The 288,358-nt window shown below is 37.8% G+C and overlaps 1 protein-coding gene, 3 long non-coding RNA genes and 1 other non-coding gene across 18 annotated transcripts; 1 reads left to right on the top strand and 4 right to left on the bottom strand.

Annotated features, from left to right (window-relative positions):
* Positions 1 to 63,562: 63,562 nt before the first annotated feature.
* Positions 63,563 to 99,662, bottom strand: LOC128931392 (uncharacterized). Its single transcript, XR_008479742.2, has 4 exons — positions 99,102 to 99,662; positions 95,533 to 98,006; positions 93,801 to 93,985; positions 63,563 to 63,720 (listed from the first exon to the last, which is right to left on the bottom strand). It is a non-coding gene; the product is annotated as an uncharacterized LOC128931392 (long non-coding RNA).
* Positions 64,889 to 69,921, bottom strand: LOC144581473 (uncharacterized). The gene is made up of 3 exons (XR_013532339.1): positions 69,826 to 69,921; positions 69,301 to 69,652; positions 64,889 to 65,132 (listed from the first exon to the last, which is right to left on the bottom strand). It is a non-coding gene; the product is annotated as an uncharacterized LOC144581473 (long non-coding RNA).
* Positions 69,948 to 276,800, top strand: SPEF2 (sperm flagellar 2). Of its 14 annotated transcripts, XM_078365608.1 has the most exons (38): positions 69,948 to 70,088; positions 80,280 to 80,445; positions 83,040 to 83,142; positions 95,540 to 95,792; positions 98,435 to 98,605; positions 100,736 to 100,876; positions 103,397 to 103,461; positions 108,212 to 108,398; positions 112,672 to 112,860; positions 127,375 to 127,562; positions 131,311 to 131,479; positions 150,580 to 150,799; positions 151,756 to 151,910; positions 153,383 to 153,458; positions 155,114 to 155,175; positions 157,449 to 157,552; positions 160,863 to 161,119; positions 164,826 to 164,934; positions 165,917 to 166,074; positions 167,657 to 167,830; positions 171,718 to 171,792; positions 185,928 to 186,076; positions 196,068 to 196,195; positions 196,278 to 196,416; positions 220,373 to 220,510; positions 226,575 to 226,726; positions 230,386 to 230,566; positions 239,278 to 239,425; positions 241,839 to 241,967; positions 244,228 to 244,366; positions 247,095 to 247,324; positions 257,258 to 257,364; positions 258,077 to 258,259; positions 260,584 to 260,676; positions 263,577 to 263,756; positions 270,255 to 270,500; positions 270,673 to 270,795; positions 276,650 to 276,800. In XM_078365608.1, exons 4-38 carry the CDS (start codon positions 95,727 to 95,729, stop codon positions 276,737 to 276,739), a joined length of 5,121 nt encoding a protein of 1,706 aa, XP_078221734.1. In that variant the 5' UTR covers positions 69,948 to 70,088; positions 80,280 to 80,445; positions 83,040 to 83,142; positions 95,540 to 95,726; the 3' UTR covers positions 276,740 to 276,800. The 14 variants fall into 14 exon arrangements, 12 of the variants coding, with proteins under 12 accessions (XP_078221734.1, XP_035147578.3, XP_008990422.4 ...); XM_035291687.3 differs by lacking the exon at positions 80,280 to 80,445 and having other exon boundaries at positions 153,383 to 153,443; positions 171,718 to 171,768; XM_008992174.4 differs by lacking the exon at positions 80,280 to 80,445 and having other exon boundaries at positions 153,383 to 153,443.
* Positions 86,828 to 86,889, bottom strand: LOC118151917 (U7 small nuclear RNA). Its single transcript, XR_004740310.1, has one exon. It is a non-coding gene; the product is annotated as a U7 small nuclear RNA (small nuclear RNA).
* Positions 135,067 to 145,180, bottom strand: LOC118151572 (uncharacterized). The gene is made up of 5 exons (XR_004739960.3): positions 145,053 to 145,180; positions 144,739 to 144,804; positions 138,644 to 138,731; positions 137,361 to 137,432; positions 135,067 to 136,964 (listed from the first exon to the last, which is right to left on the bottom strand). It is a non-coding gene; the product is annotated as an uncharacterized LOC118151572 (long non-coding RNA).
* Positions 276,801 to 288,358: the final 11,558 nt, after the last annotated feature.

Genomic DNA, 288,358 nt, shown 5'->3' with positions numbered 1-288,358 from the left:
TATCATGTATTTGGACCAAGTCTGTCTGATCCTTGAGTCAAAGGAGAAGTTCTGCCACACCTAAACAACACACTTTAGATATGCCTCACAAAATTAAGAGTGGGGCACGGTTGTTAGATGAACATTATAATATATGTGCAAACAGAGGGCCAAAAATACAAGTTATTTGCCCAAAGTCAAAGCTAGTGAATGGCAAGGGCAAGACCTAACCCTAGAGCTGTCTGATAATGCAGTCTAATCTCTTCTGAAATCTTGCCCTGTGTCCTACTTTATCTTGTTCCCAAACAAGAGAATTTATATAAAGTCTAAATCATTTGCAAGGTACATTTGGGGAAGCTCTACCAACCAAAGACACAGATGAACTGAATTATAATATTTGTGTCCCGTCTTCTTAAATTCTTAGGCTTCTCTTACATCAACCCTTAACTTTGGAAAGATCAGGAAACATTATTGCCCAACTCCCTTTCTCCTCCATCTTTGCCGTTGAGTATGTAGCCAACTTCAATCCTGGGCATGATGCCACCATCTCTAATGGCAGGAGACAGGAGATTTTCAAATCATCTTCCACAGTACACTTCCCTTGAATCAAAATACCAGTTAACAACTTCACTAGCCATGTGAACAAACGTGAATGATGTGATCATTGAAGTTAAGTCCTCCTCTGGTAAGGATGTGCATTCTTTGAATATGCTAAAGGGAGGATACAGTCATGGAAGCATTGAGGAATGAAAAAGTTTGATGTGTAAGCACTGAAAAACAAAAGCACAAAAAAGAATATTCAATTAAGTCCTATATATTTATTCTTATTTTTGTTGTATTTGCTTTTGGGGTCTTAGTCATAAATTCTTTGCCTAGGCCATTGTCCAGAAATGTTTCTCGTAAGTTTTCTTCTAGAATTTTTATGGTTTCAGGTTTTACTTTTAAGTCTTCCATCTGCGTTATGTTTTTGGATATGTTGACAGATAGGGACTCAGTTTCACTTTTCTGCATGTGGCTCTCCAATTTTCTCAGCACTATTTATTGAATAGGATATCCTTTCTACAGTGCTTATCTTTGTCTGCTTTGTCAAAGATCTGTTAGTTGTAGATATTTGGCTTTATTTCTGGGTTCTCTATTCTGTTTCACTGGTTTATGCATTTATTCTTATACCAGTATCATATTATTTTTATTCCTATAGCTTTGTAGTACAATTGGTAGCCAGGCACGCACTGAATAAATTACAATGATTATTCTTAAGGTAAAAAAAAAAAGAGTATTTACAAGGACTAGTTAGGACAGTTGACAAGATGAAATATAATTTAATTCTATAAGCACAAGTGGGCCTGTGAATAATCTAAGATGAGGCAAATATTCTCGTTCTGTACAATATAAGTTATCAATTACTTTGCCCATTTGTAGTATTTAACATGAAATCACTACTTCAAAGAAGCCTCAATTAGAGACACAGAGACACCATAAAATTCAGGATTTAATGATTATTATATATTTTATGAATATCAGGGAATTAAAACATATTTAGATAATTGGATTATTTTATCATTCTATTATATTCCTTCTTACATTTATTTTCATTGTTGTTTTAGTGGTAGTCATATTTAATGAGTAAGCATCTGAACCTGACTAAGGTAACTTTAAATGAAAAGTGTTTTTACATGTTGAAAATACTGCCGTGTATATTTTAAGTTCACTCTTTGCCTCTCTAGTTCTGTCTCATGGATATGAAGGTGGTGTCTTAAATGAGCTAATTCTTTTTCTCTTCTTCAAAGGTCCTGCAATCTCTCAGTAAGTAGTAACTATAGCACACTGCTATGAGTTATGCTTCTGGGAGTCCATTAGCCTTCTACCAACCACAATTCTCAACTGGGCAATACTTTTGCCTTTAACCCTTCTCCCTGCGGGATAAAGTCCAATTATTCCCAGTCACTCCTGGGGAAAGCAGCAGCAGGAATTTTATGGGCAATAGGGCCATCTTTTGGGAGAAAATTAACACTTTACAAGCCAGCAGAAATCACGTGAGCACTCATTAGTTGCCCCCATGCAGTATAAACCCAGAATTCCTAAGCCCTACTTAAGAATGTGCCTAAACCTAAGATGATACAATGGACTTTGGCGGCTCAGGGGAAAAGGTAGGAGCAGGGTGAGGGATGAAAGGTTGCAAATTGGGTTGAGTGTGTACTGCTCAGGTGATGGACACACCAAATGCTCAGAAATCACCACTAAAGAACTTACTCATCTAACCTACCACCTATTCCCCAAAAACTATGGAAATAAAATTTCTTTACAAATCTTGTTTCCCTAAAACAAACATAGTAACATTCATTAAAAAGACTGCACTTTTTTTTTCATTTTTGTTTCTTTCCGTTATATCTTTGATTACATACACCTGTTCTTCTGCCATCTATTCATATATGAACATCTTTTGGTAGTTTTAATTGGTTTTCTCCAATAAATAGAGACTTATGTTAAAACAAAATGAAACCAATAGATTAAGGTTAAAAAATAAAATTAAAATGTGCCTAAATATAATTTAGGTGAGGACCAAAAGGAAAAATAAATTTAGATTATAAGCCTCTAATATGTCCTATAGTTAGACAGTGAAGTAGATAGATGAAGCCAGCTTGCAGGGGTAGGAAGGATAGATTTTGACTCTAGCAAAAAATGGCACAAAATGTTTGAAGTCTTTTCTTCTGACTTTTGATTCAGTTATGATTTAAGCCAAGGATTCTTAGCTGTAACCTGAAACTAGTCTGCCACTTAAGCATCAAACCTTATTCAAATTAGAAATCCCTTTATCCTTGTATTAGAGATCAGCCCAAGTTAATAGCTGAAAATAGTTGACCTGCTTTCATGAAAAATGAGTTTTTGTTATAATTTTTATGAAGACATTTTACTTTGAGGGAAGCTGTGGCACAATGTCATATTCAGAAAGGACTTCTATAAAAGTAGCCAATGATGATTTTATTCTTCCATTTATCAGTTATTGCTTGCTTCTTAGATAACCCTCTTCAGTCAGCTGTACCTGGCCTTTTCATGGGTTCAGGTACTCAAAGCTGTTACCTTCACTCTACAAATTCTATCCTGCCAGTAACAAGAATGCTCTCTCAAATCATTTTTGCTGTCTGCCAAGTCAATATGGTTAGTAAGCTTTGAAAAACAAAATGAAATTAGGTAAATGGCATTTTAGCAATCAGAGATTAATATATTTACGATCCAAGTTATTGCTAATATTTGTGCTGAATAGCCAATACTATGAAAAATAAAGTGCAACCAGGAGGAAAAAATGGTCTCTTTGTACAGAGATTGTGGGCATTTGTTGGTGTTTTATCTATTGCTAAAAAAGAAATTATCTCAAAATTTGGCGTTTTAAAACAACCATCTTATTTTGCTTATAATGTTGCGGTTAGGAATTTTAAAAAAGTTCAGCTAGGGATTCTCACTTGTTGTCTCTCAAAACATTGCAGTTGGCTGTTGGCTGGGGCCCCAGTTATCTGAATGCTCAACTTCCAAAATGGCTCACTCAGCTGGAGCTGTCAACCAGAGCAATTGAACATAATGTCTTCCATATGGCCTGGGATTCTCACAGCATGGCTGCTGGGTCCTGAGAGGGGTATCCCAATGGGAAGCATTCAGATATCATGAGTTTTAAGCAGTCAAGACGGGAACTACACAGTTTCTTCAGACTTAGCCTTAGGAGTTAGGCAGTGTCATTTCCCCTGCATTCTATCTATCACTTGACCGGCCACTCTAGTTGCAAAAACAGGAACATTTGACTCTCTAATGTTAAAGAAGCGAAAAGATGAATGTCAAGTGATTTGTGGCTGCCTTATTCTTCCAAAACTATAGAAAATCCAGCTTTTTAGAGTGCTGACAAGAATTTCTCTCAGAAAAATATATGAAAATCAGTAGAAGATTTTATTTTAAAGACATCTACTTATCTACTCATAGATTAAAAAATTACTAAAGTGATTATTTCTGCTGGGCTCATAGGAAGAGAAAAGCATATTTTTTCCCCCACATTATTCTGTTTACAGCTGTGCACATAGTGAAATTCTTGTAAGGATCAGAGAGATTGCTCTATTAACATTAATTTCCAGAAGAAAAGTTTCCATCTGCTTTTTTAAACTAGAGTCATTTTCTACCAGATGTGTTTAGTATAAGTAGTCAAGAGGTATCATGTTGTTATTCTGAAATGTTCTACTTCAAATATTCATATTTTTTAAAGTATGGTTTTGAAAGAATCCATTTTCATCTTCTTTTGGCAGTGTAAAATATCATCCATATGCTATGATGTAGTCATTGCTTATGTAAAGAATCTGCGTTTTTGTTTAATATGATCTGGTAGATAAAAGGAAGAAATCTTATTACTTGAATAGTATATCTAGTTCTGACAGGTAATACTTAAGCAACTATCTGTTTGTGACTTTTTTCCCCCACCTTTGAATTTTTCAGAAAAATTTAACTTTATCTTGATTTGTTTAGTTTGAAATCATGCAGCTGCATTTACCTCCTTGTCAAAGAAAACAAATTTCTTTCAGGTTTGGCAGAAAAGCATTATAACAGTTGTTTTGACCCACAAGGACAGGTTTAAATAGGGTTCATCAAATCAAAAACAACAAAGCAGCAGAAAATTGAAAGTGCCTATTGTCATCACTCCTGGCTTCTCAAACCTTAATGTGTATATGGAATCCTATGGAAAATATAAACTGTTGATTTTTATTCAGTAGATCTTGGGTAGGGTTGGATGTTTACATTTTCAAAAGTTCCCAGGAAGTGTTGATGCTGCTGGTTAAAAAACTACATTTTGAGTAGTAAAGGGGCTCATTAACTTAGAAATAACTGAATTTGACTTTTAGGGGCACATTGGCAAAGAGAACCAGCAAAGAGTGCTATATGTTTAAATGGATTTCCAAGAGTAACATACTTAATGTATTTAAAATGCTCTTAAACTTTTTTATGTCATTAATGTTTATCAATGGTAAAATATATAAAATATATGAAATGAAAAACTGTCAGGTTTTATTTTATAATGATTTTTAATAAAGCAAATTATTATAGTCATGTAACAAATAACTATAGCTGAGGTCAGAAATCCATTTTCCTGAGAATAAAAACAAAGCTGATTACAATAAAGAACTTTGGTTGATATTTAAAAAAAATATTTAAAATGCTAATGCAAGATGGTAAAGTAGGAGGGCCTAGACTGAAGTAGGCGTGAACTCCTACCCTGGAAGAAAGTTCAACTAGCCACTATTCACACACAAAAACACCTTAACATGTGAGAATAAGCCTGAGTCACCTGTGTGTTCCACAAAATTGAATAAAATTAAAAAGGTGGGAGAAACAGTCTGGCTTTGGTTGTATTGCCCCACCTCCTCCTGTAAGTCAGCATTGTGCCATACAGAGAAGATTCTTCAGGGCCCACAGTTTCTACAGTGAGAAAAGAGAACCAGGTGGATTGACATCCAGCTTCGCTAGCTTTCTGAGGCAGTTTGTAGGAAGCCCAACCCCCATTCTCACCTCATAGGGAATGAGCAACATAGGAAAAAACTACACATAGATGTCATCTGGGGTCAAAAAGAAATAAAGCAAGGAGGTAGAGTCCACAGAGAATAGCATGCAGATTTTTGGTAAAAGCTCAATATACCTGTTATTATTAACAACTCTAGCTAAAATACATTGCCAAGTGATACACATTACAAAATGATTTAAATTCATACACCAAAAACATAAAATGGAGGAGAGGGTATTATGAGCTTGCAATAGACTCTTATAAGCATAAAATGTTCTATTTAGGCATTATGGTAACCACAGATGCTCAAAATAAAAATTATTTAAACCTACCACTACAGAAAACTATCAACCACGAAGGAAGACAGATAAAGAGGAAGACAGAAACAAAGTGTTTTTAAAATAACCATAAAACCATTAACAAAATGACAGTAGTACTTACCTTTCGGTAATTACCTTGAATGTAAATGAATTAAATTTCTCAATCAAAAGGCATGGAGTGAATGAATAGATTTAAAAAAAAGACCCAATAATATGCTGCCTACAAGAGACTCACTTTTTTTTTAAGGCCATACATAGCCTGAAAGTGAAAGAATGGAAAAAGATATTCCACACAAATGGAAACCAAAGGAGAGTAGGGTAGCAATACTTACATCATACAAAATAGACTTTAAGTTGAAAACTATGAAAAGAGACAAGGATATTCTATAATGATAAAGGAGTTGATTCATTAAGAGTATATAACAATTGTAAATATATATGAATTCAACAGCAGGGTACCTAAATATATAAGGCAAATATTAAAAGATATAAAGATAGAGACAGATTGCAATACTCTAATACTAGAGGACTTCAATACATCATTTTTAACATTAGGTAGACTATGCAGACAGAAAAGTAACAAGAAAATACTGGATTTAAAGAACACTTTAAACCAAATGGCCCTAACATGCACATACAGAACATTCCAAATAATAAAACCACAATACACATTCTTCTCAAGTGCATATGAAACATTCTCCAGGGTAGATCATACATTAGGCCATGAGATAAGCCTTAGAAAATTTAAGATTGAAAGTATAGAAAGTATCTTTTCTGATCACAATGGCATAGAACTAGAAATCAGTAACAGAAAGAATTTCAGAAAATTCACAAAATACAAGGAAATTCGGTAACATGCTCCTGAACAACTAATGAGTCAATGAAGAAATTACAAGAGAAGTTTAAAAATATCTTGAAATAAACAAAAATAGAAACATAACAAAACTTATGGGATATAGCAAAAGCAGTTCTGAAAGAAAAATGTATAGCAATAAATACTTACATCAAAAAAAGGAAAAGGATCACAAATAGTTTAATGATATGTCTCAAGGAAATAGACAAAAATAAGCTAAGCCTAATGCAGAGAAAATAAATAATAAAAATTAGAGCAGAAATAAATGAAATGGGGACTAGAAAATAATACAAAAGATCAACTAAACTTATAATTATTTTTTGAAAATATAAAATCAGCAAGCCTTTACTTAGACTAACAAAAAAAAAAGAGAAAAGATTCAAATAAATAAAACCAGAAATGAAAGTAGAGACATTACAACTGATACCACAGAAATACAAAGAATTACAAAACTATTGTGAAAAATTACATGCCAAAAAATTAAAGACCATATATCAAAAAATTGATAACATTCATCAAAAAGTTAGATAACAAAAAATTAATGAATAAATAAATAAATTTTTAGACATATACAACTTACCAAGACTGAATCACAAAGAAATAAAAAATCTGAACAGAATAATAACAAGCAAGGACATTGGATTAGTAATAAAAGGTTGTCTATCAAAGAAAATCCCAGGCTCTGATGTTTTCACTGCTGAATCTTACAAAACATTTTAAAAAAATGAATACCAGATCAGATATGAAAGTCAGATAAAGACACCACAAGAAAGGAAAACTACAGGCCTATATTCCTGATGAACATAGATGTAAACATCCTCAACAAAATACCAGCAAACTGAATTCAACAATAGCACATCAAAAAGATCATTTACTATGATTGAGTGGATGTAAGACAAAATAAATAAAACCAGAAATGAAAGCGGACCATAGACAAATCAGTAAATGTGACACACCGCACTAACAGAATCAATGACAAAGAAAACATAATCATCTCATTAGATGCAGAAAAGGCATTTAACAAAATTCAATGTTGTCCCATGATAAAAAAATACTGAACAAATTAGGCATAAAAGATATGTACTTCAACACAATAAAGGCCATATATTATAAGCTCATAGCTAACATTATATGCAATGGTTTAAAATTGGAACACTTTCTTCTAAAGTATAGAACAAGGATGCTCATACTTGCTACTTCTTTTCAACATAGTATTAAAAGTCCTTTCCAAGGCAAGAAAGCAAGAGGAAGAAAAAAAATGACTTTCAAATAGGGAAGAAAGAAGTGAAATGCTTACTACTTGGTAACAACATGATCTTATATGTAGAAGGTCCCCCAGAATCCACCAAAAACCGTTACAACTGATAAGAAAATTCAGTAAAGTTGCAGAATACAAAACAAAGACACAAAAATCAATAGCATTTCTCTACAATAACAACAAAATTTCTGACAAAGAAATCAATAGAACAATCTCACTTATAACAGTTACCAAAAAATAAAATACTTGGGAGTAAATTTAACTAAGGAGATAAAAGACGTGTACATCAAAAACTATAAAACTTTAATGAAAAAAATTGACGATGACACAAATTAACAGAAAAATAATTCATGTTTATGAAGTGGAAGAGTTAATATTGTCAACATTTCTATACTATTCAAAGTGATCTATAGATTCAATGCAATCTTATTAAAATCCCACGTTATTTTTCATAGATATAGGAAAAACAAGTCTAACATTCATATAAAACAACCAAAAACTTGAATAGTCAAGACAATCATGAGCAAAAACAACAAATCAGGAGACATCATACTATCTGATTCCAAACTATACTACGGATGATAGTAATTAAAACAGCATGGTGCCGGCATAAAAACAGGCATATTCAGCAATGGCACAGAATAGAGCATTTAGAAATGATCCCATGCATTTATGATCAATTGATTTTTCACAAAATTATTAAGAATATACAGTGGGAAAAGACAGTCTCTTAATAAATGATGTTGAAAAAACTGGATATCCATCTGCAAAATAATAAAATTAGACTTTGATCTGACACCATAGACAAAACTTGACTCAAAATAAATTGAAGACTTAAACGTAAAATCGGAAACTTTAAAACTCCTAGAAGAGGGAAATAGGGGAAAACTACATAACATTGGCCTATACTATGATTTATTTTTTTGTATTTATTTTTTTTTTACATTTTACTCTAAAAGCACTGGCAAAAAAAACCGGATTTCAACCAAATAAAAAGCTGCACAACAAAGAAAACAGAGTGCAGAGACGATCTACAGATTGGAAGAAAATGTTTGCAAGCCATTCATATAATAAGAGATTAATATCCAAAGTATACAAGGAACTCAAACAACTATAGAAATAAAGCAAAAATAATCTAATTAATAAATGGGCAAAGCAAGCACCTGAATAGACATTCTTCAAAAGAAGACATATGAATGGCTAACAGCTACATGAAAAAATACTCAACATCACTAATTATTAGTGAGATGCAAATTAAAACTGCAATGAGGCATCACCTCACACCTGTTAAAATGGCTATTACCAAAAAAGACAAAAGAAAACTATTGGTGGGGATGTGGAGAAAAGGGAACCCAAGGACACTTGGTGTAATGTAAATTAGTACAGCCACCATGGAGAACTGTGTATAAGTTCCTCACAAAACTAAGAAAAAGGAATTACCATACGATCCAGCAATACCACCTCTGGGCATATTTATGAAAGATTTGAAACCAATATGTTCAAGATATGTCTATCCCCCATGTTCATTTCAGCACTATTTATAATAGTTAAGTTATGGAATCAATGTAAGTGTCCATAAATGGATGAATGAATGAAGAAAATTGGTATGTATACACAATGTCAGCCTTAAAAAAGAAATTCTGTTTTTTGTGACAACATGAATGGAATTGGAGAACATTATGCTGATTGAAATAAGCCAAACACAAGATGAATACTTCATGCTCTCACTTGTAAGTGGAATCTTCAAGTGAAAATCTTACAAGTGAAAAATCTTACAAGTGAATCATTGAACTTATAGAATCAGAGAGTAGAATGGTTGCTACTAGAGGCAGTGATGGGAAAATGAGAAGTAAAGAGTACAAAGTCTCAAATTAGATAAAAGGCATATTTGTTCTTTTATGAAATCTATTCCACAATGTAGTGAATATAGCTAATAATATTTCAATATCACTAAGAGGGTAAACCTCAAATGTTCTCAACACAAAAGGTATTAAATATTTAAGGCAAGGATAAGTTACTCAACTTGATTTAATCATTCCACATTGTATTAAAAATTATAACCTCACTTTGTACCCTATAAACATGTACAACTATGATTTGTCAATATATAATTAAAGATAGGCTGGGCACAGTGGTGCCTGCCTACAGTCCTAGCTACTCAGGAGGCTGAGGCAGAAGGATTGCTTGAGCCTAGGAGTTTGAGGCTGCAGTGAAGTATGATCACACCACTGCACACCAGCCTAGGTGACAAAGCAAAATCCTGTCTCTTTAAAAAAAATTAAATATTAATAGTAATTATAATGAATTTTGGCAAATTTTGAGACCAATGATTATAGTATAATAAACATAGAAATAAGAATTTTATTGGCCATTTATTTATTTGGAAACGGTGTTTTGCTCTGTTGCCCAGGCTAGAGTGTAATGACATAATCAGGGAAGACTGCAGTCTTCATCTCCAAGGTTCAAGCAATCCTCCCGCCTCAGCGTCCTGAGTAGCTGGGATCACAGGAACATACCACCGTGCCTGGATAATATTGTTTTAGTTTTTTACTTTGTAGAAACAGGATCTCACTATATTGCCCAGGCTGGTCTCAAACTCCTGGGCTCAACTGATCCTCCCTTCTCAGCCTCCCAAAGTGTTGAGATTATAGGCAAAAGCACCGGTACCTGGACAGCCCTTCCTTTAAAATACGTATTTTACAAAGACAAGACCCTATTATTGAACGTGTCTTGATATATCACTTGTCATATTTCTCCAGATTTTGTAACGTTGCCTCTAGGCACTATGCAGGTGTTACTGATGCCACTGACCACTGCAGCCACCTCAGCCAGTCTCCACAAAGATGGCACTGTAGCTAATACCATCATACAGAAAACAAATGTGCAAACATTCAAAAGGGGACTTAAATCAGCTTGTAGATGATACAATTATGTGCTTAGAAAATCCAAAACAATTTTTCCAATACTATCATAAACATTCTTAAATGCTTCTTTTGCACATACTTTCCATTTAACTTTTACAGTCAAATATATTTTACAAAGAAATTTTTGTAATTGAAGTTGCTAGTTCAATGATATGCATATTTCTAATGTCCTTGCATACATTAATATGTCTAATGTCATTTCAGATAGACAATGACAAATTGTCCTTTCTGAAAAGTACAAAATTTTACTTCCTTCAACTCAACTGTAGGCTTAATCTCTGCCTTTTTGCCATTTGGTAAATGAGACTTCTCAATACTGGCTATGCTGCAGTGAAAAGGCCACTCTCATACAGAGTTAATGGGAAAGTAAATCAGAACAATATTCCTGGAAAGCAATTTCTAACTAAACATTAAGAGCCTTGAGAATGTCCATCCCCTTTGACATATTTCTGAGAATTTATCCTAATGCAACAATTCAACATGTGAAGAAATAATTGTACGAAGTAATGTGTGTCCCATTACACTTTTTACATAGCAAAATCTTGTAAGCATGCTAATTATCTAAAAGATTAATTGTTATAAAAATTATAACACATAGCAAAAATTAAAATCATTTTTATAAAAAGTATAAAATATGCTTTAAAAATGATGAATGGAAAAGAAAGTATCAAGATTGTCGAATAGTAGCTGCCTGACACAGAGAAAGTGGACTTTGCACAAGTCAAGGAAGCATCATTTAAATAGAATACAATCCTGGAATTGTTCAGTGAGACAACACTGTCAATAGTATTGATCCTTCATTCTTCTTGACTACAGGGGATATGTCTTCTTCTGGCCAGTGTGAGGGAATGCCCCAAGGAGATTCTCACAAGGAAGACACAAGGTGACTAATAACCAAACAGGAGGATGTTTAACTTGAGGATGAATACTCCAAGTTAAAGAGCGGAACATCAGTACTTGAGGTGTTCTGCTGAAAGACAGCTACACTGTGAGGTAGATTTACTGCTTACTACTAATAAAAGTAATTAGTACTGTAAAATAATGTAACTAGTTTAATCTTTCAGACCACATGCTTAGGGAGTAAAATGTGATCTTAATCTCTATGTAAGATCACATTTCACATAATAGAAAACCTAGTCCAATCAATTAACGGTAAATTAAATTGATCTCAGTTGCTTTGGGTATAAACTCAGAAAAATCAGGGCTTCCTTTAATCTCTCTGCCCCTCTCCCCTAAGCTTTAGCTCATATATTGTCTCAGTATCACTGAGAGAGAGGTTGCTAGTCGATGGACCTTGGCATAGCCTCTGCTGTCTTCCTCCATTGAGTGTCAGTGCATATGAAGGAATATCGCTGTTCCTTTCCTGCTCTGCAATCACAGGCCTGTGAAGATCTGTGTTTTCCTCAACCTGAGAAGGAGAGTACTCCACAGCTGTGGTCCACCCTCAGTTACTTCCTCTCTATTCACAGGAGCTGGAGATGACTTTTACTTATTTTTCTGTACTTTTCCAGACTATGTATATTGTGAGGAAACTTTGAACTTGGGGGAGATGATTTAGGCCATCTGGCAGAAAAAATTTTTAAGCAACAAAGCATTCAAGGGGTGACTTGGGTTGTGTTAAAGGCATTCAGTTTTACAAGGGAAGCAGAGCATAAAAGTTTGGAAAATTTGCAGCCTGACAATAAGATAAGAAAGAAAATTCAATTTTCTGTGGAGAAATTAAAGCTGGTTGCAGAAGTTTGCATAAGTAATCAGGAGCTGAGTGTTAATCACCAAGACAATTGGGAAAATGTCTACAGGGCATGTCATAGGTCTTCACAGCAGCCCCTCCCATTACAGGGTCTGAGGCATAGGAAGTAAAAATAGTTTTGTGGGCAAGGCCTAGGGTTCATTTCCTGTGTGCGGTCTAGGGACTTGATGCCCTGCATTCCAGCTGCTCCAGCTGTGGCTAAAAGAGACAAGGTACAGCTTGGGCCGTGACTTCAGAGGGTGCAAGTCCCAAACTTTGGTGGCTTCCACATGGTGTTGAGCCTTTGTTGTATCCGAGCAGGTTGTTAGGAAAGCACTTTGAAATCTGATTGTGAGTCCTTTATTGCTGGTGACCGAGGTTCAGCTCATGCTCAAAATCTCTTGGTCCCAAGGAAGGGGATTGATTTCATTTTATATGTTGCTCAGGGAAAGGGGGCAAAACGAAATTTTACAGAATCAGAAAAAGCAAGTTAGGGGAGAAGGCTGGTAACTAGGAGGCAGGAGGCTGCCATGATTGTTGATTAACTAAGGAAGGTATACACAAGCAGTTCTCATGATTGCTGGTTACCGGGGGGGGCATTCGGTACTTTCCATATAATCAATCAAGGGGGCATTCACAATAGCAAGTGGGCTTGTCAAGCAGGGCATGGTTACAATGGTTATGTTTCTGTAGTTTTATGCACAACGTGACCCAGCACAGTGTAGCCCAGATATGCACTCAAGGGAGAAATGGCAGGCGAAGAAGCCAAGATGGAGTCAGTCAGGGTTACATCTAAGCTGGACATAGTTTGGTTCATCTCATTCCCCACTTGTGTTTTTGGGGAGTCAAAGCATTATAACAGAGTTATATTGGATCCTGAGACACAAAAGTTTGACAGAAGCTATGCACTGTCTTACAAAATTTAGGAGCCAATTAAGGATGCAGGGCTCAAGACTGAGCTTAGCAGGAGGAGTAGAAGGGGTCCTACTGGCCCAGTTATTAAGGTAGTTAGCCATGGACTCCAGTTGAACGTATTTTGATACCATGGGGAGTTATTTTCTCGCCCCTGTTGGCGTCAGTCTAAGTTTTCTCCCACACTTTGAAGAGTGTCTTCAATGACTCCAGACTGATTAGCATAAAAACAACAGCTTTCTCCTAAAGTAGCACATAAGCCTCCTTGGGAAAGAAACAGCAAATCTAAACCTCGGCAGTTTTAAAGAGCAAGCTCAGCTAGGGATTCTACCTGGGTATCCAACATATTTATGGTGGACTACAGATTTCCTATATCAACATTTACTTGTTGGGACCAAGATACTAGTCCAGTCTCTCCTCAGACTAGGACTGCAGTACCGATGGCAGCTGACGCAGCTACGGTAAGGCCAGCCAGGAGGGGCAAAAGTAGGGGAGCACCTTGGCGAACTCTGGAGTGTAGTTCAGGAGACACAATGAGATGTTGTCCTTCTGGTCCACTATACATATAAACCTGGGAAAGCACATGAACAAGCACCACAGTCCTAGTTCAGTTCCATTGATGCAGTGGGTGAGACCTGTGGTGCAGGCCAACCAAGTGTTGTTGGGTGCTCTGTAAGGGATGAGGGTTCTAGGGAAATCAGTAAGGACTGGTTACAAGTAGCCTGAAAAGGAGCAGTAGATAGATTATACCCTTTGACAATTAGGCAGGGGGCACTTCCCATAACCTCCCCTAGTGTAAGAGAGCAAGGCGTACCTGACAGGACAGAGGACCAGTCTTTAGAGTGGCTTCAACTCCTAGACCAATGTGGTATGGGGGTTTTGCCCTTAGGCATAGCCAACAGTCTTGGGCTATTTTGGGCTGCATAGCTTTAAGGAGGTGATGTACCCTATCCAATATGGACATTAGGCTAGACTGGCAGAGTTAGTGTTGAAACCGAGATGGAGGGGCAGGGATTGGCCAAGAGACAGTCGAGCTAACTTTATCTGGGTATGGGTGAAACATGGGGTCACCTAAGTTAGTTAAAGGCCCAATCTGTTTATGGGGACTCCATGGAACTAAAGCTCTATTTTGAATGGTAAACATAGTTCCAAAGTCGTATCCTGCAACATACAGTCTAAATCCCCATGTCATGCTGTAGTACTAATGAGCTGCATTAGGATCATAAGTAATTATGGTAAGGGGATTGCAAGCTCTTATAGTACATGTTTTAGGGTGGGACGTGCAAGCTACAGAAAGAGTCGAGGAATGGGTTGGTCCTCCAGAATAAGTGGCCAGGGTTACACAAGTCCAGTAGGGGCAGAAGAACTGGGAAGTATCCTGGCAGTTGAAATCAGGGTGATTTCTGGGACAGAGGTAAAAATCAACAGCCTGGAGTTTCTTCTCTGTGTGTGTGGATTCTCCACATCCGGTTCGGCTTGGTCTGAAGGCAGCAGCAAGGTTGATGGCACCTGCTCCAGCAACAACTTCGTTAGTAGTGGCATTTTATCATGAGGGATGGCATTTGGAGCTGGTCCCTGGGAACAAAGTATATAAAATCAACCGCAAGGAAGACCTAGATGGAAGAGCCTTGTCTCCAGCTGATGTTTGCAAGCACATGTCCTGTTCTGAAGGAAGTGAGGAGAAAAGAGTAGGTAGGAGTGGAGGGCATGGCAAGTGGAAACAGGTGGAAAAGATGAATTAGAAGAGTTAGTTTGATGACTTCCCCCAGCTTAGGCGCAGTTTTAAGGACCTGATCCAGGCTGTGAGACCCATGTCTCTTCTTGGGGTTTATTGGCCCTCTTGATGCAGGAGTGATGAATCCAAGCAGGAATGCTGCCCACTTTTAAGGCCTTCGGTGTGGTGAGGATGACGATGTGGGGTCCTTTCCAGGCAGGAGTATGTCCTTCTTTTTGGAACTTCTTAACATACACCAGGTCACCAGGATGGAAAGAATGACAGGGCCCAGTTTGGTCAGAAACTGGATTGGGATGTACTTCCTGGATGAGCAGCTGGATAATGTCTTGAATCTGTGGGAGAGACTGTAGATACTGTAACAGATTGGCTCAGGAAATTTCTGCTAAATGGGTATCTTTTAACCTGGGTAGAATAGGCAGGGCCCTTCCATACATAATTTCAAAAGGAGAGAACCCTGCCTTGTAAGTGGTGCACCTGACTCTAAGGAGGACCAAAGGAAGGAGTTCTGCCCAATTTACACCGGTTTCTAAGATCAGTTTTGTAAGAGTATTTTTTAAGGTGTGATTCATGCTTTATATCTGTCCAGAGCTCTGGGGATGATAGTCACAATGAAGTTTCCATTGAATGTTTAATGCCCTACTGACTGATTGAGCTATGGATGAGGTGAAGGCTGGCCCATTATCTGACCCTATGGCAATTGGCAATCCAAATCAAGGGATGATTTCATTGAGTAAAAATTTAACTACAGCAGAGGTGGTTTCATTTCTGGTGACAAATGCCTCAGTCCATCCAGAAGAATTATCTGCCATCACCAGGAGATACTTATATCCCCCCCAGTAAGGCTTTATTTCTCTAAAGTCTATTTCCCACCTTTCTCCCAGACTGCATCCCAGGAGATGGTGGCCCAGTTCAGGTTTTGGGCCTTGCTTGGCGTTTACATGAGCACAGGCCATACAGCCATTGGCTACCAGGGTGGTCAAGTCCTGGAGATGAGGGAATTTGAAATGACCCCATAAAAGTCGAGCCAATTTGGTTCCTCCTAAATGGGTGGTGGAATGGATTTGGCCAACTAGGGCTTGTCCAAGTGACTCAGACAGGAGGATTCTGGAGTCCAGGAGGATCCACCAATCATCTTGATTTTTATTGGCTTGGAGATTGATTGCTTGCTCTTCTTCCTCTGGGGCTTAGAGGGGCAGTCCAGCAGGCTAGGAGGTGGGAAGGAAATCGCTGGCAACAAAGTTAATGGGGCTACTGGGAGGTTAGCTGCCTCGCAGGCTACAGAATCTGCCTTTTGGTTTCTCCGGGCAACAGCTGTGTTTTCTTTCTGGTGCCCCTTGCAATGGATGACAGCCACCTGGCGGGGAAGTCACACAGCTTCTAATAAGGCCAGGATTTCCTCTTTGTTTTTGATAGTCTTTCTAGGTGACATGAGTAATCCCCTTTTGCGGTAGATTGTGCCATGGACATGCACAGTGGCGAAAGCGTATCGGCTATCAGTATAGATGTTAATGCATCTGTCCTTTTCCTATCTGGCAGCTTGGGTGAGGGCTATTAATTCAGCTTTTTGGGCAGAAGTTCCAGCTGGCAAAGCCTGAGCCGACAGAATGTCTGTCTCTGTGATGATGGCTGCCCTGGCCTTTCTTACCCCCTGGGTCATGAAGCTACTACCATCTGTGAACACAGTGGCATCTGCTTTCTCTAAAGGAGTGTCTTGAAGGTCAGGCCGACTGGTTTCTGTGACCCCCAACAGTTCATTGCAATCATGAAGAGGGGTGGCCAGGTCAGGGTTGGGCAGAAGGGTGGCTGGGTTCAAATACTTGGTAGGGGAAAGGTGAAGCAAGGCTGATTTAGCAATAAACTTTGATACTGAAGTATGTGGGCATTTGACATCCTGTTTCCCAGAGCTCCCCACAGCAAGGACTCTATGGCATGGGAGTGGCCATAAGAGTTAGGTCCTGGCCCAGAATTAGTTTATCAGCCTCATTGACTAGGCTAGCAGTGGCAGCTACATCCTGCAAGCAACTAGGCCAACCTGAAGCCACAGGGTCCAGTCTTTCGGATTGGTAGGCCACTGGGCGTCACCACGATCCCAGAGTTTGGGTGAATACTCCCTTTGCTATGCCCCAGTTTTCATGAACAAACAAATGGAATGGCTTAGATATGTTGGGAGAGCTAAAGCAGGAGTGTTAGTTAGAGCCTTTTTGAGGTCTTGAAAGGCCTGCTCCTCAGTCTCTGTCCCGACCAGCTCCCCGCCTCCACCAGTTACCACATTAATAGGAGCTCTACTTCCGCAAAGCTGGGAATCCAAAGGTGGCAATATCTGGCTGCCCCCAGGAACTCACGTCCCTGCTTCTTTGTGGTGGGAGTGGGGATTCACAGGACAGCCTCCTTTGGGACACTGGTGAGGGCTCTTTCTCCTTTAAGTTCATACCCCAGGTAGGAGACCTTGGAGAGACATAGCTGAGCCTTTTTGGCTGAGATTCAGTACCCAAGTTCCTGGAGAAGTTGAAGTTAGTCCCAGGTGTGCTGCAGACAGCTATCGGCTGTCTCCATGGCTAGAAGCAACTCATCTACGTACTGAAGCAAAGTGCAGTTAGGATGGCTGGCCCAGAAGGGTATAAGATCCTGTTGGAGGGCTTCTCCAAAGAGAGTGGGGGAATTTTTGAACCCTTGGGGCAGCCATGTTCAGGTAAGCTGAGTGGTATCACTGAAAGTGGGGTCTGTCTGTTCAAAGGCAAAGATTGGCTGACTTACCTGGGCCAGAGGTAAAGCAAAGAAGGCATCCTTTAAGTCCAACACAGTATACACCTGGTGCTCCAGTGGGAGTAAACTAAGGAGAGTATATGGATTTGGGACCATTGGGTGGACAGTGATCATCCACTTATTAACTTCTCTTAGGTCCTGCACTGGTCTACAGTCATTAGTTCCAGGTTTTTGAACAGGAAGAAATGGAATATTTCACGCTGACTGGCAGGGGACAAGTATACCTGCCTTTAATAGTCTTTGGATGTGAGAGATAATTCCCCCTCAGGCCTGCTGGCTTGTGGGGTATTGTTTCACCTGGATTGGCAGAGTGGTGGCCAGAAGCTCTACTGCTCCTGGTGGGTGATGTTTTGCTAGTCCTGGAGGATTGATTCTGCCCAGGCTCAGGGAAAAAAACTGTAGGTCCTGCAAAAGTGGGTTACTCACACTCTCCCGTGGTTGAGAGGATGAGACCAGAAGATACTCCTCAGACAGAGGAGTGGTCAGCAAAAGTTGAGCCACTGGGGACAGCGTGGCTTTCAATGTGAGATGAGTTGATTGGGGAGTGAAGGAAATAGTTGCCTGTAATTTGTGTAGTAGGTCTCACCCTAATAAGGTACTCTGGAACTACAAGGAATGAGTGAGTCACTTGTTTTTCTCCCAGATTTACCTATCGTGAAGAGGTAAATGGGTATTCTTGGATATTTCTAGTTGCTCCTTGTATTGCTATTTCTTTTATTGGAAATGCCCCCCAAAGGCATTTGTAATACAGAATGTTCGGCCCCAGTGTCCACCAGAAACCGAATAGGCTGGCCCCCTACAGAAGCAGTAACCATGGGCTCCCGGGAGCTGAGTGAAAAAGAGCCCAGCCCCGTCAATTTTCATCAGACTCCTCTGTAGTGGGGTGGGTGAAGATTTTTGTGTTTTCTGCTTTTTGTTCAAATGGTACCAGGCACGCATTTTTCCAGTGTCCAACTTGTTTTCCTATTAGACATTTTTCCAGTGTCCAATAGACACACTGGTTTCTTTGTAACAGGGCCTGCTTCCCTTTGTGGTGGGAGTCTGGAGTTCTCTGGTTAACTTTCTGTGGCGGGGGTCCTTTCTTTCAGATTCCCCCATCCCTTCTGGCCTCTTGGAGGGCCGCAATGAAAATCTTTGCCTATCTTTTCGATGCCCTGTCGGCGTTTAGATCTGCCTGTCTCTGAGCCTGTCTTTGTTTTTCTTGGTCTTGGTTGTCAAAAACCTTCTGGGCTGTTTCCAGGAGCTGAGAAATATTCATTCCTGCACATCCCTCTACTTTTTGCAGCTTCCTTCTAATATCAGGAGCTGCTTGGGCCACAAATGCTGAATTAATAGCACAGCTATTTTCAGGAGCTGCTGGATCAAATGGGGTGTAAATTCAATAGGCCTCCTGGAGGCACTCTAAAAATGCTCCAGGTGACTCATTGGGCCCCTGGATAACCTTTGTTGCCTTAGACAAATTCATGGGCTTCCTAGCTACACCCTTGCTATCCACCAGGAGATACTGGTGGAAATCGTTCAGAGCCTTTTTCCCTCCCATGGTATTTGAGTCCCAATTAGGCTGGGAAGAAGGGAAAACTTCCTCTAAGAGATCTCAAACTTGGTCCTCTGGCCTACCAACTAAAGTAAGGAAAGACTTTTTAGCTTCCCTATGAATGCTAAGGACTCCCAGAGTGGTCCTGACAATTTCATCAGTAACAACACTGGACCTCATCATGGCAGAACAGGCAAGACTGGGGTGTCAAAGTCAGTCTGCAAATCAGTGCCCTGTCCTCAGGTGACAGTTATGTATTCCTCCACTTGTCCAAGGCTATGCAGGCCTAGTTGGTGGTGCACAGAGTATGGCAATCAAGGCGCCAGCGCCCACTGTGATGCCAAAAATTCCAAGGACCTGGGCCCCCAGAGTGGTCCTGACAATTTCATTGGTACCAACACTGGACCACATCATGGCAGAACAGGCAAGACTTGGGTGTCAAAGTCAGTTTGCAAATCAGTGCCCTGTCCTCAGGTCAAAGATATGTATTCCCAAGGACAATAAAGAAATGTTTACCAAGACATTGAGGGCGAAACCTGGGACCAGACATACACACAAGACACGGGCCCCAAAACACTAAGACAGGGACAAAGCACTTTAAAATAGATCATTCAGACGCCTGCCTGGCCACTCCCCTCATGGGGACTTGGGTGCCTCTTGACATAGACAGGCCAGTGTAAACCCACGGCTTGGATCAGAGCAAGTCTGATACTGTCATTAGGCCATATGAGGTCACCACTTAACCACAGGTTACGGCCCACTCAGACTCCATAGCTTTCACCGTGGAGCCACAGACTGGATCCTTAGATGCAAGCCTCTAAGGTCCCCACTCACACATGTGTGCACACAGGTATCCACACAAAACCAAGATCGAATCATTCAGAAGGCCAAGCAAGACCAGGACTCAGAAGAGTGCAAACCCAAGTCTCTGTCCCCCTGTGTCCTGGAGTTTTGACAGAGTCTAAGGGGAAGGCCCTTGTCAGGGTTAATTCCCTCCCAGAAAAACAAAAGCAGATCTGACTTACCTTCCCCAGGGCTGAAGCTGAAGACTGAAGAGTTGAATTTTGTGGGCACGCTGGCAGTTGATCTGTTCCCCTCCAGAAAACAGTGGCCTATAGAGCCCTGGAACATCTCATGGGGCACCTCCCCTATAGCCTGCTGTCTATCTGGGTGAGCCCAGAACCAGTCCATTCTGCACCCAGTGGCAAATTCTCACTGGGGCCTCCAAATGTTGTATCCAAGCAAGTTGTTAGGAAAGCACCACTCTCAGAGAACTGATTGTGAGTCCTTTATTGCCAGCGACCAAGAGTCAGCTCATGCTCAAAATCTCTTGGTCCCAAGGAAGGGGATTGATTTCATTTTATATGTTGCTCAGGGTAAGGGGGCAAAGCGAAATTTTACAGAAGCAGAATAAGCAAGTTAGGGGAGGAGGCTGGTAATTAGGAGGCAGGAGGCTCCCATGATTGTTGATTAACTAAGGAGGGTATACACAAGCAGTTCTCATGATTGCTGGTTACCAATCAGGCATTCGGTACTTTCCATATAATCAGTCAAGGCGGAATTCACAATAGCAAGTGGGCTTGTCAAGCAAGGTATGGTTACAATGGTCTATAGTTCCAAGCACAACATGACCCAGCACAGCATGGCTCAGGTATGCACTCAAGGGAGAAATGGTGGGGGGAGAAGCCAAGATGGAGTCAGTCAGGCTTACATCTAATATGGAGTTAATTTGGTTCATCTCACCTTCAAGTGCACAAAAGTCAAGAATTGAGGTTTGGGAACCTCTACTTAGATTCATAGCATGTATGAAAACACCTGGATGTCCAGACAGAAGTTTGCTACAGGTACAGGGCCCTCATGGAGAACATCTTCTAGAGCAGTGCAGAAGGGAAATGTGGGGTCAGAGCTCCCAGAGTCCCCACTGGAGTGCTGCCTAGTAGAGCTGTGAGAAGAGTGCCACAATCCTCCATACCACAGAATGGTAGATCCACTTACAGCTTGCACCCTGTGCCTGGAAAAGCCATAGACACTCAATGCCAGCCCATAAAGCAGCCAGGATTGAGGCTGTACCCTGCAAACCCATGGGGGAAGAGCTGCCTAAGACCATGGGAACCTACCTCTTGCATCACCATGACCTCGATGTTAGACGTGGAGTCACAGGAGATTATTTTCGAGATTTAAGATTTGACTGCCCTGCTGGATTTTGGACTTGCATGGGGCCTGTAGCCCCTTTGTTTTGGCCAATTTCTTCTATTTGGAATGGATGTATTTACCCAATGCCTGTACCCCCATTGTATCTAGATAGTAACTTACTTGCTTTTGGTGTTACAGGCTCATAGACTGAAGGGACTTGTCTTCTATCAGATGAGACTTTGGACTTGGACTTTTGGGTTAATGGTGGAAGGAGTTAGGACTTTGGGGGACTGTTGGGAAGGCATGATTGGTTTTGAAATGTGAGTACATGAAATTGGAAGAGGCCAGGGGTGGAATGATTTGGTTTGGCTGTGTCCCCACCCAAAACTCATCTTGAATTTTAGCTCCCATAATACTCACACATTGTGGGAGGTACCCAGTGGGAGATAATTGAATCATGGGGGCAGTTTCTTTCATACTCTTCTTTTGGTAGTGAATAAGTATCATGAGATCTGATGGTTTTATAAACAGGAGTTACCCTGCACAAGCTATCTTATTTTGCTAGCTACCATGTAAGATATTCCTTTGCCCTTCCTTCATCTTCTGCTATGATTGTGAGGCCTCCCCACCCATATGAAACTGTGAGTCAATTAAACCTCTCTCCTTTACAAATTACCCAGTTTCAGGTATGTCTTTATTAGCATGAGAATAGACAAAATACAAGCAGAACAGGGTTACTCTGAGAAGTTTGAAAACTCTCTGGAGTTCCTCAGAAAGGAAATGAGATAAGAAGAAAATCCAACCTCAGATTTCCCAACATATCCAAACATTTTATCCTCTACTCCATGCATATGCAGAGATTCAGCCCCAAGAAAGAGAAAAAGATATGTGTGTTTAGAAACTTTCCTGTTTGTGACCCCTTTTCCTCTCTCCATTTGGCCCCAGGCTAATAGGACCATTCCCAGTTTGTGGTGGCAAAACCAACTGGCGTCTCATTGGTTGTCTTTCCAATGTACTATTGGTGGCCAAGTTATATGTAGCAGGGCCTTGAAAATCAAACACCTGGGCTTTGAAGGCTACTGTACCTGAAAGAATTTGACCCCTTAAGTCTTACTGCACTTGGAGGCATCTTATTGTCAATGAAGCCTTCACAACAGGAGTCAGTATGGTGCTAAGTGTAAGACCACTTCTCCACTGACCACAATTAACGGGGTTCAAAAAGTGCCCTTGCACCTCAAGTAAGATTCACATCACAGAAGATTATATGATTCCATCAAAAGGAGTCAAATGAGAGTCCCCCAAATCTTTCTGTTCCTGCCAGGTCATCACCTCCTTGGCTGCTCAGTGTATACTTTAAGCATGCTCCTATCTTAAGGCTTACAGTCTTCTTCCCTCAGATATATGCTCCCTTATTACCCTCAAACTTTTCTTAAATTTATCTCCATGAGGCCTTCTCAGACCACCCTATGTAACATTTCAATGACCTGTCTGCATGGCTTGAAAGTGTTCTCTCCCTTCAAATTCATGTTGAAACTTAATCCCCACTGTGATAGTGTTAAGAAGTGGAGCCCTTGTGGACGTGGTTAAGCTCATGAATGAATCAGTGCCTTTCTAAAAGGGCTGGAGGAAAATAGCTTAGGCTCCTTTTTATTTTTCTGCATTTTGCCTTTTGAAGACACAGCATTTGCCACCTCTGCAGGATACAGTTGCAAGGTGTCATCTTGGAAGCGGGCAATGGGGCTCTCACCAAACACCAGGCCTGATCTTAGACTTTCTGGCCTCTGGAACTATGAGAAGTAAATTTCTGTTCCTTAAAAATTACCCCGTCTCTGTTATTTTGTTGTAGCAGCAGAAGTGTACTAAAACACTGTCCATATTTAATACCTATTTCCCTTGCTTTAATTTTTCTCCTAAACAATTATCACAAGAATACAAATATGATTTTCTTATTATCTGTATTTCTCGTGAATATAAGTGCCAAGAGGGGAGAATTTTTGGATACTCTGTTTACTGCTAGAATGTCTGTCATAAAAAAAAAATTGGCATTCAGTACAGAGAGATTTTACAACAGGGAAAAGGAACTATAACAAGAGGGGCATCGATATTGAAATAGTGAGAATGTGCCAACCATGACATCTGAAAGCATCACAAAGACCAGATAGAAGAAAAAATATTTGTTTTTTAAAGAAAGCAGTAAATAATGCTGGAAAGAACCAGGTGTGAGAAGTAAGATGAGCAGGATTTAGGATGGCAGTCAATCAGAGATGTTTTACCAGAGGTCAGCTGATTCTTGCCATTAACAAGAGAAAGAGGAGTTTTTTCACATTCCAGTGGTCAAGAGTGAACCAAAGTTCAGTTCTTTTCTGAGGGAGGGAGAGAAGTCTAACTAAAGTTTAGTTAACACAGATAAGTGGGCATTTTGCCCATATTTGTCAATGGAAATAAGTAGTTCATAGATGGTTACCATTCATGAAGCAGAAAATGGGACTAGGTAAGCAGGAAGTCATTGTTGAGTTTTACCTAAGTCATGTGAGGAAGGATGGCTCTTTGCAGTAAGCTGTTTCAGCAACACAAAGAGATGGGGGGGATTTCTTGATCCTTGCTGATTTCCAAGATCATAGATCTCAGAGAAAGTTGAATATTGTCAGCCAGTGTGTATTTAAATCAGTGCCTGCTACAGAATACGTACTCAGTCAGTATTTGTTGAATAAATAAATTAACACTTCCTTGGCAAGGATAAGAAAGGTGAAAAGATAACCAGGCAAGGCAGGAAGGAAAGGAGAAGAAGCCCAGTTACTGTCTCACACTTTACCTTCTGAAATCATATATTACTGTGGTTGCTGATGAGGGCTCACTATGTGTCAAGCACAGTGTTAAGTGTGTTATGTGCATGACTGCTTTCAGTTCTGACTAAGCTGTGACCTTTGGGCTGCTCCTGAGCTGGCTTTTGCCCATTGGTGTTTGAAATGGGCTAATTGTCATGGAGAGCAAAGACTAATTACGTTCTCATCAGAAATCTCCTTTGAAAAAAAACAAAACAGAACAACTTTACCTTTCTGATCAGGTTTTATGAACTAATGATTAAGCTCTCTATAAAAGTTTTCTTTTAAAAGAATCAAGGGACATGTCTATAACCTTGTATTTCTTCCGTTTTAGGATAGAGGCTACCTAAAAATTTATGTATAAAAAATACTTCACAAGCTCTCAACAGAGATGCCACATTAAAAGCACACGTATTCAATTCAAGTTACTCTCTCAATAAAAGCAAACCTATCTGTTTAACTCCTTTTCATTGTTCTTAAAGAGGAGCTGAAAAAAAAAAGCCATCCCTGGTACAAGGCATCAGGGTTTCTTATGTAATATCCCAGGAGAGGGTATTTATTTGGGGCTTTTAAAAGACTGTGCTCCTCTTGTTTGCTTCTAGTAAAATAGTGTTTGTTATAGTCATTATCTGTACATTGACTGAATTTCTACTATGTGAAGTGCACTATTCTTAAAATTTAATGTTTTTCTAAAGTGTATTCCTGCAATTCTGGAGTTACATAATAAGATTAAAAATGGTGACTCAATTTGACATTTGGTTGGAAATGACAACACTTTGGATTCAGGAAATATTCCTCCTATCTCAACTAACTAAAGCTTTATAGAAACAAAGGTATTTCTATTGCAGCTCTGGTTTAGCTTTTGTGACATTTAATTACAGGAAATTAAATTGTATCTGATTTTAAAATATTAAATTCATTATTTACTTCTGAATACACAGTGGTTAGAAGTCTATTGTTTAAAAAACTATACAATTTTATGTGCTAAACTGAATTATAAATTTAACATGTGTTAGGAAGGCCCTATTTTTGAATAAGATTAGTAAACAGTGTATTTATTTAACACAACTATTATAAAGTGCTTAGCAAGAGTGCTTTCAAAAGCATTTTGGATTACTTAATGAGACTGGAACAGATTAATATAAATGCCAGAGTAAATAAGAGTTCTTTTTATTCAAATATTAATTAAATTTCCCCTGGAAAAAATGTGGCATAATTTTTTTTTAATCTCTCACCTTCTTTGTATCCTCAAATATTTCAAGTATATTTTAAAATGCATTAGAATAGCATTTGTAAATGATCTAGCCATGCGAAATGGTTGCGCGTGATGTGGTGATTTGAATGCCATCAAGTGGTGGTGCTTATTTGTGAAAGCTGGAGGGCCGAAGCTGGGCTCAGGGGGGCAGCTGGTATAGGCAAAGTCTCCTTTAGATGTTTGAAAAAAGCTCAGTCTCTGTGAAATATTTTTCATGAGACTTTGTTTGGACTGATACCATTTCTCTCTCAGATCTAAAGCCCCTTCATCTTGTTGAGCTTTGATGACTTCGTGTGAGGTTTGTCTGAGGACTCATTCTAACTCAAAAGTCTAGTGTCTGTTTCATTTACGAATAACTCACTCCGATCCGCTCCCAATAGTGTGTTTGCTTCACAGTTCAAGTCCTTGCTTTTTCATGGCATCTTACCTGGCAGGTCTGGTTTTACTTACTACAGGTTAGTGCAAAAGTAATTGTTTTTTGTTTTAGTTTTTTTTAGACAGTCTTGCTCTGTAGCCCAGGCTGAAGTGCAGTGGCGCAATCTTGGCTCACGGCATCCTCTGCCTCCCGGATTAAAGCGATTCTCCTGCTCCAGCCTCCGGAGCAGCTGGAATTACAGGTACGCACCACTGCACCCAACTAATTTTTTGTATTTTCAGTAGAAACAGCGTTTCACCATGTTAGCCAGGCTGGTCTTCAACTCCCGACCTGAGGCATCCCAAAGTGCTAGGATTACAGGTGTGAGCCACAATGCCTGGCCAGTAATTGTGTTTTTTGCCATTACTTTTAATTAATGGCATACATTCATTATAGATTAGTGCAAAAGTAATTGTGTTTTTTTGTCATTACTTTTAGTGTATGCCAGTAACTAAAAGTAATGATAAAAACTACAATACTTTTGCACCAAACTAATAACTAAACATTTATTTATATGGCACATGCTGTGGCCAGGCGCTGTGGTATAAATCCTTGTCAAATATCAACAAATATTAGCTAATTTTATCTGCCTAGCAATCACATGGGGAAGTTGCTTTTGTTAACAATCCCATTTTATAGATGGGGAAACTTAGGCCTGGGGAAATAAAGTAACTTGAAATACTGGGATGCAAATCCAGGCAGCCTGATTCTAGAATTTCTGCTCTAAACCTCCACAGCATATACTGACATTGTCATATAGGACTATATAACAGGACCCGTTCCAGTCAACTTTACACAGGTGTCATGTATATACCCACCCCAAGCACTTAGGACACACAAATTCACTGGGCACTAAACAAATACCATATTTTAAAATAATGATTTAATACTATATTTTAATACTCATGGAATATTAAAAATCTAGAGTATATACATACATATTTTTTTTGAGACAGAGTCTCACTGCACTCTGTCGCCCAGGCTGGAGTGCAGTGGCATGGTTGCAGCTCACTGCAACCTCTGCCTCCCAGGCTCCGGGATCCTCCTGCCTCAGCCTCCTGAGTAGCTGGGACTACAGGCACTCAACACCATGCCCAGCTAGTTTTTGTATTTTTCTTTGTAGGGAAGCAGTGTTGCCATGTTGACCAAGCTGGTCTCAAACTCCTGGACTCAAGCAATTCTCCTGCCTCGGCCTCCCAAAGTGCTTGGATTACAGGCACGAGTCACCATACCCGGCCTAGAGTGGAATTTGATTCCTTTCCTATTTACCCTTAATCTTCATTTTATTATGTCCCACATAACCTCATAGATAGTTTTGAATTAAACAGTTTGTTACTCACACTGAGTGTAAACGCTTATGGAAGTTGAGAGATTTTTCCAAGTGTTCTATTCTCTTCTTTCGGGTTAGCTAGGCATTTGGATGCCTCTGGCTCTTTACTCTGGATTTTACATGTTTCGATTTCCTAATTCTTTTCTTCTTAGCTACTGGAGGAGCTACTTAAAATAATGGTTCTCAAATTTTTGGTTTCAGGACCTCTTTATAGCCTTAAACATTATAAAGAGCTTTTGTTTATGTAGACTGTTACCTATCAACATTTACAGCATTAGAAACTTTAAAACTATTTATTAATTCATTTAAAAATAATCAATCCCTGATATACTCACATGAAACACCTTTATGAAAAGTACATATTCCAAAGCCAGAAATACTTTGTGAGAAAAGTGGCATTGCCTTATATATTTGTTAATCTCTTTAACCTTTGGCTTAATAGAAGACAGCTCATTCTCATATGCGTTTCTGTATTCCATCTGTTGTACTATTACATGTCATGTAGATTCTGGGAAACTTCACCTTACACTCATGGGAGAATGAGAGTGATAAAAGAAAATGATGTCTTAGTATTATTAGGAAAATAGTTTCAATTTATACAGACTTCCTGAAAGGGTGTCTGACAACCCTTTGAGAAACACTGCTTTTAAGAGAGTAGATAGGAGAAAAGGGACAAAAAGAGGTTCCCCTAATGTCATGTTCCCAGGTATCATTCATCCTTTGTACCACGTGGTAAAACAGAAAAAGAGAAAGCCAAAATGCTCTGTGATCTTTTACTCTAATTATGATGAGGAAAGTGAATTGTCTTTTTTGTTCTACATGTAAAAGAAACTAGAGAGCCTGTTCTACTTTTCTTTCACACCAGTAACTTCTTGAGTAAGTGAACATGATGTTGACTTGACAAGTAGGTTGTTAGCCAATTTGCCTTAGGAACACTTAGCAGTACCCTGCAGCTTCCATAAAATTCCTTAGAAGAAGGTTATAACATTTCCTGAAAATGAGTACTGTGAAAAGAGGAAAGATGTTTTTGTTTTTAATGCTGGGAATTTATTCATGAATGAATTCTGATACTAAAAGGAAATAGTATTAGCAAGAGAATCAACTTTAATTTTTTCACTACCGCTAGTAGTAATAATATTACAATAATGTTATTAATAATTTTATGTACTGTGTCATTGTAACTCATCATGTTTCATCACTTCCAGGTTTGAAAACAAAAAAATAATGGTCCATATCATAGCAGAAGTCACAAGTTGAGTTTTATATCGGGCACATTTTTCCCTCGGCCAAGTCTTGAAAAGTAGAATCCTAGATAGATAGATATAGGTATGTCTTTTCATCCAAAAGCTTTATTTTGCATATTAAGTAATAAAGATCCAGGAGAAAGAAGTAATTCACTGTAAGTGACCGTAGCATCTAGTCCTAGAGAAAAGAAAAAACTACAAGGCAGATCTTTAGACCTTAAGTAGAGAAAATGTATTTTCAATACCTGTCTACCCTTTAAATAAGTACAATAATAGCAAACAGAGCCCTTACTATGTACCAAATGCTCTTCCAATTTGATCAACTTTGTTTCTTAAAATAATTAATTTCAGTTTTAACATATCTGCTTTTTTTACTCCGCTGTTTATTTTTAATTTCTTGAGTTAGGACTTACCTCATTAATTTTCAAATTTTTATTTTCTAATACAAGCATTTAAGGCTATAATTTTTTGGATACTGTTTAGTTGCAGTATTTTATGTAATATTTTAACTTTTATGAAATACTTTAATTGTTGCTCATTTCCAAATATTTCATAGTTTCTTTCGTGATTTTGTCTCTAATAAATTGATTATATAGATGTGTGTTTGTGTGTGTGTGTTTATGTGTACATGTGCCCATGCACCTCTGGTTAATTCCAAGGGCATATTTTGTAGGGAAAAACAATTTGTTTGTTTTGTTTATGTGTGTGTTTTATCATCCAAAGGCCATAGTTTGCATTTGAGTTCACTGTTCACTTTTGGTGTAGTAGTACACCCTGTGAGTTTTGACAAATGTAAAATCACATGTATTCATTATTATAGTATCATACAAAGTAGTTTCACTGCCCAGAAATCCTCTTTGCTATGCCTATTTAACCTTTGCTGCCCACTAACCCATGGGGCAACTACTGAGTTTTTTTAGTCTCCATAGTTTTGCCTTTTCCAAAGTGTTATGCCACTGGAATTACATGGTATATGGCTTTTTCAGATTGGCTTCTTTTCTTTCTTTCTTTTTCTTTTTCTTTTTTTTTTTTTTTTTTTTTGAGTTTGAGTTTTGCTCTTATTGCCTAGGCTGGAGTGCAATGGTGTGATCTTGGTTCAGTGCAAACTTTGCCTCCTGGGTTCAAGTGATTCTTCTGCCTCAGCCTCCTGAGTAGCTGGGATTACAGGAGCCTGCCACCATGCCTGGCTAATCTTTTTATTTATATTTTAAGTCGAGATGGGGTTTCACCATGTTGGCCAGGCTGGTCTTCAACTCCTGGCCTCAAGTGATCTGCGGCCTCAGCCTCCCAAACTGCTAGGATTACAAGTGTGACCAACCTTGCCTGGTGATTCACTTCTTTCACTTAGTAATATGCATTTAAGTTTCGGCCATATCTTTTCTTTTTAGCATTGAAAAATATTTGTCTTTGTCTAGATGTACCACAGTTGATTTAGCTGCTAACCTACTGAAGGACACCTTGGTTGCTTCTAAGTTTTGGCAATTGTGAATAAATCTTTTATAAACATCTGTATACAGGTTTTTGTGTGGACATAACTTATCACTTCATTTGGGTAAATGTCAAGAAGCACAATTGCTGGATCATATGGTAAGTATATGTTTAGTTTTGTAAGAAATTGACAAACTATTTTTCAGCGTGGCTTTCCCATTTATCATTCCTATCAGCAATAAATGATTATTTCTGTTGCTCTACATCCTCATCAGCTTTTGGTGTTGTCAGGGTTTTATATTGTGGTCACTCTAAGAGGTTATGTGGTTGTTTTAATTAGTAATTCTATCATGACATATGATGTTGTGCATCTTTATATATTTATGTGCCTATATGTCTTTTTTTGGTGAGGTGTCTGGTTAGATCTTTTGCCCACTTTTTAAGTTAAGTTGTTCATTTTCTTATTGTTGAGTTTTAAGTTCTTTGTATATTTTGTCTTTTATCAGATAAGTCTTTTGTAAATATTTTCTCCAAGTCTGTGACTTGTCTTCTCATTATCTTGAAATAGTCTTTCGCAGAGGAGTTTTTAATTTAAATGATGTTCAGTGTATCAGTTTAACAACAAACAACTGTTTATTTCATGGATCATATCTTTGGTGTTGTATCTAAATATTCATTGCCATATCCAAGATCATCTAGATTTTCCCCTATATTATCTTCAAGATGTTTTATAGTTTCCCATTTTACATTTAGGTCTATGATCCATTTTGGGTTAATTTTTGTGAAGGGTGTAATTTCTATGTCTAAATTCATTTTCTCTTCATGTAGATGTTTACTTGTTTCATCTTCATTTGTTGAAAAGACTATCTTTGATCATTGCATTTTCTTTTCTCCTTTGTCAAATATCAGTTGACTATGTCCATATGAGTCTATTTCTGGGCCCTCTATTCTGTTTCATTGGCCTATTTGTCTATTCTTTTGCCAAAACTGCACTATCCTGATTACTATAGCTTTATAGTAAATCTTGTAGTTGAATACTGGAGTCCTCCAACTTTTGGTTGACTATTGAGTTAACTATTCTGAGACATTAGAATCAATTTGTCAACATCCACAAAAAAACTTGGGATTGCATTGAATCTATATCAAATTGGGAAGAACGGACATCTCAACAGTATTGTCTTCCTATCCATGAACATTAAATATCTCTCCATTTATTTAGTTCTTCTTTTTCATCTTTCATCAGAGTTTGGTAGTTTTTCTCACATATATCTTATGCTTGTTTTGTTAGATTTATATCTAAGTATTTCATTTTTGGGGATGCTAATGTAATTGGTATTACACTTTGAATTTTAAGTTCTACTTGTTTACTACTGATATACAGGGAAGCAATTGACTTTTGTATCTTAACTTGAATTTTACAATCTTGCCATAATCACTTATTAATTCCAGGGGTTTTTTGTTGTTGTTTTGATTCCTTCAGATTTCTACACTTTGAACAAAGACAGTTTTACTTCTTCTTTCTCAATCTGCACATCCTTTATTTTGTACTCTTGTTTTACTATATAAGGTAAGACTTCAAAGGATCATGTTGAAAAGGAGTGGTAAGAGACATCCTTACTTTATTCCTAATATATGTAGAAAGGCTTTGAGTTTCTCACTATTAAGTATGATGGTAGCTGTAGGTTCTTTGTGGATGATATTTTTCAGGTTGAGAAAGTTTCTCACAATTCCTAGTTTTCTGTGAGTATTTTTTTTTTTACCATGAATGGACATTAGATTTTTTCAAATGCTTTTTTCTGTGTCTATTGAGATAATCATGTGAGTTTTCTTCTCTAGCCTGCCAATGTGATGAATTACATTAATTGATTTTTGAGTGTTGAAACAGCCTTGCAGTTTGGATAAATTTCACTTGGTAAGGTATAATTATTTTTATACATTTCTGGGTGCAGTTTGCTAATATTTGTTGAGGATTTTGCATCTATGTTCATTAAAGATATTGCTTTGTAGTTTTATTTTTATTTACTTTTTTTGTTTCCTTTACTTGGTTCTGAATGTTATCCCATTATTAGAAAATAGAATTTATTTGTTTAGAGCTGCTGTTGGTCTTGATAGTACCTTTTAATTAATTTCAATTAAATTTAAATATTTCTTTAAGAAACTTTCAAAGGGACAAACATCTTGCCATCCCTGTGCTCATTAGCAAAATGCATCCCTTTCTTCATAGTCCATGACAAGGCAAACATCTTGGCTGACAGGGAGTGGGCTCAACTTTGTCCACCTTTCTCCTCCTCAGCTAATTTCCCCTGTGCAATTGACTATGTGGGGTGGCCCTATCTTTTGTGTATCCTCAAACTTGCTTTGTGGTCAACAATGTGGAAAATTTTTGTGAATATTTTGTGTGCCCATAAAAAATGTGTATTATACTAAAGCATAAAATAGATTCTGTTATTTCCAGACCAATAAAGTAAAAATACATTATTGTCTACATATAAAAAATTATGTATTCTTTGAGCATAAAGAATATGTGATTAACCCAGATGACAATAAGAATAAAAAAAGGAAGTTAAAAAAAGAATTATAAAAATCCCAAAATATCAGAAAAATTTTAATAAAATGAAAATTGGTGTTTCAATATTAATATCAGAAAAATACAGTCATAGACAAGAAGCATTATTGAAAATAAAACTGTCATGACTTGAAAAATAAAGCAATTTACTGGAAATATATAACAATTTTTCACCTGTGCATGCCTAATGACGTAGCTTTATCTATCTCAGTTTTTAACCTTCATCATCCCTCTGTTAGTTTGCTTTTGTGGTGCTGATAAAGACATATCTGAGACTGGGCAATTTACAAAGGAAAGAGGTTTAATGGAGAACTCACAGTTCCATGTGGATGAAGAAGCCTCACAATCATGGAAGAAGGCAAGGAGGAACAAGTCATATCTTACATGGATGGTGACAGGCAAAAAGAGCTTGTGCAGGGCAACCCATTTTTAAAACCATCAGATCTCAAGAGACCCACTCACTATCATGAGAACAGCACAAGAAAAACCCACCCCATAATTCATTCATCTCCCTTCAGGTCCCTCCTGTAGCATGTGGGAATTATGTGAGCTACAGTATGAGATTTTGGTGGGAACACAGAGCCAAACCATATCATTCTGCTCCTGGCCCCTCCCAAATCTCATATCTTCACATTTCAAAGCCAATCATCCCTTTTCAACAGTCCCCCAAAGTCTCAGCTCATTTCGGCAGTAACTCAAAAGTCCACAATCCAAAGTCTCATCCAAAACAAGGCAAGTTCCTTCCATTCACAAGCCTGTAAAATCAAAAGCAAGTTAGTTACTTCCTAGATACAATGGTGTTACAGGCAATGGATAAATACAGCCAACCCAAGTGGGAGAAATGGACCAAAACAAAGAGACTACAGGCCCCATATAAGATCTCCCTTGACTCCATGATTCTTCAAATTTTCCAAACTTTTATGCTCTGTTTTCCTTATAAAACTGAATGCATTTAACAACACCCAAATCACATCTTGAATGTTTTGCTGTTTAGAAATTTCTTCCATGAGATATCCTAAATCATCTCTCTCAAGTTCAAAGTTCCACAGATCTCTAGGGAAGGGGCACCAGTCTCTTTGTTAAAACATTTCAAGAGTCACCTTTGCTTCAGTTCTCAACAAGTTCTCATTTCCTTCTGAGACCACCTCAGCTTGGACTTTATTGTCCCTATCACTATTAGCATTTTGGACAAAGCCATTCAACAAGTCTCAAGGGAGTTTCAAACTTTCCCACATTTTCCTGTCTTCTTTTGAGCTCTTTAAACTCTTCCAACCTCTTCCTGTTACCCAGTTCCAAAGTCACTTGCACATTTTCAGGAATTTTTTCACCAGTGCCCCACTCTACTGGTGCCAATTTATTGTATTAGTTTGTTTTCACACTGCTGATAAAGACATACCCAAGAATGGGAAGAAAAATAAGTTTAATTAGACTTATAGTTCCACATGGCTGAGGAGACCTCAGAATTATGGCAGAAGGCAAGGAGGAGCAAGTCACATCTTACATGGATGGCAGCAGGCAAAAAGAGCTTCTGCAGGGGTGAGTCCCATTTTTAAAACCATCAGATCTCATGAGACCCATGTACTATCACAAGAACAGCATGGGAAAGACTTGCCCCCATAATTCAATCATCTCCGACCAGGTCTGTCTTACAACATGTGGGAATTATGGGAGCTACAAGATGAGATTTGGGGACACAGAGCCAAACCATATCAACCCCTAACCTTGAATATTACTGTGTTTATTTGTTTTCCTTACTCTAATTACTCCTTTCCTTATCTCTGCAATAGTTGTTTTGCACAACTGTTAAACACAGTGATCTGAAGATAAAACTCATGTCAGTTAGTTACTGTAAACACTCTATTGGTTCCCCATTGCCAACAGTCTAGGCACTTTAACATGGTATTCATGTTATTAACCTTATCTTAATAGCCTCAGAGAAAAGTGTTTATTAATTTGCAGAAATATAATTAGCTTATTTTACACAGATTACACATATTTATACATTTGTCTTACTGCATCTACTTTAGAAATAATAATATCTGATGTCTATTGATTGCTTATGTGTTCTATATAAATGCTTATCTAAGCTACTTGATCGTCTTGTATCTTCTTGCATGAGCTACTTGATCTACTTGTAATATTTCATTTTTACAACAAGCTTATAAGTATTATTATCTTCATTTTATAGTTGAGGGGACTAAAGATTAGGGAACTCAAAGGTCTTGTCCAAAGTTATACATCTTGTAAATGGTAGTCAGAATTTAAAACCAAACAATCTGGCATCCAAAAACACATACTTAACTATTGTATCTATAGTATCTCTAGGCAGCCAGCATTCCACCAGTATAGTATATTATATTTTGACCATGAATCATACAAACCTCTTACCTATAATGCAGTGAAAGTAGAGTCATGCACCACATAACAAAGTTTTGGTCAATCATGGACCACATATATGACAATGGTTTCATAAGATTATAATGCTATATTTTTATTATATCTTTTCTACATTTAGCTATATGAATGTTTACCACTGCATTACAGTTGCCTGCAGTATTTAGTACAGTAACATTCTGTACAGGTTTGTAGCCTGGGAGCAATAGGCTGTAGTACATGCTATGATGTTCACACAAGGATAAAGTTACTTAACAAAGCATTTCTCAGAATGTATCCCCGTCATTAAGTGACACTGACTGTATAGTGAATTCTCTTTAAGAAACAGTGCTTGTTTAATAGTTCCTAAATACTTCTGAATAAGTTGTTTCCCTTAATAAAGGGAATTAAAATAAATATTTATAGCATGCCCATTTTGAGGAAACAAAAGCAATAATGCTTGTTCCATGCCTTTGTAGAATTGCCTCTGTAACCTGTCTGTTGTATAGACATTTAAGGATGCTAGTGAAATAAGTTTTTACTGATGTCACAGTGGAAGTATTTGCACAGTTCTAGAGTGAGGTTAATTTAACAGACTTTGCAGAGAAAGAGAATATTGAGCAGTGTTTTGCAAAATATGTTTGGAATAAAGGAAAAAGAGGTATTCTAGATAAAAATCACAGGGTGGATAGTGGAATAGAGTAATAAAGTATGTTTAATTGAGAAACATCCAGAGGGATGATTATGATAGGAACAGAGAGAAGAGAAAATGGAAAGTGTGTTGATAACTGAGGCGAAGTAGACATAGATAAGATTTTGCAGTGTCTTGTACTAAAAGATTTGTCTTTGATCTTCTAGGCAACCAGTAGTCATTCCAAAGCTTTCATCCAGGATGTAGCATAGAGAGATTTACATTTCGGATGACTCTTCTTATTATAGTATTAAATAGTGGATTTGAGATGGGCATATTGGAGTAATAAAAGGTCAATTCCAAGACTTTCATAACAGTTCATGTGACAAGGACTCAATACCTTAACTAAGAATCATTGGAGATCAATGAATACAAAAGATGAGAAGGAGCCAGTCTTAAGGAGCTGTTAACAGGACTTGGCCATGGTTTGAACAAGAAGGATAAAGGAATGAAGGTGTCTTGGATAGCTAAGTGGTTTCTGAGTTAGAATATCTATGCCAAAATCTTCTATGACATTCTACTCATCCACAAAGGTGAATCTAGGGATTCTCAACAAATATTGTATGCCTGCCCAGATATTTTACTGATGTCCAAACCAGTTTATATTGGAAAGACATAAGTTTCCAATAAAAAAAAAACTATAAGATCTTTCAAAAACACTCAGAAAAGGTGTTTTATATTTTCTTGAGTGACAGCTACATTTCAACCATCTATGACATTTTTCATCATTCTTGCAAGCAGAGACAGAAATGTACTGGCTTTGAGTTGTCATTCTGAATTGCACCAAATGAGATAATGGCTACTCACTCTGATTGCTCTATAGATTTTATAGGCAGCTGATACTACTGAATTTTTAGTTCTAAAACAAGAAAAATGCTAAACTTTTGAGCTAAGAAATTTTGCTTATTTTATGTTTATTTTTCTGCTGCTTGCTAGAGTTTTATAAACTCAGGACTTCTTTTACCCCAGCTCTGATGCAATGAAGTTCTTGAATTCCTAAGCAACTAAGTAAGAAACCTTAGAATGTCCCTTACTTGTTCTTTATTGTCAAATCACTTGAGTGTTGCTGATCTTTAAAGTCTACTTTTTTTTCCTTTTTTCTGAAAGACATATTGATAGCAAGGTCAAGTCAGCATTAACTAATAATTTCATTATTCATTGAGAAATTGTGTGTTCATTTGCACTGAGTAATGTGATTTTAGTATAAGAGACAATGTACAAAGATTTTCTTACTTCTGATGAAGGTGATGTGCATGTGAGTGTTACATACTTATGCTTGTGGGCTTCAGGTACAACAAACCACTTTGTGTCCCGATATGGTAACCTGTAATTATCCTCAACTTGGATGCAGTAACCTTTACAACAAACATTTTCAATTTTATTTTTCACAGCACTCTACCAGGAGAATGAGTTAAATGTGGGTATGCCTGTGTGAAAACATCTAAGCAGAACTTGCAGTAGTAATCTGGCAACATTTTCCAAGACAGTAGTATGAGAAGAGTCATGACATTTATGGACTTGAAGATATACTAAGCATTTTCAGTCTGAGTGGCTTCTGCCATAAAGTTGACTGCATCAAGGCAACTGGTTCATTTAAACCACTTAGGAGGTATAGGTGTTACATAAATGCAGTGTACTGTGCCTTGTTGGTACTACTTCTGCTTAATACTACTTTCTTCAAATTCTGTATTCTCTTGCATTTGTAATACTTAAAGACTTTCTTTCCTTTAAATGTATATTACTTCTTTCCTGACATAAGCATTTAATTATTTCTAGGTTTTTTTGTTGTTGTTGTTACTGTTGCTGTTAAAATCATCTGATAAATCTGGAAGGTGATTTCAGTATCTTTTGAAATTTTGTTTTTTATTTTTGCCCTTCAATTAAACAATAATTAAATGTCTTAATTTTCCTATGTTATTCTTATATGCAAAACATTATGTTAGTCAACATGGAAAACACAAAAGTTGAATAAGACATAGTTGTTACTCTCAAGGGTCTTGTAATCTAGTAAGTACAGCAGTAACATGCACAAATAATAATAATTAAAGGCATACTATGGGAAAAAAAATTAAAGGAGGCTGAGGCAGAAAAGATCACTTGAGCTTAGAAGTTCAAGATTACAGTGAGCTATGACTGCACCACTGAACCCAGCCTGGGAGACAGAGTGAGACACTATTTCTCTTTCTTAAAAAAGTTGAAAATTATATATAAATAAAATGTCATAAAACATAAAAGAGTGAGATTAACTCTGGAGTGATGACAGGTGCAGGAGGAATGTTTATAGGGAGTTGACATGTGATCTGGACATTGAAAGTTATGCAAGATTTCAATCGGATAGCTCTTTGGAGCAGAACAATAGTTGTGATGGCCATGGATAAATGGTAGATTCAGGGAAGATCTTGTGAGATGTTGAATGCTGTGCTAAAAACTTTGATTTCTATTTTGTTTATGCTTAAAAACAAAACAAAACAACAGCAACAACAAAAACACAGATGTCCCAGGCTTAAGCAAGAAGGTGACATGATCATATTGCTTTCATTAAAAGTTCACTTTGCAGGTTCTGGTTTTACCTCTACCATGTAAAAAGCTTCGCAATGGTCAATTCCATTCTTACAACAAGGAAAACACTGCACAAACTGAAAACCACTGATTTTCTTGTGCCCATAAGAGAATTGAGGTCACAGGGCAAACTGCACCCTGATACCTGGAAAGACCAGCAAATGTAGACTAAGACATGTTTTCTTGCAAAAATATTTTACTGCCCACTATAATTCTTAGAATTCTCAACTATTCATCAATAAATGCTTCTAACCTTAAAAAAAATCTGTCAGTGTTTTCTCTTCAGTGGATTTCCAGTGACTAACATAATGCCTCGAATAGAATAGATGCTCAATAAATGTCTGTTGAGTGAGTAAATAAAAGAATTTTTTAAATTAGCAATTTAATTTTTTTTCTGAGCATGCACCTCGTCAATTAAAAACTGATTCTCTATTTATACAAGTTAAACATAATCAACCATTAAATAAATAAACTGAATAATTAAAAATACCTAAAATACAGAAAAATTTGAAGTATCAGATGAAAAGTTATCAATGGAAGTTATATCTTTTCTATACCTCCCTGCATTGTGTATTTTATATACCTCACTATAGGAAATACTGATCTAAGGAAGGATTATTGCACATTATTGAACAATCTAAGGGGTGATTATTCCACCCCTTATACTTTTTTCAAACTTCTGGCAAATAAGCAATCATGAACCCCCTCAATAGTAGTAGTGTAAGTCTGCTTAAAGTGATTTTTAATATAGTGGTTTTTTCAAAAGCATTTGACTTTAACTAGGTGATATAATGTTGAGCAACAATGCAAATCACCAAGACTGTGTTAGAGACCTAAGTTCCTCCTCCAAGAGCCCTCAAGTCTATATGAGGTGCTAGCACACAAGTAAGAAAGTCTCAATGACTTTCTTACTTCCATATTATTAAGTGTGAGACTGTCCTCCATGAGTTTCCTTATTCATACTAAGTAAGGAGTATGACAGTTTTCATCCTTTCTGCCCCTTTTTTAGGTCATGGGTACTTTTTAAAATTTATTTTTTAATCAACAAATAAAAACTGCATATTTTATGGTGTACAACATGATGTTTTGATATATGTGTACTTTGTGGAATGGTAAGTCAAGCTAATTAGCATATTCTACAGGGCATTTTTGTTGCGCTGTTGCTATGGCTACCAGCATTGTTAGTTCCAGTACCTTCATAACAAATGAGACCAAGGCATTCCCAAGTGTGATCTTGAATGCAATAAAAACTAATAAACTTATTAAGGCTTAGAGTTGAAAAGGGGCTTAGATGTCATCTAGTCCAACTCATTCAACATACAGATGGGGAAACTGAAGTCTAAGGAGGTGAGATTAAAAGTAATAAAGATGATAACATTCTTAGGAACAATGCCCAAATGGGCAAATATAAATACATTTTAGTGCTAGGTACCAGGTCTATTTTAATGTAGTTACTGAATTCTCTGGGTTTTAAAATATTTACTGATCCAAACATCTGCATGATCACATGTAATCTACTTCTTCTTAGGATCTGAATTCCTAGGAAGTCTATGCTAACCTAGTTTTCAAATGCCTCAGCTCTCAGTCTGCACTGTGGTGAAAACTCTAAGGTATCTGTGAAGCATGTTGTTCTTATTCTCCAAATCTCCCTAAACTCAAAAAGCATGTCCATGTTTTCCTATTTTTCTATAATGTTCCTATCTTTTATATACCCTTTTACAGACCCTCTACCAGATGATCCTTAGCCATAAATCTGGGCATTTATCAGTCACATCAAATAATAATTTTTGAAAACAATAAAATAAGGGGCAACTTTTATTCTTTGCCACATGAAATAGAGAATTTATTTCCCCATATAGTTTAGGCACTTGATAGAGAGCATCAGTATAAACTTAACACCAACTCTGGTATTACTGGCTTAACTTCATAAAAAACCTTCCTCATCCCTGGTGGTTTGTTACAAATATATATATACACACACGCACACACACATATATACATATACATACATATACATATATATATATACAAACATACATACAGCAGGTCTTTGAATAATATGAACTTGTTCAGCATCATTTCTTTATGACATCAATGAGAAAAAAAATTAATTTCTGGCTGGGGCCACTGTGTGTATGAAGTGTGCACAGTCTCTCATGTCTGCATGGGTTTTTTCCAGGTACTCCAGTTTCCCCCCACATCCCAAAGCTGTGCATGTGGGGTAAACTGGCATGTCTACCTGTTCCCATATGTATGTATATATATATATACTGCCAAGGGAATGTGGAATGTGAAAACCTTTTTCATTATAATTAGTCTTTAAGTTCTTATTTTTCTAAGGTATAGTGCTTATATTCATAGGAGATCTTATCTAACTCCATCTCCTGGTTCTAACAGTTGCTCCCAAGCTGTAACTCAGCTATAAGTCACGGTAACTCATGGTAACAATTTCTAATGGATTTATAGTAGCCAACCAAGCAATTAGGCTATATATTTCTGGAGATTTAGTTATGTCTGTGGTTTTATCCTAACCATTAAATTGCTAACCAAAAGTGAGCTGTATATATTAAAACAAATTTAAAAACTTTTAAAGCTAAAGCATTTTTCAATGTTAGTGCTTCAAACTATTGATAAATTAGGTACTAAATTATTAATTATTTAATTAACCTAAATTTCATGAGAATGTTAAATACTTCTTTAGCATGCTAAATACTAAATACCTAGTATTTAGTATACACATATGCTAAATACTTCTTTAGCATTCCCATGAAATTCAGGTTAATTAAAACAAAATATATAGTAAAATATCTATAAAACTATTAAGTAGTTAAATGAACAAAGAGAAACATTATTTTATAAGAATGCCCTTTCTATTCTAACTGCATTTTAAGTGTGAAATCTAGAAAAAAAGAACAGAGTTTTCTTTACTATTTCCTTGTAAGTGATAGCAAAGTGGCTTTCTTTCTGTAATAGCTTACATTTGGGACCACCGAAATCTAGAGTATTAGCTCCCATGCCTCAACATTATGTAAGTCCAGAGGTTATGGATGACGTAATCTTTCTTCATTCTACTTCTTTATTGTTCTGTCTTCTCTCCTTCATACCTCCTCATTCTCACCCTTACTCTTCTTCTTCCATATTCTCTTCCTGCTCTCCCTCATCTTCCTCCTCCTCCCCCTCTTCCAAGCTTCAATGTGGTCAGGCTACAGAAATGAAACCAACTAAGTCACCTCTGGATGACAAACTGCCAATGCATTTACTTCCAAAGATTTGGAGGAGGAAGCATGAGCAGATGGTGGATTCACCAGGAAAGTGAAGAGTTGCAGGAATTCATATTATGTAATTAAATTCAGTCATTTTTTTTCTTGTTGATGATAATTACATGACTGATGTTTTTGCAAAAAGAAAATCACCTGTATCATTTTTTTTGTCTTTGTCTTTTTCCCTCACTAAAAATGTCCACAGTATAAGTCAAGCATCTAAAAGTCAACACCACATTTTAATTGGGTGAATTTTTAAAAGCTCACAGCTTTTTTCTGCATCTGTTTCTTAACATTAACCTCTCTTGCCACATCTTTTGCTCTTGTATTTGTAACTATAACAGAGAGGGAGGTTGCATCTATCATTATTGAGTTTTTCTGCCCATTTCTTGTCAGAAGTTCTTTTTTGATCTCTTCCCACCCTAAACTGCACGGAATAATTCATGAAGGTTCAAAACAAATAGCAATTATGGGAGTGCTAATATTATATCTTCTTTAGAATTTCTTTGACTTTTCTTTCTGTATTACAGCAGGTCTTTGAATAACATGAACTTGTTCAGCATCATTTCCTTATGACATCAATGAGAGAAAAAAATTGATTCCTGGCTGGGGCCACTGTGTGTATGAAGTGTGCATGGTCTCCCATGTCTGCATGGGTTTTCTGCAGGTACTACAGTTTCTCCCCACATCCCAAATCCCAAAGCTGTGTGTGTGGGGTGAACTGGCATGTCTACCTCGTCCCAGTCTGAGTGAGTAGGGGTGTGTATGGGGGTATTCTGTAATGGAATGGCAATCCTGTCCAGGGCTGATTCCTGTCTGGCACCCTGAGTTTCTAAGAGAGACTCTGGCCACCTGTCTCCTTGAACTAGCATAAGTGGATAAATTATAATCTTACTTGTTTTTCTTAATCTTTCTTAAGCTTATGAAGCTCGCATGTATTTCAATGTTTAATATTTGAAGGATTTTGGTCCTACTTTAGAATTTAGATGATGATTTGTGACCAGAAATATGCCACAATAACCTCTTAGTTATGCCAATTAGTCTATTAAAATTGATTTCATTATATGTCATTTCAATTAAAATTGCAATTTCTAAGGCAATGGTAAACGAGGACGTATTCTACCTCTTGCCCCAGATTTCATCCTAAAAGTCAGACTTAACCTCATGTAAATTTTGAAAGGAATTAAAATTTGTCTCCCCCCCACCTCCCTTATCAGCCCCCCTTTCATTTTCCATTTCTGGAATCACTATCTCTTTCACCACGCTTAGCTCTGCAATCTATGAGTTCCTGCAGTTCCTACCTGCTGACTTTTCCTAAGACGTTAACAGGTAACTATGGTGTAACTGAAATAAAGTGTGAGGTGTGATCCTTTCAGTCTCTGATGATCATTATTGTAACAGGGGGCTCCTCATTTCCAAAAGCTTTAAAGACTCAAACAAAAGCAGCTTATACAATGAATTGACAAGCATTGGGTTTATATTTTCAAAGACTTTTTACATAATGGTGGCCTAGTCTGTTTATAAGCAACTGACCTTTTAAATACTCATGCATTATCCACCTGCACTACAAGTAACCAGAGTGATTTCCTCTTTTCCACTTTGTGTCCAGTTTTATGCACACACATATGCACACAAACATATATATCCATATATCGAAGAATATGCATGGAAATTTCTAGTAGCTAGTATGAAAAAGCAAATGCAGATTTTTCTTTGGACTTGACTTCCTAATACAGAATATTTGCACCTTTTGGCTGACAAATTATGTGTATTCATACCCAGCAGACTTGTCCTCATGAACTTTTTGTCAGAAAAAAAATCTACCTTGACTGGTGACGTAAAGCTACTTTCAAAGTAACAGAAGTTAATGTAATTACTGGTCGTCACATCATCACTATTTTAGCATCCATTACAATCATTAATTTCCTGGGAGCTGTTAAAATCTTACCCTGCCTTGGAAAATTCCCCAAGTGTCTTTAATAGAAATTATTTGGTGAGCTTAGCAGGAATTTAATCTAAAATGAGATCCATCTGGTAGAGATATCAAATTAATAGTACTTGAACATTGAGTTCTACTTTTCAAAACTGATTAGGTACAACTATATCAAATGTCCTGACGAATATAGATGTGTTTTATTATAATTTCATCACAGGTTGCCTTTCTCACAGCTGGGTGATTTATAATAAAAACTTGTGCAGACCGGTTATCAACTTGGTGAAATAGAGTAGATAATAACTACGCAAGAAAATGGAAGAAACTTCATGCTTCATTTAAAGGTCTGCATCTCTTTTTGGTACAGCTTGATCTAGTCTTCTCAAACTTTTAGAGGATTTGATAATTCAGTAACACGCTCAAATAAGACACTTAAAAATGTAGAATAGAGACTACAAGTAGCCAGAAGAAAATATAGGACTTCCTTTAGATTTAGCTTCCTAATACAATTCAAAATAGCACGATTTAAGCGACTACAATAGTATCACATGAATTCAGAAGTCTCTGAGGAGATGCATAATCCAAAGGTAAACGTTTTTCTCCTTGAGGATTTGAGGTAGTAAGGGCAAAGTTCTCCTATACTGTGGAATTTCCCAGGTAAAGTTTGTGGGCATTGATGCTATGCTTTTTATAAAAGATCTTTAAATTCACTTAACACTTGTAATCACCATGAGGCCTTAAAATCCTCTAATATCTAACTCTGTATTTCTTCTAAGAGGATATAGAAAGATAGGTGATACCCAAAAAAAGAAATTGACTTATGCCAAAAATGGGCAATCACAGATACTCTGTATTCAAATTGTGCATGCGGACACACACACACACACACATCTAGCTCTCCAACATTGCAATGAAAGGTTGTAAACACCATGGAGACTGGGAATCCATATCCAGGTAGTGCTCCCTAGGTTTAAGGTTTTAGAACAGAGTTTGGCAACAATGAGTTTAATCTTTAAAAACATGTACAAGTCTGTTATGATAAAATGTGTGTTTTTCATGTAACCTATTCTTCAGTTTCAATAAAGTCCTTTATTCTCAAAATTAGGGCTTCCTAAATCTTTTGGTATACATTGTTCTTATGTGAAATAATAGCCAGAGAAGACGTAGTGTGTGTTTGTATGTTCTTACTTGCAAAAACAAACAAGAAAATTGGCAACCTTAATTGACTATGAAATTTGCTTTTGGAATATTACTAGCTGGTAAAATCCAAGTGTCTGGAAAAATTGCTGCCCAACACGGGACACACACTCCCTTCACTCTGGTTTTAGATACCATTTCATAGAAATTCAATTTTATTTTATTTTATTTTATTTATTTATTTTTTGCCAATCAGTTTGAGCTTATGAGGTTGCTCAGGTTAGCCTTGAACTGATGACCTCGGCTTCGCAAGCGCCACAACCTCCGGCGGGAGCCAATTTGGACCCCTGAAATTCAATTTTATAATCTTGCTTTGGCAATTCAGAGAAGTTCCTCCCCCAACCTCCGTAGAAGCTAAAAAGTTAATCAAGAGAGATGTAACTATAGTTAGTTATAGCTTATTTCATGGAGAATATACATGGCTGAAATTCTGCTAAGATGTATTTTTTACCTCTAATTTCAAAAAATTAGTAATGTGATTTTCACTGAAATAAAAATACCACATGAATTATGTTTATGTATAAACTTTTTAGCAATCTAGTGAAATGATTATGAAATGGTAAATATTTTGATTACATGTTTAAAATGGTGCCAATAAAAAATTAAAAATGTGAACAGATGAAGTTCAAAATACCAATGACAGTTTAAATAGAATGTAACATATCAAAAAATCATTACAGTTCCAGTAAGTGCTCTGTAGAGCAAAAACCTGCCATTCTCTAGTGGTTATGTTTACCTGAAAAATGAACATCTAGCTTTGTGTTAAGGAGAGAAAACTCTGAAATATCACAGAGGTAACAATTCAAAATGTCACTGTAAATGTTAAAATAGAAATGCACATTTTGGAGAATACACACAGAAAATGAACACCGTTGTGGATTGCATAGCTGAGAAGTTGTACAAAAATGTTTATAAAACCAGTTCGTTGACTTAGTACAGACATACTTCAGAGTGTCAGTTTTAGTCCAGACCGTGACAATAAAGTGAAATTGCAAAGTGAGTTACATGGTTTTTTGGTTTCCTAGTGCAGATAAAGGTAGTATTTATCCTATACTGTAGACTACTCTTAAGTGTGCAATAGCAGTACATCTAAAACAATATACCTATTCCTTAATTTAAAATCTGTCTTGCTAAAGAATACTAATGATCATCTGAGCCTTCAGTGACTCATAATCTTTTTGCTGGTGGAAAGTCTGGCCTCAATGGTGTTGGCTGCTGACTGATCAGGCTGTTGCTTGCTGAAGGTTGAGGTGGCTGTCGCAATTTCTTGAAATAAGATGACAATGAAGTTTGCTGCATAATTGGAGCCTTCCTTTCATGAAGGATTTCTCTATAATATGTGGTCTTTGATGACATTCTACCCACAGTAGAAATTCTTTCTAAATTGGAGTCAGTCCTCTCAAACCTTGCCACTGCTTCATCAAGTAAGTTGATGCAATATTCTAAACAAAAATCCTCTGTTGTCATTTCAATAACATTCACAGCATCTTCGCCAAGAGTAGATTTCCTTTTAGAAAACCATTTTATTTGCTCATCCATTAGAAGCAACTCCTCATTCATTCATGATTTATCATGAGATTGCAGCAATTCAGTCAAATATTTAGGCTCCACTTCTAATTCTAGTTCTTTTGCTATTAATTCCTCCAATGAAGTATTGGACCACTCAAAATCATCCATGAAGGTTGGAATCAACATTTCTCAAACTCTGTTAATGTTGATATTTTGACCTCCTCCCATGAATCGTGAATGTTCTTAATGGCATCTAGAATGGTAAATCCTTTCCAGAAGGCTTTCAATTTACTTTGCCCAGATACATCATAGGAATTGCTATCTATGATAGCTTTAGTTACAAAATGTACTTATTTTAAAACTTGTTTTATTTCAACAGCTTTTTGGGTACAAGTGGTTTCGGTGCCATAAATGACTTTCATAAGTGATGAAATCTGGGATTGTAGTGCACCCATCACCCAAGTATTGTACATTGTACTCAATATGTAGTTTTTATCTCTCACCCTGCATCCGCCCTCCCCATTCTGGGTCTCTGAAGTCCATTATAGCACTCTATATGCCTTTGCATACCCGTACCTTAGCTCCCACTTACATATAAGTGAGAACAGATGGTATTTGGTTTTTTTTTCTGAGTTATTTCACTTAGAATAATGGCCGCAGCTGTATACAAGTTGCTGCAAAATACATCATTTTGTTTTTTTTTATGGCTAAGTATTCCATGGTGTGTATATACATTTCCACTCATTGGTCAATGGGCATTTTGGTTGGTTCCATATCTTTGCAATTGTGAACTGTGCTGCAATAAAAATATGTATGCAGGTGTCTTTTTGATATAAGACTTCTTTCCTTTTGGGTAGATACCCAGTAGTGGGATTGCTGGATCAAATGGTGTATCTACTTTAGTTCTTTAACAAATCTCTCTGTTGTTTTCCATAGAAGTTGTACTAGATTATGTTCTACCAGCAGTGTATAAGCATTCACCTGACAAAATGTATTTTCTAAATTATAAGTATTGAAAGTTGAAATGACTCCTTGATTCATGGGCTACAGAGGATGTTGTGTTGGTGGGCGTGAAAATAACAGCCTTCTGCTTGTACATGTCTATCAGAGTTCTTGGATGACTAGGTGCATTGTCAATGAGTGGTAATATTTGAAAATTTTTTTTAGCAGTAGATTTCAACATGAGCTTAAATATATTCAGTAAATCACGCTATAAACAGATGTTCTGTCATCCAGGATGTGTTGTTACATTTCTAAAGCACAAGTTAGCTTAATTCTTAAGATCCCTAGGATTTTCAGAATGGTCAATGAGCATTGGCTTCCACTGAGTCACCAGCTGGATCACTCCCTAAGAAGAGAGTTAGCCTGTCTTTTGAAGCTTCAAAGCTAGACGTTGACATCTCCTCTCTAGCTATGAAAGTCCTAGATGGCATCATCTTCCAACAGAAGGCTGTTTTATATACATTAAAAATCTTGTGATAAGTGTAGCTACCTCCAGCAGTCATCTCAGCTAGATCTTCTGGATAATGTGCTGCAGATTCTACATCAACACTTCTGCTTGTGCTTTTCTGTTATGGAGATGGCTTCTTTCCATATGAACCAATTTCTGCTAGCTTCAATTTTTCTTCTGCAGCTTCTTTACCTCTCTCAGCCTTCCTAGAATTGAAGAAAGTTAGGACCTTGCTATGAATTAGGCTTTGGCTTAAGGGAATGTTGCAGTTCATTTGATCTTCTTTCCAGACCACTCAAACCTTTTCCCTATCAGCAAGAAGGCTGTTTCAATTTCTTATTTGTGTATTCACTGGAGTAGCCCTTTTAATTTTCTTCAAGAACTTTTCCAAATCTGTCTTTCTCATTAAGGTTAATCATTTTTAGCTTTTGACTTAAAATGAGAGTGTGTCTCATCCTTTTGTTTGACTCTTTTTTATTTGAACTCTATGGGTAACTGCAAGGTTATTAATTGGCCCAGTTTTAACATCATTATGTCTCAGGGAATAGGACAACCCAAGATGAGGAAGAGAAATGGAGAAACAACTGATCTGTGGAGAACACACAAAACTTTTATCAATGAAGTCTGCCGTCTTATATAGGTGTGGTTTGTGGTGCCCCAAAATAATTACAATGGTAATAAAAAAAATCCTGATTACAGTTCACGGTAAGAGATATCAAAATAATAATAATACAGTTTGAAATGTCTTGAGAATTAACATAATGTGACACAGGGACACAATGTAAACATATGCTGTTGGAAGAACAGTACCTGTAGACTTTGTTCAGTGAGGGTTTGCCACAAATCTTCAACTTGTAAAAAATGCAGTATCTGCAAAGCATAATAAAGCAAAGCACCATAAGCAGATATGCCTGTATTCCTCTACTGGAAGTTTTAGGATTCAGTAAAATTCGAGTTAAATAAAACACACCTGGGACTCTTGATTAATCAGAGAATTTTTCTCTCTTAGAAGGACTTGAATGATGACGAAATAGACTAAAGTAACTTTGATTTTACGTGTTTTATAGCCATCAAAGAATCAGCCTAATCTTCTATATCTTCTCTAGCTTTACTGTAATATTGCGTAGTTCAACAGCCATCCTCCAATAGTTGCTGCTTCTCCAAGTGGGTGATGTGAGGGAAAGGGCAGGGCCAATGATCCTATGGTACGTTTAGAGTTGTGATGTGCACTGTGATCAAGGCTGTGAAGGCTATGAAAGAAGTAAAGATAAGACTTCTCATCTTGAGATTGTTGATTTTCCTGAAAAGTTTGTTAAATAGTTGGATGGTCTACAATTGAGTGCTAACTAAACTATGCATTGCTACAGACATTTCAATGAGTGAAGCATGAGTGTGGCTTGAGGAATCTGGTAAAGCATTGTGAGCCTTGGTTTGAAAGGATCTAAGATGGCCAGAAGACACATATGTATTAAAGATTTTCTAGGTGCATCTGCCTGGAATACTATGTTACAGATCTGGTTATCTTTTTTTTTTTCTGAGACAGAGTCTCACTCTGTCACCTAGGCTAGGGTATAGTGGTGTGATCTTGGCTCACTACAACCTCTGACTCCTTGATTCAAGCAATCCTCTGCCTCAACCTCCTGTGTGGCTGAGATTACAGGCTCCTGCTGCCATGCCAAGCTAATTTTTAAATATTTTTAGTAGAGACGGGGTTTCACCATGTTGACCAGGATGGTCTCGATCTCTTGACCTCATGATCCACCTGCCTCGGCCTCCCAAAGTGCTGGGATTACTATTTTTGCCTTTTAATGTCTGAAGGAGCTGCAATGATGTCTTCTCTCCCTTCCTATCAACTAGTAACTTGTATCTTATTTTCTTTATAAGTATAGTTAGAATTCTATCTTTTTAAATAATAAACATTTGATTTTTAAAATTGTTTCTATTGGGTTTATTTATTTCCTTGATTTCTACTCTTCATTGTTTTCTTCATTCTACTTACTTTGTGTTTAATTTGCTTTTTATTTTTAGCTGCTTAAATTGAAGGCTGACATCATTGATTTTATACCTTTATTTTTCTCATATACAATTTGAATTAATACATTTCCTTCTCAACATGGCTGTATTAGTCTATTTTCATATTGCTATAAAGAACTGCCTGAGACCGGGCAATTTATAAAGGGAAGAGGTTCAATTGATTCATACTTCAGCATAGCTTGGGAGGCCTCAGGAAACTTACAATTACGGCAGAAGGCAAATGGGAAGACCTTCTTCACAAGTCAGCAGGAAGGCAAAGTGCTGAGTGAAGGGTTATAAAACCATCAGATCTCATGAGAACACACTATCTCAAGAAAAGCATGGGGAAACCACCTCCATGATTCAATTACATCCACCTGGTCTCTTCCTTGATACCTGGAGATTATGGGGATTAAGAAATTATAATTCAAGATGATATTTGGGTGGGGATGCAAAGCTTAACCATATCAATGGTTTAAGTGGTTTCTGACAAATTTTTCTTTGTTATATTTTTATTATCATTTAATACAAAATATTTTGCAATTATACTAGTGATTTCATCTTTGCCTTATAGGTTATTTAAGGGTATATGGCTTAATGTACAAATACTTTGAAATTTTCAAGATATATTTATATTTTCATTAGAATTTAACTCTATTTTGGTCAGAGGACTCACTCTACATGATTCCAATTGGTTTACATTTTTTGAGATTTATTGGGTACTTAAAATTTAGTCTTCCTTTAAGAACGTTCCATGTAATCTTGAATATATATATATTGTTAGGTATAGTGTTTTATAAATATTGTGTTAATGTTGCTGATATAGTGTTTTTTTTAAGTTTTCCTTGTACTTAATGAAGGCTCTGTTTACTTAGCACATCAAGTACTGAGAGTTAAGTATTAGGAACTTTTATATAATACTAGTATTAGAAATTGAGGACAAGATGGCAGATAGGACAAAGGGTTAATGTACAGCTGCCATTTAGATGGGCAGAACAGCATATGGAGACTTGCACTGTGAACTTTTGCTCCAAGAACCACCACAGGAACATACCAGGAAAACCAAAATAATTCATAATCCTTTGAATAATTCATAATAATAATTATTAACAATAATAATTGAATAATCATTTGAAAGAAGTGGCATGCTGTTGCAAATTCAGTGAGACAGGAAAAAAAAAAAACCTGTGAGTTCCCAAAGTGAAAGGGGGAAACCTGCCACTGAACATATATCCCCACTGGGGAATCTGAAAATCCAGATTACAGGAGAAGGATTTAACTTTACCTAGAGCTGAAACAGATTTAGAGAGCTGTGCAAAATATAAAAGAAGCAGCAGTGAAAAGAGCCTTGTAGGCACTCCAAGTCTCCAGCCTGAGCCCAGGAAAGCCATCCCTGACTGTATCTCACAGGGGTCCTGGAGGGAGGCAGCCAGCAGAATTAGGGAGTGATCACAGGGCGAAATCAGCTTCCAACTGAAATTAGTAATAATTTTGTCAGGGTACAAATTCTCTTGAGCAGAATCTGGGGGGCAAACAAAACTACTGCAGATATAAATGCAGGAGGCACCACTGACAGTGTGGGCAGATGGGGAGGGGTGACATTTGGAAACTGTGCTTGCATTCTCAGTGGAGAAGCTCAGGGCCAGAGGCAAGGTCTGAGCAGGGCACTGCAGGACTGACACCAGCCTTGCCAACTGTGTGGGATCTAGGTGAAGCCTCTCACTACCAGCTATGCCCCACTTCCCTGGTGAATTATATAACACAGCAGAGGCAGCCATAATCCCCTCTGGAGAATCACCCCTTTACCCTGAGAATCACCTCCCCCATTCCCCCCAGTGGCCACAGCAAGGCCTGCCCAATAAGAGACTGAGGCCAGACCCACCTAACACTGTCCCCACTTGATGGTATTTCTTTACTCACCCTGGTAGCTGAACACAAAAGACAGAAACTTTTGAGAGGCTTATAGCCCCACCTGTTGCCCAAAATACTTACCCTGGCCAACTTAGGGCAAGTTTAGATACCCCTGCTACTACTGCAGCTAGTGTGCTTTCTTGAAAGTGCCACCTCCTGGCTGGAGGCCAACCAACTCAAAAATTACAGAAAGTCATGACAGAATAATTATGATCCTAAGAAGAAGAGTATAACAGCTAATTCTACTGCCTGAAACATCTTGGCTAACCAGAGGTCCTGAATATGTGTACCTGACAACTGCACTGCTCGCATAACCAGCATTTGAGAAAGCCAGAACACAAAACATATCTACAACTGATATGGTTTGGCTATGTCCCCACCCAAAACTCATCTTAAATTCCAGCATGTCATAGAAGGGACCTGGTGGGAGGTAAATGAATCATGGGGGCATGTTGAAATGAAATGATGAAATCATGAAATGAATCATGGGGGCATCTTTCCCATGTTGTTCTCATGATAGTGAATAAGGCTCACAAGATCTGATGGTTTTATGAAGTGGAGTTTCCCTGCACAAGCTCTTTTCTCTCATCTGCCACCATGTGAGATGTGACTTTCACCTTCTGCCATGATGTGAGTCCTCCCCAGCCACATGGAACTGTAAGTCTATTAAACCTCTTTCTTTTGTAAATGGCCCAGTCTTGAATATATCTTTATCAACAGCATGAAAATGAACTAATATAACAACCAAGGACTCTCAGTCTACTTCACTCCCCTGCAAGCTCCACCAGAGCAGGTGTTGGTATCCAGGCTGGGAGAACTGAAAACAGATTACATTACAGGATACCTTGCAGACAGTCCCCATCACCAACAAGGGGAGTCTGGAATCTCAGGTTTTTGGTTAGACCCAGAAGAGCAATAATAATTACAGCAGTCAGGTCTCAGGAAGTCCCATCCCCAGGGGAAGGGGAAGAGCACTACATCAAGGGATCACCCCGTAAAACAAAAGAATCTGAACAGCAGGTCTCAAGTTTCGGACCTTTCCAATGAAATAGTCTATCCAAATGAGAAAGAACCAGAAAACTAATTCTGATAACATGACAAAACAGGGTTCTCTAACAGCCTCAAATGATCACACTAGCTCCCCAGCAATGGATCCAAACCAAGAAGAAACCTCTGAATTGACAAATAAAGAATTTAGAAGGTTAATTATTAGGATACTCAAGGAAATAACAGAAAAAAGTAAGCCAGCTTAAAGAAATTTTAAAAACAATTCAGGATATGGATGAAAAATTCTCCAGAGAAATTGATATCTCAAATTTAAAACAATCACAACTTCTGGAAATGAAAGATACACTTAGAGAAATAGAAAACAGACTGGAAGGTTTCAACAGTAGAATTCAACAAGTAGAAGGAACTTTAAAACTAGAAGATAAGGCTTTCAAATTAACCCAATCAGACAAAGGCAAAAAGAATTTTGAGCAAAGCCTCCAAGAAATTTTGGATTATGTTAAACAACCAACTAAGAATCGTTGGTGTTCCTGAGGAAGAAGAGAAATCTAAAAGTTTGGAAAACTTATTTGAGGGAATAATCAAGGAAACTTCCCTGACCATGCTAGAGATCTAGACATCCAAGTATAAGACACTCAAAGAATGCCTGGAAAATTTACTACAAAAAGATCATCACCTAGGCACCTAGTAATCACCTTATCTAAATTCAAGATGAAGGAAAGAATCTTAAGAGAAGCGAGAAAAAAGCATAAGGTAACCTTAAAAGGAAAACCTATCAGATTAATAGCAGATTTCTCAGCAGAAACCTTACAAGACAGAAGGGATTGGGGTCCTATCTCTAGACTCCTTAACCAAAAAATTATCAGCCAATAATTTTGTATCCAGTGAAACTAAGCTTCATAAGTGAAGAACAGATAGAATAGTTTTCAGGCAAACAAAGGCTGAGAAAGTATGCCACTACCAAGCCAGCACTATAAGAAATGCTAAAAGGAGTTCTAAATCTTGAAATAAAACCTTGAAATATAAGAAAATGGAACCTTTTTAAAACATAAATCTCATAGGGCCTTTAAAACAATAAAACAATGGAAAAAAAAAAAACAAAGTATTAAGGAAACAACTAATGCTAAATAGAACAGTACCTTGCATCTCAATACTAACAGTGAATGTAAATGGCCTAAATGCTCTGCTTAAAAAATACAGAATGGCAGAATGGATAAAAATCCACCCACCAAGTATCTGCTGTCTTCGAGACTCACCTAACACATAAGGGCTCACATAAACGTAAGGTTAAAAGATGGAAAAAGATATTCCATGCAAATGGAAATCAAAAGTAAGCAGGAGTAGCGATTCTTACATCAGACAAAACAGACTTTAAAGCAACAATAATTTTTTTACAGGCAAAGAGGTACATTATATAATGATAAAAGGATTAGTCCAACAAGAAAATATTACAATTCTTAATATATATGCACCTAAGACTGGAGCTCCCAAATTTATAAAACAATTGTCACTAGCTCTAAAAAATAAGATAGATGGCAACACAATAATAGTGGGGGACTTCAATGCTCCACTGACTGCACTAGACAGGTCATCAAAACAGAAAGTCAATAAAGAAACAATAGATTTAACCTATGCCCTAGAACAAATGGACTTAACAGATTTTAACAGGACATTCTACCCAACAGCTACAGAATATACATTCTTTTCACTGGCACACTTCTTTTGCTGGCAAACACAGAGGTCACTTCTTTTGTGACCTATCACATGTTCCCATTCTCAAAGATAGACCATATGATAGGTCACAAAAGAAGTCTCAATAAATTTAAGAAAGTTGAAATTATATCAAGTTTCCTCTCAGACTATAGTGGAATAATTTCATTCTAAAAAGAACCCTCAAAACTATACAAATACATAAAAATTGGCCAGGTGTGGTGGCTCACACCTGTAATCTCAGCACTTTGGGAGGCCAAGGTGGGGGGATCACCTGAGGCCAAGAGTTTGAGATCAGCTTGGCCAACATGGTGAAACCCTGTCTCTACTAAAAATACAAAAAATTAGCTGGGCGTGGTGGCCCATATCTATAATCCCAGCTACTCAGAAGGCTTGGGCAGGAGAATCACTTGAACCTGGGAGGCAGAGATTGCAGTGAGCCAAAATTGTGCCATTGTACTCCAGCCTGGGCATCAAAAGCAAAACTACATATTGGGGGAAAAAAAGAAAATAAAATAACCTGATCTTGAATGATCCATGGGTCAACAATTAAATCAAGAAGAAAATTTAAAAATTATTTGAACTGAATGATAATAGTGACAAATTTAGCAAAACCTCTAAGATACAGCAAAGGCTGTGTTAGAAGAAAAGTTCGTAGCATTAAATCCCTACATCAAAAAGTCTTAATGAGCACAAATAGACAAACTAAGGTTGTACCTCAAGGAACTACAGAAACAAGAACAAACCAAACCCAAAGGCAGAAGAAGAGAAATAAAGATCAGAGCAGAACTAAATGAAATTGAAACAAACAAACAAAAACAACACAAAAGACAAATTAAACAAAAAGCTGGTTTTTTGAAAGGATGAACAAAACTCAAAGATCATTAGCAAGATTAATAAAGAAAAGAAGACAGAAGATCCAAATAAGCTCAATTAGAAATGAAACAGGAGATATTACAACAGCTGCCACAGAAATACAAAAGATCATTCAAAGCCACTATGAACACCTTTATGTGCACAAACTAGAAAATCTAGAGGAGATGAATAAATTCCTGGAAATATACAACTCTCTTAGATTAAATCAGGAAGAAATAGAAACTCTGAACAGTCCAATATGAAGTCATAAGATTCAAACAGTAATAAAAAAATTGCTGACAAAAAATGTCCAGGAGCGGATGGATTCACAGCTAAATTATATCAGGCATTCAAAGAAAAGTTGGTACCAATCTTACTGGAACTATTCCAAAAGATAAAGAGGAAATCCTCCCTAAATTATTCTATCAAGCTAATATCACTGTACTATCAAAACCAGGAAAGAATATAACAACAGAAACAAAAAAGAATAAGAAGAAAACTACAGACAAATATACCTGATGAAAACAGATGCAAAAAATTCTCAACAAAATACTAGCTAACCAAATCCAACAGCATATCAAAAAAATAATGCACCATGATCAAGTGGATTTTATAGCAGGGGTGCAGGGATGGTTTAACATATGCAAATCAATAAATCTGATACATCATATAAACAGAATTAAAAACAAAAATCATATGATCATCTCAATAGATGCAGAAAAAACATTTGACAGTATCCAGCATTCCTTAATGATTAAAAATCTTAGTAAAATTGGCTTAGAAGAAAACATATCTCAAGATAATAAAAGCTATCTATGACAAACCCACAGCTGACATCATACTGAATGAGCAAAAGTTGAAAGCAGTCCTCCTTAGAACTAGAACAAGACAAGGATGCCCATGTTCACTGCTTCCATTCAACGTAGTACTCAAAGTCCTAGCTAGGGTAATCAGACAAGAGAAATAAATAAAGAGCACCCAGACTGGTAAAAAGGAAGTCAAACTGTCACTGTTCGCCAGGTATATAATGTTATACCTAGAAAACCTAAGGATTCCTCCAAACAGTTCCTAGATCTGATAAACTAATTCAGTAAAATTTCAGAATACAAAATCATGTACACAAATCAGTAGCAGTGCTATACACCAACAACAACCAAGCTGAGAATCAAACCAAGAACGCAATCTCTTTTACAACAGCTGCAAAACAACAAACAAAAAAACCACTTAGGAATATGCCTAACCAAGGAGGTGGAAGATCTCTACAAGGAAAACTACAAAACACTGCTGAAAGAAATCACAGATGACACAAATGGAAACACATCCCATGCTCGGATAGGTAGAATCAATATAGTGAAAATGACCATACTGCCAAAAGCGATATGTAGATTTAATGCAATTCCCATCAAATTACCGTCATCATTCTTCATAGAACTTGAAAAAATAATCCTAAAATTTATATAAACCAAAAAAGAGCCTACATAGATAGCCAAAGCAAGGCTAAGCAAAAAGAAAAAATCTGGAGGCATTACATTACCTGACTTCAAACTATACTACAAGGCTCTAGTGCCAGATCTGCATGGTACTGCTATAAAAATAGGCACCTAGACCATTGGAACAGACCACATAAACTAAGAGAACCCAGAAATAAAGCCAAATACATACAGCCAACTGATTTTTGATAAAACAAACAAGAACATAAAGTAGGGAAACAACATCGTATTCAACAAATGGTGCTGGGATAATTGGCAAGCCCCATGTAGAAGAAAAAAACTGGATCTTCATCTCTCACCTTATACAAAAATTAAAGACTTAAATTTGAGACCTTAAACCATAAAAATTCTAGAAGATAACATTGAAAAAATTCTTCTAGATGTTGGCTTAGGCAAAGAGTTCAGGACCAAGAACCCAAAAGCAAATGCAACAAAAACAAAAAATAAAGAGACAAGACCTAATTAAACTAAAAAGCTTTTGCACAGCAAAAGAATCAGCAGAGTAAACACACAACCCACAGAGGAGAAAATATTTGTAAACTACACATCCAATAAAGGACTGATATTCAGTCTACAAGGAAATCAAACAAATCATCAAGAAAAAAATTTCTATCAAAAAGTGGGCAAAGGACATGAATAGACAATTCTCAAAAGAAGATATACAAATGGCTAACAAACATGAAAAAATGCTCAACATCACTAATTATCAGAGAAATGCAAATTAAAACTACAAAGAGTACCATTCTACTCCTACAAGAATGGTCATACTTTTAAAAAAAATCACAAAATAATAGATGTTGGTGTGGATGTGGTGAAAAAAGAACACTTTTATATTGCTGGTGGGACTGTAAACAAGTACAACTACTATGGAAAACAGGGTGGAGATTCCTTAAATAACTAAAAGTAGAAGTATCATTTGATCTTGCAATCCCACTACTGGGTATATACCCAGAGGAAAATAAGTAATTATATTAAAAAGACACTTATACATGCATATTTACAGCGGCACAATTCACAATTGCAAAATTATGGACCTATCCCAAATGCCCATTAACCAACAAGTGGATAAAGAAAATGCGGTATATATACACTGTGGAATACTGCTCAGCCATAAAAAGGAACAAAATAATGTCATTTGCAGCAATCTGGGTGGAGTTGAAGACCTTTATTCTAAGTGAAGTAACTCAGGATTGAAAAACCAAATATTGTATATTCTCACTTATAAGTGGGAGCTAAGCTATAAGGAATCAAAGCCATAAGAATAATATAACGGACTTTGGGGACGCAGGGAGAAGGGTGGGAGGGGGGTGACAGACAAAAGACTACACATCGGGTACCGTGTACACTGCTCGTGTGACAGGTGCACCAGAATCTCAGAAATCATGACTGAATAACTTACCCATGTAACCAAAACCACCTGTTCCCTAAAAATTATTGAAGTAAAATAAAATAATTTTAAAAATTATTATTAAATATAAAATTTCCCTTTAGTTCTGCCAGTTTTTGCTTCTGTTACAAAGTGTATGGCAACAGGATTATGATATATTCTTCATCAATTTTTTTTAATTTCATGAAATGCTTCTTTTTAGTAACTACTGTTTGAAAGTCTACTTTGTCAGAAATATTGTTACTTCAGCTTTCAATGATGTTGCTATGAATGATACTTTACCATAAACGATGCTATATTTGGCTATAAATAATGTTTACATTATATATATTTTCCATAATTTTACTTTTAATTTATATGTGTCTTTATATTTAAACTGCATTTCCTTTTGAATACAGTGTTGGGCCTTGATTTTCTTAAAGTTTAATTTGGTAATCTATGAATTTTAATTAGAGTTTTTAATTATATACAATAGATTCATTGGTCTAGTTAGGTTTAATCTACAATATTCTTACCTATTTTATCATTGTCTCATTTTTTCCTTGTGTCTTCTTTTTATTTCATTTTTTTCCTTTCCTGCTTTCTGTTGGCTTGAGTATTTGCTTAGTTTCCCATAATTTTCTTCATCACCTTTAGCTATATCATTGATATGGTTTGGCTGTGTCTTCACCCAAATCTCATCTTGAATTGTAGCTCCCATAATTCACATGTACTGTGGGAGGGACTCGGGGAGATTATTGAATCATGGGGTCAGTTTCCTCCATACTGTTCTCATGGTAGTGAATAAGTTTCAGGAGATCTGGTGGTTTTATAAGGGGAAACTCCTCTTGCTTGGCTCTCTTTCTCTCTTGTCTGCCACCATGTAAGATATACCTCTTTCATGTTAACCTATATATTGCCTATTTGCAATGTTCTTTCTTTCTTTTATGTTGATCTGAATTTCTATCTGGTATCATTTCCCTTCAGCTTAGAAAGTTTACCATTTTTACAATACATGTATAAAATTTCCTCAGTCTTTGTTATCTGGAAATGTCTTTATTTTGCCTTCATTGTTGAGGAATAATTTTTCTGGGTCTAAAAATAAAGATTTAATTTTGTCTTCTTCAGTATTTTAAAGCTACTCTATTATCTCCTGGCTTGCATTGTTCCTTATGGTATGAATAGTCATTCTTCTCATTGCTCTCACAATATGTCTTTTTCCTTTGTGTACTTTTAAGTCTTCCTCTTCATTTTTTGGCAATCTTAATCTTTCAACTGGTGTTTATTTTTATGCAATTTAACAAATTGACATTTGACAATATGCCTATTTTTAGTTTTATTGTGTGCTTTTCCAGATTGGATTTTGTCAAGTTTGGGGTTTTTAAATAATATATTTTCCATCATATTTAGAAAATGTTTGGCTACTTGTGTTTAAATGTTTTTCTGCTTCAACGTCTGCTTTTTCTTCTTCTGGGCTTTTAATTACACGTTTGACCATTTGTTATTGTTCCATAGGTCACTGAAGTTCTACTTATTATTTTTAGACTGCCTACTCTTTATGCTTTAGTTTGGATAGTTACTGTTGTCTTGCTACAAGTTCCTTTATCTTTTCTTCTGAATCTCTAATATGCTGTTAGTTCCATTCAATGAATTTTACATTTCAGATGAAAAATTTTTCAGATGTAGATCTTCCATCTTTTAAAAATAGCTTCTATTGCACTATTAAGTTTCACATCTGTTCATATATTACATTCATGTCTTAATTTTCATCTTTAAAATATTTATATTATTTTTTATAGGATTTATTGTCTTTTCTGCTAATTTTAACACCCATGTCATCTCTGAGTCCATTTCTTTTGACCATGTTTTCCCCCTGGTTACAATTCATATGTTCTTTCTTCTTGATTTTATGTCTGACATTACGGGTGCTACACTGGTTAACAGTCTAAAATATTTTGTCTTCTTTTAAATATTGCTTTTTCTTCTGGCAGGAACTTAATTTATTAGATAATTAGCTTTAATTAGTTAGAATTTTTAAAATTTTATTTTAGAATGTGTTAGCCCTTACACTATGATTAAAGTACATTATAATGAAAAGAAAAAAAAAAAAACAACCTTTTCTCTCTGGGTTTTTACCTGAATCTTCTGAGTGTTCAATGAAGTTTCTTCACTTAGTGTGATTAAAATTCCAGTGATCCCTAGCAATATACAGCACACAGTATATTCAGTAAGCTTCCTATTCTCCTGTGTATGGGTACCTTTGCATTTGGTCAAAGACTCAAGGAGACTCCAAGCTAATTCTAGAAATTTTCCTCAGCATAACTTCCTCCTCTGCATTATCTTACCCCACAAGTTCTACATTCCTCTTCTCCATTATGTTATCCTCAGAATTCCAGAAGCCTTACATTCCAATCTTTGTTTCCTCCACCCAGAAAGATATTTGTTCTATGCTTTGTCTCTACTTCTTTAAGCTGCAGTCAAGGAACTTCCCCTAAAAGAGAGCTGACATTTTTGTTTACCATCTGTACATTGCCTAAAAAGTTGCTTTACGTATTTTTTTATTTTATAGTTAATCACAGTAGGATGGGATGTCTAATAAACCCTATTTCATCATGGCATAACTGAAAGTGGAACATGAAATAAAGCAGTTTCTGGCTGGTCATGGTGACTCACACCTGTAATCCCAGCACTTTGGAAGGCTGAGGCTGGTGGATCATCTGAAGTCAGGAGTTTGAGACTAGCCTGGCCAACATGATAAAACCCCGTCTCTACTAAAAATACAAAAATTAGCCAGGTGTAGTGGCAGGCACCTGTAATCCCCGCTACTCCGGAGGCTGAGGCCAGAGAATGGCTTGAACCGGGAGGCAGAGGTTGTAGTGAGCTGAGATTGCACCACTGCAGTCCAGCCTGGGTGACAAAGTGAGACTTTGCCTAAAAAAAAAAAAGAAAAAAAGAAAAAAAAAACAGTTTCCACATTTACATGTCCTTTTGTGATCCTCATTGTTCTAAGTACAAAGGACTGGACTCATCCGATAACACACACACACACACACACACACACGAAATTGTGCAACCTGATACATAGATGCTAATGTGAGTGGTGTGTGTTAAAAGTCCTGTTGGTATGCATGGATTCATGCTACAGCATTTACTGAGTGAGCATTTGGACAGGCACTGTTCTAGGTTCTGGGTATGTGAAAATGAAAAGTCATACATGTATTCAGTTTCCTTTTTTGCAGAGGGAGGAGAAAAGACAGGTGTTGAGATAGGAAAGTTGGAACCTGAGAAAGGAATGTGAACAGGATGTGGAAATGAGTTTGTGGTTTATAGTTAAGGTTGAATTGAGGCTAGATCATAAATTACTTTCAATGGGGTCTTTATCCTCCAACAGTGGCTTGCAAATTTTATTGACCATGACCGATCAGAAAAAATACTTTTCCCCACATGTAAACCATATATACACATCCACCTTTAATCACACACACACACACACACACACACACACACACAAACATAACTAAAGCAAGCATATTTCAAAAAAACACATACGCATTTACCCTTACTATCTGAAATGCTCTTTGATAATTTGTATTTAATTTTATTCTACCTTGCTTCATTTATGAATGATTCTGGCATGACTTACTAAAGAAATTGCCTTAACTGTTACCAGATCAAGCCCCACAGTAGGTAAATACTGTTCCAGTGGAGTTCATGGAAGTATCTGAGTAATGACTAGCACGTGTCTTTAGGAATATAAACTGGACCAACTGCACAGGACATATTAGAAGGGAAAGTGTGATATTATAATTTACATATATTGGTTTTCATCCACAGCTCCTGGCTTGTAATTCCATACCCCTTGTTAAAGTAAATAGAATCTCTCCCTCTCTTACCTTCTTCTCCTCCCCTCCTTTTCACCTTCCCAAGGCAGGACTCTAATCTTACTATGGGTCATAAGACTCTCATTCCAGAAAGGGTCTTTCTTCATACCATGGAGGAAGGAATGCTGCACAGAGAGGCCATGAAGAATCTGAACAGACTGGCCTTTCTGGGTTTAGATCACACTCTTTTGTTCACTCACATTTCTACAGCGTTGCCAATCATGCTCATCCAGAGGAGTCTCCATAAAAGGTCCAAGAGGCAGGGTTAGGAGAGCTCCCATACAGCTAAACATGTAGAGGTTTCTGGAGGGTGGTGCACCTGTGGAGGGCATGGAAGCTCTGCACCCCTTCTCATATGCCTTGACCTATGCAACTCTTCACCTGTATCCTTTGCAATATAATATCCTTTAAAATGAACCAGTAAACCTAAGTAAATATTCTCTGAGCCACTCCAGCAAATCAATCAAGTCCAAAGAGGGAGGCCATGGGAATTCCAGCTTGAAGTTGTTCAGTCAGAAGTCCCAGAGGCTTGGACTCAGTACTGGTATCTGAAGGGGAGGCATTCTTGTGGGAATGAGTCCTCAACCTGTGAGATCTGTCTCCAGGATGACAGAACCACAATTGAATTAAATTAGATTAGAGGACCCACGGCTGCCGTCCACTATTTGGTATGTGGGAAAAAAACTCCCAAACATTTTGTCATGGAAATCTTGTGTTGATTGTTGCGTTGGTGGGAAAAAAATGTTATAATAATTAATAATGAGCAGGGTGCAGTGGCTCACGCCTGTAATTCCACCACTCTGGGAGGCCGAGGCAAGCATAGCATGAGGTCAGGAATTCAAGACCAGCCTGACCAATATGGTGTAACCCCGTCTCTACCAAAAATACAAAAATTTGCCAGGCGTGGTGGCACATGCCTGTAATCCCAGCTACTTGGGAGGGTAAGGTAGGAGAATTGCTTGAACCTGGGAGGCGGAGGTTGAAGATCGTGCCACTGTACTCCAGCCTGGGTGACAGAATGAGACTCTGTCTCGGAAAAATAAATTAATAATTAATTAATTTTATAAAGAATTAGTATATTTTTAATGAATTGCTTTTTATTATAAAGTACAAATTTCCAAACCAACTTGTGGTCTCAAAATAACTCTGTAATTTCTCCTTGAGTATTTACAGAAGAGAAATATTTTAATTAAAATTTAATTTTAAATTAATTAAAATTCAATTTAAATTAAAATGACGGGTGATACTTTAAAAAAAAAGCTATTAGTTTTATGATTGCTATGGTAGTTACAATCAGGGGAAGGGTCCAAATATTATAAAATTTTTTATTAAAAACAACAAGAAAGCCATCTGAGGAAGAGAAAGAAAACTGTCAGTTTCTTTAATCTCTTCCAGCTGATTCCTTATGGGAGAACAAACACATCATTTAATAATTCTAAATACTAACATGGGCAATGCTATAAATTTTATCCAGAGGTGGTAGTTTAATGGGAGCACAATAGATTTAATCTTAAACTTGGAATGATAACTAAATTAGCAATTTCAAGAAAAAACACATAGTAAAATGCATGTATTTCAGTGATAGTGCATTTTCACTGATATTTTAATATCAGATCATTTTCATGTTGGATGTTCTGTGAACTGAAATGAGGATCGTGCTCTTTGTTGTAAAATGAATGACTTTGCGTTTTATCTTTTTGTAGTGTCTGCATCTTCATTTATCCAAATCCTGTATAGACACTCTTTTTCCAAAATACCATATGGGCAGACTGTGTTGTTCCAAGCTGTATGCCAAAGATGAATAACACAAATAGCTTTTGATACAAACAACAAACAATAGTCAAACAATTTTTATAGATAAACACAGAAGTATTTTACTTTGATGTGGGAATAACAGCCCACACATATCTACAAGTGTTTATGAGCTCAGTCACTCTCTACCAATGCTGCTGTGAAGTTTGGTGCTCTATCGTCTATGCCCTTCCCAAAGATCAATCTTCTCAGTAATCTAGATATCATTAACTTCAATCCCCCAGGTCCTAATCATAGTAAAGTTTGGAACCTCTTCCTAAATCATCACCAGTCATCAATTTAAACATACTACCAGGATGACAAGCAGAACTGCCTCAGAGGCCACTGTTCGGTATGTATCCACCCCTTAGAACCATGCTCAGGAATTCAGTGCTTCCAATAGACACAGCTTTAGGACACATAGTCCCCAAGCAACAGGGGCTTTGTAGAACCTTATAATCTTCCGAATTTGAATAACTCTAGAGTGAGACACGTCGAATATATCAGGCTCCAATTTTGTCATCAGTAAACTTCTCTCAGAATTCCAACTGTAGCCTTGCCGTCTGTGTTGGGTTGATTAGGCCATTTTGTCTCAACCAAAATAATCCGTGTTTTTCCATAAGTTATTACAATAATCACTCTGAACAAGATCATATCCTGCTTGGACTTCCCAGTTACTGAGATATTGTTACTAAATAAAATTAGTTAGTTCTGTAAAATGGATATAGGAAGGCAGACAGCTTTCTGGAGAAGAAATTTGAGTTTACTATAAGAACATATTTGAAACAGAACCATCAAACCAAAATGACAATGTGTACCCACTAGATATACCCAGGAAACTCATGCAATGGGATGTTTAGAAGTAAAGCCAAGAATGAAATGGTACTAAGTTTTTATTCAATGAGACACCCAGATTAACTTCAGATCAATCTCAAGAGACATTTGATCTAGTTGGATATTATTGTTATTGTGCCAGTGGTTGAAAAGAACCATAATTCACTGTATCCAGGTCTCATTGCAGGAAGTTCCTTGTATTGACAACATACGTATATATACAATTATGTATGTATTAGTGTACATATAATATAATGCACAGATTATGTATTTTGTTTCTACTATTCTATCTGAACCTTTAGAAATTGTTAAAGAAAAATTTTTCTGACACTTGTTAAAGAGGGTAAGATAGACTTTATTCAAGGGACCACTGCAGTGGGGTCTTACAGTAGGGGGAGAAAAAGCAAGTTCAACTCCAAATACAAAGACAAGTGGGGATTTATAGCCAAAGAGCAGGGCGGTGATTAGTAGATTAAAAAAACACTAAAAGGAAACATCAGGGTCAGGGGGATTCCAGCTAGACTGACTTGACAGGATTCTTCTTGCTGAAGGCAGGCCAGAGTGATAAGTCCTAGGAATGGTGGGAGATTAGAATTTGATCAGATATCCAGGGTTGATGATTTTCACCAAATGAACCCAGCCACATTTTTGCTAAAACTGAATACAGCATGCCAAGGATGATTTTTTGTCAAAATACAATTTTGAAATAATTACTTGAAAGGTAAAACTGAGTAGAAAAGTAGTTCAATAAAATTTCACTTCTCAAAACAATGTAAAGATATTAATAATCCTAATTGTTATTTCTGTCACCGCTGCCAATAAAAATTATTGAATGCTAGTTGAATGTCAGGTCCTAGACTAGGTCTGAGAATAAAAAGAATAACATACATTCTATTAATTCCAGCGTAGCCCATATAATATAGCAACTAAAACTATTTGTAAATCAATGACAAAACTGCTGCCACTAGAACAAGATCTTCAACATGGCTTTTTTAAAAGACAAACAAAAAAAATCTTCAATCAAGACTCTCTTTGTATTCAACACTATAGAATAGACACCTTTTTTCCATCAGCACATGGAACATTTACTAGGACAGACTGTATGTTAGGCCACAAAACAAGTATCAACAAATTTTTAAAAACTGAAATCATATTCAGCATCTCCTCAGACCACAGGGGAATAAAAATGGATATCAATATGAAGAGAATCTTTGGAAATCATATATAATTTCCACATGGAAATTAAATAACATGCTCCTGAACTACCATAGGTTAATGAAAAAATTCAGATGGAGATTTAAAAATTTCTTGAAACAAATGAAAATAGAAACACAACATACCAACACTTGTGGGTTAAAGCAAAAGCAGAACTGATAGGAAAGTTTATAGCAATAAATGCCCACATCAAATAAGTAGAAAATTTTCAAATAAACAGTTTTACAATGCACCTCAACGAACAAGAAAGCATGAACAAACCAAATCTAAAATAAGCAGAAGGCAAGAAATAACAAACAGAGCAAAACTAAACAAAAAAGAGTCTTTAATAAAAAAAGAAACACAAAGGATCAATGAAAAGATAAGTTGGTTCTTCGAAAAGATAAGCAAAATTGATAAACCAGTAGCTACAGTAATCAATAAAAGGAGAGAGAAGACCCAAATAAAATCAGCAAATGAAAATGGAGATATTACAATTGATATCACAGATAGATAAAATATTATCAGAGACTATTATATACAACTATATAATGGAAAACCCAGGGGAAATGAATACATTACTGGAAACACCCAATCTAACAAGATTGAATCAGTAAAAAATATAATACCTGAACAGACCAATAACAACTAGAGAGAATGAATCAGTAATAAAAATCATTCCAACAAACAAAAGCACAAGACCAGATGGATTCACAGCTGAATGCTACCAAACGTATGAAGAACTAATACCAATCTTTCTCAAAATATTCTTGAAAGAATTGAGGAGGAGTGAATTCCCCCTGATGCATTCTTTGAGGCCAGCATTACCCTGATGCCAAAAATAGATAAGAATGCAACCCAAATAGAAAACGACAGGCTAATATCCTTGATGAATATAGATGCAAGAATCCTTAACAAAATACTAGCAAACTGAATTCAATAGCACATCGAAAAGATAATACACGATGATCTAAGGGGATTTATACCAGGGATGTAAGGATGGTTTGACATATACACATCAATAAACGTTATACATCACACTAACAGAATGAAGGACAAAAACCACATGATGATCTCAATAGAGGCAGAAAAAGCATTTAATAAAATTCAACATTCCATCATGATAAAAACTCTCAACAAACTAGGCATAGAAAAAACATACCTCAAAATAATAAAGACTATATATGATAAGCCCATAGCTAACATATTAAATGGAGGAAAGTTGAAAGCCTTTTCTCTAAAAACTGGAACAAGACAAGGCTGCCCACTTTAACTATTGTTATTTAGAGAGAACTGAAAGTCCTAGCCAAATAAAGCAGGCAGATAAAGAAAGAAAACATACTGAAATAGTAAGATTGTCCCTTTTTGCAAATGACATAATCTTATATTAGAAACATTTAAAAACTCCACCAAATAGCTCTTAAAGCTGATAAAAAAATTCAATAAAGTTTCAGGATACAAAATCAACATGAAAAAATTAGTAGCATTTCTATACACTAATACTGAAATTGCTGAAAAATAAATCAAGGCCAGGTGCAGTGGCTCAAACCTGTAGTTTACAGGTTTAGGAGGCTGAGGCAGAGGATTGCTTGAGCCCAGGAGTTTGAGACTAGCCTGTGCAAAATAGTGAGTCAATGGATGAATGAATGAATGAATAGATAAATAAATAAAGCAATCTAATATACAATTAGTATGATAAAATATATACCTAGGAATAAATTTAACCAAGGCAGTGAAAGACCCTACAAGGAAAATTACAAAACATTGATGACAGAAATTGAAGAGGACACAAACAAATGGAACGACATCCCATGTTCATGAATTGGAAAAATTCATATCATTAAAATGATCATATTGTCTATGACAATCTATAGATTCAATTTCTATAAAAATACTGATATCATTTTTCACAAAAATAGAAAAAACAATCCTAAAATTCATATGGAACCAATAAAGAGCCCATATAGCCAAAGAAATCCTGAGCGTAAAGAACAAAGCTAGAAATAACACAGTATCTGACCTCAGATTATAAGGCTATAGTAATTAATACAGCATAAGCTGGAAACAGCACAATATCTGATTTCAAATTATAGTACAAGGCTATAATAATCAAAACAACTTGGTCGTGGTATAAAAATAGACACAGAGACCAATGGAATAGAATAGAGAACCCAGAAATGAATCTACATATTTACTGGCAATTGATTTTCAATAGAGGCACCAAGAACTACGTTGAAAGAACAACTTCTTCAATAAATCGTGCTGGATAAATTGGCTATCCATATGCAGAAGAATAAAGCTGAACAATATTTCTCACCACATACAAAAATCAACTCAAGATGGATTAAAGACCTAAATGTTAGACCTTAAACTATAAAACTACTAGAAGAAAACATAGGGAAAACACTTCAGGACATTGGTCTAGGCAAAGATTTTCTGGATAAGACTTCAAAAGCACTGATAACTAAAACAAAAATAGACAACCAGGGTATATTAAACTAATAACTTCTGTACAATACAGAAACAATCAACAGAGTAAAGAAACAAACCATTGAATGGAAGAAAATATTTGCAAACTATTCATCTGACAAAGGACTAATAGCCACAATATAGAAGAAACCCAAACAACTCAACACTATAAAAACAAACAATCCCATTAAAAATATGCAGAGGACATGAATAGATATCTCTCAAAAGAAGAGGTACAAATGGCCAACAGGTCTATGAAAAAAATTCATCGTCACTAATCATCAAATGCATATCAAAACCGCAGTAAAGTATCATCTTACTCCAGTTAGAATGGTTATTATTAAAAAAAAATCACAGATGCTGGAGAAGATGTGGAGAAATGGGAACTCACACTGTTGGTGGGGACGTAAATTAGTACAACCACTATGGAAAGCAGTATGGAGATTTCTCAAAAAAAAAAAAAAAAAAAAAAAAAAAAAAAACAAAAATAGAACTATCATAAAATCCAGCAGTCTCACTACAGGGTATCTATCAAAAGGAAAAGAAATCAGTATATCAAAGGGATACCTGCGCTCACATGTTTATCACAGCACTATTCACAACAGCCACGATATGGAATCAACCTAAGTGTCCATCAACGAACAAATGGACAAAGAAAGTGTGGTATATATACACAATGGACTACCGTTCGTCCACAGAAAAGAATGAAAACAGGTCTTTTGCAGCAACATGGATGGAACTGGAGGCCATTATGTTCAGTGAAATAGGCCAGGCAACAGAAAGACAAATTGATATGTGGTACTAAAAACTACTCATATGTGGTAGCTAAAAAACTTGATATCTTGGAGACAGAGAACAAAATTATGAGCATCAGAAGCTGGAAAAGGATGTGAAGGTGGAAAGGGGAAATGAAGAGAGATTGGCGAATGGTACAAACTTATAGTTAGATGGAAGAAATTGGGTCTAATATTGGCCAGCAACTGGGCTGACTATAGTCAGCAACGATATATTGTATATTTCAAAATAGCTAGAAGAAAAGATTTGAAATGTTACCAACGTATATAAATGATAAATACTCAAGGTGATGGATATACCAATATCCTTCTTCTTTCTCTTCTTTCTTCTTCTTCCTCTTCTTTGATCTCTCCTTCTTCTCTTTCTCCTCCTCCTCCTCTCCTCCTCTCCCTTTCCTTCTCCTTCTTGTTCTTTCTTCTTCTTTCTTGAGACAGAGTCTCATTCTGTTGCTCAAGCTGGAGCGCAGTGGCTCATTCTCGGCCACTGCACTACAGCTTGGGCAACAGAATGAGACTCAACAGAAGGATCAACCCAGGTGGCTCACTGTAACCTCTGCCACCTGGGTTGATCCTTCCACGTCAGCATCTTGAGCAGCTGGGACCAGAGGGGCACGCCACCACGCCCGCCTAATTTCTTACAGAAAAAAAAAAAAAAAAAAAAAAAAGGTTTCTGCTACCTTGCCCAGGCTGGTCTTGAACCCCTGCTGGGTCCCTAAGTGTTCCCGCCTTGCCCCTCCCAACATGCACTGCTCCCTAATTTCTCTCACAGGCACCCACTGCCTCCTCCTGCACTGGCTTAGGTCTTACCCGCCAGCAGGTGGCGGACCAGGATTTTCTGTCCTCTATGGCTGAACCCTGGCGTCCCCTCTTCTCTAGGCCTTTGGTCTAGTTCCAGCCCGGATATGCTTCCTTAGCAACGGGTTGCCCTTGGCAACAGGAGGACGCGGGCTGGCGGGCTTGGTTCCTGGCGAGTTTCTAGCACTCGCCTGCGGTCTGAGGCACTGGCTGAACCATGTCGGAGATCCTGTGCCAGTGGCTCAACAAGGAGCTGAAGGTGTCCCGGACCGTGAGTGAGTGACCACGGCCAAGGGCGAATGACTGAGGGGTTTGCGAGGGGGCGCATCCCGCAGCCCAGCGCGCTCAGGGAAGGTGGCGGGCGGGGCGCGAGCTGAGCAGGGCGGGGCGCCTGTGGAGCCGGCAGCACCCCACAGTGAGCAACTCTGCTCATCAGTGCCTCAGGTCCGTCCCGCCAACTCCCTACAGCTCACCCCAGCCAGGGCAAGGCCTTGTCACATCTCCACTCTGCCGCTCTCGAGTTACCCCGGTTGGCCCAACCCGCAGGCATTCCGACTTGTGATGTGATTCTAGGCAATCAGTGGGTTTAGGGAGGTCTCCTTTGCTTCCATGGAGAGGGAACTTTGCCGGACTCTGTAAGTCTGACCCTGAAGTGCCTCCTTCACACTACCAGAAACAGAAGCATGGTGTGCTGCCTAGTCCATGAAATATGAAGCCCCTGGACAAGTTACAATACCTTCTCTGAATGTGTTTCTTCCTCCAAAAAAATGGACCTAGTAATACTTTCCATACTTAACTGACCAGCAGGGGAGGGTGGGTGTAAAATAAGTTAATGTGGAATATGTTAACGTTTATAAATGTTAGTAAATTTTAAGCCCCAAATCATAAACTTTAGCTATTTCAGGTCACTGTTGGCTCTTGCCTAAAGCTGACCTTATTCACCAACCTAATTTTATCCTAACCACACAGTTGCCACCCAAAGTTTCCAAGTCTGACAACCACAGAGGCAATTTTACATGCTGGCAGGTTCCTTGACTGCCCAGTAATTCCAGCACAGGACTAAACCCCATCTGAACCTCTTTCCGTTATATCTTCAGTAAGAGATCGTTTTTCAGTTGGTATGTTTTTTTTTTGCTTAAGGCAAGAGGTTTTCAGGATAAGTCATTTCAGTCAGTTTTCCCAGAAGAACTCTTGCTTAACACCAGCTTGCTACCAGAGAGGCAGTGGTGCCAGCTCATCCTTAGGTTATCCACAGAAATTGCTAGATCGGTAGTGTTTCTGTGGCTGAAAAGCAGTTATTAATATTATCAGCATGAGGATCTTCAACACAGAGCCTCTCCTGTTGCATTTCTTGAGGCATAAACCTCAGACTCTTTCTTTGTCAAATCACTACCTACACACTCCCTATGAACTGCAAGAAATTTTTTCCTAGGATTCTATGATTATCCCGTTGTGTCTCCAGCTGTTTATTTGCTAAAATATGATGGGCTGAGGACAATATTTAGCATTTATAATTTCTTACTCCTGTATCACCATAGGAACCCAAATGCAGTATCACGCCCTTAAGTTGTACTCTTCTAAAGGAAAAGCAGTAACATATTACTTAGTTTAATTGAGTTCATTTATTTTATTAGTAAAAACCACACCTGGGCCAGGCATGGGGACTTGACCTGTAATCCCAGCCCTTTGGGAGGCTAAGGCAGGCAGACCACGAGGTCAGGAGTTTAAGACCAGCCTGGCCAACATAGTGAAACACCATCTTTACTAAAAATACAAATATCAGCCAGGCATGGTGGTGCATGCCTGTAGTCCCAGCTACTTGGGAGACTGAGGCAGGAGAATCACTTGAACCCAGGAGGAAGAGGTTGCAGTGAGCTGAGATCGTGCCACTGCACTCCAGCCTGGGCGGCACAGCAAGACTCTCTCTCAAAACAAACAAACAAACAAACAAAACCCCACACTCTTTGTTGAAGTCTCCAGGACTGTATTGCAACATTTTTAAATACTTTTAGGATAAATAAATGAAATTAATAAAGATACATAAAAACAGTAGATGCCATTATAATTGTAATCAGTTTGGGGAATTTTGGTTTTCATTCTGTAAACATGGAAAGGCTGAAGACCGATTAAGAATTGTAACAAGATTTAGGCTATAAATGGAAAATTCCTGGCAACTGCTTTCCTGAAGTGTAGCTATGGAAGCCAGCAGAAACACCCAGTTCTAATGCAGTATTCTGCTCTCCATTCATTAGCAATACCTATTTATTTATTTATTACTTAAAAAAATTTTATAAATATATGTTTTATTGTACTTTAGGTTCTGGTGTACATGTGCAGAACATGCAGGATTCTTACATAGGTACATACATGGCAATGTAGTTTGCTGCATCCATTCCCCTGTCACCTTTATCTGGCATTTCCCCCACGTTATCCCTCCCCAACCTCCCCACCCCCCGCTGTCCCTACCATAATCCCCCCAACAGACCCCAGTGTGTGATGCTCCCCTCTGTGTGTCCATGTGTTCTCGTTGTTCAACACACGCCTATGAGTGAGAACATGTGGTGTTTGATTTTCTGTTCTTGTGTCAGTTTGCTGAGAATAATGGTTTCTAGATTCATCCATGTCCCTACAAAGGACACAAACTCGTCATTTTTTATGGCCACATAGTATTCCATGGTGTATATGTGCCACATTTTCCTTGTCTAGTCTATCATTGGTGGGCATTTGGGTTGGTTCCAGGTCTTTGCTATTGTAAACAGTGCTGCCATGAACATATGGGTGCATGTGTCTTTATAATAGAACGATTTATAATCCTTTGGATATATACCCAGTAATGGGATTGCTGGGTCAAATGGAATTTCTATTTTTAGATCCTTGAGGAATCACCATGCTGTCTTCCACAAAGGTTGAACTGATTTACACTCCCACCAACAGTGTAAAAGTGTTCCTTTGTCTCCACATCCTTTCCATCATCTGTTATCTACAGATATTTTAGTGATCGCAATTCTAACTGGCATGAGATGGTATCTCAATGTGGTTTTGATTTGCATTTCTCTAATGACCAGTGATGATGAGCATTTTTTCATGTTTTTTGGCCTCTTATGTGTCTTTTTTGAAAAGTGTCTGTTCATATCCATCACTCACTTTTGAATGGGGTTGTTTTTTTTCTTGTAAATCTGTTTTAGTTCTTTGTAGATTCGTTACCCCTTTGTCAGATAGGTAGATTGCAAAAATTTTTTCCCATTCTTTTGGTTGCCAGTTCACTCTAAAGATTGTTTCTGTTGCTCCACAGAAGCTCTGGAATATAATTAGATCCCATTTGTCTATTTTGGCTGTTGTTACCAGTGCTTTTAGTCATGAAGTCCTTGACTATGCCTGTGTCCTGAATGGTTTTGCCTAGGTTTTCTTCTAGGGTTTTTATGGTGTTAGGTCTTGTGTTTAAATCTTTAATCAATCTAAAGTTAATTTTAGTGTAAGATGTCAGGAAGGGGTCCAGTTTCTGCCTTCTGCGCATGGCTAGCCAGTTTTCCCAACACCATTTATTAAACAGGGAATTCTTTCCCAACTGCTTGTTTTTGTCAGGTTTGTCAAAGATCTAATGGTTGTAGATGTGTGGCATAGCCTCCAAGGTCTCTGTTCTCTTCTGTTGTTCTATATCTCTGTTTTGGTACCAGTACCATGCTATTTTGATTACTGTAGCCTTGTAGTATAGTTTGAAATCAGGTAGCATGATGTCTCCAGCTTTTTTCCTTTTGCTTAGAATTGTCTTGGCTCTGCAGGCTCTCTTTTGGTTCCATATGAAGTTTAAGGTGTTTTTTTTTCCAGTTCTGTGAAGAGGGTCATAGGTAGCTTGATGGGGATAACACTGAATATATATTACTTTGGGCAGTATGGCCATTTTCACAATATTGATTCTTCCTAACCATGAGCATGGAATGTTTTTCCATCTATTTGTGTCCTCTCTTATTTCCTTGAGCAGTGGTTTGTAGACCACTAGCCAGATTAATAAAAAAGAAAAGAGAGAAGAATCAAATAGATGCAATAGAAAACGATAAAGGGGATAATACCACTGATTCCACAGAAATACAAACTACCATCGGAGTTTACTACAAACAACTCTATGCACATAAACCAGTAAACCTGGAAGAAATGGATACAGTCCTGGACACTTGCACCTTCCCAAGCCTAAACCAGGAAGAAAATGAAACCCTGAATAGACCAATAACGAGGGCTGAAGTTGAGGCAGCAATTAATAGCCTACCAACCAAAAAATGCCCAGGTCCAGATGGGTTCACAGCCAAATTCTACCAGAATACAAAGAGGCACTGGTACTACTCCTTCTGAAACTATTCCAAACAATACAAAAAGAGGGAATTCTTCCCAAATTGTTTTATGAGACCAACATCATCCTGATACCAAAACCTGGCAGGGACTCAACAAAAAAAGAAAACTTTAGGCCAATATCCATGATGAACATAGATGCAAAAATCTTCAATAAAATACTGGCAAACTGATAACAATAGCACATCAAAAATCTTATCCATCACAATCAAGTAGGCTTCATCCCAGGGAAGCAAGGCTGGTTCAACATATGCAAGTCTATAAACGTAATCCACATAAACAGAACGAAAGACAAAAACTACATGATTATCTCAATTGATGCAGAGAAGGCCTTCGACAAAATTCAACAGCTCTTTATGCTAAAAACTCTCAATAAACTAGGTATTGATGGAATGTATCTCAAAATAATAAAGGTTATTTACAACAAACCCACAGCCAATATCATACTGAATGGGCAAAAACTGGAAGGATTCCTTTTGAAATCTGGCACTAGACAAGGATGTCCTCTCTCACCACTCCTATTCAGTATAGTATTGGAAGTTTTAGCCAGAGCAATCAGGCAAGAAAAAGAAATACAGCTTATTCAATTAGGAAAGGAGGAAGTCAAAGTGTCTCTATTTGCAAACGACGTGATTGTATATTTAGAAGACCCCATCATCTCAGCCCCAAATCTCCTTAAACTGATAAGCAACTTCAGCAAAGTCTCAGGTTCAGCAGTCTCAGGATACAAAATCAATGTGCAGAAGTCACAAGCATTCCTATACACCAATAACAGACTTAAAGAGAACCAAATCAAGAACGAACTGCCATTCACAATTGCTACAAAGAAAAATATTCCTAGGAATGCAATTGACAAAGGATGTAAAGGACATCTTCCAGGAGAAGTATGTATTTATTTTTTAATCTCCACTATTATAAGAGAGATGGAAACAGTCCTCAAGGAGGCAACCAGATTCCACATTGTAAAAGGCCTTTGGAATATAGGGAACACACTTAACTGTGTTTGTAAGCCAATAAGCTAGGATTTGTGCATTCAAGGAAGCACATTTCCTGTTGCTGTCTTATCATTAGATAAACTGTTCTGTGGTGCACAATGGAAGGCTTTGCATGGTTTATAGAATCTATCATGGAAGGATTGTAAGTGGTTGTAACCTCTGGGGAAGGTAATCAGGCAATTTCTGTGTAAGGGAAGTATAAAGAGCAAGAACCTGGCAGCTAGACTGCTTTGAAATCTTTTGGACAAGTTATTTACCTAAAATTCATCATACTTAAAAAGAGCAGTACTAATGATACCTCATCTGGTTGTATCAAGATTAAATGGGATATAAATTTAAAGCATTTAGAACAGCACTTGGGACATAAATGCTAAGCCTTACTTTTCAGCATCTATCAAATAAAAATAAAAGCACCAATATATAAAAATATTTGAACAACGATGTTTATTACTCCATGAATTACAAGGACAAAAATAAAAATGGGAAACAATCTGAGTATCTTTCAAAAGTGTAATGCTTAGATCAATGATACTTTATTCATGCTATGAATTGTTATGCAGTTATTACAAAGAATGAGTTAGTTGCTATAACTTTTGATCTAAAGGTTATGTATATATTTTTATTAAGTAAAAATCAAAAGTTAGCACTTATTGTGACTAGTATGATAATATATATGTACCAATTACGAAACACACAGATACGAATATGGACATTAATATGAGCATGAAGAAAAGTGTGGAAAGACAAATAGTGGACTATTGTACATCTGAGTCTTCATATTATGGTTTGTATAAGCATAGAGGAAAGTGTAGAAGGATACAAACAAGTTGTTATAGGGATTACCCTGGGGAATGAGAGATTGGTAGCTTTTCTTTATACATTTCTGTTATCTTGTTTGTTGCATAATTTGATTGCCTTTGTAATTTGAAGGGAAAATTCAATATAGCATTAAAGATGAAAAATCAAAAAGAAGCCAAATGTCACATGACAAAATAGGAGAAAAGGAAGTTTAATACTTAGTTGGAATATCATAAGAATATTATAATAAAGTGTTGTGGGAGCTTGTGGAAAAGTTATATGGAGTTCAAATGAAGTTTACAAATGAAAGTTATCCCTTATTGAGCAGTTATATACATATACCATACTCTTTATAAGCCCTTTAGATAAATTTTCTTATTTAATCATAAAAACAACCCTAAGAGGTATTGCCCTAGATGTTCAGATGAGTAAGGAGGATGACAGGGCTTGGTAATTTGTTCAAGGTCACATAGCTAGTAGGTCGTAGAGCTAGAGTTTGAACTTATGCTTTTAGGTCCTATATTGTACATGAAAGTTTTAAATGTAGGCCTGAATATATATGTTTAAGTAACTCTCTCAAATATATTCATTTGAACTCTTTTTATGAGGATTATTTTTAATTTGAAGTCACAAGAAATATAACTCAACCATCTAGGCATAATATCATAGGGCATGAACTAATTCCTAGATGGCTAAGTGGCAAAGGTGGATGAATTAGTTTGTTTAGAAGTGACTAAGTCCATAGTTGCTTGTTTGGACTAAGAAACAGGATGACAATGCCAAACATGTGAGGCTAAATAATGGTACAGTTGTTGGAAGGGCAGTCAAAGCTAATATGTGCTGTGTTTTACTTTTCTGATCTAGAGATATTTCATCTAGATAGCAGTGACAGGTGAATTAGATTAGATTAGGGTGAGAATTTCTGCCCCTCTGTCCTACAGTACTTCGGGAAGACACACTGTTCAGTAATATTTTCCAATGTTACTTCTACCACCAAAAGCTTCTGAAATTACAAAAGTTGTGAATTATTCTATCGTTATGGTATATTCTTATTTTAAATAAGATTGATTAATATATCCCAAGATCATTGCTTACGTGATATGTAAAAAAATTAAACAGGTAAATTTTTGTGAGTTTTAAGAGATAATCTATGCTCCTTGTTAATTGGGTTTTTTTCCAAGTAAGTTTCCATAGATGATTAATCTTGTCCTTTTATATTAAATCTTAGTAGCATTTGATTTAGAGAGTGGTATTTTCTACTCTTTGTCCCAAATTTTAGGAGCATCCTCTCATGCATTAACAACACTTTGTTGATTTCGTCTTTTGTCCTGACATTTTCAGAAGGATCATTTTTATTTTAAGAAAAGATGGAGATATCAAAAATTCCACTGAATATTTATTTTTACGCAAGAGTTTGTAATGTATTCTGGTAACCTTACCACATTATGGAATTATATAACTGTAGATCTGAAAAATAATCTTGGACATCATTTAATTCTTCTTTAGCAGACAAGGAAATCTAATCAGATGTGTTAAGAGCATTATTTAGGATTATGCAGCTAGGTAGTAGCAAGTTAGCAGTACATTCTAGGCCTGCTGCCTTTTAGTTCTAGGCTTCTTCAAACTGAGTCTAAACCTTACATATTTTCTCATACTTAAGCTCTCAGGGTCGTTAGAAAATATATTGCTTCTGACGTAAAGCAACAGATTTTGATATTTCCTGGCCAGCCTTACAGCATTTTTCTTGATTAAAACTTGGCTTTCATTGACTAAAAATTAATACAGCAAATCTAGTAGCAGAAGGCCATTGTGTAATTCAAAGTAAAAATTTTAAGAAATGGAATTCCAAGAAAAGATGTATGCTCAGTATTTTCACAATTAAAGAGGGTTTTAATATTGCAGTTGAGATTTAGTTTCAGATAGTAAATCTCAAGAATTATGATAAAGCCTTCAAAGGATAAAATTGTGAAGACTGACTATCCTATTCTTTTACCAAAGGAAAGAAAACATCAGTGTCCCCTGCCAAAGATCACAGAACACATCTGTAGTTGAACAAAGCTGGATTTATAGACTTGTTGTAACAAGAGAGAACACATACCATGGGGACTGCAGGACATCTCAGTAAGAAGGTGCTAGAAATGACTTGGGCTTGTGTTAGTTGTTTTTGAGGATGGTTCCAGGAAGTGGTGCTTTCCTGCCAATTAAATCCTCTCCAGAAGCATAGACAATTTTGTGATTTGGCTATCTTAATAAATCTTATTTAGAAGGTGATAAAAATGATCAAAGCAAAGCTAAAATTAGTAGAGAAGCAAAAATTATTCTTATTAGCCAGAACAGGGACATATTTGGTTATTTTTGTATTGGACAATATTCTTGTTTTGATTTGAGCTCAGGCATGATTACAAGGGATTTTGTTTTCGTTTTGATTCATTAGGATCACAGAATCTGATGTTGGTGTGCTGTGAAATTGGTTAAGTTTAGCAGAACAATGCCAAGGCCTAGCTGTGAGCACCCAGCCAGTTTCTAGGAACACCACGGCCTGATAGGACCATGCCAATTCCAAACCTTCAGCAGGTTTTTGTTTTGTTTTGCTTTTTAGTCTCAAATGAAAGTAAATTTGCTTGTCTTTTTAAATGTAGTTGATAGTGCAGGCTATCTAACAGGGTGGATCTTTCCTGCTCTAGTAAAGGAGGAATAAAGGCCACTGAGCATAAAATGGTGTGAGTCTGCAGTTCCTTGCCTAAAAAAATCTAAAATCCAAAAATCTCTGAAAACTGCAACTTTGTGCATTATTCATTTGGTGGCAAAACCTGACCAGAAATGCTATGAGGCTGTTTAGTCCTTAGTCATTTCACTGAATGTGACTGAACATTTTGCTGTAGAAATAAACTGTGTTTGAGTACACGTGCTTCCCCAGATCAGTGGGGGAGTTTTATAGCTATCTGGCCTAAAGAGTGGGCCTGTATATGATTTTCAGGGATTGCCAAATATTTGCTTTCTGAGTACTGAATTGTCTTTTAAACAAGAATGTTTGTACTATAATCACTAGGGATCTGTTATTTGCAGTTTGTGTAATTAATAAGACCTCTTTTCTTAAATTAGAAGACAGTAATAATAACAATAAAAATAGTCACTGAGCTTTTACTGTGGACCAGGCAGTATACTAAGCATTTTACATACAATATTTAATTCTCAAAACTACTCTTACAAGATAGAGCTCATCATTCTCTCATTTTTACAGATGAGAAACTGTGGCTACGTAGTTGCCCAAGGTGAAGCAGCTTATAAATGAGCCAGGACATTCTCTAACAGAATCTTTCTCCAGAACCTGTGCTCTCCTTATTACCATGTGGAATGTGAATGGCTTTCTGTGCTTCCTCCAGCTGGCTCAGGCCCATTTTGATGGAGAGGCACATCGATATTTCACCTGCTGTCCCAGTCTAACATAGATCCATCACAGAAACCCGCATCAAAGATTTATTAGCAAAAGGAAGCTTCAGTGATGGGGACCAGGCATGTGACTTAGAATATTAGAGGCAGGATTGAATTGCTGCTGAAAAATTTTAATCCCAGATGTACATAATTTTGGGTTTAGGATGAAGATTGTCACTGGGCTCCCATGGTTTTATTTACTTGTCGTTTCTTTCATTGTTCCTTGTTCTGGAACCAACTTGTCTGTTTTCCCCCCATACAGAATTTCAGTTGTTAGTGCAAATTAATTTATAGAGGTGGGTGTCATGAAATTAGTCATGGCATTCAGTGACATTTGTAGGAAGAAGAACATGATAAACCAAAGAGAAGAAAAATAAGCTTTTTCTTTTTTCCTCACTGTTTCTCCCTATCACCTTTGTCCTCTCTTTCTCTCTCTCTCTCTCTCTCTCTGGCTTCTTATCTGTTTTCTTATTTTATACTTTTTAATCTATTAGTCCTATTAATATAAAAGTATACACTTTTTCTTCAGCTTTTGCTTTCTTAGTCTAAGTTCTTATATGTGTTCTTTTTTCTTTTCCTTTTAATATTTTTCTCCAAGTTTCCCCTTGGTTGCTTTTATCATCTGCTATATTCTTCACTCATTGTTCTAGTTTCTGCTGATGTGGCACACAGTAAATCTGAAGTGTCTTATGTGTAAAAGGCTTCAAACAGATATTTTGGAACTTGCTTATTTGTTATAAATCACTCTGACAGTGAAGTACGTAAGTGTTTACCATCCTTCTTTAACCTTTATACTGTAAACACCTCTATTTTATTCATATCATAATTGCCTTATTAATATGTCATGCCATTTCAAAGGAAATGGGTGATGATTTCATTTTTCTGGTGACCTTTTTGTAGAAAACAGTTTGCTGCAGACCATTTGTCAGCCACATTGAAGATGAAGGAGAAGGATGTAGTATTCCCTAGTTATTCATGGGCTAGACTTTCAGCATTCAGTCAACATGAACAACAGGCACAGTGCAAACCCCAGAGGGAGGCGGCAAAGGAAAGATATTACCTGAAGGTAACATAGCAACAGCTATTGACCAGAAAGCAATAAGCCAAAAACTAGGATAAGACCCTGATGGCCAAGGAATAGAAAGACACAGATACATCCATAGATAAATAATAGGCCTATGTCCAAGGGCTGTTTAGAAAACTAAGGGAAGAATAGGGATAGGCTAGGGAGAAGAGAAGGGAAAAGGCAGAAAGAAGGAAGCAACAGACAGAAAAGGTGAAAGACACAGCTAGAGCACCCTGGGTGGCACATTGAGGGTTGTAGTCGCAATCAGAGCTTTGGGGTCTGCAAGGGAAGGAGGACACAGGAGGAGGTGGCACACTTTTGCCCATTGGAGGCAAAAGGAGCCATTTGGCTTTCAATTGCTTTAAAGACTGAGGTATGAAGCCAGAAGACACTTGCTAAATAACAGATGGCATTTAGTATAAGATCAAGCCAATCCTCATTTCAGTAGCATCACAAGGCATTATGATATTCAAGTGGTGCTGTGTTAAAGTCAGAGCAATTCAGTGCTTAGATTGTGAAGCTGAAGCTTAGCTTGTGCTATGAGGTATTCCAGGCGGCACAACAGATCTAGCTGAGTTATAAAGCTCACGTATGGCATGAATTTCAAATTCTCTGCTGGAAGCTTTAGGACATACTGTTCTCTAAGTATATTTTCTCAAGAGTTGCTTGAGAAAATGAGAAAAAGAGTTGCTTCAGTGTTTCCCATTAAGACATAGCTTCGGAAGGACAGATGTGACCGAGAAAGGGCATCAAACCATCAACTCTGAAAGAATGTATCATGGGCTTCGAGTGAGATCATTCTGCCCTGAATAGTTTTAAAATGATGATGAAACTGGTCTATTTGTGGAAAGTCATGCTAAAATCCACTAATAGGTGCCAGACTATAGACTTTAAGAATACATGCAATGTGTCTGTTCTCATATGAACTATAGTTGAACACAAGGTTAGGTGATTGAAAGCTTTCATTTCCCTGGAGCTTATAAAAGTTTCATTTTTTTACTTGTTGCTAAAGTGATCCATAGACAAAAGCACTGCTTCCCCTGAAAGTTTTCTACCTTTTATTTTTTCTACTGCCAATAAAAATTATGTAATCATAATGAATAGATTCTCATTCTAGACAGTTCAAGAGCTCAACCTGAGTAAATAAAATCAATGAGAATCATTGACATATTTTTAAACTACCTTTATTATTGCATTGACTCAACATAAGGCTTGGGTATTACTCTGAGTATAAAGGGTTTTGAGAACAGATAGTAAGAAAGACCTAGATAAAATTGTGGGCTGGTATCAGGTATGCAAAAAAGGATTATGATAGGTTATAATCTTTGGAGTGAAGACTGTGCAGTGGCTGTTACAGAGCAACTTAGCTCACACAACTAAGCATCACTTCTACGTATCATGAAGAAATGTGATTTCTTCCTGGTCAATTAGCCACCTCCTTATTAGTCAGACAGGTAAAATAGAACAATCTGGTAAGACTGAGTTTATGAAACTACAATGACATATAGCATTTTAACGGAGGTTGCCTAAAGGAACCTGACGGAAGCATGTTGAAGATTTGTGGAGGTTTTTGAAGTAATTTGAGAGATGATGGCTTTGGCCTATGATAATATATATTTATTTTATATATAATCTTTGAATACGATGTAACTCTGTATCTTTTACCGTGTAAGAAAAATACAAGTGACTCAAAACTAAGAACATTTTTAAAGAAAGCAAATTTTATTGAACACTTAAAAAATTGTTTCTGCACTTATCATTATGTACCTACTATGCGGCAGGCATGGTATCCTCAATTAGTAGCAATTCTCAAACACTACTAATAGCAAAAGAGAACTATTAATATTAAATAGCTCTCTGAGATAAGATATAGATGTGATTATCTCTGTTCTAGACGTGAGGCTGAAACTCAGGAAGATGAAGCAGCTTGCCCAATGTCACACAGCTCGTAAGGGGCAGAGCCAAGACCCCAACACGGATGTCTCTGGCCCTGAAGCCGGTTTTCCTCTGGGTTATTTCTCCATAATTACGTGGGACAATAACTGAACCACACTGTCCCCTCTGAACCATGAAGGAGAAGTTTGATTATGTTCAGGAGGTTTATTTAAGAAGGTGCAAATGGTTTTAGTAAATTTTCCACTGTTTTACAGGTTAAAATGAAGTCTTTGTTTAAAAGAAGTTAGCTTGAATCTCACTTAGTCAAAATATGCTATCATCATAGGTTGTATGGGTAATGAAAATATTAGAGTATAATTTTATAAAATATTTTGAAGGCTAGTTTTTAGATCTAATATTATTTATAAATTTTCTTGGTAGCATTTTAAAAAAATTTTTATCAGTTGTCTTTCTTTTCCTTCTAAATTGTATATTTCATCAATTATTGATTTATATTATTTGGGGATCTTTATAAAATATCTAGTGTTAAACATCAGCATTTTCCTTTGGTTATTAAAAGGTGTTTCTAGAAATATATTCATGGCATTTTGAGTTTAAGTTAGGTTGTATAGTCTTTAGTATATGTATATATAATGAGATTATTAGCTCTATGCACAACCTTGTATTCACGTTTTTTATCTCATTGTTTTGAAACTCAGGTCCCAAGTCATTTGCAAAGGCATTTTCCAGTGGCTATCTAATTGGAGAAGTTCTACACAAGTTTGAACTTCAGGATGATTTTTCAGAATTTTTGGAAAGCAGGTTAGTGCGATTGTTCCGTACTTTTGTTGTTGTTGTTGTTATTTGTTTTGAGACAAGGTCTTGTTCTGTTACCCAGACGGGAGTACAGTAGCATGATCATGACTCACTGCAACTCAAACTCCTGGAATCAAGCAATCCTCCTGCCTCGGCTTCCCACATAGCTGGGATTACAGGTGCATGCCACCACTCCTGGCTAATTTTTGTATTTTTGTTGAAAACAGGATTTTGCCATATTGCCAGGCTGGTCTTGAACTCCTGGGCTCAAGTAATCCTCCTGCCTCAGCCTTCCGAAGTGAGGAGTAAAGTTGTGCCACCACACCTAGCCTACACTTTACTTAAAAGGAAAGTTAATTTCTTTGGAATTTGGAAAGTCTAAAGTTAACTTCAGAAAATCATTAATCATAAAATCCCTTCCAAACCTCAAACACCCAAGCAGACCATTGATATGGAAATTGTTCCTCCTGGCACATACATTTTTTATTGTCTCAAGAGTACAAAGAAGAGAAGTTAAATGGTCGCAGCAAGACCTCATCTCTAAATGGGACTTATTTTACACTTACATAGTGCCTTGGGTGGATAATTAGTATTGTTATTTGTGTTTTAAAAATATAAAATAGAACTTATCTACTAATACCAAATTCATAACAGTTTTTCTGTGACTATATTGAAATATAATTCTTGTATCATAATTCACCATTTTAAAGTATACAATTCAGTGGTTTTTAGTATATTTACATATTTAGTATCTTCACGACTATCACCACTATCTAAACACCCAGCCTCTGGGACCCACCAATCTACTTTCTGTCTCTATGAATTTGCCTATTCTACACATTTTATATCAATGGAATCACATGATTTGTGACATTTTGTGACTGGCTTCTTCCACTTAGGATAATGTTTTCAAGGTTCACCCATGTTAGCAAGTTTCAGTATTTCTTCCTTTCTATTTGTTTTCTGAATAATTTTGATTATATGGCTATACCGTGCCACACTTTGTTTATCTATTTATCATTTGATAGATACATTCCTCCCTTGGTATTCTTGGGGTATTGGTTCTTGGACCCTCTACAGATATCAAAACCCAATAGGACAGTCATTAAACTTTCAAGTTCCAAAATCATCTCCTTTGACTCCATGTCTCACATCCAGGGCATGAGCTCCCACAGCCTTGGGCAGCTTCACCCCTGTGGCTTTGCAGGGTGCAGCCCCCTCCTGGCTGCATTCACAGGCTGGTGTTGAGTGTGTAAGGCTTTTCCAGCTGCATGGGGCAAGCTGTTGGTTAATCTACAATTCTGGGTTCTGGAGGACAGTTGCTCTCTTCCCATAGCTCCACTGGAGACTCTGTGTCAGGGCTCTGACCCGACATTTTCCTTCTGCACTGCCCTAGCAGAGGTTCTCCATGGGGGCTCCATGCCTGCAGCAAACTTCTTGAATGCTTTGCTGCTTAGAAGTTTCTTCTGCCAGATACCCTAAATCACTCTCTCAGGTTCAAAGTTCCACATATTTTGCAGGGGCAAAATGCCACCAGTCTCTTTGCTAAAGCATAGCAAAATCACCTTTATTCCAGTTCCCAAAAAGTTCTTCTTCTCTTTCTGGCTATTACAATATATAAGTAACACATATAACTCAATAATAAAAGGACAACCCAATTTAACAATAGGCAAAGGATCTGAATAGACATTTCACCAAAGAAGCTAACACACTAATAAGGAGATGAATCGACGCTGAACATCATTAGTGTATTATTCGATTTTCACGCTGCTGATAAAGACACACTCAAGTCTGGGCATTTACAAAAGAAAGAGGTTTATTGGACTTACAGTTCCACATGGCTGGGGAGGCCTCACAATCATGACAGAAGGCAAGGAGGAGCAAGCCACATCTTACATGGATAGCAGCAAGCAAAGAGAGAGCTTGTGCAGAGAAGCTCTTGTTTTTAAAACCATCAGATCCTTAGAGACCCATTCACTATCATTAGAAAAGCATGGGAAAGACCCATCCCCATGATTCAGTCATCTCCCCGGGGTTCCTCCCACAACATATGGGAATTATAGGAGCTACAAGATGAGATTTAGGTGGGGGCACAGAGCCAAACCATATCAATTAGTGATTAGGAAGATGCAAATCAAGATCATGAGATACCACTTCACACCCACTAGGATGGCTATAAGCAGAAAGATAGACAATAACAAGTGATGATAAGGACATGGAGAAATCAAAACCCTCATACATTGTTAGTGTGAATTTAACTAATTCAGGCACTTAAAAAAAACTGTTTAGGTTTGCCTCAAAAGGTAAACATTGACTACAAAACCCAATAATTCCACTTCTAGGTATATACCCAAGAGAAATGAAAACCTATCCATGTGATAACACAATGTTCATAGCAGATTATTTGTAATAGCCAAAAAGTAGAAACAACCCAAATACAGTTGGCCCTCTGTGCATGATTTCCACATCCATGGATTCAACCAATTGCAATTCAAAAATATTTGGGGAAAAAATTTCACAGGGTTCCAAAGATCGAAACTTGTATCTGTCACAAACTGAGTACTACATTGAATCCACAAGAATGAAGTAACATGCAGCTTTGTATAGGTATTAAATAAGTAATCTAGAGATGATTAAAAATATACAGAAGGGTGTATGTAGATTATATGCAAATACTATACTATCTTATGTGAAACCACTTTAGCCTGGGCTTCATTGTCCATATCACTATCAGCATTTTGGTCAAAGCCATTCAACAACTCTAGGAAGTTCCAAACTTTTCCACATTTTCCTGTTTTCTTCTGAGCCCTCCAAACTGTTCCAGTCATTGCCTGTTACCCGGTTCCAAAGTTACTTCCACATTTTCAGGTGCCGTTGTAGCAGTACCCCACTCTCTGCAGTACCAGTTTACTGTATTAGTCTATTTTCACACTGCTGTAAACATATGCCTGAGACTGTGTAATTAATAAAGGAAAGAGGTATAATTGGCTTATACTTTCACATGGCTGGGGAAACCTCAGGAAACTTGCAATCATGGCAGAAGGGGAAACAAACACATCCTTCACAAGGCAGCAGGAGAGAGAAGAGTGATTAGCAAAGTGGGAAGGGCCTCTCATAAAATCATCAGATCTCATGAGAGCTCACTCAGCTCTCATGAGAATAGCATGGGGAAAACTGCCTCCAAGATCCAGTCACCTCCCACCAGGTATCTTCGTAGGCATGTTGGAATTACGGGGATTACAGTTCAAGATGAGATTTGGGTGGGGACACAAAGCTTAACCATATCAGCTACTTTATTATTTCTGTTCTTAGTGTCACTTCTGGCCTTCTACTTATTTTGGGTGTAGTTTTCTTTTTCTAGTTTCTTGTTATGCATGGTTAACTTTTTCATTTGAGATTTTCTTTTTTAATATTTGGATTGATAGCTATAAATTTCCCTCTAAGAACTGATTTAGCTGCATCACGTACATTTTAGTATGTCATTTTGCATCTTTATTTATCTAAAATAATATTTTAATTTCCCTTGTGATTTCTTCTTTGATTCACTGTTATTTAGGAGTATGTTATTTAATTTCCATGTACTTCTGAATTCTCCAAGTTTGCTATATTATTTATTTCTAAGTTAATTACATTGTCATTGGACAACACAGTTATTTCAATCTCTTTAAACTTAATGAAAATTTTTTTTGTGGAAGGTTTTCTGGTAAAATCTATAAAACCTGCTAGACAAATTCTAAAACAGCTGTAGCATTTATTGAAGCTGTTTTTTTAAAATGGTCTAATATATGTTCTCTTTTTGAAAATGTTTTATATGTACTTAAATGTACATATTCTATTGTTGTTCAATAGAGTGTTTATAGATATCTGTATAGATGTCTGTTTATAGTGTTATCTAAGTCTTACATGTCCTTACTGATCTTCTGCATAGTTGCTGTATCCATTATTGAAAGTTGGAACCAAAGTCTCAATCTATTCTTGTTTAATTGTCTATTTCTCCCTCTAATTCTTTCCATTTTTGCTCCATGTATTTTGTGGCTCCATTGTTAGATACATATATGTTTATAATTGTTATGTCTTCTTGAGGGATTGACCTTTTTAACAATATAAAATATTCTTATTAGCAAGTAATACTTTTTTTTCTTAAAGTCAATTTTGCCTGATAGTATAGTCACTCCAGTCCTTTTTTGGTTATTATTTTCCTGATATATGTTTTCCATCCTTTTACTCTCAACAAATTTGTGTCTTTGAATCTAAACTGTATTTTCTTGTAGAAAGCATGTAATTGGATTATACATCCATTCTTCCAGTTCCCTCTTTATAATTGTAGTTATTTAATCCATTTATTAATTAGGGAGGAGGATTTAAGTATGTGATTTTGGTATTTGTTGTCTATATGTTTTATGTTTTTTTACTCCTCTTCTACTGCCTTCTTTTGTGTTAGATATTTTCTAATACCGTTTTAATTCCCTTATTGTTTTACTATATTTTTGAGTCATTTTCTTAGTCGTTTTCATGAAGATTAAAATTAACACTTTAAATCAAACTATTCGGATTAATACTACTTTAATTTCACTAGTATAGGAAGAAATTTGCTCCAGTTTATCTCAATTGTCTCCTTCTTTTTTATGCTATTTTTGTTCTATAAATTACATCTTAAGTACATCCAGTTAGTTGTATAATTATTGCTGTATGCATTTAACTTTTAAATCAGATAAGAAGAAAATAGTTAAAGCAAAAATATGTTTAAACTATTTTTTATGTTACTCTTTGTAGTTACTTCCACTGATGTGCTTTAAAATTTATTCATGTGATTTGTGTTACTGAATATTGTCCTTTCATTTAGGCCTTAAGGATTCTCTTTAGTATTTCTTATAGGGCAGGTAGGTTGACAGTGAGTTATCTTAGTTTTTGCTTATCCTTCAATGTTGATACATATTTTTACCAGACATAGAAGTCTTGATTTGCAGTTTTTCTTTTTCAGCACTGTGACCATGTCATCCAACTGTCTTCTGGCCCTCCTAATTTCTGATGAGAAGTCAGTTGCTTATTTTATAAAGAAGCTCTTGTATTTGATGACTTGTTTTTCTCTTGGTGCTTTTAAGATTATCTCTGTCTTTGTCTTACAAGAGTTTGACTATAATAAATCTAGGTGTAGATATCTTTGTGAATAACCTACTGTAGTTCATTGAGATTCTTGGATGTGTGGATCCATATCTTTCATTACATTTGTGAAGTTTTGGCCACTATTTCTCCAAAGATTCTTTTTGTCCACTTTCTTTCTCTCTCCCATATCATTCTCCAGTTATGTGTATATTGGTATGCTTGGTGATGTCCTGTAGGTCTCTGAGGCTTTGTTAATTATTAAACTTTTTATTATAGTGCAGTTTTAGATTTACAGAAAAATTGTCAACATAATACACAGATTTCCTATATTGTCCATAACTAGTCATACCTATTGCTAGCATCTTACATTGGTGTGGTACATTTATTACAATTAATGAGCCAATATTTGCATATTATTATCAAATAAAATCTATATGCCATTTAGGATTTTTTAAAATTTTTTACCTAATGTCTTTTTTGTTCCAGAATCCCATCCAGCATATCAGATTATGTTTAATAATTATACCTCTTTAGGCTCTTCTTGAATGTGATATTTATTCAGATAGACTTTTCTTATATTGGATGATCTTGGCAGTTTTGAAGAATACTAGTGATGTGATTGTCACTCAGTTGGAATTTCTCTGATTTTTTTCTCATGATTAGAGGGGATTTATATGTTTTGAGATTCTGGTCATTTTTCTTCGTGCTTTTTTTTCTCCCCTGAATAGTTTTAGTTGACCTATCTTTGTGTTCTCAGCTTCTTTCCTCTGTTAACTCTAGTTTGCTGTTGAACTCTTATTGTTCATAAAAAGAAAAATAAATGCTTATTTATTTCAGTTGTACATTTCAACTTCAGAATTTCACTTTGTTTCTATTTTTATAATTTCGATTTCTTTATTGATATTCTCTTTTTGTTGGAACAATATTCTCATACTTTCTTTTAAGTTTAACTGTTTTCTCATTTGCCCTGAGAACACTAGCTGGCAGTGCTTGCAGCTGCAGCATTTACCCTGAGATAACTTTGCCATGAAATATCTTGCTTTTATTAATTGTTTTTGCATTGCTCTAGCATATAGACTTTGGAAACAAAAGATGTCATTCTGCTTACAGGATGTGCTTTTAGTAGTGGTGTTTCCATTTACAAAATGTAGTAATTCTCAATCACCAAAAATGTCAAATCCTAGAAAACAGCATTCCTATGCATAATGTTAACGTTGTTCTCCAACAGTTGTTGGCTGAAGATTTATTCGACGAATTAAATTTTTCCAAAATACACGATTCTGATGTTTGAGATGATCCTGGTGTTTGTTCTGTTTAGAAATAACTCCAAGAACAGTTTTTATATTTTATTTTTACATTGAAAATTAGTCAGACTTGCTTCAGCCTCAAAGATTGTATTTATGTAAAATTAAATGACCACTGGCAGTAAGCTGCACTTGTTTTTTTTTCTAAACAGGAAAATAATTTATTTACATGGTTTCTTTTCCTTTCTTGAACATATTTATAATAGGCCATTAAAGGTCTTTGTCCAAGACTTCCCCACAGAGTTTCTATTCACTTTTTTTCCTTATGTATGGGTCAGATCTTCCTGTTTGTGTGTCTTATAATTAAGTATCAATTCACACTATTACAAATTCTCAGGGTTTGTTGTTGTTGCTGTTGCTTCTACTTTTGTTTTGTTTTGTTTTGTTTTTGTTTAGTGACTCTCCTGGACTAATTCTGTAACGTCTATATTCCCTCTTGCATACTGCAACTAACATCTCTAGTTGATTAGCTTAGTGGTCAGCAATTGAATAGAGATATCTCTCAATATCTTGAACCAATACATTTTCCATTGCTAAGAAACTCTGTGAGTGGATTGCAGCATGTTTTCAGTGCTCTGGCAGTTTACAATTTTCCCTTAGCCTTTACTTCCTGCTTGTGCAACATTTCGAAGTCAGCCAAAGGTGAGAGATTTGTACCTCTTCATGTCTTTCCTAGGCATCCATACAGTCCTACACATGCATATGGCCTCAGAGTCCCTAATAGGCATCTCATTCATAGGTCTTCCTTTTTTAGGTTTTGGCCAGGCTCTTTTTTGCTCCACCTGGTTTTACTGTCTCAGGTAACTTTGATTATAAATAATTGCTATGATTGTTTTTTACCAACACCCTTGAGATAGGACTTTTTTCAGTGAGCAAGCTTCATCAGGTCAAATAGTGACAAGGCCTGAAAATGGAGAGTTTCAAAACACGACTGGTTAGTTAAATAGCAACACTCTGGGCCGGGTGTGACAGCTCACACCTATAACCCCAACACATTGGGTGGCTCAGGTGGCTGGATGCCCTGAGATCAGGAGTTTGAGACCAGCCTGGCCAATATGGTAAAACCCCATCTCTGCTAAAAATACAAAATATTATCTGTCTGTGGTGGAAGGCGATGTACTCAGCTATTTGGGAGGCTGAGGCAGGAGAGTAGCTTGAACCTGGGAGGTGAAGGTTGCAGTGAACCAAGATTGCACCATTGCACTCCAGCCTGGGTGACAGAGCAACACTCTGTCTTAAAAAAAAATAAAAAGCAACGCTCTGAAGATAGGTCTTTTGAAGGTGCTTCAAATCTGTCTGCTTTGATAACTGCCAAACTGGTGGTTTTTATAGCTGCCATGGTTGTAAGTCTGCTGCTGGTTTTCACAGCCACCATGGAGCAAGGGAGAGGGATGTGGAAATGGAGCAAGCTAAAGTGACAAAAAGCTCTCTGTTGTTACCACTATTCAGCAGCTCTTCTTAAATAAATGCTCCTTGAGTTGTTGCAAACCTTTAGCTAATTTCCAGAGTTATGAAAAAGTTGATTTTTACAATTTTTGTTAGTGTTATTGTTGCCTTTAAAGACAAACAGATTTTTGGAGGTTCTCACTCTACTATTTATGAAGATCTACTTCAAATCCATAATATTTTAAGCTGATACTTCCTGCTCAAGTATTTCTTGGTTTTGTTTGCCTATAATGATAGGCCTTTGTGAAGCTGCACCTATGTTATAAGACTTCTGGGCAAAAGCATCTCTGATATTTCCACACTAGAGGTGAATTATTCTTTCATAAAACAGATTAGGCTAATTTTACATATAGTAACTGTATGATACAAAAGAAGCCATAGATTAAAACTATATTGTCATGACAAATAAACTCTTTTTTGCTAATCTCATCCAATTTCTTGAGCTTCTAGTATACAGGGTAACATTCTAATCCATACCTACATCTCATATCATGCATCTCTTCCTCAAGGGCATGGCATATAAATTCATTGTTAGCCCCAGCCGCCCCCTCTGCCTGCCCTCTCAGCCCTTTGCTCCCTCTGTTCCTAGCTTTGCTGCCACCAGTGGAAGCTAGATTAGGCTCCAAGGTATAAGAATGCCGGGGTAAGTAGGTCAGTGTCCATGCCCTCCTCCTCTTTTTTGCGCTTTCTCAGGAGTTCTTACACGTGCAGATTGATGGGTTGTAACTTGCACGTAACCAGATTTCCAATCCTTTTGTTGTTGTTGCTGCAGTTTATCCTTTATCGAAGTTAGAGATTCAACTTAAGCATTTAACTTTTATAACACTGATCACTTTTTTGTCAATTTCTTTATCTGTGTTTCTTTCACATTGTGCAAAACACCATGAAGTTAGGGGTATGAGGTTATTTTTCTTTGTATCTCTAGAGCTTAACATAGGCCTGGTGCATATTTAGCTTTCACTAAATGTATTTTAGATTAATGAATGCCTACATTTCCTAGTAAATTCTACAGAGAGAGACCTTGTTTAGACTTCCCAACATGAAGCTAAAGCTACACTCACATCTGTAGGTGTGATATCCCCATCAGCTTAAGAAACTCGAGTGTTCCAGTCTCTGTCATTCTCAAGGTCATGGCCACACTCATTCACCTTTCCAGCTATATTTCCCATCAACCTAGAATCCTAACCTAAGCTTCTGTGGTCCACATGCACATCATGTGTTTTTGTTATGCCTCGTACCTTTGCAAATTAATATTATTTTTTCACTTCTATCATGAGAACTTGTATTTATTCTGAAGGGCCAGGTAAAAATTTTCTCCTTCTCTAAACTCTGCTTTTACTTTCTTAGTAGATTTAGTTTCCCTTTTCTCTTTATTCTAATAATACTTTGAACAACCCTTTCCTTATTACATTATTTTTATCAAGTTATAATTATTTATTTATCTATCAGTTCTTATCAGATCAGTAGCTAAATCAGTTCTGATAAGAACTTACCTGCCAAATGAAGGCGCCCAAGCAATGTTTGATGAATGATAAATGAATGTTTACTCCTCAACTAGATTGCAAATATCCTGAAAGTTGCAGAGCGTGTTTATTCTTTGTGCTCCAAGCATTGTCCTGGCTCATAATATTGTTTTCAATGAATAAATTAGTGATGTCAGAGAGTATGTCTACTTAACCATGGAAGGGTTCAAGGACTATCCTGACTAGATCACAGATGCAGTGTTTCAGGTATACCGAAGTAGCTCTTGTTGGCAGGACCACAGAGGGCCTATGTGTGAAATGGAAAAAGGGTTCCTATCTAGCTGGAAGCAGTTGTAAAAATGCAGGCCTTGGTGAACAGAGAAGTCTTTGTACAAGGAAAAAGGAGCCCCATTTTGGAAGAAGCAGTCTCATGCCAGGGACAGGGCTTAGCAATCTCAGTAGAGGGTGGATTTCACATTCTTGCTCCACTTTTGGACACCTGTGTGTCCTGTGTGACAGTGCTGCTTATCATATACTACAAAGGACTAACTTTCTTTCTCACTAAGAGTCATTCCATTCCTTAATGTGGGAAGAGGGTTCTACTTGTATTGAGAACGAAATATCATCCATCTTCAATTCTTGGAACAACCCATTTTTTCCCCAGGGCACATGATCTTTTAAATAAGACAAGGATAAGTCAGTCTCATAGGTATGACCTTTGTAATGGTATATTTGGTGAGGAAAATAATCCCTTTTTTGTCATAGCCTAATTTTTAGACATCTTGTGCCAGGGCTCATGATTTGGGGATCTTATCTAATACTTTTAGTTTTTTAGTTTAAAATGTAAACTGGAAATATATTTTGTAAATAACTCAGAGTTACTCATCTTGGAAATGATTTAATTCTAGGAATAACTCATCTAACTCTGAAAGAATACCCTGATTTGAATACTTTTATTACTTCACAAATGTGAAAATTGAGAGGGTTTGTCTTTTTTTTTTTATTTTTGAGACGGAGTCTCGCTCTGTCGCCAGGCTGGAGTGCAGTGGCATGATCTTGGCTTACTGCAACCTTCAGCTCCCAGGTTCAAGCCATTCTCTTGCCTCAGCCTCCCGAGTAGCTGGTACTATAGGCGCACACCACCACACCCAGCTAATTTTTGTATTTTTAGTAGAGACGGGGTTTCACCATGTTGGCCAGGATGGTCTTCATCTCTTGACCTTGTGATCTGCCTACCTCAGCTTCCCAACATGTTGGAATTACAGGCGTGAGCCACTGCGCCTGGCCAGATTTGTCTTTTTAAAAGTAAACTGTCAAGACAATTTCTGGGAGGACAGCTACTACTTACCTTGTAAGAAGATGTATTCCCTCTCCAGATGGCAAGAAGGGAAGGAGATAGGTAGCCTCTTGGCAAGTAAGGATTGCTAGTAGAGAGGGAAAAGGCTTTTTCTAACATACATTTCTTATTCCCTCAGAGGTTATCGTTTACCCCATATGCTCTGTCTCCAGGAGAAAGATGTCCCAGTGGTTTTTCTGTGTTAAAAAGAAAAACAACTGTTGATCATCCTGTCATTCCAATTCTACCCATGCTTTAACAAGATTTGGCTTCCACCAATTGACACACAAGTTATGTTCCCCAAATTTTGATTGATTAGAAATAAACTTCTAGAAAGAAGTATTGTTATACCTGCATACTTTGGCAAGTTCATAAAAGATATTTAAACCCTACTAGGTAACTGAACTATAACATTAACAGGCTTATTAACTGCATTCTGGGAGCCACATGATACAAGTAAGAAAAAGAGAAAACTCTTCCCTCTTTTTCATGAGTGCAGGGCTAAGCATTGACAAAATTTGGAAATTGGCAATGTTTGCTTTTGGACTCGCCCTCCTGAATCGATTTTAGCATGACCCTAAAATCTGTAGCCCAAGATTATAACCCAGACCAAAACTCTGACAGATGGCTCTCAGTTCATGTCTTTCCAATTATGTGTAGTGAGCAGAGCACACAGGACTCCTAGGATGGGAAGGGCATGAAAGGACAACTGTGATGGGAGATCAAAAGGGGTGATAGATGCCTGCCCAGAGAATGGAAGCACATGTCGTTGATTTGACTATCTTCTTTCACAATCATACTCTTCCAAACATGGTCTGCTTTACCTGAGTCATTTTAGGCAAATGTTGTATCTCCAACTGTATGGTGATTTGTGGAGAAACAAAATGCAAAATTGGACCTGAGAAGACCTTCAAAAAAGTGTGTTTAGTCTCATGCTGAAAAGGTTTTCTTGTAGCATGCATTATCTCTGTCTCCTCCAAGGCCTGTTTCTCTTTTACTAATTTAAAATATTTTATTTGAAGTTTGATTGATGTAGTATATACTAAGTATATGTCGCTAAGTATTTCTGTTAAAAGAATTATTAGTACACAGAGGAAATAGGACAGTAAGTTGCCCCACATGTCCGCAACATCAATTCAAGGTATTGCATCACTACTTTTCTTGACATTGGCCATCCATGATGCTGGCTCCTCATTCATATTATGAAATCACTCGTACATTTCCTCAGCTCCACATCCTTTTAGGGGATGGGCGCTTTTAGGTTAGACTATAAGAGGTTTAAAAACATGCTAAGATGTTATATACTCTCTGTCTATATGTATAAATGTATGATTTTTTTCTGTAAAAAAAATGTTCCATAGCTCTCAGATTTTCAAAGGTATCTGTGATTCAAAAACAAAAGACTTGGAACCACTACCTGAATGCAATCTCTTGAGAAATAGTATACTAGGAACAGTATATGAAGTTTAGGTGTTGTGACTTCTGTATTCACTTCTGAAGAAACTCTATTGTTAATTTAGAGCAGAAAAGTTTTAGTGTAGCCATTTAAGAAAAATGAATGCATACAGTTGAGGTAGACATGGTTAATTAAAAATCTCAATGCATTTACATTAGAGTGGTTTTAGAGAAGAATGATACAGTTAAAAGAACACGAAATAATTCAGATTATTGGATCATAATACTTCTGATATTTGTTGTTTGTATTTAGTTTAATGCTAATGTGTAATTATGTAAAATATTTTACCGTCCAGGGTTTCAAGTGCCAAACTTAATAATTTTTCTCGCTTGGAGCCAACACTTCACCTTCTGGGTGTGCAGTTTGATCAGAATGTGGCCCATGGCATCATCACAGAAAAGCCTGGGGTGGCAACAAAGCTTTTATATCAATTGTACATTGCTCTTCAGAAAAAGAAGAAAAGTGGATTGACTAGATTGGAGATGCAAACCATGCAACCGCTGCCAAATTTAAGACTTCAAAACATGAGAAGGGATACTTTTCAAGAGGTAGGTACATAAAAAAGCATAATAAGCATGTCACAATGTAAAACTTGGTAAAGAGAAATGACAATGATATTGAATTCACAAAGAAGCCTTGCTAAGTATATATATCCTTTACATATGTTACTGGCCTTACTTGGGTTTTATTTTATATTCATGTTTTGAATTTATTTATGCATTTTTGATGTCTCTGTCTATCCTATCCATATTGGCAATAGCTTATCAAACTCTTTTTATAATTTCCAATACTTTTTTGTTGTTGTTTTGAGACTCAGGACCTTGCTCTTTTGCCGATGCTGGTCTCGAACTCCTGAGTTCAAGCCGTCCTCCCACCTGAGCCTCCCAAGTAGCTGGGACTACAGGCCTAGTACTTTTTGTGCCTGCTCCTCTCTTCCTGTTTCTACCCTGTCATTTCTGCTCAGATCTTATCAGCTACTGCAGCAACCTGCTAAAATGTCTCTTAATCTTCAGTCTTTCTGGAAAAGTCAATCAACTGCTAAATGAATCTTTCCTAAGTTTAACTTTTATTGGATTCTTCTGCTCAGAAACCTATTTTTACTTTTTTCTAGTCCTCAGCATAGTGTTTCTTTCTTCTGCATTAATTGACAATCTGCTTAAACACGGCTATTCCTGCTCTTCCTTCCCTCACACCCAAACTCACCCTTCTCATCTCTCCTCTTCCTCAAACTGTTCTTCTCTGTCTACTGTCCAGCCCAGTACACGTGGTTTCTTCCTTTGGAACTCTACAGTAAAATTCTCATGTTCTTGGTTTTACCAAGAACTGATATTGTTGGCTAACTATTCATTATTTATTTGTCATATGATCTTACCAGATTTTTAGTACATTGGATTTGATGAATATGTCTAGTACAATGCTTCAAACATTGTAAATACTCATTAAATGTGTTACTGACTAATTGATACGACTTTTTAGTTGACAATTCTCTCCAGTTCTTATGCAATTCCCTATGGTAAACAAAGTGCATTAACTTTTAAAGGGCCTCTGGAATAATCTTGAGTGCTGCACTAATGCAAAATAGTAAATATAAATGAACAGAATTATATTTTTAAATTTAATTTTTGAAGCAGCAATGACATAATAGATATGAGGGCCATCTCCGTGTTTATATTTGTCCATTCTTCATGGATATCGTTACAAGTCTGGTAGCAGAATGGACTCAGCACTCTTTGAGAACTAGAAATCAGATTAGGCTTAATATGAATAATTTAATATTGCATTAGGCCTCATTCACTTGCAAGCGGGTTAACTTTGAGCCATCCTCTAAACAACTCTCAGCTTCAATTTTCCCAACTATAAAAACAAGGATGCTTATTTCTTCCTGCCTCAGAGTTCAGAAGTAGACATATTTGCAGCTTCAAGAAGAAGCGTGGATTAACTGGAGTGGAGTTTATACACAGTTTATATATAATAAACTGCAAAGCAGTCAACAGTAGCAAGTGCTATAAGAACTGTGTAGATGAAGACAAAACAAGAGCCTATTAGATCATTTGATGTTGGTCACGGGTGAACTTCCAGAGTCAATAGTTCATTCACTGAACAAATATTTATTGGGCTCCTACTTTTTGTCAAGCACTTGCACAACAAACACACAGGAAAAGCCCCAACCCTCTTAAAGCTTATGTATTAGGGAGAGAATCATGTTCTATTGGAGTGGTATGGAATGCATTGAGTTAAGGACATTGGAAATGAGGAAGAGGGTAGCATATATTATTCTTTCAAGAAATGTGGAGGTAAAGAAGAGAATAGTAGGAGAGAAAAGCTCAAGTGAAGTATGAGATTGCTTGTTTTATGGACTGAGAGACTGGGCAACTTGTCAGTTGAAAAAAGAATCAATGGCAGGAGAGATGAAAATGGGACAAGGACCAGATGGAAAAAGACCTCCTGGGGATGAAACGAGGAGTATGCAATCAATGGTTTGTATGGAAGAGGTGATATCCTAGCAAAGAAGTAGAAATGTCATCTTCTTTGATACTAGATGAGAAGAGATGCAGGTAGTACTAATAATGGTTAAAATTTATTGAACCTACCTAGTGACATGCCAAGCCCTGTGTTAGATGCCTTATAAATGTTATCTCACTTAATCTTCACAAGAGTCATAAAAGATAGGTACTTTTAATATTGCGTTTTACAGATGAGGAAACTAAAGCCCAATGGATTAGGTAACTTGCCCAATTTCATGCAGCTAGTAGGTAGTAAAGCTGAAACACAAATATAGGAAGTTTTAATGTTTCTTTACTTTTTACTAAGGAGTGGCTAAGCAATGGGAAGAATCTGGCTTCTTATACTATCTCTTATATGTTAAAATTGGTTTAATGAAATTATTTCTGTAAAAATGTATTTCCAAGAATATAAATACCATTTACTGAAAATTAAACTCAGTTAAAAAGTTTAACTCTACAAGTATATATGAGGCTATTTTGTAAGAAGTAGCACAAATGATAATGTTTTTGTAGTTGCACTTACGTCAATTAAGAATATGAGTAATTGAAATGGGCTTGAATTTAGCCTAACAACAATTGTAATTCAAAGAATTTCATTTTGAAGGCAAATTTTATTTGTGCTTATAATGAAAATGTACTCTTCATTCTCTAATAACAAAATCTTTTGAAATGCTTTTTTCATTTAGAGACTTAGACACATGATACCACGTCAAACTGATTTAAATCTGATGCGGGTTACATACAGGTTTCAAGAAAAATATAAACACGTGAAAGAAGATCTTGCCCATTTGCATTTTGAGGAACTTGAAAGATTTCAAAAACTCAAGGAAGAGCAAAGATATTTTGATATCAAAAAGGTTTCATAGAACTATTTTTTCAGAAATTTATTAGTAGCACATTGTATACTGTTTGTGATTTATGCCTATAGTACAAATTGCCTGAGCAGTAATGTAGCATAAGTTGCACTTTCCTGATGCGTGACTTTGTCCTGCCCTACTCCCACCCTTTCTCTCTCTCCCTTGCTCCTTTTTTCTCTCTCCCTTGCTCCTTTTCTCCATCCTGACTCTTGCTGACTGTTACCTACTTGGGGCTGAGAACAAGAACTGCTATCCTCTGGAGTAGCAAGACAACTGGATCTCCTTCACTGGTAGAAATCAATGTTTCAGCTGCTTTAGTGATGGAAGGTTGCTACTAGCTACCCCATTGATCAAAGGCACGTGACCATTGTCACCACCGAGGGAGATAGATCAGACATTATCCCCTTGCTTTCTCCTCTTTTGCAACCACTTGGTCTTTTGGTCCTGCCCCATTTCTCTGTTCTTGGAAGTGTGAGATAATTCTTTGCTTGCATACCTCTTCAATCACCCTGAACAACTCTTAACTTCTTTCTGACTCTTCCTTCTTGCTTTGACTAACTCTCTGCTCCTTCTCAAATTTCTTTAAAACTCTTTAAAGATCTTCTGTGCCTTTATGGATGAGAGAATAATGGTACATAGAATCATTAAAGCTTTTTAAGAGCATTTCAGGTGACTGGGTATATGGAATGTGTAAACTACAGGCTAAACAATTATGTAGTTCTTCCCATTGTACTGTAAAATCACTTTTTAAATTTATGTATTTATTTGGAATGATAAGAAATTAACATACTCTGAATGTAGTCAGCTCCTTGTGGGGAAGAAAGAAAAGATGAGAGACAAACTGGAAGATCATGTAATTCTCTTACTTGCCAGAGGGTAAATAAAGGGTTATACTTCCCTTTGGTGTTACATGGTAAAGAGACAAAGCACTCTTTAAGTAGTGTCTGAGACCAACTGCTTTGACTCTTTATGTGGAACCAGCCTATCCATTCGTGTCAAGCCCAATGCAGACAGTCTCCAAGAAAGCTGAGGAAAAGGAAATATAATGCCATTAAACAGTCTGAAATAAATTATGTTCAAATAATCACAGGGAGCAAATAAGGCAAAAGGGAGACCCTGTGTCTTCCAGATCTTCTTAGGAAAGAAGAGATAAACATATTGCAATTAAACAAATATTTGTATTTTGGAAAATGAAATGAAAATTGTCTATTATTTATGCCTTTTTAGTGGTAAATTGAAATTTTTTATCTTTGGACATGGGAGCTAATGATCCTATTAGTTCTAATATAATGTATTAGTAGTAAAGTAATGATTAGTTTTACATGTTACTTCCTAAATCACTTACTTTTAAAATATTTTATCTGATTTTCAGATCCTTTTTCTTTTCAATTATAATTCTCCTGCTTATATTCTTCTTAAAATAACTACTGCCTACATACAGAAGAGATCATCCAATAATGATACCATATAATTTAGTGCTAATTCAGTATGTGAGGTTGCCCCTGAATTCATTGTTTAAGTGTAGCTGGTTTTGGAGGTTTGTCTTTTTTTTTTTTTGAGACGGAGTTTCGCTCTTGCTACCCAGGCTGGAGTGCAATGGCGCGATCTCGGCTCACCACAATCTCCGCCTCCTGGGTTCAGGCAATTCTCCCGCCTCAGCCTCCTGAGTAGCTGGAGGTTTGTCATTTTTATTGGGTTTCCCAGGAGCCCTGCTAGAAATTGCTTCCTAGATAGAATTTTCTCATTGGACCATCTTCAGAGAGAGAATATTTTTCTTCCCATGTTTGGTAAGGTCATGACAGTAGGATTGGAAAAGAATTATACTCTTATTTATATTTGGGACATCTTTATTGTCCTTTTGGTATCATTACACAGAATGAAAATACAGGCATTTAATAGATATAATTTGCAGATTCCAGAATTGTGTTTTAACATTATGCTTTTCACAGTAAGTCATATTGACACCTGCTTCTTAACATTACACAATTGTGACACCTAGTCCCTTGGCTAATTGCTGGGTTCTGAAAATTTCAATAGATAAATTTTATATATTTGTACCTGTGAGCGTATTATATTGCCTGTTCTGATTGTTATTCTGAATAACTAAACTAATGTATATGGGATATTCAGCAATACTTAAACAGAAGACGACAAAATGAAATAATGGCCAAAATCCAAGCAGCTATCATACAGATACCTAAACCTACATCAAATCGTACTTTGAAAGCACTCGAGGCCCAAAAAATGATGAAAAAGAAAAAAGAGGCAGAGGTAAGTGATAATCCTTTATTATTGTGCTGTGTTTGTCTTAACTGAAGAATGGTCTTTCTCTGAAACATACAGAGACCTTCCAAAACTTCACACTTGCTTTCCAAACTGTCTCTGACCTTGTCCTTTCTCATTTAGAATTCCTCCACTCTGTGCATATTCAGCTCATGTTATATTGTTATTTGTTCAGAACAAAGAATGTAGCTTTAGGCCAGGAATGACAGACTCCTATTAAATGGCAATCTGGACTCCTGTGTTGAAAAGGATTGTGTTGTGGTCAATAAGAGACTAGGTCAGAATAGCTGCTGTTGTAATGGATGGTGTCTTACCCACTTGTGTTGCTATAAAAGAATACCTGAGGCTGGGTAATTTATAAAGAAAAAGAGGTTTATGTAGCTTCTGGTTCTGAAGGATGAAAGATTCAGGAATGGGTATCTGGTAAGGGTCTTAGTAACGGGAAGGGGAAGTCAAGCCAGGATGTGCAAACATTACATGGGGAGAGAGAAAGTGAGAGTGGAGGATGGAGGGAGAGAGAAGAGAGAAAGTGCCAGGTTCTTTTTAACAACCAGCTCTCTTGGGAACTAATAGAGTGAGAACTCACCCTTAGGGAGAGAATCAATCTATTCATGAGGGAGAAAGAGAGTGAGAGAGAAGGTGCCAGGCTCTTTTTAACAACTAGCTCTCATGGGAACTAATAGAGTGAGAACTCACCCCAGAGAGGGCATCAGTCTGTTCACAAGGGACCCACCACGTGACCCAGACACCTCCCATTAGGTTCCACCTTCAACATTGGGATCAAATTTCATATGCTGTTTTCAGGGACAATCATCCAAACCATAGCAGGTCATACTGCCTTGGGTACAGCAGGGGCCAGTCAAGGTACATATAGCATACATATGCCATTCCTACTATATGTTTTTACTCAATTCCTCCGCATCGTCACACACTATTTTTCTATGAATCCCAGGAATGTTAAGTGACTTGTTGCTGTCAGTATATTTAAATTTAAGATACCTATACCAGTGACATTTTACTAGACCACATCAACTGTCAATCATTTCAGTAAGATACAATCTGATTGTGTTATAGTTTGATGCTAATTCCTGCAATTCACGCTGCATACTGCTACAATGATTGCTAATATTGTCCCATGTGACCTACAAAGATGATTAATAACTGCCATTTATTGAACATGTGCTGTATGTCAAGCTGTGGATCAGGCACTTCACTTAATCTTTAATTTGTAGACAACTCTCTAAGTAGGGTATTATTTTTCCTATTTTGTAGATGAGGAAACAGACCCAGGAAACTGACATAGTTTTACCCACTGCTAGTAAAGCAGAGACTGACAGATCTCTCTGATTCCTAAATGCATTGAATTTTACATTAATCCACATTTTTTTTGTTTTTTAAATAATACCAAAATATCCTGTACTTGGATTCTAAAATTACCACCTACAGAGGCTTTTATCTGACTCCATTTCAGTATCCACCTCTCATATGTCCCTCAGTTGATTAAAGTTTTGTTGTTGTTGTTTCTTTTTTTGTGATGGTCTTACTCTGTTGCCCAGGCTGGAGTGCAGTGGTACAATCATGGATCACTGCAGCCTTAATCTCTCAGGCTCAAGCGATCCTCCCACCTCAGCCTCCTAAGTAGCTGGGACTACAGGTGCTCAAGGCTGGTCTCAAACTCCTGGGCTTAGACAATCCGCCAGTCTCAGCCTCCCAAAGTACTTGGATTACAGGTGTGAGCCACTGTACCCAGACTGATTAAAGTTTTAAAAAAAGTATTTGTAAAATACAAAGGTGAGCTAAAGTTAATCTTCAGATAACAAATTAATAGTGTAAATAAGTTTGCATGAGAAATGTTTACAACACCTGAGACAACAATTTTTAAAGAAATATTTGACTTTAGGAGGCTAAGTTGGGAGGATTGCCTGAGGTCAGGAGTTTGAGACTGGCCTGGCCAACATGGTGAAATCCTATCTCTATTAAAAAATACAAAACTTAGCCAGGTGCAGTGGCACATGTCTGTGATCCCAGCTACTTGGGAAGCTAAGGCAGGAGAATCACTTGAACCTGGGAGGTAGAGGTTGCCTTGAGCCAAGATCGTGCCACTGCACTCCAGCCTGAGCTACAGAGTGAGAATCTGTCTCAAAAAAATAAATAAAAAAAAGAGAGAGAGAGAAAGAAAAAGAAATATTTGTATCCAAACATTTATGTCCTGACTCTTTGATAATCTTTATTCTAATGAAATAAATGTCTGTTGGTACCCTGTCAAGATCATGAAGTGAATGATTCAGAGGAGGCAATTTTCACATTCTTTTAGATGTAGTTAGCTTAGTCTAAAGGTAACAAATCAAAATTATAAAAATATTTTAGAATGCATCTTTTCATATCTTAAGTCCTAATTACCTTGAATTAGTAGTACATAGAACTTTGTAAACTTGAATGAATATGGTAAATGAAGGTTTTTTCAGTGGTTTTTAGAGGCAGAGAACTGATGATTAATTTTCTTTAAAGGATGTGGCCAATGAAATTAAGATGTTCGAAGCATTAATAAAAAAGGATCTCCAAGCAAAAGAAAGGTGAGATGTAAACTGTTTACAGAATCACAAAACTGCATTCTGTTCTACATATAGCTTTTGAATATTTAGAAATAGTTTATCTGGAAAAGCTATTCCAAGGATCTTTTCACTTCAGAGAATTTTGATTCAGAGAGTGTATTAGGGAAGATAAATGAGCTAAAGTTCAGATTGTTAACACTTTGATAAATATCTAGAATGTGACTATCATGGAATATAAAGTTGATTTATTTTTCTGTCCTATGTTTATTCTTCTAAGTTCACACATATTTTTTAAACATTCACTAAAATTGTTTCAAGGTACCTCTAATTTAAATTTGTCACATTAAAGCCTTTATTAGACTCTAGTTTTGTTTATATCAGGCTGTAGCCTCAGCAGTTAGCATAGAGACTAGCAGTAAGAAGTTGAGTGAACGAGTTCATTGAACAAATGTTACTAAAACAGACACTTCGATGGGTTTATGGAACAAACTTCCTCATTAATTGGCTTCATTTACCTAAAGATAAAGCTCCTTTATACTTTGTTTTCTATAGGGGGTCATTGATTCACAGAAAGTAATTCATTAGAGACCACATATGTAGGAGCAACTGGGTTTTCCTGCATTTTTAAATGGAAACTCTCCAAACTCTACGCATTTACATCTTATGAAATATGAGATGAATCTCTGTTAAAGAAGGTACTAATTCTAAAGAAAAGCAGAAACAAATTATATACTTCAGCTTCATATTAAAATTTTCTGAAGGAAGGGAGAGACAGTCAAATGAGGAGGCAAGGAAAATCAGAACCATAAGGAAGAAATGATGAAGTCAGATGTCAGAAAGAAAATCAAGCAAAATGGAGAATACTTATGTATATCACATTTCCTCCTACCCTCTGCGGAAACTTCTGATGCCCTATTTTGATTCTCACTTCCATTTATCAGTGTTGCTCCTGACCTGTAAAAACAACGTAATCCAGGTCTCCTCATTTATGCAGTCACTACCTGAACCCTAGCACACCTACCCTGACCTTGGCCCATGAAACTACCGATTTCTTCTAACTCTTTCACTCACCTCTCTAGCCACAGTCCCTGCGATAATAAACAGTTGGTGTCCACCAGAAAGGCCATCTTAAACTACTGAATACTGCTACCTGATGAATGCGACTTTCTGCAGCTCCCTGGCCTGCCCCTTTCCTGGGACCTCTCAAATTTCCACCCAGTTTAGCAACCAGAGTTAAGATAAAGCACAGCACTATCTTTCAGGCCCTGCAGCAATATCTATTTCTATTGGTTAATGTCCTTGCAATGTCAGCTATTAAGCTTCTTAAAGATCATCCCTGTACATTGCAGCTGCAAACATTTACCTGTTCCCTGTTGCCTTTGCCAACCCAACCAAACCTAGGTCTCTATCAGTTAGTTTTAGAACCCCCAAGACAACAGTGAATTAAATTAGAAGGAAATCTGCTTATCTCTCATGTAACAGAAATCAGAAGATAAGTGCCCCATAGCATATGCTGTAGCTCCAAGGTCATCAAGGACTGAGGCTCCTCCTTTCTTCACTTTTGCTTCACTGTCCTGTTGTGTGGTTTCCATCCTCAAGGTTACATTCACGATACAAGATGGTTGCTGGAACTCTGGCCATTTGTCCCATATTCCAGATATCAGGAAGGAAGACAGATAAAAAAAGTAGATATCTCCTATCTGAAATAGCTTCTTTCAAAAGCCTTCGCAGAAGTTTCATATAACATTTCTGCTTACATCTTACTGTAGAGAATTGGGTCATATGGCCACACCTAGCAGAATGGGAAGCTGGGAAAGGTAGTCTTTAACTGGGCACACTGTTTCCTTGCATAAAATTGGAGCTCTATTTTGAGAGAAAAGGGAGGGAAATAGTAGTGCCAGGTCCCGTTATCACAGAAACCTCCACTTGGTCCTGCCAAAGATTTCTAGCAGAGAGCACATGACATATTGACACCCTCACTTACAGCAGGAAGAGAAGGCCTGGGGCAGCTGAAGTCCCTGGGCCAGTTACCTCTCTGGCTGTGAACAGTTTATCTGAGAATCTAAATCCTTTCGGGTGTGTTACACCGCGTGTCTTTCGGCCTTAAAAAGAAAAATGTTGGGAAACGCTGGCCTAGAGCAAACTTTTCAAGAAAACAAAGGCTATGGCTACGATATAGGACCCTTCTTAAGCCATTTCATTAATCACTACTTTTTTAGTTCATTTTGAATCTTAGCTTAGAATCAAAAATGTTCTGGGCACATTGAGAAACTTCACACTAACTTAACACCAGAAGGCAATAAAATCTCCCAGCTGGAACCTCAGGCGTACTTTCTGCAGCTGCTTCTTTCATAGTCTGCTCCTGAACAGTTTCTCAGGATGCCACCTTAAAGTCCATTGTTTTTATGTGTGGAAGAATGAAATGATGCCTCAATCCCAGCAATGCAAGAGCTCTCAGGCTGCATTTCCCCCCACATAACAAGGTTTCTCCATGTTTTCATTTTTTAAGTGAATAATAAATACTGTCTGCTATTTGTTTTCTTTAGCTGGGATTATTGGCTTCTGTAATTTGGTATTTGGATTAATAGATTTATCAGAGGCTTTTCCCAGTAACTACTTTTTAAGAAATACAAATTTAACCAAGATTTCTGCTACTAATAGATTATACATATACAATTATTACATTCGATAAAGGTCTGGCAAGCAAACAGATAAAAAGAAAATATAATCACTGCCCTCAAGAAACCTACATCTAGTAAAATGAATATTTATTCGAGTATATAATGTGTAGCTTTTTTTCACCTTTATTGGAATAAGACAACAGATGGATGGGTTGACTAATTGATAAAGGAGAAGCAATATGTTAAGTATATTATTGATAGCATAAATGTTGTGTTGAGAGAGCTATTAACCCATGCTACAAGGCAGGATCTTTTACACAACACACTTAAGTACAAATATAATAATATTTTTGATGAAAGATCTAAAAGTGTTTTGCTATGCAATTAAATACTAAATCTTAATAGATAGGGGTAAGCTCTGTCTTTGGCCTTACTGAGTGCTTGGTACCTCCATAATTTGTGCTCAGCTCCTCTCACTGACAGAATGTAATCAAATGTGGAGCCTCTGCTGATAAAATGATCAGAACTTTAGTTTGATTTTTATACATGTATGGTGTTTTTTAGCATATTATTTGCAATTTAGCAGACATCTTCTTGCTAGGCATGCTAGGCACAGGTGCAGAGAGAAGAAAAATAGGCTATTTATTTTATTCACTAGGAGATCAGCTGGTAGGAGCAAACCTGCAAATTATGACCTATACTACAATATGGTCTGTATTATCAATATGCAGGTATTACATCATTAAACATTAAATATGAGTTAACTGTGTTTTTTACAAAAATACTTGTGTCTATATGAGAATTTATGACATCTCTACGCACTTTAATAATGTGTCCTTATTTTTCAAATAAGATTATAAATAATGTTGCAGACCAAATATGTTAATTACTTGTAACGAAAACAATGATTATACGTAATATAAAAATTCATTATTCCTAGATGAATAACATTATGGTATATCTTGTATTCTTTTTACTTTTTAAAGAGGATGCAGATGAAAATTGATGATTGTTTGATCTTTATGTACATAAAAATGTATCTTTTAATGATAAATTTAGAATGAATCTATGAATTGTATATTAAGCCACCATTTGTCTCACTAAATTGAATGTGTTTAACTTTCTGTTGGGAAGACTACTGGGTTCTTCCTGATCCTTTACGTTGTGGACATGAGATACGACAAGAGCTCTCAGTTGAGTCTTCTCAGTTGAGTCTCTAGGACATGGGTAAGAAGCCAGTTAGACCTGTGATTATGTGTGTGGCATGATAAGCAAGACAACTTTCAACTGCTGTGTTTTCAATAAGAGTTCAGCCACTATTCTAAGCTCTTAGAAATTCATCTGGGAGTTCATAGAGTAACTTGTACTTTCATAGGTGATGGAAGAGTGTAGTAGATGGAAACATCTGTATGTAGAAGTACTCTCTAGTGACCTGGCATTAGTGTGCCTGGTCTGCTGTTAGAGAGCTCTGCCTTCCCTGACACTTGGGTTATCAACAGTTTGCCTACTGTTGATTCAAAACAGAGGAGGCCAGAGGCCCAGAGCCAACAGGAACAAGAGGAAAAGAAATCCAGGATCTCTGGGTAGACTGAAAATCATAAAAAGTGAAAGAGCAGGCTGGTGCAGTGACTCACGCCTATAATCCCAGCACTTTGGGAGGCCGAGGCGGGTGGATCACCTGAGGTCAGGAGTTGGAGGCCAGACTGGCCAATATGGTAAAACCTTGTCTCTACTAAAAATACAAAATCAGCCGGGCATGGTGGTACGTGCCTGTAATCTCAGCTACTTGGGAGGTTGAGGCAGGATAATTGCTTGAACCAGGAGGTGAAGTTTGCAGTGAGCCGAGATTGCACCATTGCACTCCAGCCTGGGCAACAAGAGCAAACTTGTCTCAAAAAAAAAAAAAAAAAAAAACGCTGATGCTAAGGACCTCACAGAAAGAGAGTTTATAAAATGGGGTGAAGCAAATGGGATCTGTTGATAAGCTAAGGGTATCACACTGATTTCAAATATTTGCTTCAGTGCTTGTGTTAATAAATTAACAGTGAACTCAAAGGATCCCTCTCTTGAGGTCTTTCTCCATAGTCATAGATAGTGGCATGGAATCACATTATTTTTTAAAAATCTAAAATAAAAACTATTATTCTCAGTGCATCCAAGACTTCTTTAGATACAGCAGGCCACACAACTACTGATTTGTTAAATACTTACTCGGATGATGAGTACATTAAAAAAATCCAGAAACGCCTCGAAGAAGATGCTTTTGCACGAGAGCAAAGGGAGAAAAGACGACGGAAATTGTTAATGGACCAGTTAATAGCCCACGAAGCACAAGAGGTAAGATATTTAGATGAAGGTTAAGTAATAGTGCTGGGAATGCTACAAAATGTAGTCTTCTGTATACATAATATGTAGTTTATATATGTATTGTCTGCTGCTCTTCATCAAATGTCATTTTCACATCCTCACATCATAACAGTAAATACACTAGAAAAAAACTTGCCTATTTAATAAAGAATCTAAAATCTGGTGATGGTTATACAACATTGTGAATGTACTTAAGACAAATCTACACTTTAAAATGGTAAAGTTTATGTTATGTATATTTTACCATAATAAGAAATATATTAAAAGGAACGTAAAATCTGTATCTGCCATGTGTACTCTGTTGTTACTTTTAGTAGAAAAGGGGAATGAATGAAAACAACATGGAAAAAAAGTTGTTCTTCCTCTCCTTTTGTTCACCAGTCTATTCCAGTGGTTCTTAAAGTGTGATTACTGGGTGAGCAGCCACAGCATTGCCTGGGACTTTTAGGAATACAGATTATTGGTCCCCACCCCAGACTGGACCTGAAACGCTGGGGGTGGGGCCCAGTGATCTGTGCTTACAGGCTCTCTAGGTGATCCTGATGCCACTACAGCTCGAAGATCACTGATCATTTCTTACACTGAACACATATTTATTGAATGTCTATGCTTTAAGTACTTGTGATAGGCTCAGAGATATAACAGAGAGCAAGAATAACAAGATGCCAATCTCCCAGAGCTTTCTGTTTAGAGGAGCATCTACAAACAGCCAGTACATTGGAGTGCAAAAGTGCTATGCAGGTGAAAGGGGGTTTGGGGGGAGTGACACTTAGGAGAAGTCCATCTGGCTTGCTTCAGGAGACAGCATCTGGAGGACAATAGCAGAAGCATGGATAAGGGTCAGGAGTGAGCTAATTGAAGGTGAGGTGGTTGTGGTGGGGTAGGGGTGAGGGGCAGTTTCCAGGAGAGGCTGAAATGGTGGAAGGTGAAGTATGTTTCCAGGCAGAGACTATCACATGGAAAGATCAGACCTTTTAGCTAACTGAAAGTCACGTCATCTGGCAGGAGTCACCAGAGGCCAAATTATGATGAGCTTTGTAAGATACATAGAAAGAAATCGATTTTGTGATTACATGTTTGAATGCTAAGGGGCATAAGAGTGATCAGGTCAGACTTGCCTTTAGAAAGATCACTCTGGCTTTAGTTTGGAGACTAGATTACAGAAGGGCAATCCAAGTTCGTGGTTGCTGTAATTTGAGTAAGAGATTATCCTGATTTAAATTTAGTTTAGTGGCAATAGGGATTGAGAGAAGTGGCTTTAAGAGTGATTTTGGAAGTAAAATCAATAGGACTTAATGATTCGTTAGACATGGAACAGTGAAAAAGTGGGATGAAAAGCTGGATTTCTAGGTTGTGCACCTGGATGGATGGAGGTGTAATTTACAGAGGTATGGACAAAGTTGGGGTGGATGGTGATTTCAGCTGTGAATATAAATAGGACAAATATGTATATCTAAAAAGAACATTTGAAGATGCTTTTACTCATCTACCCATGTCTGGTCTGCTTGTTCACTGAAAAGAAATAAAAGCTTCATATTAATATGAAGAAATGAAGTTTATTAACGGATTCCACTCCTTTCTTAGTGAAAGCTCAAAAAATAGCTCTGGACAACTCTGCGCTAGAAAGTTATTTCTTCAAATTCAGATCTCTTCAAATTATATCTTTACTCAGTCAGTTTCGTCATCTCTTTTAATTAGAAGAATTTCAAATTATGAAAACTAGATAATTGAAAAGTTGATTTTAAAATAACTACCCATTTCAAGTTTCATTACCTGGCAATGAAATTTTGGACACACTTCTATCTATGTTCCAAAGTGCTTGCGTGTTGGCTGCAAGTTTTTTTCTCACTAGTTTTCTACTTATAATCTAGGCCTTGTGTTTGCCTGGAAAATGGAGTAAATGAATTCTTTCTGTATTTCCTCACTTTTCACTAGGATATTATTAACACTGAATTTTCAAACCTAGAGTTGGAGATATATTTACTAGTTCGGAAATCCAGCAACCTAAGGGACTTAAAAAAGAGTCGGGACTCTATATTTCCATCACAGAAATCTCCTCTTGTGCTGCTACTTTTCGGTGTGTGGGGAAGCTGCTGTTCCTAGAACCAGGCCTGAAGCATTTGCTGCATTCCCTCCATTCACCACCTGCTTTCCATGGAATCTAGTGAGCCCAGGCTTCTGTGCTGCTGACACAAGAGATGTTGGTTCACAGTCATGGAATGGAAAATTCTCATGTGCGCAATGGCTGGTTTTTCCATCAATTTTCCTCTCCTCCAAAGAAAAAATGATATATGTTAGGGCTAGGAATTCCTCTGCTTCCATTACCTGCTGCTTTTCACAAGCATGACGTACATAAATCCCATGTCAACCCTGGATGTTTTCTTCTGATGCCATTTCCACTTAATCTATTAGAAATGCCTCAAAATATCTTCCCTAGCTTTCAAGTTGTTCCAGTTTCCCCCTGGAATTTAAGTATTCCTGTTTTGGTTTGGGTGGTGAAGAGAGAGCCAGAGACCTGTGCTCAAGTTAATATCTTGCCTGCTGATTCATAAATATGTGGAATTATACAACTAAATGATGAAATTTAAAGTTAGAAAAATCAGTTTGACTTTTTAGAGGATAGGTTTTGAGAGTAGGAATGGTAAGGGAAGGTTTGGTAGAGAGGTCCTGAAGTTGTTCAAGATGGGTTGGTGTCAGTGGGTATGGAATGGAACGAGGGGTGACTTAAAAACGTACCTAGGAGGTACAATAGACTACTTCCTGAACAATTGAGTATTAGGAGTGATTAAGGGGAATGAACTCAGGGTGGCTCTAATGTCTTAGATCACAGAGTAGATTATTGTAGTATCATCAACTGAGTTGAGGAAATGTGGGGAGAGGACCAGGTCTGAAGGGGAGTTAGTGTATTTAATTTTGGACTTGTTGCGTTGAAGTACTTCATAGACATTTAAGTGGAGATATTCAAACTGGGAACATTTGGCTCCTACCTGGTTCTGTCGTCATTTGGCTAGTATCTTGTCTAGTTAAGATTTACTCCAAGTCAACCACCTCTGCCTTCTAAGAATCTTTTCTATGCTATTTCTTTGGAACTGGCATTTGAACACCAGGCCCTTCCCTCACTTCCTAACTAGAAGACCCTTGAATTCTTAGCTCTTAGGTCTTTCCTGCAGAGCCCTATTCCTCTATAGAGCTGCTCAGGCATCTTTGGAAAATTAGGCGGTGGTTGTAGACCAGAGTAAGTTCCTCCAGTGTCTAGATAGTTTTCTATGTCTTCCCTACGGAGTACTATAGATACGTCCTCTTTCCACATGATGTCTCTGTTTTGAAAGAGTGAGAGAGCTTGATAAGGCTTGGATATCATCTTCTATCTAAACCCATCATTTTACCTGACAAGAAATAGGCCCAAGAAACTGAGTTAATTGCCCAAGGCCACCCAGCTTATTATGACGACCAGGTTCTTTGATTCCCAGTTTAATGTTTTTTTCTACTGTTCATGTACTGGTCACCCTTCTATTCTCTTCAAACAGCCAAGAATACACCTAGTTTCTGTTTCAGATTATCACCATTCAGATTTTTAAGATAAGCAGTAGGTCATTTCCCCCAGCCTCTTATCCAGGCTTTGTATTCTGTCAGTTTTTATTAATAGCTTTTCCTCACATTGATATTGCACTGGTAACTAATCAGATCTGCAATCTTCAGCTGACAACAGCTGCATTTATTTACAACTAGTAGCAATGTTAAAATGTGTGTAACATAATCCTAAACTTCTGAAAACATGCTTTTAAATTTAGATTTACAGCACTTATTTTTGTTTAACTTTTATTTTAAATTCAGGGGTACATGTGCAGGTTTGTTGTATAGATAAACTTATGTTATGGGAGTTTGTTGTACAGGTTATTTCATCACCCAGATATTAAGTCTAGTATCCATTAGCTGTTCACCTGTTTTTAAAACCTTGAAAAAAATCACCTAATTTATTTTTAATAATATTTTGAATGAAGTAATAATTTATTTAAAGTGCTTGTGAGTTGCAAAATCATAACATTTCAGAACACCAACTTTTGTTGGAAATTCTCATTTCATAACTTGATTTTTTTGCTATGTTCAAATTAAGTCAAATGACAGAAATTGATTTAGATGAACATTATGCTTTTGTACATTGTTTATGTATAGGCTTCATAGCCCAGTGGGGAATTTGGACATCACTTTAACAAATAATTGGCTCTTCCCCTGGTGTTTTCAGGAGGCTTATCGGGAGGAACAGCTGATTAACCGACTGATGCGGCAGTCCCAGCAGGAGCGCAGGATTGCTGTGCAGCTCATGCATGTTCGACATGAAAAGGAAGTTTTATGGCAAAACAGAATTTTCAGAGAAAAACAACACGAGGAAAGACGACAGAAAGACTTCCAGGATGCTCTTGATCGAGAAGCGGTAAATACTATCTGCCTTAGAAATCTTTCTATCAAGTGATGGTAAACAAAGCTATCCTTTGTTGCCAATCATCTAATAAGAGTTGATTTTTTTACATGATCAGCCTGTTATCTGCCTATTTTTATTTTTGTGTAACTCCATCAACAGGGCATATAGCCACTACATAGTACGATATTGTCTTCCTTTAGCCTTGATTCTACAAGGCTCAAAGAAGTGAAGTACTTAACTCTACTTCATTAGTTAATTACTTAATGCTCACCACTAACCCTTATGTCCATGTCTCGCTAGTCATTTTGATTGTCTGAAGCTCCCTCTCTAATAGACTTCCCAGGAAGGGCTCATGGAACCATATTTCCTGAGTTCTTATATATTGGTAACAGTGTGTGCCTTTTATACTTGCTTGTAAGTTTTGCTGTGTATAATACGGTTAGTTCACACTTTGTTTCCTTGAATATCTTAAGTATGTCACTCTGTTTTCTAAAGTGTTCTGTCAAAAAGAATGGTGATCATCTAACTTTCATTTCCTTGAGTCATTACTTTTTTTTTCTAGATACTTTTTTTTGTTGTTTAAAAGTTCACTGTGTTTACTAGGATAGGCATTGCTATTGGTTTTTCTAGGTGAATATCCTCAGGCAATGAGATAACTTTTAAGCTATTTCCTTTCAACTAGACACCATTAGTCTTTAGTCAACAAATCCTTGACTTCTGAACAAAAAGAGATTTCTCAGGCGCATTTGTGCTATTTCTTCTTCAGAAGAGAATAAGTCCTTTGTCTAGGGTACTCTGGTGCACCGTACTTGAGAATTGTATACAGAAACTCAGATCAGGCTGCTAGATCTAGCTGTACTCTTGGCTACTATGGTATCATTGTGTCTTGGCCCTTTTATAGGTCTGGAAATCAAAATATCCAATCTTTTAATTATTTAATAGGTTATTTTTGTCCCAAGCGTTATGTATATGTGGGTTCTAGTAACAAAAATTGATGGATTTCATTAAAGGAGAATATGGATTACTTCTTATCTACTTCCTATTGGGGAGCTTTTAGATTTATTTAATCCATTAGTCCACATTTGATTGAAGAGAACTCATGTGAGCGGCATTTTAGGTAGCCTATCTTTACTGTCATAAAATATTCACAAAACCAGACTGGACAGAAGAGAATCCTTATAGAAAACAGGAGGGTCGTGCTTTATTTACTAGCTTCATAGCTTCCACTGTGGTACCCCATGAAAGTGCAATATAGCTCTTGCCAAAATTATGCAATTTTTAGAAATATCATTTGGACAGTAGCATATTTTGCAGTGAGGAAAGTGTTGCTTTTACCTTTGTGGAACAGGCATAGCCTAAATGGCAGGTATGGAATGGGAGAGGGAGCCATTCCCCATGAATTTGAGCTGAATGAATGCTGACCTCAATGTCTTCTTTGGCATCAAGAGCTGAGTTATCTGGATGATTGTTTCATGTCTCTCTTCTTTGGCAAAAGTAGACTTGACTAGATTAGAGTGACATTTGCTTACATTAGAAATGATGTGTTTATCTTTCTAAGTACCTATTTAAAACATATATTTATTTCACAAGCTCAGCTAAATAGCAAAGTATGTTTAGCTGCACTGGTCTCAGGATGTTAAGGATCACCTATTCTTTCTTCAACTGGGATTAAATTAACTTCAGAGTACTGGAACAGTTGGACCTGCTAAAGCCTCAGAGACCTAAATTGTGAGGTTCCAAAGCACCTGAAAAAAATATATTTATTACTCTCACATGATTACCTTTCCAACAACGGACATATCTACTTCCTTGGCACCTATCCCATAGAGATGGTTGGATTTTATGGCTTTCATCCATACATGTTGAACTTATCAACTCCTCCACCAGCAGTGGCTAGTACATAAGTAGGAGCTGAATAAATAAAGCAATATATGTTGAATTTGATTTGCCACATTAACAGTCACCTCTTCTGTCCAGTATCCTTTATTAACTAAACAAAATCCATTTTATTCTCTACATTATTATTCTACTACTTCTTTTATGTGAAGAAGGAGGATTTTTTTTTTTTGGTATACATATATATTTGTTTAACTTTTGTGTTCAGGGGTATAAGTGCAGGTTTGTTACATAGGTAAATGTGTGTCATGGGGGTTTGTTGTACACATTATTTGATCACCCAGATACTAAGCCTAGTACCCATTAATTATTTTGCCTGATCCTCTCTCCTCCCACCCTCCATCCTCTGAAAGCTCTCAGTTTGTGTTGTTCCCCTCTGTGTGTCCATGTGTTCTCATCATTTCTCTCCCACTTATGAGTGAAAACATACAGTATTTGGTTTTCTATTCCTGCATAAATTTGCTAAGGATAATGGTCTCCAGATCCATTCATGTCCCTGCAAAGGACATGATCTCATTCTTTTTTGTGGCTGCATAGTATTACATGGTGTATGTATATCACATTTTCTTTATTCAGTCTATCATTGATGGGCATTTAGCTGGATTCCATGTCTTTGCTATTGTGAATAGTGCTATAATGAATGTAGGCATTCATGTGTCTTTAAAATAGAATGATTCATATTCCTTTGGGTATATACTCAGTAATGGGATTGCTGGGTTGAATGATATTTCTGCCTCCAGATCTCTGAGGAATTGCCACACTGTCCTCCACAATGGTTGAACTAATTTACACTTCCATCTACAGTGTAAAACTGTTCGTTTTTCTCAACAACCTGGCCAGCATCTGTTGTTTTTTGACTTTTTGATAATAACCATTCTGACTGGTATGAAGGAAGGTATCTCATTGTGGTTTTGATTTGGATTCATATAATGATGAGTGATGTTGAGCATTTTTTCATGTTTGTTAGCAGCTTGTATGTCTTCTTTTGAAAAGTGTCTGGTCATGTCATTTGCCCACTTTCTAATGGGATTGTTTGTTTTTCTCTTGTAAATTTGTTTAAGTTCATTATAGATGTTGATATTAGACCTTCATCATATGCATAGTTTGTAAAAATTTTCTCCCAGTCTGTAGATTGTCTGTTCACTCTGTTGACCATTTCCTTTGCTGTGCAGAAGCTCTTTAGTTTAATTAGATCCCATTTGTCAATTTTTGCTTTTGTTGCAATTGCTTTTGGCGTCTTTATCATGAAATCTTTGCCTGTGCTTATGTCCTGAATGCTGTTACCTAGGTTGTCTTCCAGGATTTTTATAGCTTTGGGTTTTACGTTTAAGTCTTTAATTCATCTTAAGTTAATTTTTGTATATGGTGTAAGCAAGGCATCCAGTTTCAGTCTTCTGCATATGGCTATTCAGTTATCCCAGAACCATCTATCAAACAGGGAATCCTTTCCCCACTGCTTGTGTTTGTCAGGTGTCTTGAAGATCTGATGGCTGGAGGTTTGTGGTCTTATTTCTGGATTCTCTATTCTGTTCCATTGGTCTATGTGTCTGTTTTTGTGTTTTGGTTACTGTAGCCCCATATAGTGTAGTGTAGTTTGAAGTCAGGTAGCGTGATGCTTCCAGCTTTGTTCTTAGTTTTTATTGTTCTTATAATTTTTATTATTATTTGTGAGTGGGAGAAGGTGGAGTGTTCTAAATGTATTTTTAAGTCTATTAAGGTCTTTAAGGTTTTTTTAACTATGCTCACAGACTGTTAATAATACTTGTATTACTTATTTAATTGTATTGATTAGCTATTCCATGGCCACTTTCTATTAAGTATTGCTGTGGAAAATACTGATTGTTTTCCTACTTCTTTGGCTGTGCCTTCTCAGGAGCAAGGTCATTGTCTTTGCTGGCTCATTGTTCTCTTATATCAAAACATTTATTAACATATTCCTCAAAGTTTTATCGTAGGCTTCCTTATATTCTTTTCTATGTTATTTCTCAGACAACCACATCCACAACCATGGTGGTGCCTTCGCTGCAATAGACAAATAACTCATGGAGTTATGCCTCTGCCCTCCAAGACGAAGGTCCATAGTTTTAGTATTCCTTGACATCTGTGGTCCTATGTCTCAGGGACACTTCAAACTCAACGTGTTCCAAGCCAAATTTATGACCTTTTCTATGAAGCTAGTCTTTTTCAATGTTCCATAGCACAAGAAATGGCATCATTATGTATCCAATTGTACAAGCCTGAAATTTCAGGGCCCACCTGTTAGCTGTTTCATTCTTATTCTTGCATACCCAAAACACCCACTAAGTGCTATCATTTTCATGCATTACAATTCTCTTCATCATGTCCATTTTTCTCCATCTCTACAGTACCATCCCTGGTTTCTTTTTTTTTTTTTAACTGCATTTTAGGTTTTGGGGTACATGTGCAGAACATGCAAGATAGTTACATAGATACACAGGTGGCAGTGTGTTTTGCTGCCTTCCTCCCCTTCACCCACATTTGGCATTTGTCCCCAGGCTATCCCTCCCTAGCTCCCCACCTCTGCTGTCCCTCCCCATTCCCCCCAATAGACCACAGTGTGTAGTGCGCCCTTCCCTGTGTCCATGTATTCTTATTATTCATCACCTGCCTATGAGTGAGAATATGTAGTATTCCATTTTCTGTTCTTGTCTCAGTTTGCTGAGGATGATGTTCTCCAGATTCATCCATGTCCCTACAAAGGACACAAACTCATCATTTTTGATTGCTGCATAATATTCCATGGTGTATATGTGCCACATTTTCCCAGTCCAGGTTATCGTCGATGGCCATTTGGGTTGGTTCCAGGTCTTTGCTATTGTAAACAGTGTTGCAATGAACATTCGTGTGCATGTGTCCTTATAGTAGACTGATTTGTAGTCCTTTGGATATATACCCAGTAATGGGATTGCTGGGTCAAGTGGAATTTCTATTTCTGGGTCCTTGAGGAATCGCCACACTGTCTTCCACAATGGTTGAACTAATTTACACTCCCACCAGCAGTGTAAAAATGTTCCTATTTCTCCACATCCTCTCCAGCATCTGTTGTCTCCAGATTTTTTAATGATCACCATTCTAACTGGCATGAGATGGTATCTCAATGTGGTTTTGAATTGCATCTCTCTAATGACCAGTGATGATGAGCATTTTTTCATATGTTTGTTGGCCTCATGTATGTCTTCTTTTGTAAAGTGTCTGTTCACATCCTTTGCCCATTTTGAATGGGATTGTTTGTTTTTTTCTTGTAAATCTGTTTTAGTTCTTTGTAAATTCTGGATATCAGCCCTTTGTCAGATGAGTAAACTGCAAAAATATTTTCCCATTCTGTTGGTTGCCGATTCACTCTAGTGACTGTTTCTTTTGCCATGCAGAGGCTGTGGAGTTTCATTAGGTCCCATTTGTGTATTTTGGCTTTTGCTGCCAATGCTTTTGGTGTTATGCTCATGAAGTCCTTGCCTACTCCTATGTCCTGAATGGTTTTGCCTAGATTTTCTTCTAGGGTTTTTATGGTGCCAGGTCTTATGTTTAAGTCTTTAATCCATCTGGAGTTCATGTTAGTGTAAGGTGTCAGGAAGGGGTCCAGTTTCTGCTATCTGCACATAGCTAGCCAGTTTTCCCAATACCATTTATTAAACAGGGAGTCCTTTCCCCATTGCTTGTTTTTGTCATGTTTATCAAAGATTGTATGGTTGGAGATATGTTGTATTGCCTCGGATGCCTCTGTTCTGTTCCATTGGTCTATATCTCTGTTTTGGTACCAGTACCATGCTGTTTTGATTACTGTAACCTTGTGGTATAGTTTGAAGTCCAGTAGTGTGATGCCTCCTGCTGTGTTCTTTTTGCTTAGAATTGACTTGGCTATGCAGGCTCTCTTTTGGTTCCATATGAAGTTCAAGGTGTTTTTTTCCAGTTCTGTGAAGAAAATCAATGGTAGCTTGATGGGGATAGCATTGAGTCTGTAAATTACTTTCAGCAGTATGGCCATTTTCACGATATTGATTCTTCCTAACCATGAACATGGAATGTTTCTCCATCTGTTTGTGTCCTCTCTTACTTCGTTGAGCAGTGGTTTGTAGTTCTCCTTGAAGAGGTCCCTTACGTTCCTTGTAAGTTGTATTCCTAAGTATTTTATTCTCTTTGTAGCGATTGTGAATGGCAGTTCGTTCTTGATTTGGCTCTCTTTAAGTCTGTTATTGGTGTATAGGAATGCTTGTGATTTTTGCACATTGATTTTATATCCTGAGACTTTGCTGAAGTTGCTTATCAGTTTCAGGAGTTTTGGGGCTGAGACGATGGGGCCTTCTAGATATACCATCATGTCATCTGCAAATAGAGACAATTTGGCTTCCTCCTTTCCTATTTGAATACCCTTTATTTATTTTCTTGCATGATTTCTCTGGCTAGAATTTTCAGTACTATATTGAATAGGAGTGGTGAGAGAGGGCATCCTTGTCTAGTGCCAGATTTCAAAGGGAATGCTTCCAGTTTTTGCCCATTCAGTATGATATTGGCTGTTGGTTTGTCGTAAATAGCTTTTATTATTTTGAGATACGTTCTATCAATACCAAGTTTATTGAGGGTTTTTAGCATAAAGGGCTGTTGAATTTTGTCAAAGGCCTTCTCTGCATCAATAGAGATCATCATGTGGTTTTTGTGTTTGGTTCTGTTTATGTGGTGAATTACGTTTATAGACTTGAGTATGTTGAACCAGCCTTGCATCCCCGGGATGAATCCTACTTGATCGTGATGGTTAAGCCTTTTGATATGCTGTTGCAATTGGCTTCCCAGTATTTTATTGAAGATTTTTGCATCTATGTTCATCATGGATATTGGCCTGAAGTTTTTTTTTCTTGTTGAGTCTCTGCTGTATTTTGGTATCAGGATGATGTTGGTCTCATAAAATGATTTGGAGGATTCATAAATCCCAAAGGATTACCTCTTTTTGGAATAGTTTCAGAAGGAATGGTACCAGCTCATCTTTGTGTGTCTGGTAGAATTTGGCTGTGAACCCATCTGGACCTGGGCTTTTTTTGTGTGGTAGGCTCTTAATTGCTGCCTCAACTTCAGACCCTGTTATCAGTCTGTTCATAGTTTCGGCTTTCTCCTGGTTTAGACTTGCGAGGACATAAATGTCCAGGAATTTATCCATTTCTTCCAGGTTTACTAGTTTATGTGCATAGAGTTGTTTGTAATATTTTCTGATGATTGTTTGAATTTCTGTGGATTCTGTGGTGGTTTCCCCTTTATCGTTTTTTATTGCATCTATTTGGTTATTCTCTCTTTTCTTTTTTATCAGTATGGCTAGTGGTCTATTTTGTTGATCTTTTCAAAAAACCAGCTCTTGGATTTATTGATTATTTGAAGGGTTTTTCGTGTCTGTATCTTCTTCAGTTCTTCTCTGATCTTAGTTATTTTTTGTATCTGCTAGGTTTTGAGGTTTTTTGATCTTCTCTAGCTCTTTCAATTTTCATGATAGGGTGTCAATTTTGGATCTCTCCATTCTTCTCATGTGGGCACTTACTGATATATATTTTCCTCTAGAGACCGCTTTAAATGTGTCCCAGAGATTCTGGTTTGTTGTGTCTTCGTTCTCATTGGTTTCGAAGAACTTCTTTATTTCTGCCTTCATTTCATTGTTTATCCAATCAACATTCAAGAGCCAGTTGTTCAGTTTCCATGAAGCTGTGCGGTTCTGGGTTAGTTTCTGAATTCTGAGTTCTAACTTGATTGCACTATGGTCTGCGAGACTGTTATGATTTCAGTTGTTTTGCATTTGCTGAGGAGTGCTTTACTTCCAATTATGTGGTCAGTTTTAGAGTAGGTGTGATGTGGTGCTGAGAAGAATGTATATTCTGTAGATTTGTGGTGGAGAGTTCTATAGATGTCTATCAGGTTTGCTTGTTCTGGATCTGAGTTCAAGCCCTGGATATCCTTGTTAATTTTCTGTCTGGTTGATCTGTCTAATATTGACAGTAGAGTGTTAAAGTCTCCCACTATTATTGTGTGGGAGTCTAGGTCTCTTTGTAAGTCGTTAAGAACTTGCCTTATATATATGGGTGCTCCTGTATTGGGTCCATATATATTTAGGATCGTTAGCTCTTCTTGTTGTATCAATCCTTTGACCATTATGTAATGTCCTTCTTTGTCTCTTTTGATCTTTGTTGCTTTAAATTCTGTTTTATCAGAGACTAGAATTGCAACTCCTAATGTTTTTGCTCTCCATTTGCTTGGTAAATCTTCCTCCATCCCTTTATTTTGAGCATTTGTGTATCCTTGCATGTGAGATGGGTTTCCTGGATGCAGCACACCTATGGGTTTTGGTTTTTATCCAATTTGCCAGCCTGTGTCTTTTGATTGGTGCATTTAGCCCATTTACATTTAGGGTTAATATTATCATGTGTGAATTTGATACTGCCATTTTGATGCTAGCTGGCTGTTCTGCCCATTAGTTGATGCAGATTCTTCATTTTGTTGATGCTCTTTAGCATTTAGTGTGTTTTTGGAATGGCTGGTACTAGTAGTTCCTTTCTATGTGTAGTGCCTCTTTCAGGAACTCTTGTAAAGCAGGCCTGGTGGTGACAAAATCTCTGAGTACTTGCTTGTTTGCAAAGGATTTTATTTTTCCTTCACTTATTAAGCTCAGTTTGGTTGGATATAAAATTCTGGGTTGAACTTTTTTTCTTTAAGGATGTTGTATATTGGCCCCCACTCTCTTCTTGCTTATAGAGTTTCTGCCGAGAGATCTGCTGTGAGTCTGATGGGCTTCGCTTTGTGGGTGACCCGACCTTTCTCTCTGGCTGCCCTTAGCATTTTCTTCTTCATTTCAACCCTGGCTAATCTGACGATTATGTGCCTTGGGGTTGCTCTTCTTGCAGTACATCTTTGTGGTGTTCTCTGTATTTCCTGTACTTGGATATTGGCCTGCCTTGCTAGGTTGCGGAAATTTTCCTGGATAATATCCTGAAGAGTATTTTCAAGCTTGGAATCATTCTCTTCGTCACATTCAAGTATACCTATCAAACGTAGATTAGGTCTCTTCACATAGTTCCACATTGCTTGGAGACTCTGTTCATTCCTTTTTGCACTTTTTTTTCTAGTCTTGGCTTCTCGTTTTATTTCATTGAGTTGATCTTCGACTTCTGATATCCTTTCTTCTGCTTGGTCAATTAGGCTGTTGAAATTTGTGCATGCTTCACGAAGTTCTCCTGTTGTGTTTCTCAGCTCCTTCAATTCACTCATATTCCTCTCTCAGTTGTCCATTCTTGTTATCATTTCCTCAAATCTCTTTTCAAATCTTTTTTCAACGTTCTTAGTTTCTTTGCATTGATTTAGAACATGTTCTTTTAGCTCACGGAAGTTTCTTATTACCCACCTTCTGAAGTCTGATTCCATCATTTCATCACATTCATTCTCCATCCAGCTTTGTTCCCTTGCTAGTGAGGAGTTTTGGTCCTTTGTAGGAGGCGAGGTGTTCTGGTTTTGGGTGTCTTCCTCCTTTTTCTGCTGGTTTCTTCCCATCTTTGTGGATATATCCACCTGTCATCTGAGTGGTTGCTGATTTTCCGATTGGGTCTCCAAGTGGACGTCCAGATTGTTGATGATGAATTATTTCTGTTTCTTAGTTTTCCTTCTAACAGTCTGGCTCTACTGCTGTAGGACTGCTGAGGTCCACTCCAGGCCCTGCTTGCCTGGGGAACTCCTGTAGCAGCTGTGGAACTGTGAGGGTTGCTACCAGATTCTTCTTCTGCTATCTTTGTCCCTGAATGATGCCTGCCAAATGTCAGTCTGATTAGTCCTTTGTGAGGTGACTCTTTGGATATACGGGGGTCAGGGAGCTCCTTGAGGAGACAGTCTGTACTTTATAGGAGCTATAGTGCTGAGCTGTGAGCTCGTTGTTGATTCAGGGCTGCTAGGCAGGTACGTTTAAGTCTGCTGCAGCAGAACTCATAAAGCCCCCTTTTTTTTCCCCAGGTGCTCTGTCCTGGGGAGTTAGGGCTTTATTTATGAGTATCTGTTGCACTTTCCTGCCCAGCTAGGAGGCAGTCTAGTCACTGCCTGCCTGTAGTGGCTATGATGAGCTGCCGTGGGATCCGCCCTGTTGCCATGGGCTCCACCCTGTTGCCGTGGGCTCCGCCTTGCTGCCGTGTGTAATTCCCTGTAGTCTTGTTTATATGGGTGTGGTTAGAACTGCAGTGGTGATGGTGGCCCACCTCTGTAGTGGCAGGCTCTCTCTGTTATGGCGGGTTGTCTTGGCAATGGCAGGCTGCGTCAGGAATGGCAGAGTACCTCCGTAGGGGTTGGTGCCTTTGTAGTGGCGGATGCTCCCCCCCCACCGAGCTGCACTGTCCTGGGTTCAACTGTCCTTGCCATGAAACTCTCAACCCCAAGCATTTCCAATTGCTGTTTTGTTTGTTTTTGTGGAGGTGGGACCCACTGAGCCTGATCACCTGGCTCCCTGCCTCAGAGCTCCTTTTTTTTAATTTTAAGTTGAACAGTTGACTCTCTCCCAGGTATTCCAGTCACCTGCTGCAAGGGCGTCGGGATCTGTGTGATTTCCCATGCAGCGACCCACTGCGCTGGCTCAAACCACATTGCTGCCTGGGAATCTCCTGGGCTGGCTTTCTGTTTAAGTCCCATTTAATCAGATGAATGTGCTAATCTGCCTTTTGAAATCTCCAATTGCCAGTTTAACAGGGCAACCAAACCAGTGTATTTTGTACGGAGTGTCGCTGTGCTGTGACCTCAGCCCAAACAGCCACACCGGTCCAAACAGCCACGCCAGCCCAAACAGCCGTGCTGGCCCAAACTGCCGCGCTGGCGGCCCATGGGGCTGTTACACCTGGGAATCTCCTGGTCTGTGGGCAATAAAGATCCGTATGGAAATGCGGCATCCACTCACCCTCTGTGGATTCACTGGGAGCTGTGATCTTGAGTTGGTCCTACAGCGCCATCTTCCTCTTTGTCCCACCCCTGGTTTCTACTGCAGTACTACTAATGCAGTGGTTCTTCATCCATTTTTGGTGGTTATGAATTGGCAACCAAAAACTGGAGAGTTTCAGAATATAACAGTATTTATGTTCCTTAACTCAACCCTAAGTTGTACACTTTCAGCCCATCTCTGCACATAGAGAATGTACAATGCCTGAGGTTATAAGGGCCAAGCCATCTTAGAAACACTACAGTCATCAGGTGCAAGCCCAGTGCTATTGAGACCTCAGCTACCGCAGCCCACACTCTCCCCTCAGTGGAACAGGAACCTTTGGGGAGGCTGCTGGGCCTTTGTTGGTGCCCCATATAATCCCCTCTGAGGCTTCATTGCTTCTCTTCATTGCCTGGCTCTGGCCATGTTGGTTTGCTCTCAGATTCTTGAGCAAGTCATTTCCTCTAATTTGCCCCCTTTCCCAAGTGTCATCACCCAATTAATACTTGTTTTCAAAGCTCCATGCATATGCTCCTTCTTGTCTAGGTCAGGCCCCTATTATATAGCCCCATACACCATGGTCTTGCCCTACTGACACTTGTCACAGTGTGTAATTATATCTGTATTTGTTTGGCTCTTTGTTTGCCCATCCCACTGGCATGTAAAGTCCATAAGAGCAGTAGCATGTTTGCTCTTGTGAAAGAAAGAAAGAGAGAGAGAGAGAAAGATAAAGAATGAAAGAGAGAAAGGAAGAAGAGGAGGAGGAGCAAGGAAGAAAGGAAGGAGAGAAAGAGAGAGAGAAAGAAAAATGAAGGAAGGAGAAAGAGAGAAAAAGAAGAAAAGAAAGAAAGGAAGAAGAAAGAGAAAAGAAGAGGAGGAGGATGGAAGAAAAGAAGGAAGGAAGGTGAAGAGAAAGAGAAAGGAAGGTGAAGAAGAAGAATGGGGGAGGGGGAAGAGGAAAGGGGGAGGGAAGGAAGGAAGGAAGGAAGGAAGGAAGGAAGGAAGGAAGGAAGGAAGGTGCTCATGCCTATAATCCCAGCACTTTGGGAGGCTGGAGTGGGAGGAGCACAAGGTCAGAAGTTTGAGACCAGCCTGGCGAACATGGTGAAACTCCATCTCTACTAAAAATACAAAAATTAGCTGGGTGTGATGGCACATGCCTGTAATTCCAGCTACTTGGGAGGCTGAGACAAGAGAATTGCTTGAACCCGGGAGGCAGAGTTGGCAATAAGCCAAGATCATGCCATTGCACTCCAGCTCTGGGTGACAGAGAAAGAAAGAGAGAGAGAGAGAGAGAAGGAGAAAGAGAGAGAGAGAAGAGAAAGAAGAAGGAAGGGAAAAGGGACGGAGGGAAGGAAGGAGGGAAGGGGAGGGAGAGAGAGAAAGAAAGAGAAGGAAAAAGAAAGAAACAAAGAAAGAAAGAAAAAGAAGGAAAGAAATAAAATGAGAGAGGGGAAGAAATAAAAAGGAAGGACAGAGGAGACAGAAAATGATGAAGGAGAACTTCGTCTTTTTCTTTCGCTTTCAATTTTTTGGGGGTTTTTATTTTGTTTTTAGATTAAATCTGTTAATCTCTTCCTTTGAGGCAATTGAAAAACTATTCTATATTAAGACAGTTCCTGATCTATTATTATTCATAATTAATTACAATAATATTTAATACTTTTTGAGCCTTTACTTTGAGTCAAGCACTGTACTATGTTTGTTACATGCATTATAATATAATTACTGCAATGACCATAAGTGGATATTATCTTTATTTACATTTTACACATCAGGAAATTGAAGACTAGAATGCTCAAATTCACACAGCTTATCAGTGGTGTAGCAGGGAGCAAGGCCAGTTCTATCAGACTCCAGAGTCCAGGCTCATAACCACTGAGATTTACTATCTCCCACAGACTTCCTTTTTCCTTTTCCTCCCTCTCTTTTTATGGCTGCAACCTGCTTAGCTGTAATGAGATAGGAAATTGTGGCAGCTTTGGCAGAGGATTGATGGTAGATGTAGAAAAGAAGGAGAAGGAAGACTAGACAGCTGAATGAAAGGAGGGAGAGGAATAGAGAGAGGGAGAGGGGGACTGGGGAAGGGAGGGAGAGGGGAAGGGAGGAAGAGAGAGAAGGAGATGGGGCAACAACCAGGATTGAAAGCTATGCTATTGGTAGAACCTTCTACCATTCCCTTAAAGGTTTTGGTTCCTCACATCCTAAATATTTCCATGTGTTTTAAAGACACTGTAGTAAACCAGCCTCGTGACCCATTTTTGTGTCACTCTCTCCATAAATTCTTGTCTGATATTTCTGCTCTCTTAGATTCATTTTTTTCTCTGAATTCTTCCCTTCATGAATCATGCTATAAAGTTTTGTACTTAAATTGTACTCTTTCTCCATGAAATCAGGGTGTACAGAGTGATACGACAATAACAAATTCTGGTGTAATTCCTAGGTCTGTCAAATGTACAGAATTGACCTTAGCGATCATCCAGCTTAACCCCTTTCCCAACAAAAATGAAATAAGCACACAAAATAAAACCAGCAATAGCAAAACAAACGGTGGACCTTATACAGCAACATTGTCACACATCTAGTCATTTATGAATAGTATCATAATAGGAGATATTTGTTCTGATGAGATGGTTTGGTACTTTTTCTGGGTATGCTAAGTATTATTAATATCCTGACTTTGAGGAAACGGAGGCATAAGGAGACTAAGGACTTGCCCAAGCTCTCACAGCCAGAACTTGAATTCTATATAAAATCTAGGCCTTGAACTCGACCATACCTCCTCCACAGCCCAAGTTTACTTCCATTTTATACTCACTGGGTTGTTGCAGGAGGCAAGTCTTTTTCCTAGAGCAGGTTAGCAATGTGACTGAATTTCTCAAGAAGCTGCCATGGCTATCTAAAAAGCGATATTTGGTCATTCGAATCCCACTAATTAAGTTTTATGTTACTCTCAGCTTGGCTGGACTGAGTAGAACCTTTGTACTTTGTGTGAAGAAAAGATTCTCTAAACAAAATAATAGTACACTAAGGATAGATGATGACAAGCTAAGTATTTTATTGATTTCTACAGAAATAGATGTTTTTACAAATGATTGCCATCAGTTTATTAAGCCTGTAACCATAGAGGGTTTATAATTAACACATTTAACATTTGTTGGCAAATGTGTTATATTCTCAAGCCAGTATAATCAGGGAATTTCTAAAATATTTTCTAGGTATAAATCAGTATTATAGAACTCTCCCATTCAAAGACAAAGGGCAATGGCTATAGCAGATGTGTCCACATTGATACTCTGGAGGTGGGAGTGAGGGGTCAGCTATGCTTACGGTCTGGCACAGACTTGCCTGTTTCTCTCCACTATTTGCAACTACTGAACTCAGAACTTCTTTTTGAAGGCTTAAGATCCAATTCATCATTAATCTACATTGGGCTTTCCCTAGTTAGATCATCCTTCACTGTATTATGCTCTGTTGATAGCATAAGCTAAAAGTAGGAATATTTCCAATATTGTCTTTGTCATCATACTCACTACCAATATATTAAGAAGAAAGTGTTCATTCATGATTAATTTTTTTCCTTGTGTGAGAATACATTTCATTCTACTTAAAGACCTTTTGACTATTGAAATGATGACATTATTTTTATTTGAATCAGTTATAGTGATTTAAAAATGTTTTTGCCTTTTTAGGCTTTGGCAAAACAAGCCAAGATTGATTTTGAAGAACAAATCCTTAGAGAAAAGAGATATCATGAGCAGATTGCTGTGGAAAGAGCTCAAGCTTGTTATAAAAAGCATTATTCAATATGTGCAGAAATTTTGGATCAAATAGTTGATTTGTCCACTAAAGTGGCAGACTATCGAATGTTGACAAATAAGTAAGTATTTTTTTATAATAACATAGTAGAGATAGAGAATGAGGAGGGATGTGATTGTGAAGTAGATACTAGGCTGATAAGTAAAGAGAGACAAAAATGATTCATAAAAAGACTAAAAGGTAGCGTCCAGGAGACCTTGATTACTGACTTGATTTACCCAGTGACTAGCTTTATTAAGATGCATATATGCCTTTTTCCACACCTTTTATGAAAATTAACTCAACACGGATCATGGACTTAAGTATAAAGCATAGGACTATAAAACTTTGAAGAAAAAATAAGAGAAAATCTTTGGGTTCTATGAGTAGGCAACAAATTCTTAGACTTGACACCAAAAGCATGATCCATAAAGGAAAATTTGACAAGTTGGATTACATTAAAATAAAAAAATGTTTGCTCTGCAAAAGATAAAACTTTACAAGTTGGACTTCCTCAAAATTTAAACTTTTTGCTTTGAAAAAGCTGACAGGATGTATAGAATGGGGGAAAACATTTCAAACTGCCTATCCAACAAAAGACTAATATCTAGAATATATGAAGTACTCTCAAAACTCAACAACAAAAAATAAGCCAGTTCAAAAATAGGCAAAAGACATAAAAAGCCATTTCACTGAAGAGGATATCCAGATGACAAATACATATGTAAAAAAATTTCACCCTCATTAGGCATTAGAGAAATTCAAATTGAAATCCCAATAATATATCATTACACATCTGTAAGAATGGCTAAATTTAAAAAATAAAAAAACACCAAACACTGGCAAGGATCTGGAGAAAATCACTAATTCATTGTTGCTGAGAACGTGAAATGGTATAGCCCCTCTAGAAAACAGTTGGGCAGTTTCTTAAAAAGCTGAATATGCAACTCCTGCACAGCTTAGCGATTATACTTCTGGGCATTTATCCTAGAGAAATTAAGACTTAAATTTACACAAACTCCTGTATACAAATGTTTATAGCACCTTTATTTGTAATAGCTTAAAACTTATAACAATCTAGATGTCTCTCAACAGGTAATAAAGTGTGATATGTCCATATCATGGAATATTGCTGAGCAATATAAAATAGCAAACTATCCATACATGTCGCAGCCTGAATGAATCTCCAGATACTTATGCTGAGTGGAAGAAACCCAATCTCAAAATGTTACATACTCTATGATTTCATTTATATAACATTATTAAAATGACAAAATTATAGAAATGGAGAACAGATTAGTGGTTGCCAGGGGCTAAGAATGGGGTGGAGGTGAGAGGGAAGTGAGTGTGGCTATGAAAGGGCAACACGATGGGTTCTGTGGTGACAGAAAGTTCTGTATTTTGACTATTTAAATGTTAATAGCCTGCTTGTGATATTGTACTGTAGTTTTGCAAGATATTACAATTAGGAGATACTGGGTAAAGGGTATATGGATGTCCATATTATTTCTGACACCTAAGGTGAGTGTACAATTACTTCAAAATAGAAAGTTTAATTTTAAAAGTCAAAGTATATTTAAATAGCAATAGAATAACGTAGAAGTAGGATAAATGATTCATAGATACTACTAAGTGTGAACCCTGAAAACTTGAAACAGGTCTTAGTTAACTTAGAAAGTTTAGGTTGCCAAGGTTGAGGACGCACCTGTGACAGCCTCAGGAAGTCCTGACAACATGTGCCCAAGGTGGTAGGTCCACAGGTTGGTATTATATATTTTAGGGAGACACCAGATATCAATCAATATGTAAGAAGTAAGTACGTGAGTTCCATCCAGAAAGGTGGAGACGGTTCAAAACAAGGCTCCTCCACTGGGGGCTACCCGGCCACATGTAGGTGAGAGACCGATGGCTGCATTCTTCTGGTTTCTGATAAGTCTTTCCAAAGAAGCAATCAGGATATGTATCTATCTCTGTGAGCAAAGGGATGACTTAAAGAGATGGGAGGCAGATTTGCCCTGAGTGGTTCCCAGCTTGAAAGGGCCCAAGATATTTTCCTTTCACGTAAGCTAAAGCAGACCACATAGCTATAATTTTCAGACCAAGTTATTTAAAGTCAAAAGGGCTCATTCTAAAATGGAAAGTGTAGTACTGCTTCTAAAGCAGTGCTTTTTTTTTTTGATATAATAGCATTTTTCCTCACTCGTTTTATTTTGAATTAATAATTGCTTTACCAGATCAGGCTGATCTGGGGTAAACTGATGGAATTTGAATCCTTTGAGAAAACTGAATTGCTAGCCCAAAAGTATACATGGAATCTTAATAACGTCAGTTCACAAGAAAGGCATTCAGGTCTCTAGAAGCCATAGAAGGTGATTTACTTATTCAGGAGCCTTAGCAGATCAGGTGGGGAGAGGCAAGGTCAGAATCTTGAGGAAAAGGAGAAGCTTGGCAAGAACACGGAGACTGATATTCTGTATGATTAGAGAAGCTGTTTTAAAAATGATCCTACTTTCGCCATTTTATGTTTCTATCCTCATTATTATTAAATGCGAAAAGAATTTTATGGTAAAGGTCAGATAGCTAAAGTTTTTTCTTCTGTATTATTTTCAAAATACGTGGACTACTTTAGTAGGTTGCAATCATGAAGTCATAGAATGTCTACAAATGTCATAGTAAGTCATATTGAAGGAGAATATTAAAAGGTTAATAGGAGGAAGCAGGTAATTTTGAGGCTTTTTAAAGCCCTAATAAGTGATGGAGAAAGCAAAAGGGAGAAGTACCTGAATATGAGGTTTGTTAGGAGTTCAAGACCTTTGAACACACAGCCCTTTAAACAGGAAAAGTTGTTAGGTCTGTACCATTAAATGATAATTCCCCATCCCTTCCAATCCCCAGCTGCTGATAATCTCTGTCCTACTTTATGTCTTTGAATTTCTCTTGTAGGTACCTTGTATAAGTGGAATCATATCATATTCGTCCTTTTTGTGTCTGGCTTATTTCACTTAGCATAATGTCTTCAAGGTCCATTCATGTAGCATGAATCAGAATAACATACTACTTTTTAAGTTGTAATTTCAAGTTCTAGTCCAACTGCTTATTATCATATCAGGATATTTCCCACATCTTATCTTGAAACAGTTTTCCCATCACTCCATCCTTGTTGCCTCCAATTCTTTAGGCCTCAGCTTCACAGTCATTTCTTTAAAGAGACCTTCCTGGAACCAACAACTTAGGTTGACTCATACTGTTATACTTTCCCATTGTATAATTATTATTCAAAACTTTTGTTTATTTATGCAATTATTTTTTCCCTTCTTTCCCAGTCTGTGTAAGTCCAGGTATTCCACTTGCTATTATATTTCTAATGGCTAGTAAAATGTCTGGAACGTAGTGGGTTTGAAGAATGAATGCTACTTTATGCCACTGGTTCTTTAAACTTTTTAATTGACTGTTTCATAGCCTAACATATCTAAAAATAGCACAGTCAGAACACTTAGGTTCCTTAGTTCTCAGCTTTGATATCAACTTAACTGAAATTATTTAAATGCTCTAGTATCAGTGTCCTCCTGTGTAAAATGAACAAACTGAGTGCTCTTCAAGGCCACTTTCAGAGAACGGTAGGTTTACATTTTATAAATAATTCATAACAGAAAAATCTAATATATATTAGAGTCATTATCATTGCACATATGGTAACCTTTAAGATCATTTTTCAGTAATTCTATTTGTCTGATGAAAGTGAGCTAATTACATAAATATAATGAAAATACAAATGTTTAAAATCTATACTTGATTAACCATTGATCCAACTCTACCGTTTTTTTCAATAGTCTGATTCCATATAAGATGATGCATGATTGGAAGGAACTGTTTTTCAGTGGAAAGCCCATATATGAACAAGCCTCTGTTAAGACACTACCTGATAACCCCTCAAGAGAACAACTTACAGAACTGGAGAAAAGGGACTTGCTAGATACCAATGATTATGAAGAATATAAGGTACCGACCAACATGAAGTAATTCGAATGCTGTATAATAAATCCTTTTCCTTTAGCATTAATTTTGTGATATTATTTATTTCATTTCTACTAATAAAAAATAAGCATGTTTTGTTTATATTTTCCCTCATTTTAATTTGTTTATTTTTACTACTTTTTAGTTGCTTAAACTATTCATACATAAGCTATTATCTGTTGTTCTTGGTAATCTTAGGGAAGTGGTCTGAGAATACATCAAGCCTAATAATTGAGTTGAGAGATTTCAAAATTTTTAAAATGCTTTCATTTATTTATTAGCATTTTTCTTTGTATGCCCTACTTTTGCTTCAAAAGCCATTGTTAAAAAGTGTTTCTTTTGTAATCGATCTAAATAATATATTTTTTTACAGGCAAAATGAAAGAGGAGGGGGTCTGGGTTTTATGAATAGCGTCTATTCAAACAATGTTTTATTCAAAGATTGAAATAAAAAGTATCGGGTTCTAACAGTGATTTTTAGAAGAACTATTGTAAAGCTTTTGAGACTAGACAGACTAGAGCTACATTACTGGAATTGCCAACTACTAACTGTGTGACCTTAGGTGACCAGCTCCTTAAGGGCTAATAGATTCCATTTTTCAATTTATGGAAAGGTAATTTACTATACCTACTTTTTTTAAGATAATGTGAGTTAAAAACTTAGCCAAGTCCGCTTCACGTTGGATGCATATAATACATACCCATATCTCTCCTCACCATCCTACTCTCCCTATCCCACCCCATCTCACCCTTAGAAGTAAAAATATAACAATCATAGCTTTTGTATAGAAGTTTTGAGTGAATCAACAACAGTGGAATGAGTGAGGCTTTTTATTAGAAAAATTACTGAATGAGTCCTGGAAAGTCTAAGTGCAACATGAAAAAAATCTTTGAAAAGGTGATTTGACCTAATTACTCACTGGTATTTAGTAAATACTTAACAAATGTTTGTGGAAAAAGAGTGAATAATGACTTCATTACAATAAACAAAGAAAAGTGCAAAATAACATTCATAAGTAAATACTGTAAGAGGATAACTTTGTGGTTAAAAGATAAGGAAATAGCATGAGATTATGAGAAATTAAATGTACACTATATTTTAATTAAATGAATCTGTATTTGTAGCACTAAGAGAATTATTGTTAAGGATTGACTAGAACCTTAAAAGATATATGTGGATATTTATTTTGTGTGATTGTAAAATATACTAGACCTAGTACATCAACCTAAAGTATAATGCCACGTCATAAAATGCTTTGACAGTGTCAAACTGTGTCAAGGTATTTGTTTCCATTGTAAATTAAAAGCCATTTCACAGTGGCAGACTTTACTGGTTCATCAAATGTTTATTTCTAAATTACTTCTAAAACAGCTCAGTCTCTATTTTTATTGTTCTTACACATCAGGAGACCTAGTAGGCTGCAGCTTAGCAAAGATTTTTGTCTCTCTAGCTATTTTCCTTGTATGAGAAATGGTTACCACAGAACCTGCTTGTCTTACCCACATCCTGAAGTGGATGATGCATTTATTTTGCAGGAAATTGTAAACTTTTGTTAGGAGTTTGTGAACGTCTAGCAATGCACTTTATTTTCTGTATTGACTTTGCTATTTTTCTAGAAATGAAAATTACCTTAGGATTTATACCGTGTTTTCACAAGCTCCCTTTGACACTATAATGGAAAATATGTCATATACAGTTTTAGGATATACTGTAAATATTATACTGTCATTCTTTATTTTTAAATCTTTTGTTTCTTCAAGAACCTATCCTAAATGTTCCTACACACAAGTAAAAAATAAATGTTTCAACTTGTAAAATATATTATCTGGCTTAAACAGCCTATTACAAAAGGCAGAGGGACAATGCATCCTGGCTTATCTAAAAGAAACAGTTGTCCACATTTGTTATTATTAAATTTGTTCAAGATTTTTCATGTAAATATATTACCAAGAAATTAGTACATTTGCTTGAACATAACAATGTTCATTATATATGATGTTCAATAACATTATAATGAACATTATTTCTTCAAGCAAATGTATTACTCAGAAACTAATCTTCAAAAAGTTTATATTTTTAGCTACTTAATTGATGTTCATACCATCTACCTTTAAAGAACTGACAGTTCTCAGTTTTGAGTCTGTACTTTTAAAAGTCCGTGTTCTGTTACAATAAGTTATTATGCTTAAAATGTTTAATTATTGTGCCTAGAAATTGCAATTAAAACAGATATTTGCTTATGTACATGTCATATGTAGCTGGCAAAATCTTGACTCTTATTTCTTAATGTTATTTCCTAAATCATCACACTCTATTTACAGAATGAGAATGACTGAATGTGACGAAGCTCTAGCCCAGTGGCTAGAAATAACAGTTCTTTCTCCCAGGAAAGAGGCAAGAGCAGCATCATGGAGCAGCCAGACCTTTCTGAGGTTCCTAGGCAACTACCGCAGGATAATAACAATGAGTTATTCCATAGAGAGTGAGGAAGGGCCCTTCAAGCCCAGTGGATCATGGGTAGCAGGCTAAGCCAGGAGGCTCAGTTTCTCTAGTGATGCTGGCAGCACAGCCCCACATGTTTGGTGGTTCGCAATCATGCAGTGGACTCCTGCTGGTGAACCTCAAATTCCCCCTAATGCAAATCCTTTCTGTGGGTCTTACTAGCAAATGAGCTGTAATTCACAGCATTTCACTTTTATGTAAGCTGCTTACTAGCAATTACTAGTTGAATGAGTTTAAGAGTTACTAAAATTTAGTGTTTGTAAACTAAAATTAGCTCATGGCTATGATTTCCTGAAGACTTGGATTTTTCTAAGAAGTCCCTGCCATAAAGCACTGAGCAATTTTCAGAGCTCTATCGTGAATGCCCACAACCAAGTTGTGGTTGGAATTCCTAGAATGTGGAGGAAGGATATTTCATTTCCAGCACATCATCCATGTTATCTCAAGTTGTTAATGATTTTAATTGCTACTATTTTTTTGTTTTTAATGGAAAATTACTGTTTAAATTCATCATCAGTTGAGTTTGTTTTTGTTATTGAGTTAAACCTACAGTGTGTGTTATAATGTACATTTTTAACATTATTTTCGGTTTATGATTTTTCATTAACTAGACTTTAAAATGTGTTTGTACACATGTTATGGTGTGACATGTGTACACCTGTCACTACAGCACATGTATAGGTACCCATCCCCAAATTTGTTTTACAATGACATTTATTAACACCAAGTCTTCTTCCACCAAAGAATAGAAATGTAGGAGGCTGAAGCAGGAGGATCACTTGAACCAGGGAGTTGGAGGTTGCCATGAGCCAGATCGATCATGCCACTACACTCCAGCCTGGCAACAGAGCAAGACTCAATGTCAAAAAAGAGAGAAAATGATGTGGGACTAAATGGGCTATGGGGTTCTCTGTTTTCCTGTCTCATCTGAATTGTTTGGCTCAAAGACATCCCTGGATAATTGACCCAAACATAGTGATAGATTTTTGTAGATGAGTGTTAAGAGCATGTGAATAGATCAGTTTTTTGTTTTTTGGTTTTTTTTTTTTTTTTTGAGAGTTTCGCTCTTGTTACCCAGGCTGGAGTGCAATGGCGCATTCTCGGCTCACCACAACCACCGCCTCCTGGGTTCAGGCAATTCTCCTGCCTCAGCCTCCTGAGTAGCTGGGATTACAGACATGCGCCACCATGCCCAGCTAATTTTTTGTTTATTTTTTAGTAGAGACGGGGTTTCACCATGTTAACCAGGATGGTCTCAATCTGTTGACCTCGTGATCCACTGCCTCAGCCTCCCAAAGTGCTGGGATTACAGGTGTGAGCCACCGCGCCCGGCCTAGATCAGTTTTTTACGTTTAAAACGTATACATTGCATTGATCAGCTCAGGCTGCTATAATAATACACCATAGACTGGGTGGCTTAAAACAGTTTATTTTTCATAGTTCTGGAGACTGAGAAGTCCAAGATTAAGGTGTTAGCCAGTTTGGCTCTACAGTGAGATCTCTCTTCCTGACTCACAGAAGACTGCCGTCTTGCTGTGTTCTCACAGGACAGAGGGAGAGTGAGTGAGCTTTTGTCTCTTTTCTTCTTCTTATAAGGAATAAGGAAACTATTCTCATCATGGGAGCACCACCCTCATGACCTCATGTAAACCTAATTACCTTCCAAAGGCCTAGCCTTTAAGTACCATTACATTGGAGGTTAGGGCTTCAGCATAGGAATTTGGGGGAGACACAGACATTCAGCCCATAATATATGCATTTATTCAGGACATGTACAAAAATGTCTCAATATGGAAACTTACTAATAAAGTATAGGACCTTTTAATTTCACATGAAGTTGCTTGTTTTATGGTCTCTCTTGTTTCTTGCCAAGAAGTCTTAATTTTCTTGTCTTTTAACTATAAAGATGCTTCTATTGATGAACCTGAGCATTAATTCTATTTTAATTAGTCATTTTAATATAACTGTATATAATTTTATTGTATAGTACTGGAGGGCCCTGATAAATATGGTGATTTCAACTTTATTTTCAGATATGGAGGAATATAGCTGACCTCTAAGTGGGAAGAGTAAGCACTTGCCTATATGATGGAGGCTGAGATATTCTCTAAGGCTATTCTGTAAAAATTCCTCCTGTCGTTGTACTCGATGCCTCACATTATCATTCCTTTGAATTAAGACATCAGCACTTCCTAAAATACAACAGTTCTCAAGATAGGCAATAAGAATCCTTTTCAGCCTCCAAAATAGAAAAGAACTGGGAAGGAAGATTCATGTTGAAAGGAACATTCTCATATCATTCTAGTTTAGCTTTTAAGAATGTGCCATTTCATAGCTGCAGTTTCTTCTCTCCATTTGTTTACAGTTTTACCTATGACTCCCTAAACTCCTTCACTAATGGTAAGGCTCTCTAACTGGCTTTTTAGAGTAAGCCTCATTGTATCTTGGTTGGGTAGGATTCTTATTTGTAGTAATTGAGCCCACTGATTCTAACTTACAGAGCAGAATATCAATGTATTAGGTTTTGAAGAGGGCTCTAGTTGCCCTAGGTCTGTGGTTGCCAAGAAACAAGACTATTTTCTAATTGTTGTAGGCCAAAGATTTCAGAGGGCTTGATAGAGGTCCAGCACTTGTGTCTAAGGAATAGCAGGAATAGAAGAGGAACTTGGGTCATGTGGAGGGTATTTGGTTTCAGATTACTAATACTAGAGACAGGATAAGTTCATTGAAAATCATGGTAGAAATAGTTGAATTAAGGTATCAAGTTCAAGAGATTAGACTGAATTGAGAAATGGTTTCCAAAACATTGGCAGCCAGATAGAAGTGGAATGGGATGTGAGGACAGGAAAGGGAGGAGTCCTGGATGACTGTCATGAATAAGATCAGAGTGTCCACCACTCATTTTTATTTGTTCTTGATCACATAGAGAGAAGCCAACCCTCTTCCAAGCTCCTTTCTCTCTGGGACCTGGGAAACAGAAGGTGGTCAGGCTTTTCTGGGCTTTCTATCACTGAGTTTTGGGTTTGTCCTCTACCTACTTTGGCAAGTACAGAAGCTAGCTTCTATGCATCAAGCCCACTTTCTCTTCAATCAATTGCTTGGAATTATCAGCTAGGATTTTAGAGCTGGCTATAAAGTTTTAAATTTTAAAGCTATAGGCTAGACACGGGGGCTCACACCTATAATCCCAGCACTTTGGGAGAGGAAGGCAGGCGGGTCTCTTGAGGTCAGGAGTTCGAGACAAGCCTTGGCCAATATGGTAAAACCTCGTCTCTACTAAAAATACAAAAATTAGCTGGACATTTTGGCGGGTGTCTATAATTCCAGTTACTTGGGAGGCTGAAACACAAGAATCCCTTGAACCTGGGAGGCGGAGGTTGCAGTGAGCCAAGATCCTGCCACTGCACTCCAACCTGGGTGACGGCAAGACACTATCTGAAAAGAAAAAAATATTTTAAAACTGTATCTTGACAGATAAATATAGGAAGAACACAATGGGGTTTACAATCTTGAAAACTTGAATGAATTCAATAAAGTGTTTACATTTTGATATGCTCAGATGTGTAGGACTGAGAACCATAAACTCTCCCCTGTCCAGTGCCCAGGACTTCTCAGCCATATTGTTTGGTGCAGTGGGCCTATAGTAGTCTTTGACACGTTGGCCAGTGTCACCTCTAAGCTTTCTGGGGGTGGCTTATACCTCTTTGAGTATCAATCTGAGCAGTGAAATAAAGGTGGTGATAGTGGTCATTATTATAGAAGAGGGTATTCTCTATGGAAAAATTCTGTGTGAATTTTGCAGTTACAAGATGACACCAGAGAAATTCCAACCAAATCTGTTTTCTGACTATCCCTGGCTAGGTAATAGCAGTAGACAGGCGAATTCAGATGTAGATCTTCTGGAAAATTTCCTTTAAATAGTAAGACCATGGAAATTACTATAAAAGTGATCCTGAGGTAGGCTACCACCTCCCTGATGAAGAGCACATAGTTTAAGTAGTTAGGGAATGACATTTACTGTTTTTTCTAAGGATAGCCACCACCACCAGAATTGTTTGGTGGCCCCCATCTGATATGAAGTCCAGGGTGATGCAGTCTCAAGGTCACTTAGCAGCAATGCAGTGACCTTAGAGTCTTCTTTTTTTATTTGTTTGTTGGTTGGTTTGACCCAGGCAATTGTGCTTTGGGAAAGCACTGGGCTGCTGTAATTATCAATGTGCCACATTCAATGCCTTGTAATGGCCATGATGGCTTTCCAGGGATGGAGAATGGAATAAGGAGTAGGAACCTATCATTTTGGGGGGGCTGAACTACTTTCCACTGATCTCCTGAGTGACTCACTTCCAGTACAGCTGGAAATCAGAGTGCTCAGCAGAAGCCCCTACCCATTGTTAGCACCTGATTGGTCACTAAATTTCAGCAGCACTGAATAGGCTTTTAAGAGAAAGGATCTCCTAGAATGGCTTAGTATCAGATATCCATGGTAATCAGACCTGCAGCCAGCCCAGTGATGCTGGCTGCCTGATATATAAGTAATTTGTAGCTCAGTGTTTTCTGAAAAATAAACCTGTCACTGCTCACTGCTGAGCTTTCTGAACTTCTGAACATATGACAAGCTAGAGTGATTGAATTGCATCATGACATACCCAGCTCTCTCCAGCGTGGGCCTTGAGGGCTTGACAGTGACCATTTTCACATGCTGAGTAACTGACCATGGCCAATGTAAATTTCCCTCTGAAAACAAGAAAAAGGTAGTATCAAAACAAGCATGTTCAATTTCAGCCTATTGCAAAAGAAGACTCAGGGCAGTAGACTGAGTCTTCAGATATGGAGGAATATAGCTGACCTCTAAGTGGGAAGACTCAGGGCAGTAGACCGAGTCTTCTTTTGCAATAGGCTAAAATCGAACATGCCTGTTTTGATACCATTAGATTAGGGCAGAGGAAGGCTACTCCTGGGACAGAAGTTATCAGATTATTGAGTGAAAGGCATTATTGAATCAGGTCAAATTCCTTAGCTTTCCTGATGATCCAAAATTAACCATGGTATGGATCCTTAGACAAGGCATTGGCCACCCACAATTCTGCTTCCAGCCAGAACACTCTTCAGCTCAGCATGGGGATCCACGTGGCAGATGAAGTTGAGCTAACCTCTGCCTTTCCCTTGATAGTGCAGACTGCATTTCCTGGCAATAGAGATTGCCTTCTCTCTAGAGGTGCAGCCATCCTGAAAATGTCAGTGAGAGATAGACACTCCTGCCCACTGACTCCTTTAAAATCTGAAGGCCAGAGTTTCTGGTAGAAAGATGTGTCCGGGTAGCAAACCATAAGCTGACCTGACCGAAGGCCAAGTGACTTAACAAGGCTACCAGGTTCACACAACATGGTCAATTCATCTTCCAAAGTTATTATGAAACCTTCCTGAAACTGGGCCTCAACACAGAGCCCCATTCCATGACAGCTCCTGGATGAGAAGACAGCATTCAGCTGCACATCAGCTAGTCATCCTCTCTTCTCTCTGCCTTTTTGTCTAAGGCAGTATGCAGCAGCATCAATCTTTTCTACTGTCACCTATCTAACAGGTCCCATGCAGTGTTCAAGAAACCCTGTGGGGCTGCCAGATTACACAGCTGAACTCCCCTTTAGGAAGATAAATAACCACACTTTCTGCCTCTTCTAAGAATCCTGGGAAGTTATTACACATTTTTAAATCTGAATAAAATTCAGGCAGTTCTTCCAGATTTCTTCACGGTTTGGGGATAGTTGGAGGACAGAAAGCCCTGGAGGAAATGACAATAGAGGCTCTAAAAGTTATTATTTTCCTGTGGAGTATGGCTTTATTCTGAGTGCCATATTCCCCAGGCACAGGAACTGGAATATGGCCACTAGACTCTTCATTCTACCATAGCAATAAGTATACTTCTGTAGTATTTTATTCCCTCTGGTAGGAGAGCAGGAGAGACCCAGCCAGTAGGTCAGCCAAGAGATACAGTGCCAGAGGTTTAATTCTCAGAACTGGAACCAAGACAGTCAAGATGATTTCCCTGATGTGGCCAGAAACAGGAAGAAACAGAGGTGGAATCAAGCCAAGTCCTCTGAGCATGCCAATGATCAAAACTGAGATTGAGTGAGAACCAGACTAGAAAATGAAAACAAAGCTGGCAGGTTGGAAGCTAGGCAGAACTGGAACAGAACAGGACACACATTAAAGGCTTGGAAGCAAAGTGAGGAGGCTCTAGGCAATTGCCACAAACAGAGCTAGAACATCTGCAGCTTGTTTTTCTCACCTGCCAGTCATGTGGAACACGGTTGGCTCGTACTAGTGAAGGAGGCCCAAGGCAAATACCCAGTTAGGAATATGAAATTAACCAGGTCACAAACAGCTTCTGCCATAGAGCAGATTGTTCCCATTGACATAGGCTGCTCTTCCCCACTCCAGGACCCTGGACTCAGCCCAGGTGCTTGGATTTTTAGGACCTGCCAGCTCCTGACTGTTTTAAACCTGACTTCTTTCCTGCCTAGTTTTTGGCATCTTTCAGGTTACTTATTTGAATTTTTGACCAGCTCCAATCCATTGCTACCTGTGTTTAAGTGTGACAGATCTCTCCCCAAACGTGGATTCACTTGGAAAAAATATTTACAACCAGAGGGTTTTTGGTATTGTAAATATAGTCAGTGTTCTCCAGGGATTTATTTTTTCCTAAGTGATGTTACCCATTTGTTTTAGGTGATTTGGGGATGTATCTATTTTAAAAATGAAGACTTGTTCTCCATCTTTCCTCTCAGATAAAACACCAGAAAACTGAAATACTTCAATTTGTTTTTATACCTAAAAATGGCATTACAACATCTCTCGCCTCCCTGTTAAGTCTCTGGCATAGTTTGTTAGGAAAACCCAAAATTAATAAACTCTTTTTCATATATTACATCTTAAATGAAATGCTTTTTTGCTGACATAAAAAGAGATGCCTTAATTTAATGGAGATGCTCACTCAAAATCATACTACAGGTTGTTACTTCAGGAGATGCTTCCTGTATTAGCTAATTTCATGTGATGTGTGGATTTTCACTAGCTGCTTCTTTGAGGATTATACTTTCTGATCTTGTCCCTAGTTTTGGGTTATGGCTACCTTATTTGGGGGGTTAAGTCATCTTTTACCTAGTTAAAATTACTAAAATTTAATTTCTATTTAGTCACTCATTTATTCAGTTCACATATACTGAGTCTATGCTATTGATTGATTCATGTATTCAATAAATAGATACTTATTGAGTGCCTGCTTCTACCAGTACTGTTCTAGGTATTGAAGATACAAAGTTAAATAAGATAGAGATCCTTCCCTCCCAGTGTTCACAGGTTAGTGGGGATGAGAGAGAAACCATTCCAGACAATGATGCTGCGTGGATAACAATGGGAGGTTATGGCACATATTGGAAGGGATGAAATTCAGTTGATTTGTGAACTATAAGTAGATATCAGTTGATTTAAAGGTAATAATGCAAAACGGACCTAACCCTATGAACCATGAGCTTAGACTCTTCTATCTTTGTATTTTCTTCATGGCTTCATTAAGTTTCAAGCCTGTAGATCAAACTAAGCTTAGGAAGTGTGTTTTGGGTATCCTTACTAAGAGTTACTTCCAGCATCAGGACTTTTCTGTAACCTCTGAAGATATCAATCTTGGATATTTCTAAGACTCTTCCAAGGGAACCATGTAGATTGTGCGACAACTTAAAATATTATAAATGGGCAATTGGCTTGTGCCTGGTTAAGACATGATTTTCTGCCCAAGGTGTTTGAGCTTGAGTTAATATATTACCCAACTTCATACTCACTAATACTTTTTCTTTGGATACAATTTAACTATTAATTTGTTTTCCAATAAGCCTAAAGTTTTACTGCATTTTGAATAATAATGCACATATTGATAAGAGTTTTTAGAGATTTACATTATAAAAGACATTTAAGAACAGCAATTGCACAAAATACAGTTTTCCAAAGTACTAGAAAATAAGTAACCAATAGCAACAGCCTAATACAAGTAAGATCTAGGATATGAGTGAGCTGGTCTTTAAATTAATTATAACCAATCATGAGAAATTATACTGAAAACTGTAATACTTTAAAAATATACTTTGGTAAATAAATAACTACACTCCAACTCTCTGGGTCGAGTCGCTGTTGTTGTAAAATTAAGAATGACTCTCCCTCTTTGAAGATATCTAAAAAATAAACTTGAGATGGTCATCACAGACATGAAATTAGAACTGAGGGTTCCTGGTATCTTATCCAGTGAAATATTCTTTATTATTTGTTGTCCAAAAAGAAGTTAAAACCAGATTGTGAAATTAATTTAGGTCACAACCAGTATTTATTAAACAATACAATAGGACAAAATAAATATAAAATACAATGCAATAAATAGAAAATAAAACATATCACAAGTAGTAATGATAAGTACTTCATAAATGTTATTGCATTTTATATATGCCTGTATAGAAATGCTAGGTCACAATATAGAATGCATTTTTTTATGGGGGGAGGAATCCTAGTCAAAGATGTTTGAAAGCTACTGTCTTAGAAGATGCAGTCCAAGTGGTAATTGTGCTACAAGAGAAGCCAGAGAGCTTTAGGAGTGCTTTACAGGGGTTCAGACCAATAAAAATGGACACATCTGATGAAACAGACTTCCTGGAAGTCTTGAATAGCTAAAGAAGTATCCATCATAATGAACATAAATTCAAATTATCCTGAAATTTTAGGATTGGTAATGGCTACAACTACTTCTGAGGTTGCTAGTACAAGTCTTAACTATATTTAAAGTATTACAGAGTGCTGGGACCAGGGAAAGTGGAGGCCAAGGAAAAAGCCAGCCAAGACCACCTGAGAGTGGTAGAACAAGGGACAGTTAACCATAGATCAAGGCAGATTGAATGTCTTGCCATGGTAGAGTTAGAGTGCATTGGCTGCCCTCTAAAAGGGGCATAGCCTCATTTTGTGGTGTTACTATCTATGGAACGTCTTGAAGTCAGTTTGTTAGCAGCTTCTGCCCTAAGTCCTTTGGCCACTGTAGCAAGATAATCTGTTGTTGGGTCTTATCAAATGTAGATAAAAACAAGATTGCATTTCGGGAAACCCAAGGAAACTAGCAGGTATCAAAACACTGTTAAGTGTTGTATCCCCCTAGAAGATCCTTTCTGTTTCTTAGAGGAAAAGGCACTTACCTTATCTTTCTAAATGTATCAGAAATTTAATTCTGAAATATTTAGAACTTACCAAATTGGGAACATCTGGGACATGTCAGGCCATGCAGATGTTGGGAAGTTCTAGTGATCCATGCAGACAAACACTGGATTATGTGTACCTTCAGACTGGTACCACTCCTCTCTCTACAAAAGCCACCTTTGAATGTCTCTATTAAGTATTACTGATGTAACTCTATTATTTGTTGAATGTTGTGTTAGGTGCTCTGAGATTTTATGGACTGATGAATATCTCCAAAGTCCCAGATTCTGTTTATTCAGATTGATCTAAGTAAACCAGCTCTCCCCACTTTTTGAAAGGGTGAAGGAGGAAGCTCCATTCCCAACTTGGATGTTTAGAGGTGGCAAGAAAGAGAGTGAGATACATGTGGTTTTTACAGGGGAAATTGGCAGCATCACCAGCATTCAATCACTTGGGCAATGTTACAATCAAGAAGGGAATCCAGTGGACACATGGGAGCTTAAGCTTGCCCTCGAAGTGTGCAACTCTGCCCACATTCAAGTATGTTTGTTTCCAATCAGATTCTGTTTGTAAATGCTCATGATTCTATTAGCTGTGATTCATAGCAAAGAGACCAAGGATACTAACACATTGGGCCATAGGAAACCAACAAGATATGAGAGACTGGAAGTAGCCAGAATCAGAAGTCTAGGTCACCATTGGGCTCCTACAACAGGATATAGGGAGGCATGTGAGGGCTTTGGATTTAGGCTAGATAGCAGAGTGGTAGGTCCATGTGATCTGTAAAGATGGGATCTGTAAAAAATGGTGGATACTATGACTCCAGGAATTTAGAATTCACGTTCTGGAAAGGTCAGTGTAGGTCAATTAATAAAAACAGTGCCAGTGGGACAGCCGCAGTGGCTCACACCTGTAATCTCAGCACTTTGGGAGGCCAAGGCAGATCATTTGAGGTCAGGAGTTTGAGACTAGCCTGGCCGACATGGTGAAACCCCATCTCTACTAAAAATACAAAAATTAGCCAGGCATGGTGTTATACGCCTGAAATCCCTTCTACTTGGGAGGCTGAGGCAGGATAATTGCTTGAACTAGAGAGATGGAGACTGCAGTGAGCCAAAATCACACCACTGCACTCCAGCCTGGGTAACAGAGTAAGACTCTTCTCAAAACAAGCAAAAAAGAAAAAGAAAAAAAAAGCAATGCTAGTGAACAGATTGTGTCTTTTGATCATGGGCGAGTCTATTTAGTCTCTGTTGTAATTTTATGTGTAGGAAGACAAAAATTCACAGGGAGAGTAAGACCTCCTACGTGTTGATGGATCCTGAATCTTATACCTTCTCAAAAATGCATACTGATGGTATTTATGCAGGTATTATGAAAGTATTATTATTAAAATCAAGACATCTTAATAATCATTTCCTATATGTTCAAGACAGTTTACATAAATCAAGGACTATACATCTGCACAGAAAGAGTATCTCATTTAAAGCAATTGTTTATACCATGTGACATTTACCTGGTTTTGCCCACTCTGGGCATCAGAGTCTGGGCCTATTAGTCAGATGTCGATTTATAACAATACCTGAAAGAGTAAATAATATATGTTTTATTATATAAATAATTTAATCATGTCTACATAGATAACAAATATGTAAAGTACAGCTCTGATAAAAGTTTCTGATTCCTGGTCACTAGTGAACTAGTAAATCTCTTTAGCTCATTGCAGTTAAACTAATAATCATCATTCTAGTCTGCATGTTTTCTTTTTCAGTTCTTCTGATCTCCCTTTCACTCAACATGTTCTGATTTCATCCCCTTGGAGATGCTTACCTTGATTCAGCCTTATTTTTTGGTCTTTGCCAGGAACTTTGTAGGCTTTATTTGGCAGTGATTCTGCTGAATGTGTTTCACCATATCCTTTATCTGCTTATCTCCACAGGTCAGGCTTCAGTTCTTCTAACCTAAGCATTCTGTTCTCTTCACAGTGACATCCTATTCCATTGTGTTTGGCCACATTCCACAGCTAGCTTAGTGATGGGAGAGGGCTATTCGGATTCTTTGTGAGGAAGCAGCCCTTTCAGATTGGGGTACAGCTGGATGTGGTGCTCTTACTTGCCTCCAGCAGCTGCCTGAGGACTCCTAAACTGTTTATAGTCAGCAGTCACATAGGCTCCTCACACAAGCATTATTTCATTTAATCTTTACAACAATCTGGTGAGATTTATATTGTTATTATGCTGCAAAGATGATGGAATTAATGAGAGTACAAAGCAAGCAGGTAGCAGCGTTATGTAATAGAAACCCATCTTCTGATTTCAGCCTAAGACTGTTTCCTTTAAAAAGGGTTAACTGACTGCCCAGCTCAAAATCATTACAATATTGGAAACTTTCCACTTCAACTTGGCCTTGGGATTATCCCCTTTTTTATTGTAAAATTAAATAATTTCTACAGCTTCTGTTTTCTTATTTGGTTAATTTCTAATTGGCCACATTACATAAGATAATTATCATTGGTCTAATTAGAAGTATAAATAATTTCAATGAATGAAAGCAGAGACAGGTAATCAATTATAGTGCAATCAATAATTTTGCAAATCAATTTAGTGTTTGGCTAATTTTGAACAATGCAGATTATCATTATACACAGAGCTCCTAGAAAAACCAAAGGCAGTAAACTAAAACAAAATAATGTTTACAAATCCAGGATAGTATATATAGAAGTGGCAGGCAAATAAGATTATATTTATATACTAACTATACTAAAATTTGTGTATATACTTACATTACACCAATTTTAAAGAAAAAACTTATTATGAGTACTTTGGGCTTTTAAATTTTTGTTTCAATAAGCATTTTCTTATCTGCAGTGTTCTCATATCAGAAATTCTGGCACCAGAGCAGACAAGCCATTCATAGTGCTTACCAAATTTGGCAACTTGTATTCTGAGTGTGTTTTGTCAGATTATGGATATGAAAAGAATACTGATGAAAGAAAAGCAAGAACATAGGCATATATTTATTTATATATGACATATATAGAAATATTGTCAAAGGTGGCCTAAACAAACTTTTCTTACTTCAAGGTATTTAGAAAAAATAGCTTGACTTGTAGACTTCACTAAGGGCCACTTTGTCATGTTAATCAAGAGTTAAGGATTAAAAATATTATATGGACATTCATTTATAAGCCAAAAATGTGACTTGTTCATTACTTAATGATAGTGTAGTAAAGTAATATTTATAAACCATACATCATCTATTTGACTAAAATGGAAAAAATGTCATTCAAGTTAGTGATCAAATTTGGCCAATAATTTTTAAACTAGATTAGATCTTTTCAGAGAGGTCCCCTCCAAAAAATCATTAGGAAACTTGAGCATCATACTCAAGACAAAGATGCATACCTTCCTCAAAAAAAAAAAAAAAAAAAAAAAAAAATCAAACTGACACTGTCTTTTGTTTTGGTTCCCTCTTTGGATTTCACAGGCACCTATGTTGATGAGGGAGCTCCTTTATTCCCCTAAATGGACATTGCTTATGTTATTCAAATGTCACTTGTAAAATAATCTATTCTTTCTCTGCTAATGTGAAGCATAAACTTTATTACATAGTAAATTTTTACGTATAATTAGATCTGTTTCTAGAATCTATATTTTTGTACACTGAATATTCTGTCCCTGCAACTCATTCTTTTCATTACCATATATATATATATATATATATATATATTTTTTTTTTTTTTTGAGAGAGGGTTTCGCTCTTGTTACCCAGGCTGGAGTGCAATGGCGCGATCTCAGCTCACCGCAACCTCTGCTTCCTGGGTTCAGGCAATTCTCCTGCCTCAGCCTCCTGAGTAGCTGGGATTTCAGATACGCGCCACCATGCCTAGCTAATTTTTTGTATTTTTAGTAGAGATGGGATTTCACCATGTTGACCAGGATGGTCTCGATCTCTTGACCTCGTGATCCACCCGCCTCGGCCTCCCAAAGTGCTGGGATTACAGGTTTGAGCCACTGCACCCAGATTCATTACCATATTTTTAACAAGTGCTTTTATAACTTATAAGGCAACACTCCCATTACTTTCCTTTTTAAGTATTTTTAATGGATTCTTTTTTGCCCGTTATATTTATTATTTCACCTTAATTTTAAAATCATTTGTCATACCAATTTTGAGAAAGAACTAGGGAGAAATGACACTAGCACTTTTGTTGTCATTAAACATTAAGTTAGATTAATTTGGGGGAGAATTAAATGGTTTATAATTTTGAACCTTTTTACCTCACCCTTTACTCAAGTCATTTTTCTTAATAGTCAAGTTTTGAAGCTTTCTATATACAGACTATGCATTTTTTGTTTTTTCTAATGGCTTTGTCAGCTTTTGCAAGCAAAAACATTTTGCAAGCAAAAAATTGTAACCAAAAAAATTTGCAAGCAAAAAAGATTTGCAAGCAAAAAGATTGCAAACAAAATATTTGCAAGCAAAAAAAATTTGCAAGCAAAAAAGAAAAATGACTTGCTGAGTAAGCAGGAAAAGAAAACACCCAAAATATGGTGGGAGGCTCAAAGAATCAGTGGGTGGGCTCAAGAAGTAGGCTCAAGGTTAAACTTCCAGACCAGAACCATCATAGCAAAGTCTGACAAGAAAACTGTCACTGCCGCCACCACCACCCCAGAGCACTAGTAGCAGTTCAGGTTGCAGCTGCCACCTCTCCACCAGGAACTGCTCTTCAGCAGCCACCATTACTTCTAAGGACAGTGCTGTTTCTTTCTTTTTCTTATTTTGTTGAACTGGCTAGAACTTCCAAAATAATGTGACTCATAGTACTCATGATAAGCAACTTTTTCTTGTTCTTGCCTTTAGTGGAAAAACGTATAGTTCATTTTGGTTTGCCATTGTCCAGAGAGTGTTGGGAAAGTTATCTTCAATTCATAACTTACTAAGAGGTTGTTTTATTTTGTTGATTTACCTGTACTTTTAAAATCAGAAACAAATTTTGAGTTTTATCAGTTGTTTCTTGGTCAAAATGATCATATGCTTTTTTAAATTATTATTTTAACCTATTAATAAATATAGTACATAGGCTTTCTAGTATTTATTCATGAAATAATTGTTATTCAGCCAGAGTACATGTTCTGCAGTCTGACTGCCTGGGTTCCAATCTAGGTTTTGCCATTACTCTTTATTATGACCATGAAAAAATAACTTATTCTTTGCAATAGTCAGATTTTTCTTCTAAAAATCAGAAAGATAATAATAATACTTATGTAAGAGTTGTGTGAGAATCTTTTGAGATAATTCATGAAAACAGTATATGCCACATAGTATGCAGTCAGTGTCAATTAGTATCTTTACCTTTAATCTTCTATACTCTAGAAGACTTTTAAACATTTAAATTTCTGTTCAGTTAAGGAAAGAAAATTTTTCTGTAAACCATTAGTGCCTTCAAGTTTCATAGGTATAGTTCTCAGACTACTTTTTCGTTTCATTCATGGTTTTTGTCTTTCCAAAGATTTTATTTTAATCATTTGCACTTTCTTAGAGTATCATTTATTGCCATGCACTAATCCAAATTTATTATAGTATAGTTGTACCCAACACTTTCCCCCTCTTCCTACTTTTATTAAAATTATACCATGCAATATACTTCTATAACATACCCAACACTTTCCCCCTCTTCCTACTTTTATTGAAATTATACCATGCAATATACTTCTATAACAATCTGTAACAAATATTACAGAAGTATATTGCACAATGCTAGGTTTGGGGTATGACTGAACCTGCCACTCAGATAGTGAGCATAGTTCCAAATAGGTAGTTTTTTAGCCCTTGCCAATCTCCCCATCTCCTCCCTCCAGTAGTCTCAAGTGTTCCTTGTTCCCATCTTTATGTCAATGTGTACTCAGTATTTAGCTCCCACTTATAAGTAAGAACATGCAGTACTTGATTTTCTGCTTCTGCATGACTTTGCTTAAGATAATGGCCTCCAGCTGCATCCATATTGCTTCAAAGGACATGATACCATTCTTTTTTATGGCTGTGTACTATTCCATGGTGTATATATACCACATTTTCTTTATCCAATCCACTCTTGATGGGCACTTGGGTTGATTCCATGTTTTTTCTATTGTGAATAGTGCTGTGATGAACAGAGGGTACATGTGTCTGTTGTTACCTTTTTCCCTATTATGTTACAAAATTGATACTTGCTATTCTTTACCTTTGTGTCAAGTAGTAGCAAGTTCATCATCATGATTAATAAGGATAAGTTTTTGAATTTTATCATTAAAGAGTATATGGATAGTTTTACTGTCTAATATATTAATTTCCATTTTTATTTGTACAAGTTTTTTCTTCCTAGTTTGATTATTTAAAAATTACCTTTATTGCCTATTTTAATGTCTACTTTATTTTCCTATTTTATTTTATTTTTTTATTGATACATAATAAAAACATGTATTGATACATTTATAAAATATATAATAATCAAATCAGGGTAATTGGGATATCTGCCACATTAAACATTTATCTTTTCTGTACACTAGGAACATTTGACTGTTTTCTACTAGCTCTTTTGAAATATTCAATAGATTATTGTTTAACATAGTCACTCTACTGATTTATTGAACACTGTACCTAGATCAAGGCATTTTAGGCTAGGGGGTATTTTCCTATGTGTACAGTTGGATTCCACCCTATATTTTTAATAAATCTGTTTTTTAATGTTCTTTTCAGACTTTGTAGTCTCAATTTTCTCTTCCATACAAGAATTACTTTTAAAGAATGCTTTTAATTTTAAAATACTTATTTTTTTTCTATCTTCCTAAAACCGACTCCTAATTTTATTACATGGAAGTCAGAGAATGTGATCTGTACAGTGTTTTTTCTCTCCATCTAATCATTTGATCATTTCAGCAAGAAGCCTGAATAAAATGGGAGTTAAACACGGTAGACTTAGAGAATGCTATATTGAGCATAAAAAGTCTCTTTTATCTTTATTACTTTAAAATATTGTAAAATAAATTTAATACTTGCATAATATAGCAGATGAATGATTACTGTCTTTTATCTACTTACTGGTGGTAACATCAATTTAAATGTCTTAATGTTTAACCTAGATTACAAAATGTCTCAATTTATGTGCTCACTTTCATAAGCTAAGATTTTTTTTCTTTTATGTAGGAAGCATTTTTCTGCCCTCTAATATGAAACTATTTAATGTTATTATTCATTTTTATAATATAATTAAAGCATTATTGGCTTTTGTTTGCTATAATTTGGATTTACTTTCAACATTTAAATTTTTTATAGACTTCAATGCCACTTTTCAGAATACTTCTGTTTATTTTTGCAGAACATGGTTGGAGAGTGGGCCTTACCAGAAGAAATGATTGACAGTGTACCTCCCTCCAACAATTCCATACTGGGCCATGTTCTTCACAGACTATTTGAAAAGTCTCTTCCTCCTCAAGCAGAATCAACAACACCTGAATTACTTTCATTTGCTGTTAAAGGATGCTTATTGGGGAAAACATTAAGTGGAAAAACTACCATTTTAAGGTCTCTACAAAAAGGTAGAATTTCTTCTCCCCCCCTCCCTGCCATTAGGTTCTGTTTTAATGGACTATAGCTGCAAATGTCTATGTCTATAAAAAGCACTATAAGAAGCACTGCTAACATGCTGAGAAATCTCTATCATCAAACATTATAACTGTCCAGGCTATGATTATTCAGCCACAAAAATGAGTGAAATACTGATACATGCTACAACATGGATGATCCTTGACAACATTATGCTAAGTGTAAAAAGCCAGACACAAAAGGTCATATACAAGTCTATTTATATGAAATATCCAAAATAGACAAATACATAGAGAAAGAAGTTGAATTATTGGAAGCCAGAGGCAGGGGTAGGGGAATGAGGAGTGACAGCTTAATTGGTTTGGGATTTCCTTTTAGGGTGATGAAAAATTTCGGGAACAATATAATGGCGATGGTTGCACACATTGTGAAAGTCTAAGTGCTACTGAAATGCAGCCTAGAAAATGGTGGAAATGCTTAACTTTATATGAATCTTATACAATTTTCATTTACTTATTTTTGAGATGGAGTCTCACTCTGTCAATGAGGCTGAAGTGCAGTGGTACGATCTCAGCTCACTGCAACTTCTGCCTCCCGAGTTCAAGCAATTCTCCTGCCTCAGCCTCCTCAGTAGCTGGGACTACAGGTGTGCACCACTACGCCCAGCTAGTTTTTGTATTTTTAGTAGAGATGGGGTTTCATCATGTTGGCCAGGAGGTCTTGATCTCCTGACCTTGTGATCTACCGTCCTCGGCCTCCCAAAGTGCTGGGATTACAGGTGTGAGCCACTGCATCCAGTCTTGTCCCAATTTTGAAGAAGCAGCTTGATCCGAAAGATAGTTCTAGTGGGACTGGAAGACAGTGTTATAGGGTAAATCCAGAACATAAAGGCAACAATTTCAATTTCCCAAATGAAAAGCTATTTATAAAACTATCTTTTGAACTTTAGACTTTCCTATGCAGATACTTTCTATTGACACTCTTGTCCAAGAAGCTATCCAAGCATTTCATGACAATGAAAAAGTCACTGAGTCCCCACCAATTCAGAAAAAAGATGAAGAAGATGCTCTACCAGTTCTGCAGGAGGAGATTAAAGAAAGCCAGGCAAGTGAGATTCTACTTCTCTTTTCTGTGCCTAACGCAGTCGAGATTTGGAACTGGATGGAATCGAAAAGGTCTTCTAGACCAGAGTTTTTTTCTGTACAGACCCAGAGTGTAAGATTTAGGTTCTACAAAAGTCCAGAGAATAAACATTTAAGTTAAATATTTAGGACAAATTTTAGGCCAAGAGGTAAAATCGAGCATGTGATGTGGGTACTTGTACAACAAGAGAGAAAACTCCTGTTTCGCACTAGTTTGTCTGGGTGGACCGCCTAGTGTGGTGGGCCCACTTTGTGTGTAGTAGCCATCAGCAGGAGCCATTATCCTGAGGAAACAGCCGCTAGCTGGTAAGTAGGGGTAGGTGAAGTGAGGAGGTTGCAGAGGGTGGGAGGGTGGCATATGATTGTTGTCGGGGAACTCAAGAAATCACCAACTCCCCGACTGAGATCCTCCCACTCAGCTTCTGGCAGTTAGCAACATCAAAGTCCCCAGAGTGTAGTCAGAGACCCAGTGTTGGCCCTGGGCAGTGGCTGAGTCAGGTTTTGAAGCCCAGCGGGTACCAAGGTAGAGGAGGAGGACTGTCTCTGTCTCTAGTCTCACAGTGGTCAGCTGCTTCAGTGGCATTCAGAAACTAAATCAAAACAGTTGGCAGGCCACATGTGGTCTATGAGCTGTAGTATGCTGACACCTGATCTGTAATAGTATATCCCAACTGGGGCATGTCTCTCTGAAAGGTTTACCTATGCCGCGTTCCCATCAATATTGCATCTCATTACATTATTGCATGAAGGTTCCTGGGGTGGAGGGGTGAATAGGAAGATATAGCCCCACCTTCAGAATCCTTGATGTAGTCCAGCCCCATCATTCTACAGAGCAGACAGTAAAGACCCTAAGCATGAATTAGTTTGCTTGGAGTCAGAAGGCTTGTCAGTGGCTTCTCTATGATTGCGATGCCAGATTTTAAGTCCACTACTCTTTCTTCTCTCTACCTTATGCTGCCTCTGTAATGAATAAATTAGCTAAGAATCTAATCCAGGTCATTTGCATAGCCTGAAAAAACTAAATACTATTTAACAATTAATTCTGAAAATAACTGGGAGAAGTTTTATTCATGGTGGCATATCTCTTCTTCCACGTTGTAAATGGTTTTCCATATACCCTACTCTTTCCTCAGGTTTCACTATCTTTTCAAAATATTAGTTGACGTATTTTATATAGTAATTGAAGACCATTCAAAAGACATTATACCACAGGTTATTGTGTATCTCTGTAAGTGCAGTTATCATCCAATATTGTTCGTTTCTGGAAATAATAATTTAGGACTGAAACTTCAATTCCCTTTAAAATCATTAATGTTATAGATAAAAAATATTGTATTTGTTCTCAAACCTTTATTTACAGATATGAAATTAGGAGGAGTATTAAAAGATGGCAATATTAAAATCTCTCCCTGTGTATGTGTTTTCTCTCCAAAGGATCCACAGAATATATTTTCAGCTGGTCCAGTTTCAGATGAAGTATTACCAGAAACAGAAGGTGATACAATACTTAGTAAGATCTCAAAACAAATCATCTACTATTTACATTAGCGAGAGAATGAGAGCACATGTATGTGAGCACAAACATATTTTCAGGGAAATAAACAGGAACCAAGGGAAGTGTTATATAGTTGTCAACATATAGCCATTTGACAGAGGGAACAAGATCACTCTTGCTTACAGCTGGAGATAAGATGAAAATTACAATGAAATCTTTTCAGTCTCCTTCGGATAGTTGATCAGTTTTGTTGTTGTTATGAAAGAAACCAGGATAAATCATCCTCCTTCTTCTGGCTCTGCAGGGAGACAGTCTTTTCTTGTTGTCACCTGTGCAAGACTGTGTGTATGAGTACAATTGGGGCTTTCTATGTGCTGCTTTGTTCATTGTATTGCAGAAGCTGGTCTTTTTAACCTATATGCACAGTGGTTTCTAAGTTTATTCTCAGCCTTGGGCACTGCCAATACAACTAAGTTTCCCAAACATAAAACGTTATCTCCCTTGGGATCTGGGCTGCAGTCCTTCAGATCCTTTGTAGAACCATTGAAGGAAAACAGTTTTAAATATTAAATATTTCTTTTGCCATATGTACTAGTGACGGCTTTGCCATATTAAATAGCTCCTTCGTATTCTAGCATGAAGCCAAGCTCCTCCTGTGCTATCATCATTATTGCCATTACCATTGAACAATGTCCACGTTTACTATGAGCATACAACACTCCAGAGCAGGTGGACTTTCCTTTTTCAAAAGGACACTGTCTGTCCCTTACTCCTGTTATCTGTTTCTTAAGGATAATTTTAGTTGATTTTTAAAACTATTATTTTATTACACATTAGTCTAAGTAATTATAAACAAAATCTTTATTATTATTATTATTTTGGATATGGAGTCTCCCTCTGTTGCCCAGGCTGGAGTGCAATGGCACGATCTTGGTCCACTGCAACCTCTGCCTCCCGGTTCAAGTGATTCTCCTTCCTCAGCCTCCCCAGTAGCTGAGATTACAAGCGCCCACCCCCCACCACGCCCAGCTATTTTTCATATTTTTAGTAGAGACGATGTTTCACCATGTTGGCCAGGCTGGTCTCAAACTCCTAACCTCAGGTGATCCACCCATCTGGACCTCTCAAAGTGCTGGGATTACAGACGTGAGCCACCACGCCTGGCCCACTAAACAAACTCTTAAAACTTTTCTTTTTTTTCACAGAGTTTAATTTAAAACACCTTTGACTTCTAGAGTCATCTGCTTTTAAGATATTTATCTATAACTTGGTAATCCAGGAACATAAAAGTGTAAAAAATTAACATTTTAATGTTTTTTTTAAAAAAAAAAAAACTTGACTGTCTTCTGAAAAGCTTCCCCTGACTGTGTTAAAGTGTTCCTCATGATATTTTTATAAGCTCAGATCACGAAGGAAGGGAGGGAAGCAGGGAGAGCATCAGGGAGGGAAGTAAGGAGGAAGCGGAAACACTGAGACACAGTGGCCAGGATCTTAATGGTGTGAGTGAAGGTAAAAGCTAGACTGTGGTGATTCTATTACTTCCTTCCCCTGAGTATCTCAGGCATAGCTGGATCATAACCTTATGTCCAGAACCATAGATGGTCAAATACTGCTGTGGTTGTTAGGTATAAATACCAGAAATTTGTTCTTACCACTTTTCCTATTGCTAGATGCTAATGCTGATAAAACACCAAAAGCTGAAGAAGTCAAATCAAGTGATAGTCTCTTAAAAGTAAGTATTATGATCTAAATTTAGCTACTAGCATATTAAAATGTGTCATGATCAATGGCCTTTTGGAGTGTCTTCAAATGCAATTAAATTGCAGTGTGCTCTTTGGTTTTAAAGTAAATTTGATGATATAATATTACCTTATCTGACTTTACTTTGCATTCTTTATTTTCTTATTATTTATGTCAAAAGCAGTGGAAATTACTCTTCACTTTGGCCAGGGTAATAAACATGTGCTTTTAAAAATTTTAGACTAGGCCGGGCGCGATGGCTCACTCATGCCTGTAATCCCAGCGCTTTGGGAGGCCGAGGCAGGTGGATCACGAGGTGAAGAGATCAAGACCATCCTGGTCAACATGGTGAAACCCCGTCTCTACTAAAAATACAAAAAAAACTTAGCTGGGCATGGTGGCGCATGCCTATAATCCCAGCTACTCGGGAGGCTGAGGCAGGAGAATTGCCTGATCCCAGGAGGCGGAGGTTGCGGTGAGCCGAGATTGCACTTTTGCACTCCAGCCTGGGTAACAAGAGCGAAACTCCGTCTCAAAAAAAAAAAAAGAAAGAAAGAAAGAAAAATTTTAGACTAAGGCCAAGCTCATTCTTGTGTGTTTTTCTTTACCATTTAATTTATGACTTTTATTTCCCTTATACCCTCTTTACCTTTAAATATTTTTTTCCAGATATTGTCCGTACTCTTGTTGGTGACTCTATAGAATTTTTTTATTATTAATTCCTGAGAAAATATTTCCAACAATTCACTATTTCTCCTAATGGAAACTAACTGGTCATCAAATAAAATGGCCAGGCTAAATCAAGTGAAATTTTTTTTTTATTACTTTTGATTATTTTTATAATGCATCTCATCATGAAAAACGGTTTTATAATATTTTAAATTTCAAAATTGCTTAAAGATAGAAAAAGTTTTGGAATAATATACACCAAACTGTAAACAAGATGACCAATGGGAAGGGAAGTGGGTTCAGAAAAAGCAAGAAAAGGTGACTTACAATTTTTACTCTGTGCAGTTGAAATATGAATTAGAAGAAAGGATAAGTATGTTTTTATATTTACAATTATTGATTTTTACACAAATTCTATATTCAATTCAAAGAGCATATGTTGTTTTGTACACTGTTTTAATAACTTGGATATACCAGTAAATACAAAAGTCCCTGACCTTATGATGTTTACATTCTAATGGAGAGAGACATAATAAACTATGAACATATAGATACATATGGTATTGAAGATGATGATGCGTGTCATGAAAAAGGAAACATGGAGTGGAGCAAGTAGAGGGTGCACAGGCAAGGAATAAAAGATGCGCACAGCAGTGAGATGACTTGTGATGGGGATTAAAAAAAATAAAAAGTGAAAGAGGCACAGTTGGTCACCTTATGACATTAGGCAGTCCTCCTTGGGAAAGGGAGCCTTAAGCAGATTCAAAGAGATGAGAGAACCAGTGCACTGGATTTGGGGAAGTGTTCCAGATTGTGAGGATAGTGAGGCAGGAAGGTGCCTGGCCAGAGGGGCCAGAGAGTATTTTATTTAGTAAGGGATGAGGTTAGAGACATATGTGAGGAAGGAGAAGAATCAGATCAGTCAGAAACTCAGGCAATTATCAGGACATTTGGAGTAAAAGGGAGAGTTTTAATAGGGTTTGGAATAGAGATAGCCCATTTGACATAAAATTCTCACTCTGCCAGCTGAGTTAAGAATAAACTCTAGGGAAGTTCCTGTTGCAGTGATACTGAACAGCTTGTATTGGACTAACCTACAAATACAATTATAAACACCAAGCAAAATATAAAAGCTAATTATCTGAGGGCTAAAAGAAGCCAGCAAATAAGCAAGCAGCCAACAGCAGACAGAAAATCTGTGGAATTTGACCATGGAAAGATGAGAACTTCACTGAGCAAGGACCATGTTTATATGGATTTTCTCCAGAGGGCATGCCCCAGTCTGCATGGCATGAGTGGCTAGAACCCAAGCAGAGAGCTCAATCTTTCTGATTTCAGGTATTAGAGAATTAAGTTTGGGGATGCAAAAGCAGCTGAAATTTGAAAAATACGAGCTTAGAAGGGAAGGAGGCTCAAAGGAAGATCCTCAAGTTCTGCGCACAAATTTTCCTGAAGTGCTTTCCTGACTCCAGAATTGTGCCACATGATCAGTGTCATCATCAGAGAGCACGGTCATTTAATTGATTTTTCCTCCAGATGTTTGGAATTTGACTTTTGAATTAGCCGTCTTCTGTCATTTCTTGTTTATTTTCCCAGCTCACTACGCGTGCTCAGCTTGGAGCAAAATCAGAACAGTTACTGAAGAAAGGAAAGAGCATTCCTGATGTGCTGCTTGTTGACATCATGGTAAATGCTATTAAGTATGTATTGCATTTTTCTTTTTCATATCTATTTAATATATTCTTTATCACACAAATATGTATAAAGAATAATATGGGACTTTTTTTGTTTTAGTATCTTCTAAATTTCACTTATCTCTGTAAGAAAATATACAGCGATGAAAAGATAGACATATTTTGTGATTTAAATCCCTATATTCCACTTCTACTCCTGTACCAATCTTGACTTCTTATACCCAGACATGAATAAAGTCGGGTTCTATTACCTGCGGGGAATTTAAGGAGAAATTGAATAACTGGAAAAGCCAAGGGAAAGACTCAACTCTGTGGTCACAGACCATGGTGCTTCCTCATTTTATGTTTCAGGAAGAGGGGTCAGAAAGCTGAACCCAGGGATCCAAAGGCTGGGCAAAGGCTGGGCAGTGCTGGGGCAAGAAGCCAAGGGCAGAATAAAGGGTGCACAGGCAAGGAATAAAAGATGTGCACAGCACTGGGATGACATGTGATAGGGGATTAAAAAAATAAAAATAGGCTATAATTTTGTCATTCCTCCCATTCTTTGCAAGAAGAATCACCCCTCAGCCCTCCTTTGTAATGCAGAAAAAGGAAAAACTAAAAGAAGTTAGAGAGTGGCTTTTATCTACGAGGAATACATTTCATACCCCCAGTAGGTTCCTGAATCCTCACATAGTACCAATCCCTATAAATACTGTTTTTTCTATACCATACATATATACTATTTATAAATTAGGCACTACGAAATTAACAACAACAAAAATAAAACAATAATTTTTCATAACAATACTCCATAATAAAAGTTGTGTGAATGTGGTCTTTCTCAAAATACCCTATTGTACTGTATTCACCTATTTATAGACCATGGCTGACTGTAGGTGACTGAAACCACTGAAGTGAAACTGCAGCTACGGAGGGGCTACAGTAATCATTTCACATTGCATCCATATAACAAACATCATTTGTATACCTTAAATAAAAGATTTTTTTATTTGTCAGTTATACCTCAATAAATCTAAGGGGAAAAAAGAAGCCATAGAGACTCGGCTGATACATGTCATAAAGAGATAAGGCCAAGCGGGATGGAGAAAACTGTCAAAAAGTCCCCTGGGAAAGAGCTTCGGACAGCTTCGAGTAGGTGAGGAAGCAGAATTGATAGTGAGATGTGGGATGTGGAACCAGTGAGACCAAGGAGGGCTGAGAGTTCTATTCTGCATCTGGAATGGACTTTTCTTAGAAGATGACATTAAAGATTTAAGTTGCTTCTCAATGATGATGTATCTAGAAATCAGATCTCAGGGCTGCCTAGATCTAGGAGTGGCTTCACTCTAATAGCTGTAACATTCCTCAGAAGTGGCGCAAAGCATGTTTCAGCCATGGAATTCTTTGCTTCTGCTCCAAAGAAAAATGCATATGAAAAGCATCAGATTTAAAGCAGCTCTTCACTTTAGTTTCAGTGGAACTGAAACCTCCACACCCCATCGTCAGAATTCTATGACCCTCCTTCCACCGCCACCATCCTCATTGCCCCTGAGGAACCTCCAGATGACAGTCATCGGTGTGAAATCTTTGATCTAGTCTAAATTTCTCCTTTTTCTATAAGGAAGGGGAGGCACATGACAGTTCAGTGAGGTGCTCCAGTTACATGGGGTTAGTGGTATAGCCCCAGCCCCTGACTCCCCATCATCTCGTCCTCACCTTACAGCTGAACAAGGGTAGCCCTGACTTCTCCCTTCCTCTGAAGTGGCTCCTGCGATTGTGGGTGAAGGTACTGTACTCAAGAGACTTCTCTTTCCCATCTTAGCCAATGAATCAACAAATTTGTTCTATGCAGAATGCCTCACCAAGCTCTAGACAAGTTATTAAAGCAAAATGAAACCTTTTCTTGCTCTTAATACTCTGATGAGGAGAATATAGGCAGTGACCTGAAGACAGCTTGATACTGTGGAAAGACCATTGGATTTGGGTGATTTTTAGTTTTGTGACTTTGAACAAGTAGTGAAATCTCCCTTAACTTATGTTTTCCCCACCCTTCCTTGCTACATATCAGAAGGATCACATGCAGTCCCCGAAGCAGACTCAGAAACCTTTGGAAAGGGCATTCCATTGTTTAATATGAGTTCCAACAGAAACAAATGAAATTATACCTTTTAATCCAAAGGCCAGAAACTCAATTTTGCATAATTTAAGGGCTTAGAAGAACAAAGTTGAAGTTTATGCCTTTCTCACCTTGTTTTCCAGCTGCAAATTAAAACAATAATTATTGAATACCCATTCTCTAAAGAGGATACAGTGTCGAGTGCAAAAACCCAGTTGCACTTCAGCATCCTATAATCTAATTGAGATTTTAAAAGATTCACTTAAATTTGTGTTGAGCAGAGAAATATAATCACCAGTTGCATGGCGAAGTAAGTGAAAGTCAGAGAAATTCAGATCAGGCTACTATGACCCTACACAGGATTGGCTGGGATAGGAAGAGCTCTCCTGTTTGGCAGTACAAGTATCCAGTATGTGCTAAGCTCTGTGCTGAGGTTTAAAAATACATCATTTCAGTTAATCCTCTCAGCTACCTTATGAGGTATGTTATGTAACCCCATTGTATAAATGAGGAAACTGAGGTCCAAAGGAGGAACAGTCTATGAACACAAGATAGAAAATGCAATTCATACTAACATTACATTGAGGAGATGAGTTTGTTTGAAGTAAATGGTTCAAAATTGTAAGCGATAAGTTATAGAGAAATAAGGTGTTGATATGGTTTGGCTGTGTCCCACCCAAATCTCATCTTGAATTGTAGCTCCCATAATTCCCATGTGTTGTGGGAGGGACCTGGTGGGAGATGATTGAATCCTGGGGTGGGTCTTTCCCATGGTATCACTTTCTTGTAATAGTGAATGGGTCTCTCTTTGCCTGCTGCCATCCATTTGACTTGCTCCTCCTTCCCTCCCGCCATGATTGTGAGGCCTCCCCAGCCATGTGGAACTGTGAGTCCAATTAAACCTCTTTCTTTTGTAACTTGCCCAGTCTCCGATATGTCTTTATCAAGTGTGATAAAGGACTAATATAGGTGTGGTCAGTTAATTTTAATGTGGTAAAACATCTGGAATAGATTTGGAGGGCAGCAAGTATCCACAGAAGTATTTTAAGCACATTAATGTGGCACATTAGAAAACTTAGATCTTTTAGCTATGAAGTAATGAAATTCATGCAGTAGGAAGTTATTGTGGAATTGAAAGAGCAGAGAAAAATTCATTATATCATTTCCAAAGTACCCGTGTCTAACAAAATATTCATGAGTTGTCCTGTTTCAATTTAGCATGATACCTGTGAATCAAGACTGGATCCTAGATGGTTTTCCAATGACTTTAAACCAAGCACAGCTTCTGGAAGAAGCTCTTACGGGCTGCAATAGAAACCTCATAGAAGTGGAGAGAAAAAAAACACAAAAATCCACTCTGGCTATGGATCCTGTGACTTCCAAAGAAGTACCTCTTCCCTCTTCTGCATTTGATTTTGTCATATTATTAGACATTTCAGATAACTCCTCAGTGAGTCGCATGAATGATATAATAGGTAAGGTGGACACCTTTTTTACAATGAAAACTCTTTGTTCTTTGAATCCACGAATACTCCCATTTACAATTATAAGGGAGTACAAAATAATTCACTTCAGCCTATCAAAGAATTATGTAGCTGAGCATAGTTGCCTCTTGCTTTAACTGTTAGCATTCAGTACTGTGGGCAAAGCTTGGAACTAAATTCCAGTCCAACTGCAAGCATCTCACTGAACCTTGTCATCAACTTGGGAGATCCCCTGGCATAGGGGTGTTTTCTTGAGACGTGCACATATAGAAGAGGGCTTTGTAACTTTCTAGCATGTTTTGGTGGGTCACCCTCTTGAGGGTCATAAACCATATCTGTGCTGTAAGAAAAGATCTGATAACATCCTCTCCTTCGACTGAGTATTCTGAAGAACAGGTATCAGTTGGCTGAAAACATCACATGATGGGGTTGAATCTTCTTGCAAAAATTCATAGTTTATTTAACTCTTTTTCAACCTTGAAAAAAAAATTCTTTATTCCACCACTTAAATACTTACTGGTAAAAGCATTGATTCTTGAACCTTGGCTTTCTTATGTATGAGAAGATACTTGACCTTGGGAAAGTTACTTTATTATTCTAAGCCTCAGTGTCACAATCTTTATGACAGAATGGCTTGTTGGATTGTTATGGGTATTAAATGAGATCGGAGTTACATGCTTAGGATAGAATCTGGCACATGATAATAAACGTGGTAAATATGTCAGGGAAAAATGATAGAAGACTTTGAAACCAACAAATGATTACCTGCACATCATTTTACTAGAAGGCTGAGTATTGACTCTTGAACCTTTGTGGGTACCTGATTTCATTGGTTTTGACTCAATTCTTCTATAACTCTATAAATAGTAGGAAATTGATAGTAATGCAAATGATTCTTTTTCTTAGAAATGAAAATTAATTGTGTTCAGCGGAGACCATTTCCACATTGTAAAAAAGATGATTTGAAACACTTGAGCCCATGAGTTTCAGATCAGCCTAGGCAACATGGCAAGACCTTGTCTCTACAAAAAATTAAAATAAAAAAAAAATCCCAACATGGAGGCACATGTCTGTGATTCTAGCTACTCGGGAGGCTGAGGTGGGAGGATTACTTGAGCCCAGGAATTCGAGGCTGCAATGAGTCATGATCATGACACTGCACTTCAACCTGGGTAACAGAGTGAGACCCTGCCTCCAAAAAAATCACATTGCTCTATAGATAGTAACCAGAATTTAGTGGAGAGAGCAAAGGAAGAAGTGTTTAGAAGCAGCAGCTAAATGGAGAAAAAGAAAGCCTGGGAGAGGAATGTCTCATAAGCCAAGGGAGGACAAATTTTCAAGGCAAATGTGTTACCTAGTCCCCCTTCCAGACCAGCAGGAGCCTGGGCTGAGTGGGAGCCTAGCCACCAGGGTCGGGTGCAGCATGCAGTTCTGCAGTGCTCGGGGTCTGTGGAGAAACCTGAAGAACGTCATCACAGAGAAGCACTTTACATCCAAAGCCACATGGGCTACAAAGTCTTGCCAGGGCTGGACTGAGATAAATGGTCCAGACTCAAAGCCAATGGGCAGGAGACTGGGAACATAAAAAGAGGGAATGGCCATTGTGAGAGTAAAAGGCTGCATTGGAATGGAAAAGGAGGTGGCTGCCTCCGCTATTTAGTCATTGGTCAGCCTGAGATAGAACAGTAATGTTCACCCTCTGGTGAGAGGTACAGACAGGTTTTGAATTCAGTCTTCAAATAGTGACCCTTTGTGGCTAATAGTAATTGAAAAGAAACAGGAGGGGGCTTCTGGGACTGATGATGTTTGTATATCTGGGTGCTGACTGTCTTCACTTCAGGAATTCATGGAGCTGTATATTCGTGTATGCATTTTTTTGGCAAGTATAATTCAACAAAGACTATAAAAATTTAAAAAGAGTCCAGAATTTGGGGTCACATTGCTGAGAATCAAATCCCTTCTCTACCATTTATGAACTGTGCAATTTGAAGCTAATTATGGAATCTTGATCCTACATTACAAGTTTCTGTTGAGTATCAAATGACATAATATGTATAACAGTTTTTAAGAATTGTATGCCAAATTTTACCTGTAGGTACTACAGAGAAGCCAAAATAAGGACTGAAATGTGTACTTTGGCATTTTTGGTGACCATTATGCAAGCCATTTCATAGAGGGTGGGAGAGAAAAGGAAGGATAGCAGTGAGGTGTGAGTGGGAGGGACAGAGATGGAGAGTGAGTGGAGATAATGCCCAAGAAGTTTATCTCTAAAAGAAAAAAAAAGAGCTATGGTCACAGGATATTTGTTAGTTTTTTAGTTTTTTTTAGTTCTCTCTTTAGTGACAATAAAGGTTGTGCATTTTTATTCAAAGATATCTACCAGCATAAGTCTTAAAAAATGATATCATATAAGGCTGGTACAGAAGGACACAGAAATTGGAGTTGTTAAGGGACCGAGAGAACTTGAAGTGTTCATTCACACAGTTTAGGTTTGCTAGAAAGCATAAAGTGAAGTTAGGATAATGCAGATAAATTCCGAAAAAAGGAGGTAGGAATTTAGGGACTGGATGCTGGTGATGAAGTTCTTCAGGTTTCTCCAAATCAAGAATTTTAAAGCATCATTCTGTATTCTAAATTGATTTCCCCTTGTTCTATTATGAATGGAGATGAAAAACAACTGATTACTATATCCCTTGAGCGTTCTTCGTTTTCTTGAACTCTATTAATTCACTGTTCAATGTTCTCTTCCATTGAGTAATTCTAATTTCTTTTAATCTAGTTCAAGGCTTTCTTTTCTCTTTCTGATTGTTTATTTATTCTAAATTGGTTAATATTCTGGACTTTGTACCATAAATCCAGAATAGGACTCAGTCAGAGCTGTTGAGATTGTTTTTCTGTTTGTTTGTTTTGGTCTCTTCGGGTCTATTCCTTTATGTCTATTCTGCAGGGAGATCATAAAGTCTAAAAATGAACAATAATTTTATTGTATTGCAATATAATATCAAGAAATAATTTTATGCATATTTGACATTCTGGCCACCTTGTTCTTTCATCTTAATTTTTACATCACCATATTAATTTTTCTAATTCAGTTCATGATGACCCATCATTTTTCATTCTCGTCTGTCATAATCAATCCTCAGATCCTCTACTCTGAAACTACAACTTCTCTTTAATGTATTCCTTATTTTCCACAATTTCCAAGAAAAAAATGAAATTCTTATCTCAAAACTATACTCTTTCAATGTCTTTTAAAACATTTTTTTCTTTTCTTCTCTTTATATATATATAGAGAGAGAAACAGGAGAAGGAGAGAGAAACAAACAGCTAACTCTCACACTGAGTGAGAAAATCCAGAAAGATGGAATCCAGGAGAGGAAAGCAGCTTCCACACTGAGTGGAAGGGAATAGAGAGTGATGGAGTTTAGGAGGGGGAAGACAAGCTTCCACGAAGGGAGTGTTTGTGGAAGGAGACTCCAGAGGGAAAATCCAGGAGAGAGAAAAACAGCTTCCACGAGCACAAGAGTGTTTGTGGAAGGGGATCCAAACATGGAGTCCCTCTTTTAAATCATTGTTGAGAAACACTGGACCAAATACGGGAACCATATCTGTTTGGCATCTTGCATCAGTATATTTTAGCAGGAAGTAGCCACTTTGGTTTTGAAAATTATCTAATTAAATCCGTTTTATACCATAGCTGAAGAATTTTCTTGTAAAACTGCTCAAGAAGATATCAGTCAACATGTAGCTGCTGAAAACCAAGATAAAGATCAAGACCAGAACTTAAGAGACCAGATACAACATAGGTTAGTTTTTAACTAAATGCTCTGCTTCTTGTTTCATGCTCTCTGAATAAATTGACAACCACTTTGGAATCGTCAGATCTAGTAGAATATCCATTTCTTAGCATTCAGTCTTTTACAGGTAAAAGAAAAGAAAGTAGTTTTGATAATTAGTAAAATATTTGTGTGCTAGTTTTCACATTTAGAGTGCAAGTCATTAGAGTCTGAAAAAAATAAGAATTAAATCAGGAAATGCTTCCCTTTATGGTTACATGAACTTGTACGTTAACTCTCTGGAATCCTGATTCAGCACTCATAATGGAAATGCCAGTGAAAATGGTGGAACTTCACAGAGCCAAGCATCGGAGTATAAACTACTTCTATTTTGCTAAAATAAAATTATTCTTTTGGTTGTTTGCAATTTTCCATTGGAAATAGAAATTTACACCAAATTAGACATTTTTACGAAACCCTGAAAAGTTCAACAATATGAAATGAACCAGAGAAGAATAATTTGAGCTACATTAAGGCTGTCTACTCACCAGGAGGAAGAAAAAACAGTTTTAAGATGATTCCAAGAACACTTTTAAGTAAAGCAGATAAGTCTAAACCGTCTGTGCTTACTCAAAGATCTCTTCAATTTCTATCTCTTAGAAAAAGATAGATGGCCGAGGTGAATCAGGCTGTAGCTACCTTCTGAAGAGCGTTCAGTTTTTGTACTGTGAGCACAGATGATGTTTTCTTAGATTTTCACTTAGAGACCTGAACTTATACTGAACATTTTCCTGAATCAATGACATTTTCCTCTTTTACTTTCATACATCTCAAAAAAAATATCTTAATAACATTAAATATTTCTTTTTTAACCTAAAGTAAATAGCATTGTTTCTTTTTCAATAATATTGGCAGCCCATCTTTCCATTATGCATGTTGGATAGATTATACTTAATGTCATTCTAATCTTTTGATCAGCATGAGATATTCATATAATATTTTGATTTTGCAGAATTATAGGCTTCTTGGACCACTGGCCCTTATTGGAGCAATGGTTTTCAGAGCCAGAAAATATTTTGATAAAAATCAATGCTGAAATAGATAAGGAATCTTTATGTCAAAAACTAAAAGAAATTTTTGCGACTGAAATAGTGAAAAAAAAGAATAAAGGTATTTAAATTTGTTTATAGCTTTTAGTTTATGCAACTAAAATGTGTGGTTTTAATGAGTTTGGGAGGAAATGAAGATGTGATTGAAATGTTCTTTTTTTTTTTGAAATGTTCTTTCTTATATTTGGATTTATACTATCTACAAGTGTGTTCTGCTTCTGTCTGCGTCTGGCTTTAGCTTTCTGTTGTATGTGTTTCTGAATAAAATATTTTTCTCTCTTTTATTTTAATCAAAAAGAGGCCATCTCTCTGAAAGCATTGTTTTCATGTAAAGACAACAACAGAAAGAACTCATCGGACTTAAATTTAAAGATGTTAATTCACATTTTACCCTCTGGATATATGCAATCTTTATTTGTTAATTAGATATTTTTAAGTAAAAAATAATGAAAATTAGGGATATTGTAGATATGGGTAAAGGTTTTCTTTGTTAGCTTTAATATTATAAAGAAACTGTGTGAATTCTTCTTTTAAAATGAACACACTAGGCAATTCATTTTTTCTCAAATCTACCTTTTTTGTTATGAGTTTCTTTATTATTATTAATTAAATTGATCATTATTTATTAACTTGCTTTCATGTTATATCTCACACACATTAAACTACCCAGATATCTTTCTTCTTCATTCAACCAATGATAATTGCCCACTAACTGTTTATACTATCATTGAAGTTTTTTATTGAAAGAGATTTTAAGTTCAGTCCAATGTCAGATTTCCATTGAGATTTTACCTTCAAGAAATGATTTGAAAAAGAAATGTTTCATTTTTGTTTATCAATCATCCCTAATTATACTGGCAACTACAGTTTATTGGTATAATAAAAAAAATGGTCAAAGTTAATAGTATCAAAAGGATTCTAAAGTTGCCTTGAAAGCATACTGCCTCCTGTCGCTAAATTTGTGACTTAAAGTACCATAATGTGTCAGTTAACTAATATTAAAATAGCCCATCGCCATAAACCACAATCACCATGGAAATCCAGGAGCTCACACTTAGAAAGACAAGCTCCTACATCTAAATGACTACTCCAAAAACCACCAGCATGAACCCTTCAAATAAAAACCAATCATACTGTATTTTAAGAGGCTTAACATGTCATTTGACAGAAATGAGGCTGACAGGAGGGAGAAACCTTCCATAGCAATCTTACAAAGTCTTGGTTGGGAAGCAAAAACAAACTAATTCTAACTCATAAAGGCTTGATGCTACATGTTAGAATCAGTTTGTTTTTGCCAACTATTGGACTCAACTTCACATTTTCCTAAACAGTTTGCATTCTAATAAAAACTGACTACATTAATAGTAGTATACATTAATAGACTTAGTTATCACTTATTTTAGATGTATACTTCGAACAGGTAATTAACAAATATTTAACCATTAAAACAATAAACATTAACCTAGCCCAGAGTTCCATATTAAACATCCCAATTAAGTTAAAACTTAAAGAATGTGGTAAATCATGAATTAGCTTTAAATATGTAAGAGTGTTTTATATTAATTTAGATTTCTCTTAGTTCAAGTGAAATATTAGATGTCTGGAGTTTCTAATGAAGGTCAATTCTTATCATCCTTTTGAAGTTGAGAAGAAATTAGAAGAAAAGGAAGCTGAGGAAAAAGCAGCAGCTTCCCTGGCTGAGCTTCCACTTCCTGCACCTTCTCCCACTCCCGCTCCTGAAACAGAAAAAGAGAAGGAAACTCATCTTCAGCATGTGCCTTCAAAAACTCCTAGTGCAAAAGGAAAACCTAAATCAGGTGATTGACAGAATGATTTATAATCTTGTTTTTTGATTTCTTATTTTTACTCAGTAAAGAATTATAAATTATAGTCTATGTACATTCAGACTTTGGGCAACTTCGATCATATGAAACAAGGCTTCACACTCAGACAGAAGTGGAAAAGCCCTCACAGTAGCTAAAAGTGTGGTTGTTACAAAGCCCAGCTTCTTCACTGTGTAGGAGGCGACATGGAGTCATCTCACCTAGGTCTACCGATAAGAGTAAGATCACAGATGAGAAGAGGAAAAGACACAGAGTAACAAGTAACTTCAGGCAGATCAAGAGGATGCACATCTGTTTCCTGAACTATAGAGTTACTTTTTTGTATAGAGTAAGAATATCTTAATAAAATAGGAATGAGTATAGCTGGTTTTCTACCACAATAAGGGAAGAAATTATCAGCAACCATTAGAACTAGAATTTATACGTAACTGTAAATCTTCAGGACTATGTGATTATAAAAGTATAGAAATAAGCTCCTGCCATCTCAGTAAACATGTATGTACGGAGCCTAGGTAGAGAACATTTTTAGTTTTTTTCTAGATCCTTAACCACTAAGGACGATAAGTCTAGCATTAAATGGTAGACAGTGAATGTAATGATGAAAGGAAAGTGCTCAATTGTTGTTGTAATGCATGCTATTGGTAGAGTGTCAGTATCCTGTTGTATGTGTACATGAAACATATAAGGCTCTAGTTCCTAGTTTCAGCTTATAAATGGCTGACTGTGCAGTCACACCATGTCTAAGTATCTCTGATATTGTGTCATGACATTTCTAAACTCCATAGTCTTTCTGCTTCATTGAGATAGGTCTGAAATTTTTAAATTAAACCCATTCATATAAACAAAGAAATTTGAAGACTTTGGTAAGATATATTATGGTATATTAAAGACCATTTCACTCCAGGAAATTAGAACTTTACTAAAGGGAAAACATACAAACTCTAAAAAATGTTTTTATCATATGAACAATAAAACACAAAGACGTGATTTAAATATACACCCTTTTCCCACTGTTTCATTAAGAAATTAAAAAACAATTCAGAGGTCTGGAGGAAAATAGAAATCTTTTAACTGCTTTTTAGAACTAGAGAAGACGGACTGGGCTTGGTAGCTCATGCCTGTAATCCCAGCACTTTGGGAGGCTGAGGAGGGCGGATCACCTGAGGTCAGGAGTTCAAGACAATCCTGGCCAACATGGCAGAACTCCATCTCTATTAAAAATAAAAAAATTAGCCAGGCATGTTGGTAGGAGTCTGTAATCCCAGCTACTCGGAAGGCTGAGGCAGGAGAATCGCTTGAACTGGGATGTGGAGATTGCAGTGAGCCGAGATGGTGACATTGCACTCCTGCCTGGGGAATAGAGTGAGGCTCTGCCTCCAAAAAAAAGAAAAAGAAAAGAAAAAAATAACTTCAGAAGACAGTTTTCACAGTGGCTAAAGTGAACCTGGCATTATCAAATCCTTTAACCTATAGTTATGGCTCTACATCTCTTGCTCCTCCTCAGCTTGCTCCAGTCAGGAGCATCTATGTATTTGAGCCATTCCCTGAAACCAGTCTCTAGTGTTTCTGATGAAGAAAGCTCAGTCTTTAAGTTTCTGAAGTTTGCTATTTTATAATTGTATTCTTGAATACTGTTCATTGGAGAAATAATAAATCTATTGTGGCTTTAAAGAGTGGTTGTACTTGTCTTTTTTTCCCACCAATTTCAAGGCTAGTGCCTGATCTTTAAGAATGTTTAGAAAAGTTAATCTCCGGAGTCCCAATTGCTGCCATCCAACCTCAGTATGATGAGCACTGATGGGCAGGAGAGCAGATAGCACTGCCCCTGCAGCTGAGAGAATCTAGGTTAAGCAATTTTGGAGAGGAACGTTTATCATAGGTTTTTAAAATTTTTGTATTAATAGTTCACAAATTTTCCAAAATGGAATATTTTTAGACGTGTAAGCCTGGGGCTTCCGAACATGCCCTACTCAGACATCTAAGTACAGTCTTCAGTAGAAGTTGAGATGAAAAGAGGAATTATTTACTAAAAAACAAAACGAAAATTTTAAAAGGGATTAGCATATTAAATTCCTAATAGTTATTTTGTTCAAAAATTGTTCTATATTTTATTCAGTTCTGTATTATATATCTGCTTCAATTATACTTGGGATTAAATTTTAAAATCTTCATAGTTATGTTCCATTAAAGGGTCTATTATCAAATGCAGTATCAATTGTCAGTATTTAATTTAGAATTAGTGTTTAGTATGGCACAATAGAATAATACTACCTATACTTCTATTTAGGTTTTTCTTTCTTTCCTTCCCTTTTCCCTCCTTCCCTTCTTTCCTTCCTTTCTTCCTTCCTCCCTCTCTCCCTCCCTCTCTCCCTCCCTCCCTCTCTCCCTCCCTCCCTCTCTCCCTCCCTTCCTCTCTCCCTCCCTCTTTTCGTCCCTCACTTTCATCCCTCCTCCCTCTTTCTTCCAAATTTAGTTATCAACTATTTGGATTTTTAAACATTCATTTAGAGAGATTAACAAAGTCTCCTGTCTTATTTCTATGGAATCTTGGTTGTCATGTCTGTGATATTTAAATGTAAGTGAGAGATGCTAGGCATTTATACATTCTTATAACTATCACTTCTAAATACAAAACAATAGGTTAGAGGGAGTCTCTCTCCATCACAGGCATTTAAATTGCCATACTGGTTCATCCTTTAAAATGAAGGAAAACAATGTAGCCCAGGACCAAGGAAGGAAAATAATTAAATTTGTTTGGTAAATAATGCAGGATGTAGTGAATTTTTTTTTTTTTTTTTTTTTTTTTTTTGAGACGGAGTTTCGCTGTTGTTACCCAGACTGGAGTGCAATGGCACGATCTCGGCTAACCACAACCTCTGCCTTCTGGATTCAAGCAATTCTCCTGCCTCAGCCTCCCGAGTAGCTGGGACTACAGGCACGCACCACCATGCCCAGCTAATTTTTGTATTTTTAGTAGAGATGGGGTTTTACCATGTTGACCAGGATGGTCTCAATCTCTTGACCTCGTAATCCACCCGCCTGAATTATTTTTAATAATTGGGGCATCTCCAAATCATTGGTTTTCCGGTTTCTCCCTTCCAGTATATTTCTGAACTATATCCCAGGGAAGTTAAGATAAATATACTCACATCATTGTAATTGCATTACAATTACAGTCAATGAAAAATGTAGAAGTTACAAGGTGTGTGACCAAGAGAAGTGCAAGGGTGCAGTGTATCAAAACAATGTGGTTATATAACTCTTCTTCACAGTGTTTGGCCATCATTTTTATTTTATTTAATCATTTTATTTACTTATTTAATTTTTAGAAACAGGGTCTCACTATGTTGCCCAGGCCAGACTCAAACTCCCGGGCTCAAGCCATCCTCCAGCCTCAACTTCCTCAATAGCTGGGACTACAGGCACATTCCACCGTACCCGGCTTTGACATCACTTTTATTACGGATACAGTTGTCTCATTGTATAGCCACATTCAGTTGAAATAAATCCAAATACAGCTATATGCTTCAAATGGACTTGTGATTATCTTTTAAAAACACTACAGCTAGTTCCATTAAAGAGTTTATGATCAAATCCATTACCAAATGTTTATATTAAAGTTAGGACTAAATGTCTCCATATGAGAATAATGCTGTTATTAGAGCTATCATCCCAGAAGTTTTAGCCCATAGTCTGTCTTCAGAGTAATTTTAACTCATAGTAAAGACCTGAGCCATTTTATGCAGTTCACAAATATAACTGTTTACCTATGGGAAATAGCATTAGCTTGCTTGCAAATCATGTAGCCCAGGCTATTGAAGTAAATCATCAGTGATTTTTGTGTGTTGAATTTTGTTTAGAAGCTCCGCCTGGTAAGCAAGAATCTCCTCAGGAAGGAAAAGGAAAGAAAGGTGAGACCACACTCAAAAGAAAAGGTATAGCAGATAAAAATAGATATGATTGCATGTAATTCTGTATTTTATTACAGCAGATAAAAATAGATATGATTACATGTAATTCTGTATTTTATAACTATTTCAGTGAAAATAGCTAGATTTGTGTAGTGGTATACCTTGATTGCTTCTCTCAGGCATTTGTAAATCATAAGCCATGCCAAAGAATATAACCTCAAACTTTCTGTATCCTAGTGCTTACCAAAGGCCCTGCTGAGAAAAGTGATGCTGGCAGGGATAATTTAGAGAATATCTAATATGCAGAATATCCATTGATCAGAGACATTAGAGCTGTTATCCTTGGGCTAAACTGTGCCATCAGAAAGCTACATACTGAATCAAGTTTTCTTGGATCTCTTATTGAATTTCCTTCACTGATAAGCCCATTGGTAAAAACAATAAAATAAAAATCTTACATTACCTTAGAACATTTACAAAACTAAGGAAGTAACCTTGATAGGATACTGTTAACTAAAGTAGAATATTTGATTTTTACTGTCTATTTTTAGTGGAATTCTTGAAGGTAGTTTTTGAGACCTGTCCTACATTTTTTGGAATAATTAAAGCCAATAATTTATAAACAAAGATATGAATTGGGGCTGGGCATGGTGGCTAAATCCTGTAATCCCAGCCCTTTGGGAAGCTGAGGAAGGCAAATCCCGAGTCAATAGATTGAGACCATCCTGCTAACATGGTCAAACCCCGTCTCTACTAAAAAAAAAAAAAAAAAATACAAAAATTAGCCAGGTGTGGTGGCACTCAACTGTAGTCCCAGCTACTAGGGAGGCTGAGGCAGGAGAATCGCTTGAACCCAGGTAATGGAGGTTGCAGTGAGCCAAGATCGCACCATTTCACTCAAAAAAAAAAAAGAATTGGAATCAACAAATATTTACAGCTTGATGTAACTTCTTGGTGTAACTACATACTGGCAAAGGATTTCAATGATTTTTACTTTATTCTAATTTATATTTCATGCATATACAAATAATAAGTACTACTTATTTGAGTTTCTTTAGAAAATTCAACCATATAAGAGTAAAGAGAACCTTAAAGAGCTCTTGCAAGTATTTTAGAGAACTTTGAGTTATTGTCCCCTCCCCCAACCCCACTCTGTGCTTTTTCAAAGAATATAAATTCCCTGGAAAATTTATGTTATGCAAACACCCACAATAAGTAAACTTTTAACAGCTCATTTATGAGGGTCGGTGTCCCTTTTAGGGTATTTGGGTATGTACTCTGTAACTATTTTTTTAACAGTCAGGTACTTTTAAGTTACCTATTTGAGCATTAACAGGTTATTTTGGTTGATGTTGTATTATTGAAAATTATTTTGACCTGACATTCATATTTGGTGTTTACTTTTTGTTGTTGTTTGTGCCAATATTACAATTCCATGGCTGTTAAGTCCAGGTTGTTTTTAGGTTTTGTTGATAGGTTTTTTTGTTTCGCTTCTTTTAATTGTTTGATAAGTGGGAGGTTGGTTCCCCACCCGCCACCCGGACTGCTTCCCTACTGCCCAGGGACCTTACAACTTAAGTGAATCTGGTGGTGTTACATTGCTTGCCTTTTTCAGTTAATTGTAAATGCCTATGGCTTTATCCATGCGATACCATTTCTAACATACCAGGCTTGCAAAGTTTTTCTTCTGCATAATGTTTGATTATGAAACAATAATGTTTGATTTTAAGTTGTTGTTTCTTTGTTTTGAAACAGGGTCTCATTCTGTTGCCCAGGCTGGAATGCAGTGGTGTGATCATGACTCACTGCAGCCTTGACCTCATAGGCTCAAACAGTCCTCCCACCCCAGCTTTTCAAGTAGCTGGAACCACAGGCATAGCCACCATCCCTGGCTAATTTTTGTATTTTTTGTAGAAATCAGGTTTCACCATGTTGCCCAAGCTGGTCTCAAACTCCTGGGCTCAAGCAATCTCCCTGCCTCAGCCTTCCAAAATCCTGGGATTACAGGAGTGAGCCACCATGCCTGGCCAAATTTAAGTTTTTATAGAATTATTTGTTGTAAAGAATTCCGTTAAGAACAGTATTTCTGATGACCATGTTTTCATTCAAAACTCATTAATGACTTTGCTTAGTTTTAGAATTTAGTAAGCCAACTTTAATGTCCATTGAAATGAAATAAGACTTCCAGTCTTAAAAAAAAGTCCTCAACATTTTGATAAAAAGTCCTCTACCACATAACCTAGCAGTAAAACTTTTATTATGCCGATAACAACCTGGTACTATATTTTCTTAAGGAATATTATGCCTACTACATCATTCAGTGGCTCCTACGTGAAATCCTAGGTGACAAATTTTGTTCAGAATCAAGGGACAGAAAAATGTCTCCTCTTCTGAGTGATTAATGGGCACCTTTAAGTGAAAGCATTTCCCTTTATGTTTTGGCTGACTAGAAGTTCAGAAACAACTCATGGCTCAGGTTTAGTATCTGTGCAAGAACCTAGATCTCAATGTCTGCCTTCTAATTCCTCTCCTGATTTTGAATTTCTACTTTAAGCTATATTTTTTCTGACCCTAGTTTCATTTCTGTTTTTTTTCTATTTTACTTTAACTATTTCTGTGAAATAGGGGGTTATAATTTTTAAAGTAATTGATAGTTGGTGAAAGAAAATCCCAAGCTCTATAAAGCACATCAGTTAGATTCATATTGAAGTTGCTATAGTAACCAATTAACTGAAGATTGAAATGAAGTTATGGATACATGCAGTTTACTTCTTCCAGGTTCATCCAAGCAGCATTGTCATGAAGTAAATGCCTTTTTTAAACTTTTCATCACAAACTGTCAATGCTGTTGCAGTCCAAGAGTGTGTAATGTTCAAAATATAATGTGCTAAAATAGACATTTGGGCTTATAAATATATATATAACCATGGTTCTCAAAAGGAACCTCACCCTTCTCTAATTATCTGATATTATGGGTTTATATAACTAGACCTAATTGGTGAGTTAATACTAAGATAGAAATTTTAGTTAAAAATTTAAGGGCTACAAGTTGTTCTCAGCTCTCACTTGTTTACTAATAGAATAATTTTCATATTTTACATTACTCATCTGTTTTTTCTCATCAGAATCAAAAAAGCAAATGAAACATCATTATAGAATCATCAAAAATAGAAATTAAAAAGACATGTACCAAAGCATCAAATTAGACATAATTAACACATGCTCTAAGGGCATCCTTAATAAAAGCATACAGACTCCAAACAATTCACAGGCTAACACAAGTTCAACAGCAAAATATACACATTGGAGCCACGTAGTTAGCTCAAATTAACTAACTCCAAAGACTTCCAAATATTTATTGCTTTTATTTTACTATTCTATTGCATTAAGTAATATTTGAGATAGGTGAACTCTCAAGATTTAAAAGTCTCTCTGTTACATATAAATAGTGTGGCTTTGGATTTTCTTCATGTAGAAGAAATGATTTTATTTATTACTATTCCGAATTAACACCATTTCAGGTGAACACCATTAATTGGTCATCTGTTTGTTTCACAGGCCATGGATACCAATTATATTTAAAGTGTCACTTATGAGTTGAGGAACCATCTATTTTCTTCTTTCTTCAAACTTATCATTATTTCCTGCTGTTTATGTCTTTGATTCATTTTTTTTCTTCTCTGCATATGAGATCAGTTTCTACCCTTCTGCCTCCCAAATCTTGGCACTGAGATGCCATTAACAATGGTGCTTAGAGTGTTTTTAAAATATTTCACCTCCTCTTGAACCACTTTGCCACTGTCCCATTGTGTTTCTTTATTAACAGTGGCCTTTCAAACATATAGCCTTACCTGGGAGACATAATTAGGAGCCACATGAAGAAAGTTTTCCATAACCAACTAAATTCAGAAAATGCCAAGTTACAAGTTAAGATGTTTTTAATTACAGGATTTATTTTTCTATGACAATGTGCATTTCAAAGGGAGTAGGATACACCATATGTAAGATCCCAGAACATTTTGGATGCAGAATTCTTCTCCCTGGAGAAGAATCTGTTGGGACCAGAGTTCTCTGGAGCAAACACTTGGAAATCACGCCATCTTTAGTTCCAATGCTCTGCCACATGTATTAGTGTTAGTATTGTTCCAGTGCTTGCCTCCTGATTTGTCTTATAGGGTAGGTACTACCAGGCCACTTAATGTAATAAATGTAGTATCAATATTATAAGCATTAATGTTACAGGACTTTTCCTTAGTTCAGCTAAAGACAGGGTTCTTGTCCAGGGCCATGAAAATTTAGGCTCACTGATGGTTTAAAGGGTGAGTAAAGCAGGTTTTTATTGGGTGAAAAGGGAAAAAAGGGAAAGATCTTTGCAAGGCCAGAGATCCTCCACTAGAGCCCTTACTGCCTGGCAGTTGGAATCCCAGGTTCCACAAAGGAAAAGGAGGGGCCACACTTCTCCCCACGGCAAATGGTGTGAGCTTCCCAAGGCTCCACTCTAGTGATCAGGCTGGTGGGAGTTTCTCCAGGGACCTCCTCCCACCTGGCTGTCTGATTCCCCCTTCTAAAGAACTACATCTAACTGCTGTTAGATTAAGGATAAAGACAAGACCTATCTTAATTGCTTCCAGCTGACAGGGGGTGCTGTTCTTGGGAAATGGCAGTTAGAGCTCCCTCAGATACCATTTAAGGGTTCCCAGCAGAAGGGGCCACCATCAGAGGCTCTGGTTGCATGACCATTTAGAGTTTGATGGCCTGAAGGCAAGAGCAGACAAATGGGGTTATTAGAAAACATGTATCAAAATGAAACATGGGGAGGGATAAGGACATGTCAAAATTTCTGAGGGCTTTTACCAGTTTGCACAGGGAGAGGGAGGACAGAACCCCAATTGGTTAAAACAAAAAAAAACTCTACCCATTTGCTGGCATGTTAGGCTTCTGGGTTCCCTTCCCCTGAGACCAATCCTAAACCAACCAGTTTAAGGTTTGGGAAATTAACTCTTTCCAGTTCAGAGGATGCATCCAAGGTGAGTGTCCCGTGGTACAGAGACACAATTACCTATATGTAAAGAGAGGACAGAGGAGGAGAAAGAAAAAAAGTAGCACCTTTTAAAGGAATCCTTGAGGGTCAGGTTGCATTCAAAAGGGATACAGAATGAATATGAATAGCTACCCATCTAGAAAGAGGGGACTAGGCATCCCTGGTTCCCTTCTCTTCCTAGCAGATATCCAGGTTACATGAGGGAGAGGGAAGAGTATTTTCTTTCCTTCTTCCATCTTTGTATCTGGGTGATTTTGGCAGGTCCCACCGTGAGTGCCAAAGTGCCTTGAAGCAGAGAGGCCCTACACAATAGGAATTATCTGCTCTTACCCACTTATGTCTTATCTCCCCTGCTGTCAGTAGCCTTGGAGTTCCCTAGATATCATTTATGTCATGGATACTAATGTGGCCTTTAACCATGAAACAGGAAGCTTGAACTTGGCTTAATCAGCAGGAATCAACCACATTCACCTTTGCTGTGCCTTTTAACCTCTATTGTCATTTGCCTCTGGATCCCTTAGATCCAGCTTTCCTTCCTAGGGCTTTGACTCAAAGCTTGAAATTGAGTTTGGGACAAAAATATGTCTCAGGGGGTTGCATGGACTCCTTATTATATGTGGAATGCTAAGGTGAAACTGTGGAACTGAGTCCTCTTCCAACGAGGAAGAGGAAAGGATGTCTTGTGGCACACCCCAATAACTGGTGGCTATAGTTATGCTTGCTAAGATTTGGGTGCATGATGCTTGGCTTTGGTTAGCTCCCTTGGTCTTACTTTCTCAAAAAGGAAACTTCTGAGTGACGGGCATCCTATTTATTCCCATCACCTGGCAGGATATGCAGGATAATTGCATGGAACTAGCATATTGATCCAGATTTTTACATTAACCATATCTTGAGCTGCAGCCAGAAATTTCTGGTTGGTTCACAGGAGCAAGCAGGATTAGTCTAAAATGTAGGTGAAAACTTAAAAACAACTAATGAATTTAGAATTTAATGATAAATGTATGATAAGTTTTGAAACATGATTTCTGTCTCTCCAGTCCTCATTTTTGTTAAACAATCATCACAGAACTGAATAGTTTGCAAAATAGATTTTAGTCTTATACTTGGCCTGATTATTAGAATAAAGTGCAGCAAGAACTATTACTTTTACATGGCCTTTTGGATTGGCTTTGATAGAAGTCTGTTCCACAAAGAATCTCAGATAAGACCTTTTAAAGCCAAGCCTAATCATGAGTTTGTATCCTCAAATACCTATGAATTGGGTGATCCTCTCCTTTCTATGGTCCCAAGATAAACTTGGAGCTCCTGGACCTGTTAAAAAGTGACATTCTTTACTCACCACAGGTCAGGAACCCTGTACAGGGACTGTGTAGATGAATGTATGAGGCCAGTTTCCCTACTGGACTTTTATTGGCTCTGAAAGTAGACATTTACTCCTTAAAAGGAAGCATACCCTTCCAGTCAAAGCCTTAGTAAAATAACCACTTTCTCCAATTGTATCCTGTTGCAAAGGAAAAATGGACTTTTATTGCACTGATGCAAACGACTGTATTGCCATAAGAATATTCACAGATAGGCTCTAAATTCTGGAGGAACCAGGCATAGAGAAACAAACATGCTGCAAATTTTGATCATAGGAGTATGGCTTGCTTAATTATTAAAGGCTGTAAATAGCTCCAAGTAAGTTTCCTTGACTCTGAAAAACAAAACGAGGATCAGCAGTATCTCAAGCAAAAGTCAAAAACGTTGCTTCAGCTTTCTGAGTTCAGTCCATTTAGTTCTTGCTTCACTTCATATATTCATGAACATTTCAGCTGTTTATGAGTCCTGTATATTTTCTTTTATTCCAATGTCACAATCTCCAAAGTTATCAGAAACCTGTGTTTAAGAGCATCTATTAAAGTTTATAGCTCATTATAAACCATCTTTGAAAAGGATTAAAATAAAACAATTGTCTGTGGATAGCAAAATGTCTAATGTAGTTACAGTTAGAAACACGACTGACAAAGACATTTGGTTATCTCTGTAGTTTTTAATAACATAACTTTAATTATGATTGATGGCATATACTTAGACATTAGAATTTTAGAAATTTTATACAATTTTGGAATATATATTAGCGTTATTTGCCAAGATATAACCTAAAGAAGATTGAGCATCATTTTGGCAATTCCATGTACTAAACCTGTCAAACAATCCTGTTTACCTCTCTTTTCTGGAAACTTCAGGGCCCTCTGAAGTATTCAAAAAGACAGGTGCCAGGGAAGACACTTTTGATACCGAAGTTTGATTTTGGGAAGGCTTTTAAATACATTTAAAGCACTTGATAGTATGAAGTATAATTGCAGATTACCATAGACTATTTATTTTGCCAAATGATGACTCAGAAATTTTAAATAAGCAAAAACCTTTTATATCCCTTTACCAATTTTGCCAAAGAGCAGATTAGTGCCTTAGGAAAACCTCATTATGTTTTTATTTCAATGCTTAATTTACAGAAAAACCATATAATAACCTTTTTTGGAATTTAGTCAGTATGTTCACATAGAGAACCTTTAATGCAAGATTAAATTCTACAGTTTTTCTACCACTTCGTTGAACCTTCAGCTTTTTCCTAATTTAACTCAAAACAATCCTTTAACTCTAAGCAAAGGTTTACATTTCCATGCCTTCTTATAACCTTTTACTAAAAAACACATTTTACTGTTCTTACACACGTGAACTAAAAGGTACACTTTACTGTTCTTACACACCTTGCATGTAAATCTATTTCTAGTAGTTTCAATTAACTCTTAAGAATTTTAACTTTAAGGTAAAACTTGGTAAGTTGCTTTAATTGTGTGCTAAGTAGCCAAGGTTTGCCTTCTTAATTAAGGGTGAGGTTAGTTCCATATGTCCCCAGGCCTTACCAGTTGTGAAGCCTGCATGTCATATAGTTCTCAAAACCCAAAAAGCAGTTTGTAACCTTAAAACACTTAGCAAATCTTGCATCTGACCTGCATTTTACCAATAGTCTTTAGGGTTGTTTTTATTTCTTAAAGATTAAAGTCACGTGAACTAAAAGGTACCACAGCTTTTAACTTCCCTTAAAAAAAGTATGTGATCCAAGTGCTTGTCTTTCTTTACGACAAATTAATTAGAGCTCTTTTCATAGACATCACACACAGTACATACATAGGCAGAAAATTCAGTTGCTGGGTGGGGTCCTTTAAGAGAAAGAGCTAGGAAAACATGCAGATACTGAACCAGAGAGGGCTCATCCCCTAAGGCAGTATTGCTAAACAAAGCCTTACTAAACAGTTATGCCCCCAGGATGTAAAGCAAGATGGATCGGCACAAACCATACAGACATACAAAGTACACCAGATTGGCCACAGCCCAAGACTCACCCCACAAATCCTTTTTCACAATTAAACCTTTACAGAAAATGTGAACTGTGTTAGTTGAGGGGCCTGGTCTAGTAAAGTGGGGGAAGAAACTTTAAGGGTAAACTGCTGACGGGGTGGAGAAGAAGAAGGAGAAAGAACATGTAAAAATGCCTGGGGAAGAACCTCTTATTCTTATGCAAGCTGTTCTCCACCAGGGAGGTTAGTTCAATTACTGTCTAATGGAGTAAAACTCTTTTGCTGGGAAAGGGAATGGCTGTGGTGGCTTGTGGCTGGGAACCAGCCAGCCAGCTGTTCAGGCCCCCGGTGCCATGTGTCCCAACCCTGTCAGGGAGCAGGGAGCAGGGAGCATCAGGAAGCTGGTGCTCACTTGTCTGTCCAGAAAAAAAAAGGAAAAGGCCATGAAAGGCCTGGGATTCATGGGGGTTGGGGGCTTGTGTTCCCCCACCCTCAGAAGTCCAAGAATGAAAGGCTTAGAAGCAACGGTGAGAGGTTTTGAGTCCCCATTTCACTCACTGCTTCTCAAGCCCCACATTGGGTGCCAAAAATGTTGCAAGACTTTTCCTTAGTTCAGCTAAAGATGGGGTTTTTGTCTGTTCCACAGCCATGAAAATTTAGGCTCACATGGTTTAAAAAGGAGTAAAGCAAGGTTTTATTGGGCTTAAACAGGAAAAAGGGGGAAACAGGGACTCTTCCAAGGCCAGAGTCTCTCTGCAAGAGCACCTCCTGCCTGGCAGTTTGAATCCCAGTCTCCACACAGGAAAAGGAGGGGCCAGGCTTCTCCCCACCACAAATGGCATGAACTTCCCAAGGCTCCACCCTAGTGGGCCAGTGCCAGGGTCTGACCTGTAAACCTGGGCTTGCATGATGTACACTGAAGAATAACCTACATTTAGTCGGCCTGACAGGCAGATCTCTTGCCTTCAGTCCTACTTAGGGGCTCTGCTGCCTCAGTCTGCAGTGTTGCCTTGATCAGCCAGCAAAGTTTGAATTTATTTAGTACAGATTAAATGACAAAGGTTGTACCAGAAGGTAATTAACATGGTCGATCCCCGAGAGAGACATCCTGCCTATGAATGATTCAAGGTTACTTTTAGAACCATATGAGTAAACAAGCTATTTAGATAAACTCTTCTACATTCCTTTGTTATTTGCTTTTCTGCATTAACTCAAGGTCAAGAGGATTAGGCTGCCTTCAGCTAGAACTTTTACTGAAACTATGCAAACCTCTTAGCCTTCCAGGAAAGTTTGTGACTATTTCTTATACTTTTATAATTTCTCCCACCATCCTGACTGAACCCCCACAGGCAGGTGGTTGAAGTTTCTCCAGGGACCCCCTCCCACCTGGCTATCTCATTAAGGACACTTAATTTAAAGGATGTGAGAGAACAGAGGAAAAAATACAAAAGTGAAATGAAATTGAAATAACCAGATCATCTATAAGAGCAGATGCTCTTAAAGTGTGGTTTTGGGACCAGCAGCATCTGCATCTGCATCACCTGGGAACTTGTTAGAAATATAGATACTCAGACCCACCCAAGACCTACTAAATCTGAAACTCCAGGAGTGGTGCCTGGGAGTTTTGCGTTTTAACAAGCCCACTAGAGGATTTGATGATCATTAACATTTGAGAACTACTCTACTGGAGCCTCAGGCTTACTGCTCTATTGTAGCCACTGGAAAATCAGAAACATTCAATGATCTCTAGTGTTTTATTTATAGTATACCCCTTCCTTCAAATATTTACATTGGATTACAGTAAAAAAATGTTTATACTAATGCAGTTGAAATAGAAATAAAAATCCAAAGCCCTGAAGGAAGGAAATTAGCACATTCAGCTCGAAGACACAATGCTTATTGTGATGACTCATTAATCAGAGCAACCTGACAAACAAGGTGAAAAGGAAGTATGATGGGTTTAAGTTTTAACAAGATTAATTTCTAAAATAGATTTTTATCACCTGAGACCTTTAGCAGAGGATAGTATGTGGCACAAAATGCAAGGTCATCATAGGTCTACAGCAAATGCAAAATATGTTGGGTTTCATTGGAAGGTTGATGCCATACATACAAAAGCTGGTGATTAATTTATGATCCACCACAGTTCTGGTAGCAAAATTCAACCATAGTCTTCTTTTATAATACATTTTATAAGCATAATAACAAATTACTTCTTATAAAGCACCTTTTATGCACCAGGCACTACACAAAATAATTTGCATATATAATTTCATTAAATTTCACAATCATCTATGAAGTAGAAATTATCAATTTACCATGTCAAAGATGAGGAAATTTAGAGTCAAAATGAATAAAGAAGTGTTTTATTAAGAACTGTTAACCTATGAGAAAAAAAAAAAAAAGAGCCTCTTAACTCTTTGGAAAATATAATCTACACTCCCACATTAATTTGAACACTAAATTGCTCATAACTTCCCTGGATTTTGCCTCAATAATGTTGCAATTGTTTAAGTAAATAAAATAAATACTATTTATGCTCTTAAGTGTGAGTCTTTTAATGAATCTGTTTATCAGCCTGTAGTTTAAAAAATTTTACCAGAAATTTACCAAAAAGAAAATTAGTATACAATATAAATAAAAATAACCTTAAAATCAACTGATAATAAATAATAGTATAAGAACTTCTCTGAGTTTGCAAACTTCTAGGTATGAATCAAAAGAACATTTTATCAATATGAACTACATCAACAGATACTAAAAGGCAATGAGGTATGACAATCAAAAGCATGGAGTTTGCAGCCAGCCTGCCTAGACTGAAATTCTAGCTCTGCCATTTACCATATATGGGTTACCTCTGGCAAGTTACTGTACCTTAATATGCCTCAATTTCCTCATCTGTGAAATGGAGTAATAGCAGTATCTACTCATGTGGCTATTATAAAGAATCAGTAAATGTGCAAAAAAGTAAACAGTACAGGGTCTGGCTCAGAATAAACTGTAAATAAATATGGACTGTTATTATTGGCTCCAGACCAAGTCACTAAAGATAATGGGCAGAAAGGGGAATCCTTTTTAAAGCTGACCTGGAGAGTTCCCTCTTATCACTGATTATAAAAATACTAAAATTAAGTTTTATAAGTGACCCCAGATAACCAGTCTCATAATCATCCATATTCTGTATCTCAAGCTGTACACAGAATAACAGTATAAATTTTAGGACAGTAAGCAGAAAAAGCTTTCCCTCCATGAGCTTTTTCAGAATAGTTTTTCAATAGTGAGTTCTGAGAACACATGTTCAGTCTCTGGCTCCTTGCCTAACACTGGACCTCTCCTCTTCCTCGTCATGTGCTTCAGTCTGTTCCATTGCTGAGCTGAAATTTTATCTAAGACACTAAATCTCCACTTTGGTTGCCATTGTTGGCAACTGTTAACAAAGAGTTGTTTTTTTGCTGAATGTGGTTGACCCCCAAGGCAATAAGAAAGCCATCACTGTTAACGGATCTGGTTTCTATCTAGTGAAGCTGTTAATTAAATCAAGTCCTACAGGACATATATTACAACACAAAGGTAACAATAATGCCTTTCTTAAAAGAAAAAAAGCACATAAATCAGACTTTCCATATCTTTTCCTCCCGCCTACAATTCTCACCTCCCAATCCTTTCACTTCTCTGGGGAAGGCCAGTTTAATTTGAAAGTGTCTGGTTTTCCTAATGTCCTCTTATCAATTGAAACTCTTATCTTAGAATTAACTATTTACTTCCTTGTAACTTTTGGTTCCAGCTCTTGACTTTTAATTACTCAGACCTTCACTGAGTTCCTATTATTATCTTCTTTGCTCAGCCTTACTGCTCTGTCATTTTTGTCTTTATTTCTTTATTTATAACATTGATTTTTAAAATCCAATGTTCTAAAATTGAATTTCTCTTTTTACTATATTTTATTTTTATTGGACTCATTCCAGTGCAATGAGCTTCTGTGTGATACTGTCAAGTTTTTATAACAAAAAAAATGCTAATATGTACCTTTGCCATATGCTAATCATAGATTATTTTCCAAACCTTTCATTCATGAGCATGAGGAATAGTTAGCAAGTGAAAGCAAATATCTTATTAGAAAACAAAGCCTTCATATGGTTGTATTATGATACTTCAAAAGTAACGCTGCTAATGTTACATTTAAAATGCTTATAAAGATTTCATTCAAAAGTGAATATTCACTAATGCATACATTTTTATTCATTCAAATATTTTGCCCTTCAGCATTTTCATTGTTAAAAGTTAAATACAAGCTGTATAGAATCAAAGCACAATAGTCCAGAAATATTCCTTGGTTCTCTCAGTTTTCACTAAATGATCATGATGTTTAAGGAAAGAAAAAAAAAAAACTCATTCCAGTCTCTAAGTTATCATTACAAAGTTCTTCTTAGGAATTTTGCTTAGGAAATTCATTTTAAATTAATCATAGAGTTATCATTTGTACTTCACCAGAGATTCAGGTCAACGAAAATCATTATATAGAAAAATATATCTAATTGTGAAAATTGTCAGTTACTGCTTAAACAAAGACTCTCTTAAATTTTTCTAGGTTTTATATAATTTAGATATAACTTCAGATCTATAGATAATACTGTTTTAAAATATATAAGTAGAGATCACCTACACTGTCCACAAGATATAATTAACAATTTCTCCTCTACTTATAATCCACTTATTTTTAACTAACATGAAAGTGGAAGATGTATTTGCTTTTCTAAACAGCTTTATCATTAAATAATACTCAGTAAAGAAACATATTTTGAAGGAAGAAAGTGCTTCTAGTTCTACAGGTGTCTGTAAACTGCATCTAAAAAATTCAATAATTAATCTAAAGGTAAGTGGAATTTTAAATGGAGTGAATTTCCAAACTATAATAACTTGATCTTTCCAGGGAATAGTAGTGCTCTCTGAGTTAAGGACTAAGGTTGTTCATACCCTAGGGTACCACTTAACAGATCTAGAGTCCCCTCTTGATGTTATCAGGGAAAGTGAAGTGAATGTCCTTTTTGGATTCTGAATTGAAAATTAGACTTCCTCTTTCTTTTTTTCTTCCCAAGCCCTGCCGTGCCCTCCACACCCCTCCCCTCCCCTCCCCTCCCCTTCTCTCTCTCATGCCTTGAATCTGCCAGGCTTATGGCACAGCAACTACCTTCATCTTTATTCCCTGACTGTAGCAAGAAATATAATTTCCCCACAGAAACCCTGTGTCATGTGCAGGGACTGTTCAGGAGCTACAACAACTCTCTTCTCCTCCCCTGCATCCCTCACCTACTCCAGCTGACTCATAATATCCTCCTTTCTCTCTGCCCTCTCACCAGGTCTCCAAGGGATACCAAGAGCACCACTCATGTTCTAGCCACCTTCTTTCTCATTCAGCATAGACAGTTTAATTTGCCAGTTTTTAAAATAGTAGGTGAAACACATTTTGTTCTAGAGTCTAAATTTTATAAAAGTCACATGTTCATTGTAAAAGCAAAGACAGAGATGAAAATAAAATATCAAATTTATTAGCTACTTGGATAGGTTGGATTGCTTGAAAACATTTACTGTTATTAATATTGGTTAATTTGGGGGCTATGGAGAATAAGCATTTTTTGTAAGACTCCTCAAAAAGGCTTAAAATGTAATTAATGAATTGCCTGAAGTCCATGAAAATTATAGATTTATTTATCCACCAGAATTCTGTCCCATTCATTTACTTGTATTGGAATAATTTGATATATGTGTTTAAGGTTCTCCTAAAGGAAAACCATCAGGAGTAAAAGCACCAGTAAAGAAATCACCTGCTGACTCTACAGAGGTATCACCTGTTGCAATAGTGCCTCAACTACCTAAGCCAGGATCTGAAGAATGGGTCTATGTGAATGAACCAGTTCCTGAGGTATGGCCATTTAGAATCAAGCTGGAGAAAGAATCCATTCTTTCTCCTGCATACGGTAAGATTCACTGTCATTTGCAATAGCCTGAATGCCTTTTACAGCAGGTAATATATATCTACCCATCAAAAAGCTGAGAAGATTTTTTTAGAGACTACTCAATGACCCATATCTCATCCTCCTACTTGAGTTTCTGAGTCATGCTTTGAACTGCTATTGAGTGTTAAAATGGGGGAACAAATGGGTTCTGTGAGCATAATTTTCTTCCCAGTGACACAGAGATGCAGATTCCTGGCAGAATGACTTCCCCAGAACACATATCCAGCAAACTTCTAGCTTTTTATCATTTTTTAATACCCCCATCATAACGCTTTTATATGAAGTTTAACCTTTGACTTTTTAGAAGCAGAAGAATATTTTTGAAGCTAACTAAACCCGTAAAAGAACAGACAGCTATCTGACCTGGGAACATTAATGGCTATGCTATTGTAAGGTAAGGTGTCCCAGGGGAGTGCTGGAACTGCCCAGCTCAACCAGCAAGGCCCAGCTGCCATCTACCAGTTTTGGTTGCTTTGACAGATGAATTCTCAGGAAGTCCACAGAATGGTCATTCCTTTAAAACTTTTTAAATGACAAAAAGCTTTTCAAAAGTCAAGGTCTCCTTCTTCATTCCAGTCCCCAGTGACCTCTCACTCTGATGAACTCAGCAGCGACCATCTGTGCCAGGCATTTGAGACCCAATTATGAAATGCAGAAATTGTGTTGTTGTTATTATTGAGCTTTCCTAGGGATACGTCTTCTCCCCCAATTAAACTGTAAATTCTTTGGGGAGGGTAGGAACATGGAATAATTCACCGTATTCAACAGAAACACAGTGCAGAGTATGTAACAGATTCTTGATAGGTTTCTAATTGATTAGTTAGCATTGAGAGGGAAATTAGAATAGAAGAAAATATTTTAAAATGATAACAATAAATGGTATAATTATGGATGTATATAATTGACCTCACTCAGCCAAATAGAAGCTACTTTAATGTATATATTAACATTAGTATATGTAGATTCAAAAACGTATCATAGAAGCAAGATATAGAAGTGGGTGTTGGGAATGAGATAAAATTAAAATGATATGATATGGTAAGTGATGGGGGGTGTGGGGCAAAAACACCTAAATTCATTCCTTAACTCCAAAACTTGAAACCTTTGAAAGAAATAACTCTATAGAGACAAGAAAGAAAGAAAGAGCAGGAATTTTTTTTTAATTAACATTGAAATATGGTAGATGCTCCATGTAGATCTTCTGGCATTCAGGATTCTATAGAAAACATAATTTGAGGAGAGTGGAATAAAAGACTATTTAAAAATGTGGAGGCAATAAGTATGGCAACCTACAAGGATTAGATTGTTCCTTCCCCTCCAACAAGGGACAGCTGGGGGTCACTACGGCCCTAGGCTGAGGAGGCACAGAAAGGGAGTAGATCCTTGGGCCTCAAGAGGACTTCTGCACTTAGAGGGCCATCTGACAGGAACTGTGGCCTTCCCCAGAAGGATGCAGGGCGACCCCGCAAATAGGAGCAGAAAAATACTCTGGCCAAGAAGATGGAGAGCCAGGGAGTTTCCTGAAGTAGCTTACATGCCTTAGCCTCCCCAGGCACTAAGCAAGGTGAAGGAAACTGATGTGGAGAAACACAGACAATGTGCAGCACAAGACCTCTCGTTTCCTAGGAAAGACCAAGTAGCAAACACCTTTTGCTACAGCAAAGCAGGCCAGTCTAGTTCGTTTCCACTCCAGACTCCCCACACGTAAACTGCCGAGTTTCCCTGCGATATGGTTTGGCTTGTCCCTACCCAAACCTCAACTTGAATGGTATCTCCCAGAATTCCCACGTGTTGTGGGAGGGACCCAGCAGGATTGAATAGAATCATAGGGGCCAGTCTTTCCCATGCTGTTCTTGTGATAGTGAACAAGTCTCACGAGATCTTTTCCTCCCAGTCTCAAGTATGTCTTCATCAGCTGTGTGAAAAACAGACTAATACGCCTGCCAAGAAGAGGAAGACAAATGCCCAATTAAACTTGGATTTCAGTTAAACAACAAATTTAACTAGGAATCCTGTACTGTATCTGGTAACCCTGTTTCCAGACCTTCTGACGGCCCAGGTCAACCTTACTTCAATAGATAAATGGAGGGAGATACAAAATAGAGGCTGCTTTCATATAGCATTCAGGTAGCAGCCAAATGTGAGGAGAGCCTGGGATCTCCTACATTTGCCAGCCACAAGGGCAGGTGCAGAGAGAACGCAGAAGGTGGTTAGATGAGAAGTCTTTGCTTACAGCCTGTGGAATCACAAGAACAGACTTCCAAGCCCGGGACTCCATGAAAGAGGCAGCCATACCTCGGGGGCCCACTTAGTGCCCTCAATCACATTCAACCAACCTGTAGCAGCACTCCTCCCTGAAACTGGGCCTTATGCTCGGTTTGGAAACCTGTCCTTCTTCAGGAGGCTGCCAGACACAGGTCTCTTCTGCCAACAGTGTAACTCAGATTAAAGCAGAGCTTTTGATCAGTTCTCTACTGGCCTTGCTGACAATTTCAACATTCAAAATATAGACAGGGGCTATGGAGGGCTTTTGCTTTGGATTTAGTACCGACTAACAAACACGTACAGTTAGGTAAATGGAAATGATGAATAATTTAGGAGAAATTATTAATAAAGGCGGTGCAACAGTAAAGGAAGGATCTGGCAGAACATAAGAAGCATGTGCCCTAGTTATCAGGAAAGCATATTTCAAACCTGTAGTGAAATCATAATCAGATTCTAAAGGGCAATAAGGCTCTAAGAGAAATGGATGGTCTCCAGTAAGAAGAAAATTTGCCCTTTAAATCCCAATTATGTACCAAAGAAACGAATGTAATCCCATGGCATTTTGGGGGATGGGAAAGGCACTCAAAAAATTAGAGAACATTATAAAAGGAGAGGAATTTAATGAGTATCTAGCCCATCATAGGCATTCAAATGTTGAAAGAATACAGTCAAGAATATGTGTAGATGTCTTTGCCAAAAACAAAAAGATTTTGTAGTTGCGTTGTCTAGCAAGTTAATAGAAGACTGAAAATGGAAACCCAGCTTGGGTAACCTGAACTCGTCTTAAATGAGAAAAGAAAGTAAAATTAATTAATAGTAGTAATAAGGTTTTGTGAGTTCTACAGATTTGGTGGACTCTCTTTAAGATAAAAAGCCCAAAATTGCAAATACAGAATCCGTCATGAAGTGAATATTTATTTAGAACTGATTTCAGTTAAGAAATATTTTTTTAACCGGAAGAAACAGACAAGTACCACAAACACTTTTCAGGTGCCCAGTACACTTCTGTTATTCGATGTCTTTGCAGGTCTTTACACATGATAATGATTTTGTAAACGCATCTTCCTATAGAGAGAACAGAAAGATAATTTAGGCTTCCCTCTAGCAAGGTTCATTGGAATTTTTGGTATTGATAGTTAGAACATTTTCTTTTAGCTTCATAACTCATTATGGAAGGAAATGTGACAGAGAGGAAGTCAAATTGGAAAAAGGTAGAAGACCTGACCAGTGGTGCTTCAAAATAAACCTGCTGTTCATGTGAGCAAAGTACTCCTCTCAGGAACTTGGATGATGCCTATGTAAAGTGAGAACCTCTGAAACTTCGGAGAATACCACCTTGGCTACTGAATTCCTACTATGATTTGTGTTCTCTAACAAAGGGAAAACTATTTAATTGTAAAGTACAGCTCTGAGCACCTCATTGCATCACATAAGTTCAAGTTCCCAGACTCAGAAAAATTACATCTCAGGGACTGGAAGAACCCACAGATATGACATTATCCACAACTTAAGGAAATCACAGAGAGTACAGGGGATTTCAGAAAACTATATGCAGATAAATGACTAAATAGGCAAGAAAAATCAATGGGACCTAGTAACATACAGACCAATAATTTATACATTAATCCTTGCTGTAATTTAAGAGCAAATTATTAAACACATGCCTTCTGAGCACCTATAGGATATAAAGATGATCATTTGGAGCCTGCACAGCAAGAATAAGTCCTGTTGAGCTGACCCATTGCTGCCGTAGCCTTGAGAGCAAGGCTGGATAAGTGGATTGGGAATACTAGAGGCACAGTATCTCTTGAGTTCAAAATACTATTTGACAATTTCTTTATGAAATTATTATAGAGAAATGAGAGCTGCCAGCAGGATGCTAATTCAATTAGACCCATTCTTAGGAGGTAGCTCTTCATGTATGCAGTGTTGATTAATGGATTGAAGTTCACCAGGAGGGAGATTTAGTAGTGTGCTTTTTCAAAATGGTCTTTAGCACCACTCTGAATATCACTTTCTCTAAGAGAAATTATGACAAACTACAAACCAGAGAGAGAAGTAGGTCAGGAAAGGGTGTTGAAATGTTAGAGGGGCATCAAAAGAATTGTAAATGTTTAACTTAGATAAAAACCCTTGAGATATGGTTAGACATAAGATCTTAGATTTTTAGAATTAGTTGGAGCCATAGAGTCTCCAAAAAAATTAATATGATGATAAAACTGGGTTCAGATGAGCCTACTGACATCCTCATTAACATTTATTGAGCATCCGTTATGTGTAAATGCTGTACTCAGTTCTGGGAACGCAAAAGAAAGCAAGCTGCAATTTCTATGCCCAAGTTTCACTTCCCACAGTACAGTACAATGAGGTATTTTGAGTAAGAGAAAGAGCCCACAATCACATAACTTTTTTCCAGTATATTGTTATAATTGTTTTATTGTATCAGTTGTTAATATGTTACTGAGCCTGATTATAAATTAAATTAAATTATATTATAGGAATGTATGCATAAGAAAAAGCATAGTACATATAGGGTTTGGTACTATCTTCAGTTTCAGGCATCCCCTGGGGGTCTTGGAACATATCCCCCCTGATAAGTGGGACTTCTGTAAGCAGCTAATTACCACACAGTTTTGTAGTTTCCTTTGTAACAAGACTATACACTGTTGTAACAACATAGAGAAGGGAATAATACATTTTATTTAGAATATCAAAAAAAGGCCCCCACTGCAGATTTCCTTTTAAAGTATCAGTTCATTGGGTAGGGAATATTATATGAAGAGAGAATCCTAGTCTGAGAGATTGGTTCAGTGCATCACAAGCAAAAGGTTTGAGGACACAGCTTCAGGAGGCAGCTGACAGGAAGGCAGGGCCAGATTTAGAAGGATCTTAAAATCTGTGCTGAAGTGTTTGGACTTCATCTGTGTGATAGTGGGAACCATGGAATGTTTTTCAGCAAGAAAGTAACATGTTGGAATCATTTTTACAACAATAACTCAGAGAAACAGAATGAATTGTAAAAACAAAACAAACAAACAAAAAAAAACAGAAAAAAACATGGGTTGTGACTGCTCTATGTTCAAATCCCAGCTATGTCACTCAGCATCTACATGACCTTGTACAAGCTATTTAACCTCTGTTGCTTCAACTGCCTCATCTTTAAATAGTAATAGAAACCAATCTTTTAAGTTGTTGTAGGAATTTAATGAGTTAGCCCACATAAAGCCCTTTGAACTGAATCTGGCACAAAGTAGGTTCTCAATGAGTATTCACTGTTTTAAGAATAGAAAGTAATTCAAGGATATTGAAAGAAATCAGAAACCTCTTGGGAGGCCCCTGTACTGCTCTAGACAAGAACTGATAGGGCTTGAATGAAAGCAACAACATAGGGAAAGAGGGAGGAAGAAACAGAATCTGGGAATGGTTCAGGAAATGGGTCTTACCCACTCCTCAGATGTCATATTTCTCCAGTCCTACTTTGTTTCACCAAGCCCTACAAATGCAGGACACTAGCCTGCATTCATCTTTACATATGCCAAGAACATTCCCGCCACAATGCCTTTACACCTGCTATTCCTTCTGCTCCCCTAAATTAGTGGTGTCCAATCTTTTGGCTTCCCTGGGCCACGATGGAAGAATTCTCTTGGGCCACTTGTAAAATACATTAACACTGATAGTAGCTGATGAACTAAAAAAAGAAAAATCACAAAAAGTCTCATGTTTCAAGAAAGTTTACGAATTTATGTTGGGCCACATTCAAAACTATCCTGGCTGCCTGTGACCCACAGGCCATGGATTGGACAAGCTTGCCCTAAATCTTCCTTCTCTCAATGCCAACTGCAATTCTGCCTTAATGAAGAGGCCTTTCTTGACCACCCTAAACAAAGCAGCACATCTGTCACTTCACAGCTGTAGTATGTGAATTGCTTTTTTTTTTTTTTTTGAGATGGAGTGTCACTGTGTCACCAGGCTGGAGTGCAGTGGTGCAATCTTGGCTCACTGCAACCTCTGCCTCCCGGATTCAAGTGGTTCTCCTGCCTCAGCCTCCCAAGTAGCTGGGACTACAGGTGTGGTGTGTGCCACCATTCCCAGCTAATTTTTGCATTTTTAGTAGAGACAGGGTTTCACCATGTTGGCTAGGATGGTCTCCATCTCCTGACCTTGTGATCCACCAGCCTCAGCCTCCAAAGTGCTGGGATTACAGGCATGAGCCATTGTGCCCAGCTGTGAATTGCTTTTTTATTGGCTTATTAAGTTGCCTAGGTCTTTAGTACTTACCTGCTTACCTATTTTCTTAATTACTTATTCTTCACTGTTTCCCATCTTTTATCAGAATATAAGCTCCTAAAGCCAGGAACTCTGCCTTACCTCAAAATTTCTAGTCCCTAGAACAGTACCTACCTACATAGGGTGACCACTTAGTGGATAATTTTTGGTTGGTTTACTCATTGTCCTGGACATAGATAATGATAGAATGACTTGGACCCAATGACTTGGACCAGATCTCATGTATCCTGAATCCCCTTCTAGCTCTCTCCTCATTAAGGATACCAGTCTTTGAATATCTGACAGGCTGCCATAGAAAAGAGTATATAGTCTGTCCTTCTCCAAAGAGAATAGCTAGAACTAAGTAGAAACTACAGAAAGACAAATTTCTGCTCAACAGAAAAAAAAGTTTTCCAGTAACATGAGTTGTGCAGCATTGAAGGAGGCTGCCTTGAAATTCTGTGCTTGATGCATACATGAGGTCCACAGAGAGATTAGATAATATATCTCTAGCATTTGGCATTTTTTGATTGGAGAGGAAATTAGCCCAGATGACCTCTAAGGTCTCCATGTGTAACATCTAAATAAATGCACAGCCAATAAGGGAATAATGAGTACAGCAAGTATATATTAAATATAATATAGATCCTCAACTTTATTCAGTTAGATTATTTCTTGGTTTTGATTGTTTTCATTATTAAAGAAAATATAAAAGAAACTTTCTGATTTTTATGATGCACACAGTAATGAAATAACCTCCTAAATGTAATCAGAGAAATAACTAATCACCACCTTGACATGAACACTAGGTGTTCTCCATGCTAGGCAGTTTTCTAACGGAGACAAATTGTGTCACCTATGATTATTCAATTTATTCATTCAATAACTATTCCTTTAGGGCCTGCTACATCCCAAACATTATGGTAATTAAAGAAAAGATGGTATGAGAGGACTTCAAAAAGCTCGTGAAAATTAAAAGATAAAAATTTTTAAAAAACCTTATTTCTCAATGTGAGCTTCAACTTTAAGACATCTTTCTAGGAGATAATACCAACAATGTGGTCCATCCTTAAGGAAATGAGGATCCTGAGAATTGAACCATGCCAATGCAGTCTTTTTTATATTACTTATTAAATAAAAATAAGTACCTTTATGGATATCTTAAGAGTAGGAAACGAAAAGATAGATGGAGCCAAATCAAGAATGTAAGTTGGATTGTATTAGTTCATTTTCACAATGCTATAAAGAAATGCCCAAGACTGGGTCATTTATAAAAGAAAGAGGTTTAATTGACTCACAATTCCACATGGCTGGGGAGGCATCAGGAAACTTACAATCATGGCAGAATGTTTAAGCAGGCATATATTACATGAAGGCAAGTGAGAGAGAGAAAGAGAAAGTATGTGTGTGAAGAAGGAACTGTCAAATACTTATCACATCTCATGAGAACTAACTCACTATCATGAGAACAGCAGGGGGAAATCCACCTTCAGGTTCCAATCACTCCCACTAGGTCTCTCCCTTGACACATGGAAATTATGGGGATTACAATTTGAGATGAGATTTGGGTGGAGATACAAAGCCAAACCATATCATGGATGCCTAATGATTTCCCATCAAGAGTTTTACAAAATTGCCCTTGTTTGATGAGGGAACTGAGCAGGAGAATTGTTGTGGCGGAAAAGTACTCTCTGGTGAAGTTTCTCAGCTGTCTTTCAGCTAAAGCTTTAGCAAACTTTCTCAAAATACGCTTATAATAAGTAAATATTATTTTTCTTTGGCCCCTCAGAAAGTTAACAAACAAAATGCCTGGAGCATCCCCCAAAAAAACTGTCGCCGTGATCTTTCCTCTTGACCCAGTCTGCTTTGGCTTTGGCTGGACCACTTCCGCCTCTTGGTAGCCGTTGCTTTCATTGTGCTTTGTCTTCAGGATCACACTGATAAAGCCACATGTCATCTCTTATTACAGATTCTTTGAAGAAATGTTTTTGAATCTTGATCTCACTTTTTAACAATTTCTATTGAAAGCTTTGCTCTTGTCTGCCGCTAATCTGGAGACAATGGTTTTGGCATCCATCGAGTGGACAGTTGTCTCCACTTGAATTTTAGTCAGAGTTGTGTAAGCTGAACCAATTGAAATGTCTGTGGTGTTGGCTATTGTTCTGCTGTTAATCACTGATCCTCTTCAGTGAGTGCACAAATTGTTATATTTTTTTTTTTTGGAAATTAATGTGGAGTGGTCTACTGCCACAGGCTTCATCTTCAACATTGTCTTGTCCCTTCTTAAGATCAGTTATTCATTTGTAAACTGATAATTTCTTTGGAACATTGTCACCATAAACTTTTTGTAAAGCATCAATGATTTCACCATTCTCCCTCCCAAGCTTTACCAACAATTTGATGTTTGTTCTTGTTTCAATTTTTGCAGAATTCAAGTTGCACAGATAGGGGCCTTTTCAAACTGATATCTCATCTTTCTCAGTGTCTCAAACTACATCCTATTGAGATGTGTTCAGACATGTTATAAAAAACTGTGCATAAATTTTGAATTTTTTGAAATTTTGAAATTTTGAATTTCAAAATTCACACATAGTTTTTTCATACTATGCATTTATCAGAAACTTTTTGAAGATTCTGCTTATAATGGTGAACAAGACAATCATAGATTCTGGCTTTATGGGACTGCCATTCTAGCAGTGAGTGCAGACAAATAAATGATGTTATAATTAACATCATCAGTGTTATGATGGAGAAGTACAGAATACTAAGGAAGAAACTCAGAACCTCTGTGGTTAACCATGAAGACTTGTTGGATCTGGGAAGGATTTCTGGAATAAATATTTTTTCTTTTTGAGATGGAATTTTGCTCTTGTTGCCCAGGTTGGAGTGCAATGGCATGATCTCGGCTCACTGCAACCTCTGCCTCCCAGGTTTAAGCAATTCTCCCATCACAGCCTCCTGAGTAGCTGGGATTACAGGCACACGTTACCACATCCCACTAATTTTTTGTACTTTTAGTAGAGATGGGCTTTCACCATGTTGTCAAGGCTGGTCTCAAACTCCTGACCTTAGGTGATACACCCGCCTCAGCCTCCCAAAGTGCTGGGATTACAGGCATGAGCCACTGTGCCTGGCCCCTCAATTTCTGGAATAAATGATATCTGGGCTGAGACATGAAGAATTATTTGGAATGTGAATTTGCTGGAGTGAGGGGCGTGGAGAGAAGAGGAGCAAAAGTCTCACAGGGAATGCTTTAGATAGCTGCAGTTGCATTTGACCTCCTTGCTTGCAACTGTTCTTTTGACTCTATTATTCAGAAGAACTTTCATTTTGAAATAACACTATCTATACTTTACCATTTAACAGGAAATGCCTTCGTTTTTAGTACCTTACTGGGAACTAATAGAAAATTCCTATATAAACACCATCAAAACAGTACTTAGGCATCTGAGAGAAGACCAGCATACTGTGCTTTCTTACTTATATGAAATTAGGTAAGTAAACTTTCCAAAGTCATAATTTTACAGTTTATAGGCATGTCATATAAAATTCACCTAATTCTCCTTATGTCTACAGAACAAGTTTCCAGGCGTTTCTAACATGTCCAGATTACAAGCAAGATTTTGTAGCTCAATGGCAGGCTGATTTCAACTCCCTTCCTGATGACCTGTGGGACGATGAAGAAACAAAGGCTGAACTACACCAACGAGTGAATGTAAGGAAATTGTGACCTGTTGGGACAGGGCTAGCACACTTTAGTATCTTGTCCTGCAAAACCCCAACTCATTTGCTCCTTACTTTTGTGAGGTACAAGGATGAGAAAGAAAATGGTTTGAACTATTGAGCAGATAACTTTCAAGATCCGTGGATTTTCCACACTTTGAGTTTAGAATGAGAATACCATGGCAATACTTCTGAAAAGAGGGGCCAAAATCCACAGTGCAAGAGCATTCTTGGCATCAGTCCTGCAGATGTCTAACCCCTTTGTGAGTCTATATAACAGTGTCTATGCCTGGTGTTAATCACATTCCTGTCTTGAGCACAGTTATACATTTGGTTGATAGCAAGAAGGGGAATGAGGGAACGTCATGAAAGCCTAGAATTACCGCTCTTAAATAGATCTCTTAAGGGCCGTTACTGAATTTTACACATTATCTCCAGCAAGCACAATTCCTGGTGGTGCTCCAGAAAGCATAATGACAAGCAGATTTTCATAAACTCCTGAATGAAGTATATTATCCTGATGCTTTAGAAAGGGGCGTCTAATGTACAAAAAGCCTCATTTCATTCTCTTACCCTTCCTCTTTGGCTTTAAACTGACAGATTCCCTTATCACATCAGAGGGACACCTTGCCACTACCTTAAGTATAGATTACTAACAGTCAAAACTGATTTTTACCTAAATATTGATTTATGTAACTAAAATATTGCTGATCTCAAACCCACGCCCCATTCATTTGCTTAATAAATACTTATCGAGCATCTATTATGATCCTCACACTATTCAAGAGACTTGTTCAGCAGTGAACAAAATAAATCTGTGATCACAGGGTGTTTATATCCTTGTGCCCAGGTGACACAGAATAGGCAATAAACAAACAAACATACAGTTAGTGTGTCCTTAGTAATAAGAGCTATGCCGTGAACAAGAAAGCAGGGCAGGGGAAAAGGAACATTGGATGTACCATTTTGTAAATGGTGGCTGTGGAAAATCTCACTGAGAAGGTGACATTTGAACAGAGTGAGAATAGAAGTGATTGGGTGAGCCATGTAAATATTTGGAGAAAGGGTGTATGAGGTGCAGGTGAAGCAAGGGCAATGACACTGAAGGGAGAGGATAATTGCTGTGTTTGAAGAACAGCAAGGAGGCTCATGTATCTGGAGCCCAGTGAGCTGGGCAACAGTTGGCTGATGACAGGGTCAGAGAGTCTGTAAGTAACCAGGTTACCTAAGGCCTTGGAGGTTATTATGAGAATATTGCTATTGATCTGAGTGAGATGGGAAGCCTTGCTATCTGGTTTTAAAACAGTCTACAGTAGAGTAAAAACAGGAGGAAGGCAAATTGGAAGACCAGATGGGAAGCTTTTGCAATAGAGGCAAGACATCACTGTGGCTCAGGAGATAGGGTGGGTGCTAAAGGTTTTAACCCAATAGGTATTCAAATATCCAAGTAAAATTGAAGTGTTTTGCCTATTCTTTGACATTCCTCAAACAGTAATTAATATCTATATAAACCCTTTAACGTGTTCTGTTTTCTTTTTCCCTACCTATTCATAAAGCCAGCCTTCCTGTCTACTAATTTCCCCATGTTAGTAAGGTGATTATTGGCAGAGAATGAGAAGGTTTGGGACTTTTTTTCTCTAATTCCAAATGCAACATATGTTTGTTGTAGATAAATTAGATAATAAGAAGCAAAATTTAAAATGACAAATCCCAAATAGTAAAAGGTGGCTGCTACCTTGGTGCACATCTGCATGTCTTTCCAGCTTGTTTTTACAAAAACTTGATAGCAAAGTATGTATTGTTTTGTAACATTCTTTTTTATTCATAGAACATGTTTTCTTTTTCAATAAACATTCATCTACACCATCATTTTTATTAGTAAACAATATGACTAGTGGACTATATCATTTATTTTACAGATTTCCATGTTTAGTCACCATGTTATTAACAAAGTTTCTTGAGCATCAGTGTTTTATTACAGAGAATTTTATGGTAAAATTTCATCCAGCTAACTATTGACCACACCCTTAATTATTTCCATAGGCAAATTTATATACATAAATATATATAACTGCACTTTAGGTTCTGGGGTACATGTGAAGAACATGCAGGACTGTTGCATAGGTACATACGTGGCAATGTGGTTTGCTACCTCCATCCTCCCATCACCTACATCTGGCATTTCTCCCCATGGTAACCCTCCCTAACCTCCCTATTTCCGACTGTCCCTCTTCTATTCCCCCATAACAGACTCCAGTGTGTGAGGCTCCCCTCCCTGTGTCCATGTGTTCAACACCTGCCTATGAGTGAGAACATGTGGTGTTTGATTTTCTGTTCTTGTGTCAGTTTGCTGAGAATGATGGCTTCCAGATTAATCCATGTCCCTACAGAGGACACAGACTCATCGTTTTTTATAGCTCCATAGTATTCCATGGTGTATATGTGCCACATTTTCTTTGTCCAGTTTATCATCGATGGGCATTTGGGTTGGTTCCAGGTCTTTGCTATTGAAACAGTGCCGCAATGAACACATGTGTGCATGTGTCTTTGTAACAGAACGATTTATAATCCTTTGGATATATACCCAGTAATGGGATTGCTAGGTCAAATGGAATTTCTATTTCTAGGTCCTTTAGGAATTGCCACACTGTCTTCCACAATGGTTGAACTAATTTACACTCCCACCAACAGTGTAAAAGTGTTCCTATTTCTCCACATCCTCTCCAGCATCTGATGTCTCCAGATTTTTTAATGATCGCCATTCTAACTGGAGTGAGATGTTATCTTGATGTGATTTTGATTTGCATTTCTCTAATGACCAGTGATGATGAGCATTTTTTCTTGTTTGTTGGCCTCATAAATGTCTTCTTTTGAAAAATGTCTGTTCATTTCCTTTGCCCACTTTTGAATGGGGTTGTTTGTTTTTTTCTTTGTAAATCTGCTTTACTTATTTGTAGATTCTGGAAATTAGCCCTTTGTCAGATGGGTAGATTGCAAAAAATTTTTCACATTCTGTTGATTGTTGGTTTCCTCTAATGATTGTTTCCTTTGCTGTACAGAAGCTCTGGAGTTGAATTAGATCCCATTTGTCAATTTTGGCTTTTGTTGCCAATGCTTTTGGTGTTTTACTCATGAAGTCCTTTCCTATGCCTCTGTTCTGAATGGTTTTGCCTAGGTTTTCTTCTAGAGTTTTTATGGTGTTAGGTCTTATGTTTAAGTCTTTAATCCATCTGGAGTTAATTTTAGTGTAAGGTGTCAGGAAGAAGTCCAGTTTCTGCTTTCTGCCATAGCTAGCCAATTTTCTCAATACCATTTATTAAACAGGGAATTCTTTCCCATTGATTTTTTCTGTCAGGTTTGTCAAAGAGCAGACAGTTGTAAATGTGTGGCATTGCCTCCAAGGCCTCTGTTCTGTTCCATTGGTCTATATCTCTGTTTTGGTACCAGTGCCATACTGTTTTGATTACTGTAGTCTTGTAGTATAGTTTGAAGTCAGGTAGCGTGGGCCTCCAGCTTTGTTCTTTTTGCTTAATATTGTCTTGGCTATGTGGGCTCTCTTTTGGTTCCATATGAAGTTTAAGGTGGTTTTTTTTTTCCAGTTCTGTGAATAGGGTCATAGGTAGCTTGATGGGGATACCACTGAATCTATAAATTACTTTGGGTAGTATGGCCATTTTCACAATATTGATTCTTCCTAACCATGAGCATGGAATGATTTCCATCTGTTTGTGTCCTCTCTTATTTTCTTGAGCAGTGGTTTGTAGTTCTCCTTTAAGAGATCCTTTACATTCTTTGTTAGTTGTATTCCTAGGTATTTTTTTCTGTTTGTAGCAATTGTGAATGGCAGTTCATTTTTTATTTGGCTCTCTTTAAGTCTGTTATTGGTGTATAGGATTGCTTGTGATTTCTGGACATTGATTTTGTATCGTGAGACTTTGCTAAAGTTGCTTATCAGTTTCAGGAGATTTTGGGCTGTGATGATAGGATCTTCTAAATATACAATCATGTCATCTGCAAATAGAGACAGTTTGACTTCCTCCTTTCCCAACTGAATGCCATTTATTTCTTTTTCTTTCCTGATTGCTTTGGCTAGAATTTCCAATACTATACTGAATAGGAGTGGTGAGAGAGGACATACTTGTCTAATGTTAGATTTCAAAGGGAATGCTTCCAGGTTTTACGCATTCAGTATGATATTGGCTTTGGGCTTGTCATAAATAGCTTTCATTGTTTTGAGATGCATTCCATCAATGTAAGGCTGGTTGCCTTGCCAGGAGTCAAACGGACACATTCATCACTCTCCATGCCTGATAACTGCATCATCACCTGAGCTCATTATCTGGCTTCCCCACAAAGCTTCCCCGCACCTGCCTCTGCATACCATGCCCAAGCCCACGGTCAGCACTAAATTATCCATCCAACCACCAACCCGCTGTTAAAAAAACCCTGCAGAGAAACTTTTCTAAAAGAAGCCCCACTGTTCCCTGCCCCGTACGCCCCCAGCAGGCCCGTGTACCCAAGGTCCTGCCCACCTACCAATGGCAGCCACTTCCTACTTTAACTCCATGTACTTCCTGCTCCTCAACAGCCAATAGAAATGCTTTCTCTTTGTTTCCCCAGTAGTCAATCAAGGCCCACTTACCCAAAGTCCCGTCCACCTACCAATAGCAGCTAGTTTCATGTACTTCCTACTCCTCAACAGCCAATAGAAATGCCTTCTCTTTGTTTCCCAGTAACCAATCAATTGCCTGCACACCCCATAAAACCCCACGCCCTGAACAACTAGGTGCCACTTCTCTGGCCCCTCTTGGACCACTGAGGTTGCCTGGGAGCTGAATAAATTGGCTTCTCATCTTTTTTCATACCTGCCTCTGTTTCCTCATTTTATCTCGGCAATAAATCTTACAATCAATACCTAGTTTATTGAGAGTTTTTAGCATAAAGGGGTGTTAAATTTTGTCAGAGGCCTTCTCTGCATCTATTGAGATAATCATGTGGTTTTTGTCTTTGATTCTCTTTATGTGGTGGATTACGTTTATAGACTTGTGTATGTTGAACCAGCCATGCTTCCCCAGGATAAAGCCTACTTGATTGTGATGGATAAGCTTTTTGATGTGCTGTTGTAATTGGTTTGCCAGTATTTTATTGAAGATTTTTGCATCTATGTGCATCATGGATATTGGCCTGAAGTTTTCTTTTTTTGTTGAGTCTCTGCTGGGTTTTGGTATCAGGGTGATATTTGTCTCATAAAATGATTTGGGAGGAATTCCCTCTTTTTGGATTGTTTGGAATAGTTTCAGAAGGAGTGGTATCAGCTCCTCTTTGTATGTCTGGTGGAATTTGGCCATGAACCCATCTGGACCTGGGCTTTTTTTGGTTGGTAGGCTATTAATTGCTGCCTCAACTTCAGCCCTTGGTATTGGTCTATTCTGAGTTTTGAGTTCTTCCTGGTTTAGGCTTGGGAGGGTGCAAGTTCCAGGAATGTATCCCTTTATCATTTTTTATTGCATCTATTTGAGTCTTCTCTCTTTTCTTTTTTATTAATCTGGCTAGTGGTCTGTCTATTTTGTTGATCTTTTCAAAAAAGCAGCTTCTGGATTTATTGATTTTTTGAAGAGTTTTTTTATGTCTCTATATCCTTCAGTTCTGCTCTGATTTTAGTTTTTTTGTGTCTTCTGCTAGCTTTTGTGTGTTTTTGATCTTGCTCCTCTAACTCTTTCAATTTTGATGATGAGGTGTCGATTTTAGATCTTTCCTTGCTTCTCATGTGGGGATTTATTGGTATAAATTTTCCACTAGACACTGCTTTAAATGTGTCCCAGAGATTCTGATACATTGTGTCTTTGTTCTCATTGGTTTCAAGGAACATTTTTATTTATTCATTTCATTGTTTATCCAGTCAACATTCAAGAGCCAGTTGTTCAGTTTCCATGATGTTGCACAGTTTTCAGTTAGTTTCTTAATTCTGAGTTCTAATTTGATTGCACTGTGGTCTGAGAGACTGTTTGTTATAATTTCTGTTCGTTTGCATTTGCTGAAGAGTGATTTACTCCCAATTATGTGGTCAGTTTTAGAGTAGATGTGATGTGGTGCTGAGAAGAATGTATATTCTGTGCATTCGGGGTATTGAGCTCTGTAGATGTCTATTAGGTTTGTGTGGTTCAGATCTGAGTTCAAGTCCTGGATATCTCTGTTAATTTTCTGTCTCACTGATCTAATATTGACAGTGGCGTGTTAAAGTCTCCCACTATTATTGTGTGGGAGTCTAAGTCTCTTTGTAGGTCGCTAAGAACTTGCTGTGTTTCTGGGTGCTCCTGTATTAGGTGTGTATACATTTAGGATCATTAGCTCTTCTTACTGCATTGATCCTTTTACCATTATGTAATGCCCTTCTTTGTCTCTTTTGATCTTTTTTGGTTTAAAGTCTATTTTATCAGAGACTAGGATTGCAGCTCCTGCTTTTTTTTTGCTCTCAATTTTCTTGGTAAATCTTCCTCAATCCCTTTATTTTGAGCCTATGTTTGTCCTTGCATGTGAGATGGGTTTCCTGGATACAGCACATCGATGGGTTTTGACTTTTTATCCAATTTGCCAGTGTGCGTCTTTCGAATGGGGCATTTAGCCCATTTACATTTAAGGTTAATATTGTTTTGTGTGAATTTTCTCCTGCCATTTTGATGTTAGCTGGTTGTTTTGCCCATTAGTTGATGCAGTTCTTCATTGTGTTGATGCTCTTTACCATTTGGTATGTATTTGCAGTGGCTAGTACTGGTTGTTCCTTTACATTTAGTGCTTCTTTCAGGAGCTCTTGTAAGGCAGGCCTGGTGGTGATGAAATCTCTCAGCAATTGCTTGTTCGTAAAGGATGCTATTTCTCCTTTGCTTATGAAGCTTAGTTGGCTGGATATGAAATTCTAGATTGAAAGTTACTTTCTTTAAGGATGTTGAATATTGGCCCCACTCTTTTCTGGCGTGTAGGGTTTCTGCCGAGAGATCTGCTGTGAGTCTGTTGGGCTTCCCTTGTGGGTAACCCCTTAAAGGGAAGCCCACCAGACTTTCTCTTTGGCTGCCCTTAGCATTTTTTCTTCATTTCAACCCTGATGAATCTGACAATTATGTGCCTTGGGGTTGCTCTTCTTTAGGAATATCTTTGTGGTGTTCTCTGTATTTCCTGGACTTGTATATTGGTCTGCCTTCCTAGGTTGGGGAAATTCTCCTGGATATATCCTGAAGAGTGTTTTCCAGCTTGGATTCATTCCCTCCATCACATTCAGGTACACCTACCAAATGTAGATTAGGTCTTTTCACATAATCCCATATTTCTTGGAGGCTTTGTTCATTTCTTTTCACTCTTTTTTCTCTATTCTTGCCTTCTCGTTTTATTTCATTGAGTTAATCTTCACTGATATCTTTTCTTCTGCTGGTTGATTTGGCTATTGAAGCTTGTGTATGCTTCACAAAATTCTCATGTTATGTTTTTCACCTCCATCATGTCATTTATATTCTTTTTTTTAAAAAAAGGAAGAAAGAGAGAAAGAAAAGGAATGAACAAGAAGAAAAAAGAGGAAGAGGCAGAGGGAGAGAGAACAGGAGTGTTGCTTAATTGCCCAGGCTAGAATGCAGTCTAAAAATGGGTATTGAAAAATTCCGTTATACCATCAATTATGCTTAATAATGGCCAACCAATATTCCATTTAAACCTGTGAGTAGGTGTGATGTGGTACTGATAAGAGTGCATATCTTGTGTGTTTAAAGTGGAGAGTTCTATAAACGTTTATTAAGTTTACTTGTTCCGGATCGGAGTTCAAGTCCTGGATATCCTTATTAATTTTCTGTCTCTTTGATCTATCTAATATTGATGTTGAAATCTCCCACTACTACTGTGTGGGAGTCCAAGTCTCTTTACAAGTCTTATGTATCCTGTATTCGGTGCATACACAACCAGGATCATCAGCTCTTCTTACTGTATTGATCCTGTTACCATTATGTCCTCTTTTGATCTTTGTTGCTTTAAAATCCATTCCGTCAGAGGCAAGAATTGCAGCCTCTGCTTTTTATTTATTTAATTAATTAATTATTCTCTCCATTTGGTTGACAAATCTTTCTCCATCCCTTTGTTTTGAGTCAACATACTGATAGGTTTTGGCTGTATCTTTTGATTGGGGGATTTAGTCAATTTAAATTTAGGATTACTTCCATTTGATGTTAGCTGGCTATTTTGCTGATGTAAATTCTTTATTATGTTGATGCTCTTTACTTATTGGTGTATTTTTAGAAAGGCTAATACTGGTTGTTCCTTTCTATGTGTAATGCTTCTTTCAAAGCTCTTGTAAAGCAGGCCTGGTGGTAATAAAATCTCTGAGTACTTGCTTGTTCACAAAAGATTTTATTTTTCCTTCACTTGTGAAGCTTAGTTTGGCTAGATATGAAATTCTGGGTTGAAAGTTCTTTTCTTTAAGGATGTTAAATATTGGCCCCCACTCTCTTCTGGCTTGTAGGGTTTCTGCTGAGAGATCTGCTGTGAGTCTGATAGGCTTCCCTTTGTAGGTAACCCAACCTTTCTCTCTGGCTACCCTTAGTATTTTCTCCTTCATTTCAACCCTGGTGAATCTAACAATTATGTGCCTTGGGGTTGCTCTTCTTGAGGAATATCTTTGTGGTGTTCTCTGTATTACCTGGACTTGAATATCGTCCTGCCTTGCTAGGTTGGGTAAGTTTTCCTGAACAATATCCTGAAGGGTATTTTCCAGCTTGGATTCATTCTCTTCATCACATTTAGGTACACCTGTCAAACGTGGATTAGGTCTTTTCACATAGTCCCATATTTCTTGGAGACTTTGCTCATTCCTTTTTGTCCTTTTTGCTCTATTCTTGTCTTCTTGTTTTATTTCATTAAGTTGGTCTTCAACCTCTGATATCCTTTCTTCTGCTTGATCAATTCGGCTATTAAAACTTGTGCATACTTTGCGAAGTTCTCATGTTGTGTTTTTCAACTCTGTTAATTCACTTATATTTCTCTCTGTGTTATCTATTCTTGTTAGCATTTCATCAAACCTTTTTTCAAAGTTCTTAGTTTCTTTGCATTGGGTCAGAACAAGTTCCTTCAACTCCCAGAAGTTTCTTATCATCCACCTTTTGAAGCCTTCCTATGTTAATGGAACATAGTCTTTCTCCATCAGGCTTTGTTCCATTGCTGATGAGTCTCCTGTAGAGGGAGAGACATTGTGATTTTGGGTATTCTCAGCCTTTTTAGGCTGGTTTCTTCCCTTCATTATAAATTTATCCATCTGTCGTGTTTGTAATACTGCCTTTCTAATTAGGTTTCTGAGTGGACGTCCAAATTATTGATTTTCAGTGCCAGAATCTGAGCAACCCACTGCACCAGCTAAAATAGCAGCGTTAAGATTGATGGAGCTTTTCTGACTCTGCACCAAGAACGGCCATGCCAAGGCGCCAGCAAAACCACTGTGCCGGCCACAAGAGTCACAGCGGCGACCCATGGGGCTCCTCCACTGGGAATCTCCTGGTCTGTGAGCAACAAAAATTTGTCTAAAAGTGTGGCATTTTCTGCACTTTCACTCGGAGCCACAATCCCAAGCTGCTAACAATCAGCCATCTTGTATCTCTCTCCATCTATATTCTTCTCTAAGCTATTTATTCTCGTTAGCATTTTGTCAAACCTTTTTTCAAGATTCTTAGTTTCTTTGCATTGGGTTAGAATATGTTCTTTTAGCTCAGAGAAGTTTGTTATTACCCACCTTCTGAAGCCTGTTTCTGTCAGTTCATCAGCTCATTCTCCATCCAGCTTTGTTCCCTTGCTGGTGAGGAGTTGTGATCCCTTGGAGGAGGAGAGGTGTTCTGGTTTTGAGTGTTTTCATCCTTTTTGTGCTGGTTTCTTCCTATCTTTGTGGATTTATCTACCTGTGGTCTTTGTAGTTGGCAACTTTTGGATGGGGTCTCTGAGTGGTTGTCGTTTTTGTTGATGATGAAGTTATTGCTTTCTGTTTTTTAGTTTTCCTTCTAACAGGCCCCTCTGCTATAGGAGGTCAACTCCAGACCCTGCTTGCCTGGGAATCACCTGCAGTGGGTGCAGAATAGTAAGGGTTTCTGCCAGTTTCTTCTTCTGTTATCTTAGTCCCAGAAGGATACCCACCAGATGTCAGCCTGAGCTCTCCTTTATGAGGTGTCTATTTGGATATATGGGGGTCAGCAACCTGCTTGAGGAGGCAGTCTGACCCTTACAGGAGCTCAAGTGCTGAGCTATAAGCTCTGCTGTTCTGTTCAGAGCTGCTGGACAGGTATATTTAAGTCTGCTGCTGTGGAACTCATAACCACATATTTTCCAAGGTGCTCTGTCCTTGGAAAGTGGGGCTTTATTTGTAAGTTCCTGATGTGCTGCTGCCTTTTTTCAGAGATGCCCTGCCCAGCCAGTAGGTAACCAAGTCACAGTCTGCCAGCAGAGGCATTGCTGAGCTGCCATGGGCTCTGCCCAGCTGCTTTGTGAACTTCCTTGTGGTTTTGTTTATAGAGGTATAGTTAGAACTGCCTCAGTAATGGCTGTCTGCCTCAGTAATGGTGGACTGTCACTGTAATGGTGGACTGCCTCGGTAGTTTTAGACTGCCTCAGTAATGGCAGACACCCTTCCCCCAACCAGCTGCACTTGCTGTGAAACTCTCAATCCAGAGTGTTTCAGATTGCTGGTCTTTGTGGTGGTGGGAGCTGCCAAGCCAGATCACCTGGCTCCTTTTTTCAGCCCCTCTTTTTTCAGTTGAATGGTGGCTTTGTCTGCCAGGTATTCCAGGTGCCAGTTGAAATAGCTGCCCAGATTTGTGAGAGTTTTTGTGCAGAGACCCGCCTCACTGGGTAAAACAGCCATGCCAGAAACTCATGGAACTTTTCAGCCCAGGAATCTCCTGGTCTGTGACAGTAAAAGAAACTCATTTGAAAATGTGGTGATCACACACCCTCTGCATTGTTCTCACTGGGAACTGCACTCCAGAGCTGTTCCTATTTGGCCATCTTGGATCTGCCCTTGGGCAAATTTTTTAAGTGAAAATTGTTTAAGATTATGCTTATATTTAAGGTTTTTAAAGTATACTAAAAATTTACAAATTTCAAAAGTTTGAAAAATTTACACATTAAAAACTTGTAAATTTTACTATGACTAACAGATTATCAGATGTGTATGGTATTTTAAACTGTACAAATGTTTTAAATCTAAATTATATTTATATCAAATATTATATTCTTTTTGTTAATCTTTGCCAATTTCATGGGTAAAAATATAATATCTTCTTATAATTTACATTTTTTTCTTTAATTTACAATTGAAGTTGACAATTTTCTCCTAAGTTTAATGGTCATTTATTTTCCTTCTCCCAAAACCTGTTTGTGATTTCTGCCCCTTTTTCTGATAAAGTATGCTCTGTTTCTTACTGACTTCTACAATACTTTTATATATTAAGGAAACAAGTGAGCTGTTGAGGTGAATTTTAATATGCAGATGGTTTTTAATGTTTATATAGATGAATAAGGAAATTTTATTTATAGCTTTATTGTGATAAATTTAAAATACTTCACCCCAAGATTATATACAAATATAAAACCAATTTTAATACTTTTACAGTTCTTTATTTTACTTTTAAATATTTAAAATATTATGTTACTTCAATAGAAATCTCATTTTATTTTTTTTCTTCAGATAGCTAATCCAATGGTGTGAGAAGACTAAAATACATAGACTTACATAAAATATATGTGAATATTTATCTAGCTAAATGATTAGATGTGGACATACTCCCTTTTTTTTTCTTCACTTATTATTAGACATGGAAGAATAGAAGTTACATTTATTGTAACTTCAAAAAGAAGCTAGAAAATAAAGCTGAAGGAAGAAGAAGGTAATTAATGAGGATAATTCTTATAAACTTGGAATTAAATTTAACATTTGGCAAATAAAACATATTAAACTTAAATTTAATCCAGACAATAAATGCAGAGAAACCTCTACAAAGAATAATTAAGGAAGAAAAACAAACTTCCTTTGAGTAGAAATTTGGATATTACGAAATATCCATGAATTCTAGAAAACAGCATATGTAATTTCATTTTGGAAGGTTCAGTAAGTTTTGGCCAAATCAACATTATTAAAGATATTATAGCATTTTAGCAGTGGATCTTCAGCAACAGTATACAGTAGAGAAACTTGTGAAGTCACGTTAAAAAAAAATAAATAAACCTGCCTTTGCTTCATGCCCTATGACCAACTCATTAAATTTAGTATGAATCCTTGTATTACATTTATTTTTAAAAGAATACAGATAATTCTGATTGAAGTAAATGCTCTATTCTTTTTTAAAAAAACATTTCTATAGCTAGATGATCTTGTAAAAACTGGTGAAAGTAAGTGAAAAACTCCCATGACTATTGCATTTCTATCCATTTTCCTTGCTACAGTTTTTGATTTTCATCAATTTTAAGGCAGCAACAATAATAGCTAAACGCTGAGCATGCACTATGTCCTGGCACTGTCTTTTTCATCTGCACAACCACCCCTGAAGGAGACACTAATAATACTCGAATTTTATAGATGAACAAATATGGTAAAGAGGCCAACTTGGCAAGTAGTAGTGTTGGGATTCTGTGGCCAAGTTGCCCTGTTCCCCATTATGGTCTAAAATCTTTGCCCCATAGTCCTTTTTGCCTTAAATTTGACTTCTTTCTCATATTAGTACCATAAACCTTGCTTTACTTTTAATTTATATGGTCATATAATTTTCCACACTGATCTTTTGTGTAATTTTGTCTTATGTATCTCTAGTAAACACCACATAAGTTGACTGTGGGCTTTTACCCAGTGGAAAGTCTTTACAACTTTTGTAAGAATACACGTTTATAGTGATTTAGTCTGCATGATCATCTCAATTGATAGTCATGACTCTTTCTTAAATACATCTCTGATTTATTCAGGAATATTTAGTAATTCCCTAATTCTTACTAAATAAAGTGTGATAACCAGCAATGTCTCTGGACAAGTTCGTAAGAAAATCTCATTGTTTGAATTCCTTTTTATCCCAGGTAATATTAGTTGTTCTTCAATTATTTCATTCCAACCCTATGAAGTTAATGGAGAGGTTCTGCTATTGCATTGTTCTCATTTTGTCCATTATAAAACTGGGCCACACCATGATGTTACTTGCAAAGTTTTCACAATGAATCTATGGGAGAAAGAACTACAGTCAAAGTCTCCAGAGCCCTGCTTTTGTGCTTTTTCCTCTGCTGTGTCCTCTCTTTTCTTTAAAAAAATATATATAAAGAGGAGAATTGCATGGACTCAGGAGATGGAGGCTACAGTGAGCCAAGATCATGCCACTGGACTCCAGCCTGGGCAACAGAATGAGACTCTGTCAAAAAAAGAAAAAAGACAGACTGGGTCATCATGGCATTTAGGAGGCAGGACTAGATTGCAGCTCTGGACAGAGCAGTACGTGGAGGCTCGCACTGTAAATTTTAGCTCAAGAACAAACCAGCAATCCCAAGAGGACCCACAGACCCTCTGAAGAAGGACTGCTCCTGCAGGACCCGGGAGACACCCCAAATACTATGAGTGCCCCAACAGCAGAAGTGGGAAAGGGAGTCCCTCCTCTCTCAAACACACACCCCCACTGGAGAAACTGAAAGTCTGTTTGCAGGAGAAGTTTCTGACCTTACCTGGAGCTTAGTCAATTTAGAGAGCTGAGTGAAATACAAGGGTAGAGGATACAGCAGAAAGGCTCTGGGAGCTTACTGGGTCCCCAAGCAGCCCACTCCTACCTGGTATCACAGGGATCCACCAGCAGGGTGGCCAGAGGAGCAGTGGGTAAAACTCCACAGGGAGAAGAAAATCTCTAGCTAAACTTCGTAAGAGTTTGAACTGAGCAAGAAACCTCCTGGCCAGAACTCAGGGGAGGGTGCAAATCCGGTGTGCAGACTCCACAGATGGGGGAAGAACCAAGCCTTTTCTTTCACAGCTTGGATGTAGGTAGCCTGGAACAAGTTCTCAAGCCCATCTTGCCCACTGCCTGGAAACAGACTTGGGGTTGTTGGTGGAGGCCCAGTGGGGTGAGATCAAGCCATTCAGTTTGCATGGGAGCTGCATGAGGCTGTGACTGCTGGCTTTCCCCCACTTCCCTAACAACCTGCATGACTCCTCCTAGATACATAACTCCAGTGACCTGGGAATCTCAGCCCTATCCCCCACAGCAATTGCAGCAAAGCCCACCCAAGGAGTGTCTGAGCTCAAACACGCCTAGCCTGGCCCCCACCTGATGGTCCTTCCCTACCCACCCTGGTAGAGGAAGATAAAGGGCATATAATCTAGGGAGTTCTAGGACCCCACACCCTGCTGGTCTCTCTCCATACTGCTACAGCTGATGCTCTCTGTTAAGGGCCACTTCCAGGCAGGAGGCCAACTAGCACAAAAATAGATCATTAAACCACCAAAGCCAAGAACCCTCAGGGAGTCCAGTGCACACCTCTGCCACTGGAATAGGCGCTGGTGTCCGTGGCTGGGAGACCCATAGAAAATTTACATCACAGGACTCTATGCAGACAACTGCCAGTACCGGCCTGCAGCCAGGTAGACTTGTTGGGTGACTAGATCCAGGAGCCAGATAGACTTGTTGGGGGACTAGATCCAGAAGAGAAATAACAATTCCTGAAGTTTGGTTCACAGGAAGCCACATTCATAGGAAAAGTGGGAGAGTATTACATCAAGGGAACACCCCATGGGACAAAAGAATCTGAACAACAGACATCAGCCCTAGACCTTCCCTCTGACAGAGCCTACCCAAGTGAGAAGGAACCAGAAAAAAAACACTGGTAATATATAATAAAACAAGACTCTTTAACACCTCCCAAAAAATCACACTAGTTCACCAGCAATGGATCCTAACCAAGCAATCCCTAATTTACCTGAAAAAGAATTCAGGAAGTTAGTTATTAAGCTAATCAGGGAGGCATCAGAGAAAGGTAAAGCCAATTCAAGCAAATTAAAAAAAAAAAAAGATATATAAGAAGTGAAGGGAAAAATATTCAAGAAAATGGATAGCTTAAAGAAAAAACAATCAAAACTTCTGGAAACTTTTAGAAACATGAAATGCTCTGGAAAGTCTCCACAATAGAATTGAACAAGTAGAAGAAAGAAATTCAGGGCTCAAAGACAAGGTCCTCAAATTAACCCATTCCAACGAAGACAAAGAAAAAAGAATAAGAAAACAAAGTCTCCAAGAAGTCTGAGATTGTGTTAAATGACCAAACCTAAGTATAATGGTGTTCCTGAGGAATAAGAGAATTCTAAAAGCGTAGAAAACATATTTGGGAAAATAATTGAGGAAAACTTCCCCAGCCTTGCTAGAGACCTAGACATTCAAACACAAGAAGTGCAAAGAACATGTGGGAAATTTATCCAAAAAGATCATTGCAATAGGCACATTATCATCAGGTTATCCAAAGTTAAGATGAGGGAAAGTATCTTTTGAGCTGTGAGACAGAAGCAGCAGGTAACCTATAAAGGAAAACCTGTCAAATTAAAAGCAGATTTCTCAGCAGAATCCCTACAAACTAGAAGGGATTGGGGCCCTGTCTTCAGCCTCCTCAAACAAAACAATTATCAGCCAAGAATTTTGTGTCCAGCAAAACTAAGCATCAGATATGAAGGAAAGATACAGTCTTTTTCAGACAAACAAATGCTGAGAGAATTTGCCATTACCAACCCACCACTACAAGAAATGCTAAAAGGAGCTAAAAATCTTGAAACAAATCCTGGAAACACATTAAAACAGAACCTCCTCTTTAACGCATAAATCACACAGGTTGTATAAAACTTCTGGTGTCCATTTCCATGAAATACCTTTTTCCACCCCTTTACTTTAAGTTAAAAAGCCAAAACAAACCCAAAAACCACAAAAGTACACAGGCAACAAAAAGCATGATGAATGCAAGGGCACCTCACATTTCAATATCAACATTTAATGTAAATGGCCTAAATGCTCCATATAAAAGATACAAAACTGCAGAATGGATAAGAACTCACTAACCAACTATCTTCTGCATTCAAGAGACTCACCTAACACATAAGGATTCACATAAACTTAGTAAAGGGGTGGGAAAAGGCATTTCATGCAAATGGACACCAAAAGTGGGCAGGGGTAGCTATTCTTATATCAGACGAAACAAAATTTAATGCAACAGCAGTTAAAAGAGACAAAAAAGGCCATTATATAATGGTAAAAGACCTTGTCCAACAGGAAAATATCACAATCGTAAACATATATGCACCTATCATTGGAGCTCCCAAATTTATAATACAGCCACTAAGAGACCTAATAAATGAGATACACAGCATCAATATTCCACTGACAGCACTAGACAGGTCATAAAGATAGAAAGTCAACAAAGAAACAATGGATTTAAACTTTACCTTGGAACAAATTGACTTAACGAATGTATACAGAACATTTCATCCAACAACCACAACAATACACATTCTATTCAACAGCACATGGAACTTTCCCCAAGATAGACCATATGATAGGCCATAAAATGAGCCTCAATAAATTTAAGAAAATTGGAAATTATATCAAGCACTCCCTTAGACCACGGTGGAATAAAACTGAAAGTCAACTCCAAAAGGAAACTTCAAAACTATGCAAATACATGGAAATTATATAACCTGCTCCTGAAAGAGCATTGGATCAAAAACGAAATCAAGATGGAAGTTTAAAAATTCTTCAAACTGAATGACAATGACACAACCTAACAAAACCTCTGGGATACAGCAAAGGCTATGCTAAGAGGAAAGTTCATAGCCCTAAATACCTACATAAAAGAGATTGAAAGAGCACAAACTGACATTCTAAGGTCACACCTCAAGGAACTAGAAAAACAAGAACAAACCAAACCCAAACCCAGCAGAAGAATGGAAATAACCAAGATCAGAGCAGAATGAAATGAAATTGGAACAAAAAAATACAAAAGACAAATGAAACAAAAAGCTGGTTCTTTGAAAAAATAGATAAAATTGATAGACCATTAGCAAGATTAACCAAAAAGAGAAGAGGGAAAATCCAAATAATCTCACTAAGAAATGAAACAGGAGATATTATAACTGACATCACTGAAATACAGAAGATCATTCAAGGCTACTATGAACACCTTTACACATATTAACTAGACAAACTAGAGGAGATGGATAATTCCAGGGAAAATACAAACTTCGTAGCTTAAATCAAGAAGAATTAGATACCCTGAACTAACCAATAGCAAGCAGCAAGATTGCAATGGTAATTTAAAAACAGAATTCTACCAGACATTCAAAGAAGAATTGGTACCAATCACTTTGACACTACTCCATAAGATAGAGAAAGAAGAAATCCTCTCTAACTTATTCTATGAAGCCAGCATCATCTGAATACCAAAACCAAGAAAGGACATAAACAAAAAAGAAAATTACAGATGGATGTCCTTGATGAACATACATGCTAAAATCCTTAACAAAATACTAGCTAACCAAATCCAACAACATGTCAAAAAGACAATCCACCATCATCAAGTGTGTTTTATACCAGGGATGCGGGGATGGTTTAACATATGCAAGTCAATAAACGTGATACACCATATACAGAATGAAAAACAGACATCGCATGATCATCTCAATAGATGCAGAAAAAGCATTCAACAAAATCCATCATGCCTTTACCATTAAACCTCTCAGCAGAAATTGGCATACAAGGGACATACTTCAATGTAATAAAAGCCATCTATGACAAACCCACAGCCAACATAATACTGAATGAGGAAAAGTCCAAAGCATTCCCTCTGAGAACTGGAACAAGACAAGTATACCCACTCTCACCACTCCTCTTCAACATAGTACTGGAGGTCCTAGCCAGAGCAATCAGACAAGAGAAAGAAATAAAGGGCATTGAAATCAGTAAAGAGGAAGTCAAACTGTCCCTGTTTGCTGACAATATGATTGATTATGTTGAAAACCTTAAGACTCCTCCGGAAACCTCCTAGAACTGATAAAAGAATTCAGCAAGTTTCCGGTTACAAGATCAATGTACACAAATCAGTGGCTCTTCTATACACCAACGGAAACCAAGCAGATAATCAACTCAATAACACAACCCCTTTTACAATGCCCGCAAAAAAAAAAAAAAAAAGAAAGAAATACTTAGGAATATACCTAACCAAGGAGTCGAAAGACCTTTACAAGGAAAACTACAAAACACTGCTGAAAGAAATCATAGATGACACAAACAAATGAAACACATCCCATGTTCATGGATGGGTAGAATCAATATTGTGAAAATGATCATACTGCCAAAAGCAATCTACAAATTCAACGCAGCCCCCATCAAAATACCACCAACATTCTTAACAGAATTAGAAAAAACAATTCTAAAATTCATATGGAACCAAAAAAGAGCCTGCACAGCCAAAGCAAGACTAAGGAAAAAGAACAAATCTGAAAGGATCACACTACCAGATTTCAAACTATACTATAAGGCCATAGTCACCAAAACAGCATGATACTGGTATAAAACTAGGCACATAGACCAATGAAACAGAATAAAAAGCCCAGAAATCAACCCAAATACTTACAGCCAACTGATCTTTGACAAAGCAAACAGAAACATAAAGTGGAAAAAAGCACCCTATTCAACAAATGGTGTTGACATAATTGGCTAGCCACATGTAGGAGAATGAAACTGGATCTTCACCTCTCACCTTACACAAAAACCGGCTCAAGATGGATTAAGGATTTAAACCTAAGACCTGAAACTATAAAAATTCTACAAGATAACATTGTAAGAACCCTTCTAGACATTGGCTTGGCAAAGATTTTATGACCAAGAACACAAAAGCAAATGCCATAAAAACGAAGATAAATAGCTGAGACCTAATTAAACCAAAGAGCTTTTGCATGGCAAATGGACAATCAGCAGAGTAAACACACAACCCACAGAGTGGGAGAACATTTTCAAAACAAAGCTTTGGTGGAAGACTTACTAATCAAATGGAGAGGAAAAAAAGAAAAAGCAGGAGTTGTAACTTTCGTCTCTGACAAAATAGACTTTAATAGTAGCAAAGACTAAAAGAAACAAAGAAGGACATTACATAATAGTAAAAGGATCAATGCAACAATAGGAGTCAATGATCATAAATATATATGCACCCAATATAGGAACACCCAGATACATAAGACAAGATCTCAATGACTGACAAAGAGACTTGGGCTCCCGCACAATATTAGCGGGAAACTTTGACACCACATTGTTAATATTCAATGGATCAACGAGACAGAAAATTAACCGGGACATTTATGATTTGATCTCAGACCTGCAACAAGTAATTTCAGTGAATATCTATAGAATTCTTCTATGTTCACTGCAGCACTGTTTACAATAGCAAAGACCTGGAATCAACCAAAATGCCCATTGATAATAGACTGGATTGGAAAAATGTGGCACATATACACCATGGAATATTATGCAGCAATCAGAAATGATGAGTTTGTGTGTTTGCAGGGACATGGATGAATCTGGAGAACGTCATCCTCAGCAAACTGACACAAGAACAGAAAATGAAGCACCACATGTTCTCACTCATAGGCGGGTGATGAAAAATGAGAACACATGGACACAGAAAGGGGAGTACTAAACACTGGGGTCTATTGGGGGGAAAGGGGAGGGCCAGTGGGAGGGGGAGGTGGGGAGGGATAGCCTGGGGAGAAATGCCAAATGTGAGTGAAGGGGAGAAGGAAAGAAAAGCACACTGCCATGTGTGTCCTATGCAACTGTCTTGCATGCTCTGCTCATGTACCCCAAAACCTAAAATCCAATAAAAAATTTAAAAAAAAAAAAGAATTCTTCACCCCAGGACCACAGAACATACATTTTTCTCAGTATCACATTACACCTGTTTTGAAAGTGACCACATAATTCGAAGTCTTTCTTCAGCATTTGCATAGCATTTCACAGACTTAAAGGAAATATTGGTTGGCTGTTTCTTTGTTATTTTCTGCCCTCATTCCTTCCTGTCTCTGCTGATAAGTACAATTATCGCCATAAAAGAGGTTTTTAATACCTATTTTTAGATTGCATTCCAGACTGGGCAATAGAGCAAGATTCCTGTTCTCTCTCCCCCTTTGTCTTTCTCTTTTTTTCTTAAAAACAAAAGAGCACACAAAGCTTGAGAAGGCGAGGGGCTGAATGTAAGTGTGTGAGGTGTGAAGAGGGAACTAAACTTTGGAGGTTGTGAGAGCTATAGAGAGTAAGTGGAGCATAGCCTATTTAAAAAAAAAAGAAAATTTTCACAGTCTGTACATCTGACAAAATACTAATATCCAGAAGTTACAATGAACTCAAACAAAGCAGCAAGAAAAAAACTGATCAAAAAGTGGGCTAAGGATATGAACACACAGTTCTCAAAAGAAGATACTCAAATGGGCAACAAACATATGAAAAAGTGCTCAACATCTCTAATGATCAGGGAAATGCAAATCAAAACCACAATGTGATACCACCTTACTCCTGCAAGAATGGCCATAATCAGAAAATAGTAGATGTTGGCGAGGATGTGGTGATCAGGGTACATGATGGGATGTGCCTGGTGGGAATGTAAACTAGTACAGACACTATGGAAAACAGTGTGGAGAATCCTTAAAGAACTAAAAGTAGAAATACCATTAGATCCTGCAATCCTACTATTGAATATCTACCCAGAGGAAAAATGGTAATTATCTGAAAAAGATACTTGCACATATATGTTTATAGCAGCACAATTCACAATTGCAAAATTATGGAACCAATCCAAACACCCATCAATCAATGAGTGGATAAAGAAACTATGGTGTATATATACATATATATGTGCATATACATACACACACACACACATATATATGTGGTATATATATAACATTTAGTCCATCATATCTATATATATGCACACATATGTATAAATATATGTGTGTATATATCTATATGTGTATATATAGAAGTATGATGGAATACTACTCCGCCATAAAAAGGAATGAATTCACAGTATTTGCAGTGAGCTGGATGAGATTGGAGACTACTATTCTAAGTAAAGTAACTCAGGAAAGGAAAATCAAATATTGCATGTTCTCACTGATATGTGGGAGCTAAGCTATGAGGATGCAAAGGCATAAGAATGATACAATGGACTTTGGGACTTGAGGGAAGGGTGGGAACGGGGCGAGTGATAAAAGACTGCAAATATGGTGCAATGCATACTGCTTGGGTGATGGGTACACCAAAAATCTCACAAATCACCACTAAAGAACTTATTCATGTAACCAAATACCACCTGAACTCCAATAATTGAAGACCAATTTTTTAAAAATTAATTAATTAAAAAATATATAAATATTTGATGAGCACAAGTTAGTACTTATTGAATGCCTAACAGAGCATTTGTGGAAACCTTATGAAGATATCAAGATCTGCTCTAAAATAATAGTGTATTGTTCTGATACTTAGCATATTTGTAATAAAAATGGCTTATGATATTTTCATTTCATGTGCAGCCTCCACAAGGTAACAAACCAAAATGCAAAGGTAAGAGTTCAAAAACAAAGTATTCTATAAACACAATGTCACAGAAATGGAATTCACTGTGGGCATCAAACTGCTTGGGTTCAAATTTCTGACTCTACCACATGGAAACTATAGGCAAGGAACTTAACCTCTCTGTGTCTCAATGGTCTTATCAGAAACTTACCTACTGTGGGGATTAGGAGGCAGTGAGTGTAATGCAGTAGTCCCCAGCCTTTTTGGCACCAGGGACCAGTTTCGTGGTAGACAGTTTTTCCACAGATATTGGCAAGGAGGATGGTGTTGAGATAAAACTGTTGCATCTCAGATCATGAGGCATTAGATTCTCATAAGGAACACACAATCTACATCTCTCATATTCGTAGTTTACAGTAGGATCCAGGCTCTTATGAGAATCTAATGTCGCTGCTGATCTGATAGGAGGTGGAGCTCAAGGGGTAATGCTTACTTGCCGTTCCTAACAAGCCATCAACAGGTACCAGCTCGCAGTCCAGGGGTTGGGGACCCCTCATGTAATGCATTTAACATGATTCTCAACACACAATAAGTGTTCAGTGAATTGTTTTTTGAGATGGAGTTTCACTCTTGTTGCCCAGGCTGGAGCAGTGAGGGATCTCGGCTCACCACAATCTCCACCTCTCAGGTTCAAGCGATTCTCCTGCCTCAGCATCCCGAGTAGCTGGGATTGCAGGCATGTGCCAACATGCCCGGCTAATTTTTTGTATTTTTAGTAGAGACAGGATTTTTCCATGTTGATCAGGCTGGTCTCGATTCCCAATCTCAGGTGATTCACCTGGCTTGGCTTCCCAAAGTGCTGGGATTACAGCTGTGAGCCATCACATTCGGTGAATTATTAATTATTTTGAGACAGGGTCTCACTCTGTCACCTAGGCTGGGATGCAGTGGTATGATCATGGCTCATTGCAGCCTTGAACATTTGGGCCCAAGAACCTTCCCATCTCAGCCTCCTGAGTAGCTGGGACTACAGACATGTGCCACTATACCTGGGTAAGTTTTTATTTTTTAATTTTTTGTAGAGTTGATGGTTTTGCCATTTTGACCAGGCTGGCCTTGAACTCCTGGCCTCAAATGATCCTCCTGCCTCAGCATCCCAAAGTGTTGGGATTACAGGCATGAGCCACTGTTCCTGGACTCAATGAACTATTATTATTGCAAAAACTGTCAATTTTTATTGAACTGCATATGTTTCATTAATAGGATATTTTATTAAACACTAAATATTTCATTGATATGAATAAGATTATAATAGTTTTTATTAATTGAGGAATTATTGCATGTGCTTTATATGTACCAGCTAATTTTTTCTACAAAACATATCCAAAAAGTAAGTAGTATTATGCCCATTTTACAGATAAAGTAACTGAGGCCTAATTTATTAGTACATATTATTCAAGACCATGGGTTTATATTCTGGCTCCACCACTTACTCTTTGTGTAACCTTAGAAAAGTAACTTCTCTGTGACTCAGTTTCCTCATCTGCAAAATGAAGATAATAATGGTACATAGCTAAGGTTTTGTGATGTATTGAATGAGTCAACACAAGTATACTGACTTACATTCTGACACACAGATAAACACAGAAAGGACTCGACATGATGACCTGTTATTTTTATTATACTTATATATAAATTATTAAATATATACATAATTTATTATGTTATATTCAAAATTATAAATGCTTGAATATAGTTCATTATTATTTGTACATGTATAAATAGTATGTTATAAATTATTGTATTGATAGTTATCATCTTTATTATTGCCCAATATCCAGCAAGGGCAATCTCTTTACTAGTATCTCTTTAATACAAAGAGATACCAGTAAAGCACTGCTATTACTTTTGGATCACCCCATTAAGCTCAGATAACATTTTTTAGTGAACAGTTCCATCTGTAGTATTAGTTAACAAGTTTATGCCCCTGGTTTAAATTCAGCTGTGTATTTTTTTTCCACCAACGATATGCCATTTCCCCAAAAAAATTCACTGAAAGGACTTTTTCAACACATTTTTGGGGAAGGATTAAAACACATAAAACATAGCCATTCATGAATCAAGTAAAACATAGTGAATTCGTGGTAGACATAGACATATAATGTAGTGAGGTCCTCTTCAAATGGGAGGGACTGACAGAATAGAAGCAAAATGAATATTGGTTGAATGAGCACATACAATACAGGGTGCATTCAGTGTAAAATTTCTCCAGACACATTTTTAAGAGAGGCAAAAGATTTCGGTTTTATTGCACCTAGGTGATTTGAGCAGTGGTCTAATGCATAGCCACGATGCCTGTTTTCTGTGCAGGATCTGCGAGACCGCCTGTGGGACATTTGTGACGCCCGGAAGGAAGAGGCAGAGCAGGAGCGGCTTGACATCCTTAACCAGAGCTGGTTACAGGACTCTCTCGGAATAACAGTGAACCATTTCTTTTCCTTGATGCAGGTAAGAGCAGCTGGTCACAATGACACAGGTGCTTCCCTTCACAGCCTTATCCCTCAGTCCCTCATATGACACTTTCTTGGGAATATGAGAGGTCTGTGCAGTGCTCAGTTTGGTCATAGTGCTATGCCAAGCACGAGCTCCAACTCACCAAGAAAGTTAGCTGACATAACACATTTTGGTCCAGACCAAATATGCACCCAGATTGGAAGCATCCCACGCAAATACCCACCAGTTTTGCTCCAAGTGGCCTAGATATATAGAAAGCCACAGTAGAAATAGTGTCTACAATTGAGTTCTTTACCTCACCAAACTCTCAAAGCAGACCCCTTAAGTGGTCAAAGAAAGCCCAGGAAAGCAGCCCAGCCACAACAAACATTGGCAAGATCTGACCAGGGAGACATCTGATTCCTGAAAATAAAAATTTTTCCAATACTGGACTAGAAAAACAGACTGTAATCAGTGCAACCCAATTAACTTATATTTGCAGCATATTACATTTTAAAAAACTGCACAAGGAAAGATTGGAAGACAGGTGCTGATTTTGTTCTGACATGATTGGCAGCAATAGGGGAGAAAGTGCCAACCCAGCTCTACCAAGACAAAGGGCTAGAGAGTTTTTAAGAACTGGGGTAGGTTACAGGGTATGGATCATAGGCCAAGTGTTTGCCAATTGATATTACCGGAAGGAAAAGTCAGCTTTCTACTGTCTTCGTCATAGGAGGCAGTTTTAGGATTTGGAGCAATGCACCTAGTGAAGCTAGGCTCCTACTCTCACAGGGGAACTGGGAGATAGAGGCACTTTGTTTCTGGATGATTGATTACTTTACAAAGAGATGGTTTTTAGGTCCTTGAGAAAGACATTCTTTCCTGGGTTGTACAACTGGTAGGAAGCTTTTGAAAAGATTTACATCTCAAAGGAACAGTGAAAGGATCTACAATTTCAAGTTTTCTTAAAGCAAATGCTCTAACAAAAGGGAGGTCAAGTCCTAGAGTCAGGAAGCAGCCTGTCTAACTTGAGTCAAGCTGAGGGAATATTAAGACTGTTTCTGTTCAATCTGTGTGTACATGAGTATTTTTTCCTACAATAATAGAAGTGAAAATAGAGAATGGAAAAGTGTACATTTCTACTCTTCAGTTGATTAACTTAAAGGGATACTATAGGAAATGAGAATACTTATCTGGCAATCCCTACAGCTAGTGGATAATAGGTTTCAGTAAATATTTTTTCATCAAAGGACCAATACCTTCCAGTACTTCCAGACTTCAAAGGGACCATTCATGGCTCAGGCATAGGCCAGACCACAGAAGGGCTGAAATGTCAGCAGAAACCTGAGAGGCAACAGCAGCTCCTCAGGTGGGAGGTTTCAAGAAGTCAGGATACCAGGATAGTGAAGACCTTACGCAGCCATGTTAGGAATCTGGATGGGAAAGAGAAGATGGAGTTAGAAAAATGTCGTCTAAAGCAGAGGACAAAGCCAGGCCATGACCAAGAGGACAGATTCACATGGCATGGGTTGTATGCAAAGACTGAAGTGAGATGCCTAAGCAGCCTAGACCAGTCTGAATAGCATCCCCACGACATTGATTTGCAAAAATTAAATATTACAAACAGTTGTATCAAAACCTTATGGCAGAAATAGCTGATAACCAATAATGAAGGCATAGAGAACGGATAATTTTTGTGAATCATTCTTGATTCAGAACAATACATACCTCCTTTGGAAATGGTATATGACTCTTATTTCAACAATCCCTAGATATTGGACTTTTATCTTAAGAAACTGAACCAAAATCTAAGATCAACAAAGAATAAAGAGGAAAAAGTAGCAAATAAAAGCTAACATTTATTAAGTTCTTACTATGTACATGCCAGGCACCATTCTAAAGATAATCATGTATAATACATTAAAACTTCACAACAAACTTTCACTCTTGTCACCCAGGCTGGAGCACAATGGCACCATCTCAGCTCACTGCAACCTCCATCTCCCAGGTTCAAGCAATTCTCCTGCCTCAGCCTCCCAAATAGCTGGAATTACAGGCACCCGCCACCATGCCTGGCTAATTTTTGTATTTTTAGCAAAGACAAGGTTTTGCCATGTTGGTCAGGGCTGGTCTAGAACTCCTGACCTCAGGTGATACACCTGCCTTGGCCTCCCAAAGTGCTGAGATTACAGGCATGAGTCACTGCACCCAACCTGCTGTAAGTTCTATTATCTTCATTTCACAAATGAGGAAATTGAGACAAACACAAGTGAAACAATTTGTCCATCTGACTTCAAAGCCAATACAGTATCTCCCCCTTCTCTTTGGTTTGTTTTCCATAGTTTGTTACCCACAGTCTGAAAACATTACATGGAAGTTTCCAGAAATCAATAATTCATAAGTTTTAAATTATGCTCCATTCTGAGTAGTGTAATGAAGTCTCACACTGTTTCATTCTGTCTCACTCAGAAGGTGAATCATCCCTCTGTCTAGTGTATCCATGCTGTAGATGCTCCTGCCCATCTGTTAGTTACTTAGTAGCCAATTTAGTTATCAGATGAAAAAAATAATAGGGCATATAATGTTTGGGACTATCCGAAATTTCATGCATCCACTGGGGGTCTTGAAACTTATCCCCCATGGATAAGAGAGTGTCTACTTATTCCTAACCACTGCTTCATTGTTCAAATAGCTGTAAGTTTGCCACATACAACAGAAGAGAGCCTTATTTTGCACTGATCAATAGGATCCTATAAAAACCAAGGGTGGAAATTACAAAAGAGGAGGTTTCAGTTCAATATTTACAGAATGAGCCTAATGAACAGCTCATCAAGTAACAAACTATTGAGGCAACGAGCTTTTTGTCCAGGAGGCTCAAAAGCAGAAGTTTGCACATGGTTTTGAGGACCGGTGGAAAGTACGCTAGAGAAAGTCTTCAAGAATCTATGGTATTGGGTAACAGCTAAAAACACTTTTCCCAAAGTGGGCTCCATAGACATTAGTCCAACAAGATGTTTCACAAGACAAGGACTCGGACTCTCTGATCAAATGACTTTGAGAAGTGCTACACACTCTATCCTTCTTCCCTCTGTCTGGGAGACTGACAAGTGTATCAACATATTTAGACATCAAGATGCCCTTCAGTAAGGAGATCCTTTTTCTATGTTAACCCATTATTTCTACACTATTTGACCTCGAAAAGTTGTTACTTGTTTCTTCTCCAACAAGGTACTCATTAACTCCCTATTGGACAGGTTTTCTACAAAATGTGTTTTACAAAATGCTATCCTAGATGATTTCTGAAATTCCTTTCAAGTCTAAGTTTCTGTCACAATCAAATATTGTTTACTAGTTATCATAAATGTGAGAGGAATTTTGATTAATTCTGCCCTTATGAAAATCTTGGATATAGTATGGCATCTTATTCAGATTTAGTTAATTAAGTTATGCCAGCTAAAAATAAATTAATATTTTATATAAGATAATCACTATAATGAGGTAAGCCTAAGGCACAGTTAACAGCACTGTCCCAAATACCAATTGTATAAAATAAGCTTTACTAAACCTAATAATTATTAGTTTAGTTCTCTAAGGAGGAAATAATTTCCTAATTTCTAAATTTATTTACCAAATAATACAATACTATGGTTTAATGACTAATAATTTGTATAACCTCAACACACTTTTATAAAATTCTCCAAAGTTATTTGTCAATATTCAGTTTGTACAAATTGGGTTTATATTTGATCCTATTTGCCATAAATGTGGCATTGTGCAAGTTCTCGTAAGTATAATTTACAAGACTCATTTTTCTCCTCTGTTTTACCAAACTTAAACATGACAGATGCAAACACTTTTTGTCAAATTATAGAATGTGTTCATACATGAATATTTTAAAGCTTAATTTGGTTGCTTTGCAAGGAATGAGAAAAAGTTGAGTTAATACTAGTTTAAAAAAACTACTTAAATATATATTTACGTTTAAAATCCAAGGATACTATTAAAAATGTTCTATAGGCTGGGCAAGGTGGCTCACACCTGTAATCCCAGCACTTTGGGAGGCCAAGGCAGGCAGATCACGAGGTCAAGAGTTCAAGACCACACTGGCCAACATGATGAAACCTCGTCTCTACTGAAAAAAAAAAAAAAATTAGTTGGGCATGGTAGCTCATGCCTGTGATCCCAGCTACTTGGTAGGCTGAGGTAGGAGAATTGCTTGAACCGGGACCCAGGAGGCGGAGGTTGCAGTGAGCCAACATCACATCACTGCACTCCAGCCTGGGTTACAGAGTGAGACTCCATCTCAAAAAAAAAAAAAAAGAAGGAAAAGAGAAAAAAAATGTTCTACAATGTGAAACAAGACATAAATAGCACTTTTATTTTTTAACTTAGATTCAAGTTCACCAAATTAATTTTTTCCTGTTTCAGTCATTTAGCTAGAAAAGTTGAATAGTACAGAAAACAGCTTTTCAGAAGCAATTTGGCTTACCCGCTTCTATATCAAACACAGACTTATTGAAACTGTTCTTGTCTTTTAGTGTAGACTACAACAAAAAACACAGACGTTTATTTATTTTGAGCTGTGAACGTGGCAGTAAGAAAATATTTCTTGATGGTTTATGAAATAAGTGGCTACATAATTGTTTGATAAATGTAAGGATCCTTTTGTAAATATCTTTGAGTTTGGTTACATAAGGCTTTGAAAATTAGGTCAATTTAGTTTTTCTTTTTTAAAAGATGCTTTCTGTAATTAACTAGATATCATAGAATACATCTGTATAAGGAGCATCAATATTTAGGCCCTCAGGTACTGATTTAAGTAGTCCAGCTGGCTAAAGCAAAGTCTGGAGGTCATGTTTACACTAACAAAGAGAATCACAGATATGTACCATATTGTCGTAAACCCAGTGGGAGACGAGGTTGAAAAAAATCACATTCTACATTTGTGCTGTTGGCACTGTGCAGAATCTCACTATGTACACACTTCAGCATATGCATACCACAAAAGAAACTAACCTGTGCTGACAGGAAGTCACAACAAGGGAATGACTGATGCTCACCTTACCACCAGCTCCTCTGGGTTGCTCCATTTTTCACAAGGTACTTACTGCAATGCAAGCTTCAGAAGTGTTTAGCTGTGAGCACTGGAGGAACTGAATTCTCTCTTCTCCACGTATTGAATAAGAAAAAAAAATTGTGGAAAGAGAACTATTCATTAAAACTTTATGTTGCCAGGTGAGGCAGCTCACCCCTGAAATCCCAGCACTTTGGGAGGCGAAGGTGGGCAGATCACCTGAGATCAGGAGTTCAAAACCAGCCTCGACAACATGGTGAAACCCTGTCTCTACTAAATATACAAAAATTAGGTGGGCATGGTGGCTGGTGCCTGTAATCCCAGCTACTCAGCAGGCTGAGGCAGGAGAATCACTTGAACCAGGAGGTGGAGGTTGCAGTGAGCTGAGACCACACCACTGCATTCCAGCCTGAGCAATAGAGTAAGGCTCTGTCAAGAAAAAAACAACTTTAACTTTATGTTACCCTTTGTTGTTTCTCTGCATCTAAGTTCAGTTGCTCTAGTGAACCAATTGAACCTAGTGTTTTTTTGTGTGTGTATTTGCATTTTGTATTTGTACATATAGTATTTTTTGGTATCTCCCAAATCAACTAATATGCTACTTTTGATAAAGAACTTTGCTACTGTAGTTTGCTACTATACTGGCTGACTGAATTCCTAATTCAATACACAGGAATTCCTAATGTTAAAATAATGAATAATATGCACTACTTTGGACATCATACATCCTGTAACTGTTTGTCACAATGTCAAGAGGCATAGAAAAAGTCATTCTGTTAAGTTGAATCATGTTCAGTAAATATAGAGAATACAAAGTCACTCATTATTTTTAATTTTAATGAAAATCTTAGATATATACTTATAACCAATGCTCCTTCTTAATTTCAAGAAAATTATTTTCAACCTAAATGTTTTCAAAATAGCGCTTTCAGAAGCTTCTATCAGAAATATGTAGGGATCAGCTTGTTCTTTCTTGGATATTAACATTCACATTTGCTATTAAAGGCAGAACTGAACCGTTTTCAAGATACGAAGCGACTTCTTCAAGATTATTACCGGGGAATGGAAAATAAAATCCCAGTAGAGGACAGTAAGAAATTTACTCGAATCCCTTTGGTTCAACTGGGTAGTAAAGACAATTCCGAAAGCCAACTTAGGTAAGGCAGACTATTATATCACAGGTAATTGTTTTGAAAATAAAGCTTTGTGATTTAAAATAGTAAAAATCACACCACTAATAAAAATCACACTCCTTTCTCTGCAAATCCAAGGTACAAAAAAAGCTCTAATAACTGATCATGGTTTTCTTTTAAAGTTAGTATGTCATTGACTTAAGACTACTAATATATGTTATTCAATTTATAGGGAATATTTACTCATTTTGCTGCAAAGATAAAATACATTTTATGATGGAGTCATCCCACAGACTCTGCAGGTGGTATTAGGGAATATATGGTATACTCAAATTCTGAAGCACTTTTGGCCCCAGTGGTTTCTGGTAAGAAATTATGAACCTCTAACACTTTTATGAAAGGACCAAAGTGGGGGGGGGGTGTGTATATGTGTGGTGGGGTGTGTGGGTGTGTACATATTGTAATATATAAATGAAAATGGAAGATGTTTTGAGTCTTCTTTTACTGGTGAAGACATTGAGAAACAGTAGAGTCTCAGAAGTATGTGATAATGACTTTATGAGAGTGACTGAAAGACTTATTAATAGGCTAACATCAGATTTCTGCCAAAAATAAATTTGGTGATAGGATAAAAGACAAATTCCATTTTCAGCCAAGCAAATCCTTTGCAATATAAAAGTCTGTAAGTCACTGTTTTTGTAGATCCAATGGGGTAGGGGAAAGGGAAAGGCAAGATCCCAAACTCTGCGAAGCTCTGAATAGACAGAAAAATGTCTTCGAGTCGTGGTGTTAGGAGTGGTGGCAATTTTTGTGGCATGGTTTCCAACTCTAAAACATTAAGAGAGATAAAAGTAAGAATTGAAATAAAGGCAATTAAAAAATAGAAATCAAAATCCTTAAAAATTAAATGAATTTTAATTTAAAATAATAAAATAGAGTGAAAAATTAAAACAATCCTTTTTAATAATCAGTAGGCAGGTGATAAGAAACAAAAAACATTATTTCAGATATGAGCAGGGGAAAAAGAAAGTCAGATTTAAAAAAATAATATAAAGGCACTGCAAGTTAAATTTAAATCTCCCAGGAGATGTATATTTCATGTGAAAGGCAGAGTACTATATTTTTACAAGTATGCTCAGTCAGTGCAGGTGTCAGGAGTTGCACAAACTAAATGGAGGATAATGTATATATTTTGAAGTAAGACAGATCTGGTTTGAATCCTGGTTCTGTTACTCAACCATTGTATGTAAATAAGACAATTTATTTGTTGTCAAGTTCACTACATCTCTCTTCAGTCTCAGTTTCCTTATCTGTAAAGGAGAGTTGTTGTGAAGATTATGGAAAATTAAATCTACAAAGCATTTAGTACCATATCATGGTATCAGAAGATGAGACTGAGTCCCAATAACTCTCAACAAATGCTGATTATTACCTATTGCATGTTCCTGCTTTGTTTATTTTACTCACCCTTGTTCCAAAAAGGATGTGAGATGGCCTGAAAACAATATTTTACGCAGTGATCCAAAGCCCACTTCTGTTCTTTCCTGGCTTTTTCCATCTGCCTTCATCACATCCCTGTCAGGCCCATGTGTACATAAGAATATCTAAGAGTAAGAATGTATCCCCTCTTTTTGACACATAGAGAAGGAAAATGTTCAGCAAGCTGCTGAAAAAGAACTTTGAGATTAAAAACAATTAAAAAATTTTCAAAGGCAATATGAACCACTAGAACCATCAAAAGAGGCCAGAGTTCAATGTCTAGAATGGCAGTACATTCTGTTCCTAGCACACAATAGCAAGTTGGGCATAATGGGGAAGCTGTTAATGTTGGTTAGTAGAATGAAACTGACAAAAGAACAGCCAGTTCTTATTTCCTGCAAATAACTCTACACCAGTCTCAGCCTCAAACCACAGCTTTGGGTACCAACTGGAACTATCAGTCAATCAATATAGCAACCAACTAACCAATCAACCTGTCATATATAAAGGGAAACAAGAACAGTGTTAACCATTTTCATATATTTTGTCTACTTTATTCCTCCCAACAACTCTATAGCAATAATAATATTAGTAGTAGTATAGTAAGATTATTCATAATGATGGTAATAACTAATAATTAGTTGATAATACTTCTCATAATAATTACGTTTGTATTATTCTAGGAAGAACTGAACCTCATAAAATCAAGTGACATGCTCAAGTTCATACCTACTAATAGTGAGGGAGCTACCTAGGCTAGTGTTTTTTCCAGTAAATAAATTATAAACGCAAATTCTTTTTCTAACTGATATGCCACTGCTTTGCTGTCCTCCAAAGCAAGACATTGAAAAATACATGTTGTACTGTATTAAACATCTAGAGATGATCACACAAGCCTTACCCTAACCTACTGAACACAGGAATCACAGTCAAACTGGAGTGACAGTGATTTAGCCTCATTTGATCTTAAAATATAATTTAATTTGTGCGTAGATGAGTAGCAGATCTTCAATATACTGCCTTTTCAGGCACGGTAGACTGTGGTCTACCTCTGACAGAACCACATGACGAACACTAATATAAGGTCTGAAAGGGGCTACTGCACAGAGGCAGCTATTTCAAACACTTTAAGAATCAGAGTGCCAAGTTCAAGAAAGCTTGTCTGATGCTTCAAAACCTTGTCTGATGCTTCAAAGCAAGCTAACTGTTTGTGGAGTTTACAATCATCTTTCTGAATCACTGCTCTATTCTCCAGCAACTTAAGTCTGCAAAACCAAATGCTTGTTCCTAGATTACTGAGTCTGACTCTTCTCCTCTAGTTTCAACAAAGTCATCCTTGGAGCTGCTCTCTTCTCATTTCTTCCCCAAGCTGATAACCCTTTGAACTTTCTATTACTAAAGGGGGGGTCCCAGTTACAAAAAGCATTCTACCTTGTAGATCTTTCTCTGCTTCTGTTAACCTTTGAGATCCTGGGATCCTTCTGGGTTAAGATATTCCCAGAGGCAGCTTAAAATTTTCTACACAGGAACAGCAATAAGGGAAGACGGAGGGAGAGCTTAACTTTGTGTTCCCACACCACTTTATAAAACAAAGAGAAAACCTTTGTGGGGGTGGTGCTGTCAACGACCCCATCCACCATCAAAACTTAGCTGCCTCTGTGCGGTAGCCCCTTTCAGACCTCACATTAGTATTAGTCATGTGCTACTGTCAGAAGACATCAGGGGTATTCAATGTGGGATGGCCATGGACAGACATGACCTACCTTCAGCTGTGCCCTTTGGGATGCCAAAAGATACTTTTCACCTTAGAGAAGTGATGCCCAGTTTTGTTTGGTTTGCTTTTTCTAGACTGACTTTTTTATTTATCCTTCATCAGAAGTGTATGCTCTGGAACAAATTCCAAAGTTGCATTTCTTTATAATGGCCATTGTCTAATCCTCTGTTTTATAATTATTGAGAATTAAGCCTGAAAAGTATGTTTTGTTGTTGTTCATTTTGAGTCTCTTCTTATTAATAGGACATTCTAGACCACAAAAATTTGAACGCTGTCTTTTATTATCTTTTCTCCATTAAAATAATTCTTCCAGGAAAACTTTGAAAATTAAGATTAAACCAAGACAGTAACATTTACCAAGTAATATGGTCACAAAAATAGAATTCTAAGCAAAATATTTATATCCCTTTTGCTTGTTTGTTTCCTAAAGAATTCCTCTAGTTCCTCGAATGTCCATTTCTCTGGAAACAGTTACGCCCAAACCAAAAACAAAATCAGTACTGAAGGGTAAGATGGATAACTCCCTAGAAAACATAGAGTCCAACTTTGAGGCCGATGAGAGGCTGGTCACGGACACCTGGCAGCAGGCTTCTTTAGCAGTATCTCACATGGTAAGCAGTGCTTGTTATATTTCCTGTTAGTAATACCCACTCACCAAGGACCAAGGTTGGTAATATGCTGTAAGTTGAAAATTTGCACAACATTCTCAAACACTGTATAAAGTTAAACCTTCAAAGCATTTTTTTTTCTGAAAGAAATAAAAAGAGAAATGTGATTCAGTCAATCCATATTTGAGATCGTGAAACAAATGAACGAACACTTTGATTATTTTCTGTGCTGGGCTCAGCTTCCAAGTACAGGGCCTAAAGGCACTCAGGAAATGTTAATGAGGTGGTCAAATGTAAAACAATCAAGAGGGATGGGTCTGGGGCCGAGTGGAAGTCACACCCCTGTTTGCAGGTGCAAATGCAGTTGCCATGTAAGAATGAGGTCTGACATGGCCAGATTTTCCAGTTTTCTAAGAAAATCCAAATATTTAGATTTTTATGTAAAACTACTAATTTTAGTATGTAAGAAATGAAATAAAAAAATTTTTAAAATATTCTGCAGAGCCAAGCAAATCACACATCTGGACTCTAGGGCTCTAGTTGGCAACCTCTCTGCTAGGCATTTTTTCTAAGTCACCTATGGGGTATTATTATTATCCAATTTACGGTGGAGAATTAAGGCTCAGAAAGGCTAAGAAAGTTGCCCAAATTCTCCTAACAGGTAAATGTCCAAATGAAATTTGAACCTAGGTCTCTATGACTTCAAAGCTTATATCATTTCTACCTAAATCAAAAGGTAAAGGGGAGGCATACATGTAACTTTAAGCAGAAGTGTTACACCATGCTGAAGATGCATACAGAGTTTAACTCAGATAATCAATTGCTATTCCCTCATCTGCCAGGTCCTGGGTCCACCAAGATGTTTTCTCTTTTCACTCCATGCCAAGCCTTCTTTGAGTTTCCATGAAATATCATTCAAACAGAAAGCAGCATCAACTTTTCAAAAGATTTTATGAAAGAGGTAGAAGAGAACCTTGCATCCCAGATCTCTCAGCAAACAAAATTTCCGACTGGGCACTTTCCAAGTCCCTTCTTGGCCTCTCTGCTTTCAGGCTTCTTTTTTTCTGACCTTCTCATTCAAGCAGCCTCAGTGTTTCCTTTCTTTCTCCCTCTCTTTCTTTTGTTCTCCCCACTTCTTTCTTTTCCCCCTCCTAGAAGCAATAATGACTCCTCTCATTGTTTTGCTTCTTTTGAAAAACATGTTAGTATGAATTTTGACATACATAAGGAAAGTGCACGAATTATAATTGCATGACTTAATGAATCCACCTAAAGTAAATATTCATGGCACCACTCCCTGGGGAGAAACGGAACAAGGGCTGCACCTACATAGTAATACTGTGCTCCTTCCCATTCCTAACCCACTTCATATCCTCTAAAGGGGACCACCAACTTGCCTTCTTAGGAATAATTTCCTTGATGTTCTTAAAGAGTTTTATTACCAAGTCTATAGCTCTAAACACTGTTGTGTAGCTTTCCTTGCTTTTGAGCTAGATAAATGAACTCATATCTTGTCTTTTTGTGTCTTTTTTTGCTCAGCTTTCTTTGTGAGAGTAATCTTATATTGTTCATTTTTGTTGCTTTATTGTGTTGCATTATATGAATGTATCACAATTTATTTAACCAACCTGCTTTTGATATACTTTTGGGTTTCCAGTTTGGTGTTGGTATGGATACTGCTACTATGAACATGCTTGTACACGTCTACTGGTACCCATGTGTGTAGATAACTGTTGGGTATACGTCTAGTAATGTGTGCTATCTTTAAAGTTAGTAGACAATACTATACATAATACCTTGGCTTTCACAAGTAGTGCTAAACCCTTTCCCCATTTCACTGCACTATCATGTTTGTCATGCATTAGATGGCCACACCTGTATAGGTGTGTTGCATTGCTCTATTTGTCTAGCCTTATACCAACACCACACCAGTATCATACCATTTGTTTGTTACCTGAATGAGCAACTCTTCCCACCTTGTCATCTGCCAAGAACATTTTAGATTTTCATGACTTTTTGCCTATTAATTTTCAAATCAGCTTGTCAAGATTCACAAAAACATTGGCTGCTAATTTTTAAGGCAGTATTTATCAACTTATGAACATTCCTTTTCATATCCTGTTTACTCTGAGAGGATTTTTCATGAATTGTATTTTCAAATGCTTTTTCTGCCTCTATTATATCCTTTATTCTTCATTTTCTATTAATGTGAAAAATCACATTGACCAATTTCTAATGTTAAACTTACATCACATTCCTGGAATAAGTCCAGCGTTTTAATGAAGCGTCATCTTTCTTACATATTGCTGGATTTGTTTTGTTAATACTTTGTTTAGAATGTTCATCTTTAAGCGAGAGTGTGTAACTCTCCTTTCTCATGCTACCTTTGTTGGCTTGTGGCATCCACATGATACTAGCTTCATAAATCAAGTCTGGATATGTTTCCTCTCTACACTTTGGAAAATTTTGTGGAAGTTGGGATTATTTCTTCTTAAAATGATTGGTAGCACTCACAGAGAGGCCATCTAGACCTAAAGTTTTACAGGAAGTTTGTAGGAGGAGTTTTTGTTGTCCTCCCTCACTCAAGAATTTGTTATCTTTAATAGATTATGCAATGCTTTCTGGTTTTGTTTCTTAGAAAAAGCTTGAGTTGATTTTGATAAGTGTTATTTTTGCTAAGAATTTTTTTACTTCTAAATGTTTACATTTATGGGCGTGAAGTTATTTAAGATAGCCTGTTTGTGTTAATATTGCAATGTCTATGTGATATTCACTTTGCCAGTACTGATGTTTATTATTTGTGCTTTTCCTCTTTTTTTTTTCTATCAGCTTAGCCAGATGTTTATCAATTATATCAGGCTTTCCAATAACTGACTTTTAACTTCATTGATTCCTTTTACTGTGTGTGTTTGTTTTCTTTCTGTAATATCGTTTTTTCCTCCTGCTATTTTCTTTGAGTGTACTTTGCCATTCTTTCCCTAGGGATTTCAGACACACCATAGTTCATCAATTTCCAGTCTTTTTTCCTGTTATACACATTTGCTTCTCTGAAGTTTCCTTTGTTACTTGCTTTAGCTTCATCCCAAAGCTTCTGATATGTTACTTTTATCATCAAATTCAAAGCATTTTAGAAATATATTTTTAATTTTCAAAGTAATATCTTGTTTTCTGGTTAGATTACATTTTATTCATGGAACATATTCTCATAAAAGTTTTTGCAGTTGCCTTATGATCAGTTTTATAAATGTTAGGTGTATAATCGAAATATATTCATTTAATTGTTTGGTATACATATACCTCATTGTTTATATATAAATATTTTGATGTATTTATTACTTTAGTATGTATTTTTAAATACATATTTTGTATATATCATTTAAATTTTATTTTTCTCATTTTGTTTGTTTTCTCCTTTAAATTATCAAGAGAGTTAGAGTAAGATCATCTGTAGTTTGGTCAGTTTGCTTTATGTATATTTGAGGCAATGAAATTGGGACTATACACATTTTTTTTATTGTACTTTAGGTTCTGGGGTACATGTGGAGATCATGCAGGATTGTTGCATAGCTACGTACATGGCAATGTTGTTTGCTGCCTCCAACCGCCGACACCTATATCTGGCATTTCTCCCTATGTTATCTCTCCCCAACCTCCCCACCCCCTGCTGTTCCTCCCCCAGCCTTCCCCACCAGCAAATGGACCCCAGTGTGTGATGTTCCCCTCCCTGCGTCCATGTGTTCTTATTGTTCAACACCTGCCTATGAGTGAGAACATGTGGCGTTTGGTTTTCTGTTCTTGTGTCAGTTTGCTGAGAATGATGGTTTCCACATTCATCCATGTCCCTATGAAGAACATGAACTCATCCTTTTTTATCGCTGAATAGTATTCCATGATGTATGTGTGCCACATTTTCTTTTTCCAATCTATCATGGTTGGGCATTTGGGTTGGTTCAAGGTCTTTGCCATTGTAAACAGTGCTGCAATGAACATACATGTGCATGTGTCTTCATAACAGAATGATTTATAATCCTTTGGGTATATATCTAGTAACAGGATTGCTGGGTCAAATGGAATTTCTACACATTTTAAACTGTTAAATCGTTTTGGTGAATTGAACCTTTTCTTCTTATGAAATAATCTTCTGTATATATAGCCCTTTTGTTTTGCAAATTACACTTTTAGATATTGTTGACATGTCATATCTTTTTCATCCTTTCATTTTTATCTTTTCTGCTTGTTTTCCCTCTGTAAGTTTGGCCATCATGTATTCTGTTACTATTCTCTTAGCAGTTACCCTAGGAATTACACCATGAATTAGTAACTCATCAAAGTCATTTATTCAGTCAGTAATTCATGGTATTATTTCTAGGGTAGCCACTAAGTGATTTAGTGTGTGCTATTTCCAAGCTAACACGGGGGCAAAGTGAAATTTAAAATATTCAATCCAAAAGAAGAAAAGAAAAGAGGGCAGAAAAAATATTCTACAAGCAATACAAGTACAGAGAAGATGGTAGATTTTTAGCCCAAATACATCTGCAACTACATTAAATTTAAATGAGTAAAATGGACCAGATGAAAGAAAATAAGTATTAGGGTTTTTTAAATGGAATATGATGCATATAAGGATACTAAAATGATTTTTCATTATTGACCTAAGAGAAGAATGGGTTAGTGTGATGATCTCCACTTGCCATCAAAGAATCTCAAATCCTTGACCTTCTTTAGGTCTTCAGCATTAGTTTCTACCTTGATTCCTGACCAGTTAATCTGCTCTTTCCTGAAGTACCAGCCATCTGTGATCATGTGCTTTTCCTATTCTTGCAGCAGTCATTGTCTTTCCCACTCATTTGGCTCCTAGTATCTAGGATTTGTTGTTGTTGTTTTGTAATTTGTATCTTGTTAGTTGTTAGTCTGAATACTTAACTAGATTCTAAAACTTTTTGTATACCTTGAACTTAGCATAATGCCCACATCTAGCATAATATAATAATAATCCCTCATTATTACAGTCTTGAGATGCTGCTGCTGCTATGCTGATGATACTGATGTCAATATAAGTGATGACAGTAGTGACAGTAATGGTCATAGCAGAGACCGCAATAACCAAACACCAGACAGTAAGAAACCAGACATAGAGGCTCTAGAAAAAAAGAGCTATTCTTATTGTTAAATGAGCAATATAGACATAATCTACAATTCTTATGAATCCCATTAAAATTACCTGCGAAAATGACACTTAAAAATGGTATATTCTTAGAAGGAGACGCTCATAAAGCACAAAGAGCACACTGGCTATGCCTCTTGACTAAGCTGTATGATTTTAGGAAAATTGTGTAACCTCTCTAATTCTTTAGTGCTGTATCTGTAACATTGGAAACAGTCTATCTTTCCTTTATTGAATCGCTGAAAAAAAAATCCAGTGAAATAATGTATATCAAGTGTTTTAGAAACTGTAAATTTTAACTTGTAATTATGTTAAGAAATGTATTTAAAATTGTCCCCTTTTCCTTGTGGACTTTTAAAATCTCATAGAAAGCATAGGAAAATGAGCTGTTTAGTAATTAATATTACCAATAATTATATTTGAATCCTGCTTGACTTTGACGTCACACAACCTTAAGGGAACTTTGAATTTCAAATGAAACAGGTGTGATTCAGTAAATTGTTGTGGGGCAAACAGTACCCGCTGAGATTAGTGCAACTAAAAATGAGAACACTTCAACACAGGCTTTTTTCTACACAGCAGTTTTACCAGGAGCTATCCATTTAGTAGGCTGTTAATTTTTGGCAAAAATTCCTTCTAATTAAGAGGTATGCAATGATTTCAAAGAAACAAGTCATATTTTTAACACCCACAATGTCAAAGCATTATGTCTAAAGTTCTCTCCAGCTTTATAAGCTAGCTTGCTGAATGAATTGTGAATTATGTTAATTTTTGAAAGCAACCCAGAGGTCTTAGAAGGAAGTGGACCAAAAAAATTCAGATAATTATGATGCATAATTATGCAGATAATTATGATAATTATCATCATCATCACAAAGTTGTTTACAAAGGAGAAAAATCCAATTTTGAAGAAAATTGCTAACTTAGAGTGCTTTGCAGGAACCGATTAAAAACTGAATTGCTTGCAATTTAGGGGAGGAATGTTAGCAAGTCTGCTTTCAGCTTTACTAAGAACTTGCAAGTACAGTATCTGGTATTCATTTTTATCAAAAGGGCATCTGACAAAAAAGAAAAAAAGGAAAAAAAGCAAAGGCAGAAAGAAGGAATAAAAGAAAGAAAAAAAAACAAAGAAATCTGCTTGCTCTCTGAAACCTTCCTGTATTCCTCCAAGGTTCTGTTGATATTGAAGAAGTTGTGGGTACATTCTGTAGAATATGATTATTTTGAAAGAAAGTTCATTGATTAATAAGCATCTACTGGGCATCCTCTTAAGCACAGCTCAGACACTCAAAGCCAAGAAGATTACAAAGAAGTAGGACTGGCTTAGCTCTGGGAAGCATGAGGTCCCATTGGAGGGTGGGGCAAGACTTAACACTCATAGAACACTTAGGAACAGTTAGGTGCCTCCATGGAGTATGGAGTGTGGCAGAATTTTGGAGAAGGCAGGAACTGGCTGGTCTATTTCACCCACAAAGGATAGAGATTATGCCTTACTCATATTTCTATTCACCTCCATTAATCTTCCTCTCTCTCCTCTCACCTCCTCACCCCATTCTCCACAGAAATTATAAATAAATAAGCCTTCAAGAACCCCCATTTTTTCACCACTTACTTTACTGAGATTTTAGAGTTTTAAACCCTCTGTTGCTACTGCCTCCACGATAGTGTGTGTGTGTGTGTGTGTGTGTGTGTGTTGTTGTTTCTTCCTTTGGGATTCTTTCCTGGGTTCTCATTTCTTAGGGCAACACTCATAAACAACCTTCGCCTCCCCAGGGGCAGTTGAACTTATTGCAAAATGTTCAGTATTTCTTTCTTTCTTTCTTTTTTTTTTTGAGACGGAGTTTCACTCTTGTTACCCAGGCTGGAGTGCAATGGTGCGATCTCGGCTCACCGCAACCTCCACCTCCTGTGTTCAGGCAATTCTCCTGCCTCAGCCTCCTGAGTAGCTGGGATTACAGGCACGTGCCACCATGCCCAGCTAATTTTTTGTATTTTTAGTAGAGAAGGGGTTTCACCATGTTGACCAGGATGGTCTCGATCTCTTGACCTTGTGATTCACCCTCCTTGGCCTCCCAAAGTGCTGGGATTACAGAAAATGTTCAGTATTTCTAACTGCAAATACAATCCCAGTGGCACAAGCCTCAAGACAAGAGTGTACATATATATAATCTTAATTTACAAATAATAATTGCATATATTTATGCAGTACAATGTGAAGTTTTGATGTCTGTATACGTTGTGAGATGATTGAATCAAGTTAATTACCATATCTATTACCTACTTATTATTTTTGTGGTTAGAACATTTTAAATTTACTCTAGCAATTTTGAAATATACAATACATTTTTATTAACTATAGTCATTGTGCTGGGCAATACATCACCAACACTTACTTCTCTTATCTAACTGAAAGTTAGCACCCTTGGACTGACATATCCCCTTTCCCTGTCCCACCTACTCACTTACCCCAGCCCCTGGTAACCACTGTTCTGCACTCTTCCATGCTTTGACTTTTTAAGATTCTACACATAAGTGAGATCATGCAGTTTTGCCTTTCTGTGCTTAGCTTATTTTACTTAGCATAATGTCCTCCAGGTTCATCTGTGTTGTCATGAGACCAGGCTTTTTCTGCTGCCTGAAGTGCTGAGCCAGCTGCAGAGGAGAGGTGGAGGGATACCTGCAGTTCCTGACCCAGGGGGTGGGAAAGGACAGAGCTTCTCCATTCAGCGCTTATAATGAGGAGACAGAACAACTAATCTCACACTTGTGAGAATGAAAGGAGATGCTTGGTGGAATGGAGAGAAGCTGAAAGTCAGCCCAGCAGAGGAAGCTAAGAACCTTGGGGTTAGCCTGTGGCATGGGTCAACCTCACAAATACTGAGTATTTTGTGGATGATATTTAGTGCTAAAGTAGAATAGAAGCCCAGGAGTCAAGTGTTCATGAGCCAGTTAACACAGGACATGCATTCCCCAAAATTGGCTGTGGCCAGAGGTAATGAAAATATGTGTGTAGAAACCACAGATATATAACCAGGACATAAACAAATACACTTCTGCAGTACTAAAAGTGCATAAAGGCAAATAAAAGAAAAAAACATGTTTAAAAAAAAACTCTATAGGGGATCAGTTATCAAAAAAAAGATTAAGAAACACTGATACAGGGAAATACTCCAGATTGGGAGTCAAGAGATTAAAGGAACTGAGAAGTATAAATGTGTGTCTGAGATTTAAAAGAAAGGAACTTTTGCATAATCATGGAGTTGTGACAGTCTGGAGGTGGCAATGAGGAAACATAAGGAGGCTTTGCAGGCGGGGCTTGAGAAAGTGAGCAGCCTCCACACAGATGGTGGCAGGGAAGCCACATCTTGGGACAGGGACAGGTTTCCGCTTAAGTAAAACACCGTGGGGTGTGTTTTGTAAAGTTCGAGTACATGGGCACAACTGTTTACAGTGGATTAAGGTTTCAACAGAATTTAGTAATGACTACATCCAAATGGTTACCATATTTTATAATGCTACATTAACTGAAATATTGCTCTTATGCAACCAGATGGCTGCTGAAATTCATCAGAGGCTCACAGAAGAAGAAAAAGAAAACCAGCCAGCAGACCCCAAAGAAAAATCTTCTCAGATGGGTGCAAATAAAAAGGTCAAAAAGGAGCCACCCAAGAAAAAACAGGAAGACAAAAAACCCAAAGGTATTTATGGTTTTAGCACTCAGAACCCTGGATGGTGAAACCTCTCCTTGGTAGAAAACAAGCATTTAACCAGACACATTATTAGCCTCTATGCCACTAAAATACTGCTCATTTGGTTTAAACTAGAGACCCGGGCTTCTATGATTTGTGGTGTTAGTGGTAAATCAAATTGCATAGCAAGCCCACCTAACTTGTTGTTCCAAATAGCCCAATGTGCCCAGGGTGAAATAAACCTCAAAGACAGCTTTGAAATTTTAAAGAACTTCCAGGATTGTACTGTGTCATCTGAAAAGTCTGCACAAAAGGGCTAACACTGCGGTAACACACAGAAGTTTAAAAGCTGCGTTTTTAAAAGCAATGTGTATGTTTCAGGAGCAAGTTCTTTTCTCCTGGAGGCCTCCTGCCTAAATCTCTGCCTCAGCAGCATGAGGACAAACAAAGAATTGAGAAAATTCATCTTAAAGGAGATCTCTAATTAAACTTAGGAATAAATAGCTTGGCACAGACATTTCCTCCGCGCCCCTGAAGTGGAATCCTGACAAGCAAATGAGAAGAACTCCCCTCATAGATTGTCCATGATAGGTTTCTTAGACGCCTATGTGAAATGCTCTATATGGAGGCCAAGATCACAATAGTAAATTAAAAACAAAACGAAAAATCACAACCACGGTCCCTGCCCTAATCCACCTGCAGTCTTGCAGTAGAGACAGATGCATAACCATTGTTCTTTGATAGGGGAGGTATAGGTTCTTGAGAACGAGATCTTCTCACTCCATCTGAGGGCATAGAAGACGCTTCCTAGATGGAAAACATTCAAGCAGCCTGGAATGGGAGTTAGAGAAACGCACTGAGGATGGAGGAGGGAGTTGGTCAGTGGCACTTGAAGGAAAGGGAAGAGTATTACCTCGATAAAGAACGCACCATTTTAGTCCATCTCAAGTGGCAGGAATAAGGAAAATGCTTCTGTTGACTACTGAAGTAACTGTTGGGGTCTGATCCCTTAATTTTACAGATGATAAAACAGAAATCCAGAGAGATTAATCTCTCCATCTGTAACTTATACATACATCTATTATTGCAACATATGACAATTCCTTTGTTCACAATTATACCTTCTTTACAAGATTTGAACCCCTTGAGGTCAGACTCTCAGGAAAGATTCATTGAACTGAAAATAGAACTATGTAAATGGGCTCTGCAGCTAGAATCATGCTGCCATATCCCATGGGTAAATCCTTTGATAAGTACTGACAAATTTATATTTTCTAATGCTCTTATATAGTCACTGACATACTTATAGTTAAGTTCCAATTAAAATTTAATTAAATTAGCCAGGCACAGTGCCTCACACCTGTAATCCCAGCACTTTGGGAGGCCAAGGCAGGATTGCTTGAGCCCAGGAGTTGGAGACCAGCCTAAGCAACAAGACAAAACTCTGTCTTTACAAAAAAAAAATTGCAAAAACATAGCTGGGTGTGGTGGCGCACGTCTGTAGTCCCAACTATTAGGGAGACTGAGATGGAAGAATCACCTGAGCTTGGGATTTCGAGGCTGCAGTGAGCCGTGAGCATGCCACTGCACTCCAGCCTGGGTGACAACAAGACTCTCTCAAAAAGTAGTAATGATGCTTAAATAGGTTATAAATTCTTGACTGTCACCTGCATTTCATTCACATCTTCTTGAGGTTATTCTTGTCTCTTTTTTTTTTTTTTTTAGTTGGAGTCTCCCTCTGTCTCCAGGCTGAAGTGCAGTGGCATATTCTTGACTCACTGCAAATTCTGCCTCCCAGCTTCAAGCAGTTCTCCTGTCTAAGCCTACCGAGTAGCTGGGAGTACAGGTGCACACCACCTCACCTAGCTAATTTTTCCATTTTCAGTAAAGATGAGTTTTCACCATGTTGGCCAGGATGGTCTCGATCTCTTGACCTCATTATCTACCCACCTTGGCCTCCCAAAGTGCTGGGATTACAGGCGTGAGCCATCACACCTGGCTTCTCTTGTCTTTTAATGGTGAAGATCTAGGAAGCACTTTGTTGATAGAAGTTATCCCTTATGGAGTGGTAATTCTGCAGGTGTCTAATGGGGTCAGTACTCTGGATTTGTCCCCAAACTCTGGATGTCACTATGTTTGGAGACTATAACCATCTCTGTGCTTGCTACACAACTCATTTTTTTAATTATACTGCACAAATGGGATGTTTTTATATGAGTCCAGCCCAGGCACTACACAGAGAATTCTTAAGGAAAAATTCAATATTTCATCACTCATGCTGAGAGAACCAAGGTTTCATTGGTTCCAAATCACTAGAGCTTTGTAGCTTAACAAATTTTGTTTTGAGCTCATGCCGTCCAAGTGCTATGTGCATACCTTTGTATTTTGTTCATTTACTCAGCGTGTTTCATTGCCCTTTCAGGTAAATCAACACCTACAGCAGAAGCAACTCCTGTGGTAGTAACCACAGAGGAAATTGCTGAAATCAAAATGAAAAATGAGCTGAAGCTCAAAATAAAAGAAGAACACCTGGCTGCCTTGCAATTTGAAGGTAGTGACTGAAATAACTGAAATGATGCTTTTCGGTCGAAAGGAGACAAGTGGGCAGACAGCCACAACTGGCTCATCAATTGCCTCAGACCATGTCTATGAGAACATACAGCAAACAGGTTGAAAGTACAGTATTCAGTTGACTGTTTTTCTTTGCCCACTCGAGGACTAGATTTGAGTGTTGCATGAGTCAGATGTTTTGGCGTCACCTAATCAGTCTTAACTGATGGCAGGATCTCAAAAAGAACCAAAAAGTATTTGGGAATGGGTTAGAAAAGGCAACAGCAGTCATTAAAATCTCATAAAACAGAAACAAAAGAAAATGTTGAAAGTTGGTGTGATTTTACAGGTTTAGGTAGTGACTACCTTAAGTAAGTGGTTTTATATTACAATAAGAATAATTTAAGTCCCTCATTAGGAAAATAAATTCTTTCTAGAGGCTAACAGGCCCTGAAAGTGATTTATTGGGAACAAAGGCCCTAGAGGAGCCAGTCATATATCTATTATGTTAAGTGGTGTTCTTCTCTATAGGAGCAATGACTCCATAAAACGTATTCTCCTTATGGCTCTCCTGATTGCCTTGTAATGGAATTCTAAATGAAATCTGAGAAGATCAGGAAACTGAACAAACATATCCTAAGGAATAAAACCATGGTCAATATACAAGATGACAAGACCACAAAAATGTGGCATGGGGCGTGCTGAGATCCCTTTTACCACTAAGGATGCTTTCTATCCCTTGTTTCTCTCTCTTTCTCTCCCTGTCGTCTCCAACCCACTACCACCCACTTCTATAATTCCAACAATAAAATCTGAAGTCAGTTGAACACAGGGAGACCTGTGGCATCAGGAGAGCCCAGGACAGATGCATCTTCTCTATTGCTTGTTCTGCATCTGATTTCAATGGCTTTCTGTATACTTAATCTTTCAGTTCATTCTGTACGTGATCCTTAGTGTGGCAAAATTCATTCATTCCTATAACAAATGTTGATTGACGTTCCACTATGTGCCGAGGCCTGTGATAGTTGCTGGAGAGACACACTTATATGTACAAACATAAACAAAAAATAAAACTCAATCTCAAGGAATAGAAATGCAGTCACTGTTGCCTATTGACATGTTGACAGCTGGGCCTGTAGTCACAGCTACTGAAGAGATTGAGGTGAAGGATTAATTGTGTTTGAATCCAGCCTGGGCAACATAGTAAGATCCTGTCTCTAAAAAAAAGAAGAATATGATATTAGCGGTAGGCATATGAGGCAAAGGGGACATGAGAGGAGTTCCTGACTTACCAGAGGAACTAATTATTGAGCAGAATTGGAAGACTATGGAGAAATTTTTCCAGAGGACCAAGTGGAGTGAGAATGAAGAGAAGTATTACATGCCAAGGTAGAGATAGGGGTAAGAGGCATATTGGCTTGTATGTAGCTTAGGAATATGAAGCATATTCTGGGAAGAAACAACCTGGGAGATGGGGAGGCCAGACCCTGGAGGGTTATCTAGGCCCTGCCAAGAATGTTCAGTTCTTCCCCTGGTGGCAACTGGGAGCTAGTGAAAAATTACGAGCAGAAAAGTGATCATGTTCACATCTGCAGGTAAGGAAAATTACTCTGGATAATGTGGAGGTGGATTTGGATTTGGTGGGGAAAGGAGGTTAAAAAAAGTAGGATTGTGGTTATTGTAGCAGTTTAGGTGAGAGATAATCAGCACCCAAACTAGGCAGTGATGATGGAAAAAGCCAAGAGGAGAAATTGGAAAAAATTTTTGAGGTAAAATCCACCAACCAGTTATGTGCCAGGATCAGTAATAGGCCTGGGGGTACATGGGGCTTAGAAGTACAATGGTGTTGCCACCCCCAGGTTCTAAAGTAGGGAGATAAGCAAGAGACTTTGTCCCCCAGTCCCTTTTCAAAATGCAGAAATTATCTATGTGTGTTTTCACATTTCATTTACCAAAGAGTATGTTGCTATAAAGTTCAGTGGATAAAAAGCTCAGTTATCGTTTTGGTTCAGATAATTTCTCAAATGACTCTACAACATATTATATTTCGCTTCTCAGTGAGATGGATATTACCTTATCTATATTGGTATGTTACCAATATAGATATATTGGTAATACACCAGTATATAATATACTAGTATATTAAATGTATACCTAAAACTTCACAAATTGGAGCATGAGTGGTTTCAAAGTGAATCTGTTCATAAATAAATGCTTGGACTACAATATGTGAAAACATTCTTATTTTTCTTTGCAAATAGAAACAGCCACGCAATTTCGACTTGAACTGATAAAAACAAAAGCATTGGCTTTTCTTGAAGATTTAGTAACAAAGGTGGTTGATGTGTATAAACTCATGGAAAAATGGCTTGGTGAGAGGTATTTGAATGAAATGGCCAGGTAAAATACTACATGGCTTTCTGAAAATATGCCTTGTTAATTCTAAGTACCAAAATTGATGAAGATATTTAAGGTGTTTACAAATTTAAATTATAGTTACAAATATGAATTTTGACCTTGTAAGAAATCATGTGTATAAATACATAATATGAGCTTTACTGTCATGTTTGTATTAACTCTTTCCTAACAGTAAATCATGCATCAAAGGGTTCTATTGCCATATTCAACTTTGCACAATATTTATGAGTTTAGCTGTCATATTGATCAATGAGAAACTTATTTTACAAGGTAAGATTATAGGTCATTTAAAATAGTTTTCAGAACTAAAATAATGCTTCATCCTACTAGTGGTAGATTTATTATTAGTCAGAGCCAATTAGGGGAGATTAAAAAGACATTCACTGGAATGTTTTACCAGCTAGGCTGATTTTCTTATAAGACCAACCCCAAGTTCTACTTTTCTGTTGAGCTCCAAAGACCTCCCAGACTTTCATTGCTACTGAGGGGCAACGAGCCTCATCCTGTTAGTTATTCCCTAAAAGATACAAAGAGGCAGCTCAGTGGAGTGAGTGATGATTGTCCACAGACCAGGAGCCCCATCTTGTCCACCAATTGGTGACATGCTTGATAGCTCTGGGCCCCATTGGCTTCATCTATACAAGGAAATACTCCAGCCAGGCTGTTTCAGAAGTGTGTATTAGACATAGATTCCAGGATGTGCTACCATTTACAATATACATTTTCTGAAAACTTAGAAGTTGATATACAAATAGTATTCAAAAGGCAAGTATTCTTAGAAACAATTGTCATGTAAAAAGCAGTTGTTATGGTTAGTTTTTTCTGGTCCTTGTCTCATAATGAAGTTCTTCTGTAAAGTCTTCAGTCTACTTGTTTAGAACTATTGCTCCATAGTAAAACAAACAAACAAACATTAAACAGAATAAAAAATACAAACACAAGCATAAGTAAGTAAGCTTACTGCAGTAATACTTAAGATAGTTTTGCTACTGGATAACCAAGTCTACTCATCAGCATCATACAGCAGTAATATTCAGTTCTGTTCTCTGCCTGCCATTTTCAAAATGAAAGCATGTCTTCTTCATGTTGGGGATCCATGGCTACCATCCATGTGGCCATCCAGTGTAAATGCATATTAGTTTTAGCAGATGTACTCATATTTCTCAGATTTCTATTGTATATGCCTTTGCACTCTGAATCTACAAATGCTGTCATGAACTGTGACCACGAGAAGTTAAAACCTAGAAATGTGATACAAATAAACAAGCAAACAAATACATAAATAAATACACAAACAAACAGCTCTCAGATCCCTTTGACCTTCAAATCCTGTTTTCAGTTTCCTGACACTTTTTGCCTTCTATTCTTAAGATTATTCTTGGTAACCTTCCACTAGGTGGCGCACACCTGTTTTGGTATGCTGATTCCATATAAAGGTATTCTAATAGTCATGTTTTACAGAGTATCGTGCTGGGTTATGGTTGGCTCTCAATCCACATTTGGGGTCCCTCCTCACTCACGTAAACTCAGCAGCTATCCAATGCCTTTCTCCTCGGTCCCCGAGCATGCAACCACCCTAAAGCATAAACTAATTGGCTAACACATACTACATAAACACAAAGACCACATTCTGGAGTCGAATTCTAGAGTATCTTTTGAAAGACAGCAACTAATACTATTTTTTGAACTTTCAGTTGTATGTTCAGTATTTGGTATATTTGGTACTTATGAATTATATAATATCAGATTAAATATGCATTTTTCTGTGATGCTCACTTTCATTATAATATATAAACAAGATCCTTTCTACATTACAGCGATAATGCACTTATTCATGTATAAAACTTCTCTCACCTTAAAATGCTTTTCAAAGGTCATTAACTATATCCCCAGTACATTTTAAAATCCTTGCCTTATGCAAGTTCACATTAATAACCATAAGAGAGGGAGTGATGTGTTGTTGACTACATTGCAAAGACAAGGACATACAGAGAGCTTAGGTTACTTGCCCCAGGATCTGTGCCTAGAGATCCTGTGTCCTATGATGGGAACTCAGATTCCAGTACTCTTTCTACCACGTCATAGTGGTACCTAACTGCTGCTGCTTTAATTATATGATCTAGCTAGGAATTGTTATTCTTCATGAAGATAGCAAAGCAATTTCAATGGATTATATGCAACAGGCTATTCTGAAAACTGTATTTTAGATAACATCAAACTTCTTGACAGAAATAAGAGAAAGCCACTCTTCTAGAAATACATTCTCAAATTTGATTCACTTTATAATTTAGCGTGATTCCAAATAAATGTATTATTCTAATAGTCGTGTTTTACAGAGTATTGTGCCATACAACCTTATTCTGCTTCATACTTAGAATGAAGTATAACCCTTGACATAATCTTGCTTACATAGTACAATATATTCTAATACTAATAAAAACTATATTTAATAGATTCTCTTTAAGTTCAGCTTTGTATAAAATGTGTAACTATTAGCTGTTTAATAAGCATGAATTTTCTATTTAATCTGCATTTATTTATACATTGCTTTTTTACAAAATAGATTTGGGGACAAATTGAAATTTATAAGCATGCAGATGGAGTTGTCAGAGCTACATAATGTGTTTGCTTTAGTGTGTATGTCTTAGAAGCAAACTTTACTAATCTAATAGTATCTTTCATGGGTTTAACTCTGTTTTATCACTTTCAGTATAGAAAAATTAACTGATGTAGCACGCTATCACATTGAAACATCTACAAAAATTCAAAATGAACTTTATTTAAGCCAAGAAGAGTTCTTCATTAATGGCAATAGAAAAGTTTTCCCAGATCCTCCCCCACCAGTACGTCCTCCACCTGTAGAAAAGGAACAAGATGGCACCCTGACAATTGAACAGCTTGACAGTCTTCGAGATCAGTTCTTAGATATGGCACCTAAAGGTAGGAAAAATAATTATCATGAAGAGAGTACAAAACAAGTAAAGATTAACCAGGACAGCAAGCACTTACCAACAAGTAAAATAAGCTTTATGGGATCATGTGGCCCTAAAACACGCCCTTGCTTTGCTCTAGTTTATCAAATATTGTTTCATGCAACATAGACCCAAATTAAACAAGCAGAACCCACTGTGGATAATGCTTGAACAGTGTGATGATCCTTATTCCCGGTAATTCCCCTCTCCTGCCCTCCCTGCCCCTTGCTGACCAGTTTATATATTTGAGTATTATTCCACCCAGCAGCTTACATAAAGACTTTGTGCATCCTTCTAATTTAGATTTTGTATTGAGATTGAGTTTGTGTTTCTGTTTCCCTCAATAGTCTGTGAGGGGAGACCAGGGAGTAGAAGATTTCCCTTTTATATTGGCCTTTTCCCTCAGTGCTTGTAGACCATAAGCAGAATCAATAAGCTGTTAGAAAATGTTCGCTTAATTGGTAAGTTTGTTCACATGTATGTGTAAATGTTTTCTGCACACAAACAATTTTAGCTCTTTCACATTTTATCAGCATGGACCCAAAGCATCTGCACAAGACTTTTTTTATTCAGGCTTTTACTACTTTTAGATATTCTTCAGTGAGTTCTGTCAATTGATAGCGCAAGCAATTCAGACACATAGGATTACCATCTCCACTTTATAAGTCCAGATACTAAGTCACAGAGGAGTTTAGCAGATTTTTTTGCCTATAGTCATATATCATTCAGAATTCTGCAAAGTTCTTGCCCCTTCTTTTTAAAAAAAGTTCAGTATTTCTAGATATTCACATCATATACCATTAGTAAAAAGAGCATAAGAGGTTTTCTGCTAAGTATTGGTTAATCCCTTTGAAAACAAAAGTCTTCATTAAAACACCCCTTCCTAAACATAACATAAAATTGAAAAGAAATATATATTGTAATGTAGTCAACACTTCTTTTCTGATCAAATTCTGCCACTCGTGATGATTCTAAATCTCTTTTGGTAAAGGTAAGTATTAAACATAAAGTATCATTTATTGATATGATTGCCGCAAATATGCTAGAAAAAAATGACCTTATACATGTGTTCCATGCAAAATGACATGGAACAGTTGATTACACTTGCATTTTTCCTGCCAGTTAGCAAAGATCCATACTTAGAAGCATCAGAACAGTATGAGTAAAAGAAAGCGAATGAATCAGCAAACCGTTCTTTCCCTCAACTATCCTAGGAAACATTCCCATGAGCATACTCCCGGAAGAGTTAGATCTAATGAATATGTTCTGAATTATAACAACAGCCAATTTGGCATGGTCACTATGTGTCAGGCCCTTTGCTAACATTTTCATATGTTAATTTACTTATTATCCACCTCAGTCTATGATGGCATGAGTAGAGTCAAACAGTTCTCTCTCAAGTTCACCTCTTGTCACATGACTGTCAGATGATCTTGGACAAGTTATTATTTCTCTCTGAAATTACCACATCTGTAAAATGAGAATAACAATGCTATTTATTTCATGTATTGAAATAAGGTTATGAGGATTAAGGTAATGAATGTCTGTAAAGTGCTTAGAAAGAGTATCGCACATAGAATGTGCAATTTAAGTGTAATCATATGAGCCATTGTGACTTGATTATGGTAATGTCATATTAGCGTATAATATATATTATACAATATTGATACAAAGTATTTTATTATTCAAAAATGTTAGCTTGGTGTCCTGAAGGTGTAAGTACCCTAGTAGGCACCTGCAATATTACCCTAGAGTGCTTCCCAAAAAATTGTACACCACCTGGCAGAATTAAATCATAAAGTAATGTGGCTTCCTAGGGACTACATGCATCACAAACAAAAACACTCATTTTGTGTACTCCGGTAAGTTCTAGGTGGGTACATCTTGTCTCCAAACATTGAGTGCCAAGTACATCAGGAATACAGCCTTTTTCTGATGGAAGCAATTTGGATTCTATTGAAACTAGAACACTTTAGCAGGGTTCCTCTGTCTCCACTTAAACCATAGGAACTCTTTTTCCTTGTAAGCCCATCAGAACTCTATGCAATGCTGCAGAGATTTGGTTCATAGCTATTTTTGCTTCTGCTGAGAAGCTACCTGAAGAGAACATGGTCCAGCAAATTCTACACCCTCTCTTTTTCTTCAAAAGAGGCAACATTTAGTTGTTCAAGGCATGCAACATTGCTCAAAAAACTGACAAGGACCCCTTCTTTGAACCCCTCTTGAAGGCCTTTAGATTGAATGACTAGTCCCAGAGACAGAGGGTTCACATTCAGAACTCTGGGCTGTAGTGATTAAGCTAGATCATTCAGCAGCATGGTTTTTACAGGAGTTCAAAGGCAGAAGTAGCTATTGCTGCCCATGTGAGTCAGCATGAGGGTTAGCCCAGAGGCTTTTGAAACTGAACTTTCCAGGAAGAGAAGCAAACATGGGGTATTCCAGGCAAAGGGGAAACTGGAGCAGCTGTGGAGCTTTTGAGATTGCATGATATATTGAGGGAACTGTGAACAGACAAGAGGCAGGAGATGGGACCACAGAGAGCTTATGGCTAGGTTGTGAAGTCTCAGGTGGCTTGCAAAGAACATGTAGGAGAGGAATTTTCAAAGGCATTTAGAGCCAAGTGTTGTGGAGAATGGATTGGAGCAGGGAAGAGACTGTGTCTGAGAGAGTGGCGGCACTGTCAGTCTCTCTCCAAAGGCTCAAAAACCCAGAGGCAGGAATAAGGGCACCTGAGTGGTTGGTTGCCTGAAAGGAGTAACTAGAAAGTTCTGTGGATTTTTCCAGGCTTAGTATCTCTGAGAAAATTATAAAAATACAATATTGTATATTTGCAGGTAAGTATTTTTGACCTGAAAATTGTTTAAGTTAGTCTAACATTTCCTCAAATCAATAAATACAGAAAGATTTCTTAGAGAAGGGAATGATATAGAAGAGTAGGTGCTATTAACAGAATTATCAAAGCAGGTGGCAAAATATAGGGATTACAGCAAAGAGGAGTATGGCCTCCACCTGCCTTTGCTTTATTCAGTGGGCGAACTCTTTCCACTAGATCAGATTCAGATCGCAGAAATGCAGTAGTGAATCTAGATGGCTTTGAATCTGTTAAAACTGTTTATGTATGGACAGAGTTTCAAATATGTCTTTAGAATGAAACACACAGGTATACTCCCGAAGCCAGAGAACTTACATTAGACAAATGAAAGTATATTCTCAGAATTCAAGATCACGTCTTCCAGAAAATCTGTGCATAGAACTGAAACTCTATTTTGAAACTAGCAAAATCAGTATTGAAAATTAAATTTTTTTAATTTAAATTTAACTTTTTATAAGAAGGTCTCACTCTGTAGCTCGGGGTAGAGTACAGTGGCACAATCATGGCTCACTGCAGCCTCAACACGGCACCCCTCCCCCACACAACCTCAGCCTCCCAAGTAGCTGAAACTACAGGTGCTTGCCACCTTTCCTGGCTAATTTTTTTTCTTCTTTCTTTTCCTCCTCCTCCTCCTCCTCCTTATTCTTCTTATTCTTATTATTCTTCTCCTTCTTCTTCTTCTTCTCCTATTTCTTTTCCTTCTCCTCTTCCTCCTCTTCCCCCTCCCCTCCTCTTCCTCCCCTCCTTCTCCTCCTCCTCTTCCCTTCCTCCTCCTCCTCCTCTTCCCCCTCCCCCCATTCCTCTCCTCCTTCTCCTCCTCCTCTTCCCTTCCTCCTCCTCCTCCTCTTCCCCCTCCCCCCATTCCTCTCCTCCTTCTCCTCCTCCTCTTCCCTTCCTCCTCCTCCTCCTCTTCCCCCTCCCCCCATTCCTCTCCTCCTTCTCCTCCTCCTCTTCCCTTCCTCCTCCCCCTCCTCCTTTTTCTTCATCTTCTTCTTATTCTTTTTCTTCTTCTTCATCTTCAAATAGAAATGAGATTTCACTGTGTTGCTTATGCTGATCTTGAACTCCTGGGCTCTAGTGATCCTCCCACCTCACCCTCCCAAAGTGCTGAGAGTACAGCCATGAGCAACCATGCTCAACCAAAGCCTTTTCTTTAACAAAAAGAGACTTTATATTTTCATCCCTTTATTCATTTATTTATCAGCATTTATATGTGTATAGCAGAACCCAGGCCTAGTGCAACAGCCCTAATACAGAAGACTAACAAGTAGCTCAGTGCTTGAATAAGAAAACAAAGGCAGTAGCTGTCAACTATAAGGATACTAATTTTAAGTGAAATATGGTAATATTTAGAATTCGCAAAAATAGGGGTCTATTTTAAAAAGAGCCGCACAAAGACTGATTAAAAAGCAAATGAGAAGTTAGACCCAAATAAGGTGTGAAAGGCAGCGGCAGATCAACTAATGTCAAGGTTTTCAATTAAAAGAAGTTGAGATATGAAATCATGAAAATCAATTAGGAAAGGAGATTAATTTTCTTAAACATCTACCAAGTGCATTGCAGTCAGCCAGACATTATGAAGCCCATTATTTATTTCTAGTCAGAGGGGTCAAATGTTAAAACTATAAAGCACTGACAAAAAGCATGTATGTTAACATGAAATATTTTAATCAACACATACTCAATTTTTATTATATAATAAAATAGAACGATATAATCTAATGATTAGTAGCATCAAAGAATGTGTAGAAGGGACATACACATGTGATCTAGGTTCTCTACCTTCAAGGAGAAACTGGTCTTTGAGGACTTTGTTTTGTGTAGTTTTATAAAAACTACCAGTTTTTTTTATCCTTCTGTTCAGATAAATTTATGTTCCCCTGTCTGACAAATAATCAAATATGTGTCAAAAATTAGACCTTCAGGGGAAAGAAAAAGATGAGGCATGAGGCACAGCTCCTTTACAAAACCACCTGGCAAGGATTTCAAAGCTTTGCACCCTTTTTGTAAGTCAACAAGTTTGCTGTGGCATTGCCACAGAAGGTAGGACTTAGGCAGGGATGAAGGGATGTCCAAGGCAGATCTTGCAGACACACTACCATGCATGCTCTATTATTCCTTTTTCTCACCAAGGGACAAAAAGTTTAGCTAAAAGCCATGCCCCTCTTATGCATGAATCAATGGATTCAAAAGTGAAGAAAAGCATAGCACTCCTTTTGTCATACAAGACACGTGTAAGAGTGAAGTGTGCAAACGGGCTGAGTGTCGGCCTGCTGGTGAATCTCAGCTCCACCACTTACTTACAACACTGCAACATTGCACAGTTTAATTAACCTCCCTGTGCCCCAGTTTTCTTATCCATAAAATGGTGATAATAACAGTCAGTGCATTTTCTGGACTATATAATAGGGGTAATGGATTGTGAGGATTCACCAGTTAAAGCACTCACCAGAATGTCTGCTAAGTAATAAGCACTCAATAAAATTTTTCCAAAAAACAGTGAACAAATGGTGGGGGTCAGAGCTTAAGCAAAACTGAGGGTAGAAATTGTGATTACTTAAAATAACAACATGGAGTTATTTCAAAGGCAGGAATCCCTCGGATGAAGTGAATAGAGTCACTGAAAAGCAGAAAAGGCCACAGAAGCTTTACCATTACCTTCCAAAGAGAAACAATCAATTTTTGAAAATTTGGCTTAAAAAATACCCTTGGCTTATATATGATGAGATGTTAATCTTATGTTCTGTGCCCTGTGTCGTAAGCATGGAGTGAAGTCGGGGGAAGTCAAGCGAATTTTTTCTATGGTACTGACAACTTTAGGACTGAGTTTCTCAGTGCACATCATCTCAGCGAGGCTCATGCCAAGGCTTCATTACTGGAAGCACCGAGGAGTTCTTCAGTGAACAGAGCAACCACCAAAGTAATGATGAAGACCATGAGCAAAGGAACCCTCGGGAGAGTAGAGAACTTGTTCAGATCATGCCATGCTATTGCCAACACCAGGCGTCCCCTCAAAGATTTTATTTGGATGTGCAAGTTGGATGATATGAAAGGTGTTGATATTGGCCCAGTATTCAGAACTAAAATATCAGCAAGAATGTTTACACATTTTATTGCTGAAGTAGAATGAAAAAATCTAAGAGAGAAGCTAGAAAAATAGTAAATTTTTCTCTGTCATCAATGATGGAATCATAGTTTAATCAAAGAAGCCAAACTTGTCTATGTGCAGTTCGCACATGCGGTAAGAGTGCACTGTCAAATTGTTGGGGTACAGGCAGTAGAAAGAAGTGATCCTCTGGCAATAAACAATGCCGTTGAGAAAACTCTTGAGAGAAATCTTCAACTTAGGCTGTCAAGCCAAGACTGGGCAAAGAAGCTGGTTGGTTTTGGAAGTGATAGTACCCGTGGCATAGAGGGAGAGAACAACAAGGTAGCCCTGCTATTAAGAGAAATACAACCATGTATACAGACTATTTATTGCTTTGCACATCACCTTGAACTAGCTTACAAAGTGGTGTTCCCGAGCATTCCTCTGTACAATGATGTCAAAGACCTCCTTCACAGCATTTATCACTTTTATCACAAGTCTCCTCTTCATGAGAGTGCTCTGAGGACTGCTTTCAAAGGCCTTCACCTTTGACCTGCGATGCCTTCTCAAATAGGAGGCAGGAGGTGCCTTCATGGATTACAGGCAGCCCTCCAGAACTTTCTCAAGGGATATCCTGCAATTGTTCAGCAACTCCAGTCAGTAAGTCATTTTGAAATACCATATTGTTTTACTTTTTCAAAATCACAGACCATACTTCTCCTGAGCTCCCCAGAATCATAATTTTGGGAAAGATAACCACCATGTTCTTCCCAGCCCGTGCTACAGGCAGACGAAAGCAAAAGTGACGCCAGTCAAAAGAAATCCAAAGAACTTCTAGAGTCTTTTCTCCAAGCCGACGTTGTTAAATTTGCCCACTTCTTGTTGGATGTCATTAATGTCCTTAGCATTCTATCCTGTGTCAGTAAAAACAGGAACTCTTCAGTTGCTGACATATTTGCCACCTTAGAGTCAACGCTGGAAATGCTCCGAAATCATCAAACAAGGTAAGAGGCTGGGATCATCGAGATCTGTCAAACCAGACAGTTTGACTTGCAAAATTATCTGCCAGATTTTTAAATTTTAATTTGTTAGTTGTTATTTGGGTGATTTTTTTTTTTCTCCCCAGACTAGGGCCAAAGGAATGCATAGTGGATTCAGTCACACACTTTCACAGAAACTGCCTCAGAGGGCAAGAAAACATTTCTGCTGTGAGAAATACTGTTTTAACACATCTTATCAAGAGGCTTCAAGGCTGTTTCAGAGATGCCAGCCAAAATGTAGTGAGGGCTACCATGATCGGAAGTTTTAAATTGTGGCCCACAAAGATAAATCAAGGTAATCTATATGCACTGACTTTGAACCTATTCTCTGATGGTCTGTATGAGTTTCTTTTATATATATGACTCTTCCTGGTATCTTGATTACAGAATTTGGAGAAAAAGAGGTATCAATCCTGACTACACATTATGAACTGGTATCAGAAGCTGCCAATGTGAAACTTAGTGAAGTGGATACTGAATGGAGGATGTCGAAGTTAGAGATCTGTGCCAGGTAAGCAAGAAAGCACGCTGAGGAGAGTGGCTGATGTTTATAAATGTTTGGGTAAAAATCTTTAACATTTCTTATCCTCCCTCCTAGATTTCAAAACATTCGACAACTGACCTGGGATTTTGTGAATTCCATTTACTTACACAAGTATCCAAATATCCTGACATGAGTCGACATAGTGCTGACCCTTCCCGCAAGTCCAGCTGAAGCAGAAGGTGGCTTTAGTCAGATGAAACGGACCGAGTCACACGTGCATCCAAAAGTCAAGGCTGAATATTTGACAGATGTCCTAATCATTCAGTTGAATTCTCCAGACATTAATGATTTTGACCCTAGGAAAGCTATCCATTTATGGAATGCAAGAACACCATCTTCAACTGGTGACACAAGTTTTAATTCGGATTGCTCATCAAACTCAGAAAGCCATTATGAAAGTGATTAGCAATATGCAAATGTTGACATTGTAGTTGCATAGCAATGTAATTTTTTTGCATAGTAAAAAACATAAAATAAATAGTGTTCAGAAACCTGAAATTTAAAAGTAAAACAATAACTTGTCTTCACATCAAACAAAAGGCATTTGGTTTCTTCCAAACATACAGAGTGAAGGGCTCAAGATTGTTTCGCCTGTAACTTTCTAACTTCACTTATGTATTCGTGTGTTCTTTCACATACTTTGGGTGAAACTGTATGCTTCTACACATGTTATTTTGATGTCATTTTTTTGAGAGTTATCACTAAGGGTGACCAGACTATGATTATGGCCTGATTTCCCTTAGGCCTCGCATATAATTCATAATTTTTCCTTGATAATTCTGAGTGATAGCTGCATTAGGTAGTTAGCTTACAGCCAAATTAAAAGACAGCTTCTCTTTTCATCTGTAAACAAAATTTGTAAGTTTATGTAATTATGTTATTGCAATCATATCACTGCATGCTTTGGCTATTTAAGTAACAAAGGCAAATATTAAAACAGTTTTCACATTTCATGCTAAATCCTCAGGTAAACCATTCTTATGTAAACTGAAAGCACTGTCCTATGATACTATTTTGCACCGTATCCATTAGAGGTAGCAGAAATGTATTGCAGCGTACAAGATTTTTAAAATTCTTTGAGCCTCTTTATGGTTTCAGTAGATTTTGTTTATGGCTGTAGCTTGAAGAGCATGACTAAGTTATGTCTGACTTATCTAAAAACCAACGTAGGATTTTATAAACCTCAGTTCACTGAAAATTCTGCTGTCTGGGAAAATGCTCTCATGTCTATAAAACTGGATGCTCAAGTTTGATGAAAAAGAATACAGAATTTATTTCTGAACAGCCAATTATATCAAAGAAGAAATGTTTTGCTCTTGCTACCCAGAAAATTACCTTCCAAATCTCAAAACTGTGTATTTGATTTGAAGCACTGAAATTTTAGAAGAATTATTGCATTTCCCTGGAGGTTAGAGGAAATGATAAAGTTCATGTGGACTTTTAGAAATGCTAAAAACTTAGTTGTAGAAAGAAAACCTTGGGATAGTGTGTCTATGTTTCAATCTTTTTATTCCTAAAACAAAGAATAGCAATGTACTCTGGACGTGAAAGATATCCTGGATACACATTAGGAGTCTCTCCTTGTTCTAGAAGGTACCCTTTTGTGTTGGTTAGCCAGACATTTCTTTTAAAGTAGATTCATTTATTTTGTTTTCTTATTTTTTTCTTAATGCATGTGCATGCAATTTGAAATGAAAAACAAAGCAGACATCTCTTTTAAATAGAGTTAAGTAGGTTCATGCATAACAGCAAAGAATTTAAAAGGTTAGTGGTCTTTCATGAAATACTTAGGAATACTGAGCCAATTAGGTGACTAACTTAGCACTTTCAAAATCCAGTAATTTAACAATTCAAATCTCTTTACATTTGCAAAAGCAAATATAGTCTGATCCAAAGGGCAAGATGCGGATAAATGTATTACTTTGCTTGTAGTGATGATCTGCATGCATTTGGAACACTTTTATTTAATATTTGCCAAAATATTTTACTCTTGTGCCCTGTTGCATATTGGAAACCTTAAAATCATATTTTTTAAACAAATTCAGCCTATTCTGAGTGAAAGATCAAAGAAGACTCTAAACTGAAAAGCATACGGTTTTATAATTTTACCCAATCTGGAATTAATTGTTACTAAGCCAAAAAAAGGAATTTTGACTTAGTTGAGAAACAATAATGAGACAGCATCAGGAAATTATTATTTTCATATTTCCAAAATGTCTTCTGTTTCTTTAAAGCTTACAGTTTTATACAATATGAATAAAGTGATTTTTCAAATACTCATTACTTTTATTTTAGCAAAAGAAGAAAAAAAGCCATTGCCTAATCTAAGTAGCAAAATATTTTTCATTGTATTATAGGCACAATAGGAAATAAAGCATTTACTGACATTCTCATTGATTTGGTGACCTTGAACCTTGGCACAAACAACTTACCTACTAGTTGGATGCACCTTACCCAACCTGAAGTAAGCTTCTATGTTGTTTGAGTTTTAAAGCTTTGAGCATTCTTACTTGATCAATGAGTCAATAGTTCTAAAATAATGAGTACTTGCATTTAGTAGGCAATCAATCAAACGTGAGTAAATAAAAAAATGAATGAACTTCCAATTAAAACATACAGTATGCACATGCTCAATATTTGAAGAATAAGTGATGATCTGTCACTGACATATTATAGAGACCGTAAGGCTCAACCAGTGAGTTTCTTTCTATAACTACCAGATGGAATGAGCCTAACTAGTAATAGTAGATAATTCTAGTTGTTCTTGCTTTTCATCATAATCTTTTCCTTAAGAGTGTTCAGAAAACAGAATGCTTAAAGGGCATTTCACCATGGGCTGTAGAGCCTTTGCACAGGCACAGCTATAATTTCTATCTCTCTTCTGTTAGAAAGGTACAAAGTTAACTGGAGTGATATGTGTAAATCGATGGTATAATGGTAAACAAAAATCACAGATGTATAGGGAGCAAAAAATGAAACAGTTTCTAGGTGCCGTCTAGACTAGGTGATGTGGACTGGTTGGTAGAATAAAAGAAACAAAAGTCAGAACTGACTCTATGTGCCAGTGAAAAGTACTCCTTCTTTCATGAGAAACTCTAACTATGAAAACATGAGCAAGTAGAGCATCAAGATAGAATCATGTAAATATTCCAAAGATATTTCCTGTTTTCTTCTAGTTACAGGAATTAACATCCTTATTAACAGTCAACTCGGAGTTCGTGGACTGGCGGAAGTTCCTGTTAGTAACCTCCATGCCTTGGCCCATTCCCTTGGAGGAGGAGCTCCTTGAGACCCTTCAGAAGTTCAAGGCTGTGGATAAGGAGCAGTTAGGCACCATCACTTTCGAGCAGTATATGCAGGTTGTTACCAGCCAGCACCTGACGGCATTGATAAAACAGAACACTTGTGACCTAAGATGTGAATTACTCACTGATGTTACATTGCCAGGTCTCAGGCCGGTGCATTGCTTTTCAGCTGCCCACGTCTAGCCACCCAGAGGCAACACAGGCAGTGCTAAAGCCCCAGGCAGAAGCCTGGCTTCCATCCTCAGGGAAAGGATCTGAAAAAGTCAGAACTTCCAGGAGAACAAAGGTTCTGAAAGCAGTTATATAAACTTCATTGTTCTTCTCCTGAGTTCCTAACCAGTGGTTCTTATCCTTGGCTGTACATTAGAATCATCTGCAAAGCTTTTATTAAACCCAATGGCCAGTACTCCCACAATAGAAAGAACAATGATAAAACATGCGCGTGTGTGCGCACACAGAGAGAGAGAGAGAGAGAGAGATAGAAAGCAGTGGGTTTTTTCCTTTGGGGTGAAAGGGTGATGAATGATGACATTGTTTTAGAGAAGTTGAGTTTGAAATGTCTGTGGGAAATGAAGGCAGAAATGTCCAATCTAATATGGCCTGTACAGAAGGGGTCACAAGTCAGTATCATGTAGGTGGTTATTGACTTTATGAATGTATGAGATCACTCAAGGAAAGTGATGGATAACCCAGTAGTGTAATATTTGGCCACTGGACATGGCAGGTGGGATGTAACTGGTAACCTGTGTTAAGAGAAATTTTGGTGGAATAATAAGTACAGAAGCTACATGGCAGAGGGTTGAGGAAATGAATGGGTCTTTAGAAAGTGAAGACAAGAAAAGTCTGTTGATTTTTGAGAATTTTGAGTAAGAAAGGAGTAAGAATAGAATTTCATAACTGAGAGGGGGCCTGAATTACTTACTTTGTCTGTTAATGTCATTATATTGCCACCATTTCACATTGCTGGTAAACATGAAAGAGGGAACTTTCAGAAGGAGCTAACTTTGAAACAGAGTAATATTCTCAGGTGCCTGTATCCCACATGTATTTCACCAAAGCATCGCTTCCTGCTTCCCTTTTCTTCCTTAAGGCACGGGCTGCTTTATTTTGAGAGAGTTCTGAGATTTCCAGGCTAATGGAGTTGAGCCAGAAGAAAAAACACAAATGATGATGAGGCTCTTTCAGGGCTGATCAAGACAGTTGTTCGGTTATTTGACCTCTGCTACATTTTTGTTAAGGTGGTTTTGTTTAAAAAGAAAAGCAGCAGAGCAAAACTTACTCTGTTTGCATAGATGTCTTAAGATTTTTTAAAGTGTGCACTCATGAAATTACTGACCTTCAGTATTTATTGCACGTGGCAACTAACGTAGGATATCGATTTCAACATCCTTTTGCACAAACACAAGAACAAAGGGTGTTGGTAATTTTCACCAAAGTGCTGAGCCAAAACCAGAAAACTATTTTACCAAAGGTGTGAGTTTCTTAGAGAAAGTTGGATGCTGTGTTTAAGAGAAACTCAGAACTAATTCTTTGAACACTGCCTGTGTTTTGGGGAACAGTTGTTTTCTGAGCTGTGCCCTCTCCCCTTCTGCCCTCAGGCCCCCTCCTCTGAAGCCCTCATGTGGAAACGCCCACTTGACCAGCCTGAATGCCTTTCACAGATTTTTCAGCACTTCCCAGCTCACTGCCCCTCCCCCACAATGTTGTTTCACTGGAAACATCAAAATAATTTTTGGTCAAAATTTTGTAAGATTTGTTGCAAACGCCACATTAGGACAGTCAAATAGTATGCCTGCATTGAGGAAATGAAGTTCTCGTTGGTGTCAGTTATAGACTGAGACAGAGGGATGTCATGAACAAGAGGTCCCCGAGATCTCCAGTCATTCAGTTACTTAACAAAAAGTTTTCTAAAACCAACAATGTAACCAGCACCATGCAAGTCTCCACAGACAGACAGGACATAAACAGGACATGAGCAATGTGAACTATTTTTAATGGGGGCACAGACTCCTCCAAAATGTGACTAATCCAAGATTGATACAGGGAAGTGCCTCCCAGCTTCATCACACGTTCCAGCAGTTAAAAGTGGCTAGCACTCTTAATCTGTGGACATTTATTTATAAATTATGTACCTATGCTACAGCACTAATGCATTATGAACGTTATCAAAGATGTGGAAATAAAAATTACAAAAGAATGAGATAAAAAGAAATGTAGATGGGAGTTCTAGTATTTTCTCCTACACCACTGTGGTTTCTGCAGCCTACCTGGGAGACAACTGCTCCAGAGACAAGATTGGCACAATCTCTTGTGGCTTTTAGAGGAATATCTCCGCATAATACATACTTTAATGATTTTCATTTTTATTTTTTATGTAGGCTGGTCTGTGGTTTACAGGAGATGAAGATATAAAAATTCCAGAAAACCCTCTTGAACCCCTGCCATTTAATAGGCAGGAGCATCTTATTGAGGTAATGACTGAGATCTTTAGAACATTCGGCATCATAGCACTGATCACTTTCCATTTCCTTCCACTTTTGTAACTTGCTTTGACTGCACCCCGGCCCCTCAATTCCTCTGCTGTCTCTCCAAAGTGCAGACACTAGTGCTCATTGAGGAGGTAGTGTAGAGAAGCCCTGGAGAGGAGGCAGGAGCTGGGATCTCAGAGCCCTACTGTGAGCTCTCTAAGTGATCCTGGACAATTCCACGGCTTCTCAGAACTCACCTTCCTCATCTGTCAAATAAGCTGTTTTTAACACTTTGGCTCTAAGTTTCCTTCCAATTCTAAAGGCTTAGGATAAAATTTGTCATTTTACCAATGTCCATTTCTCTTTAATTTTGTTGTCCATGGCCCATCAGAGCTTGCCGCCCTCAATATTATTATTATTATCCTCAATAATAACATTGTATGAGCCTCTATTTCTGAGGCCACAATGAAAGTCCAGACCTTAAAAATCTCAATGCCACTCTGACCTCAGTAAGACACGAAAAAAACTGAATGGTAGATTTAGACATCACAGTGAACTATATAATACATAGATCTGTATAATATATAGATTGTTCAATTTCTAGCCAGCCATTAGTTCCAAATTGCAGTACAAAATTGAGCAAGACTCCAGAATGGAGCAACTTCCTTCAACTGGATGCATATTTTTTGAGCACCTCTGCTAGATGCTCCAAGAGAGCAGGTAAGAGAAAGGGTCAGAGAGTTACCAAAAAAGTCCAAGATATAAGGCTGGCAGTTGCAGGGCGGTATTTGATGTGTTGTGGTTTTTAATGAGAAACTGAAGGACTGAGAACAAATTATCCTGGAGAGTTTTGGGATGGTCTCTAAATGCTTTTGTGAACAAATCCGCCATCAACATAAACAGGTTCTTCATTAGTTGAAAGCAACTGGCAGTTTGAATATTATGCCAGGTGAAATCTACTTTCATTTTCAGCCAGAAGTTTTTAGAAATGTCAATCAAAGGCAGAGTCTTTGAGCTGTTCACTTGGCAGCAAAACAGAAAAGGACCTTTTAGTACTTTTGGAGCAGGTGGCTCCCACCTGCCGCCAGAAGATTATGGGAAGGCAAGGAACAAAGTCAGAGGCAGAGGCAGGACTGTGGAGCCTGAGTAAAAAGTGTTATAATGGAACAAAAGATGACTGACGGGTGTGTGTGTGTGTGTTTGTGTGTGTGTGTGTGATGTCCATATGACAGAAAAGGTGAAAGGAGTGGTGTTTTCCATCCTCCGCCCCGGGTCTCTGAGTTCAGTTCAATGCTCTCTCAGTTCAATGCTCAGAAGTTACATAAATCTCAGTGTTCTCACACTGGGATAAAAGCAGAGATTTCACTGTTTACAAGCTTTAAGGTATTCATGGCATTACCCAACCTCTGTGCACCTTGGTTTCTTATCCCTGTCTGGTGGGGCTGTTGTGCAGAGGGAATTTATGTGTGTGGTACTCTTAGAACAGCAATTGACACATAGTAAGTCCTATGTAAGTGTTAGTAAGCAAGCTAAACGCTTGCTATACGTGGTTAAACAGTGGTTAACAACGGTCAACCTGCTAAAGAAAGGTGGGCAAAGAGAAACAGTCAAACAACAAAAGATGTTTGTTTATTTACCTGGCTGCAATTAGAATATGAAATTAGATTATAGGCACCCTCCACCATACCTGGCTAATTTTTGTACTTTGAGCAGAGACAGGTTTTTGCTATGTTGGCCAGATTGGTCTCAAACTTCTGGCTTCAAGTGGTCTACCCACCTTGACCTCCCAAAGTGCTGGGATTACAGAAGTGAGCCACCATACCTGGCCTCTCTCATTTCTTTGAGACATTATTTAAATTTTTATTGAATTTGCCTAATATCAGAAATTATTTTTCCAACTGTTATCTTCATTTATTCCTAGTTAAACCTGTTCATAGTTGTAAGGGGTTTTGGTAACAAAAAATAACATGGTGGAAATACCTTCTGGCTCTAGAAACTTGCTTTTCAAAATATGGGCCAGAACCAGCAACATTAGAACTACTTGAAACCTTGCTAGACATGCAGAACCTTGCAGGACATACACCTTAGGTATATTCTTAATCAATACACATTTTTAAAAGGTTCTCCCGGTCATAAATACACATTTGAGAAAAGCTGGAAGGGAGCGGTCTCCCCAAACAGGCTGCTTAGGTGCCTAGGTGTGGCCTGCGTGTTCCAGGGCTTGGGCCTCTGCTTTGGAAAGTCCCAGAGGATAATAGACTCCCAAGCACCAAATCCTCATGCTGCCAAAGGCACAGGACACTGCGTCAATGTCAGCTTAGGCATTCAGAACGAGAAAATTGCTGATCTGCTGTTTGGTGCTTAGTACACTCTGCCTGGATGTGAAGTCACTTAGGGTCAGTAGCTTGAGCATGAAGTCCAGAGCAGGTGAACCAGTTTAAAGACTTTTTAATGGCTAGAATCCCAGTGGCTTTCGACATCATTTCCTTTCCCTCCTTTCACTCCCCACAGAGAGCAATGGACCAGAAGCCTCATATTTAGGGCCAGGGCCTAGTTTGTCCGGATAATGCTGAGGACAGATAAATGGGTCCTTGTGCTTGTGGCTCCCTTTTCCTGTTCAATGCACAGCCCCACTACCCTTAATTAGTATATAATTTCCTACATACATTAGTAGCATTCATTAGCACATGATTTCTTTCACATTAGCATTCAGGGCCTTACTTTTACTGCTTTTATTCTTAACATTATTCGGTTCATACCATTTGTTATATGTTAGCTTTACTAATTCAATCCTCAGAAGGTAACCTTATTCCAAAGCTCCTGGAGGGATTCTTCACTGCCGTGACTAACTACTAACCACCAGAGTGCACCTACTTTATCTTTGAAATTCTTTTTGTGTGCAGTTTTTCTTTAGGCTATTTGCTGACTCTGAGAAGGACCCACCCCAGCTTGACTACACACAGATGCTGCTTTACTTTGCTTGCCACCCAGACATGGTGGAAGGAGTCTACAGGGCCCTCAGTGTGGCTGTTGGGACTCATGTCTTCCAGCAAGTCAAAGCTTCCACTCCGAGTGCAGACAAGGTAATTGCCTTCCATAAATAAACTAACTGTAGAGTCTGGAGGGGATACCCGAAGATCCTAAGCTGACAACAAGGACTCTGGTCTTTCCATCTCCATATGTGCCGAGGTGTGTCACATGATGCTTTACACATAGTTGGTCTTCAACAAAGCCTTACTCAATTGGATTAAGACCTGGGGACCCAATTCCCATCAGACACTTTTGTAGTAAAATTAAAATTTGTTCAGTGTCTTGGTGGAATACAACCTTACTCTGTAAAGGATGGCCTTTATTTGCATGAGTACTGATCCTGATAAATGAAACAGAAATGGGTCTCAATCCAATCCATTTGGGATTCTGTGTAGAAATTGTAGATGAAACAAGTTCAGGCCTACATGCACCGCACATATCTGTGACTTGATAGTGTTTCAGGCCAAAGCCCGGCCACCGGAAGCCTGCATTTTATGTCACCTGTGTCCAAGGACAAAGAAGCTTAATATCTGATTAAGATGCCACCTCACCTTCTTCTTGAGATTTCAAAGGCATTGGCATTCCCTGGATTTTGGGATGGGGTAGTCTCCAGAAGGGTGCTAGGTAACGTGCTTCCTAGGTGCCCGTTTGTACTTGACATGGCTTTTGGTTTCGTTCTTCGGGGGCCAGAGCAGTGGTTCCATCTGAGGGGACCTTGTTTCTGCTTTTCCTTTGCTGAAACAGAGGGGAAAAGAGTGCTGCCCAGTCCAGATTCCTCAGATGTCCCAGCCACACTTCTGTCCTCTTCACACATACTTGTTAATGCAGAAGTAGTGTAAAAGGAAAGGGAAGTTTCTGAATATCTTAATCAGCCATGGTAGGGAAGAGATAAACTCTTAAATGCCATCCTAAAGTTTGGCCCTGCGCATGTGGACAGAAAGATCTCCTTTGCATTCCACCAGAGCCAGAGTGAGGCCAGTTACACACCTACTGAGCTAAGAGCTCTTCAAACCAGTGTACTATAAATACTGATTCAACACACAGCAGCAGAAAGATCAGTCAGGAGTGTTTACTTCCATTCAAGAATGTTGTCTTCTTTGACAGTAGAAGCGCAGTTTAGGTTTACCAAACAAGGGGCCAGGCTCGGTGGCTCACGCCTATAATCCCAGCACTTTGGGAGCAAAAGGTGGGTGGTTCACCTGAAGTCAAGAGTTCAAGACCAGACTGATCAGTATGGTGAAACCCCATCTCTACTAAAAATACAAAAATTATCCAGGCGTGGTGGTATGTGCCTGTAGTCCCAGCTACTCAGGAGACTAAGACAGGAGACTGACTTGAACCCGGAAGGTGGAGGTTGCAGTGAGCCAAGATCACACCACTGCTCTCCAGCCTATGTGGCACAGCAAGACTCTGTCTCAAAAAAAAAAAAGTTTCCCAAGTAAGTAAGGAGTCCGGTATGATATGCATTCACAGCACTGTATTTGCCCCTTTACCAGGGTTGTTTCTGTATCTCCCTGTAGGTGGGGGTTCCCTAAACTAACTCTGAATCTGCGATCTAAGCCCAGATCTCAGCCTGCTGTGAGGGCTCATTAATGTCTGTTTTTCCTCACCTCAAATAATGGCAGACCCGCTGCTGTGTGTTCCCATGGTGCACCCTGCTTCTCCTACAAGATATTCCTCACCTGGCAATGACCTCCTTGAGACCTGCTTCTCTCTAGATTCTAAGCACCCTGTGGAGGGAGAGTTTGGTGGAGAGGAGGCATCTGCCTTGTTCTGAGTCCCTGAACTTGAGGCAAGGCCTGGCACAGAGCTCAGTAAACACTGCATTAATTAATTAGTCCATTCACTTTGTAAATTATGCTCTTTGCATAGTCCCAAAAGAAGCCAAACTTGCTCTCCTGAAGGGACTCAAATTGCCCTCATTCATATGGAAGAGAATCAGAGAATGAGGCTCCAAACAGGAGGGAGCACAGAATAAAAGGCAGATGAACATGAGGCTTTGCCAACCAGAAGAGGTGTGGATGCTCTCTCCTTCCCAGCCTCCCTGCCATTGCTCCTGTTACTCTCTCTACCTGCAGTACCCTTCATCACGTCTCTAAGGATCTGAGGTCTCCCCATTATCCAAAGCCTAGGCAATGCCAGACCTTTCACAAAGCATCCCTTGATAGCACTGAGCCCTCTTGCAGGAAGGCCCAGATTATAACCAGAACTTCCCTGGCAGACAGAGCACCACCATGAACATGCATTCACTGCTCAATAAACATTTATTGAGCACCTGTGTGTACTGGGGATCACTCTTGATTCAAGGGTGTGGCAGTGAACAAAGACTATTCCAGGTAGGAGGAAGTTAGGCAATAAACAAATAAGCAAAATAGAGACTACATCAAATGGTGATAAATTCTATGAGGAAAAAAGAATGCAGGGGGGAAATATAGGCGTTGGAATAGGGGTTGCAGTGTTAATTAGGCTGGCCAGAGAAGGCATCTCTGTGAAGAGACATATAAACAGAGGCCTGGAGAAGGTGAGGGAGAGAGCCTTGCAGGTCTCTGGGGCATAAGCAGTTGAAGTGAGGAGAACAGTGAGTGCAAAAGCCCTTAAGTGCGGCCATGACTGGTGTGTTCCGAGAACTAGGGCTAGCCAGCAGAGCTGGAGAGGAGCACGCAGGAGGAGAGTCGTAGGGAAGGGACGTGAGAGGGAGAGGACCTGGGCGACTAGGTTTCACTCTGTGCAGGATGAGAAGTCACTGGAAGCATGCAGTCACCTGGTTTCACTATGTCAGGGTCTCTCTGTGTTGAGGAGGGAAGTAAGGAGACCTAGGGCTTGAGGCAGGGCCCCACTTATCTATTTATTTCTACTGCTAAATGGCTCCTGCCTTGAGTTTGGGACATCTTGTTACCCATCTTCATGTTCTCTGAAGTAGCTCTCTCAGAGCCAGAGCTTGATTAGTATTTGTGAGCATGGCCAGGAAAGAAGGGAGAAGGAAGAGAGGGACAGTGAAATGAACGGGGTTTAGTCTCCAGGTAGAGAGGAGAGGAGGAAAGCAGATATTCCAGGCAGGCAGAGGCAACAGCAGACTCCAGGAGGCTGTGATGAGCAGGAAAGGCCAGGAGAAAGGAAGCCTGTGCTAGAGCTGTTGCCATAGCAACAGACAGCTGTCTCTGGGGCTGGCTGCCAAGCTAGCTAGCACAGGAAGACACTTAATGCCTTCCATCCCTGAGTGCTGCATTCACCATATGCTTGTGTTCCACCCAGAAAGCAGCCCTCCTTGAGTGCTGCTCTCAAGATCTCCTTTAAAATCCAAGGACACTGTGGAGGAACTGAACCAAGAACACTGCACGGCTGAGATTAAACTAGTGGGTGGGAGGTGGAGCCAGGGATGGAGCGCAGGGCTGTCTCACACACACAGGCCTGTTCCTGACTTGGAGTGAATCCGAGAAGCATTTGGAACATAGGAGCCGCCGACCTCCCTCATTCTCACTCACTCCTCATCCTCTCCACCCTGTCTCCAATTGTGACACTCCATTTCTGTGTCATTTCCACTGTGTTCCAGTTTCCCGGGCAACCCTGTCCCAAGAAACCATAATGCTCAGAAATAACACCTCCAGCAGGTTCATATTCACTCCCAAAACATGCATTCAGATCTCTGCTTTTCTTTCTGCACAAAAAAAAACAGGAAATCTCCCCAGCATTTCATTCTTCTTTACTCTATTTCTGCTATTCATGCTGATTTTATTCAGTGTGGCTCAAACCTTCTGTTTAAAGTCACAGTTTCTTGGGTAATTTAAAAGGTACTTAAGAGCGAGGCATTTATCAGTAATGCACTAGTCTAGGTGGATCTTTAAATAAGGGACATTTGGGAAAATGGTCCATTCTGCCACCTGCGTGGTGTGGGGTTAGTAAATTGTGAGTTTGAAATTAAGTCTTGCAGAAACATCTTGGCAGGAGTGTTTGAAGCCCTGGGGTAGAACACGCATACATTTCTATGCCCTTCTGGCCTTTGAGGCTTTGCCCACATTCGTCCCAAGAACTGACCTCTATGCGGCCATCCGTGACAGGATGTGGGACTGGGCTGACTGAATGATAAAAATGCATGGTCAGGAGAACACACAGGTAGTGCTGTGGGGACACATTTGTTGGGAGTACTAAGAGTTAGTCAAGTGTGACATGGTGCTTGACAGCACCACAATCTGTTCCTCTGCTTAGATAATAATGTGACTTCCGTAGAGCTTTGATACCACTAATAATTGCTTATTCAGAAGGACTGGCTTTTCTCCAAAGTGGCATCACTGTTTTGTTCCTGTACCCATGTTCAGCATCACTGGCTTTCAGAGTCTCTGTTGGAGGGAACCACCTCCTCTTACACACGTTTCCCTCCATGCAGGACTACGCCGGCTTCTTCAGTTGGATCTTGGCCTCTCTCACTTCCTTCCCCTCCCACTGAGCCACTAAGCCTATTCTATACCAAGCCCCTAGAGAGCAAAAATAACAAACATTTAGAAAGCATCCTCTGACACTAGTAGGTTAAGGATTATTCACTCTGACATTTGAAATGTTTACATTGCTACCTCTTAATTTTTTCAAAAAATTATTTATTCCATTATTCTTACATCGGGCCTCTGGAAAGTAAATTCCTCCCTGATTTTGGTTACAGGGAGGGCAGTTTCCTTCTTTTCTTAATTTTGGTTTCACCTGCTCATCTAAGCAGCTAGTCATTTGCTTACCTACATGTTCTATGTTTATCTTGGGTGCACGGCACCTGTGCTACACTCTAAATAGAAATTGATTCATCCTGGACTCACTCAGAAAGATGTTTTACATCACTACTATGTTCATTTCACTATATTAACTGTTACATTGCCCGGGAAAATTATTATTGATGGGTAGCCAATGCAATAATCTCCAAGCATCCTGGGTTGAAATACTAAAGCTGATTTTACATTTTTGCCACGTAGTATTTCCAGTTGTTTAAAGTGAACCAAAGGCTGGAGGAAAATTATATAAATATTTATATTTGATTCCAAAATCTTCACCTGTTAGAGCATTTCCTCTCTATCTTTCTCTATTTCTTTTTTCAAGCTTAAGTTCCCAACTTAACAAAGGATATAGAGACCCAACTAGGGCAAAGTGACCACGCAGAGCTATAGCAAATGTAACTGCCTTCATTACACTGCCCACTGTCCCTCCACATTCCTTATACAGACCTATGACTACCAGAGGCTTCATTTTGTGCTGCATCGTAATCTTTTTACACATGGAATTTACATGACTATTTAGAAAGAGCTTGCACAATCTATGCAGTTAATACTTCTATAGAACTGAATATTTATAGTATTGGCACCCTCCTAAATTAGCATTTTTTTCTTCCTCGGGATGAAGGAGACCAGATCTCAGATGTTCTCTGACATTTGGCCCCCCAAAATGCCAAATGCTCCTTTCTCTCTTGGCAAATTATCAAATATTGAAACATATGTAAATACACACATGTATGCACATACATATACATACAAATTTACTAGAGAATATAGGAAGCATAGCAAAAGGAAATTGTCTATTCCACTACCCAGAGGTCATCAGTGTTAACTCTTTAATGTATTGCTTTCCATTTTCATCAATAGTATAGATATATAAGCAAAATGTCCCACTATGTGTATTACTTTGTTTTCTGCTTTCTTTTTGCACTTATTCTATGATAAGTATTTTCTTGTGTCATTAAGAATTCTGCTAAACCATCACTTTTCATGATAGTGTAATATTCCATTACAGAAACAGAGTTTCTATTACCATTCACCCATATTTTAGAATCTTAGGTTTTCTATTTTTGCTGTAACATGGAATGAACAGCTATATACAAAAGTATTTGTGCAAATGAATATTTCTTCAGGATCAATTCCTAGTTCTGTAACTACTGGGTCAATGGTAGGATACATAAGAAAGATATATACATTCAGTCTTTTAATACATAAGAAATCAAAACAATTTACTCTTCATCATACTCATGAGTGTCCGAGTTCATGGCTTTTGGCCAAATTTCAAAGAGCAACAGTAAAAATCCCAAATTGATTTTGTATACTGGATTTGTTTTCTATTTTGCCTTCTGAGTGTTTAGTTGGGATAACCTCCGGTGTCCAAAGAACTGTTTCTGAAGCTCTTAGAATCTATCAAGCTAGAGCAATTGACTTGCCTTAGCCTCTCAATGGCAACCAATTTCAAAGGCAAATCTTGTTTAAAATCTGTATACATGTGTATATCTATATCTAAATACAGATGTTGAAATACCTGGCAATGTAGTTACCCCAATGATGTATGAAGATGAGTAGGACACACCCCACGCTGTACAAACTTCTGTATACTATGAGTAAAATTGGTCTAGAATTTTGACATTGTGATTTTCAAGGCAGCTAGTGTATTCTCCTTTAGACTGTTTAGCTAGTTTGTGGTAGGCTCTTTCATTCATGAAAAGTGTGTGATGATGAAATTGGTATATTCTAAAAGTCTCCATTGGTGAAAAAAACTTCAATTTAACTTCATGTTCTCTCAATTTAACTTGGCAGCCCTCCTCAACTAATGCAAGTCCAGTTGAGGAATCTGCTGAACCAGAGGAAAATGCTGCAAGAGAAGAAAGGAAATTAAAAGACGACAGGGAGGAAAGGGAACAGAAGGATGAAGAAATCCCTGAAAACGCAAACAAGGAAAAGATCTCCTTGGAAACGCTACTCAAAGTGTTCAAAGCGGGGAGTGAAGCACAGGACTCCAGCAGATTTGCCAGCCACCTAAAAATAGAGAACATTTATGCAGAGGTTGGTTATTTGGTAAAATGTTGGCCTGAATTCTGAGCATATTTTTGTGGAACTGCTCTCAAAATATGTCATTGTATAGATACTATACAGAATCCCTTTCATAAACACAACCAATTTTTTAACATCTACAGGACTGTAAGGTTGATTAACTTCATTTTTTTCTTCTTTAAAGGGCTTCGTAAAAGCATTTCAAGACCTAGGTGCCAAGAACCTGGAGCCAATTGAAGTTGCTGTTCTCCTGAAGCATCCTTTCATTCAAGAGTTGATTTCAAATTATTCAGACTATAAAATTCCTGTGAGTATTACCCCAAAGTGCCCTAATTCGGTTGGGCTCAGGTTCAGGGCATGCTAGGATGTTTCTAAATGTGAGCTGGCATGGAGGAGAAAGAAGCTGGACTCTGCCAGGCCACGTCAGGCTCTGGAGAAGCTAAGCTAGTAATCACATCAAGCCAGAAAGATCAGCCTGAAATACCCAAAGCACAGCAAGCTCAGGCACAGTGGACAGATGGACAGGTGGAAGTTAAAGTTGGGTGGGTGGCAGTGTTAGGATTGCCATTCCAGCCCTGTAATGACCCTAGCCTGTGATTGAAGAGTTTGGAGAATAAGATTTCTCCTGCCAAAAAGAACTAACCAAGACCATGATCTCCAGCCAAGTGCTGACATATTCATTGTATTCTAATCACGCATGTTGGTACACATAATCTATGTAGCGGAAATGATAGTGTGTACAAAAGGTTGGGCATCACTTCCATCAGGAAAACAGTGTGCAAGATGGAGAAACTCAGGATAAAACCAGAGGAACTGGACAAACCCAGCAGAAGAATGGAAGAACTCAGAAATCACATAAGCACCAAGCAAGTCTGGACCACACATGCTAAATGTGCACCCACCATGGCTAGCCCCAGGTCTTTAACAGCAGGGGCTGAGGAGGGCAGAGGCTGACACCAGCCCCCTTTCAGAATGTAGCACTGCAACCCTCTCAGACACCAGTTTACCATGAAGTCTCCCTATTTGGCTCCTGTGAATTGTGTATTGAATTACAAAGGGTTTGCTGAGTTGAAGATAAAAGCGCTCTCACTTTGGTAAAATGTAGATTGTGTATCCTAACTTCTCAGTGATGACAAGTTAACATTTTACAATTTTCTTCCTATACCCACAAGTGAAATTATTCAGACAAATATCTTTGTGCCTAAATGTTTTTCTTCTAAATTGCTGATCCTCTAAAATATTAAATTATTAATATTAAAATTAATTTTATTCTCTGTATTAGTATAATTGAAGTTGGTTTCTAACAAGCTAGCAGCTGTTTAGACACAGAGCCTATGCAGTAGTGAAATATGATTACAGCATTTAAGAACACTGGCTCTGGGAATCAGGTCATAGGACTGAATCTCAGGTCTACCCCTCAGTAGCTCCCTGACCTTAACTTTCTCTTAATTCTGGCTTTCACGTCTGTTAAATGGGATAAGACATTCATATTCAAAGGGTGGTGGTGAGGATGAAGTGAGGTCATACATGTAAAGCACTTGACATGTTATCTGACACAGGGGAAGATGAATTTTAGGAGTACTATTCAATACTGAGCACCTACTACTGAGACCCATAGTATACGCTTCCACAGGAGAGAGAAAATTGAGTACATAAATTAGTGACTCCTCTCAAAAAAATTCCACTCCTTTTTGCAAGATAATGTTTACATGCAGGAATTGCAAGAAAATGACATAAGTTAAACCAACCAAGTGCAAAATTGCAGGAATTCAATACATGACATTTTTGTGCTAGAAGCATGAAGGGAGTCTGCCCAAGAAGGAATAGCCAGGTCTTGGACGATGGCTGTGGTTTGGGAAAGTGGACAGAGGGAAAGGGAAGGTCTACATAGATTTTGCTGTTGGAGTAGGGAGGCAGCAGAGTCCTAGGTGAAGGGAAGGTCTAGGGAAGGCGTGGAAGCAGGACTGCAGGATCCCCATCCCATGAAGAGCCTGGGAAAGGTGTAAAATTATCCCATTAAATTTTGTCACACAGGGAAATGTGGACTCCAAGAAAAGCAAGCGAGAATGAACAGGCTGCTGAGCAGGACATGATGTGATATTAATTTGTCCCTCCCCAGGCATTCCTTGGTCTCTTTACCATATTGTGCCGTCATGTCATCCTGCACAAAGTAGGTTTCTTAGGCCCATCACTCTAGGCTGCATTTTAGCTTACACACTCTGTTCCACGTATCAGGGAACAGCTATCATATTGAACCAGTGAAATGGTTTGCAAAATCCCTTGAGATTATATAAAATAGGATTTATTTTACATTGCTGGTAATAAGTAGCAGCATAAAAATGACGCCACAATTATTTTCTCTCATAATGGGAAGAAGACTCACACAAAGTCAGGATGATTTGAGAATATCTTCACTCTGACCAGAGTGATTAAATATGATGCACTTGCAGAGAAGATTCTATTTGACATTTTGCTGGGGAAGAGAAAATAGCCAACAGATGGCTGCCTACAAGAGTCAGCCTTTCTCAGTAGGTGTTCTGACTTCCTGAGAAAGCTGGCATCCACAGGACTCCTTTTAAGTTACACTTTCCTCTCATTTCTGAAGGAGTGTCAGCAACTCACAATTTTAACTGAAGTACTATCAACATTTGGAGCAGCATGGGTCCTCTTTGGGGAGAACTGTCCCAACTGTGGCAGAATACCTAACATTTCGGGTCCTACCCACTGTATTCCAGAAACATCCTGACATACTGACCTCCAAAACCACCTCTGCCTTCACATTTCCCTAATCTTCTTTGGTGCACAGTACCCCTTTGGCTGAAAGTCACCCAGCTGCAGCGTGTCTGTCTTCTGTTAGCCAGTCTCACAGTACCGATAGCACGAGGCATTCTCATAGCTGAGAGTTAGTTAGTGAGTTCGTTCATTGCCAGAATGCTTCTCTAAGATATGCCTGAGTCATCTACTTTAACTCTCGCTTCTCACACCTCTTCCCGGTCACTCCACCAATGAATCTAATTCAAGGCCAGTAAACTACCACCAGTGGGACTCATTCATATGATGGTCCATCAAGAAGAGTTGTGCCCATGTCCTGAAAAGCCTAAGTTCTGATATTTACAATGAAAAAGGGTCCCTTTCCAGCAAGGTGTTCTATTCTCATTTTTGCTATTAAAAAAAAGAGGAAGGAAGGGATGGAAAGAAAAGAATCTTTGAAGACTCGGACCACTGTACTCATCCTGTCATTTTTTGCTTCAGATATCTATGTACAGTAAATAGATCACATTTTAAAATACACTTCATCCACGGTGATGTCATTTGAAGATCTTTCAAGATAAGAAGAGCAAAAGCTAGAGTGTGGTTTTCAGGTTAAAACGTTGTTTGCTATTATAAACAGGGGGAAGTGAAGGTTGTTGCCTAACAGCTTTATGTTTACAAGGTTTCTGTTTAGAAGTGGCAACATTTTAAAATACACATTTAAAAAAAAAACCAAATATGCATAATTGTCATAATATGTTTAAGGTGGACTGGCTTTGTGGTTATGAGAGTGGGCTCTGAAGCTGCACTGACTGGGTTCATACCTGTGAAATGTGTGGCTTTAGGCAAGTGACCTCAAAGTGCCTTGGTGTCGCCATCTGTGAAATAGGGCCAGTTATCATACTCACCTCATGGGGATTTTGTATAGATTAAAAGAGATAATACATATAAAGTGCTTAACTCAGTTCCCGGAAGACAGAAAGCACTCAATAAATGTGAGATACTATTACTACTACCACTGCTACTGCTACTACTATTACTGTTAGGTTGGTACAAAAGCAATTGTGGTTCTTTGCCATTTAAAGTAATGGCAAAAACCGCAATTACTTTTGCACCGACCTACTTCTACTACTACTGGTCTGTAGTAGTTACTGTGCACGAGAAATAATTCGGAATCATGTGCAATTATATGTGGATGGACTAGTGAGCTGGCATCTGATCTTTTGAGTGTGCATGTCTTATCTTTGGAAAAAAAGAAGGATTTTTACTGGTGCAGTGCCATGATGATAAAGGGTCCAAACTGAAGTCCAGGAACCCCATGTGGTATACACCCACATACAAGTTCCAGATTTTGTGCTGGACATTAGAGTTATTCAGCTAAAGTCACTTATTTAATTTCTATTTTCACAGGCCTTGTACAAAAAACCTATTTTCAAATAATGTTCCTAAATTATCAAGAAAATGATTTGTGTAAATATAACAAGATCAGTGAGGATATTGGAACTGGGTTGTTGGTGACAAAGTTAATTTCCTGTGAGATATTTATAAATGTAAATGAATAAACAATTTTCTCTGAAAGCTTAATAACTTTAGTTTCTGGTGATGAACACAGGCTCAATTATTATACATTTTTAAAAACAAATGTGTAAATCAAGCATATTACATTATAATTGAGGTTTATATTCAATGGAAGATAGCAAGAAATTTTTTCATGTTAAAACTAGAGTATAACCAGAAAATATCTTATGAACAAATGAATCAGGACCCAATTACATTAGGATAATATACCTGTAATCATAAGTGTGAACTGAAGGAGGCTTTCATCCCTCTTTGTCTTCAAGATTCCTGACTTTAAAATATTCTAAGCTTCTCCTTTATCTTTATAACTAAATATGATGGCTGCTTCAGGGCTTTGTGTTTTCAAAGCACCTGTGTCAAACATTTTCTGACTTTCACAGGTTTTTCTCCATTCACTGCTACTGAAAATTGTGGCCCCTGATTTCAGCTATAAATTTAGCTAACTCTGGTTTAAATATATCTGGAGCTTATCATTTTCCCCATGCTGTGGAGTGTCAGATAATTACAATTTAGTTCATTCCTTAATCCTCAAATTAACTTTTGATAATATTAAAATAACATTAGTTATTATAAACATACTATATAAAGAAGACAAGTTATTAAGAATTGTAGTGGGCTGGGCACAGTGGTTCACATCTGTAATTCCAGCACTTTGGGAGGCTGAGACCGGAGGATTGCTTCAGGCCAGATATTTGGGACAAACCTGGTTAACAGAGCAGGACTCCATCTCTACAAAAAATTTAAAAAGTAGCTGGACATGGTAACGTGCCTGTAGTCCCAGCTACTTAGAAAACTGAGGAGGGAGGAATCCTTGAGCCTCGGAGATTGAGGCTGCAGTGAGCTATGGTCATACCACAGCACTCCAGCCTGGGTGACAGAGCAAAACTCCATTTCTAAAAAAAATAAATAAGAAATAGAAGAATTGTACTGGGTAAGACTAGAATAGTCAATGAGGAGCAGATGTTCTTTTCCACTTGGTTTACTTAGCATTGACCTTTGGCTTCAGGAGATCTGTGTTTTCAAGGAACAAGATCTCTAAAGAAAGTGATTTACCATGATTCCTCACGGTGACTGATAGAAGCAATGCATATGTCAATCAGCAGGGTTATCCCAGATAGTGAATAAACTCGTGTCTTCTTGGGTAAAATGATCACAGTCAAATTGAAACCTTTGAAACTCCGCTCTGAGGAATAGGAACTTATATTGTTAAAATACTTCCCTAAATTTGTGAAATAAAAAAAAACTAAAAGCTACCTAAATGCAATTCTGTATTTTTCATGTGTTGGTACTCCCTCTACATTGTGATAATTGTTTAAATATATTTTGAAAAATATCTGTGATTTAAGATGTAAAATAGCTGGATAGTAGATGAAAAGCAGATCATTCTTTCCCTGATGTTTTTTAAATGAAAGAATGAGACAATTTCAGGAAAGTAATCTTTTGTTTTAAAAGTCTGCAAATCTATAGACATGATTCATTTAGCATTAGCATTTTCCTTCAGAGAAGGTGAATACTGTTGTTTATTCATTCATAAGGAAATAATCTTTTAACTTGCCCATTATATGCCAAGGTCTGTGTAACTGCTTTAACAAATATTAATTAACCTAATTTGACAACTCCATTATTAAATGTGGAAACTGAGGTTCCAGGATCTTAGTTTTCCAAACGTACAAGTAGTAAGTCTCAGGGTGTGATTACAACTAAATGGAGAAGAGTTTTCTCAGTGGAAGAAAATAAATAAAAGCTGGTTAATGGTTGCCATGTACTATGTGATTATTAAACCTAAATGCCTTATTAGTATTTGTAACTTCTCTTTGAATCTTTTGTCTTAGGATATTAAAATAATTCTCCAAAGGAGTGAACACGTACAAGGAAGTGATGGAGAAAGATCACCTTCAAGACTTACAGAAGAAAAGAAATGAAGACAAAAAGAGTGTGATTTCTATAAAATTCAGCAATAAATCTTCCAAATATTAAATGTGATTGTGGTGTTTGTCATATATGTTATGATTTTAAGTATAGAAATGAATCCTACCAGTTTATTATGGGCATTGAAAAGGGAACCTTTTTTAACTTGGAGAATATTTCATAATAAAGAGAGAAAAAACTCCAAAGTAATAATACAAAGGAAATGCATTTTGAAGTGATTCTGAAAATGGAAGGCCCCAGAATAATATGTTCAAAAATAAATAGGTCATGAAAATTCCTTACGAGAGGTATCTACATTAGGCAGATATAGTGAAATTCCCCCAAAACTCCACATCAGGATAGTACTTCTAGGTACATCTTACAGTTCTTGGTTCATATACAATAAAATTTCAAGGTTTATTTCAGTAGCCAAGAAGAAGGCTGCATTATTGAACTGCTAGTAAAGCTTTGTTCCCACATCTATTCATAATTATTTCTTAATAGAATATATTTCCCTCATAGATAGATGCACGATTCATCTTTTCACTTGATAAATTGATGACTCAAATTCAATGATACTTATCAAGAAAGTGTTTCAAGAGTGGTGATTCTCAGTGGCTGAGCTGCTTCTGTGATTAAACCCTGTCTCTCCTCACTGGCTGGATCCTCCTCTTCTACTCAACTCTGAATGTAGGAGGGCCCCAGGAATCAGCCCTCTCCAACTACAGTCAATCCTTGCATGATCCATCCATTTCCATGACTTCATGGGTATTACAGAAGCTTCCAACACTGACATTTCTATTCTCACCTTCCTCCGAAATCCAAACTTCTCTGTCTTAATGGCCCCATGTTTTCCACATGGATGGCTGATAGTCATCTCAAACTCAGCACGTCTGAGGAGAATTTCTGATTTTCCTCTTCCTCAAACCTGCTCCTCTAAGTCCTGTTTCATTTTAGACAACTGTATCCTCCTGCTGTTCAGACCAGAGACCTTGAAGTCATCCTTGAGTTGCCTCTTTCTCTCACATCCTACCTCCAGTCTACCAGCAAATCAGGTAGGATAGACCCTGAAAATGCCTCTAGAATGCGATCTTCCTTAGTCCTCTGTGGCAGGAAGTCTGGTCCATGCCATCACCATCTTTTGTCTGGATTACCGCTGTATCCAGGTAATCAGTGATCATGTTTCTGTTCTTGATCCCTCTACAGGCTGTTTTTACCACAGCAGCCAGAAGGCGCCTTTTATAATGCACGTCAGGACATGTCACACTTCTGCCCCAATCCTCTGTGTCCTGTGTCACCCAGATTTTAGCCCAAGTCCTCATCTTGATCTTTCCCTCTTGCCTCTTTGTTCCCATTTCCTCTTCTCCCCTTTCTCACTGCTTAAGTGACAAACCTACCTTGCCCATCTTGCCACCCACTGGGCATACTACTGCCGCAGGGTCTTTGTACTTGGCAAACTCTCTGTTTAGAATGATTTTCCTCCCACATCTCTGCATGACCTGTCCCACAAATTTATTTGGGTCTCTGTTCAAATGTCACTTTATCAAAAAGCCTTCTCTCACTACCTCATACAAAGTAGAAGCAACTCACCACATCTTACTTCCACTCTTACTTTTTTCCCATTGTACTTACCAACATCTAACAAACTATATTTATTCTCTCGTCTATCACTCCGGTCAGTTGTAAGTTCTGTGAAGTCAGAGTTTTGTGTATTTTCTTTATTGCTGTGCCACAGAACCTAAGACTAAAAACCATACCAGTTTTATGTTCTGTTGATGTGGAAAAATCACATTTAAACTGATCAATAAGTCAATGAGCAGCCCAAGGCAATTCCTATTGTTAGTGGAAATTCTATTTCTGCAAAGAGTCACATTTCCTAATTTTGCTTCTTGTGAGTTAAAGTTCACTGGAGGCTCTATTCCCAGAGTACTTGTCTTCAAGCTAATGGAGGAGAGTGACCCAGACATGTGCTTGGGAGATGAAGAAGCAGCCCTACCTGAGCTTACAAAATTTCAATTTAGCTGATTCACATGTGGACAAACAGGTTAATTCTAGTAATTCTAGAGAGGGAGGGGAGGAATATCTGAAAACAGAGTTAAAATCAATAAAATATCATAAGGACACAGGCAGTAAGCTAATCCGCATTTCATTAAGAATTCAGTGAGACAAGGCAACAGTACATTGCAATAGAAAAACAATAAAGCAGAGCAAGCAGCATTCCTATAATACATTTTTGGTACAATGTTGTTAAATAGGAAAACTGTAGAATCTTTCTTTTGAGGCCCATTAACTCCTCTAAGCGGTAGGATGGCAACCAGCACACAAAGGGTCTCCGGGTCAGTCTTTGCCAAATCAGAGTCTCTTAATCATCATCAGAATGAAGCAGGTCTGGTGTCTTAAGAATGAGCCAGAGTCTCTCTCATTTCTTCCACTGTTTGCACATTTATCTCCTACCCCTATTTGCTTATCATAGCATGATCTATTTAACACACAACCGCAATCTTATCTGACCTTGCTACTACTCAGTTATTTTCACACATCTTTAGTAAACAGTTCATTACATTTCCCACAAGCTTTGATCCAAATGTCTTTTTTATTTCCCACAATGTTGCTCCCACCACTGTTTTCTTTATAAAGGCAAAAAAAATGAGAATAGCATATACTGAGCACTTGCTGTGGGTTATGATCTGCGCTATATTGCCTGCATTATTTTCTTATTTTGTCCTTGTAATAATGCTCTGGGTTTGCCATTAGTTTCCCTTTTACAGGTGAAGACACTGAGTATCATAGAGGTTAGGTAATTTGCACAGGATTGTCCAACTAGGCTCTGGCTAAGCTGTGATTTAACCCCAGTAGAGACTAATGTCAAAGCTCATGCTCTTTCCTTCACATCACATTGTCTCCCTGTGAGATGGAATCTCTGAGACCTGTAAGAATATCCAGTGTGAGCCTTTTCACTTTTCCTCTTACCTCTAACAGTTCCCAACTTTGCTGTTTCGTGTAACCTCTGCATCCACACGTGTTTGCTCCTCCTTCCCTTCAGTCCCAGAGCACAAAACCTCTTAAAGTCTGTTTGCTCCTATCATGCTATAGGTCCTAATCCCTCTTCAACCCCTAAAACTCTAGGCTATCATTATTTCCAATATTTTCTTTTTTTTGTCTCTCTCCTCTGGCCACTTCCCCTCAGTGTATAAACCTGTCCAACACTTAAAGGTATGGGGGAAGTCCCTTCCCATACCACGACTGTAGTTATACCTAGAGTTACTTTTCTCTCTCTCTCTCTGTTTTCTTTTACTGCCAGACTTCTTAAAATAATAATTTGCCCTCATTCCTCCTACTTTACCAGCTGAAAGTTATTTTTATCATGAAAAGATAATTCAATTTTGTCAGATAATGTTATTCTGTATCTAAAAATTGGTATGTTTTCTTTAGTATATTGATATGAGAAATTATTTTGTTTAATTTTGAGTGATGAACCAGCCTTGCACTCCAAAAATGTATTACACTTTTTGTATATCACTGGATTTGAGCTACTAACATTTTCATCTGTGTTCAGAAGAGATATTGTCTATAGTTTTATTTTTTTATACTTGGTTTTCATAGCAGGTTAATTCTGGCATCATAAATGAGTTAGTATGCATTCCTTCTATTTTATAGAAGAGCTTATATAAAATTAGCTTTTCTTCCTTAAGTATTTCCAATAAAGTCTCCTGACCAGAGTTTTCTTTGTTGGAAGTATTTTAATTCTTAATTCAATTTATTTAATAGATATAGGATTATTAAGATTATCCATGTCTTCTTCGATGAGATATGGTGTCTTTCAAGGAATTTGTCCTTTACATTTAAGTTCTTAAATTTACTGGCAAGAAATTTATAATATTTCCTTATTATTATTTTAACATTGGTAGGTCCTATAGTGATGACCCCCTATTATTTCTAATATATGTTTTCTATCTTTTTTCTTGGTCACTCTGGCTAGAAATTAACCAATTTTATTCATCTTTTCAAATAATCAGCTTTTTATTTTATTAATTGTTTCTCTATTATTTATCTGCTTTGCAGCCAATTTTTTAACCCATAAAATATCTTGCTTTCTTCTTACTAATCCACTGAAACTTACCTCAGAAAGGTCCTAAAAGGTCTTTCAATAAACGAATGTAGCAATTTATCTACATATTGGTATCATATTAATCAGTGCCTCATTTATAAAATTTTATTCTCCTTTGGATTACAAGAGACACTACAAAATGCCCTTTTACGTCTCTGATTACTTCTCCTTGTTTAGTTTATTTTCTCTTCCTATGCCTCACCCCATTCTTTCTTGATTATTTCAACCACCTACTTATCTTGCACACTCACTGACGTGTAGAAGACGTAAGTATTTTTCTTCATCTCTGACTTCTGTGACCTCCAGAAGCTTGAAAATCCTGCTGGGCTTCTTAGAGATAATCTCCAAACTTGAGTCTTTGTCACTACTCATCTCTTTCCAGATACAAGGCATTTGGACATCAATGGGGCGTTTTACAGCGTTATTTATATCTCCATGATATCCTTGGGAACAAGGTAACAAATATAACTAGTTGCAAAGACAAGCGAATTTGTAACTGGTGAAGTAACTTTAACAAACACAGAAGATTCATACACAAGTTATTCACTAACTGCCTTCCTCAACGGACTGTTGGCTAGTGGTCTGTATTATTCACCTCCCTGATACAGTCCATCAACAAAGGTATTCAAAGAGAGGTATAGAATTCATGTTAATTATAATTGTGATTGACACAAGGTTGGACGAGATTGGAATTAAATTATGTTTAGTAAGAGAAAGAGAACCCAATAATTTCTTGAAGGATGAGTCCCACCTAACAGGACTGAGGTATTAATATTAAGTAACAATAGATAATAATTGCTAATATTATAGAGGGTTTACTATGAGCTGGGAACTGTGATAAGTGTTCCCTATCTCATTTAGTTCTCACAATTCTGTGAAGTAGGTACCCTTACAATTTCCATTTACATATGAAAAAATGAGGTTTAGAGAAATGATGTAACTTGACCTAAGTCACACAGCTGGTAAAAACCAGACACAGACTAGAAACCCAATACTAACCCCAAAAGCCATCCTCTTACTCAGTTTCTATGCTCAGGTAGAAATAGCCTATCACACAAACACAGGATGAAGTATGGCTTAGCAGCGTTTAAAAATAAAAAAAGGCTTTGTTCAAAGTAAAGTGAATCTAATTGGCTGTGTTATGTGGCTCCAAGAGAATCCAATATCCTCAGGGCATTAGCAATAATATAAGAGCTCCGATCAGGGAGGTGCTGATTTTCCTCTGATTTGTGGTGGTCAGACCTCAACACAATTCTGGATAAAGTTCATGGCCTCACACTTTAATATATGCACTCTATCTACGCAGATGAACTGGATATATGTCAGTCCTATACACATACACATGTGACTGAAGTGAGGAAACTTCATCCTTGAGAAGAGAAGCTTCAGATTTTGGGGACAAAGAGGAGAAATTTCACATTTAGGGAAGCTATCACGAACCCTTCGAAAAGCTGCATAGATGAAGCATCTTTTCCATGCCCCCAGGGATGAACTAACACTAGTGGTGAATGATAAAGCATGAGCGATTTCAGCTGACCATGGAAAGCCATGACAGAAGTATTCTGACAGAGGCAGCGTGCCCTGTGGCAGGGAAGGTGACAGCCATGACAGGATCCCAGTACTTTACTTCTTTGTCCTGCTCCTCCTGAAATTTCATCTCTGCTGAATCAGTTGCTCAGCTCTGCTGCCCGAACTTCTATCTCCCCAGTGGGCCGTTTCAGCTTATCCTTTGTCATGCGTGGTTCCCTCACTTCTCTAGAACACTTTGACTAGGCTTATCGCCTAGTGAGCATCCCAGATCCTTGCACTGGAACTCCAGCCCTTGGAGCCCAATACCATACCCAGCCACTTTGCTGCTGTCCCATCCAGGCCAGTCTGTGGTCCCCTAACAGACAGTGACAGTGGTAGCAAAAAGATACCAACATCAGATGTGGCATTTGGTTGGATAACCTAGTTACTAGATACATTGCTGAACATTCTGTCGAGCTAGGGACAAGCAAATGCATGAGCACATTCACTCGCAGATCTTAGCATAAGGACTGGGTGAAGTCTTGTTTTCAAACTTGTTTCAAAACAAATCTGGAAAGAGATGCCACCAGAGTCTTGTGGCTGCAGTTCAAAGCCCCAAAGGGCCGCACTGGGCTCAAAGCAGCGCCTTGAGCACTCGAGCTCCAAACACATACTGCTGTGTCTTTGCTCTCACTTCACACTAACCACACAGAGATAGCGACAGCCTCACCTTGCTGTGCCCCCACAAACCCGGCTGAAACCACAACATCCTTCTTATGTATGACAGACTCCATCATGCACTCCAGAGAGTGAGGCTCACTCTTCTCCCAACAGATTTCACTGTAAGCCTATTTCATGGTAATGTTCTTTTAAATTAAAAAAGAGCTTTGCACCATGCTCTCTCTAAGTGTCCAAGGGAATAGTACTCTTGATTGGGAAACTTCACCTAGCTTTCTGATGCTACAGGAGCCCTTTACAATTTCTTTTGGAATTTAGCTACCCTTTATAAAGTTTGCCCATTGTGCCAGGAGCATGCTTAGCAAGTTTCTTTAAAATACTAAAATGCCATTTGTAATAATACATTGCTGTTATTTCTTTCAGAAGGCAATTTCCTCCAAGCTAATAAACATGTTTCTAAAGATTGCATTTTCCTAAGGAAGGTGGGAGAAGTAGCGAGCAGGTGTTAATAAACACTTATTGGATAGTTTGCATCTGCCAGCTACTATCCTAAGCACTTGGTAAGAATTAGATCATTTAATCCTCATGTATAGGCAACCTTATAAGGTGAGTATATCACTATCCTCATTATATAGAAAAGGGAGCTAAGGCATGAAGGGGTTAAGGAGTTCACCTGATTCACAGCCAGCAAGAGGCTAGGATTCTCCAGGAAGGAATCTGTCTCCAGAGCCTTTGCTCTTAACCGACTGACTAGACTGCTTCTCTGTCAACTATGGGCCACATACAGGCATCATGAGGTATGACCAAGCATGTAAAGTCCCTAAGAGCTTCTCTGAGCTAAGGACTGAGCCTCTCAATCTTCTGCATTTTGAGTATCTGCTCCCTACTATAGAACTTTGTGGTCAGGCACAGTGGCTCACGCCTGTAATCCCAACACTTTTGGAGGCCAAGGGAGGTGGGTCATTTGAGGTTAGGAGTTCATGACCAGCCTGACCAACATGGTGAAACTCCGTCTCTACTAAAAATTCAAAAATAGCCTGCAGTAGTGGCACACACCATAGTCCCAGCCACTCAGGAGGTTGAGGAAAGAGAATCACTTGAACCCAGGAGGTGGAGGTTGCCATAAGCCAAGATCAAACCACTGCACTTCAGTCTTGGCAACAGAGTGAGAGCCTGCCTCAGGAAAAAAAAAACTTTGCCATCAGGGCCTTAGCTTATGAAACCTTATTTCCTTGACCTATATACCTCTTTGGCAGCTACTTGGCTTGTGTCACCTGTGTTCCTAATGCCCCTGTGTTCACCCCCGATTCAGGTCTCATATTTCTGGTCACAGTGTTCTTTTGTATGACCATCTGTCCTTGCCCTAGGTCATTCACTCACTGACTAGCCTCCCAGCTCCACAAGAAGGGTGTAAACTCTTTGTCCTGCTAAACACTTTAGACCAATGACAGCAGAACAGATGAGCCCCCCAGAATACACTCCCCCAAATCAGCCTCTTGCTTCAGAGAAGTCATGATAAATTCAGATTCCTCTGTAAGCCTAGTAGCTGCTTGTAATGGCCCAGTAGAGGAGGATGTGCTAAACCTGAACATCTTCAACGACATGATTATGAGACACGGGGACATGGGCTGCGAATGCAGATGCTAAAGACTTAGGAGGCAATGAGAAAACATATAGCAGGCCAGACTTTTCCACAAGTGGCTTCTCAACCTATTTTTAAATCTTCCTGCTTTAAAAAGTGAGCACAGGATAGATTGTACTTTTAAAAACAATTTCTAGAAGAAAACAGAGCACAAGCACTATGATAAACAGTAATCAACCTTCATCCTCAGCGCTGGAGAGACCACAGGGCATGGCAAGGGCTGTCACACATTAAGTTGCTGCTACCAAATGTTACCTGGCAGTACTGTGGGAAGTCAGAAACTCAGATATTTATGTAAAGTCTCTTAAACTTCAGGTATTGACAATAAATTCAAGTATTTCACAACACTATGTGGTCCAGCTTTGTGTAAACCAAATAAATAGGTTCATGGAGCTTGTATGTGGTCTGTGGCCTATCAATTTTTCAAGGTCAGATTCAAGCAAGTCAGAGAAGGGCTGGCCTTGGCAGCAAGGGAAAAGACTTCAAGTCAAGGCTTCACAGTTTAAAACGATCTGCCAAGGGCCACCACTAGCTCATTCAGGGCCCTTGGGTCTCCTCACAAGGCACTCTCTGGGAGAATAAATGAGTAAAACACATCTCTTCCTTCATACTGATGTAGCACATGGCAGGGAATAGCAGACCAGCTAACAGAGGTTAGCTTCCATTCTCTTCTTAGCTGGTTGCATTATTGCAGAACATAAGCCACCCAACTACATGCAACTGCCTCAGACGGCACCAACCAGCAAACCTGGACACTCAAATCATACGAGCAAAAAAATTTAAAACTCTGAGGAAGGAAGACAATCAGCAGCCAAGTTCTCCAGCTGTTGCTCTTCAATTCCGAGGCTGCCAGACATTTGATTCCTGGGAGTCTAAGGGTGCACACCTGGCTCAAAATCAGAGCGGGCCTCTCAACAGTCTGCTTTCCAATCATCTGCATCTCTGGCCCATGCTAGACACGGAAGATTAGAAGTGAGATACTGCACAGATGCGTGGGATGAAGCTGAGCCTTGAAGAAACCTCGAAGTGGTAGAGTAGGACAGGCCCCAAGAATAAGCCTGCAAACACATTGCACAATCTGTTGATCCATTTGCCTACACATTCCTTTGCATTAAGATGATGTTGGCCGGGCATGGTGGCTCACGCCTGTAATCCCAGCACTTTAGGAGGCTGAGGTGGGTGGATTACAAGGTCAGGATTTCAAGACCAGCCTGGCCAACATGGTGAAACCCCATCTATACTAAAAATAGACAGGCATCTATTACTCAGGAGGCTGAGGCAGAAGAATCACGAACCCAGGGGGCGGAGGTTGCAGTGAGCCAAGACCGATCCACTGCACTCCAGCCTGGGTGACAGAGCGAGACTCTGTATCAAAAAAAAAAAAAAAAGAGGATGTTTATCAATGCATCTTTGTGAAACTCTCCATCTAATCTGCAAAACTAAACTGAAATGGAAAAGCCAGCACAGTTTCCTGTAACCACCCCTCCCCTACCACTATTTTCAGGTTAGGGTCACTGAGATGGTGATTACCATCTACCCACATATCAATTGTAATTAAACTGTTAATCTGGAAATCACAGATGGGGGATCTATTTCCAAAATAGCTTCAGGCTCGCTTCACAAGGCACTCCTCTGCTTTCACAGACATTCTCAGGGACAAGAGAACATGAGGAGAAATGTATTCCCCATACCCACCCCATCATGCAGCCCCCTTTCATAGCCACCAAGACATCTTCTTTATTCTTTGGGGAATAAAATGAGATTTTTATTGAGAAGAAAATGTGTCTCCTGAGAGCTTCCTTACTGATTCTAGTGGAGCACTGGGGGAAAGCATCCCCTTTTTCTCCTCCCATCCTCTGTTCCTTTCCTTCTGTCCTAGGACCCAACCATCCACACCAGACATCCCCAGAGCTGAGCTGCACAAGGCAGCATGTGGCAACTCAGAACCCGAGGACAGAGAGCAGCCTCCTCCTCGCTCCATCATCCTGTGAGGGGCTGGGTGCTGCTCTCTCCCGTGCAGCATGGAACTGATTTCCATTTCCACTTCAGAGAAGGCAAGAAGAAGTGACTGAGTTCTAGGTAGGCCTGACCTTGCTATGGAGCCAATGACGGAACAGCTAGCTGGACTCTTGCCCCTGGAAGTTCCTGAAGAGTTTTGCGGATTGTATCTGCTTTGCATGAAACCCTCTGATTCAGGCACTAGAGCTCAGAGAAGTCCAAGCAATAAACCATTGTTTCTTTTGAATGTAGAGTTTTTGCTGTGGATGCAGCAAGAACCACAGCGTAAATTTAATTTGGGACTCAGATGTCCATATGCAGGGGGTATAACCTGGAGACAAAATGTACCTTGAACATCAAAGAAATCAGAGTCCAGCAGCTAGATTTTATGACAAGGCCATGGCCACAGTGTTTTCTGACACTTGCGTTTGTCTTCAAGCAAAGCGCACTTATGCCCATGGCCTCAGGAGAGACGGACTTGTTAAGTAAATGCCAAAAGGGCTGTTTCACTAACATCCTGGGACCTGGTGCCTTCATACCCCTAAAGAAGAGAGGCTAACTTATTTCCCTTCATGCAAGCTTTGTCCCCTCCACCTTACACACATGCTCGGACTCCAGCATCCCCACTGCAGCTGGAGACAGATGCCCACTAGGAGAAAGAAGCTGCTCTGTAGAAGAAGAAGAAGAAAAAATCTTGGCAGGAGTATTGGCACCTGAAAGCAGAGGGTAAAGCCAATGGAAAGTAAGAAATGGCAGATTATTTGGTGGCCAGCCAGATATTTGCAAACATTAATGAGAAAAACTCCCCCCATAAAAAGAGTCCCCCAAATAATTAGGGGACTGCCAACATTTTCCAGGCTGGTAGTCCTGAGAGAATGGGTGGGTTTAAATACATGAGCCAAATAAATTTGCATCGTTGCTCTTAACATAAATCCATGTAGACCCAAAAGATGGTGACTCCTGGAGAAATTAGATTTCAAATACTCATATATTTTAACCTTCAGAGCCTTTTGAGAACTTGCATATATTTTCCATTTAGCCTGCATAAAGTATTTCCTAAGAATAAGTTGTATGTATGATGCATCATTGAGGTAGAAGGGGATTTCTTGTCCTAGGAAGATTTACAGGAACCAACCATGTGATGAGGATGCTCCATTTGTAACCTGAAAAGGCAGGACTACTTACCCTACTCCTTTGAACCTCACCCCTACTTTGGTGTCAACAAGTCTAATTGTGGACCCTGCAACCAAGATGTTCTATACTTGCTTGCTAGCTCCTTGATTCACAGCAAACCTGAGAACCTCCATATGTCAAGAAGTTAAATCAGTCAGAACTTTTTAGTGCACCCTTCTGATTTGGGGAAGTCTTAGAATATTAAAACTTTAATGGTGGGATGGTGATCACAACTCAAACTGTGGGAATGTCACAGAGGAAGGTTTGAAATTGTTCTGTGACACTGACTCACTGACTGCCTTGTCAAATGTTCCCTGACAAGAAAACCCTCACTGACATCATGACATTTTCATATCCTCAAAAAATCAAGCCATGTTACTTGGAGAACTTTCCTTTACCTCAGCATTTCTGAGACTGGAACACACTAATGACAATGTGGGCATTAGCGTGTGACGAATATACACGAACCACCAGTCTACTATCTGCCTGCAGGTTTGAGGGTGGAAAATAATTGCTATATTTACA

This window comes from Callithrix jacchus, chromosome 2 (assembly GCF_049354715.1).
Source record: "Callithrix jacchus isolate 240 chromosome 2, calJac240_pri, whole genome shotgun sequence".
NCBI lineage: Eukaryota > Metazoa > Chordata > Mammalia > Primates > Cebidae > Callithrix > Callithrix jacchus.
Note: the sequence above shows the minus strand (reverse complement) of the source record. Positions and strands in the feature narration are given on the sequence as shown.

Bases quoted from the DNA above. Each gene is read 5' to 3' on its own strand.
- SPEF2 (XM_002745064.6), top strand. From the start codon at position 70,031: ATGTCGGAGATCCTGTGCCAGTGGCTCAACAAGGAGCTGAAGGTGTCC. The intron at 131,480-150,579 runs GTACCGACCAAC...TTATTTTTGCAG, and splicing joins ATGATTATGAAGAATATAAG to AACATGGTTGGAGAGTGGGC. The intron at 186,077-196,067 runs GTATGGCCATTT...ACCATTTAACAG, and splicing joins TGAATGAACCAGTTCCTGAG to GAAATGCCTTCGTTTTTAGT.